This window comes from Anomaloglossus baeobatrachus, chromosome 2, assembly GCF_048569485.1.
Source record: "Anomaloglossus baeobatrachus isolate aAnoBae1 chromosome 2, aAnoBae1.hap1, whole genome shotgun sequence".
Classification (NCBI taxonomy): domain Eukaryota; kingdom Metazoa; phylum Chordata; class Amphibia; order Anura; family Aromobatidae; genus Anomaloglossus; species Anomaloglossus baeobatrachus.
This window is the reverse complement of record NC_134354.1, coordinates 750,328,840-750,617,197: the sequence shown is the minus strand read 5'-3', so window position 1 is coordinate 750,617,197 and position 288,358 is coordinate 750,328,840.

The following is a 288,358-nucleotide window of genomic DNA, read 5'->3' as shown; positions in this document are numbered from 1 at the left end:
CAAGAATCTGCTGATACTGAGTTGAATCCATGCGACCCTCAACTTTAACAAGATTCCCGGTGCCGGCATTGGCCACACAGCCCCAAAGCATGATGGAACCTCCACCAAATTTTACTGTGGGTAGCAAGTGCTTTTCTTGGAATGCCATGTTTTTTGCCTCCATGCATAGTGCCTTTTTGTATGACCAAACAACTCAATCTTTGTTTCCTCAGTCCACAGGACCTTCTTCCAAAATGTAACTGGCTTGTCCAAATGTGCTTTTGCATGCCTCAGGTGACTCTGTTTGTGGCGTGCTTGCAGAAACTGCTTCTTTCGCATCACTCTCCCATATAGCTTCTCCTTGTGCAACGTGCGCTGTATTGTTGACCGATGCACATTGACACCATCTGCAGCAAGATGAAGCTGCAGGTCTTTGGAGGTGGTCTGTGGATTGTCCTTGGCTGTTCTCACCATTCTTCTTCTCTGCCTTTCTGATATCTTGGCCTGCCACTTCTGGGCTTAACAAGAACTGTACCTGTGTTCTTCCATTTCCTTACTATGTTCCTCACAGTGGAAACTGACAGTTTAAATCTCTGAGACAACTTTTTGTATCCTTCCCCTGAACAACTATGTTGAATAATCTTTGTTTTCAGATCATTTGAAAGTTGTTTTGAGGAGCCCATGATGCCACTCTTCATAGGAGAACAACTTGCAAGTGGCCACCTTAAATACCTTTTCTCATGATTGGATACACCTGCCTATGAAGTTCAAAGCTCAATGAGGTTACAAAACCAATTTAGTGCTTTAGTAAGTCAGTAAAAAGTAGTTAGAAGTGTTCAAATCAAGAAATTGATAAGGGTGCCCATACTTATGCACCGGTAAAATTTTGTTTAAATGCGGATTGCACATTTTCTGTTAGTACAATAAACTTCATTTCAATCCAGAAATATTACTCAGTCCATCAGTTATTAGATATATGAAACTGAAATAGCTGCTGCAAAAACACAATTTGTTATAAAGAAAAAAGGTTAACATTAATAGGGGTGCCCAAACTTTTTCATATGACTGTATACTACAGACTTCTGGCAGGAGACAATTAAAGCCTGCTTTACACGTTGCAATTTCGCATACGATTTCGTATGCGATTTGCAACGCCCCCATCGTATGTGTGGCACGTTCAATTTGTTGAACGTGCCGCACATACGAGTAACCCCCCGTCACACGTACTTACCAGTCCATACGACCTCGATGCGAGCGGCGAATGTCCAGTTCCTGGAGTGGGAGGGACGTTTGGCGTCACATCGACGTCACGCGGCAGCCGGCCAATAGAAGCGGAGGGGCGGAGCTGAGCGGCACGTAAACATCCCGCCCACCTCCTTCCTTCCGCATTGTGGGCTGGGAGCCGCAGGACGCTGGTAAGATCTGTTCATCGTTCCCAGGGTGTCACACACTGCGATGTGTGCTACCCCGGGTACGATGAAAAATCTGACGTTCAACTCTAGAGAAAGGTACGATGTGTATGCGATGAACGTTTTAACGTTCAATCGCAATCGCACGTACCTGTCACATACTGCAATGTACCTTACGATGTCGGATGTGCGTCACTTATGACGTGACCCCGCCGACACATTGTAAGATACATTGCAGCGTGTAAAGCGGGCTTAAGTCTGTAACATTGTATGTGGCCTTTAAGGTTGTTATATTAGTAGTATTTATGAACGTCTGTAATAGTAAAACAATATATTTGATGTTCTGTTCACACTGTGTTCTATTGACTACAATGTATCAGATTTACATTTATAACGCTTCATCTTTTCCACATTTTTTCATGTTATGCCCACAAGATTAAATGGATTTGGGATTTTATGTGATAAACCAACACAAAATATCAAGGATTTTTGGCAATGATATACGGTTTTCTAATTATTTTAAAAAATATAAATCTGAAAATTGTGACTTTCATTTTTCTTCAATCCCCTGTTGTCTGATACCCCTAAATATAATCCTGAGTGACCAATTGCCTCCACAAGTCACATAATTAGTAAATTGAGTCTAAAGGCTACTTTACACGCTGCGATATCGGTACCCCCCCATCTGTTGTGCGACACAAGCAAATCGCTGCCCGTGCCGCACAACATCGCCCAGACAGGTCACACATACTTACCTGCCCGGCGACGTCGCTGTGACCGGCGAACCGCCTCCTTTCTAAGGGGGCTGTTCGTTCAGCGTCACAGCGACGTCACAGCTGCGTCACTGAACCGCCGCCCAATAGAACTGGAGGGGCGGAGATGAGCGGGACGAACATCCGGCCCACCTCCTTCCCTCCGCATAGCGGCTGGGAGGCAGGTAAGGAGAGCTTCCTCGTTCCTGCGGCGTCACACGGAGCGATGTGTGCTGCCGCAGGAACAAGGAACAACCTTGTTACTGCTGCAGTAACGATTTTTGAGAATGGACCCCCATGTCACCGATGAGCGATTTTGCATGTTTTTGCAACGATGCAAAATCGCTCATAGGTGTCACACGCAACGGCATCGCTAATGCGGCTGGATGTGCGTCACCAATTCCGTGACCCCAACGAGTTCGCATTAGCGATGTCGTAACGTGTAAAGCCCCCTTAAGTGTAATTTATTATCAGTATAACTCCAATGTTCTGTTAAGGTTGCAGAGGTTTGTTAGAGAACATTTGGGATCAAACAAGATCATGAAATCCAAGGAACACACCAGACAGATCAGTGATAAAGTTGTGGAGAAGAGTAAAGCAGGGTTAGGTTATAAAAAAAAATAGTTCAAGCTCTAAACATCTCGCGGAGCATTGATAAATCCATCAGAAGGAAAAAGTATGGTACAACTGCAAACCTACCAAGACATGGCATAAACTGACATCCCAAGCAAGTACACTGTGTGCAGAATTATTAGGCAAATGAGTATTTTGATCACATGATCATTTTTTTACATGTTGTTCTACTCCAAGCTGTATAGGCTTGAGAGCCAACTACCAATTAAGTAAATCAGGTGATGTGCATCTCTGTAATGAGGAGCAGTGTGGTGTAATGACATCAACACCCTATATAAGGTGGGCTTAAAGGGAACCTGTCAGCAGAAATTTCGCCCAAAACCTAAAAGATTCCCCCTCTGCAGCTCCTGGGCTGCATTCTAGAAAGGTCCCTGTTATTATTGTGCCCCCTTTCTGACCAAAATAAAGACTTTATAAAGTGGTACCTTTTTGTATTCAGATTCTGTAAATGTGACACGGGGGCGGGCTGCCTGATGGCCGTTATTCTGCCTCCTGCCGCTTTAGGCCGTCCCCCATCGCTGATTTCCATAGCTGTGGACGCCGCCCAGTGCTCCACAGGTCCCCGCGCATGCCCAGTGCCTATCTCTCGTGGATGAGCACTGTGCCCAGTGCTGGTGACGTGCGCGCAGGCTTTAGATTATGGGCGGTGCTGTGATGTTTATTACCAAGCAACCGCCCATAATCGCGGGACCGCGCTTTCCCCCTCGGCGTCCTTCGTTCTGCGCAAGCGCGGTGCTGCTGACCCCACGTCACCTCCTTCCCATCTATTTCCTGCCTCAGGGCAAGATGGGAAGGAGGTGATGGGGGGTCACCGCGTCGGTAGCAGATTTATGTCAAAATTGTATCTGTCCAGATACTACATTGGATTTATTTTATGTGAGATTTTAAAAATATGAACATCTTCCAAAAAAAAAATCAGGTTACAACGTTTTACAACTAGGTCATATCTTGATAAATGCCAGACTATACCATCCAAATGCTACTTATAGTGATAATACATGAAATACTACTACAAAAATATTTCAGCACTGTAGTGTACAGTATAGCAGTATTACATCAGTACAGTATGCAGTTATTATACAGATGATTTATGGTTACTAATATATTATATATTGGTAATATATGGTCTCCCTCTGAATTTATCATATAAACGCTATAATGGTATTATTTAACAACTGTATAATAATCATTTTTTATCCTAAATCTTGGTATTATTTTGTCACACACGGACAAGGGGATGTCTAGCGAAACACAGAGGATACAACGGGGATGTTAAAGGAGAGGAAGGCCCTAGCAATAGGGAGAGAGGGAATGAGTTTCCTCCTGACACTAGACTCCCTAACATCCCTATCAGGGCCGGCGTCAGCACGCGGCATACCCGGGCAAATGCCGGGGCCCTGGAGAGCCGGGGGGGCCCACTCGGCCTCATCAGTTCTGGTTCCCCTTGGCCGGGGCCCCCTCGCCTTAGTTCTGCTGCCCCCGGGCCGAGTTCCGGGGACCGCAGTCCTCGGCAGGAATCTGCAGCGCCGTGCCTTTAAGGCGCGCGGACTTCCTGGTTTAAACTTCATCTGTGGGCGGAGCTACTGACCGGCCTGCTCAGTCCCACAGATGAAGGAGTTGCAGTGCCAGCCAGCGACCCCCAGCACAGCGCGTCCCTCCGGCGCTGTGTGGGCCCCCTCTCCGGCGCTGTGTGGGCCCCCTCTCCACCGTGACCTGAGTGGTATGTGCCCTCCCCGCCCCCCGATTTATGGGCCCTGGTGAGCTGTATGGGCTTCTCCCCCCTTAGGTGTATGCCCTGCCCCCCCCGGTGCTGTATGTGCTGGCCCCTGCAGCTGTGTGTGGGCCCCCCAGAGCCGCATGTGTGGGCCCCCCAGAGCCACGTGTGGGCCCCCCAGAGCCACGTGTGTGTCTGTATGTATGCAGCAGAGCTATGTGTGTATGTATGTAGCAGAGCTATGTGTATGTATGTAGCAGATTCATGTATGTATGTAGCAGAGCTATGTATGTATGTAGCAGAGGTATGTATGTAGCAGAGCTATGTGTGTATGTATGTAGCAGAGCTATGTATGTAGCAGAGCTATGTGTGTATGTATGTAGCAGAGCTATGTGTGTATGTATGTAGCAGAGCTATGCGTGTATGTAGCAGAGCTATGCGTGTATGTAGTAGAGCTATGTGTGTATGTATGTATGTAGCAGAGGTATGTATGCAGCAGAGCTATGTGTGTATGTATGTAGCAGAGCTATGCGTGTATGTAGCAGAGCTATGCGTGTATGTAGCAGAGCTATGTGTGTATGTATGCAGCAGAGCTATGTGTGTATGTATGTAGCAGAGCTATGTGTATGTATGTAGCAGATGTATGTATGTAGCAGATGCATGTATGTAGCAGAGCTATGTATGTAGCAGAGCTATGTGTGTATGTATGTAGCAAAGCTATGCGTGTATGTATCTAGCAGAGTTGTGTTGTGTGTGTCTGTATGCATGTATGATGTGTATCTATGTATGTCAGTGTATATGACTGTATAGATATGTCAGTTCTATTCGTATTTTTGTGAGTTTGTCTTTAAATATGTATATGTATGTGTGTGTCTGCGTGTGGATGGGGCCCACCGGGACTCTTCCGCCCAGGGCCCACAAAAACCTGGAGCCGGCCCTGATCCCTATACGAGTCCTTCCCTCATTGTCATCACATGCCTAGTCCCTTACTGTCCCTTCACTTACCCTGAATAGTACCAAGGTCAGTGAATGCACTAGACATCACCACTGTAATAATCCAGTGGAACATAGACAAAAGTATATATACAAACACTAAAGATGCAGCCAAACACCCGGTCTGAAATCACCCGGACTCCAGCATCTTCCAGATACGCCCTCCCTCCACGGTAGTCAGAACAGAATGAATCTATTACCGGCATCAGGTGATGGCTCATGTGACTATTTAAAGGGAAAGAGAGTGGGGAAAAACCGGCTGCACCTGAGACCAACTAACCAGGAGCTATCAGCAAGGAAAATGTCATTAACACTTGCTGCACCAAAAGAAAACAATCACATTTAAAATCCAGAGTTTCAAAAGTTCATGTGAAGCTCAGATCCCAGAGCTGTCACAAGTCTCCTAATGATGGGAGATACTCATGACATGTTTAGTCTCTATATAACAATATTACTTAATCATATACACAAACATACAGTGCCTACAAGTAGTATTCAACCCCCTGCAGATTTAGCAGGTTTACACATTCGGAATTAACTTGGCATTGTGACATTTGGACTGTAGATCAGCCTGGAAGTGTGAAATGCACTGCAGCAAAAAAGAATGTTATTTCTTTCTTTTTTTTTTTTTTTTAAATTGTGAAAAGTTTATTCAGAGGGTCATTTATTATTCAACCCCTCAAACCACCAGAATTCTGTTTGGTTCCCCTAAAGTATTAAGAAGTATTTCAGGCACAAAGAACAATGAGCTTCACATGTTTGGATTAATTATCTGTTTTTCCAGCCTTTTCTGACTAATTAAGACCCTCCCCAAACTTGTGAACAGCACTCAAACTTGGTCAACATCGGAAAGACAAAGGAGCATTCCAAGGCCATCAGAGACAAGATCGTGGAGGGTCACAAGGCTGGCAAGGGGTACAAAACCCTTTCCAAGGAGTTGGGCCTACCTGTCTCCACTATTGGGAGCATCATCCGGAAGTGGAAGGCTTATGGAACTACTGTTAGCCTTCCATGGCCTGGACAGCCTTTGAAAGTTTCCACCCGTGCCGAGGCCAGGCTTGTCCGAAGAGTCAAGGCTAACCAAGGACAACAAGGAAGGAGCTCCGGGAAGATCTCATGGCAGTGGGGACATTGGTTTCAGTCAATACCATAAGTAACGTACTCCACTGCAATGGTCATCTGTTCCAGACGAGCCCGTAAGGTACCTTTACTTTCAAAGCGTCATGTCAAGGCTCATCTACAGTTTGCTCATGATCACTTGGAGGACTCTGAGACAGACTGGTTCAAGGTTCTCTGGTCTGATGAGACCAAGATCGAGATCTTTGGTGCCAACCACACACGTGACGTTTGGAGACTGGATGGCACTGCATACGACCCCAAGAATACCATCCCTACAGTCAAGCATGGTGGTGGTAGCATCATGCTGTGGGGCTGTTTCTCAGCCAAAGGGCCTGGCCATCTGGTCCGCATCCATGGGAAGATGGATAGCACGGCCTACCTGGAGATTTTGGCCAAGAACCTCCGCTCCTCCATCAAGGATCTTAAGATGGGTCGTCATTTCATCTTCCAACAAGACAACGACCCAAAGCACACAGCCAAGAAAACCAAGGCCTGGTTCAAGAGAGAAAAAATCAAGGTGTTGCAGTGGCCTAGTCAGTCTCCTGACCTTAACCCAATTGAAAACTTGTGGAAGGAGCTCAAGATTAAAGTCCACATGAGACACCCAAAGAACCTAGATAACTTGTAGAAGATCTGCATGGAGGAGTGGGCCAAGATAACTCCAGAGACCTGTGCCGGCCTGATCAGGTCTTATAAAAGACGATTATTAGCTGTAATTGCAAACAAGGGATATTCCACAAAATATTAAACCTAGGGGTTGAATAATAATTGACCCTCCCTTTTATGTTGAAAATTTATTAAAATTTAACTGAGCAACATAACTTGTTGGTTTGTAAGATTTATGCATCTGTTAATAAATCCTGCTCTTGTTTGAAGTTTGCAGGCTCTAACTTATTTGCATCTTATCAAACCTGCTAAATCTGCAGGGGGTTGAATACTACTTGTAGGCACTGTATATATATATATATATATATATATATATATATATATATATATATACATATATATATAGTGAGTAAATAATATTGTCATATAGAGGCTAAACAAATATATATATATATATATATATATATATATATATATAGTTACAAATAAATATAAATAGCAGTATTGTTTGGCTTTATCTCACATTATTGTTTAACCACTCTATGATAATATATGTAGAAAATAAATATCGGTGTTGTTTGGTGCCATATGGCTGTGTTATTTAAACACTGCATGATAAATCTATTTAAAAACTAAATATTAGTATTGTTTGGGCTTTCTTTACTTTTATTATTTTAATTATTTAATCACTTTATAATATTATTCTTAGAGCACTGTATGTCAGTATTATTTATTCGAGCTTGCTCGATTAAAATATCATTACTGCTAGAATTTGCCTTATACAGTATTTTGCAAGACCATCCCAATGAGCATTGCACAGACTTCTTTTTATTTTATTGGCATCGTACTCTTCCACTTAGCAAATTATGATTTTTCAATATTATAGTACAGAGGCATATGAAGGTATATTTATGAATGTATTTCTTTTATAGATTCATATACAGATGTATCCACCCTTACCATCCCTTAAATATGGTTAAAGACACCAGTTTCTCACTAAAAAAAAAAATCAAACTCAATACAATATGTCAACCTGCTGGAAAACCCTAGACAGCTTGCAATTCACATCCCAACCACTGGGTGGCAGTATACATACACATATACTATAAACCTCTCCCAACAGAGCATCTTATTTATATGTATAAATACATGTGTGTTCAATATAAGGGACTGGCACATGACTTATTCCTTCCAAAGACAATACTAAGGACCAGGGGGCACTCACTGCGAGTGGAAGAAAAGCGATTCCGACAGCTAAATAGGAAAGGGTTCTTTACAGTTAGAGCAGTCAGACTGTGGAATGCCGACCACAAGAGGTAGTAATGGCAGATACTAGAACAGCTTTTATATCAGGGCTGGATGATTTCCTCAGTACACAACATTGTTGGTTATAAGTGACTTAGTGACAAATGTATAATTGGTGGAGGAAGGTTGAACTAGATGGACCTAGGTCTTTTTTCAACCTATGTAACTATGTAAAACAATGTTTTTGTTTTTTTTTTTTTTTTTTAAATCTAGTTATGTCACCTGCCCAGAGCAAAGGTAATGAAGGATAAAACTCTTGACAGGCTGCAACTCACATCACAACCACTGGGTGGTCACATAGACACATATAGCATAAACATCTCCCCACAGAGTATCACAATATAATGTTATTTTATTGTTGTTGTTTTTTTTCCTAAAATTATCTCACTGACCCAGAGCAAAGGTAAGGGAGAACCGATCTGTATACAGTACATAGGTGGAATACAGGATGAAAGCCAATGCATTTGACAAGCCCTGGAAAAGATTTGGCAGGAACTTCAAAACTATGCCTCCGCTAAACAAAGAAGAGCATCCTCTTAATGTGTCAGTCTTGCACCATCAACTTAAGCTACTACGTTTGATCTACTGTAAGTATTCAGGCAGCGATTCTTTGAGATATACTGTTTACAGACTCTGTATAAATTAATTATGGAATATGATGAGAGAAAGAAGGAGAAATAAGTCTGGGAAAAAATAATGTAATTAGACCAAAATTAAATGCAAGACTTTTTTTGCAGACATGTAAAAATAAGCAATGTGACACCTTAATAAACAAGACACTCTCAATAGATAAGTCCAAATATTCCTGCAGCCCATCCATGATGCAGTCTCAGCTGGTGGCTCTTTAATATCTATGGCCGCAGTGGAATTTTTAACATCTCACCCACAGGATCAGGACACACAGTGAAAATGACCACCCCCTTTATATAAAATAGGAACAATGTTATCAGAATTTTTTCCCCTAAGGAACCTCTAGGGAGACAAATGTGGAATCGACGGGTTACTCCAGAATTGGACTGGCTACTGCAGGAACCGTCAATAATTCCTGGCCTTGCTGTGGTTACCTGCATTGAACTCCGGAGCTCTCACCTGAGCTCCGGAGTGCAGCCTGGACTGAACACGGGGTTTGCGGGTCTGAACCGTGAGCACTGAATAATTCCACGGTGATTGCGGTTCAGTTCATGTCACAGCTGCGGACAGGCCAGGCTGAACTCCGGAGCTCAGGTGACAGCTCCGGAGTTCAGCCCGGCCTGTCCGCAGCTGCAATGGACTGTACCGCAATCACTGGGGAATCATTCGGCGCTTGCAGTTCAGTCCAGGAAACCCCAAGTTCAATCCAGGCTGCACCCCGGAGCTCAGGTGAGAGCTCCGGAGTTCAATCCAGGTAACCTCAGCCAGAACTGGTATTACTGGACGTTCCTCTGGTAGCCAGTCTGACATTGGGTTACTCCCAGGATACGCGGGCAAGTGGTGAACGAGGAACGAGATCAGACTATGACTGAGTGCAAACTCTTTTTCTTTATAAACAATTGGGGTGTGGGCAATAAAACATGCGATAAAAGTCAGAATTTACCACAAACAAATATATATACACGTGGCTTAGGAAGCCAGGATTAATGTGCTAATCTACAGACCCTTTCCAATGTCTCATGAACTACTGGAATACAATTTACCTAACAGGACAAACCCCAACAATTCTGGAACAGAACTTATAAGCTAAAGAGGATTGGAAATTACTGAGTGCACCCAGGACCTGTCTCTGGACTAGCACAAAGATTTACAAACCTATCTATACCACCATTCCCCTCCGTCTTTCCTCATTACATGTGCACATTAACAGATTACCCAACGTTAAACACTTGTTACAACAGTAGACAGTAGCTCAAGTGCAGTCCTGTGTAAATGATTGCACCGTACCTTAACCGATTTGGCACCAAAACCACTACCACATGTGGGCACACTTGCCCGCAAAAATAGTAAAAAAAAATATGTGCGGGGTCCAAGCTCAGAACTTACAGTACCAATTGATGTATCCAGGGGAGTATCAGGCTCGGGGAGGTCCTGGCAGCGTTCAGCGCCGTAACAAGGTCATAAGTGACCGGCAGTCACTGGGACAGATTACCTCAGGAACAGATCAACAGTCTGGTGGAAAGGCCGAGGTAATAAGGGATCACAGTTCTCTCACTGACAACAGTCTCTGAATGCTGGCACTTAGCTGAGTGGCCTCTGTGGAGACATGGGGCTCAGTGGGTGCTCTTGTCTGCTGGCCCAGCCGCCTTTAGAAAGACAGCGTGGCTCATGGCTCATCCCAACTGAACTCACAACCTCTTTAACCGTGGGCGGAACACTACTCAGACAACACAGGGTGAGGGAATCACAATATTAAGACTTTATTGGATCCCCAAAATATTAACGGCACATAACACATAACCAGCAAAACACACAAATGTAACAGGCAACAGAGTCTCAGCCTTCCGCTGGCTCACCAGGGATTTGAATGTCCGTGCTTCAGAGCTTCCAGGGCTACTTACTCCAATCCAGCAGCACCCCGCTTTTGGCGGGCACCCACCGAGACTGGAATAATGCCAGATTTAGGAAGCTGGCTGAGGTCCGCAAAGTCTGTACCAGGTGACTGGATTGTCCCAACCTGGGTTTCCTCCTTAAGTAGTCATTGGTTTGAAGTCATGTAGCCAAGTATTCCTCTAGTCCAGGGGTGGGCAATTAATTTTCCCAAGGGGCCGCATGAGAAATTGGGATGGTTTTAGAGGGCCGAACTAATATAATTAACTCGGTTCTACATATATATATATATATATATATATATATATATATACACACACAAACACGCATATATACTGTGCGTGTATAATATATATACACATACACACAATGTATACATACACACACAATCCCAATATACTACATCACTATACCCACCACATACTACACCTGTAATATACATCACTATACACTACACCTGTAATAAACTACACCTCTATATACTATACCACTATATACTACATCACTACACCCCTATATACACCTGTAATATACTACATCACTATATACTACACCTGTAATTAACTGCAGCACATCACTATATACTACACCTGTGATAACCTATATCACTACACCCCTATATACTACACTTGTATTATACTACACCCCTATTTACTACACCTGTATTATACTACACCCCTATATACTACACCTGTATTATACTACACTCCTATATACTACACCTGTATTATACTACACCACTACACCCCTATAAACACCTGTATTATACTACACCACTACACCCCATATACACCTGTAATATACTACACCACTACACCCCTATATACACCTGTAATATACTACACCCCTATATACACCTGTATTATACTACACCCCTATATACACCTGTATAATACAGGTGTATATAGAGGTGTAGTGGTGTAGTATAATACAGGTGTATATAGGGGTGTAGTGGTGTAGTATAATACAGGTGTATATAGGGGTGTACTATATTACAGTTGTATATAGGGGTGTAGTGGTGTAGTATAATACAGGTGTATATAGGGGTGTAGTGGTGTAGTATAATACAGGTGTATATAGGGGTGTAGTATTATACTACACTCCTATATACACCTGTATTATACTACACCACTACACACCTATAAAACTACACCACTCCACCCCCCCATATACCACACCTGTAAAATTACATTCCCATATACTAAACCACTACACCCCAAATATTTGTCAAATATTTGACCCCATTGTCCCCCGCATTGTCCCCCATTGTCCCCGCAGGTTACTAGTAACCACTCACCTCTCTTCTTATCGTTCCCGTCCTCAGACACCTCCGTACGAGCCCCCCACTGAGCTGCTTCTCCTTCACATGGCCAGGCTGCGCCGACGCTGTATTCCTAGGAGCCCCCGCCGCTGCCTCTCTCCATACGGCCCCGGCTGCTGCAGCTTCTCCTGCCGGGCGGGAACTTTTCAAATGACACGCGCGCCGTACTGACGATATCAGGGCACGCGTGTGTCACAGAGAAAAGTGTCGGGCAAGGAACAGAGGAGAGATTCCTGCGTTACGCTGCCTACACTGTGCGGAGCTTCAGGATCTGTCCTCTGTTTCCTGCCCGACATGCAGCGTCTGATGAGGGTCAGGCACGGCTCCAGGTTTTTGTGGGCCCCGGGCGGAAGAGTCCCAGTGGGCCCCATCCACACGCAGACACACACATACGTACACATACATATACATATTTAAAGACAAACTCACAAAATACATATAGAACTGACATATCTATACAGTCATATACACTGACATACATAGATACACATTATACATGCCTACAGACACACAGCTCTGCTGCATACATACAGACACACATAGCTCTGCTACATACACACATAGCTCTGCTACATACATACACACATAGCTCTGCTGCATATATACATACATACACACATAGCTCTGCTATATATATACATACATACACACATAGCTCTGCTACATATATACATACAGACACATAGCTCTGCTACATACACACATAGCTCTGCTACATACATACACACATAGCTCTGCTACATATATACATACATACACACATAGCTCTGCTACATATATACATACATACATACACACACATAGCTCTGCTACATATATACATACAGACACACATAGCTCTGCTACATACATACACACATAGCTCTGCTACATATATACATACATACATACACACATAGCTCTGCTACATATATACATACATACATACACACATAGCTCTGCTGCATATATACATACATACACACATAGCTCTGCTATATATATACATACATACACACATAGCTCTGCTACATATATACATACAGACACATAGCTCTGCTACATACACACATAGCTCTGCTACATACATACACACATAGCTCTGCTACATATATACATACATACACACATAGCTCTGCTACATATATACATACATACATACACACACATAGCTCTGCTACATATATACATACAGACACACATAGCTCTGCTATATATATACATACATACACACATAGCTCTGCTACATATATACATACATACATACACACATAGCTCTGCTACATATATACATACATACACACATAGCTCTGCTATATATATACATACATACACACATAGCTCTGCTACATATATACATACAGACACATAGCTCTGCTACATACACACATAGCTCTGCTACATACATACACACATAGCTCTACTACATATATACATACATACACACATAGCTCTGCTACACTGCTACATATATACATACATACATACACACATAGCTCTGCTACATATATACATACAGACACATAGCTCTGCTACATACACACATAGCTCTGCTACATACATACACACATAGCTCTGCTACATATATACATACATACACACATAGCTCTGCTACACTGCTACATATATACATACATACATACACACATAGCTCTGCTACATATATACATACAGACACATAGCTCTGCTACATACACACATAGCTCTGCTACATATATACATACATACACACATAGCTCTGCTACATATATACATACAGACACATAGCTCTGCTACATACACACATAGCTCTGCTACATACATACACACATAGCTCTGCTACATATATACATACATACACACATAGCTCTGCTACATATATACATACATACATACACACATAGCTCTGCTACATATATACATACAGACACATAGCTCTGCTACATACACACATAGCTCTGCTACATACATACACACATAGCTCTGCTACATATATACATACATACATACACACACACATAGCTCTGCTACATATATACATACAGACACATAGCTCTGCTACATACACACATAGCTCTGCTACATACATACACACATAGCTCTGCTACATATATACATACAGACACATAGCTCTGCTACATACATACATACACACATAGCTCTGCTACATATATACATACAGACACATAGCTCTGCTACATACACACATAGCTCTGCTACATACATACACATATAGCTCTGCTACATATATACATACATACACACATAGCTCTGCTACATATATACATACAGACACATAGCTCTGCTACATACACACATAGCTCTACTACATACATACACACATAGCTCTGCTATATATATACATACAGACACATAGCTCTGCTACATACACACATAGCTCTGCTATATACATACACACATAGCTCTGCTACATATATACATACATACACACATAGTTCTGCTATATATATACGTACATACATACACACACACATAGCTCTGCTACATATATACATACAGACACATAGCTCTGCTACATACACACATAGCTCTGCTACATACATACACACATAGCTCTGCTACATATATACATACAGACACATAGCTCTGCTACATACACACATAGCTCTGCTGCATACATACACACATAGCTCTGCTACATATATACATACAGACACATAGCTCTGCTACATACACACATAGCTCTGCTACATATATACATACATACACACATAGCTCTGCTACATATATACATACAGACACATAGCTCTGCTACATACACACATAGCTCTGCTACATACATACACACATAGTTCTGCTACATATATGCATACATACACACACACACACATAGCTCTGCTACATATATACATACAGACACATAGCTCTGCTACATACACACATAGCTCTGCTACATACATACACACATAGCTCTGCTACATATATACATACAGACACATAGCCCTGCTACATACATACGTACACACATAGCTCTGCTACATATATACATACAGACACATAGCTCTGCTACATACACACATAGCTCTGCTACATACATACACATATAGCTCTGCTACATATATACATACATACACACATAGCTCTGCTACATATATACATACATACACACATAGCTCTGCTACATATATACATACAGACACATAGCTCTGCTACATACACACATAGCTCTGCTACATACATACACACATAGCTCTGCTACATATATACATACATACACACATAGCTCTGCTACGTATATACATACACACACACATAGCTCTGCTACATACACACATAGCTCTGCTACATACACACACACATAGCTCTGCTACATATATACATACAGACACATAGCTCTGCTACATACACACATAGCTCTGATACATACATACACACATAGCTCTGCTACATATATACATACAGACACATAGCTCTGCTACATACACACATAGCTCTGCTACATACATACACATATAGCTCTGCTACATATATACATACATACACACATAGCTCTGCTACATATATACATACAGACAGACACATAGCTCTGCTACATACACACATAGCTCTGCTACATACATACACACATAGCTCTGCTACATATATACATACATACACACATAGCTCTGCTACATATATACATACATACACACATAGCTCTGCTACATATATACATACAGACACATAGCTCTGCTACATACACACATAGCTCTTCTACATACATACACATATAGCTCTGCTACATATATACATACATACACACATAGCTCTGCTACATATATACATACAGACACATAGCTCTGCTACATACACACATAGCTCTGCTACATACATACACACATAGCTCTGCTATATATATACATACAGACACATAGCTCTGCTACATACACACATAGCTCTGCTATATACATACACACATAGCTCTGCTACATATATACATACATACACACATAGTTCTGCTATATATATACATACATACATACACACACACATAGCTCTGCTACATATATACATACAGACACATAGCTCTGCTACATACACACATAGCTCTGCTACATACATACACACATAGCTCTGCTACATATATACATACAGACACATAGCTCTGCTACATACACACATAGCTCTGCTACATACATACACACATAGCTCTGCTACATATATACATACAGACACATAGCTCTGCTACATACATACACACATATAGCTCTGCTACATATATACATACATACACACATAGCTCTGCTACATATATACATACAGACACATAGCTCTGCTACATACACACATAGCTCTGCTACATACATACACACATAGCTCTGCTACATATATACATACATACACACATAGCTCTGCTACATATATACATACAGACACATAGCTCTGCTACATACACACATAGCTCTTCTACATACATACACATATAGCTCTGCTACATATATACATACATACACACATAGCTCTGCTACATATATACAGACAGACAGACAGACACACACGCGGCTCTGGGGCCCAGTACATACGGCACGGGGGTGGGGGGGGAGAAGCCCATGCAGCTCACCAGGGCCCATAACTCGGGGGTGGGGAGGGCACATACCGCTCAGGGTGAGGGGGCCCACACAGAGCCGGAAAGAAGCACTGTGCTGGGGGTCGCTGGCTGCCACTGCAACTCTTTCATCTGTGGGATGAGCAGGGCGCCAGTCGGTAGCTCCGCCCACAGATGAAGTTCAACCAGGAAGTCTGTGCTCCTTAAAGGGACGGCGCCGCAGATTCCTGCCGAGGACTGCGGTCCCCAGAACTCGGCCCGTGGGCAGCAGAACTAAGGCGAGTGGGCCCCGGCCAAGGGGCACCAGAACTGACGAGGCCAAGTGGGCCCCCCCGGTCTCCAGGGCCCTGGCATTTGCCCGGGCACTGATGAGGGCAATCTGACCACGCGCCTCCCGGAGCCTGGAGCTCCGGACAACAGGTCAGATTGCCCTCATCAGTGACCGGCCAGCAAGGACTCCCTGAGCCAGGCGGGCCGGTCACAGAGAGTAGGCGGGCCGGATGTGGCCCGCGGGCCGCCCCTTGCCCAGGTCTGCTCTAGTCGGAGCCAAAGTCCCTAGACCGAGTCCACAAGGTATCCTGGTTCTGATCCTCTAGCCAGCTCCTAAGAGCTTAGACTGGATCATGCACATCCATCAACCACTGGTGACTTAAACAAGTCCCTCTTTATAGCCATAGTCTTCCCTTCGGATATACTGTGCCCTCAGCGGATTGGTTGTACAAGGTTGCTTCTCTTATTGGATGAATTTCAAGCTGCATGGATAATGTTCATTTAAATGATGTGGATAGAAAGACTGAGGATATCTACATGAAGTCAGCAAGTCACAGACTAGACAATGGCTACTAAGGTAATTTACATTAGATTAGCAATACACAACTACATTACAATGATTTCTCAGAAGGGTCTGGTCCCAAACAATAGTTTAGCAAACATGAGTTAACACACAAAGAACAATACGTCTGGCTGAATTTTAAGAAACTTTAACCCATGCTAGGCATTAGGTGTCCATGTCGTCACATTCCTCCCCCTTCTTAATATTAGCCAGACAGGATGGGCTTCCGATCACCCTTCTCCTCTTGACGGCATTGTCCTTTTTAATGGTGAGGTCAGCAACAGAGGCTTGCATCTATACACCTCCCCCTGATTACCTCCCCCAGGTTGAGCAGCCATATTGCAGACAAGCACTAAGATGGGGTCCGTGAGTTGGGCTTCCCTGAATTCCTTATGATCTATCTCCCCCCAGTCAATGGCCACAGTTGGGTCTGGGGTACTCACATTCGTTGCATCTGAGGAGGAGGCTAAAGATTGAGGAGGAGGGTTCCCCTCGGATGAGTTGGTAGAAACATCTGCACAAGGATGGTGTTTGGCTTGGCTGTGGGTGATGGTGGTAACAAACTGGCTGGATAGTCCTTGTCCTAGGTCATTCTCCAAAATGACTGGTGTGAGCAGGTAATTCACAAGCCCCACTTTCACTTCCCTCTGGGTGGTATCCGAAACAACAGGCTTGGTGGGGCCATCTATGAACCCCACTTCAACTTCCCCCTGGCTAGTCCCCGAAACAACAGAAGTGAGGAGACCATCCATGAGCCCTACATCAATTTCCTCCTGGTCAGTCCCCGAAACAACAGGTGTGGGGAGGCTGTCCTTAAGCTCCATATGGACCTCTTCCTGGTGAGACCCCAAAATAACAGGGGTGGGGATGCTGTTCATAAGCTCCACATCAGCCTTGCTCTGGTCAGTCTCCACAATGACAGGTATGGGGAGGCTGTTCACAAGTCCCACATCGATCGCTTCCTGGTTGGTCCCCAAAATATCAGGTGTGGGGAGGCTGTCCACAAGTCTCACATCAACCTCTTCCTGGTCATTTCCCAAAATAACTGGTGTGGGGACAGTGTCCATAAGCTCCACATCAGCCTTGCTCTGGTCAGTCTCCACAATGACAGGTATGGGGAGGCTTTTCACAAGTCCCACATCGATTGCTTCCTGATTAGTCCCCAAAATACCAGCTGTGGGGAGGCTGTTCACAAGCTCCACCTCGACCTCTCCCTGGTCGGTCCTTAGGTCCAACTGCACACATGCCAGAGGGATGTCCGAGCGCTGGCCCCCAGCAAGGGTGATGGTCACTTGGCGGCCAGGTAAATGATGTACTGTGGGAACAATATCTGGGCTGACCAGGGTGATGGAAGATCCAGTGTCTTGAAGTCCCTGAGCCTGTATATAACCGACCTTGACCGTCTGGATGTTGGGATGGATGTTGGCTGGTGTACGGTGTCCGGCCTGCCGTAGGGTGTGGACTGGGTAAACCACTTCCTCAGCTATTGGTGTTTCTCGGGAGTAGCATTCCTCAGGTCTCGTTGGTTCATCTCGGCATATGTTGACTGGTTGGACTGGCAGACAGGCTCCAAGTATGCGGCCTCTGTTTTGGAGACAATCTTTATCGATATGTCCATAGCGCCCACATGTATAACAGTGCCGTAGATTGGGCAAGTCGCAGGCCCTGTTTGTAGACCTTTGTTTCGGTGCAGCTTCTGCTGGGTAGCGGGACCATCCTTCTCAAGCGGCTGCTGTTAGCAGTACGACAGCTGGAACACCATAAACATATTCCAGAACCCAAGCCCTCTCTTCTCTTGAGGATTTAGGCCCCAAAGCAACCAACAACGCTGTGGCTTGGGCCATTTTGGACCAAATTTCTCACGAAAAATGTAATACAAGGAGAGCTCAAAACTGGTTCACAGACTAAAAACTCCTTAATATAAAAAATATCAATTTTATTAACAAAAGCATTTAAAAACACTTCCACATTATATAGAAAATATTAATTGGTGCCATACAAAGAGGTCGATTAGGGGTAGAAGGTTGACAGCCTCCTCACTAATATAGGAAGTGGCAGTATATACAGAATTATATCTCAGTGCAGAACCGACTAATTTAGGGTAAAAAAAGTGCTGCTTTTAGGGATCTTGACTGTAGGACCCTTGACTATTGGACTGTTTAGGGATATACTTGTATACTGCGCCTTACTGACATTTGTTCTTGCTCCTTAATTGGGGTAACACATAGGACTAGAATAATAAGGGGGATATATGTTGGAATCTTTGTATGGCACCAATTAATATTTTCTATATAATGTGGAAGTGTTTTTAAATGCTTTTGTTAATAAAATTGATATTTTTTATATTAAGGAGTTTTTAGTCTGTGAACCCATTTTGGACCAAGTTGATTCCCGATTGTCACTAGATCCATGATGTGGCACATAGTTTAAATCCTCTGGGTCAATATCGGTGGGATCCTCATCGTCCTCTGCATCATTCTGGGCATCCCAATGGACTAATTTCTGGATCAAGTCCGACCGAGTGTCAGCGTTCCTGTAGTCAATCTTTCGCCTCTGGCACAGATCCTGTAGCATCCATTTACTGCTGCAGTCGTAACTCCTCTCTGGTCCTTGTCCCATGGCTGAGCTGGTGGGGTTGGCCATGGCAGCGTCCGAAACCTGAATGCCTCCCCTATGGCCTGCTGGGTATGCTTATGTGCCTCCCTGGATGTTGAGCCCTGGACGGAGTCCGCGAACACCAGTCCTCTGCAGCTCCCCTGGGTAAACAAAGCTGAGTAGTATCCCACTGCTGCCACCAATTGTGGAGACACGGGGCTCAGTGGGTGCTTTTGAAAATGAACGACGTGTCAACGAGCAACGATAGAATGAGAATTTTTGCTCGTTAACAGTCGTTCGGAGCTGTCACACGCTACGATATGTCAAACGATACCGGATGTGCATCACGGAATCCGTGACCCCGACGGCATATCGCCCGATATATCATAGCGTGTAACACCCCTTTTAGTATGCTATGTTTATTTATATGTACTATGCTTTTATTTAGTTACAACAGGGTATACGTCGATTTTATTTTCATCTTTGGTGATCTTGCAGTAAGCATTACTGAGGCCACTTATGTGATTAAGTAGTGAAGACCATAGTGGAACAATTTTGGCAGAATCTAATATAAAATCAATTTGCCGAAAAAATTCACCCTTCCAAGCTACTGGTAGTATAGAAGAAGCCAACATAAATAAAAATGTAAATGTATACATACAGCTTCATGATCTCCACTAAATCTGCTAATTCCAATTTAATTTTACAACAGATTCACTTTTTATCTCAGATTATTTCCCATATTCAACAAAAGTCACCAGCAATTGATATTCCGCCTTCATTCCAGGCACCCGGCTCCATATGCTGATGAAGTCAGCGCAAGATCTGACTCGCTGAAAGAATCAGGTCATCACACGAGTTTAACAGAAGAGGGAGATTATCGGGTTTAAATGGCTCCATTTAATTATTAAATGTATATTTCTGCCGAGCTTTTGAGCCCTGAGAGATCTATTAAGTAAATACACACGAGCAATTTGTGACAATAGCTGAACGGATGATACCGGCTGTAACGGAATAAGACAATGGAAGCAATTTACTCTTCAGTCAAAGTTTCTTAAAGCCGCAATTTAGTCAGAAATTGAAAGTCCCGTTATGTATATAAAAAAGCAGAATATTTCCATCAGTGATATGCTAATTGGTTCTAATTGTATATATAGTGTGTCCACCCATATCCTGTCCACCGCCATTAACTTGAGAACGGTGGCAGCTATTGGCATAGAAGTGGTGCCTAGGTATAGTAAGTAGCCATGCGCTACGCAATGAAACCACCTATAGCGCCACCTGGTGGAAAACAACGGAGTTAGCATTTTTATCTCGAAAACGGAACGAAATAGAGAAAAAAAGTGAATTACAAAGTTGTAGGGCATCATCAATTCAATACGAATCGACACCTTGCATACAGAAATGCTATGGTTAGAATGTGTAACACTCACAAGGCTGCGGATGTGAAGCAATACCTCATGGAGACCTTCCTACAAGTCATTGTGTATGGTGGCTGTGTGGAGTGGCTTCCACGCTCACCTGACCTGACCCCATTGTACTTCTTTCTGTGAGGACACATCAAACAGCAGGTGTATGCGACCCCTCCCCCAACATTGCTGGACCTACGACGACATATCACAGATGCTTGTGCAAACGTGTCACCTACCATATTCCACAACGTGTAGCAAGGTACAGTATGCTGTACAGAGTCCAGATGTGCATTTCAGCTGACGGGGGACACTTTGAGCATCAAAGTTAAATGAGCGCCATATGCGTGACCAGCATTCAATGTTTTGAGGGGGGTCATGGGTTTCATATCATGGCATTTCTGTATGCAAGGTGTCAATTCGTATTGAATTGATGATAGCCAACAATTTTTTAATTCACTTTTTTCCTTTATCTCGTTCCGTTTTCAAGATAAAAATGCTAACTCCATTGTTTTCCACCAGGTGGCGCTATAGGTGGTTTCATTGCGTAGCGCATGGCTACTTTACTATACCTAGACACCACTTCTATGCCTATAGCTGCCGCCGTTCTCAAGTTAATGGCTGTGGACAGGATATGGGTGGACACACTGTATACACTACGTAATGTATGCACAGTACTGCCTAAGGCCTCTTTCACACATCCGTACAGTTAATGCATGTGTGTGACTGTCCGTGGGGCAGGCCAGTATGTTTGTCCATGTGTCCGTGTGTGTGTGTTCCGCGTGCTGTTTATGTGATATCCGGATAGCACAAGGACAACATGAATTTGCAATGCTCCGCAGGGTCATAAAGGGAAAAGGATGAAAACCCAGGATATACCTAGAACACTGATTACTGAAAGCAGGAACAATAGAAAGTCAGGGAGCATTTTGCACAGCCAAACACTATGACCTTCTATTGCCGGACACCACAGGACTCTCTGTCACCCATTTGCACTCTGAAATGCTAAAGCATGAAAAAAAAGAATGTAAAAATATACTTTACTGCTAAAGGAAATATAAGAACAAATGAGAAATTTAGCATACAAAAACGGCCATTTTTATATCTGCCCAGTCTCCACATCACAGCATATCTCGTAACTGGGTACCTACTCTATACTGAATCCTCTCTCTGGGTTTTAAATCCTCCTGTGTATGGGCAAGTAGGAACCTGCTATAATGAATTAAATCAGCTGTGGCTATTGGGGGAGGAGTGCACAATACCCCATTAATCTAGGCAAAAAGACTGACGACACTCCCAAAACTGCAATGTGAGCAGGTGCATAACTGAAAATGACATAAAATTACAAAAAAGAGACAGTTGCGCTCTGAAATGCTAAACTGAAAACCATGAATGTAATAATAGAGATATGCATTACTGCTAAGGAAAATTAAAGAAAAAAATGAGATATTTAGCATATAGAAACAGCCAATTTGTTATCTGCCCAGTCGCATCTACACAAAAATGTAATAATTAAAAATGCCAGCTCAAGAGGCAAAAAATAAGCCGTCACTGAGCCCCAGATCCCAAAAATTAGGAATGTTATGGGTCTCGGAAAATAGCGACAAAAGCACAATTCTTTTTTTGGACAAACGTCAGACTTTTTTTCAAGCCCTGAGATAAAAGTAAAAGTATATACATATTTGGTGTTTATGGACTTATACCGATGTCAGGCATCACACTGACATGTCAGTTTTACCATGTAGTGAACAGAGTGAATAAAACACCCTAAAAACAGTCGTGCAATTACACTTTTTTGGAATTTCACTGCACTTTTTTTTTCCTGTTTTCCACTACACTATTTGGTAAACCTAGTGATTTCATTCAAAAATACAACTCATCCCACACAAAAAAGAGCCCCATATGGTAAGATTGACGGAAAAATAAAAAAGTTATAGGTCTTGGAACAATGGGAGGAAAAAACGAAAAATGAAAAGGGTTTAAAAAACTTTTAAGAAACGACGCCCCAGAATTGTGAATGTGATGAGAAACTCAAGTATTTTCTAAAAAGGCATTTCAGCAGAGCTCCCCGATTTTTGGTAAAAGGCTAAACCCTAATGCAGGCGTCACATGAGACGATCTATCGTGCGATGCTTCGTCGGGGTCACGGTTTTCGTGATGCACATCTCGTGTGACACCTACGTGCGATCGCAAATCCGTAAAAAATAGTTGATCGTGTACTCGACGCTTATTTTTAAAAAATCTTTTATTATTAATAGCGCAGGTTGTTCATCGTTCCCGTGGCAGCACACGTCGCTCCGTGTGACACCACGGGAACGATGAACACAGCTTACCTGCGTCCCACGGTACCCACCGGCTATGAGGAAGGAAGGAGGTGGGCGGGATGTTTATGTAGCGCTCATCTCCGCCCCTCCGCTCCTATTGGCCGGCCACTGTGTGACGTCGCTATGACGCCGAACATCCCTCCCCCTTCAGGAAGAGGATGTTCGCCGCCCACAGCAAGGTCGCTCATCAGGTAAGTACGTGTGACGGCAGTTTAACGACTTTATACGACACGGGTAACTAATTGCCCGTGACGCACAAACAACGGTGGCGAGTACGATCGCTCGTGCAATCGCACGATAGATCGTACCGTGTGAAGCCCGCTTAAGTATCAGTTACATAAAAATATCGAAATACATCCATCAACTCAGCTATTTCCAATGTTCTAACAGCTTAGGGAAGAGCTTTATTTCTCCGCAGACTCTGCAAGTAAAAAAGGATGGTATAAACATTGGATGAATGTCTTCCGCGTCTCTTGTTTGGCCACAAGCTTATAACTCATTTAACATGCACTATGCCAATACAGAAGATTTGAAGAATGAAACAAATATAGGGGAAATTTAGTGATGTAAAGCTGATATGGTAAAAGTATTTTTTCCCTTGGCTGATACCATCAAATGATTGTCCGGTATGTGACTGACTTTCTTGTTCTGTTCCTTCCTAAGGTCTCATTATCTAATGACCCTCAGGATCAGATTTCCCTCTGCGATGACTTCATAAACAGCAGTAAACAGGAATAAGATGAAATCTCGCCTCTTCTAAGAATAGTTGGGATTTCTTCCACTTTAACATTAATGGATTTTTCAGCCTTCAATAATTCCGAAGAAATTCTAAAAATTTTCCTACAGAATGAATTAAACTATACGGCAGCTGGCAGCACCGCCATGGTCATCGTGGCCACGTACTGTCATTTGTCTTATGTGGCACATTCTGTACCGGATGGATGAATATCTAATCTCCTTTAGTCTTAATAGAGAATGCAAAAATATACAAGAAAATACAGTCTCCCATCTGTTTCTGTATGTGACTGTACAAGTCTTCATTCAATTTACTATATAAAAAAAAATATATAGAAAGACTAAAATATCCATGAGGAGTTGAGATACACTTTAAATGGAGAGTATAACATGACTAAATAGTCTAAAATGCAAGAATGTATAGAATGTCCTGTATGGACCTCTATCTCTACAGAAAATGCAAACCACTAAGGAAATATTAGACAAACAGGAGAACAGACGTGGTTATATTGCAAAAAACATATCAAAATTTATTAATACACCTGAAGTTAGATGTAGCACAACAATATGCAAAAAAGTGCAGAGAGGCAGAAAGCACTAAAAAGCACAAAGCACAAATGCAATCAGCAAAATCACATGGCAGATATAAGAAATGACAAAGTACAAGGTATTACATATAAATTACAAAATTCACTGCCAGGTGAAAACAGAGAGCAATAGCTGGTGTCCACAATACAAATAGATTAAACAGCACGCTAGACATATACTGATATCCGGGCACCGGCACCTACCAGCGGCTGTATGGATTACCAAAAGGATCACCAGTAATTTGTTTTAAAGTGCCAGAAGTGCAGAATCAAAGACCAAAACGAGCCCCCCTGGAGCAGGTAACGCGCGTTTCACGTGTTTGTAATGTTAACGCTTCATCAGACCAAGGAGGGGTAAAGGATGCATTGAATTCCAGGACCTTTTAGGAGAAACATGTGATAGACCATGTGAGGAAAAGTGCCCAATGGGTGAAGACTTTTCGGCGCATGCGCGGTCGCCGCCAGTCGCCCCAGCAAATGCGAGCGGCGTCAGGCCGGAGAGTGCAGGGGAGAGGGACGAGAAACGCCCCCTCGCCAGCACCCACCCACCCCCTAGACGCCGCCAAGCATGTCAGGGAGAAAGCGGAGGCTGGGCATGCGCACACAGCACCCACTGGGAGATTAAGTACACAAAGAAAACTCCTGATCGGCAGCAGCACAGGGACAATAGAGAGCACAGGGGCACATCAGAAGTAAACAGTAATGCATGAATGGCACTAATAGACCCCCATCCAGAAGTACAAGTCCTTTTACAGATCCATCATAAACGTCATCTTCTTATTAATTCCGTCCCGGTGAACAGTGTGCACAGGCAGTCAGGAGATGGAGGCAGGTCCCAAGGAAACCAAAGAAAAGGCTGCAGACAAAAAAGGCACAAATGGCATAAAAAACATGCAGCAAAAATAAAAAAGGTTAAAAACAAGGGTATAGTGATTATAATACCCCCATTAATAATAAAAACAGAGATGGAAACCACCACTCTGACAAAAGAAAGGGGGAAAAAAGAAGTGGGGAGGGGGGAGGGGAAACAGGGATCTACAGAAAGGAAGCAAAGCTAAGGGACTCATTCAGTCCAGACGGAACCATTGTACCCAGCATGACAATCCATTTTGTTTCTTTCTGGGCGAGGATTTTTTTAAAATTCCCGCCCCTATTGCCACAGTGTACAACATCTATCCCCGTGACTCTAAGGGATTTTGCATTGCACCCGTGATAATGCCGAAAATGTCTTGGAAGGGTTTTCAGAGTAGAAAGATCGGTCACTGTCTTTGCCGCACCAATGTCTCTAACATGCTCCCGCACTCTCACTCTTAGCTCCGTGGAAGTAAGACCGATATAAATCTTGGGGCAACTGCATGTCGCGTAATAAATGACAAAAGAGGTAGCACATGAGATAAAACTCCTGATATCAAAGGTCCGGCTACCATCTGCAGTGGTGAACATCTTGCTGCGAGAAACATTGGTGCATGCAAGACAGTGACCGCACGGAAAACACCCGCGGACAGGGTTGGTAGAGCCAAACGGGTGAGGAGTCAAGGGGACATAATGGCTGTGCACGAGAAAATCCCGTAGATTCCTTGAGCGTCGTGCCGTCATTAACGGATAGTCTGGTATCAAGTCTCTGAGGGTAGGGTCGGATTTTAAAACTGGCCAATGTTTATTCAGAATGGCACGCATATTGTGCCATTCATGGTTATAGGCAGATATGAATCTAGCCTCACCCGCCCCCATCTTCATTCGACCAGATGGTTGTAATAGCTCCAATCGCTGGGTTTGTTTTGCCCTGTTATACCCTCTCTTAATGACACGGCGGCTATATCCCCTATCACACAATCTAGATGTTAAATCATTGGCCTGGGACTGAAAGTTCTCAGATGTCGAGCAAATCCGCTTCATCCTGAGAAACTGTCCAACCGGGATGGCTTGAATGGTACTAAAAGGGTGAGAGGATGAAGCATGTAGAAGGGAGTTGACCGAGGTAGGCTTCCTAAAGACATCAGTCTGTAGTTGCCGACCACGGTCAACCCCAATCATGATATCCAAAAAATCAATAGACTGTAAATCATATCTAAAAGTGAGCTTAAGGTTCAAAGAATTGTGATTTAAACAAACCATAAAGTCCGAGAGCTGCTCCACCGTCCCCTGCCACAAAATAAAAACATCATCGATGTATCTTAACCAGCACTGCGCCTGGGCCGCGGCCGGCACGCCCCCGTCGCCAAAAATGTCCCTCTCCCAATGGCCGAGGAACAGATTAGCGTACGAAGGCGCACAGGCCGCGCCCATCGCAGTGCCTCTGGTCTGCAAATAAAACCGGTCTTTGAAAATGAAAAAATTGTGTGTCAGGATAAAGTGGAGCAGCTCTAGGATCAGCTCACATAAATGGCCATCACGGTTGGAGTTGCTCAAGAAGAAGCGGACTGCCTCCAGGCCATCATCATGGTTGATGTTGGTGTATAGGGACTCTATGTCCGCCGTGACTAACAGGGTATCATCATCCACAAAAATCCCGTCGACCCTATTCAGGACGTCCGTCGTATCTTTTACATAGGATGGTAGTGTCTCCACAAGGGGCTTAAGATAATAATCAATAAATCGACACACAGGGTCGCATAGCCCATCTATGCCAGATACGATAGGACGTCCTGGCGGGTGTTTGGGATTTTTGTGGATCTTGGGCAGGAGATAGAAGGTAGGAATTTTTGGAGACATGACGAAGAGGCCATCAAAGACCTTCTTCGTAATGATACCTTCATCAAGGGCCCCCTGCAGTATCTGGTGGAGCGAATCAGCAAAGGGGGCGAGGGGGCTAGAATCCAGTCTGCAATATGTGTCCGTGTCCCTTAATTGACGATAGGCCTCCCTTTCGTAAAGATTATTGGGCCAGATCACTATATTCCCCCCCTTGTCTGCTGGCTTGATCTGAACATCACTCAAGGATTGTAAGTCCCTAAGTGCGGCCCTTTGAGATGAATTGAGGTTGTCACACCTACGTCTCAGAGATAAGGTTTTAAATTCATCCGTGACTAGCCTAGTGAAAATCTCAATTGAAGAGCATAGAGACAAGGGAGGAAACTTGGTACTCCTGGGCATAATTGAGGGAGGAAACCTACCTTGTGAGCCAGAGGACTGTTCAATAAGAAGATCTTCTAAGGCCTGCAAGGCCTCTCTCTCGGCCCGGTCAGAAGTATTGAGTGATGTGACATTTTTGGAATGTAGTTTTTTCAAAAGAATTTTACGTGAAAAAATGTGAAGGTCTTTTAAAGCTGTAAAGAAATGAAATGAATCAGTGGGAGAAAAACTCAAACCCTTTGATAACAGGTCAATCTGCGTCTGTGATAAGGAGTGAGATGACAAATTTATTACCTGAAGTGAGTCTTTGTGTGATTGTTGCCTAGTTCGAGGAGGGTCCATGGTAGTTTTCCCAAAATCCAATTGTTTTTTCTTGTATTTTTTGTTGTTAGGGGGGCCGGTAGCTCTGTCTGCTAGAGTGGGGGGATCCAATGAGTCAGTATTGGATTCCTCTCCTGATGTATACGACCTAACAGAGGTGGACTTAGAACGCTACTTACAAGAGGGACTCATCCCCAGAGGACTAAGTGTTCAGGTGTTTCCCTCGTTTACCATTGAGGACACTCCCTTCAAGGATAGATGGGAGGAATGTGCCAATACATGTTCCAGGGCCTTTCTCCAACTCTTATGTGACCTTAATAGTACTCAACTTACGGCGTTGAAAATTGAAATGGATGACCTATATAGCAAACTTTTGGGGGGTCTTAGTAAGGAGGCCTTTACTAAGTTGGAACGAGAAATTGAAACTGATGTGAGCAAATGGGAAAAGGAATTGAAAGAGAATAAAATCAAAAAATTCCATAGGGATCAACAGGATCTCCTTTCAAATAGGGTCTATAAATGGAAAATGTCCGTCGAAAGATCCAGACCATTTAGGCGGTTTAACAATCAGTCACGCTCTAGGTCCACCTACATTCCAAAAATGTCACATCACTCAATACTTCTGACCGGGCCGAGAGAGAGGCCTTGCAGGCCTTAGAAGATCTTCTTATTGAACAGTCCTCTGGCTCACAAGGTAGGTTTCCTCCCTCAATTATGCCCAGGAGTACCAAGTTTCCTCCCTTGTCTCTATGCTCTTCAATTGAGATTTTCACTAGGCTAGTCACGGATGAATTTAAAACCTTATCTCTGAGACGTAGGTGTGACAACCTCAATTCATCTCAAAGGGCCGCACTTAGGGACTTACAATCCTTGAGTGATGTTCAGATCAAGCCAGCAGACAAGGGGGGGAATATAGTGATCTGGCCCAATAATCTTTACGAAAGGGAGGCCTATCGTCAATTAAGGGACACGGACACATATTGCAGACTGGATTCTAGCCCCCTCGCCCCCTTTGCTGATTCGCTCCACCAGATACTGCAGGGGGCCCTTGATGAAGGTATCATTACGAAGAAGGTCTTTGATGGCCTCTTCGTCATGTCTCCAAAAATTCCTACCTTCTATCTCCTGCCCAAGATCCACAAAAATCCCAAACACCCGCCAGGACGTCCTATCGTATCTGGCATAGATGGGCTATGCGACCCTGTGTGTCGATTTATTGATTATTATCTTAAGCCCCTTGTGGAGACACTACCATCCTATGTAAAAGATACGACGGACGTCCTGAATAGGGTCGACGGGATTTTTGTGGATGATGATACCCTGTTAGTCACGGCGGACATAGAGTCCCTATACACCAACATCAACCATGATGATGGCCTGGAGGCAGTCCGCTTCTTCTTGAGCAACTCCAACCGTGATGGCCATTTATGTGAGCTGATCCTAGAGCTGCTCCACTTTATCCTGACACACAATTTTTTCATTTTCAAAGACCGGTTTTATTTGCAGACCAGAGGCACTGCGATGGGCGCGGCCTGTGCGCCTTCGTACGCTAATCTGTTCCTCGGCCATTGGGAGAGGGACATTTTTGGCGACGGGGGCGTGCCGGCCGCGGCCCAGGCGCAGTGCTGGTTAAGATACATCGATGATGTTTTTATTTTGTGGCAGGGGACGGTGGAGCAGCTCTCGGACTTTATGGTTTGTTTAAATCACAATTCTTTGAACCTTAAGCTCACTTTTAGATATGATTTACAGTCTATTGATTTTTTGGATATCATGATTGGGGTTGACCGTGGTCGGCAACTACAGACTGATGTCTTTAGGAAGCCTACCTCGGTCAACTCCCTTCTACATGCTTCATCCTCTCACCCTTTTAGTACCATTCAAGCCATCCCGGTTGGACAGTTTCTCAGGATGAAGCGGATTTGCTCGACATCTGAGAACTTTCAGTCCCAGGCCAATGATTTAACATCTAGATTGTGTGATAGGGGATATAGCCGCCGTGTCATTAAGAGAGGGTATAACAGGGCAAAACAAACCCAGCGATTGGAGCTATTACAACCATCTGGTCGAGTGAAGATGGGGGCGGGTGAGGCTAGATTCATATCTGCCTATAACCATGAATGGCACAATATGCGTGCCATTCTGAATAAACATTGGCCAGTTTTAAAATCCGACCCTACCCTCAGAGACTTGATACCAGACTATCCGTTAATGACGGCACGACGCTCAAGGAATCTACGGGATTTTCTCGTGCACAGCCATTATGTCCCCTTGACTCCTCACCCGTTTGGCTCTACCAACCCTGTCCGCGGGTGTTTTCCGTGCGGTCACTGTCTTGCATGCACCAATGTTTCTCGCAGCAAGACGTTCACCACTGCAGATGGTAGCCGGACCTTTGATATCAGGAGTTTTATCTCATGTGCTACCTCTTTTGTCATTTATTACGCGACATGCAGTTGCCCCAAGATTTATATCGGTCTTACTTCCAGGGAGCTAAGAGTGAGAGTGCGGGAGCATGTTAGAGACATTGGTGCGGCAAAGACAGTGACCGATCTTTCTACTCTGAAAACCCTTCCAAGACATTTTCGGCATTATCACGGGTGCAATGCAAAATCCCTTAGAGTCACGGGGATAGATGTTGTACACTGTGGCAATAGGGGCGGGAATTTTAAAAAAATCCTCGCCCAGAAAGAAACAAAATGGATTGTCATGCTGGGTACAATGGTTCCGTCTGGACTGAATGAGTCCCTTAGCTTTGCTTCCTTTCTGTAGATCCCTGTTTCCCCTCCCCCCTCCCCACTTCTTTTTTCCCCCTTTCTTTTGTCAGAGTGGTGGTTTCCATCTCTGTTTTTATTATTAATGGGGGTATTATAATCACTATACCCTTGTTTTTAACCTTTTTTATCTTTGCTGCATGTTTTTTATGCCATTTGTGCCTTTTTTGTCTGCAGCCTTTTCTTTGGTTTCCTTGGGACCTGCCTCCATCTCCTGACTGCCTGTGCACACTGTTCACCGGGACGGAATTAATAAGAAGATGACGTTTATGATGGATCTGTAAAAGGACTTGTACTTCTGGATGGGGGTCTATTAGTGCCATTCATGCATTACTGTTTACTTCTGATGTGCCCCTGTGCTCTCTATTGTCCCTGTGCTGCTGCCGATCAGGAGTTTTCTTTGTGTACTTAATCTCCCAGTGGGTGCTGTGTGCGCATGCCCAGCCTCCGCTTTCTCCCTGACATGCTTGGCGGCGTCTAGGGGGTGGGTGGGTGCTGGCGAGGGGGCGTTTCTCGTCCCTCTCCCCTGCACTCTCCGGCCTGACGCCGCTCGCATTTGCTGGGGCGACTGGCGGCGACCGCGCATGCGCCGAAAAGTCTTCACCCATTGGGCACTTTTCCTCACATGGTCTATCACATGTTTCTCCTAAAAGGTCCTGGAATTCAATGCATCCTTTACCCCTCCTTGGTCTGATGAAGCGTTAACATTACAAACACGTGAAACGCGCGTTACCTGCTCCAGGGGGGCTCGTTTTGGTCTTTGATTCTGCACTTCTGGCACTTTAAAACAAATTACTGGTGATCCTTTTGGTAATCCATACAGCCGCTGGTAGGTGCCGGTGCCCGGATATCAGTATATGTCTAGCGTGCTGTTTAATCTATTTGTATTGTGGACACCAGCTATTGCTCTCTGTTTTCACCTGGCAGTGAATTTTGTAATTTATATGTAATACCTTGTACTTTGTCATTTCTTATATCTGCCATGTGATTTTGCTGATTGCATTTGTGCTTTGTGCTTTTTAGTGCTTTCTGCCTCTCTGCACTTTTTTGCATATTGTTGTGCTACATCTAACTTCAGGTGTATTAATAAATTTTGATATGTTTTTTGCAATATAACCACGTCTGTTCTCCTGTTTGTCTAAAAAAAAATATATGTTGGAATTATTAATGCGATTTATTTAATTTATCTCATGTAACCAACTGAGAAATATTGCAGCACTCGCCTCTTGTGGCCCATGCGGCCAGCTCAGTTGAAGAGCATCCCCATAACATTTATATTCAATGTATTAGGACAAACATTGTCCAAAATCTGTCTTAAATGTGTATTAATCATTTTGTTATTGTCATGGGATGTAACGGGGTATGTAATATGACGGGACAGGTGATCCTAGGCTGGTTCTTTGACTAGAGTCCCTGTGCTGTCCCTTATCTTGGAGGTAGGTTTGTTGGTAACCAGGTCCGAGCCCCCAGCGTGACCCTAACTCCTATCCAAGCACTGATCTTACTCCCCTTCTCCCACACCCTTGGGGCGGGAAAGAAAACACAAAGACAAATCCCAACAAAACGTCACAGACAAGGGAGAACGGAAACTCGTACACACAGCAATCAATACAAAGAAGAAACAATATGTGTACAGGGGAGCAACAAAAGAGCGGGGGAAATAACGCGCAACAGGGGAACGCTCACACCACTCAGATGCGCAACATGGATCACCATCAACAGGAAAATCAACAAGACCGAGAATCGCTGGAGCTAAAATTGAAGCTTTCATTGGCACATACAGGAACTAAGTCATGCTTTCAATAGGAAGAAGACAGCTGCATGAGACAATTTGACACGCCTGACAATTTGACACGGCGGGGCCTGGGGGTTACTCGTTACCGGGCCGACTCTGTTCTGCTTGGTGGATGTCATAACAACAGGGCCCGTTTCCATGACCCCGGCGGTGTCGTTTTTAATAAATGGCGGATGATGGTGGGGGAATATTTACAGGGGAGATGTTGTGATGCCACCTGTGGTATGCGGCACGATAGGTGCCGCCAGTGCTGTTCAGTTCCCTGGGGGTCAGTGGTGATGCAGCTGAGTTGGTATATCTCCACAGGTAGAGGTAGGCCCCAAGGCTGTTGGGAGTACCGTAGTAGTCTTTACAAATGATGGAGGGACTTAACGTTGGGGTGCAGGACTGAGGACGTCGGCAATAACTGGACAACACAGGGGCCGTAGTTTATTTTACCTTATACTCAGTAGCAGATAATACAGGTCTGGGAGACTAGTCCAGCTGGTAACGGAGGTCCGGTCAGCCTGGAAGCAATTGAGGGGATCCACCTAGCCAGGTGTGTTCAGAGGCCTTCCTGCTTGCTCTGTGATGTGTGAATCCCTGTGGCTTGAAGCTATGCTGAGACCCTCTTCCTTGTGTAGGTAGTGATTCTCACCCATATGGCAGGCAGTGCGAGTCCTTTACTGGTGCCGCTTCTTCGTTCATGGCTCCTGGCTTTATTATGCTGCTGTGCCTCCGGGCATTCTGTGGGGCCAGAAGACTTGCAATCTTCTCTGCTGATGGGACTTTAGTACCCACGCAGCCTAGGGCTCCGGTGCCCTGTTCTCTGTGCTCAGTCCTGAGAGAGCTGTATTGCATTTTTATTTTACTGTATTTTCTCTCCATTCCTGACTTGTTCTGCCTAGTTTAGTTTCACTTTCATGCGTCTGTGTTACTAACCACTCCTCCAGGCCAGAAAGCATAGGCAGGCTCCCCTAAATCTGTGTTCTTGAGCTCCCCCTTCTGGTCTGCAGTTAGGAAGTGTTGAGTGCTGGTGCACCTAGCATAGGAGACCCCCCTCTCTTGCTTCCAGCTATAATGTCACCCCCGTGAAGAGGGAAATGTTACTGTGGAAACCGAACCACTGGGATGCCCCATTCCCCCTAGTTAAAGTCAGTACTCCCAGAATGAGGAAAACATTTTTCAAAAGCAATAACAATTTATAAATTCTTCAGGAGTCCAGGGTGTTGCACTCTCCGAGTGTTCTAGGTCATCTGCTCCAAGTAAAAGCAGCAATATGGGGGACCTGCCACCAACAAACCGCCAACGTAGGCCCTGGGCGAGTGACAGAGTGTTCTGGACCATGGTTCATTTCTTCGGTACGCCAGACGGGTTTTAACTCATGTGGTCGAGTAATTATGTTAGAGGGCACACTAACCAGGTGCCAACTATTTACAAATAGCTCAGATGTTCACCGTCCACATCCTATCAGTCTTTTCAACAGGTAAACTATTTACATTATTAACTTCACATTTCTTAATTTTTGCTATACATTCGACTGACCTTAAGGGCCATTTACACGCTGCGACATCGCCAACGATATATCGTCGGGGTCACGGTGTTTGTGACGCACATCCGGCGTCATTAGCGACATCGCAGCGTGTAACACCTATGAGCGACCTTAAACAATGACAAGAGGCAAAAATCGTTGGTCTGTGTTACGTCGTTCATTTACCAAAAATCGTTGTCTGGTCAGTAGCGAGGTTGTTTGTCATTTCAGCGGCATCACAAATCGCTATGTGTGACACCGCAGGAACGAGGAACAACCTCGTACCTGCGGCCGCCCGCAATGAGGAAGGAAGGAGGTGGGCGGGATGTTCGTTCCGCTCATCTCCGCCCCTCCGCTTCTATTGGATGGCTGCCATGTGACATCGCTGTTACGCCGCACGAACCGCCCCCCCCCCAGAAAGGAGGCGGTTCGCCGGCCACAGCGACGTCGCAGGGAAGGTAAGTCCGTGTGACGGGTGTAAGCGATGTTGTGCGCCACGGGCAGCGATTTACCCGTGACGCACAACAGACGGGGCGGGTACACTAGCTAGCGATCTCGATAGCAAGATCACAGCGTGTAAAGCACCCTTTACTCCCGAAACCGGACAGGGATCTGACCGAGGCTACTACGTTGACTTACGTAGGACTGGTTGTAAACACCTCAGTGTCTGGTGTGTCTACTGGCCCATCCCGGTTTTCTATGTCTATGTTACAAGTAGGCCTAGGTATAACTGGTGGGCGGGCAGCCTCTTACGACTTCTTGGACTCACCATGGGCATGAAAGATTCGGCGCTGTCAGGGATTAGGTTCTCTGGTTCCTTTGCTGGTGTGGCTTCTGTTTTCATAGCCGACTGGTCTCCAGGTTGACCTTGAGTTTTTGCCGCTTTAGGTAAGACAACTTGAGGAAAGGTCAGGAGTGGTACCACAATGGCTTGGTTCACCTGTGTCCAGGTCTTGAGAAACTCACCAAGGATGGTGTGAACGTTTTTTACCTCTTTCTCTGTGGGCTGGGGAACTCTTTGATCTTCCTCTCGGGTCTTCAGTTGATTAGGGCATACCTTCAGGTGATCCCTGGTACTGATGAGGAACACTTTGTGGTTGTCAAAGTTCGAGGGTATGATGGTGTAAAGCCTGCTTCACACGTTGCAATTTCGCATACGATATCGTATGCGATTTGCAATGCCCCCATCGTATGTGCGGCACGTTCAATTTGTTGAACGTGCCGCACAAACGATTAACCCCCGTCACACATACTTACCCGTCCATACGACCTCGATGTGGGCGGCGAACGTCCACTTCCTGGAGTGGGAGGGACGTTCGGCGTCACATCGACGTCACACGGCAGCCGGCCAATAGATGCGGAGGGGCGGAGCTGAGCGGGACGTAAACATCCCGCCCTCCTCCTTCCTTCCACATAGCTGGCCGGGAGCCACAGGAGGCAGGTAAGATCTGTTCATCATTCCCGGGGTGTCACACACTGCGATGTGTGCTACCCCGGGTACGATGAACAATCTGACGTTCAATTCTAGAGAAATGAACAACGTGCGTGCGATGAACGTTTTAACGTTCAATCGCACGTACCTGTCACACACTGCAATGTACCTTAAGATGCCGGATGTGTGTCACTTACGACGTGACCCCACCGACACATCGTAAGATACATTGCAGCGTGTAAAGCAGGCTTTAGGCTCAGTCTCCCACTGGTCTTCTAGTTTGTGCATACTCTGCTTTCTTTTGAGAACCTATTCTCCAGGTGCTAAGGTTGTCACTGGGGCCATCAGGTTATAATTTTTCTCCTGTCTCAGCCTTGCCTGGGATAGACTCTCCTCTATACACTCCTGGACTTTGCAGTACTGTTGCTGAGGCTCGGTATCCCAATTCGCATCTGGTTGGACTGCCTCAGGCGCTAAGACTTCCATGTCTAAGTTTATGGGTAACTTGCCAGGTCTTGCCCGCATCAAGTAGGCTGGGGTACAGTTGGTGGAGTTCACCGGGATATGGTTATAAAAGTCTACCAGATCGGCAACTTCTCTGGCCGCAGATTTCTCTCTTCAAGTAGCAAAGTTTTTAACAAGTCTATGACCACCTGGTTCATCTTCTCACTTAACCCGTTGGTTTGGGGATGGTACAGCGTTGTCCTTATTTTCTTGCAGCCGTACAGGTGACAAAACTCTTGGAACACTTCTGCTTCAGAGGCTTGGCCCTCGTCAGTGAGCACTCTTTCAGGGTTACCATGGGGTCATCAAAAGTATTCATGAAACGCCTTGGCTGCTGTCTTGTCCGTTTAATCCTTCACTGGAACCACTACCATGAACCGGGAGTAATGGTCTACAATGGTGAGGGTGTAGACATAGCCTAACCAGCTTGGAGCTAGCTTCACGTGGTCCAAGGCTACTAGTTCAAGTGGATTTGTGATGATTGACTGCAAGGGAGCCTTCTGGCTTTCACAGTCTTTCTGCCTCAGGTGGCATGGGCCACATTCTCGGTACCATTTCTCGATCGCCTTTCTCATGCCAACTCAGTAGAAACGGTTGCAAAGCAGGACCTCCAGCTTCTTCCACCCGAAGTATTCTGCTCCATCGTGGCACGCCTCTAGGACCATTGGGGCATCCCTCCGTGGGACACCTATTTGCCAGGCCAGTTCATGGGTTCGCGGTTTGATGTATCTTCTACACAGCTTACCCTTATAGATGAACAATTTGCCCTTCTCTTTCCACAGCTGTTGTTCTTCCTGTGGAGTACCTTGACCGGGGTGTGAGTCAGCTTGTCTCAGCAGCTCTTTGACTAAGTGGACAGCCGGGTCACTATCTTGCGTTTCCTCCCATCTATAGTGGGACAACGAGTTGAAGGAGACCTCCTGTACGGTGGAGCGCTTTTCTCTCACTTGATGCAATCACTAGGACACATCGTGCTGGTGGAAGGCTGGCAGCTCTATTTCCTCAGGCTCATCCTGGTCTTCTCCTGCTTCAGGCAAACGGGGCATCCTGGACAGCGCGTCTGCATTAGTGTTCTTCGATCCAGCCCTGTATTTGATGGTAAATTCATAATTGGACAGCCGGGCCATCCATCGCTGTTCCATTGCACCTAGCTTTGCGGTCCCCAAGTGAGTTAATGGATTGTTGTCGGTAAAGATTGTGAACTGCGCCGAAGCCAGGTAATGTTTGAATCGTTCGGTGACAGCCCAGACTATGGCGAGAAACTCCAGCTTAAAGGAACTGTAATTCTCGGGATATCTTTCAGTGGGACGAAGCTTCCTCCTGACGTAGGCAATCACTTTTTCTCTGCCTCCCTATATTTGAGACAGTACCACTCCCAATCCCATATTGCTGGCATCTGTGCAGAGTATAAACTGTTGGCCATAGTCAGGGTAGGCTAGGATTTCCTCCCCGTGAGAGCCATCTTCAATCGGATATAGGACTCTTCTCGTTGGCTGTTCCACTTGAACGGAGGACTCTGGTTCTTGGTCTTCTTGGTCTGTCCCACTAAGAGGTCTTGGAGGGGCGCCGCTATTTTGGTGAAACTGTGGATGAACCTTCTGTAGTAGCCTACCAGAACGAGGAACTGCCGCACCTCCTTGATTGTGGTGGGCCTTGGCCAGTCCTTGATGACTGTGACCTCTTTAGGATCAGGTGCCACACCTTCAGCGCTTACCACATGAACTAGGTACTGCACCTTCGGCTTCAACAGGTGACACTTGGATGGCTTCACTTTCAGGCCAAACCCGGACAAGGCCTCAAACACCTCAGCCAGGTGCTGCAGGTGGTCTTCAATGGTCTTCAAGTAGACTATGACGTCATCCAGGTACAGTAAGACTGTTTCAAAGCTTTTATGTCCTAGGGAGCACTCCTTTAACCGCTGAAATGTCCCTGGTGTGTTGCAGAGCCCAAATGGCAGGCAGTTAAACTTGCAGAGTCCCATGGGTGTCATGAACGCGGTCTTCTCCTTGTCCGGCTCTGCCACGGCAACCTGCTAGTACCCGCTGGTGAGATCTAAGGTGGAAAAATGATTAGCGGATCTCAGAGCTGCTAATGACTCCTCAATTCTGGGTAACGGGTAATTGTCCTTATGCATAATACGGTTAATCTGTCTGTAATCAACACACATTCTCATTGTGCCATCTCTCTTTCTCATGCGGACTAATGGAGCTGCCCAGGGGCTAGAACTATCTCTGATCAACCCAGCCTTCTTCATCTCTCATAACATCTCTTTAGCACATTGGCAGTGAGCCGGGGGCACAGGCGGTACCTATCTTTAATGGGGGGATGGCCTCCCAGTGGGAATTTGATGTTGGACCCCTTTTACCTGCTCGAAATCTAGAGGGTTTTTGCTAAAGACCCGCTCATATTCCTGGACTACCCTGTAAACCCCATACATTTGGATTGAAGGTGTGGAGTCAGTGACTATGTGCAACTTTTGACACTAAACCTCAAGCTGCCCCTCGGCGACGTTTTCTTCCGCCTGGTCAGACAGAGTCAAGGGTCCCATTATCTCTATGGCGTTATTACCGACAATGAACAGCTTAGACACAGTGGCATACCGGGGTAGTTTGACCTCTTTCTCCCCATAATTCAGAACACGGATGGGTACCCTTCCCTTGCTGACATCAACTACCCCTCTGGCCGTCAGGACAGTGGGCCTACTGTCTGAGTATACAGATTCTACGAAGGCCTGGTAATCTCGACCCCTGAGGCTATTGCAGCCCGACACCAGATTAACATTTCACTTCTTGGGGGTACTGTAATGGGGAAGGGGTCACTTACCCTTACACTGCCAATTTCCCCTCCGGACAAGATCTATTTGTTGCCTCAGCATCAGGGCTTTCATTTCCCTTTGCAGAACATGCTGCTGCCCCGAGCTGGGAGTCTCAGCTACCTGTTGTAACAAAACAATGACTTCTGCAAGACAATTTTCTATAGTCATCATTGGATTACGTTCTAAGTGATCAATATCTACAATTTTCATTTCTTATGCCTTTAATTCCACTCGGCCCTCTTTATACCCCACTTGAGGCAAGGGATGACCATTACTGGTGACTATGGTGAGGTGTTCATCTGGGCTAAGGGTAATATCAGAATCAGCCCAGTATCTTTTGTAAAGGATATATGGCATAGTTGTTACCTGGGAACCAGTGTCCAGGAGGGCGTTCATCGGGATGCCATCCAGCACAATTGGAAGGACAGGTCGTCATCCCACATACTTGTCCCACCAAGTAGATGTGCCAGATCTTCTTGCACCTGAGGGTTGGCCCCTGGCCCCAGGTTCTGCCTGTTTAAACGACAGCCTTGTGCGTAGTGCCCTGCCTTGTTGCAGCAGCGGCAAATCGGTGGCCCAGTTGAGTCATAGCGATTGGTGTCTCTTCCCCGGGTTGGTGAGATCCTTTTCTGCTGTTGTTGCCATGAGACACAATCTGAACTGGAAGCCAGCTCGATATTTGCAGGCTGCAGGGCCACCTGTAATGACTGCACACTTTTTGCTAGGGTGGCCACACTTTGAATCAGCTCTTGGACCTTGAGCCATAGATCTGCAGAGGGGTCATTACCCAGGGTCTGTGCATCTGCCCCCACAGTTTTCCGGGTTGAGGGCACCACCTCAGTGTAAGTGATAGCAGGGAGTCGGCAGGGTATAGCGTCACTCGGGGTCAATTCTTGCAGCACCAGAATGGCCCGATCCTTGAAGTGTGCAAAGTCAAGGTCAGGATTTTGAGGGCCATAATGCACAGCTGTGTCCAGTGGGCATTAGACAGGAGCCCCTCAATAGTTCGGTTAGCAGCATGTCTTCATCGCACACACTTTTGGGATCCATCTGCTTCATAGCCCTCATCGCCTCTTGAAGGTTCAGAGCATAGTCTCATACACTGTCCTGCACCCTTTGTTTGCACCCGAAGAACTCCATCTTTATCTCCGCTGCCGTGCGGGTAAAGTGTCCTTCAGCCTGGCCAGGAATTGTGTCAGTTTTTTGACAATGTCCAGCCAGGACTTTACCTCCTGCTGAGCCACAGCGGTTAACTGGTCGATTAGAATGCTCACTTTCTGGCCCTCAGCCAGGGGGTATACTTCAAAGAAACTACACAGTCATTTATTGAGTACTGCAGTAACCATGTGTCGCCCTGGGCAAGCCAGGACGTCATAAGCACTACACCAACACACCCCACACTCCCGGTCAGGCACACCAAAGTCAGACAAAAACCCTTGTTGCCTCCCTCCAGGGGCTGATGCTCACACCAGGGGGTGGGCCAGGCGGTTGGTCCCGCCCACCGAGGAGTGCACAGTCCTGGAGGCGGGAAAAGGAAGGAGTTGAGTTTTGGAGTTTGAAGTGGAAGGAGTGAAGTGGTAGAGGAGCAGACAGAAAGTGGTCCGGGTGTGTGGCCCGGACGGAACAGCAAGGTTGGCAGACGGTGGTGACCGTCTGCAGGAGAGGCCGATTGGAGTGAGCCGTAAGGACCGTGGACGGGCGGTGACCCGGCGGTACCGGACCGGTACGCAAAGAGAAGTCAGCACCATCCGGTAGGGGCTTACGGACCCCGACAAGGCTAGGAGTCGCCGTGCAATTTGTCAAATCCGTTAGCGAAGGGAACCTCCTGGGTTTCCCAGCAGCCAAGTCCCGACAGAAGGCAACAGTCCAACCGTCCAACTGGGAAACACAGTCACCGCCAAGGCTAAAGTTCCCAGGGCCAGAGCCTGCGGGCAAAAGGGGCTCCTTCAGCAACCTTCAATCTGCAGGAGCGGGTTACCGGTGGGAACCCATTGGAACCGTCTACACTACAAAGGTGCAGGGAAAGGCAGTCACCATCAACCTGCCGGGAGGAGAAACACCGCAGCCGTCTGTGGGACCCGTCCATCCAGCCGTTTGTTTTACCGGAGACTCTGTGTTTATCATTTGTGTGAGAACTCCGGCACACTAGCTATCACCCATGGAGACAGAAAAAAAGGGGAGAACGTAGAATTGATGTCAAAATTCCTTTTCTTTTTATTTTGTGATGAAAAATGTGCAATATGTGCTGTACAAAAGTCCGCCAATAACAACGTTTCGGCCGGTTTGGCCTTCTTCAGGTCGGACAGGCTGAATACAATATTTACAGAAAGAAAAAACAAAACAAAAATACAGGACATCCATCAGTATGGAATTTTGGAACAATTTAAGGTATAATAAGACACACGTTGAAATATCGAATAATCAATGGGAGACAAAAGAAGTAGAGTCAAAGGTACACTAAATTAGAGACACGTCACCGTGTGGGGAAATTTAAGGGGCAGAATACATGAAAATGGTGTTGTGTATATTCCTATAGAGAGACTATCCGTGTGACCAAATACAGTTACGTGTGTACGTGTGACTGTTATGAACCGTGTATGGCATACATGGTAAAGGAACTCACCTTAAGGATAGCAGGACATAGAATGGATGAGTAAGTGTAAGGCACTATTGCTTGACCTATAGTATAATGAAGTTGGTCATGTTATGAAAAATAGCACCAGGGTATCACAGTTGATTGTTAATTGTAGGGACGTACCAAATGCTGGATTGCTGCGTTCATAGAGGTATATGTAATATTCAATCTCGGATTCCACTATGGGTGAAGAATAATGTTAGGGAAAATAGGATGTATATAGAGAGTGAGAGAAACAAGGACTTAGTGTGAATGCAGAAAGTTTACCTGTTATGGAAACGCATCAGATCCAGTCATTGTGTCTAAGCGACAATATGATGGTTCACAGTCATACGCAGATATGTTGGATTACGTCAGAACCGATATCTATAGTGGATAACATGTGTATGATGATGAATAAAATCAAGGAGGAGTAGGTGTTATGAGGAGTGATGTGGATTATAGGTTACCTAAATACTCTTTTGTGTATGGACACGTCTCTGACGTGGTCAGTAGTCTGAGATAGCCTGAGGGATGTGGTAAACCCTGTTAGGGGGTAAAGAAGAGAATAAAAGGAGAGATGGGGCTGGGGAGGAAAAGGAGAAAAGGGAAAGAAGAAAAGGGGAAAAGCAAGAGGGAAAGAGGGAGGGAGGTGGCCACCTCTCCTTCTCTCGTTCCCTTTCTTCTTCTCCCCCTCTCCCTCTCCCCCTCCTCCCTCCTCTTCCCCCTCCTACACTCTTCTTCTCTTCTCTTCCTTTCTTTTCCTTGATTTCCTCTTCTCTCTTCCTCTTTCCCTCTTGCTTTTCCCCTTTTCTTCTTTCCCTTTTCTCCTTTTCCTCCCCAGCCCCATCTCTCCCCGTCCAGAGCAGCGGTGGTGTCACCAATCTCACCACAACTGTGGGTGGCGTCACGGACAATATCAAATCCCCACAATCAAACCCCCCTTTTCATTCACGGGCGAGGAGCGCCGCTCGAGTCCCCGGGATCCGGCCCACCGCTCGAGCCACCACCGAGCAGCAGCAGCAGCCGGACCTGAGCAGTGGGAGAGCGCAGCGTCCTCTCCTCCGCCCGCGACATCTTGGCGTCACGAACAGGATCTTACCGCTCTGCCGTCAGGTAGAGGTGCGCCTTGTGACCGCCGGAGGTGTCCGGCCGAAAAATTTGTGAAGCCGCCATCTTGGGCGCGAAGGATTCCCGCTCGAGCGTCTCCTCGAGCAGTAGAAGCGCGAAGGCTGAAACCCCGCCCCCGTAGAGGAGGTACCGGAAGGAAACTAAGCGGGACGGAAACAAGATGTCTGCGCCCGACGAAGCCGCTGGAGGAGCGGCGGTCGCAGTCGCGGGGGCACCCGTAGATGGGAATGGGCCCGCCCAGGTCCCAGCCGCGCTGGCGGGAGGCGCCGCGGCCCCAGCTCTCACCCAGGTGATGCCGTTCTCCTTGCCCTATCTGCCCGGAGCTGCCTGGCTGCCGCAGTACGATGGGAAACCTGATGCCTTGCAGGTTTTCCGGAAGAAGCTTAGTCCGCTACTGGAACTGTACCCCCTGACTGATAGGCAACGTGCAGCGCTAGTGCTGGGGCAGCTAACCGGTGCAGCTGAGCAAGAGGCGGAGACCTGGGCCGAGGGGGACCGGTCCTCTGTAGCCACCATCTTTGAGAAGCTGCAGACTGCCTTTGAGACCCGTTCCGAGGCAGAGTTGCGGATGCAGTTCTATCAATGCCGGCAATGGCCCGCGGATAGCATTCGGGACTATGCCTTGCGCCTGCAAACCGCACTCCGCACACTGAAGGGGGTGGACACCATTAACAGTGCGGACAGTAACAAAATGTTAAGTGAGCAGTTTGTGCAGGGGATGAGGTCCTCAGAGGACCGCAAACAACTTCGGCTGTGGGTCCTAGAACACCCTGATGTGGACTTTGCCATGTTAAAGGAACGGGCCATCAAAGCCCTGCAACCCCCCCGCATCGGAAGCCCATGAACCAGCCCCCTGGCCGGTTGAGACTGCTCCCGTCGTGGTGGCCCCTACCCCACCAGCACCTCTAGTACCTGCAGCCCCAAGCGGAACAATGGAAGAACTAGCTGCTCAGGTCCGCCGCATGGATGGGGACCTCGCTAAGATCCTCGCCGCACTCCAGCCTGCGACCAGATCCCAGGCCCCGGTGAAGATGCAGCTCGCCGACAGCCCTGAGGACGTCCCCTGGATGCAGCGGAGGAGGGCTAATGACTCACGGTACAGGTGCAGCAAACCCGGCCACTACTCCCGACGGTGTCCGTTAAACGAGCAACCCCTGGGGCCACGGGCCAATCCTCAGGAGTAGAACCCCATGGCCCCCCAGACTGGCGAGACCGGTACATCGGGGCCCGGCCCATCATCCCCGTGGCCGTGTACGGCATACCAGTGATGGCTCTCCTGGACACTGGATCACAGGTAACCACCATACCATACACACTGTATCAACGGTACTGGGGAAAAGACGAACTGGCTCCCCCAGACGCCAGTATGACACTGATTGCTGCTGATGGACTCCCATTGACCCAAGTGGGGTACAAACAAGTGGCAATGACTGTGGGACGAGCTGAACTGCAACACCAGGGTATGATTGTGATAATGAATGAACCCAGTGATCATAACCCGAAGGTAGTGCTAGGGACTAACGTGATGGAGCACTGTATGAGTGACGTGCTGACCCTACTGCAGCAGCTGGCCGCCACGGCGGTGGGGAGCCGACAGAGAGCTGTGCAGCGTGAGATTCGAGCCCTGATGTACCGCCAACATGTGAACTCGACAGGAGGAGAGATTGGTGGGGTGAGGGTGATGGATGTTGCCCCTTTGATTGTACCTCCCAGGAGCGAGATGATGATTTGGTGTAGGGCAGCGGTAGGGCCCCAAGGGCGTGATTACCCCGCCATGATAGAACCCATGCCCTCTGAACACTGGCCCACAGTAATGGCCGCCCGAGGGGTGGTAGACGTAAAGAAGGGGAGAGTGCCCTTGAGGGTGCTGAACTGCGGAGAGGAAGAAGTCAGGCTTCCCCGGTACGCTACCCTTGCCAAGTTGCTCACTCTGGATCCCCACACCATCCACGAGGCCATTCCCCCAACCTCACCACCTACTGCCAGCACTCACCCATCCCAAGGGGAGTTAGACGAGTGGTGCCGACAGCTACACGTAGGCACTGACGATACCCCTACACATCACAAAAAAGGGGTATACCGGGTGGTACGGGAGTATGAGCGAATTTTTAGCAAACATCCCCTAGACTTTGGGCAGATTAAAGGGGTCCAACACCATATCCCCACCGGTGAGCACCCCCCTATCAAAGAGAGGTACAGGCCTATTCCCCCTGCACACTACCAATGTGCCAAGGACATGTTGAGGAACATGAAGGAGGCAGGGGTTATTAGGGACAGCTGTAGTCCCTGGTCCGCCCCGTTGGTACTGGTTAAGAAGAAGGATGGCACCATGCGGATGTGTGTGGATTACCGAAAAATTAACCAGATAACGCATAAGGACGCTTACCCTCTGCCCCGCATTGAGGAATCCCTGGCTGCGCTGAGAACCGCTAACTACTTCTCCACCCTTGACCTCACCAGTGGGTACTGGCAGGTGGCTGTGGCGCCAGAAGACCGAGAGAAGACTGCATTTACCACCCCTATGGAACTCTGCGAGTTTAATAGCATGCCGTTCGGGCTGTGCAATGCCCCTGGAACCTTCCAATGACTGATGGAATGCTGTCTGGGGCATCTAAATTTCGAGACCGTCTTGCTGTACCTGAATGATGTGATTGTGTACTCCCAGACATATGAAGCCCACCTGGAGCACCTAGCCGAGGTGTTCGCGTCCCTTGCTAAATATGGGATGAAGTTGAAGCACTCAAAGTGTCATCTGCTGAAACCCAGAGTGCAGTACCTAGGGCATGTGATTGGTGCAGAAGGTGTCGCCCCTGACCCCGAGAAAATCACCACCATCCAGGACTGGCCGAGGCCGACCACGGTGAGGGAGGTGAGGCAGTTCTTGGGCCTGGTGGGGTATTACCGTCGCTTCATCAAGGGGTACACGAAGATGGCTGCCCCCATGCAAGACCTCCTCGTGGGAAAGACCAAAGGTGGTAGACCCCTAGGAGCCCCACTGGTGTGGGAAGAAAGGCATGAGGAATCCTTCCGCCAGCTGAGAGCGGCCCTGACCGGAGAAGAAATCCTAGCGTACCCTGATTACAGCCACCCCTTCATCCTCTACACCGATGCCAGCAATGTAGGCTTGGGAGCAGTCCTATCCCAGGTCCAAGACGGAAAGGAAAAAGTGATTGCTTATGCTAGCCAAAAGCTCCGACCGACTGAGAGGAACCCTGAGAACTACAGCTCTTTCAAGCTTGAGCTCCTGGCACTGGTGTGGGCTATCACCGAGTGGTTCCGCCATTACCTGGCAGCAGCTAAGTTCACCGCTTTCACGGATAATAACCCGCTGACCCACCTGGACACAGCCAAGTTGGGCGCGTTGGAACAGCGGTGGGTGGCCAGGCTAGCCAACTACGATTTCACCATCAAGTACAGGGCCGGCCGTGCCAACGTTAATGCCGATGCACTCTCTCGGATGTCCCACCTGTCGGAGGAAGGGCCCGAAGATGACGACCTCGAAGAGATTGAGTTGCCCACATTTCATCGGCCGCCAACCGAGAATGTGGATGTCCATCAACAACGGGTGAACCTGGACCCGCTGCCCAGCCAGGAGTGGCAAGAAGCTCAGGACCATGCGCCCGCTGTCTGCCTAGTCAAGATCCTGGAAGAACAAGGCGCTGCTGGGATAGACCCTGCCGCTCCAGCCGAAGCCCAGTGCCTGTGGCGAGAACGGACCCGGCTGTATCTACACCAGGGGAAGTTGTACCGTGAGCTGATTAACCCAAAGACCCATGAGAAGATCCGCCAGTTGGTGATTCCCCAGGCTAACGTGCCCACTGTCCTGCAAGCATACCATGATGGTGCTGGACACTTCGGATGGAAGAAACTAGAGATGCTGTTGAGAGAGCGGTTCTATTGGAGTGGAATGCGGGAATATGTAGAGGCCTGGTGCCGAGAATGTGGCCCTTGCACGCTGAGAAGGAAAGACCCAGCCAGAAGGCGCCCCTACACCCGATTGTTACACATCAACCGCTGGAGCTGGTTGCCCTGGACCATGTAAAGCTCACCCCCAGCCGAAGTGGGTACACCTACGCTCTAACCATTGTAGACCACTATTCAAGGTTCATGGTGGTTGTCCCAGTCAAAGACCTAACCGACCGTACCGCCGCTAGAGCGTTCCAGGCTTATTTCTGCCGACCACATGGATACCCTGAGAAGGTGCTTACTGACCAAGGCCCGGCCTTTGAAGCGGAGGTATTCCAAGAATTTTGTCAGTTGTACGGCTGCAAGAAAATCCGGACCACGCCTTACCATGCCCAAACCAACGGCATGTGTGAAAAGATGAACCACCTGGTCCTGGGCCTCCTTAAGACGCTGCCGCTAGAAGAGTGGAACCTGTGGCCGGAGAAGCTACCTGACCTGGTCGATATGTACAACAATATCCCTTCCAGCTCAACGAAATGCACCCCAGCATACCTGATGAGGGCTCGCCCCGGCCGGCAACCGGTGGATCTGGACATGGGATTGGAAGCCCCGGAAGCACTCCCTTCGACAGCTGAATGGGACACTCGGCGGAGGGTGCAGTACCGACAAATCCAGGAGTATGTTGAAAAGAACTTGAGTCGGAGTCGGGAACAACAGGAGCAGCGCTTCAACCAGAAGGAGTCTGCTGCCCCTTTCCAGCCTGGAGATGTAGTGCAAAAGCGAAAAAGGAGGACCCACAAGCTGGATGACCAATGGGAGCAAACCCCGTATGTCATACAGCCCACCGGATGGGAGAATGGGAAGGCCTACCAGATCAGTCATGACCAGGGGGAACTTTGGCCACGGTTTCCCGGGACTATCTAAAGAGGTGCCCACCAGCATTGAGGGTAGAGGCTGAAGCTCCGGTTCCCAGACCGGCGGAGAAGGCAAAAGAGGTGATCCACACCATGATGGGTGATTTTCCAGCAGACTGGCCTACACAGAACGGCGCGGTGATTCTTCCAGTGATACTGTTCCCACAACCCGTGGATGAGGAAGTGATGGAAGTAGCCAACCATGAGCCGGTGCCCAGGGATGAACCTGTACCCAGCTCCCCTATGCTTCCGACTGCCCCACACGATAGCAGGGAAGAGGAACTGATGGTTCCCTCTGCCCCACTGCCTGTCACCACTGACACCGGACCTCGGAGGTCCACTCGTCCCAACCTAGGTAGACCCCCACTTAGGTACAGGGAAACTACTCTTTAGGGGGGGGACTTTGTGTGTTGAAAGTACCGTTGTGAAAGTTTTGAAAATGATAAGTGAATGATTACCGAAGAAGTTATCTGATTTTCAACCCTGATTTGACCCGGTCGTTTCCGGCAACTGTTGTCCCCGTGGGGACTGTTTGCAATCAATGCGTAGAAACTGCTACGGACAAGCCCGAGAACTGGCAGGGCAACCACAAACTAAGTGGCATGTAAATAAAAATGTTGGCTAAACCGTTACCGCCTCCGGAGAGGCTGATTTGGAGGATGGGCCTAGAGGGAAGTGATGGCCCAGGCCCGCCACTACCGCAACCGGTGGCGATCCTCCGGGGGTTTCAGGGGTTCCCCATGGACGTGGGTCCCCTGAAAAGGACAGAACCCGCTCGGGTAACTTGTGCTGGACTGGGGTCAATGGGTGCTGCCCATTTGCTTAGGGGCAGCATCAGGGCCAGGTTGCTTGGGTGGGAGAGAGCGGAAGCCGTTACCGTTAGCAACGTTTAAGAATGTGCCTCCTGATGTGGGAAGATTGAAAAAATGTTTTTATATGTTTTACCGTTTAACTTTTTCAGTTGTGAAAATAAAACCGGTGATGGACGGGCAGCCCGCGGACGGTCTGCATTTTACTAAGGGAGAATGTGGCGCCCTGGGCAAGCCAGGACGTCACAAGCACTACACCAACACACCCCACGCTCCCGGTCATGCACACCGAAGTCAGACAAAAACCCTTGTTGCCTCCCTCCAGGGACTGATGCTTACACCAGGGGGTGGGCCAGGCGGTTGGTCCCGCCCACCGAGGAGTGCACAGTCCTGGAGGCGGGAAAAGGAAGGAGTTGAGTTTTGGAATTTGAAGTGGAAGGAGTGAAGTGGTAGAGGAGCAGACAGAAAGTGGTCCGGGTGTGTGGCCCGGACGGAACAGCAAGGTTGGCAGACGGTGGTGACCGTCTGCAGGAGAGGCCGATTGGAGTGAGCCGTAAGGACCATGGACGGGCGGTGGCCCGGCGGTACCGGACCGGTACGCAAAGAGAAGCCAGCACCATCCGGCAGGGGCTTACGGACCCCGACAAGGCTAGGAGTCGCCGTGCAATTTGTCAAATCCGTCAGCGAAGGGAACCTCCTGGGTTTCCCAGCAGCCAAGTCCCGACAGAAGGCAACAGTCCAACCGTCCAACTGGGAAACACAGTCACCGCCAAGGCTAAAGTTCCCACGGCCAGAGCCTGCAGGCAAAAGGGGCTCCTTCAGCAACCTTCAAGCTGGAGGAGCGGGTTACCGTGGGAACCCATTGGAACCGTCTACACTACAAAGGTGCAGGGAAAGGCAGTCACCATCAACCTGCCGGGAGGAGAAACACCGCAGCCGTCTGTGGGACCCATCCATCCAGCCGTTTGTTTTACCGGAGACTCTGTGTTTATCATTGGCTGAGTGAGTACCACCGTGCCATGCGGCACAGCGCTGCCCCTGCGACCCTGCACCTCACCAGGCCCTGTAACCCGCCTGCCATCCATCCCTACCCCATCACCGGGCCCCGGGACAACCAACCCCCTACCCACGGAGGGGAGAACTAACATCCAGGCTGCTCCCTGCCATCGCTCCCGGAATCCCCGTCCAGAGCAGTGGTGGTGTCACCAACCTCACCACAACCGTGGGTGGCGTCATGGACAATATCAAATCCCCACAATCAAACCCCCCTTTTCACTCACGGGCGAGGAGCCCGGGATCCGGCCCACCGCTCGAGCCACCACCGAGCAGCAGCAGCAGCCGGACCCGAGCAGTGGGGGAGCGCAGTGTCCCCTCCTCCAACACTGCTCCCGCTATGTACGGCATCGAGAGCGTCATCATTACAGGTGCCGCGGCTGCAGCGGAAGCCTGATTTCCATCCAGGTTGGACATGTTTCTCCCCCCCAGCGAACCTCAGTCAGACTCTGCGTCTCCCTCTTGGGGGAATGGGGGGTTACCTTCCAGCTGCTTCATTGGCGGGTCCTTCTCTTTGCACACTTTTCTGGGGTCAGCCCATGATGACACGCCCTCTTGCTTTGTGTGCACCGCGTGGCTAATGGAGTTGACTACTCAGTTCACCAGTTCACAGTATAACAGTCCACAGCACACAGAACCCGGTGATACCGGGCTATGAAATCCTGTTTGTGACGCCAATTTGACACACCCACCAGGGCCGTGGGGCACTTGGAAATGGGCCGGTTCTGTTGGGAGGTCATGGTGGCAGGGCCCGACTCTGTGAACCTGGCGGTGTCATTAAATGAGGGATATTTACAGGGGGATAAGTCGTGATGCCACCTGTGGTATTCGGCAATGTATGGCCGACGCTGCTGGATGGGACCGCTGGGGCAGATGGTGATGCAGCAATGATGGTACAGCTCCCCACAGGTGGAGCTGGGCCCCAGGGCAACCGGTATAGTCTATGATGGAGGACTTATCGTTGAAGTGCAGGAACGAAGACATAGGCAATAACTGGATGACGCAGTGAGTGTAGTTTCCTTTACCTTTTTACTTGGTAGTGAATGGTGCAGGCCAGGCAAACTGGTCCGGATGGTATCGAAGGTCAGAGCAGCCTGAAAGCAATTGGGGATCCACCTAGCCAGGTGGGTTCGTATGTGCTATGACACATACGACAGAAAACTGCTCCCAGGCCCTGCCAGGTCAACCCCTATTCCCACCCCGGTGTTCCCCGGTGTCCCCCGTACCTGTATCAGCTCTGATCCCCCGCGGCCCCCTCCTCCTTCACAGTGAACGCCGGTCACACGTGCAGAGCGCGGCTGTCAGCTCCGCTTCCTGGTTTGCTTTCAGAGACGCTGGCACTCTGCAGCTGTGACCGGGGAGGGTGGGTGCAGATTCTTTGCACCCACTCTCCTCAAATGGAGGGTCTGCACTCCTAGAAAATGGGGGATACGTTCCCTGAACGTGCCCCCATATTCTAGAAGGTCCAGAATCGCCGCGGGACTTTCACAATGGATTACAGGGACCCGATTTTTTTTTCTTTTCAATAAATTGGTGAAAGAGGGAATATTTTGGGGAGTGTTTTTTCAAATAAATTTTTTTTTGTTGTCAATTTTTTTTTATTACTGTCAATTAGTTATGTCTGGTATCAAATAGATGCCGTGACATCACTAATTGGTGGGCTTGATGCCAGGTGACATTACACATCTGGTATCAACCCCATTTATTACCCCGTTTGCCACCGCACCAGGGCAATGGGATGAGTTGGGGCGAAGCGCCAGGATTGGCACATCTAATGGATGCGCCACTTCTGGGGCGGCTGCGGCCTGCTATTTTTAGGCTGGGAAGAGTCCAATAACCATGGCTCTTCCCCCCTGAGAATACCAGACTCTAGCTGTCAGCTTCACCGTGGCTGGTGATCTAATTTGGGGGGACCCCACGTTTGATTTTTTTTTATTATTTATTTATAAATAATTAAAAAAAAACAAAACACCTTGGGGAGCCCTCCAAATTGATCACCAGACAAGGTGAAGCTGTCTGCTGTGGTTTGCAGGCTACAGCTGTCTGCTTTACCCTAACTGGCTATCAAAAATAGGGGGGACCCCACGTCATTTATTTTAATTATTTTTTTCTTTTTGGGCTAAATACAAGGCTAGGCATCCTTTAGTGCCACATGAAAGGCACTAAAGGGCGCCAGCTTAGAATATGCAGGGGGGGTGGGATGTTATATATGTTTGACATCTATCCATTCATCCACTGTAGCATTTTAGGCTATGTGCCCACAATCAGGGTTTGCAGCGTTTTGGACGCAGAGTGTTTTCCCTGCATCCATAACGCTGCATTGTGCAGTAGAAGCACAGTGGAAGGATTTTTAGAAATCCCATTCCCACTGTGCTTCTTTTGTCCACAGCATAAACCGACCTGTGGTGCAGCTTCCTGAGCCTCAGCATGTCAATTTATGCTGCGGAGATGAGAGTGTTCTCTGAACGTAGAATAGAGCTAAAGTCCACAGCAGCCTGAACCCAAATCGTGGGCATGGGCAGCTGCGTTCTCCCGTGGACAACACTCACATCTCTGCAGGAAGGCTGACACAGTGTACTAGACGCCGTGTCGCTGCATCATGGCCACATAGCCTAACAGTGAGAATATTGTTTCTGCAGCAACATTTTTGTGAAGTACCTGTGGATTCAAAATGCTTACTATACTCCTGAATAAAATCCTTGAGGGGTCCAGTTTCCAAAATGGGGTCACTTGTGGGGGGTTTCTGATGTATAGGTACCCAAGAGGCCCTGCTAATGTGTCATGGTGCGCACAATTTATTTAAACTTTTCCAAAATTCAAATGGTGCTTCTTCCATTCCAAGCCCTCCCATTTATCCAAACAGAGGTTTTAGGCCACATATGGGTATCCCTGCGCTCACAAGAAGTTGGATAACAACCTGTGCAGTCCACGTTTTGTTGTTGCCTCTTGAAAAAGTGAGAAATGTGATGCTAAAGAAACATTTTTGTGAAAAAAATGAAAATTTTCAATATGGCAACCTAAGCTTATCAAATTCTGTGAAGTATTTGTGGATTCAAAATGCTCAATATACACCTAGATAAAAGCCTTGAGGTGTCTTGTTTCCAGAATGGGGTCACTTGTGGGGGACCTCCACTGTTTAGGCACCTTACGGACTTTCCAAATGCAACATAGTGTCCACTAATTATTCCAGCCAAATGTTCAGTCAAATTGCACTCCTTCCCTTCCAAGCCCTGCCGTGTGCCCAAACAGTTGATTTCTACCACATATAAGATATCACCAAACTCAGGAGAAATTGCACAATAAATTTCATAGTGATTTTTTTTCCTGTTACCCTTGTGAAAAAAAAGCTACCTGGTTGAAGTAACAATTTTGTGGTAAAATTTTATTTTTTTATTTTCATGGCTCAACGTTATAAACTTCTGTGAAGCACCTGGGGGTTCAGGGTACTCACCAAACATCTAGATAAATTCCTTGAGAGGCCTAGTTTCCAATATGGGGTCACTTGTGGTGGTTTTTTTTGCTGTTTACGTACCTTAGGGGTCCTCCAAATGCAACATGGTGCCCGCAATCTTTTTCAGCCAAATTTCCTTTCCAAAATTCAAATATTGCTCCTTTCGTTCCAAGCCCTCCCCTTTGTCCAAACGAAGGTTTCAGACCACATGTGTAGTATCACTGCGCTCATAAAAAAGTGGGTAACAAACATATGGGTAAAATTTTTGGAATTACCTCTTGAAAAAGGGAGAAAATTGATGCTAAAGCAACATTTTTGAGAAAACAAATGACAATTTTCAATATGACAACGTAACGTTATCAAAATCTGTGAAGTACCTGTGGGTACAAAATGCTCACTATACCCCTCAATAGAAGCCTTAAGGGATCTAGTTTCCAAAATGGGGTCACTTGAGGGGGGTTCCTGCTGTTTAGGTACCTTAGGGGATCTGTAAATGTAACATGGTGCCCGCAATCTGTTTCAGCCAACTTTGATTTCCAAAATTCAAATATTGCTCCTTTCGTTCCAAGCCCTCCCATTTACCCAAACAAAGGTTTCTGACCACATGTGGGGTATTAGCGCGCTCATAAGAAAGTGGGTAACAAAGTGTGAGGTCCAATTTTTGGTGTTACCTCTTGAAAAAGTAAGAAAATTAGTGCTGAAGCAACATTTTTAGGTAAAATGTTAATTTTTATTTTTTTTCATTCCACATTACTTTAGTTCCTGTGAAGCACCTGAAGGGTTAATAAACTTCTTGGATGTGCTTTTGAGTACCTTGAGGGGTGCAGTTTTTAGAATGTGGTCACTTTTGGGTATTTTCTTTCACCTAGACCTCTCAAAGTCACTTCAAATGTGATGTGGTCCCTAAAAAAATGGTTTTGTAAATTTTGTTGAAAAAATGGAAAATTGCTGATGAACTTTGAACCCTTCTAACTTCCTAACCCCAAAAAATGTTGTTTCAAAAATTGCACTGATCTAAAGTAGACAAGTGGGAAATGTTATTTATTAACTATTTTGAGTGACATAACTCTCTGGTTTATGGGCATAAAAATTAAAAATTGGAAAATTGCAAAATGTTAAATTTGTTTCTCAAATTTCAGATTTTTTCACAAATAAAATAAAAAAATATCATCCTAAATTTACCTCTAACATGAAGTACAATATGTCATGAAAAAACAATCTCAGAATCACCGGGATCCATTAAAGCGTTCCAGAGTTATTGCCTTATAAAGGGACACTGGTCAAAATTACAAAAAATGGCCTGGGCATGAAGTACAAAACTGGCTTCGTCCTTAAGGGGTTAATACACTTCTTGAATGTTGTTTTGAGCATATTGAGGGGTGCAGTTTTTAAAATGTTGTCATTTCTGGGGAGTTTTTGTCATATAGGCCCCTCAAACTTACTTCAAATGTGATGTGGTCCCTAAAAATTAGGTTTTGTAAATTTTATTCAAATAATGAGAAATTGCTGATGAACTTTTAACCATTCTAACTTCCTAACAAAAAAAAAGTTATACTGATGTAAAGTAGACATGTTGGAAATGTTATTTATTAATAGGGATGATCGAATACCAAAATATCCGCTTCAACGAATATCCCATGAATAGGTCGGCACTATTCGACTATTCGCGCATATTCGATGCGCAATGTAAGTCTATGGGAAACTCGAATAATTTCACATTGGACCTAACAGCGAACTGTGGTGACTGAGGAGAAGGCTGAAATGGATGGGAAAAGGCAGAAACAGTATGGGCACAGCCTATAGAATGTGCCTGACTGCATTTCTGGTGTCTTGGAATAACGTCCCACGAACTGATCACGTGATAGAGCCACGTGATCAGAATGAACTCAGATGAACTTCACCCTACTTCATTGCCATCGCGCAGCTCTGTCTGTGTGCCGCGGCCTGATTTTCGATCACAGGTGAAGGACTCACTGGTGACCGCAAATCCCCTGAGTGACTTAAGTAAGCAGCGCGATCAGCGGTGCCCTCACTCAGGTGAACCGCGGTCAGCTGGAGTCCTCCACCTGAGAGCTGTGGCAGCGGGTCACCTGAGTGACGGCACCGCTGATTGCATAATTCACTTCAGTTGCTCCGTGGAGCTGACAGAGAGCGTCGGTGTTCCTGTCAGCTTTATGTAGCAGAGCTGGTTGTGTCGCGGGACCTCGTGAGGATTACGCCGGACCTGGAGGGGTATTTGGGGATTTTTATAAAGTGGTGAAAGAGGGTGTTTTTTTTTCATCTTTAATTCCAAATAAAGGATTTTTTGGGTGTATGTGTTTATTTACTTTCACTTACAGGTTAATCATTGGGGGTGTCTCATAGTCGCCTGCCATGATTAACCTAGGACTTAGTGGCAGCTATGGGCTGCCATTAACTCCTTATTACCCGGATTGCCACTGCACCAGGGCAATTCGGGATGAGCCGGGTAGAGTCCAATGACTGTCGCAACTAATGGATGCGGCAATTCCGGGCGGCTGCTGGCTGATATTTTTAGGCTGGGGTGCTCCCCATAACGTGGGGCTCTCCATCCTGAGGATACCAGCCTTCAGCCGTGTGGCTTTATCTTGGCTGGTATCAAAATTTGGGGGGACAGCACGCCGTTTTTATTTAATTATTTATTTATTTTACTGCACTACAAAGACCCTCCCACCGGCGGCTGTGATTGGTTGCAGTGAGAAAGCTGTCACTGAATGTGGGGGCATGTCTGACTGCAACCAAGCATAGGCGCTGGTGGGAGGGGGAAGCAGGGAATACGAAATGGAATAATGAGCAGCCAGCATTTTCAAAAGCTTGAGAAGCCGCCGGAGCAGTGTGACAGCCGTGCAGCGCCGCGCCAGTGATCGGTAAGTGATCGGTGAATATGAGAGAGGGGGGCAGAGGGAGAGACCGACAGACAGACAGAGAAACCGAAAGACCTGCGTTCTGTTTGTCAAAAAAGCGATTTATGGAGCTGCTAGCAGCTACTGGACACTGTGTTCAGCTCTTACAAGGACTATTTATTAGTTGGATCTAAGAACGCTCTCCTGCACACAATACAGTCTATCTACACTGCCAGCTCTATATGGCTGCATGTTCACAAAATGGTCGCTGGCTTATATAGCCCCTATAACGCTGTGTGGCCAAGCCAATCACAGTAACACCACAACAAAAATGGCTGCGGCATTACTGTGAGGGCAAGCAACATCAGATGTGTTCATTGGCTGGAAAACAGGCGCCAGGAAGTCAGAAATGAAAATGAAACTATCAGAGCGAATACTATATTAGCCGTTGGATAGCGAATACCTTGAATACCCCATTATCCGCCGGATACCGATAGTGGCAAATACATTCGCTCATCCCTATTTATTAACTATTTTGCGCTGGTTTAATGGCATAAAAATAAAATTTTGATATTTGTATTTTTTTGTCAAATTTTCGATATTTTCATAAACAAACGCAAGTCATATTCAACCAAAATTTACCACTAACATGAAGTACAATGTGTCATAAAAAAGTAACCTCATAATCACTGGAAGTGTTCCAGAGTTATTACATCATAAAATACTTGTCAGAATTGTAAACGTTGGCCTGATCAGGGAGGCGAAAACAAGCTGGGGAATGAAGGGGTAAAAGACCTGTTATACTTGGGGTCCCAGTTGTAGATTTTGCATTGCAGCCCACAAGCTTTAAGTTACTCAAGTGTCAAAGACCAATGGTCCATATAGTATATAGAAGTTCCAATTCTGTAAGTGCCCACTCTTACCACGCTGCCTTTGGACCCCTCTGACATCAGTACCTGGGACTAAGCACACGCCACCTGTTTTTACTATATTCCTTACAGCAGGGAACGTTTCCATACAGGCTTCCCTATCACTAATAATAGGCAGCCATTATATCCCGGGCAGCTGCTTATCTCCAGAGCTGTACTTCATGCCTCCAGAGCTGATACAGTAATCATAGCTCGCTCTGATGCGTCTTCAGATGACCTCAGTTAGTTCACAGAATGTAGTTACGTGGGAAAGATTGAATTTCCATGCCCTCACAGGATGTTATGAAAAAATAAAAAATGAACCCTCGTCATCTCGAGGGACCGGTCCATCTCTCTCTGAGCACAACGTTACGCGTCGCACTTTCATGCAGGAAATAGCCGAACAGCAAAAATTCACAAAGCGACATGCGAGTTCATGTTAGTTTACTATGTACTCACTGAAAAGCCTTTGATCCGTTGCAGTGGATATTAGCCCACAGTGCGGTATTTATCTCATTGTAATACTCATTATGACATAATAGTTTCCGTACTTTTTAATCTCATCATGACCAGGCGATTTTACATTTTTATTGGTTCATTTTTTTCTCTACCTTTTTCAAGAGCAATAGTCATCTTGGGATTATCATTCGTGATAAGTGAGTACTACCATACTCGGATGCTCGGTACTGGTAACTAGTGATGAGCGGGCACTACCATACTCGGATGCTCGGTACTGGTAACTAGTGATGAGCAGGCACTACCATACTTGGATGCTCGGTACTGGTAACTAGTGATGAGCGGGCAATACCATACTTGGATGCTCGGTACTGGTAACTAGTGATGAGCGAGCACTACCATGCTTGGGTGCTTGGTACTGGTAACTAGTAATGAGCGAGCACTAACATGCTGTGGTGCTCAGTACTGGTAACTACTGATGAGCGAGCACTACCATGCTCGAGTGCTCGGTACTGGTAACTACTGATGAGTGAGCACTACCATGTTCAAGTGCTCGGTACTGGAAACAAGTGATGAGTGAGCACTACCATGCTCGGGTGCTCAATACTGGTAACTACTGATGAGTGGGCACTACCATGCTTGGTTGCTCAGTACTGTTAACTAGTGATGAGCGAGCACTACCATGCTGTGGTGCTCAGTACTCGTAAGTAGTGATGAGCGAGCACTACCATGCTCGGGTGCTCTGTACTTGTAACTAGTGATGAGCGTGCACTACCATGCTCGGGTGCTCAGTACTCGTAACTAGTGATGAGTGGGCACTACCATGCTCAGGTGCTCAGTACTCGTAACTAGTGATGAGCGGGCACTACCATGCTCAGGTGCTCGGTACTGGTAACTAGTGATGAGCAGGCACTACCATGCTCAGGTGCTCAGTACTCGTAACGAGCGATTGGATGCTCGGATGGGCGCGACTCAAGTACCCAAGTATAATGGAAGTCAATGGGGAACTCGAGCATTTTTTCCAGAAGAATGAGGCTATCAGGATGGTTGTAGATTATCACGCTCTGAACAAACGCACAATACCAGTCCACTGATAAACAGAAAATACAAGAACATGATCTTAAATAATACCGATGGTCAAACAACTAAGCACTCCAACGTTCGAGCAAAGACTCCACCATAGTCTATGACATAGGTGAACCAAGAGTATAATGCAAAATATAAATGTACTGTAATTTATTAAATAATTCATGACATATAAAAAGTGTAATAAAATCACATAAATCAATTTGGTGTTTTTTTGGCTCATGGTTCTGTCTTTAATATTGTCTGTACTCGTTTGTATATTGATTTAAGTAATTTTATTAGACTTTTTGTATGTCATTAATTATTCAATAAATTACATTAATATTTTGCAAATTACTCCTGGTTCTCTGTGTTATATACAGTACCAGACCAGTATACTGTGTCTAAGACTGAGGAAGCTTAGATTGCTTACAAGCCAGACAGTGGTTGTTCTCTGTGTTAGATCTCCAGAGTGGATACCTATGGCCACGGAGGATCAAGAGAAGATCGCTTTTGTTTGTCCTATTAGCTTTTACCAGATCCAAAATGCCTCAATGAGTGACTTGTGTCCCTGCTACTTTCCAGAGGTGTATGGATAAGGTTATAGTGTGACACCCTGGACTAGCCAGGGGGTCACAGATAGGCCCCTGCACAACACCTGTCCCCCAAAAATGTTCCACCAGTCACCAAAAATCCTGAGTCACCCCTATCTGTTCCAGATGTCCACACCCGGGGGCGGAGTCAGGCGGTTGGCCAAGCCCACCGAGGAGGATTAATGGGCATGGGCAGGGAGAAACAGACAGTTTGGCGTACAGTTTGGAGTTCAGTGTGTAGAGGAGTTGAGTGTTGACAGTGGAAGGGAGAGGAGAGTTGTGAGAAAGCAGAAGTCTGTCAGGGCCTAGGTGGGAGCCTAGGGACCCTGTGGCCAGGAGACAGACGGTGGTGGCCGTCTGCAGGAGGCTGGGAGTAGAACCAGCGGAACCGTCAAGGCACTGGGGCAGGGTAGTGGCCCGCCGGTACCGAATCGGGGAGTCAAACCGAAACCGGAGCACCAGGGAAGGGTACTCAGACCCCGTACGAGGCCCAGAGGCAACTGGACTGAGTCAAATCAACTGATTGCGGCTTGGACTTTAGGTCCACTCCCACCCAAAGTCCCGAAAGAAGGCAACAGCCCACCGAGGGGGATAGGAAGCCACCGCCCAGGCACCAAGATCCCACAGGCCAGCGCCTGGGGGCAAGAGGGCTCCTCCAGCATCTGCAAGTCGGGGAGCGGACTACCGGTGGTCAGGCATACTAGTCACACAGTCTAAGGAGGTGCAGGGAAAGACGACATCATCAACCCGAGTAGGGGGAACCACGCAGCCGGCTGCGGGCACTGACCACCATCCCGTTTTTGGTTTACCAGTGACTCAAGTGTGTTTCCTCTGAGTGAGTACACCAGTGCCCTCAGGCACAGCGCCGCGCTACGCCTCCCTGCCCTGCACCCCTCTGGCAGCCTCAGTACCCGCACCCCACCAGCGGGCCCCGGGTCCCACATCCCCTACCCACGGAGGGGTCAACACCTAGCTGCGCCACAACACCGCACCCGGGAGCCCCCCACCATCACCAGCAGCGGTGGTGCCAACAATCACCACGACCCGTGGGTGGTGTCACAAACAATCTCCATAGCGGCTCCGGCCGCGCACCCACCCGATCACCAACACAAACCCCCTTTACAGAGCGACGTGACCCCCGGTCCGGGGACGCTCGAGCCACTGACACACACCCGAGCCCGGACCCAAGCGGCTGGGCGGCAACAGCCAAGCGCGGGGCGGTAGAATAGCAGACATGAACTTTCGTGAAGTCCTTGTCTACCTGGATAATCTAATTGTGTTTGGGTATGGTTTGGAAGAGCACAACCAGAGGTTATTCAAGGTGTTGGATTGGCTAAAACTATCCCTTGACAACAAGTACCGGTTCTGTAAGAAGACTGTGAAATATGTAGGATGCATTGTCAGCCAGGAAGGGATCTCCACAGACCTGGCCAAAGCAGAAACTGTGGTTGAGTGGATCAAACCCACCAAATTAGAGGAGCTAGTATCTAGGCTTGTGCAGGTATTACAGAATATTTATGCCACAGTTTCCAAAATTGTAAAGCCTTTGACTGCCTAAACCAAGGGTATCCCCTTACGTGAGAGACAGGTCTCACCTAGAAGCCTGCAACAAAGGCCTACTGCAAGGTAAGCAAGCCCTTCAGAGAGAAATGGACACCAGCATGTGATGAGTCCTACGCAGACCCCAACAAACCATATATACTGTCACGGCCGGGCGGTCGGGCAGACCCAGGAGGTGGATCCACTGGACCGAACTCGAAGATGGTGGTAGGGAGTCCGGCAGCTGAAGCACTGATGGGCAGCAGAACAGTCCGTGCAAGTGAAGGCAGCGGAGGAGTCCCTGGGACCACGGAGTCACAGATGGTAGTCCTGGTGACGTAGCTCAGGTTCGGAAGCCGAGATGATATCAGGCGGGGTCCGGAACCTCAGGAGCGAGATGACGGGTCACCGCAGGGATCCGAGATGGTACGGACTGTCAGATGGCAGACGGACAGTGTGCGGGGTTCAGGATACGGCAGACTGGATGGCGAGGCAGGTACGGCTCTACAAAGAGAGATAGGTGAGTACAGGCACATAAACACCAGGAGACCTGACTCCTAGCTCAGGGAACACGAAGATCAGGCCCCGCCCCCTTGGACAATAACTCCCTTTATACCCAGTACCTGTTCAACCTCATTTCCTGTTAATGGACGCTGGCCCTTTAAGAAAGGGTCAGTGACCGCGCGCGCGCCCTAACGCGCATGCGCGCCGCCCGGGTGCCAGAAGCCAGGGAAGGAGGCTGAGAGGAGGACGCAGGAGAGCCGGCCAGGTCCTGGGAAGCCGTCGGGCGCCGGGATCGGGGACCAGGGGGCTTGGGACGGACGGAATCCGGGGGCTGAGGAGCGGGCAGCGTGGCAGGTGAGCCGGGGAGCGGGGGTGAGGACCCGGGGAGCGTGACAGTACCCCCCCCCCCACGCCCCCCACCCCGCAACCGGGACATGAAGGCACGGATAAGAGGAGTGCCCACGTTCTCCCTGGGCTCCCAAGACCTATCCTCAGGACCATACCCTTCCCAGTCCACCAGGAAGAACTGCCGACCTCGTACGGTCTTCATGGCCACGATATCCCTTACCGCATAGATGTCGTCATCGGCAATAGGTGGAGGGGCCGGACTGGCAGCATCGGAGAAGGGACCAAGGATAACCGGCTTGAGCAGGGAGACGTGGAATGAGTTGGGTATCCTCATCGTGGCCGGGAGCTGTAGCTTGTAGGATACCTCATTGATCTTGCTGAGGACTTTAAACGGCCCAATGTAGCGAGGACCCAGCTTGTATGATGGTATCTTCAGGCGGACGTACTGGGAAGCAAGCCAGACGAGGTCTCCAGGAGAGAAACACGGAGGGTCCAGACGTCTCTTGTCGGCGTGTCTTTTCATCCGCAGGGAAGCACGCCCAAGGGACGATTTGACAGAGTCCCAAATGTTTGCAAAGTCACGGGCTACTGTATCTGCAGCAGGGACATCCGAAGAGGGGGATACAGGCAATGGGATGGAAGGCTGAAGCCCGTAAACAACATGGAAGGGAGAGCTGGAGGACGACTCACTGAAGTGGTGGTTGTGGGAGAATTCAGCCCAAGGTAGAAGGGCGGACCAGTCGTCATGATGGGCATTGACGTAGTGACGTAAGAAAGAGGTCAAGATTTGATTGACCCTCTCTACCTGGCCATTAGACTGAGGATGGTATGCAGATGAAAAGTCCAGAGTCACTCCCAGATGGTTACAGAGAGCCCTCCAGAAGCGGGAAGTGAACTGAGTTCCTCTGTCTGATACGATGTGTAATGGAAAGCCATGCAAGCGGAAGATGTGTTGTATATAGGCGTCCGCGAGTTCCTGAGCAGAGGGCAGTCCAGCCATAGGGACGAAATGGGCCATTTTAGAGAACCGATCCACCACGACCCATATGACTGTGTGTCCGGATGACAATGGCAAGTCCGTAATAAAGTCCATAGCTATGTGTTGCCACGGAACTGAGGGTATCGGTAGAGGCAGAAGACGGCCATAGGGCAGGTGTTTGGGCGTCTTGTTCCTGGCACAAGAGGAGCAGGCAGAGACAAAGGCGGCGACGTCAGTGCGAAGGGATGGCCACCAGTAATGGCGTACAATCGCACCCCATGTTCTCTTCTGGCCTGCATGGCCGGCTGTTTTTGAGGCATGACCCCAGTGTAACACTTTTAGCCTGTCGGTCTCCGAGACATAGGTCTTCCCGGGTGGTATTTGGGCCAGAGTGACGGGAGCCACCGGAACAATCTTGCTAGGAGGGATGATAGGTTGGGTAGTCTCTTCCTCCTGCTCCATGGGCATGAGGGACCTAGACAAGGCATCGGCGCGTACATTCTTGTCCGCGGGTCGGAAGTGGAGCTGGAAGTCAAACCTGGCAAAGAATAAGGACCACCTGGCTTGCCGTGGGTTCAGTCGCTGAGCGGACCGCAGGTATTCCAGGTTCTTGTGGTCCGTGTAGATGGTCACGGGGTACACTGCTCCTTCCAGGAGGTAGCGCCACTCCTCCAGAGCTAGTTTGACCGCCAATAATTCTCGGTCACCGATGGTGTAATTCCGTTCAGGTGCTGAGAAGCTCTTAGAAAAGAAACCGCAAGTCACCATCTTCCCGGAGGAGGATTTTTGCATGAGCACTGCTCCGGCTCCTGAGGAGGAGGCATCCACCTCCAAGGTGAACTGGCGGTTTAACTCCGGTCGGTGGAGTACAGGAGAGGAGGCGAAAGCTCGCTTCAAAGAGCAAAACGCGGCGTCGGCCGCAGGTGACCAGTCCTTTGGTTTAGCCTCCTTTTTGGTCAAAGCGGAGAGAGGAGCAGTCAGGGCGGAGAAGTGCGGGATAAACTGGCGGTAGTAGTTGGCGAATCCCAGGAACCGTTGGATTGCCTTCAGTCCAGAAGGAGGAGGCCAGTTGAGTATGGAGGAGACCTTCTTTGGATCCATCTGCAACCCAGTACCCGAGATGATGTATCCCAGGAAAGGGAGAGAAGACTGCTCAAAGACGCACTTCTCATATTTGGCGTAGAGACGATTCTCTCTCAGTCTTTGTAGAACCAGCTTTACGTTCTCCCTGTGGGTCTGGAGGTCCGGAGAGAAGACAAGGATGTCATCCAGATAAACTACTACACAGAGGTAGAGGAGGTCCCGGAAAATGTCGTTCACCAGTTCTTGGAATACGGCAGGAGCGTTACACAGACCGAAGGGCATCACGCAGTATTCGTAGTGCCCGTCGCGAGTATTAAATGCGGTCTTCCATTCGTCCCCAGAGCGGATACGAACTAGGTTGTAGGCACCCCGAAGATCCAGTTTGGTGAACACACGGGCTCCTCTGAGCCGGTCGAACAATTCGGGGATGAGCGGTAGGGGGTACTTGTTTTTTATGGTGATCTGATTCAAGCCCCGGTAGTCAATGCATGGGCGAAGGTCACCCTCTTTCTTCTTAACGAAGAAGAAGCCTGCTCCCGCAGGAGAGGAGGATCTCCGGATGAATCCCTTTGCCAGGCTTTCCGTGATGTATGTGGACATGGCCCTGGTTTCAGCTGGAGACAACGGATATATCCGTCCTCGAGGTGGTGTTGTTCCTGGGAGCAGGTCGATGGCACAATCGTAGGGACGGTGTGGCGGAAGTACCTCAGACTCCTTCTTGTCAAAAACGTCCGCGAAGGACCAATAGGCCGAGGGCAGTTCCGGTAGGTTCTCTGGAGCCGGGGGACGTCGGATTGGTTGTAGGGACTTTAGACATCTCTCATGACAGGCAGAGCCCCAACGAGTGATTTCGCCAGTACCCCAGCTGACTGATGGTTCGTGTGTCCGCAACCAAGGAAGTCCCAGCAGGATTTGATGGGACATGTGTGGAAGGACGTAGAGAGCGATGTTCTCGGTGTGCAGAGCACCTATACGCAATTCCACCGGCTTGGTGATCCAGGAGATGGTATCAGAGAGGGGTCTCCCATCCACCGAGGCAATCACTAGGGGCTTATCGAGTGGAGTAACAGGCAGCTGGTACTTGTCCACCGTGGCCTGCTGGATAAAATTGCCTGCTGCTCCGGAGTCGAGGTATGCCTCAGCCGTGAAGCGCGTCTCTCCTGTTGACACTTGTACCGTCCACATAACTGGGTCTGAGAGAGTCCCAGCACCTAGGGTGGCCTCTCCTACCAACCCTAGGCTTTGGAGTTTCCCGGCCTTTCCGGACAGGAGCGTAAGAGATGAGTGCCCTCTCCGCAGTAAAAGCAGAGGCCTTTGGCGAGCCGCTCTGCTCTACGTTGGTCAGACTGTCGTACTCGGTCAACCTGCATGGGCTCGTGGACAGGAATCCCAGCTGTTGATGAGTGAGGCACAGAGGACTTCTGTGGAGGAGGGGAGTGCCGTACTGCACGTTTCTCACGATACAGCTCTTTGGAGCGTTCCTGGAAACGAATGTCCACTCGAGTGGCTAGGGCAATCAGGGCATCTAGGGTGGAGGGCACGTCACGACCCGCCAACTCATCCTTGATGCGACTCGAGAGTCCTTCCCAGAAGGCGGCTGTCAGGGCCTCATTATTCCACCCGAGTTCAGAAGCCAAAGTACGGAAACGGATGGCATATTGGCCCACCGTCAGTGTTCCTTGACGTAGGCGGAGGAGGGATGAAGCAGACGCAGAGGCGCGTCCCGGCTCGTCGAAGGTGCTGCGAAAGGCCTGCAGGAACTCTTGAAGGTTCTTGGTCATGGGGTCCTCCTTCTCCCACAAGGGGTTCATCCACGCCAGCGCCTCGCCCTCCAGATGAGACATTATAAAGGCGACCTTGGCTTGGTCAGAGGCGAACAGATGTGGCAGCTGCGTGAAATGAAGGGAACACTGGTTTATGAAGCCCCTGCAGGTCTTGGGATCTCCAGCATAACGAGGTGGTGACGCCAAACGGAGACGGGAAGCATCTGAAGGGGCTGCCACTGGTGCGGGAGCCATGGCTTGCCTAGCTGGGGACCTGGGTGCCGCAGGCGTCATTGATGCTTGTAACGTGTACAGGCGGGTGTCCACGGAGGTCATAAATTGCAACATGCGGGTCTGGACTTCATGCTGACGTTGGAGTTCCTCTTGCAAGGCCGCTAGTGCTGCAGCGGGATCCATGGCCTGATCTTACTGTCACGGCCGGGCGGTCGGGCAGACCCAGGAGGTGGATCCACTGGACCGAACTCGAAGATGGTGGTAGGGAGTCCGGCAGCTGAAGCACTGATGGGCAGCAGAACAGTCCGTGCAAGTGAAGGCAGCGGAGGAGTCCCTGGGACCACGGAGTCACAGATGGTAGTCCTGGTGACGTAGCTCAGGTTCGGAAGCCGAGATGATATCAGGCGGGGTCCGGAACCTCAGGAGCGAGATGACGGGTCACCGCAGGGATCCGAGATGGTACGGACTGTCAGATGGCAGACGGACAGTGTGCGGGGTTCAGGATACGGCAGACTGGATGGCGAGGCAGGTACGGCTCTACAAAGAGAGATAGGTGAGTACAGGCACATAAACACCAGGAGACCTGACTCCTAGCTCAGGGAACACGAAGATCAGGCCCCGCCCCCCTTGGACAATAACTCCCTTTATACCCAGTACCTGTTCAACCTCATTTCCTGTTAATGGACGCTGGCCCTTTAAGAAAGGGTCAGTGACCGCGCGCGCGCCCTAACGCGCATGCGCGCCGCCCGGGTGCCAGAAGCCAGGGAAGGAGGCTGAGAGGAGGACGCAGGAGAGCCGGCCAGGTCCTGGGAAGCCGTCGGGCGCCGGGATCGGGGACCAGGGGGCTTGGGACGGACGGAATCCGGGGGCTGAGGAGCGGGCAGCGTGGCAGGTGAGCCGGGGAGCGGGGGTGAGGACCCGGGAAGCGTGACATATACTTCATGTGGGTGCTTATTTGAGGGGCTTAGGGGCTTAGGGGCAGTCTTATACCAGGAACATAATGGCATCCTACGATCAGTCTACTACATCAGTCAAGGATTGACTCTGAGTGAGTTCAATTAGACAGCACATAAACTTGAGCTCCTAGCGTTAAAGTGGGCTGTGGTAGCCAAGCTGCATGCCTACCTCTATGAAGTGCATTTCAAAGTTCATACTTACAACAATCCACTGACCTATGTGAGACCACAGCAAAGCTTGATGCTACTGGCCATCGATAACTCGCTGTGCTAGCTGGATATGATTTCAGCCTGAAGTACCAACGTGCTGCAACCAACATTGAAACCAAAGCTGTGTCACGCCTGTCCAGGCACATGTTGAAGAAGGAAGAAGAAGATGCCTGGATGGAGATACCACACCAGAGTTGGAAGCTATGTCTCAACAATATCAAGGGAAGATGGCTCAATCAGAGGTCAGTGCTAACTTCTTCAGAGTTCCAAGAGAACTTGTTCTGTTAGTTGACCAACGTTGATGTTGGCTCTCTGCCTTAACTGACTTAAAACCAGGTTGAATAGGCTCAACAAGAAGTCCCTTCTATGTGGGGTTGTTCAGTGGTGGGTAAAAAGGGGCTAAAGACCTGAGAGCATTGCACTGAAGACAGAAGAGTCTATTGTTCTGACTTGACAGTTAAACTCTATGGTGGTAAGAAATGGCTTGCTGTACCGAGAGGTCTAACGCCAAAACAGAGACGTTCGTATACAGTTGATGCTTCTTACCCAGTTCAGTAATAAGGTTATAGGGTGCTGCATGATGACCATGGGCACCTTACTGTTGTGAAAACCACAAATCTCATAGAAGATTGCTTTTACTTTCCTAGAATGTAAGCTGTCATTGAGAGTTAAGGTACAGTCACACATAATGAGATCGCTAGCGAGATTAGCGATCTCGTTATGTGTGACACCTACCAGCGATCAGGCCCCTGCTGTGAGATCACTAGTCGTTGCAGAATGGTCCAGGCCATTTTCTTCAAAGGTGATGTCCTGCTGAGCAGGACACATCGCTGTGTTTGACACTGTGTGACAGGGTCACAGTGACTGCTGAGATCGTTATACAGGTCACTACTGCGATCTGTATTGTTCCTGCATCGCTGGTAAGATCTGACTGTGTGACATCTCACCTGCGATCTCACCAGCGACTTACCTGCGATCCTTATCAGGTCACATCGTTTTCGGGATCGCTGGTAAGTCGTTGTGTGTGACTGGGCCTTTCCTGTAAATCTTGTGTATGGTGTGTCATGAAGAAATTTCAATCTAACCCCCTTGTCAACATCAACATGATAGCCCACTTGATTTAGTTTAGCCACTCATGTGGGGGTGAACTGTTCTTAATTAGGCCAGACGTATGAGTCATTTGTTTGTTAGATCAAGAGAGGTTAGTCATTGTCTCTTGCCAGACTAATTGGAGCCCTATTGTCTGTAAATGTGTATTCCCTCAGCCCTTCTGACTACATAATTCAGAGAAAATGTATGCAGTTGGATTGAACCTGTGAACAATGAGATTGTAGCCATCTCCACCAATCTTGTAAGAGAACTGAGTGGTATAAAAAGACCTTGCTTCTGTCACCAGGGATAGATTCTACATGACCCCAGCTAAGGAGCTTCAGTTTCAGCTGAATCACAGAACTGCTTCACTTGGGATATTTTACACATTCTCAGCAGAGAAGCTATAGTTCCAGCTGTGTGGGATCACAGAACTATCTCAAGATTTATTCTACAGGATTTCAGCTCAAGACCCACAGTTCCAGCTGAAGGTTCACAGAACTGCTTCACTGCTCAATACTGAGCCCACAAATTAGCTTAGAGAACCAGGTTAGGACTAGTCGGGTGCCTGGCTATGTATCTTGCTGTGCTTGGACATCTTCTTAAGCTTGCCACTATCTGATATCAGTGGGTGCCCGCCAAAAACAAAGATTTTGATCCCTGGTGGGCCAGCAGAAGGGTGAGACTCTGATGCTTCTGCCATCTTGTGGTCTAGCTGAGAACGTACAATATGTTTTTGCCTGTTGGTGAACCAATAAAATCTTACCAATGTGTGTTTCCCCCCCACCCTGTGTTGTCTGAGTAGTGTTTTGCAGACGGGAAAGGAGTGTGAGCATTCAATGGGATGAGCCCTGGTCCATGTGGTCTTTCTGAAGACAGCAAGGCTAGCGGACGAGAGAACCTACTGACCCTCGTGTCTCCACAACTCTTCCGATCATTCTTTTCTACTTGTCAGGACAGTCCATCGGCATTTCCATGACCATACTACAGATGGAGAGGTAACCCGTGCCCTGTAATCCAAGACCATAGAGGCCAGTCAGCTGAAGATGAGTCTCAAGAAGAGTGTAGTTCAGCATCAAGCCTATGCTGTCACCAGTCGGGGGAGAGTTTATAGGATGCAGAGTTACCAAGTAAAGAAGTGACTGTCATGGGACCTGAATCTGTAAGTCAAGAGCTAGGGCTTGATGAGCGGGGTTCCTGTACTACAGACTCATCCTAACCGGGACACTAGGGCCCCCCATGATGCTAAGATATGACCTGATGGGACAAGCCACTGAGATTCCTACAGTAGTGTGATGCTCTGGCCTATCAGGTCGTCACAAGGGTGCCGTGCAATCTGCCCTTCTGCATGGTACCCGCTCCTCCTTGGTTACGGGTCCTGTCCCTTTGGTGTTGCTAAGAACAGGTATACAGAAATCCTGAGGAACACTCTGCACCACACCCACCAGACACCCATTGGGCAGCCTGAGGGGAATAGGGCCACCCAGATGGAGGGATGGTAGAAGGAGGGCCAGAAGTGTCAGTAGGAACAATAGGAGCAATAGTAGTAGTGGAGAGTGCCAGGGAGCTGTGACAGGACAAGGTAACGCTGCGGAGCTGGACTCCTATACCCGTCCCAGGTGCCAGACGTTGGCCTGGCCTGGAGGGAGCTGGAACCACGGTCGCAGGGGGTAGTGGCAGGGGGCACAGTACTGCCATGGAGGGTAGATCAGTGGCCTTGTGCTACAACCGGGCAGGGGCCAGGGCACGGCGGGGTACGCGGACCCTAGGCTGGGAAGGAGCTTTATGCAGCCCAGTAATTAACCCGACGAGGACGGAATCTTCACGAACCATTCTTCACCAGCTCCAAAATCAGTGTACTAGCGCAACGAGGGGGATAGGACTTCTCAAATCCGTCCAGAAAATCCCAAGCGTGATCCCTGAGAGCAAGCTCACCTTGCTAGCCACTAGATATGAGCGAACCGGTCGCGGTTCGGCTCGAGTTTGGCTCGCCGAACGGACATCTCGTTCGAGTTCGGTTCGGCGAACGTTTGACGAAGCGAACTCGAACCGCATAGGAAACAATGGCAGGCAATCACAAACACATAAAAACACCTAGAAAACACCCTCAAAGGTGTCCAAAAGGTGACAAACAACTCACAACACAACACAAACACATGGGAAAGTGACAAGGACATATACTCATGCGAAAACAAAAGAGCAGGACAAGGAAAAAGAGAAGGAGACACAGATATAGGCATGGCACGCCCTTCTAAAATCATGTAAAACACTGCAAGGTGACTCCAAGCGGAGTCTCCCTTTTTTCCAAAAATTGGGCCACACACACACCCACCCCTTCAGTGGCAGCACTTGTGCCCCAGTTGTACACTTCACAGCTAGATTTGCACCAAGCACATTCAAAAATATGCCATACTTAACCGTCCCCAGGATGACACCGGGGTAGGTGTCACACTCCCCGGCTCCCCTGTCACGCTCCCCGGCTCCCCTGCCACGCTCTCCGGCTCCCCTGCCACGCTCCCCGGCTCCCCTGCCACGCTCTCCGGCTCCCCTGCCACGCTCCCCGGCTCCCCTGCCACGCTCCCCGGCTCCTATGCCAGGCGTCCCCCGCTCCACAGCCTCCATGACCCATCACCTGCGGTCCCCAGGCAGCCCGGTCCCCGCTCCCGGCGCCCGTCGGCAACTCTGCTCCAGCCCGGCACTCCTGCCTCCTGTGCACCGCTCCCTGCTCTGGCTTCTGGCACCCGGGCCTCGCGCATGCGCATTAGGGCGCGCGCGCGGTCATTGACCCTCTCTTAAAGGGCCAGTGTCCTCCAACAGGATATTGAAGAATCAGGTACAGGGTATATAGGGGGATCCTTTCCAAGTGGGCGGGGCCTGTTCTTCGTGTTTGCTAAGCTAGGAGTCAGGTCTCCTTGTGTCTTGTGGTATACTTACCTATCTCTCTCGTAGAGCCGCTCCTGCCTCGCCAACCGGTCCTGACGATACCCGAACCCCGAACGGTGACTGTCTGCCATCCCGTCAGTTCATACCATCTCCGATCCCTGTGGTGACCCACCTTCTCGCTCCGTTGGTTCTGGACTCTGCCTGACGTCATCTCGGCCTCCGAACCTGAGCTCCGTCACCCGGACTACCTTCAGAGACCCCGTGGTCCCAGGGACTTCTTCACTCCACTCCTCTGAACGGACTGTCCTGCTACTCGTAGTGCTCTGGCTACCGGGCACCTTGCCCTCGGTGAGGTGTTCAGCCCAGTGGATCCACCTCCTGGGTCTGCCCGTCCACCTGGGCCCTAATAGTAGGTAGCAAAGTCTTTCCTGATCCCAGCGCTGTGCATCTTGGATCATTTTTAAAAACAATGTAAGCAAGGGTTACTCCAAGCGAAGTCTCCCTTTTTTTCCAATAATTGGGCCCCACACACACCCACCCATTCAGTGGCAGCACTTGTGCCCCAGTTGTACACTTCACAGCTAGATTTGCATCAAGCACATTCAAACATACGCCATACTTAACCGTCCCCAGGATGACACCGGGGTAGGTAGCAAAGTCTTTTCTGATCCCAGCTCTGTTCATCTTGGATCATTTTTAAAAACAATGTAAGCAAGGGTTACTCCAAGTGGAGTCTTCACCAAGTGGAGTTACTCCAAGTGGAGTGGAGTGAAGTTGTACACTTCACAGCTACATTTGCATCAAGCACATTCAAAATACACAAGCATTTACTCTCCCCAGGATGACATCCCCCAGGATGGTAGTAAATTCCTTGTGGATCCATGACTTGTTCATTTTGATGAACGTTAGTCTGTCCACATTGTCACTGGACAGATGCGTGCGCTTATCTGTCAGCACACACCCAGCAGCACTGAAGACACGTTCAGAGACAACGCTGGCAGCTGGACACGACAAAATCTCCAAGGCGTAAGTGGAGAGCTCTGGCCATTTTTCAAGATTTGAAGCCCAAAATGAGCAAGGCTCCATTTGCAAAGTCATGGCATCGATGTTCATTTGGAGATACTCCTGTATCATCCTCTCCAGCCGTTGACTATGTGTCAGACTTGTTGTCTCTGGTGGCCTTGCAAAGGAGGGTCTAAAAAATTATGAAAAGATTCAATAAAATTGCTGTTACCAGCACCAGATACGGTGCTACTGGTACGGGTAGACTGTTGAAGATAACGAGACCGTCCCATGTTTGTCAAGTTACAACTGGGAGATTCACTCCCTGCACCTGCACGGTTGTTTGATGGAAAAGCCGAGCTAAGATCGAGTAACAGCTTCTGCTGATACTCCTGCATACGTGCGTCCCTTTCTATGGCTGGAATTATGTCACAAAATTTGGACTTGTACCGGGGATCTAATAGTGTGGCAAGCCAGTAGTCATCATCACTTCTAATTTTGACAATACGAGGGTCATGTTGGAGGTAGTGCAGCAAGAAGGCACTCATGTGTCTTGAGCAGCCATGCGGACCAAGTCTACGCTGTGTTTGTGGCATAGAGGTGCTAACCGTTCTTTCTTCCTCTGACATCTCCCCCCAACCTCTTTCAACTGAAATTTGACCAAGGTCTCCCTCATCCGCTGAGTCTTCCATGTCCATGGACAGTTCGTCCTCCATTTCTTCATGTTCTCCTGCACCTTCCTCAACATTTCGCCTGCTACCATGCGCCCTTGTTGATCCCTGTCCCCCATGGTCCCATGCCTGCCGCGTTGGTGATGATGAACGTCTGGACCTTGGTGATGTTGTTGTGTCTTGCGCATATGAATCCTCCTGTAGTTCCTCCCCTTCCTGTTGTCCCACCCCCTGACTACGAATAGTGTTTAGCGTGTGCTCCAGCATGTAAATGACTGGAATTGTCATGCTGATAATGGCATTGTCAGCGCTAAACATTTTCGTCGCCATGTCGAAACTGTGCAGAAGGGTGCATAGGTCCTTGATCTGAGACCACTCCATCAGGGTGATCTGCCCTACCTCTGCATCTCGTTGGCCCAGGCTATACATCATGACGTATTGCACCAGGGCTCGGCGGTGCTGCCACAGTCGCTGTAACATGTGGAGAGTCGAATTCCAGCGTGTCGCCACATCGCATTTCAGGCGATGAACCGGCAGGCCGAAAGACTTCTGGAGCGATGCAAGTCGCTCAGCTGCGGCGGTTGAATGGCGGAAGTGAGCAGACAGTTTTCGTGCCCTGGTCAGAAGGCCATCTAGGCCGGGATAGTGTGTTAAAAATTGCTGGACAACAAGGTTCAACACGTGAGCCATACAAGGCACGTGTGTCACCTTGCCCAGGCGAAGGGCCGCACCCAGGTTTGCAGCATTGTCGCACACGGCCTTACCAGGCTGCAGGTTGAGTGGAGACAACCATTTATTAAACTCAGTCTCCAGAGCTGCCCACAACTCAGCCGCTGTGTGACTACTATTTCCAAGACATGTCAAGCTAAAGACCGCCTGATGCCGTTGCGCTCTGCTGGCTGCATAGTAATGAGGGGTGCGTGATTCCTTCTGCTCAGTGGGAATGCTGGTGGCCTGACCAGGCAGGTTTGGGGCGGAGGTGGAGGACACAGATGAGGTGGAGGAGGCAGAAGCAGTGGCGGAACTAGGACAGACAGAGGATTGACACACAAGTCGTGGGGACGGCAAGACTTGTGCAGCAGACCCTTCACCATTTATCACCATAGTTACCCAGTGCCCAGTCAGCGACATGTAACGTCCCTGTCCATACTTACTGGTCCAAGTATCGGTGGTGAAATGCACCCGTTCACACACAGAGTTTCTCAAGGAAGCGGTGATGTTGTGTGCGACATGCTGGTGTAGCGCGGGCACACCTTTCTTAGAGAAGTAGTGGCGACTGGGCATCTGGTACTGGGGCACAGCGACAGACATAAGGTCTCTAAAATTCTGTGTGTCCACCAGGCGGAAAGGCAGCATTTCGGTAGCCAACAGCTTACAGAGGGATAAAGTCAACCTCTTAGCTTTGTCATGAGTCGCAGGAAATGGCCTTTTATTTGTCCACATCTGAGGGACAGAGATCTGGCTGCTGTGTGTAGACGGTGTTGAGTAGGGTGTCCCTGGAAAAATGCAGGTTTGTGAGGAAAGTGCAGGCGTAGACATGATGTTGCCTTCATCCAACGTTGGTGCTATCGATGTCTGAGAGAGCTGTACACACGCACTTGTTTCCCCTTCCAAACCAACTGACGACCTGCCAAGCAAACTGCCTGTTGCGGTTACAGTGGTGGAAGTTGTGCGTGGAAAACCAGGTGTGACAGCTGTCCCCACAGTCCTAGAAGATGAAGAGCGCGCGGATGCACTGGAAGGGGCAGGCGGTGGATGGTTCGCTTTGCTAGGCCGCATTGCAGCACGGTGAGCTTCCCACTGGGACATATGATATTTATTGATGTGATGATTCATGGAAGAAGTTGTCAAACTGCTGAGGTTTTGCCCTCTACTAACAGAATCACGACAAATTTTACAGATCACATAATTTGGGCGATCTTTTGCTATGTCAAAAAAGGACCAGGGTAGGCAAGGCTTAGAGGGCATGCGACCTGCTGATCCACCCCGACTAGTGCTCAGAGGCACAGTGGTGGCTGAGGATGCAGTTGTAGACGTGCTACCAGTACTCCGACTCTGTCCAGGAAGGCGCAAGGTAACTTCGTCGTCAGTTGCATCCTCCTCCACCGTCTCTGTTGACCTCCTCGAGGGCCTGACTGTGGGTTGACAGTAGGTGGGATCTAGAACTTCCTCATCAATTGTTGTGTTTGCACTCCCCTCAGCCTCAGACCGAGCCTCTTCTTGCCCTGACCGAATATTTCAGTTGTCATCCCAATCTGGTATCTGCGTCTCATCGTCATCAGTATGTTTTTCATTGTCTATTACAACAGGTGTTTCAGTTTGTGAATAAGGGTCAACATTATGCTCAGAAACTTGGTCATCACGGCCTGAATCTGAGTCACAAAGGTTCTGGGCATCACTGCAGACCATTTCCTGGTCTGTACTCACTGTAGCTTGGGAGCAGACCTCTGATTCCCAGGCTATAATGTGACTGAACAGCTCTGCAGACTCAGCCATCTCAGTTCCACCATACTGTGCAGGGCGGATGGAGACTTCAGAGCTGGGAGAAAGCAAGTGTGATTGGGATGACAACTCAGAGGACTGGTGTTTTTTGGATGCGGTAGTTGAGGTGGAGGAGAGGGCACTTGTTGGACCACTTGAGATCCATTCAAGCATTTTCTTTTTTTGGCCATCATCTACCTTTGTTCCAGTTGTTCGTGTCCGTAAAAAAGGGAGCACATCGGATTGTCCACGGTAAGTAGTAGAAATCTTACTTTTGCTGGAAGATGGTCTATCTTCAGCAGATGTTAATGGAGCTTTGCCACCTTCCCCACGGACAAACCATTTTTTTCCTTTTCCAACACGCCTCTTCCCCTTTCCACCAGCATCTGTCATTTTGCCACTCATTTTGATTGCGACAAGATTGTGCACTTAAAATGTGGTAGTAAAAATTGAGAGGTGGTGTAGATTGCAGCGGTGGTCTATCTTTATTAACAGCAGAATAAACAACAATAACTATCCCTGACAATTCAACTACGACCCTTAAACTGGCAGCATAGTTTGCTAGTATAAAAGCTTAGTAACAATGAGTTTGAGTGTGCAATGCAGAGGTGCTGCACATAGGTTTGCACCAGTGGGACACTAATGGAAGTCCAACAGCCACTTTTAGGATGCCACTAAGTTTACTCAGTGTTTGCTAGTATAATGGCTTAGTAACAATGAGTTTGTGCAATGCAGAGGTGCTGCACATAGGTTTGCACCAGTGGGACACTAATGGAAGTCCAACAGCCACTTTTAGGATGCCACTAAGTTTACTCAGTGTTTGCTAGTATAATGGCTTAGTAACAATGAGTTTGAGTGTGCAATGCAGAGGTGCTGCACATAGGTTTGCACCAGTGGGACACTAATGGAAGTCCAACAGCCACTTTTAGGATGCCACTAAGTTTACTCAGTGTTTGCTAGTATAATGGCTTAGTAACAATGAGTTTGTGCAATGCAGAGGTGCTGCACATAGGTTTGCACCAGTGGGACACTAATGGAAGTCCAACAGCCACTTTTAGGATGCCACTAAGTTTACTCAGTGTTTGCTAGTATAATGGCTTAGTAACAATGAGTTTGAGTGTGCAATGCAGAGGTGCTGTACATAGGTTTGCACCAGTGGGACACTAATGGAAGTCCAACAGCCACTTTTAGGATGCCACTAAGTTTACTCAGTGTTTGCTAGTATAATGGCTTAGTAACAATGAGTTTGAGTGTGCAAAGGGCAGGAGGGTACAGTGGCAGGGTTGTGGGTCTGGGTAGAGGAAAGGAAGCCTCCCTTTCTATCCCTCCTAATGGGGAAATGCAGCGAGGAAATCCCTGACCTTAGCTACACAGACGCTGTCATCTTGTATAGCTGTTAAAATCTGTTTTCATGGACCTGACTGTCACCTATGGCTCTGACCCTGCCGGTATTAGCCCTTACAAGGGCTGATAAAAACTTCTATCCCTATTCTGTATAGCGCTGTGTATAGAGCGTACACAGCAGTATCGGAGACAGGAGCTACGCCAGCGGTGACTGACACCAAGACGCAGAAGGCAGATAATGGCGTGCTGGAGGAAAATGTCTGTTTTTATAATGCAGGGACATGTGACATCCTATCACACATGCCGTTGCTTCTCTGGCTAAAAGTCCACTTAGCTGTGTGTGTGTCTGGGATTGGTTGACATGCTGGCCCGCCCCACTACACGTGCGCGCTTAGGGAAGGAAGACAAGGAAAAAAAAAAAAAAAATGGCGATCGCCATTATCCAAACAGCAGTGATCTGAATGCGCTGTTCCCGCACACTATACGCTGACATTTCATAATAGTGTGAGTCACAGAGTGACTTAGGCGGGCTTTGCACACTACGACATCGCAGGTGCGATGTCGGTGGGGTCAAATTGAAAATGACGCACTTCCGGCATCGCATGCGACATCGTAGTGTGTAAAGCCTAGATGATAAGATTAACGACCGCAAAAGCGTCGTAATCGTATCATCGGTGCAGCGTCGGCGTAATCCATGAATACGCTGACGCGACAGTCCGATGTTGTTCCTCGCTCCTGCGGCAGCACACATCGCTGTGTGTGAAGCCGCAGGAGCGAGGAACATCTCCTACCGGCGTCACTACGGCTTCCGTAGGATATGCGGAAGGAAGGAGATGGGCGGGATGTTTACATCCCACTCATCTCCGCCCCTCCGCTCCGATTGGCCGCCTGGCGTGTGACGTTGCAATGACGCCGCACGACCCGCCCCCTTAACAAGGAGGCGGGTCGCCGGCCAGAGCGACGGTCGCAGGACAGGTGAGTCCATGTGAAGCTGCCGTAGCGATAATGTTCGCTACGGCAGCTATCACAAGGAAATCGCTGCTGCGACGGGGGCGGGTACTATCGCGCTCGGCATCGCAGCATCGGCCTGCGATGTCGCAGAGTCCAAAGTACCCCTTACACTATTACAGCGGAAAGCCAGCTAGTAATTAACTTGTCTTTTTGCTGCTAGAACCGTTCTCGAACGTATCTAGAACTATCGAGCTTTAGCAAAAAGCTCGAGTTCTAGTTCGATCTAGAACAGCCCCCAAAATCACTCGAGCCGCGAACTGGAGAACCTCGAACCGCGCTCAACTCTACTAGCCACGCAGGTGAGTGGGACCCGAGTCGTTTGAGGCAAAAGGGATCCACACAGAGTAAACACAGTGCCAAGGGACAAGGCTTCAGACCAACCAGCAATGCCAAAAGGGCACGGACCCAGCGTGCTCACCCAAAAGTTGCAAGGCATTCAAGACTTTGGTTTACCCGGTGTCGGTGTCAGCATCTCTGGACTGTGTGAGTACATCACCGAGCCCTGGGACACCATCCCCCTGCCCATGGAGGGTTTAACATCCCAAACTGCCATCCCATCGCTCCCGGGCGCTCATCCCCAAACGCAGCAGCGGTGGTATCTCACCTTACCACGACACGTGGGTGGCGTCATGGACATTATCCAATCCTTTCACCCCCCTTTTTCATTTCGAGCGGCCGCGCGACCCCGCCTCGGGTCCGGAGACCCCTCGAGCCACTGTGGATCCGGATCCGAGCAGCCCATCGGCTGTCACGGGGCGGCACAGTAGTACTCCCCTATTTCTCGTATAGCCGTATTCCTCTTCTTGAGGTATGTGGTCTGAAGTGATTTGTGTGTGACTGGTTGTGGTAGAAGTCAGGATGCTTTACCACAAGTTTTTCTTCCAGGTGTTGAGTCATTTTGTGCCAGGGAGCGGACACTGACTCACCGAGGGAGAGTATTACCCATGTAGGGAGAGCATTGTTGTCACAGGGAGATTTGCACAAACTCTATCTATATCTGTGATTTTCATTACACTCCGGTCCCATCACTCCCTGGGGAGAGGGGGGTGGGAAATCAGATCAGGACTGGTCAGGAACAGGGCCAGGAAGTAGACTAAAGGTCCAGTCACACTAAGCAACTTACCAGCGATCCCAACAACGATAGGGATCGCTGGTAAGTTGCTAGGAGGTTGCTGGTGAGATGTCACACTGCGACGCTCCAGCGATCCCACCAGCAACCTGACCTGGCAGGGATCACTGGAGCGTGGCTACACAAGTTGCTGGTGAGCTCACCAGCAACCAGTGACCAGCCCCCAGTCTCCTAGTTACAGCACACATCGGGTTAATTAACCCGATGTGTGCTGCAGCTAAATGTGCACAGAGCAGGGAGCAGCGCACAATGCTGAGCGCTGGCTCCTTGCTCTCCTAGTTACAGCACACATCGGGTTAATTACCTGATGTGTGCTGCAGCTAAATGTGCACAGAGCAGGAGCCGGCACTGACAGTGAGAGGGTAACAAAGGTAAATATCGGGTAACCAAGGACAGGGCTTCTTGGTTACCCGATGTTTACATTGGTTACCAGCCTCCGCAGAAGCCGGCTCCTGCTGCCTGCACATTAGTTGTTGCTGTCTCGCTGTCACACACAGCGATCTGTGCTTCACAGCGGGACAGCAACAACTAAAAAATGGCCCAGGACATTCAGCAACAACCAACGACCTCACAGCAGGGGCCAGGTTGTTGCTGGATGTCACACACAGCAACATCGCTAGCAACGTCACAAAAGTTGTTCGTTAGCAGCGATGTTGCTAGCGATGTTGCTTAGTGTGACGGGGCCTTAAGGCATCCTAACCAATAAGGGTATCTTTGAAAACAGGGATAGCATAGGACCCCCTAGCTTGAACTACAGCTTAGGATCCTCATTTCCTTGCTATCCCAGAGTCATCGTGACAATGGTGTACAGAACCTTAGGCAGCTAGGAACAGACAGCGTTTCTCAGTAATAGATATTAATCCCTCCTTAGCTGTATTGGCAACCTGAAAGAGGAGGAGCAGCAGCAGATAACAGGACTGATTGGATCGGCAAGCTGGAGAAGAAAGGAGGAGCTAACTGTATGATAAGTGCCATTGTTGGCAAGAGACCTTAATGCTCTTGGATTGGAGAGCAGGGTGTGTGCAGACAGTTTTGCAGCTCCATGTGAAAGGACAGTGAGCCCTGGAGCTACACTACAACCACCGAACAGCCAGGTTGCCAGAGTTGCCCACCGCCACCTGGCTTTGCACATACAAGAAAAATACTGCTTGCTATTTCCGGCGTACCTGAGCCATGAAGTTGCAGGCTGGAACCCTGTTTGACTACAGACCTGCTACATCAGAGAGTGAGGAGCTACTTCTGTGACTTGTAATTCCACTGCTGTGCAAGTACACTGAAGCTTACTATAAGGGAGTTCTACTGGGGCTTGTAGTTCTATTATTGGAAGCTAATTATAAGGCAGTACTACTGGGACTTGTGATTTCACTAAAGAGGAGTTTATAAAAGGACCAGGTTGTTCTCATTATATTAAGTGCACTGAAGGTGACTGCAAGTGCACCAACATCTATGGCAACTGGGGCCCCAAGCTGAGACTATATTATTTGCATGGTTGCAGCCATTTGTAGGCTAATGATTAGCTAGCAGTTTGCTTGTTGCAATTTAAAGAAGAGTCATCCCTAACATTCAGGTTTATCGCAACGCACATCTTAACTTGTAAAGACGATTGCCTGCAATTGGCACCCTTAAACCCCCTGTAAATAAACCTAAATGTTTCAACTTCATCTCTTGTGAGGGTGCGAGGAGCATGGAAAGAGGGGTTATCCTGAGTTGAGCCTTCTGCCTTTCCCTAGCAAGACTTCGTTGGGTGTAGGCACTGTGCCATATTGAGGTGAGTACTACTGGACACCCTGAACATCGAGGTGGATTAAAGGGGTGTTACATAAGGAGCCCAAGTTGAACTCTGGAGCAGCTTTTTAAAGCCTCTCCTGGATCTTAATCTATAAAATCCCAATTTGCTAATAGTGTTTAAAACTTAGTTAAAAATCACTGGTAGAAACAGCATTGAACTTAGAGGGAACCTGTCAGCAGATTTGGGGCCTATAAGCTGCGGCCACCACCAGTGAACTCCTATATACAGCATTCTAACATGCTGTGTATAAGAGCCCCGGCCGCTGTGTAGAACATAAAAATCACTTTAGAATACTTACCTAAACGGTCACTGTAGTGGAGTTGAGTCATATGGGCATCTCCGTTCTCTGGTGCCGGCGCCTCCTCTTTTGGCCATCTTTGTCGTCCTACTTCTGAAGCCTGGGTGCATGACGCGTCCTACTTCATCCACACTCGCCGATATTGAGGTCCTGCGCAGGCGCAGTTAGATCTGCCCTGAGCAGGGTAGATTAAAGTATTGTAGTAGGCCTGCGCGGGAGAGGCGCCATCACCGGAGAATGGAGACGCCCATATGACCCAACTCCACTGCAGCGACCGTTGCGGTAAGTATAATACAGTCATTTTTATGTTCTACACAGCAGCTTGGGCTCTTGTATACAGCATGTTAGAATGCTGTATATAAGAGCCCACTGGTGGTGGCCGCAGCTTATAGTCACCAAATCTGCTGACAGGTTCCATTTAATGCTAACCTGCCATTGGTAAAATTAGGTAGGTTTTACTCTTATTTTATTCGGTTGCTCTTCTGAGTATTCAGATTTTTTTGTTGTTTTATAAATCTGCCATACAGTTCCATACATATGGAACGTTTTATTTTTTACCAAAGGGGCAGTGTTATCAGTATTCTCTGGGGTCATGTCTTCAGACGTGCTCTGCATTATTGCACTTTAGCCATGCCCTCTAGGTAAAGAACAAAAAAATTCACGCTTGTGTAACGGGGTGCCGGGGGTGCCTCGGGGGTTGTAGTCGTGGCCCCTTTTTCTATCAGGCTAACCCCCGTCTCCGCCGTCACTATTGGGACAGGAGATTGCTTGGTGGGGCAGAGTGTGGTGGTACAGAGAACGCTGTCAGACGCAGGAAGACTTTGCAGACGGAGATCAGTTGAATCAGAATGCATGTTTATTGCACGTATCTTCACAACAGAGACAACAATCTAATAGCGTCGATCCACAACTCCTGATGGGGAGGGGAAAACTCTTCTTATCGTCTCCTCTCGTGGGGATGTGCCCGGCTACTCCACTTCACCTGGCTCCCACTCCGGCTACCGCAGACTTGACCCACCCAACTCTGTTTCACCATAGAGGACACTCTTTCTTTCTCTTTCCTTCGTTAGCTGTCCACCTAGCTCCCACACTCTGCCCCCACTGTTCTTCTCTCCCTTCCCGGACTCGACTGCTCCCAAAAACTCCCTTCCTTTCTCTACCACACTCTCTCCCTCCCCCTTCTGCTGCCGGCTCCTCCTTTCTCCTACCCTGTTTCTATGGGGACAGCCGTCCCACCCGGCCACTAGGGGAACCCATCTATACAGTGCAATACAGTAAAACATAAACATTAACATTAACGGCTTGTCTACCCCAGCGGGGGGTATCTTCAGGGGGGGAAACTGCGCCTCTTTGTAAGGGGTCCGTCCACCCCTTACATTCCTCCCCTCTTTTTGCCTTAGCCTCCCGGCAAGGCCCGCACCTGCAAAACATGATCTTAGCAGCAAGACAAATTTTTCGAAACCTTAAAACTTTCATATAAAACCACAATCAATGAGCGCATAAGTCCGGCGCCCGGAGTCCCTCCAAGGGAGCTCCCGGTCTTTGCAGTAGATTTGCCCGGAGGCCATAACAGGCGCTCCCGGTCTTTGCTGATCTTCTGCCCGGAGTCTCTCACAGCACTCCCGGTCTTTGAAGGCAGGAGCACAAACAATAAAGTCTTCCTTAACATCACAGAGGGAGTCCTCGCACAGTTCAGCATCAGGCTCCTTCCGGGCTCGATAGCTTAAACATGGTTACAACCTATAAAGCTTCACCGGTTCTTCAACACTACCGGTTCTTAACACAGATATGTCCCCCTTCTCCGGTCACTGGGATTCACACGGGCTGATAAGCTCGTAGCCATTCGGCCCACTGGGCCCTCACATAATCGGAGAGTGACTGACCTGGCAAGCGGCGCAGCCTCCGGAACGGTTCATAGTTAACCGGTGTCTCCGATTCTTCTGGCTCCGGCTTTGGCCCCTCGACTCCCGGCGGAGGTGACGGGGTAGCTGGTCGGGACGGCTGTGGACTTCCAACGACGACCACCGGGTGAGTCACCATACTTTGATGAATCGCCAATACCGCCGGCGTCTCCTTGTCCGGCTCAGCTATCAGTCCTGTAGTGACTTCTGGCGACACCGCCAGCGTGTTTCTCGGCCGGCAAGTCTCAGCCAGCACCGGTCTCCGCTGTGTACGTCTCCGGCACTGACACTCTTCCCATTCAATCTCTTGTTGCCACTGAGCGGCCTCTTGAGCAGTGGACATCCGGGTCACTCCTACGGCAAATAGGCCCCGGCATCCCACTTCTCTCCGGATTTTCACTTTTTCTCCCGGGTACAGGGTATGCAGGCGTTGGGGCAAGCCCTCATAGTCCAGGTTAACCCGGTTATAAAAAAAATGATCCCCAGTCTCTTCGTCCTCTATGAACCCATAGCCCTCCGCCTGATTGAATTTGACCACGGTGCCAACGGTGCATTGACGATCAAACTCTTCGCTAAGAGGACCGGCCATCATCTCACGGGCCACGGTCTCGGCCAGTAACCTTTCTTGCACCGGATCGGTTTCAGGCGGTGGGGACTGTCGTCGGGTCAGGGGCGCCGGCTTTACTGGCTCCCAGAAGAATCCCCACTCATCTTCCTCTAACTCCCGGGCATGCTGCTCTCCCGGGGCCAGAACTTCTGTGGGGGCTGGAGGACCCACCTTGTCTGGTATAACCACCTCCGGACTCTGGAGAGGTGTTCCCAGCGTTTCGCCTCCCGGCTGTAGTAGTGTCTTGTAGGTGGCCCGGACTTCCGTGGATGTTTCACCGGTCACGGCATCCCAGGAAGTGGCCCACGTTACTTTTGCGGGCCGCTCCGGACCTCCTGGCACAGCCGGTAGTTTAATGGTAAGGGCTTCCTCAGCTGCAGTCTGAGTCGGGCGTCCTCTCCCCAGGCTGGTTGCCACCAGCGCGCCCGCTGCAGCTCGCTGCTTCATCTGAGTCTCCATCTCACTTAAGGTCAGTTGTGGAGTTGGCGTCTCTTGCAGCTCTTCTTGTAATGGCACCAAGGACGGTGGAGATGCTGGGGAAGGTGGAGGCGGGCCGTCTTTTCCCGCCCTTGTATACACTCCACCCCCAGTCTCACACATCAAATTGACCCAGCACAGGCGACACCTCTTTTTTCCTGTAACGCCGCCCTCTTCACATGTCTTCAGCAACATCTTGGGGCCAGCACCTCCCCTCTTTGGGCGGCGCACTCTGTACTTCTTTTTCTTCGCCGGTCAACTCAGGGTTTTTCGTTTGGCGCCAATTCTTCGCGCGCTCACTGTACTCGTGAAGATGGCGGCCATCTTACCGCCGTCTTGTGCCTGGTCCAACGCCTTAGGCACCACTTGGTCTCCATCTTCTTGGATCGGGACCCCCTGCAGATAATCCGGATCCTGCCGACTACGCCACATGTAACGGGGTGCCAGGGGTGCCTCGGGGGTTCTAGTCGTGGCCCCTTTTTCTATCAGGCTAACCCCCGGCTCCGCCGTCACTATTGGGACAGGAGATTGCTTGGTGGGGCAGAGTGTGGTGGTACAGAGAACGCTGTCAGACGCAGGAAGACTTTGCAGACGGAGATCAGTTGAATCAGAATGCATGTTTATTGCACGTATCTTCACAACAGAGACAACAATCTAATAGCGTCAATCCACAACTTCTGCTGGGGGAAAACTCTTCTTATCGTCTCCTCTCGTGGGGATGTGCCCGGCTACTCCACTTCACCTGGCTCCCACTCCGGCTACCGCAGACTTGACCCACCCAACTCTGTTTCACCATAGAGGACACTCTTTCTCTTTCCTTCGTTAGCTGTCCACCTAGCTCCCACACTCTGCCCCCGCTGTTCTTCTCTCCCGTCCTGGACTCGACTGCTCCCAAAAACTCCCTTCCTTTCTCTACCACACTCTCTCCCTCCCCCTTCTGCTGCCGGCTCCTCCTTTCTCCTACCCTGTTTCTATGGGGACAGCCGTCCCACCCGGCCACTAGGGGAACCCATCTATACAGTGCAATACAGTAAAACATAAACATTAACATTAACGGCTTGTCTACCCCAGCGGGGGGTATCTTAAGGGGGGGAAACTGCGCCTCTTTGTAAGGGGTCCGTCCACCCCTTACACTTGCATAAAAGCTTCCTATCTCTGAAGACATGTGGCCGGATACATAACAGATTCAGAAGAGCAGCGGGAATAAAGAAAGAGCAAAAAATGTCCGCTTTTCACCTAGTAACAGGTCAGCTTTAGCTGAAGTTAGTTAGGTTCTTTAGAAAACCTCTAGGTATTAATTACGTATGTATCCAGAATTATGAATGCAGCTCTGGAGTATAATACAAGTTCTTACTCAAACTCAAAGCAAGATACATAGCAAATCATATACATATAAAGCAAAATACGTAGTTACTATATTTATATGTACAGTAGATTATAACTACATAAACTGAGAAAATGGTTAAATCTTACAGCTATGTGCTGTGAATATTAGAAATCTGTATTGTTCAATACCAGAAATGTGAAGGGGCGTTCCCACTATTAGAAGTCATGGCATAACTTTAAAGGGAACCTGTCCTGCCATTTTTTTTATAATAAACCGCCCCCAAGATATTTTCAATTATGCAATATGCATCACTAACATGGTTTTTTAAAAAAAATCCTTGTATTTATCTTAAAAAAGACTTGATATGCTTTGGTGAATGCAGTAAATACCTTAGGGTTCAGTCATAGGGACGGCGCTTTAGCTGGGATCAGTCACTATCACTCAATTTCAGGCACAATACTTTTTTTAACTTAGTCATGCCCCCTGCATTGTAATTGATTACATCAAAGGTCCTTCAACATCATCCCTCTGCTGAGCTCCGCCCATTATGGTCACATGATCGTGACATCAGCACAGGTCCTGCAGAACCACTTGTCTTCTGCTGATTACCACAGGTCCTTCACTATCACTTCTCTGCTGAGCTCCACCCTTTACATTCGCATGATCATGACATCAGCACAGGTCCTTCGCCACCATTTTTACAATGTTGGTCTCCAGAGCTCAGCTTTAGAGAACTGATGGTGGAAAACCTGTGCTGATGTCTTGATCATGTAGAGAAGGATATTGAAGGACCTGTGGTAATGAGCAGAAAAAAAGTGGTTCTGCAGGACCTGTGCTGATGTCACAGTCATGTGACCGTAATGGGCGGAGCTCAGCAGAGAGGTTATATTGAAGGAACTCTGGTCTAATCAATTACAATGCGGGGGTGTGACTAAGTTAAAAAAAGAATCATGCCTGAACTTGAATAATAGTGACTGAACCCAGCAAAAGCTCCACCCCTATGACTGAAACTTAGGTTATTACTGCATTCTCCTAAGCATATGTTTTTTTTAAGATAAATACATGGATTTTTTAAACCATGTTAGTTAATTGATGCATATTGCATTATTTAAGACACATTTAGTATAAAAAAATGACATGATAGATTCCCTTTAAGAAGATGTATAAGCCATGCAATGCTGCCCTGGGATTTTAAGTATGCAAATAGCTTTTTTTTTTTACAAAGGAAGAGGACATGAACTCTACCGCCATCTATTGGATGAAGCAATCCTAAAGGTCAATATTGATCATTTAACGAGTCTTTCTGAGTGACTTAGGATAAAAATCCAAACCAGAAACTTCATTTTCAGACACTTGTTTCGGAGTGTTTGTCCCTCATCAGTGCAAAGCAGGAGATATGATTTGGTTGAGTGACTAAGGAACAAATTTTGTGTTGTGGCAAGAGTCATGTTGGCTTACTGAGATGGGAATATCTCTTTAAGCTGTTTCCTTAGTACTTTCAACTTTCAGAAAGATAGAAATGCTCTCTAGTAAATTAAATGTGTTTGTGTTTGCACTGAGTATAGTGATATCCTGTGTCTAGGAGAAGAGGTGCCAAATCTGTGCAATATATAACTTGACATGAGCACAATTATAAATCTTCTATCCTTGAAAACTTTGTGGCCAGTAATTTCATATCTCATCCTGTAACTGCTGACCCTGGTCAGATCTTCTACTCAATTTTTAGGAAACGATTTATTTGTACAATGGCTTAATCGGTTTCAGAAAATGTGCTGTATCTCATGTCAAGTGCTCCGCAATTTCTTCAAGATTTATGTCATCTCTGCCTACTACATCCAGTGTCAAGTGATATTACTGAGCGATACTGGTTAGGTTTATTTTAAGGACAGAAGAAACTATAGGTTTCTAGAAAGTTTTTAGCTGCCAACCTTTCAGTGACTCTAAAGAAAATATTTGGAGCAAACCCCTAATTTTTAGGTAAATTATTGATATTTTAGACAGTTTAACCACTTTATATGTCATGGTCAACAGCGACCATGGCATCTAAGTGGTTAGATTGGGGGTCTTTGTACTCCTTTTAAATGGAACCTGTCACATGGTTTTCCCCATATAAAGTACCGCCACCACCATGACGGTGTCTTTTACAACATAATAGAACACTGCAATAAAAAGAAGTCCCTGATCCTCTCTGTAGATACCAAAAAAAGAGCTTTATTATGGCTGTCCTCCAGCTTGCTTCATGGAATGTTACGTCATCCACACAGTATCTCCTAATCGCGGGCCTATGCAAGGGTATTTCTCTGTGTCCTTCCGAGGGGAGGACAAAGTAATGTAGACATCAGCGCTCTTTGACACGTGTGGCACCCAGAGGGCAGGGGGGTGCTATCCTTTTACTCGTCGCCGGACGGTGAGGGTTAGGGGATGTCACGGATGGCCCTGCCCGGTTTCGTGCCCCGAGGTGTCCACAATTAAAGGGGGTTTAGAGGTGGATATTTGTCGTGACGCCACCTGTGGTACGCGGCCAGGGAATTAGCCACCGCTGCTCTTGCTGTCCTCCGGGACGGCTGGAAAAAGCAGCCAGGATGGTATCGCTCCCCAAAGGTGGAGTGGGCCCCAGGGAGGATGATGAGGGGAGTAGTGGTAGTGGCGGTGGACGTTAGCGCCGTGCCGTGGGGCGCCAGCGCAAGTAATAAAAGTCCGAGTCGGCTGGTGCGGTTTTAGGTGTCTTTACTCACAGTTCTTAGAGTAGCCTGGTTGATGCCGCAGAAGCACTGGTCACTGCTGTGATGGCCCCCGTCAACCTCGGATAAGTTGGAAGAAGCCACCAGTGTTTGGAAAATGTTCTTTGCAAGCGTTGCCCTTCCAGCAATGAGGAACCCGGGCTGAGCATTCCACTCCAAGCCTAGGCCCTGTGAAAGAAAAGGATGAAGAGAAGATGATGGTGTTGTGTCCCAGTACTGATGTCCCTGGTAGACTGACTAAAGTTTATGTGAGTTGCTCCTACTTCTACCCCAAGTGGAACCCGCCCTCCAGGTGGCTGGCTTCAGTGACCGGGAAAGTCCCATGCATCATGATCGCCACCGCCCTATCTACCCTGAGCCATCCCCCTAGTGAGAAGGCTCCTGACTGTATGTAAAGGTGTGAATGTGGAACACCGGTGATTAACAACCTCCTTACCCAAGGCGAATATCGCTCCTTAAATAAGGTGCAATACTCTGTGGCGACTGGAGCCTCAGGGGCCCCACACATGCACACTACAGTACTTTGTTTTGACTGCAGAAGGGCAGAGAGAAATACACCTGCTCATGATCGCAATTGGGGAACACTGTGTGGATGATGTATGACGCGTAACTTACATGGAGCAAGCTGGAGGTCGAGAGGAGGCTAGAGATGCCCATTGAACTGGACCACGCCATCTGTTTTGAACTTTCACCACACCCCTTAGGAAGCTAACTTGAAAGTCCCTCATATTTAACAACATTGGTGCTGACAGTCCTCTCCTAACTCTGGAAAAAGGGAGTTTGACTCCAGCACTGATAAAATGAACTTCTTGCTTTATTCCATTACGTTAAAAACACAATAGTGAAAAAGATTAAGGCATCTCCAGATTAAAACGTGGCCAAATGACGCGTTTCGAACAACTATATGTTCTTGATCACATTGAACATTATGTTGAAGGAGATACAATACAGACACAGTCTATACACAGTGAGAAGCAGAGAGCATTGTCAGCTCTGCTGTATCGCCCAGTACAGAGCGTGAAGCAGGCTAACACTGAGGGTATGACTCATGCAGTCTTGCATTGGCATCACCCCACACGGCCTGACAATCTCCGGACAGGAGCGCCTCAGCTGCTTGGAAATATATGCAGCTGACCCACTCCTGTGGGGAGATTATGCACCGTGATGCGACACTCAGTGACAGTCAAAGTTCACTTAAAAGGATCTTTGATGACGTTATAGTCATGTGCCCAGTCTGTAAACCAATGTCTGTACAACATTAACATCAGACTGGTCACATGGCTACGACGTCATTGAAGGTCCTGTAAGTCAGTGCTGGTTACCGGTGGCACAGCAATGATTAAGCAGAAGCTGCTGGAAAACAGTCTGCAGGACGTGTCACTGAACCTGTAAGTATGATCATAATGTTTTTTAATAAGATGGAGTTTTTTTACAGCCCCTGGACCCAATCTGTACCTGATCTGTAACCCGAGCTTCCAAGGAAAGCTCGTGATCGGGATTGTGTACACGGTCACTATGTGATTGGTACGATCCCCGATCCTTACAGGTCGGGATCGCCCATCACTAAAAGTCAGACATTGCTTTTCAACCATGCTTCCACAGAAATTAAAAAAAAAATAAAACTCATGAAACAGACCTGGACACAAAAGATGGTTCCTTCCTTAACTTAATACTTTGTTGCACAACCTTTTGAGGCAATCACTGCAATCAAACGATTCCTGTAACTGTCAATGAGACTTCTGCACCTCTCGAAAGGTATTTTGTTCACTCCTCAAGAGAAAACTAATCCAGTTGTCTCATGTATGAAGGTTGCCTTTTCCAGACGGCATGTTTCAGTTCTTTCCAAAGATGCTCAATAGGATTTAGGTCAGGGATCATAGAAGGCCACTTCAGAATAGTCTAATGTTTTCCTCTTAGCAATTCTTGGGTGTTTTTAGCTGTGTTTTCCCATGATAGTCTTGAGATTTCAGTGTATCCTGCACAGATTCAAGACATCCTGTGCAAGATGCAGCAAAGCAGCCCCATAACATAACATAACAGAGCCTCCTCCATGTTTCACAGTAGGGACAGTGTTCTTTTCTTGATATTCTTCATTTTACCGTCTGTGAACATAGAGCTGATGTGCTTTGCCAAAAGGTTCAATTTTTGTCTCATCTGTCTATAGGAAATTTTCCCAGAAGCTTTGTGGCTTGTCAACAAGTAGTTTGGCAAATTCCAGTTTGGCATTTTTAGGATTTGTTTTTTAAAAATGGTGTTCTCCTTGGTCGTCTCCTATGAAGTCCACTTTGGCTCAAACAACGAGTGATGGTGCGATCTGACACTGATGTTCTTTCAGCTTGAAGTTCACCTTTAATCTCTTTAGAAGTTTTTCTGGGCTCTTTTGTTACCATACCATTACCATTACAATTTTCCTCCTGCGGCCACATCCAAGAGGTAGGCTACAGTCCCATGGATCTTAAATTTCTGAATAATATGTGCAACTGTAGTAACAGGAACATCAATCTGCTTGGAAATGGTCTTATAATTTTTACCCTTAACATGCTTGTCTATAATTTTCTTTCTAATCTCCTGAGACAACTCTTTCCTTCGCTTCCTGTGGTCCATGTTGAGTGTGGTACACACCATGTCACAAAACAACTCAGTGTGTATCTGTAGCCCTATATACAGGTCCACTGACTGATTACAAGATTGTAGACACCTGTGATACACCATGATTTAACATGTCCCTTTTGTTACATTATTTTCAGGAGTACCATTATTTCTGTCCCAGCCTATTTCATGAGTTTTATTTTTTTTTAAATTCTGTGGAAGCATGGTTCAAAAGCAGCAATGTCTGACTTTCATTTGGTAATTTTCATAGATTTTTTATTTATTATTACTTTTGTCCGATTCAAGTTATTTATGTGACCATTGTGGGTTTTTCTCTCATTAAATAAGGGGTACCAACAATGTTGACCATGTGTATATATATTTATACACTCACCAAAATTGGTTCTATATTGGGTATGCTACCTATCCCTGCATACGCTCTAAATACAATCTCCTACCCACCCATGGAAGAGCACCCTAGGTTTTTACCCTGTGCCCCCTCTCACCGTTGTCTGCCTCTATTGATATCCCTAACTCCCCCTACGATTTGGCCAATAGGTCGATAGCTTTCAAGAATAAAGCGGTAGAGAACCCCCCCCCCCAGGGAGGAGAATAAAAAAGAAAAAGTGGATGTTAGGCGCAGAGCATTGAGCCAGCAATTTTATAGCTCCTATTGTGCAAACTCAAAACAGACATGATCCAATGTGTGCTCATATAGTCCATATGGCCTAAGGCTGACAGGATCTAAACTTCACAAGCTGAGATGCTCAGTTCTGGTGACCTGCTCAGCAGTTGTGAGGAACATTAAGATTTGACAATCAGTGTCATCTACTTTGGAACTCAGGGACCCCACATAATCATTGCTGCATCTGTCGCGGGCGGAGGAGGGGACGCTGCGCTCTCCCACTGCTCGGGTCCGGCCGCTGCTGCTGCGGCTGCTGCTGCTCGGTGGTGGCTCGAGCGGTGGGCCAGATCCTGTGGACTTGAGCGGCGCTCCTCACCCGTGAGTGAAAAGGGTGGGGATTGATTGTGGGGATTGGTTATTGTCCATGACGCCACCCACGGTTGTGGTGATATTGGTGACACCACCGCTGCTCCAGACGGGGATCCCGGGAGCGGTGACAGGGAGCAGCTTTGATGTTAGTTCTCCCCTCCGTGGGTAGGGGGTTGGTTGTCCCGGGGCCCGGTGATGGGGTAGGGAAGGATGGCAGGCGGGTTACAGGGCCTGGTGAGGTGCAGGGTCGCGGGGGCAGAGCTGTGCCACACGGCACGGTGGTACTCACTCAGCCAATGATGAGGACACAGTTCTCGGTCAAACACGCGGCTGGATGGATGGGTCCCACAGACGGCTGCGGTGTTGTTTCTCCCGGCAGGTTGATGGTGACTGCCTTTCCCTGCACCTACGTACTGTAAACGGTTCCAATGGGTTCCCACCAGTAACCCGCTCCCCAGCTTGGATATGGGCTGGTGGAGCCCCTTTTGCCCGCAGGCTCTGGCCCTGGGAACTTTAGCCTTGGCGGTGACTGTGTTTCCCTCTCTCGGTTGGACGGTTGCCTTCTGTCGGGACTTGGCTGCTGGGAAACCCAGAAGGTTCCCTTCGCTAACGGATTTGGCAAATTCACGGCGACTTCTAGCCTTGCCGGGGTCCGCAAGCCCCTGCCAGATGGTGCTGACTTCTCTTTGTGTACCGGTCCGGTACCGCCGGGCCACCGCCCGTCCACAGTCCTTATGGTAAACTCCGATAGGCCACTCCTGGAGACGGTCACCACCGTCTGCCAACCTTGCTGATCCGTCTGGGCCACACACCCGGACACACTTCAGGCTGCTTTACTGCCACTTCACTCCTCTCTCAACTCTACTCAAAACTCATCTGCCTGCTCTTCCCGCCTCCAGGACTGTGAACTCCTCGGTGGGCGGGACCAACCGCCTGGCCCACCCCCTGGTGTGATCGTCATCCCCTGGAGGAAGGCAACAAGGGTTTTAGTCTGACTTTGGTGTACCTGACCGGGAGTGTGGGGTGTGTTGGTGTTGTTCTCTGTGGCCCCTGGCTTGTCCAGGGCGCCACACATCCCTCCATGGAGGATCATTATACATTGTACCCATGGATCTCAACATCTTGATAGCCTCCTCATGAACCCCAATTATCGTTAAAAAATAAGGTGTAACACGTCGAGGCAGAGGTGGAAGACATATCTAAACACTGGACATTCTGACAGTGGGATGCGCTGAATAGGTGGGAGTAGCTATACCTCATATAAGTTGTATGTGCACAAGAAACCTCTACAGGTCAAATATTGGCGAATGTGAATCTACAGTATGTGAATTAGACTATGGAGTCTCATTAAACTGTGTGTTAAAGATATGGACACACAGTTTGGGAAATATTTAAAATCAAGAAATTACTAATAGACTATATGACCACACATTTGAATCATGTCTGTTTTTCGTTTGTACAATCAGAGCTATAAAATTGCTGGCTCCCTGCTCTGCGCCTAACATCCATTTTTTTTTTAATTCTCCCCCCAGAGGGTGGGTCTTTATTCCTCTACCCCTTTATCCTTGTAAGCTATCGGCCTATTGGAAAAAACTTAGGAGGAGTTAGGATATCAATAGGAGTATCCTCCGGTGAGCATGGGCACAGGGTAAAAACCTAGTGTGTTCTTCCGTGGGTAGGTAGGAGATTGTATTTAGAGTGTGTGCAGGTGTGCCGCCCCCCACGCCAGCAGCCGGTGCTGCTCGGATCCAGATCCGCAGTGTGGCTCGAGGGATTCTACCGGACCCGGGGGTCGCGCGGACACTTCAAATAAAAGGGGACGTATTTGTACGGATGTTGTTGAAAACTGTCTGTGACGCCACCCACAGTGTGTGGTGATGTGTAGCACCACCGCAGCTGTTGTGGGACTCCCGGGGGCGATGGGCTGGCAGCTGGATGTTAACCCCTCTGTGGGCAGGGATGGATGCCCCGGGGGACAATGTCTCTGTGCAGGGGATGATAACGGCAGGGGTCCGCTAACACGGGAGTCCGCTCCCGGTCCTTTGGTTGGGAGCCGTGTCCGTCTGACGCTGACCCGTGGGATCTACCGGGCCCTGGCGGATGCCCTATCCCTCTCGGTGGGTTGTTGTCTACTTTTTGAGACTTAGGTTGGGACAGGACCTAAAATCCTGCCCTCAATTGGTTAATTAGTTAGGCCGTTGGTGCCGGTCCTGGCTTCAGGGTCCAAGTACCCCCTTTGAGCACGGTTTCCTGGTCGGTTCTCCGGTGTCAGTACCGGCGGGCTACAACCCTGCCCCGGTCCACCTCGGATCTCTGGCAGCCGTCTTCCCGTCTCTTACTGGCACTGACCACTGTCTGCCACCTAGCCAGTCTGCCGGGGCTCCAACCCCGACTCCTGTCAACTTGAACTTCTCACTTCAACTGACTAAGCTTAACTACTTGTTTTCCCGGCCCGGGTTCTCAGACCCCTGGGTGGGCGTTCTCCTTCCGCCTGGTCCCGCCCACTGGTGTGTCTGTCCTTCACTGAGGGGGGGTGACTAAGATTTTGTTGGCTGGTCTAACCCTGTATGGGAGAGGTGTTACGCGGGGGCCCATCTGCGTGACCACCTGGTTTTGCCAGGGCGTCACACAGGAGTAGTCACTATACCCAATATACAGTGTGTCCACCCATATCCTGTCCACCGCCATTAACTTGAGAGCAGCTATAGGCATAGAAGTGGTGTCTAGGTATAGTAAAGTAGCCATGCGCTACACAATGAACCTATTGCGCCACCTGGTGGAAAACAACGGAGTTAGCATTTTTAGCTCAAAAACGGAATGAGATAGAGAAAGAAAGTAAATTACAAAGTTGTAGGACATCATCAATTCAATACGAATCGACACCTTGCATACAGAAATGCTATGACTAGAACGTGTAAAACTCACAAGGCTGCGGACGTGAAGCGATACCTCCTTGAGACCTTGCTACAAGTCATTGGGAATGGTGGCTGCGTGGAGTGGCCTCCACGCTCACCTGACCTGACCCCATTGAACTTCTTTCTGTGAGGTCACATCAAACAGCAGGTATATGCGACCCCTCCACCATCATTGCAGGACCTTCGACGATGTATCACAGATGCTTGTGCAAATGTGTCACCTACCATATAGCACAATGTGCAGCAAGATACAGTATGCTGTCCAGAGTCCAGATGTGCATTGCAGCTGACGGTGGCCACTTTGAGCATCAAAGTTAAATGAGCGCCATATGCGTGACCAGCATTCAATGTTTTGGGGGGGTCATGGGTTTCATATCATAGCATTCCTGTATGCAATGTGTCAATCCGTATTGAATTGATGATGCCCTACAATTTTTTAATTCACTTTTTTCCCTATCTCGTTCCGTTTTTAAGATAAAAAATGCTAACTCTATTGTTTTCCACCAGGTGGCGCTATAGGTGGTTTAATTGCATAGCGCATGGCTATTTTACTATACCTAGACACCACTTCTATGCCTATAGCTGCCGCCATTCTCAAGTTAATGGCGGTGGACAGGATATGGGTGGACAAACTGTATAGAATTAATTGTGGTTCATATATATATACATATATATATAGTGCTGTAGTACTCCATTGTCATATCTGGTATTGCCTTTTTGGGTGTAATGATTTTAACTGTATTTGAATAAAGTTTATAATTTTTTTTTTTTTAAATTAAGGTATAAATTCTATATTTAGTCGTTTTTCACTAATACTACTTTTTTCTAGTAGATCAGACACAAGATATCAGTTTTTCAGTTCCCCCGCAGGTACTTTCATGTCATCTTTGCTGTGATCGCACAATATACATCATTCTGTGTTTATAGATACGTGATCCGTGCTGATATTCACTATCTTCTCTAATCCAGGGTGACAATGTGAAAGACATTTTGGCACAGAATGGAGCCTGGCCGATCAGTTTTAATCAGACATTTGAGTCCTCAGTGTTCACACATAAAAGAGCATGTACACAAGGAAAACTGAAAATTATTAGGTAGAAAACCAGATGAGTCAGAAGATTAAAGGGAACTTGTCATCAGATTTGGCGACTATAAGCTTCAGCCACCACCAGTGGGCTCTTATATACAGCATTCTAACATGCTGTATATAGGAGCCCAGGCCGCTGTGTAGAATGCAAAAATCACTTTATAATACTCACCTAATGGGCGGTGCGGTGCAGACTGGTCGGACGGGTGTCTCCACTCTCGGGTGCCTCCTCTTTTGGCCATCCTTGTCCTCCTTCTACTGAAGCCTGGGTGCATGACGCGTCTTATGTAATCCCTATTAGCCAGCATTGAGGTCTTGTGTGACACCCTGGACCCCAGGGGTCACAGGTCACAACACTCACCACATACACCCCCACACTAGAAAGGTACCATCAGTCAACCACAAAGACCTGATTGCCTCCCTCAGTGTTAGACAGGCACACCAGGTGGGCGTAGTCAGGCGGAAATACACGCCCCCCGAGGAGTCTGCTGGCCTGAGGCAGGAAGACAGTAAACAAACAGTTCAGTCAGAGAGTTCAAGGAGTCGAGTGCAGGACAGTGGAATGGAGAGTGAGTCCAAAACAGTCAGGCAGGCAGATGGCAGTGACCGCCTGCAGGAGACCGGGAACACGACCAGCGGAACCGTAAGGGAACGGGACAGGGTAGTGGCCCGCCGGAACCGAACCGGGGAGCTAACAGGATACCGGAGCACCAGGCAGGGTACTCAGACCCCGAACTAGGCTATATGCCACCACCATAGTCGAATTAACTGATTGCAGTCTGGACCTCAGGGGTTCATTCCCACCAAAGTCCCGTTTGAAGGCAACAGCCCAACCCGTCCATATAGTAGCCACCGCCAAAGGCTAGAGATCCAAGGGCCAGCGCCTGCGGACAAAGGAGCTCCTCCGACATCTACACGCCGGGGAGCGGACTACCAGTGCTCAGGCACAGTGGTCAAACTACAACTTAGGTGCAGGAGAAAGGTGGACATTGCCAACCCGACTAGGAAGCTGCAGCCGGCTGCGGGCCCTGTTCATACCTTCGTTTGGCTTACCAGTAACTCTGTGTGGTTTAATCGTGATTACACCAGTACCCTTAGGCACAGCGCCGCACTACGCCGCCCTGCCCTGCACCCCTCCAGCAGCTCCGTTGTCATCACCCCAGCGGGCCCCGGGACTCACACCCCCTACCCACGGAGGGGTCAACACCTAGCTGCGCCACACCATCGCCACCCGGGAGCCCCCACCATCATCAGCAGCGGTGGTGTCAACAATCACCACGACCCGTGGGTGGCGTCACGAACAATCTCCATAGCAGCCCCGGCCGAGCACCCACCCGATCAGCAACCCAATCCCCATTTTCACTCGTGGGCAAGGAGCGCTGCCCGAGCCCCGGGTCCGGCCCACTCGAGCCGCCAAGGAGAAGGTACCGTCCCCGAGCGTGATCTCCCCGGGCAGCCCCCGCGACGGGGGACTGGCCCCCGCCCGCGACACTTGCGCAGGTGCACTTTCATCTACCCTGAGCAGGGCAGATCAAAGTCTTGTAGTGCGCTTGCGCGGGACCTCAATGCCAGCTAGTGTGGATGAGGTAGGATGCGTCATGCATGCAGGCTTCAGAAGAAGGAGGACAAAGATGGCCGAAAGAGGAGGCGCCGGTACTGGAGAACGAAGACATCCAATCGACCAGTCTGCACTGCAGAACCTGTTAGGTGAGTATTATAAAGTGATTTTCTACACAGCGGCCTGGGCTCTTATACAGTTAGGTCCAGAAATATTTGGACAGTGACACAATTTTCGCGAGTTGGGCTCTGCATGCCACCACATTGGATTTGAAATGAAACCTCTACAACAGAATTCAAGTGCAGATTGTATAGTTTAATTTGAAGGTTTGAACAAAAATATGTGATAGAAATTGTAGGAATTGTACACATTTCTTTACAAACACTCCACATTTTAGGAGGTCAAAAGTAATTGGACAAATAAACCAAACCCAAACAAAATATTTTTATTTTCAATATTTTGTTGCGAATCCTTTGGAGGCAATCACTGCCTTAAGTCTGGAACCCATGGACATCACCAAACGCTGGGTTTCCTCCTTCTTAATGCTTTGCCAGGCCTTTACAGCCGCAGCCTTCAGGTCTTGCTTGTTTGTGGGTCTTTCCGTCTTAAGTCTGGATTTGAGCAAGTGAAATGCATGCTCAATTGGGTTAAGATCTGGTGATTGACTTGGCCATTGCAGAATGTTCCACTTTTTTGCACTCATGAACTCCTGGGTAGCTTTGGCTGTATGCTTGGGGTCATTGTCCATCTGTACTATGAAGCGCCGTCCGATCAACTTTGCGGCATTTGGCTGAATCTGGGCTGAAAGTATATCCCGGTACACTTCAGAATTCATCCGGCTACTCTTGTCTGCTGTTATGTCATCAATAGACACAAGTGACCCAGTGCCATTGAAAGCCATGCATGCCCATGCCATCACGTTGCCTCCACCATGTTTTACAGAGGATGTGGTGTGCCTTGGATCATGTGCCGTTCCCTTTCTTCTCCAAACTTTTTTCTTCCCATCATTCTGGTACAGGTTGATCTTTGTCTCATCTGTCCATAGAATACTTTTCCAGAACTGAGCTGGCTTCATGAGGTGCTTTTCAGCAAATTTAACTCTGGCCTGTCTATTTTTGGAATTGATGAATGGTTTGCATCTAGATGTGAACCCTTTGTATTTACTTTCATGGAGTTTTCTCTTTACTGTTGACTTAGAGACAGATACACCTACTTCACTGAGAGTGTTCTGGACTTCAGTTGATGTTGCGAACGGGTTCTTCTTCACCAAAGAAAGTATGCGGCGATCATCCACCACTGTTGTCATCCGTGGACGCCCAGGCCTTTTTGAGTTCCCAAGTTCACCAGTCAATTCCTTTTTTCTCAGAATGTACCCGACTGTTGATTTTGCTACTCCAAGCATGTCTGCTATCTCTCTGATGGATTTTTTCTTTTTTTTCAGCCTCAGGATGTTCTGCTTCACCTCAATTGAGAGTTCCTTAGACCGCATGTTGTCTGGTCACAGCAACAGCTTCCAAATGAAAAACCACACTCACATGTAATCAACCCCAGACCTTTTAACTACTTCATTGATTACAGGTTAACGAGGGAGACGCCTTCAGAGTTAATTGCAGCCCTTAGAGTCCCTTGTCCAATTACTTTTGGTCCCTTGAAAAAGAGGAGGCTATGCATTACAGAGCTATGATTCCTAAACCCTTTCTCCGATTTGGATGTGAAAACTCTCATATTGCAGCTGGGAGTGTGCACTTTCAGCCCATATTATATATATAATTGTATTTCTGAACATGTTTTTGTAAACAGCTAAAATAACAAAACTTGTGTCACTGTCCAAATATTTCTGGCCCTGACTGTATACAGCATGTTAGAATGCTGTATATAAGAGCTCCTTGATGGTGGTTGCAGCTTATAGTCACCAAATTTGGTGACAGGTTCCCTTTAAAGGGAAGCTGTTGTGGCAAAAATAATACCCAAACTACTAGAATTATGGTATGCAGCAGGAGAAGAACAGATTGATATATAGTTTTTTGGAATAAGAATCAGTAAAACGCCACATCTCTGAAAATATTCAGCTTTGGAGTCTAGTGGGCCATATAATTCAGTGATTGACAGCTATGTCTGTATTCACAATTGCAGAGGCAAAGCTGCTAATCACTGACCAGCAACCCTTCATTGGACTACTGAGCATAGAAAGAGAAAGGAGTTATAGGTTTATTCCCAAAAGGCCAATATTTTTTACAAAGCATATTAAGTGCATGTGTGACGCCCCTGAACTAATCAGGGTATCACAGCGTACTGCACTCCTTTCTCTTTTGGTACAGAGCTCAACACCCCCATGGTTCTGGGATCCTAACCTTTAGTATTGCTCCATCAGCATTCAAATCCTAGCCACACCTCAAAACACACCCTCTCAGGCACACCAGTGGGTGGTCTAGCTGGAACAGGACCACCCGCCTAGGGGTCAGGCAGACAGGTGGGAGGGGCTAAGTCAGTTGACTGGTAGCCATCAGAGAGTGAGGAGCTGAAGGGAGCTGGAGCTCCCTGGGAGATGTTGGCTAGGTTGCAGACAGTGGTCTGGGACCGGAGGAGACGGAAACCCAGTCGCAGGGTATTAGAGAGTATTAGAGAGGGGTGCCAGACTTAGTTTGGAAGAACGGTAGGCACCGGAAAATCTAGTAACAGGACTGGTACCGAGCATGGCGGGGTACTGGACCCTAGATCAGGGAGTAGCTTCACGCAACCTGATAATTAACCTGTGGAGGATAGTCTCTTTATGAACTTTCCCCAAGAGCTCAGAGATCGAAGGCATCAACACAACGATGGGGATACGGCTTTCCAGCTTATGCGGCCCACTGAGATACCAAGTGTCAGCCATTGAGATCACAGCTCCTCTAACTAACCATAAGGAGCGGGACCCCCACAGCTTCAGGCTGAGGGGTCACTCAGATCACTCTAAACTAGTGCATAGAGGCAGATCCAGAACCATCAGCAATACCCTGAAAGTGGACGGATTCCCGGACGAGCTCCTCCTGAAGCGGCAGCGGCACCCAGAGACTTGGTTTACTTCTGTGTCAGAGTATGCCTAATGGTCGCACCAACGTCCATACGGCCTGAGTGAGTATGCTCTCCCTTGAATCTCCCTGCCTGGCCTGCACCATGCTCCCCTACATCTCCATCATCCAGAGTTCCGGGGCCTCCCCTACCCGTGGAGGGAACGTCATCTGGCTGCCCCACTCCATCTCCCCCGGGTACTCCCATCGGCAGCGGCGGTACTCCCCTTAACGCGAACCACGGGTGGCATCACGAACATTAATCCCCTGTAAATAGCCCCCTTTCACTTTTGGGTGACCCCAAGCCCCTGGGTCCGGAGACCCTCGAGGCACGGCAACACCGGATCCGAGCAGTCCGACTGCTGCAGGGGCGGTACACATGGTTATAAATAATTTAAACTACAAGCTCGTATGGAAGAAGCTTGTTGATTTGCTATGCTGCAGCCTTTCAACAAACTTTATTAGCATACGAGTAGTTCTCATGCTCCGGACTCGAACACTGACTTTTTCTTTTAAATTCTATGTTCAAGTTCGAACCACGGACCGCCAGTGTCCGGTACAAACCCCAAACTTTACCGTTCGAGTTCGCTCATCCTTAGTTGACAACACTGACTTCCATTGACAATTTGGAAAAGAGTTTGCTGAACACTGAAGTAGATATTGGGCAGGAGCGTAGTCTGGAGCTGCAGGAAAAGTAAGGCAGCTAGCTTGGTAACAGAAGGTTAGGTAGAGGTAATAGTGCCAGGAAGGCTAACGTTGTATTTGTTAAGCCAGTATTTGGTCATTACCAGACATTTATAGTTGGATCTCTAGGACCTATTAAAATTTTCTAGTATTGGGGAAAGCTGCTGCTATAGTTATATGAATGTAAGATAGACTGGGGTCCCAAAAGTGCATAAAAATACCTGTCCCATTCTCATCCAGAAAAATGGAACGATTTTTTTTCGCTTGTCATCCGTGTGCTGTCCACATACAGTCCTATTTTTTTCTAAGCAGATATTAATCTTTTACAAAAAAATTTACAGTTTCCCATCTTACAGAATTGTAATGTCAGTCACTTAGTATAGTGAATAGTTTTAAATGATTTTCTTCAAGTTATGAAAATTAGCACTAAAGTAACTCTGCTAAACTTGAAAAGGATGACCTCCTGTCCATCTGTCACCCCAGCTGTCTACTACACCTAATCTCTGGCCTTAGCAGCCACAGGCCAAATATATGCGAAATACCACCACATTGTGACCAGACCACATATTACCACTACATATTAACAGAATAATACCACATACAGGACAAATGCCACCACACCATGATGAGACCACATATTAAATCACATAGAGAAAGAATAATATCACATACAAGGAAGAAAAAAATGCAAGACTATGGCCAGACCACATATTACCACCACATAGTGACCTAATAACACCACATACAGGGAAAAATGCCACCACATCATGACCAAACCACATATTATTACCAAATAATGCCACATACAGAGAAAAATACTGCTAAACTATGGTCAGTCCGCACACATATACTACAGTATAATACTGATCATTACTTAAATCCACAATACTATTAACATTACTATTATCATCAGTGCCATTATACACAGGATCTCTCTATGTACTGTAATAGTAATACAGTGATCATTGGTGACATTAAACACAGGAACACTGTATATAGTGCACATTGCACAAGGTAATGCAGTTATCAACACTTACATCACCTATATATACACCGGTATTATTGTGGCATGTATCCACCTCCACAAAAGATACTCTGACATGCTCCAGTATGTATCCACTAACTACTCTGACATGCTCCAGTATGTATCCACTAACCTAAGAGCAGTCAGTTTTGATCCAAATATTGTGGCATGTATCCACCTCCACAAAAGAGCAGTCAGTTTTGATCCAAATATTGTGGCATGTATCCACCTCCACAAAAGATACTCTGACATGCTCCAGTAACCTAAGAGCAGTCAGTTTGATCCAAATATGGCTCTACAAGATCCGAATATTTTCGAATTTTGCGCTCTGATTTCAACAGAGGAGCAGGCTTCAGAATTTGCGCGCCAAAATGATTTGCTTCTGTCCCAGCAACAGCTTCAACGGCAGCAGCAGCAACAACAACAACAACCACCACAATGCATGCTCGGAACCCCTGGCTGCACTGGAAACATCAGCCAAAAAACTAAATACATGCGCCAAAAGGATTACGAAGGATTTCGTTGCAACAAGTGCAAGAAATGGAGAGCAGCAAAGAATGCATTGGTTGGTGGCGAAATACGAGGCGCTTCTCAAGCAAATGAATTGCGCTCTTTCTTTGCTACTTTGGCTACGGATAGGAAGTCGCACACCAAAATTTCGATTAAAGTTGCGCTAGCAATTCTGTGTTTTTGGACCAAAAATTATCAGGTAAGGTAGTGTTCAGAGTTTGCTCCTGTGTTTTTCCTGACAGATGTAAAAAATAAATAGAATGTGAAAACATATGAATAGAAATAGGTATACACTTTATTTCATGCCAATAGATATATAATCAATGATAGAACAGAGTGGATACATACTTTAGCATGTCGGAGCATCTTTTGTGAAGGTGGATACATACCACAATAATACCATATACACCTATATGACAACAAAAAATTCAGAAAGCATGTGGTGAGCTCAGTGGGTGCGGACTGTGTCAAGCAGCTGACACCTGCTTTTAACTAATTAAGAAATAACGTCTGGAACACTAAGTCTGAACTGGATGTAAAAACCCGAAAAAAAACTTCACTATATAGGGAGAAGGGCTGCACACCAGTGACAGTGCAAGGGGAGTAAATGTAAAGCAGAAACTGCTGCATGAATACTGGCATGAAAAATACAATAGCTATATGTAAGAATGAAAATATGACAATGAAATCTGCAGAACTGCCATGAACTTTAAGAATAAGGAGAAATGTAGCTATTGAATTGATCAATGCAACCTGCCTTTAACAGCTATGATAAAAGCTAGCTCCTATTGCAGTAGCCTGGCCCTTTTATACTGGAAGTTGTAAAGGACTTCAATGTATACTGATCAATGATCACTCAAGATGCAGCAATGACACTGGAAGTCAATAAGAAAATAGCTGTGGGCAAATCACCTATGAAGTATATTGACGAGGTCTTCAAATTGAGGAACATTTCACTGGTGATGAAGACACGGCTCATGTCGTGGGCGTTGGGGCGCGCTCGCCACGCTCGGGTCCGGGGCTTCTGCTGCTGCTCGGTGGCTCGAGCGGTGGGCCGGATCCGGGGACTCGAGCGGCGCTCCTCGCCCGTGAGTGAAAGGGGATGATTTCTGGGTTTGGGAAGTCAGTCCGTGACGCTACCCACGGTTTGTGGTGATAATGGGATACCACCGCTGCTCTAGACGGGGATCCCGGGAGCGATGACAGGGAGCAGCTGAGATGTTTCTCTCCCCTCTGTGGGTAGGGGGGTTTGGTGGTCCCGGGGCCCGGTGATAGCGACTGGAGGGGAATGGCAGGAGTTGGGGAGGTGCAGGGTCGCGGGGCAGCGCAGTGCCAGACAGCACGGTGGTACTCACTCAGCCAGTAACGTACACGGAGTCTCTGGTAAAACAAACGGCTGGATGGACGGGTCCCACAGATGGCTGCGGTGGTCACTCCCGGTAGGTTGGCGGTGACTGTCTCTCCCTGCACCTTTGATGTGATTTCGGCCTCGATGGCTTCCCACCGGTGATCCGCTCCCCAGCGGTGTATTTGCCAGAGGAGCCCCTTTTGCCCGCAGGCGCTGGCCCTGGGAACTCTAGCTGTGGCGGTAGCTGTATTTCCCTTCACGGTTGAGCGGTTGCCTTTAGTCAGGTCTTTGCTGCTGGGAAACCCCGGAGGTTCCCGTCGCTGACGGATTTGACCGGATTTGACCGGTTTAACGGCGACTCCAAGCCTGGTCGGGGTCCGTAGGCCCTGCCGAGTGGTGCTGGCTTCTCTTCGCTCCCCGGTCCGGTACCGGCGGGCCACCGCCCGTCCCCGGTCCTTACGGTTGTGCGTCAATCGGCATCGCAGATGGTCACCACCGTCTGCCAACCTTGCTGTTTCTGTGCCCGGGCCACGTACCCGGACACGGTCAGTCTGCTCCACTACCACTTCACTCCTTCCACTTCAATTTCCCTTCCTGTTCTTCCTTCCTTTTCCCGCCTCCAGGACTGTGAACTCCTCGGTGGGTGGGGCCAACCGCCTGGCTCCACCCCACCTGGTGTGGACATCAGCCCCTGGATGGAGGCAACAAGGATTTGTGTGTGACTCTGGTGTTCCTAACCGGGGTGTGGGGTGTGTTGTTACTGTACCTGTGACGTCCTGGCTTGTCCAGGGCGCCACACTCATACATAGTCTGGTATATTCTGTGATAATATATGTAAGTAAAACCTGGATGATGAAGAAAGAAAACAGAAGAAGAATCAGTGCCTTCAAAATGTGGTGTTGGAGAAGGATCTTAATACCATGGATGGCAAGAAGAACAAACAAATCAATTTTGGAACAAATCAAGACATACATGTCACTCGAAGCAAGGATCTACAATTTGCCTACTTTGATCACATCATACGAAGAAAGCAATCATCATGGTCGAACTTATCGAAGTAGAGAGGAGCAAACATTTCAAAGTTTGTTTCACCGAGCTGTATCAAAGAAGCGCTACGTTTGCCAAACAGTTTGCCGAACCGAATACCAAACCTTTTTGAACCAATTCAATGGGATTCAATGGGAGGCCAAACCTAGTACACAGAAAACACCTTTAGGGGGGTTGAACAGCTTCCAAAAAAGCAAAAATACGTTTTACAGTGCAGTCCCACTGTTTTGGCATAGCCATTAGTTTTCTAGACTATTGACATAAGAAATATTGAGGTGGATGAGAGACAGGTATAGGGCTGATGCTCCCACCCCCTGCCAGTACAGACAAGACACAACTTGGAGGCCCATCTTTGACTTTTGATATTTAAAAACATTTCAGGCAGACAGCAGGACAGTGGCATCAATTGGTGCTCCCCACCCCTCTCCTGCTGTCATTTCTTCATAGTGTATTTGTAGAGCAGGGAAATATAGTCCATTCCACACACAGCATGTGTCACTGCATTCAATTTTAAACATAAAAAGGGGGATGAGTGACAGGATGAGGCCTCTTGCTCCCACGCCTCTGCCAGTACAGCCAAGACACTGCTTGGACACCCATCTTGGTGTCTTGATATTTAAAAATATTCTAGGCAGACAGCAGGACAATGGCATCAATTGCTCCCCCCATTTCTCCATAGTGTCTTTGCATGGCCTCTTGCTCCCACACCCCTGCCAGTACAGACAAGACCAGAGAGTGGAACAGGCTACCACGGGAGCCAGTGAGGGCAGTCAGAAAGTGGAACCTGTGACCATGGGAGGCAGTGAGAGCAGTCAGAGAGTGGAACAGGCTACCATGGGAGGTAGTGAGGGCAGTCAGAGAGTGGAATAGGCTACCACGTGAGGTAGTGAGGGCTGTCAGAGAGTGGAACAGGCTACCGTGGGTGGTAGTGAGGTCTCCATCAATGGAAATCTTGAAGCAGAAGCTGGATAAACATATAGCTGGGATGATTTAGGAAAACCTGCACTGGCAGGGGGTTGGACCCGATGGCCCTTGAGGTCCCTTCCAACTCTACCTTTCTATGTTTCTATGATTCTATGATTCTAAGGGGTACTTTGCACACTACGACATCGCAGGTGCGATGTCGGTGGGGTCATGTCGAAAGTGACGCACTTCCTGCGTCGCTCTCGACATTGTAGTGTGTAAATCCTAGATGATACGATTAACGAGCTCAAAAGCATTGTAATTGTATCATCGGTGTAGCGTCGGCGAATTCCATAATTACGCTGACACGACGGTCCGATGTTGTTCCTCGATCCAGCGGCAGCACACATCGCTGTGTGTGAAGTCGCAGGAGCGAGGAACATCTCCTACCTGCGTCCCGGCTGCAATGCGGAAGGAAGGAGGTGGGCGGGATGTTTACATCCCGCTCATCTCCTCCCCTCCGCTCCTATTGGCCGCCTGCCGTGTAACGTCCCAGTGATGCCGCACGACCTGCCCCCTTAAAAGGAGGTGGTTCGCCGGCCAGTGCGACGTCGCACGGCAGGTGAGTGTATGTGAAGCAGCCGTAGCGATAATAATCGCTACAGCAGCTATCACAATGATATCGCAGCTGCGACGGGGGCGGGGACTATCGCGCTCAGCATCGCAGCATCGGCTTGTGATGTCGTAGTGTGCAAAGTACCCCTAAGACCCTAGTGGACCTTTCTAGGCTGCACTAGATCCATCTTCTTACAGTGTGTTCATCCATCAAGTCACCGTGGCTCAAGATCGAGCTGAAGGTCATTAAATAAATAAATAAATAAATAATTAAACCGTTTAAATACTTCTGTTATCAACAACATTTTTCAATATAGTATATAGTAAATAAAAAGTGCTATTATAGTCTAAAAAAAGCCCTTATAAAGTTATGGCCAAATATTTTATAAGAATCTTAAAAAAAACAAAAAAAAAATGTTCACATAGAGTCCATTTTTGATGTGATTTGCAGATCAAATTTCCCATTCAAGTCAATTGGTCCATTAACAACAGACGGCTCTGATGCCGTTCATGTGTCATCATAGAGCTGCACTTTTTTTCATTGTTTAATCAGTCGGAGAAGATAAGATTTTTGTTTTGCTTATAAGAGACCAGGATGCCGCATTGATGGATTAATAATGGATAAAAATCAGATTCCGATCACTGATGAAAAACGGTCCATTTTTCTCATATGCCAAAAATCGAAATAAAGCCAAATATTTGCCATGTCTTGGATACCGGCCTTTTACTCCTCATCAGCTGGGACAATCTTGGACATTCATCATGATTTATAATAGAATACATCTGAGTATTTTACATTGACAGACTTGAGATGTTTTTCCGGAACATGACATAATCCATTTCCTAGGAAGCGGAGACGCTGATTCAATTTTTCCAATCTCCAATGTGTAACATATTTTTTTGCATGTGAGAATAAAATGCCTTTTAAGGAGAAACCATTCCTGGAGTGCGGAGATCTGTGACCGTGCGCTGCGCCTGCCAATCTCTCCATAATAAATAGAATAAATACGCCAGCCCATCTTATCAGTGTTTATAGAACGGCATCGGCACAAGACACATTTTACCATTACCGGCCCTTGTACTATTTTTGTTTATGGAGACGAGTCTTACATATAAACATAAAAATCGCACTGCATTACTATAGCGGAGATACAGAGGAGTGATAAGCAGGACTGAGCCATTGCAGATATTAGACTGAGACTACTATGAGGGACCACACACATTATACAGAGAGAAACAGGGCTCTCCGCCTTCCACATTGCCTTTATATTAGAATCTAAGCTGATGACAAGATACTAAATATCCTAATCCTGGGACCCCCAGCGATAAGCTAGGAGCTGCAAGGAAACCTGCCAGCTGCTGCTTAATTTCTGTGCAGCGCCACTACAGGAGAGATGAAGCATTACAACATGCACATTGCATTCAAGTGACTGCACATTTTTGTTAGGTTCTCCAGAGATATACTGTATACTCCCGTGTTCGCTCATTGTTTACTCTGAGTTGGAGCATATTTGATACCTTCCGGGACTGAAAGGTTAAAGTTCATATTTGTATATGTGGGGAGGTCACCTGGATGCATGACCCTATTTAGGGAGGGCTGATCTTACCCCACATGTGGACCCGTGGAAGCCTAATCACAGGCGAAACGGCCGTCGTCCATAGTGAGGGGCCGCATCCAGGTCTCCTCCACCCGCTGATTTTACAACACCTTTTAACCGAGTTTATGGAATAAAGATTATCCGGAAAAAGACATCAGCATTGGTGCGGTCTTATTCTTCTTTTGTATTGATGAACTGAACTGACTTTTGCTGTTTGGACCTGCACGCTGATCCGGCTTCCAACAAGGACGTCTGGTGCTATATTCCTTACCCTCCAGTGATCCCAGGTGTGATAGGCGTGTATGGGTGGTGCAGGACTGTGTTCTCTTGGATCCATATCATTGCATTTACCTTTGGAGTCCATTGCACACCCAGCTACCACCGGGATATAATAACAAGGAGTTACTGGATTTGGGATACAAAGGATATGACGGACAATACAGTCAACATGGACAGCACCAATACGCCCTTGGCTAATACTTCGGGTGTTCAAGCGGGTCGATCGGATGCGGCTTCCTTTTTTGTGGAGTGCAATCAAAAAAAGGACACAGAGGTAATGGGCGTAAAAACCCTGGAACAGAAAATATATTCCCTCTCTGAAAGAGAGGTGCGGTTATTTTGGACGGTACAGTCACTACAATCCTATGTGGATTGCAACAGAGTCCCAAGGGGCTTACGTATTATTAAGTCAGTATCACAATTCCATCAGGATGCGACTTTTGTTAAGGAATGGGAAACCATACAATTGGATTGCTCTATGAGACTGTTGCAATTAGTTTTAAAGAAAAACATAGAAGATTATAATGATTTGAGTTTGGAATTGGAAAATTTAAAACAGGATACCCATTCTAGAGTGACTGAGGATTATTGGTCCTCATTTACATCTAAGTTGGATAAAAAACTAATGGATGTTCAGACAGAAATTAAAAATAAAAAAAGGGAAAAATTTTTAAGAGACAAGCATGATTATGACACCAATCAGATCTTTTGTTGGACAAAAGATAAGGTCAAGGGATATAAAAAACATCAATATATGTATAATAAGAAAAAATCGCATGTACAAAATAAGGGATATTGGACTACCGATTCAGAATCTAGTGGCTCTGAAGAGGTAGTACCGGGTCCTTCAAAAGATACCTCTTCATCAGTTCCCACTCCTGCCCCTTTAGGAAACCCATCCGACGGGGGGGCAGGAAGGGGCACAAGAGGAAGAGGACGCAAACGAAAGATGGTGTCATGGAGGAATTGAATGATAATCAATTGCTTGTCTCTTTGAATAAGAATATAATAAATCTGTCGGAGCATTCACTGACCAGCGATATGGTGTCCGTTTTGTCTAAGGGGTTGAGCTTTTGTGTTCCAGAAGAATTTAATTTTGTGGAATTTAGAGTGGATCTTTATAAGGCAATAAGGAAAATACATTTATTCAAATTCTTTAACCAAATGCCTCACAATATAAATCTGATTCCTGAGGGTGAACAACCATGCATGGTGAATGATGGGAGTTTTGATGTGACAGGGGCCTTTGACCCTGACACATTAAAAGAAGCTACACTGTTAATGAGCTTGAATGATCCCACATTGGAGTCCGAAGTGGACATAAATGAAATAATGTGTGAACCCATGAAATTTAAAAAAGGAAATAAATCAGATTTTTGTCCACCAACAGTGCATGGGAATTTGATCGATTTGTTCCAGGATACTGTTATAAAAAAAGTAGAGGCTTTGAGGTATCCACAAGTTAGTAGGAATTTGAGTGCAGGTGAATTAGCTGCGGTAAAAACTATGCGCACGTGGGAAGATACTATCTTCCGCGAAGCGGACAAAGGGGGCAACATTGTCCTCATGTCCCGTGATATGTACCTGCAGGAATGCTTAAAACAGCTACAAGATCGCACAACATATAAACCCTTACTGTCAAACCCTATTAATGAATACAAAAAACAACTTGTACGTCTCTTGGACAGATATGTAATCCTCGGTTTGATTTCTAAAAAACAAGCAGAAAAATTGATCCCGCCTTTCCCTACGAGACCACACTGGTACTGTATACCAAAAGTGCACAAAAATGAAAAAAATCCTCCTGGACGTCCAATAGTGGCGGGGATTGGCTCACTGACTGAGCCACTCTCCCACTATTTGGACTGGCTGCTGAGACCCCTGTTGTCCCATATTCCGTCTTATGTTAAAGACAGTGGGGATTTTGTGTCACTCCTCAAAGAAGTAACATGGCAGGAGGGATACAATTTAACCACAATTGATGTGGATAATTTATACACACGGATCCCACAGGCTTTGGGTGTAGAGGCAGTAAAGGACATTGTCACACGCAGTGGCAAAAGTCCTTTGTTTTGTGATTTTGTTGGTGAAGCGCTGGAATTTGTTTTATCAAAAAATGCCTTCATGTTTCTAGACGGGTGGTATGTACAGTGCGGGGGTACTGCAATGGGTACCCCCGTATCATGTGCCATGGCCAATATTTTTTTGGGACAATTTGAAGGCAAGTATGTATATACAGTGAACAACCCGTTCTTGAAGCATATTAAATACTATTTAAGGTATGTCGACGTGTGCAGCGCCACTACAGGAGAGATGAAGCATTACAACATGCACATTGCATTCAAGTGACTGCACATTTTTGTTAGGTTCTCCAGAGATATACTGTATACTCCCGTGTTCGCTCATTGTTTACTCTGAGTTGGAGCATATTTGATACCTTCCGGGACTGAAAGGTTAAAGTTCATATCTATCCTACAGTGATCTAACAAATAGTTGTTTTCTCAGCATCAGCCACCCCCTTCTACTATAAGTATCCACTCCTCACTTATTCCCATGCCGGCTATAGCTCATACCTATGCTGTCCACTTGAAAGGAGCCTGTCTCTGGAGAAAGCTAAGATGTCACTTCAATTGCAGCTGAGAAGTTCCTGCTGCAGAAGCTGTGGAGTATTATTTGTTGTGTCTTTCCCCACCTGTATATCTTTCCTACCTTGTGTTGTTGTTATTGCAGTGGCAAGACTTGCGTCTCGCTGGCCTTCACTAGTCTGGGTGAGTTCATAGCCATCGAGGGCATACAGTGCCTACAAGTAGTATTCAACCCCCTGCAGATTTAGCAGGTTTGATAAGATGCAAATAAGTTAGAGCCTGCAAACTTCAAACAAGAGCAGGATTTATTAACAGATGCATAAATCTTACAAACCAACAAGTAATGTTGCTCAGTTAAATTTTAATAATTTTTTAACATAAAAGTGTGGGTCAATTATTATTCAACCCCTAGGTTTAATATTTTGTGGAATAACCCTTGTTTGCAATTACAGCTAATAATCGTCTTTTATAAGACCTGATGAGGCTGGCACAGGTCTCTGGAGTTATCTTGGCCCACTCCTCCATGCAGATCTTCTCCAAGTTATCTAGGTTCTTTGGGTGTCTCATGTGGACTTTAATCTTGAGCTCCTTCCACAAGTTTTCAATTGGGTTAAGGTCAGGAGACTGACTAGGCCACTGCAACACCTTGATTTTTTCCCTCTTGAACCAGGCCTTGGTTTTCTTGGCTGTGTGCTTTCGGTCGTTGTCTTGTTGGAAGATGAAATGACGACCCATCAAGATCCTTGATGGAGGAGCGGAGGTTCTTGGCCAAAATCTCCAGGTAGGCCGTGCTATCCATCTTCCCATGGATGCGGACCAGATGGCCAGGCCCCTTGGCTGAGAAACAGCCCCACAGCATGATGCTGCCACCACCATGCTTGACTGTAGGGATGGTATTCTTGGGGTCGTATGCAGTGCCATCCAGTCTCCAAACATCACGTGTGTGGTTGGCACCAAAGATCTCGATCTTGGTCTCATCAGACCAGAGAACCTTGAACCAGTTTGTCTCAGAGTCCTCCAAGTGATCATGAGCAAACTGTAGACGAGCCTTGACATGACGCTTTGAAAGTAAAGGTACCTTACGGGCTCGTCTGGAACGGAGACCATTGCGGTGGAGTACGTTACTTATGGTATTGACTGAAACCAATGTCCCCACTGCCATGAGATCTTCCCGGAGCTCCTTCCTTGTTGTCCTTGGGTTAGCCTTGACTCTTCGGACAAGCCTGGCCTCGGCACGGGTGGAAACTTTTAAAGGCTGTCCAGGCCGTGGAAGGCTAACAGTAGTTCCATAAGCCTTCCACTTCCGGATGATGCTCCCAACAGTGGAGACAGGTAGGCCCAACTCCTTGGGAAGGGTTTTGTACCCCTTGCCAGCCTTGTGACCCTCCACGATCTTGTCTCTAATGGCCTTGGAATGCTCCTTTGTCTTTCCCATGTTGACCAAGTATGAGTGCTGTTCACAAGTTTGGGGAGGGTCTTAATTAGTCAGAAAAGGCTGGAAAAAGAGATAATTAATCCAAACATGTGAAGCTCATTGTTCTTTGTGCCTGAAATACTTCTTAATACTTTAGGGGAACCAAACAGAATTCTGGTGGTTTGAGGGGGTTGAATAATAAATGACCCTCTGAATAAACTTTTCACAATTTAAAAAAATAAATAAAAAGAAATAACATTCTTTTTTGCTGCAGTGCATTTCACACTTCCAGGCTGATCTACAGTCCAAATGTCACAATGCCAAGTTAATTCCGAATGTGTAAACCTGCTAAATCTGCAGGGGGTTGAATACTACTTGTAGGCACTGTAAGTACGTGATCGGTACATGGAGGGAAAAGAACTATCCAGTTAAGGAGTGAAGTGATCAGCCTCAGTTGAGTGTTAGGAGGTGACCCTGCTTTTCTCTCCCAAGCACCAGGGTGTGACGCCTGCCTGGAGCCACGAACTCAGGATTGGTCAAACAGGTGACTAGAGGAAACCGCCAACAAAGCAGGAACCCTGACCCCACAACCCTTTATCCCCTATACAGGGATTTGGAATATTGACAGGGCCCAGGTGATCGCTGCCCGTGGAAGACTGCGGTCCTGAGAATAGCAGTAACCAGGCAGGGTCAAATCCAGAAGGTAGAACAGGGACAAAAATCGTCAGGCGAGAGAGTGGTCAGATATCAGGCTAAGGGTCAAAACCGGAACTAGCAGCAAAGTACAGCAACGGCAGGCAGAAGAGTGGTCAGGTAATCAAGCTAAGATCAATATACGGGAATTCAAACAAGCAGCAACGAACCAGAGTCTAGCAGGAAATTACAGGACTATATCTGGCACCTGCCAGCAGAAGGGAGACAGCATAAGGGGGGTATGGTGCCTTCCCATTGGCCCCAGCTGATAGGTAGCTACTCCAGCCGGAAGGCACACACAACCACAGTCAACTAGTGGTACTGCAGGTCCTAGTGAAGCCCAGCCTAATAGATGAGCGGAGCCAATGACTGCTCCCTCATCCTCAGCGCCGCCCACAGTAATGATGTGGCGTCGTCTGTAATCGAAGCAGAAGTCAACTCCAGTGGAGACGTGTCACAGGGCTTTCCATTGTATTGTTACCCTGGTGTTCCCTCTTTGTTATGCCACTTGCCGGGTGTATTCTCGGACCTGGCACGTCAAGTGCAGTCACATTGTGACACTTCTTTACCGAAAATGAAATTTTCAGTACAAAATATCACTCCAAAATGCCAACTACTAGGTGTCTCCCTTTGGTCTAACCTTGTGGATGTTGTCAAAAGTAATCTGTCTGTGGTAGTGTACCGCCCCGCGCTCGGCCGCAGCCGAGCTGCTCGGATCCGGGCTCGTTTGGTGGGTGGCTCGAGCGCCTCTGGACCCGAGGGTCACATCGCTCTGCAAGGGGTTGCTGGCGATCTCGATGGGGGTGGTTAGGTAGGTGTACGGCCGGAGCCGTGTTTTGAGTTCGTGACGCCACACACGAGACGTGGTGAAGGTGTAGACACCACCGCTGCAGTTACGGGGCACCCGGGGGAAATAGTCGTGCATCAAGATGTTAACCCCTCCGTGGGCAGGGATGGTGGCCCCGGGACCCGTTTGGGAAGTATGTAATATATAAGGATAAGGCTGCACATCAAACTTAGATAATAGTATAATGCCTCAAGCATATGGAAAAATATTGGAAAATACAATGAAAAATGCTACTTGCTAACTTGAAAGTGTGAATAATGAATTGCATACCTGCCATGAATATTAGGAAAAAGGAGATATTTAGCAATCGCATTGATCAATGTAACTGAGCCCTAAAACCTCGTCAAGATATATCTCTATATTGGGGTCCCTAGCTCCCTAATTCATTATTCACATGTTCAAGTTAGCAAGTAGCATTTTTCATTGTATTTTCCAATACTTTTCCATATGCTTGAGGCATTATACTATTATGTAAGTTTGATGTGCAGCCTTATCCTTATGTACTATGTATTTTTTGGCTTGCACTCATAATATATATATTAGTGCTCACTTCAATTATCCTATTCAGTTATGAGAAGTATGTAATGGCTGGGCGGTGCAGGGCGGAGCGCGGCCGGATGGCACAGTTGTAGTCACGATTTTTGATACGCACAAGTCTCTGGTAAACCAAATTGATGGTGGTCGGTGCCCACAGCCGACTGCGCCTTGTCCCCCACCTGGGTTGGTGGTCCTGGTCTTTCTCCTGCACCTCTTTATGTTCGTGTTGACTGCCTATGCCTCAGCAACCGGAGTCCGCTCCCCGGCTATATATGTGTCGGAGGAGTCCGTTTGCCCGCAGGAGCTGGCCCGTGGGATCTCTCTGCCTGTGCGGTGGCTTTCTATCCCCCTCGGTGGGCTGTTGCCGTCTTTCGGTTGTTGGGACGGGAAAGGACCTAAGGTCCAGACCTCAATCAGTGAATTCAACGTGATCCAGTGGCTTTGGGCCTCGTTCTGGGTCTGAGTACCCCCTGGTGGTCCGGTTTCCAGTCGGTTCCCCGGTTCCGTACCGGCGGACCACTACCCTGTCCCGGTCCCTTACAATTCCTCCTGGCCATTTTCCCGGCTCCTGCAGGCCAGGCCACTGCCTTCCTCCTAGCCAAGGTGTGCGAGCTACGACCCTCACACCTGTCAGTTTGTGGCAGACCTGTCACCACAGGCCTGCTGCGCTCCACTCCACTCCTCACTTCCACTTCACTGACTCACTGACAACTCTCTCTTCTCCTCTTCCTGCCTCAGGCCCTCCGGACTCCTCGGTGGGCATGGCCAACCGCCTGTCTCCGCCCCCTGGTGTGACCATCAAGCCCTGAGGGAGGTGACTAGGTTTTGTGTGGTTGGCTGTTGTTACCTTATTAGGGGGACGGGTGTTATGCAAGGGCCTACCTGTGACTACCTGGCTAGTCCAGGGCGTGACAGCAGCAGAGTCACTAAGACGCGATTACAGGACGCGGGAGCCAGTCTTTATCTCTGTACGGTACTATTTGAGTATTGTCTCGTAGTATTATTTAGGTACTGAGCTTTGGTATGGTTTTAGTATTGTATGTAAGTATGATTTGATTTCTGTATATTTTTTAGACACTGTATGATCATGTTACTATGGGATATTTAGGGGCCATGACTACAGTAGGTCTCAAAAACAGGAAAACTAATCTGTTTAATGCATGAGTGAAGTGACATAACTTTGTGAAATTTCTGCTTTAAAAGGAATCTGTCACCCGGTTATTGCTCCCTCATCTAGGAGCAGCATAATGTAGAGACAGAGACCCCGATTCCAGTGATGTGTCACTTACTGAGCTGTTTGCTGTCATTTTGATAAAATCAATGTCTTCTCTGCTGCAGATCTAGCAGTTATACAAAGCTCATGAATATGCTGGACTACCTGCAGCATGCCAAGTAGTCCTTTACTGATAATCTACTGCTGATTAAACTGTGATTTTATGAAAACTACACTAAGCAGCTTAGTAAGTGACACATCGCTGGAATCAGGGTCTCTGCCTCTACTTGATGCGCCTCTCAGTTTAGATGGCAAAAATCTGGTGTCAGGTTCCCTTTAAAATGAACTTTGAAAATTAAGAAATAAAATTGGCAAACCGATGTAGTGTATTCATCCCGCGGCAATTGGAATGTAAACAATATATAGTTGAACCACCCAGAATGATGGTCAATCAGGGATATGTTTCTGTTTTACTTTAGAAATGTAATAATAATGTTCATTTCCAGCGTCTTCGGTGTCTTACACATTTTTCCTTTATAGCAGAACCCAAATACACTTCCTAAATAATAAATGATCCATTCTAAAAAATCCCCACTGAGCTACAGACATTGCAGAATTTATGAACTAAAACGGGCTATTAGAGGAAAACTATTCCTATGAAAATCCCAAGTGACATTTTATGCCGCTAACTTCATTGTGAAATAATATAAAGTTCAGTATAGGAAAAAAATTACTGAAATATTAGGGACACAAAGTGCTGATGTGGCCGTGAGATCGTATACCCGACTTCATTGTACATGCATGAGATATAGTGATGAGCAAGCACTACCATGCTCGGGTGCTCAGTATTCGTAACTAGTGATGAGCGGGCACTACCATGCTCAGGTGCTCAGTACTGGTAACTAGTGATGAGCGAGCACTACCATGCTCTGGTGCTCTGTACTTGTGTGGCGCCCTGGACAAGCCAGGGGCTACAGGTAATTACACCACCACACCCTACACCCCGGTAAGGCACATCAAAGCCAGACACAAAACCCTTGTTGCCTTCCTCCAGGGGCTGATGATCACACCAGGGGGTGGGCCAGGCGGTTGGTCCCGCCCACCGAGGAGTTCACACTTCTGGAGGCGGGAAAAGCAGACAGTCTAGTGAAGACAGTGAAAGTGGTAGGAGGAAAAGTGGTAAAGGAGCAATTGGCTGACAGCGTCCGGGTGTGTGGCCCAGGCGAGACAGCAAGGTTGGCAGACGGTGGTGACCGTCTGCAGGAGTGGCCTATCGGAGTTTACCGTAAGGACCGTGGACGGGCGGTGGCCCGGCGGTACCGGACTGGTACACAAGGAGAAGCCAGCACCATTGGCAGGGGCTTTTCGGACCCCGGTAATGCTAGGAGTCGCCGTGAATTTGCCGAATCCGTTAGTGAAGGGGACCTCCTGGGTTTCCAAACAGTCAAGTCCCGACAGAAGGCAACAGTCCAACCCAGTGGGAGAGACACCGCCACCGCCAAGGCAACAGTTTCTCAGGGCCAGCGTCTGCGGGCAAAAGGGGCTCCTGCGGCTCATATCCAAGCCGGGGAGCGGGTTACCAGTGGGAACCCATTGGAACCGTCAGAAGTACATAGGTGCAGGGAAAGGCAGTCACCGTCAACCTGCCGGGGAAAAGCAACAGCAGCCGTCCGTGGGACCCGTCTTTCCAGCCGTGTGTTTTACCGAGAACTGTGTCATCGTCTCAGGCTGAGTGAGTACCACCGTGCCGTGCGGCACAGCGCTGCCCCTGCGACCCTGCACCTCACCAGGCCCCGGAACCCGCCTGCCATCATCTATCCCTACCCCATCACCGGGCCCCGAGATAACCAACCCCCTACCCATGGAGGGGAGAACTAACAACAAAGCTACTCCCTGTCACCGCTCCCGGGATCCCCGTCCAGAGCAGCAGTGGTGTCACCATTATCACCACAACCGTGGGTGGCGTCACGGACAATAACAATCAACCCCCACAATCAATCCCCTTTTCACTCACGGGCGAGGAGCGCCGCTCGAGTCCCCGGGATCCGGCCCACCGCTCGAGCCACCACCGAGCAGCAGTGGCCGCAGCCGGACCCGAGCAGTGGGAGAGCGCAGCGTCCCCTCCTCCGCCCGCGACACTTGTAACGAGTGATGAGCGGGCACTACCATGCTCGAGTGCTCAAAAAGGCTGTGGGAAAAAAAGGCGCAAATAGGGTCTTACCCGATATAACAATGTGAGGTGAATGTAAAAAGGAACACTCACCTGGTGTGGTTGTGACAGTCACAACCCCTTTGTCAGCATGAAAGTGACGTGGAAGGCAGCAGTCCCGCAAAATGGAGTAAATTCAGAGAATACTATAATATATATATATAATATAGTATTCTCTGCATTTGTCCTGAGGAAGAGGACGGATATGTCCTTGAAACGCGTAGACCTGTGAAAATAAAGAAAAGAGATCTATTAATTTCATCTGCATTCCTGTGGTTTGGCGCGGTATTTAAACCTGCTTTTCTCCTGCTGTCTGAATATGCTCGAGTGCTCAGTACTCGTAACTAGTGATGAGAGAGCACTACCATGCTCAGGTGCTCGGTACTCGTAATTAGTGATGAGTGGGCACTACCATGCTCGGGTGCTCAGTACTGTTAACTAGAGATGAGCGAGCACTACCATGCTCAGGTGCTCGGTACTCGTAATTAGTGATGAGCGGGCACTACCATGCTCGGGTGCTCGGTACTCGTAATTAGTGATGAGCGGGCACTACCATGCTCAGGTGCTCAGTACTCGTAACTAGAGATGAGCGAGCACTACCATGCTCAGGTGCTCGGTACTCGTAATTAGTGATGAGCGGGCACTACCATGCTCGGGTGCTCAGTACTGGTAACTAGTGATGAGAGAGCACTACGATGCTCGGGTGCTCTGTACTTGTAACTAGTGATGAGCAAGCACTACCATGCTCAGGTGCTCTGTACTTGTAACTAGTGATGAGCAAGCACTACCATGCTCAGGTGCTCGGTACTCATAACTAGTGATGAGTGAGCACTACCATGCACTGGTGCTCAGTATTGGTAACTAGTGATGAGCGAGCACTACCATGCTCGGGTGCTCAGTACTGGTAACTAGTGATGAGCAGGCACTACCATGCTCAGGTGCTCTGTACTCGTAATTAATGATGAGCGAGCACTACCATGCTCGGGTGCTCAGTACTGGTAACTAGTGATGAGCGGGCACTACCATGCTCAGGTGCTCTGTACTCGTAATTAATGATGAGCGGGCACTACCATGCTCAGGTGCTCAGTACTGGTAACTAGTGATGAGCGGGCACTACCATGCTCAGGTGCTCTGTACTTGTAACTAGTGATGAGCAAGAGAAACCAAGGAAAAAATGGGGAAAACATACCCTGCTGTAACTAAATAAAAGCATAGTGCATATAAACATAGGGTACTTAGTAAACACTGTTTTTGATAAAAAAAAAAGCTTAAAGCTATCCCACCAACGCCAAGGTGTACCCAGTTGGGATAGTACCTACACTCTCTAATATTAAAACCTTACCATGGGTCTAAAATAGGCCTCAATGTGGCTAAGGGCTGAGAGTGACCGTGTCCCAACAGGACACACACAGTCAGGGGGATTCACAGAATGAAATGTCCAGCTCACTGAAAAGGGGGTCACTCCCTGTTTGTACTGAATACAAAAAAACTACATAAAAACAAAAAAGTGAGCCGGAGTATGAGATGGTATACATGGAACTTGTGAACTCATGTTCACACTGGCGATAAGACAAAGAGAAACCAAGGAAAAAAGTGTGAAAACATACCCTGCTGTAACTAAATAAAAGCATAGTGCATATAAACATAGGGTACTTAGTAAACACTGTTTTTGATAAAAAAAAAAGCATAAAGCCATCCCACCAAACGTCAAGGTGTACCCAGTTGGGATAGTACCTACACTCTCTAATATTAAAACCTTACCATGGGTCAAAAATAGGCCTCAATGTAGCTAAGGTTTTAATATTAGAGAGTGTAGGTACTATCCCAACTGGGTACACCTTGACGTTTGGTGGGATAGCTTTATGCTTTTTTTTTTATCAAAAACAGTGTTTACTAAGTACCCTATGTTTATATGCACTATGCTTTTATTTAGTTACAGCAGGGTATGTTTTCACACTTTTTTCCTTGGTTTCTCTTTGTCTTATCTCCAGTGTGAACATGAGCTCACAAGTTCCATGTATGCCATCTCATACTCCGGATCACTTTTTTGTTTTTGTTTTTTCATCACTAGTGATGAGCAAGGACTACCATGCTCAGGTGCTCGGTACCCGTAACTAGTGATGAGCGAGCACTACCATGCTCAGGTGCTCTGTTGCATCCAGAGAATATGACTTTTCTTAAGTAAATTCAATACCAGAAGTAAATAAATAAAATTAAAGACATTTGGTATATCCGGAATCGCATCGACCCGCTGAAGAAAATTAGCATATAATTTGTAATGTATGGTGAAACCAGTAAAAAAATAAAGAGAAAAAAATTGTGCCAGAATTTCGATCCCCACCATTTTCAGTACATTTTATAGTAAAAAAAACCACAAACTCGTTCCACAATAAACAAACTCTCATCTGGCTGTATCAACGGAAAAATAAAAAAAGTTTTGGCCTTTGGACAAAGAGGAAAAAAAAAACAAAATTGAAAGGAAGGAGATTAGAGGTTAAAATTTGATGATTTTTGTGATGTGATAATCATCCCATTAAACAAAAACTCGAATCTCAGCATCTTGAGATCAGAACAATTAAAAAGTGAAAACTTCTGCAAATGAATGAGAAACTAATCAAGCTCTCGGCCTCAGAGGGTTCGTTTATCCGGCTCCACTGACCCCGTCTTCTAAATATGCTTCTGTGCCGCCCCCGTGCCAGCAGCCGGCGCTGCTCGGATCCGGGGCCCACGGTACGGCTCTAGGTGTTCCCCGGGGTCTCGCGGTCACTCTGAATAAAAGGGGCACTCCGAATAAAAGGGGTTGATTGTAGAATGTCTGTGACGCCACCCACGCTGACCCGTGGGATCTATGGGCCCTGGTGGTTGCCCTATCCCTATCTGTGGATGGTTGTCTTCTTTCGGGACTTTGGTTGGGACAGGACCTATAATCCTGTCCTCAATCGGTTAATTAGCTAGGCCGCTGGTTTCGCTCCTAACTTCAGGGTCCGAGTACCCCCTCTGTGCACGGTTTCCGGTCATGGTCTCTGGTGTCGGTACCGGTGGGCTCCAACCCTTCTCCGGTCATCCTCGGATCTGCCGACCCGTCTTCCTGTCTCCTGCTGACGGAGACCACCGTCTGCCACCTAGCCAAGGTACCAGGGCTCCAACCCTGGCACCGTTTAACTTGAACTTGCTCTGCTGGAGCTACATCTAGCTCCAGCCCACACTCCTCTCAACTTGAACTACAAACTTCTTCTCTTTGTTTTCCCGCCCCGGGCTGTCTAGACCCCTAGGTGGACGTTCCCTAACCGCCTGGTCCCGCCCACTGGTGTACCTGTCTTGCCCTAAGGGGGGGTGACTAGGGTTTCAGGTTGGCTGTGTGTTACCTAGGTGAGGGAAGGTGTTGTGTGGGGGCCTATTTGTGACTACCTGGTTTTGCCAGGGCGTCACACTTAGTTGTTTGATTTTCTCAGTAATTAATCTCAAAAAGGGTAAGTGCCATCTCTGTGTAATATGTGACCTTTCCACATTGAAGTCCATGCAAAGCTCATGTAAATAATGTCACCTGTCCCATCACATAGTGCATAACACCCTCACATAGGGTCTACCTTACTGTCCCAACTGCATTAAAGGGGATGTCCACTTTTGGGAACTATTTTCTTTTTTTTACGCAAGGTCTGTTTCACACATCTGGCATTTTGCCAGATTGCCGGATCCGGCGCACTGCAGCACAATGGCATTGCGGCAACCTCGGGTCACATGCTGTCATCTGACCGGAGCATGTGACCACAGCTTGCGCGATGCCATTGTACTGTATTAACACTGTACTGGAGTGTGACGGATCCGGCAATCCGGCAAAATGCTGGATGTGTGAAACGGGCCTAAGGGGAACCTGTCATGTTGTTTTCACTTAACCCTGACTTTTTCCAATGGAATAAATAGGAGACCATGGGAATAGAAGAGTCTACAATAATGAAGTATCCATCTGTCAGATATTATTTATAGGGAATATTTCAGCGTTGCAGGTTTTATATTGCTTGACCTCAGCAGCAGTATTTATGCTGCATCAGTAAAAAAAATTCACAGCAGAGGATACACAGAGGAAAAGTACAGTAAGCTTCCATCCCCTATTATTTATCATGGAGGAACTGGACAATATTTATGTTATGATGTGACTGTAAGATAGTGAGGGACAGGGGCTGCTATATTGTCTTTTACGTTAGGGGACCCAAGCCTATTCCTAACCTCCGGATTGCCCCTGATGGTGGAGATGCTGGAGTCCTGTGCCTTACTGTTCTGCTGAACAGAATTAATCTTCCCCCCCCCTGCTAGGGAAGGAAGGGGCAGGAGTGAGGTGGTAACACATAAAGACAGACAAGAGAAAAAACTAAACTTAGACACACGGGAAACTCACAGGAACAAACAGTAAGGGTGTGTGTGTGCCGCGCCCACGTCAGCAGCCGGGCTGCTTGGATTCGGATCCGTGGTGGCTCGAGGGGTCTCCGGACCTGGGGGTTGTGCGGCTCCTCAAATGAAGGGGGTTATTTTCAGGGGATGTGTTAGAGTTCGTGACGCCACTCGTGGCTTGTGGTAATTTGGGAGTACCACCGCTGCAGTTGGGAGTACATGGGGGGCGATGGAATGGGGCAGCCAGGTGTTAGGACCCTCCACGGGTAGGGGGGATGCCCCGGGACACGGTGATGGTGTTGGGAGGTACCGTGAGGAGCGCAGGGGCCACTTTCGTACTCACTCAGTCCACAAAGCTGACACGACAACTGGATAAACCAAAGTTCTGGACACCGCTGCCACCGAGGGGAGCTAGTTAGGGTCCCGTCCCCGTTGGTGTTGCCTGGTGATCCCTGACCTACCTCCTGGCACTAAGTTACTTCTCTGTTGGTCCCGGTAGTGTGGAACTAGCCGGGTCCCGCTCCCCAGTATGGCTAATTGTGGGAGCTTGCTCTCAGGGTTCATGCTTGGAATTTTCTGGACCGTTTTGTGGAAAGTCCCATCCCCCTCGTTGCGCTAGTACCCCAATTCTGGAGTGGGTGGAGAGCGGATCTTGAAGGCTCCGTTCTCGTCGGGTAAATTGTCAGGTTGCCTGAAGCTACTCCCTGACCTAGGGTCCACATAACCCGTCGTACCCTGGTCCCAGCCCGGTGATGGTGCAAGGCCACCGGCTGTCCCCCTCGACAGTTCCGTGCCCCTTGCCACGATCCCCGGGGGTCCAGCTCCTATTAGGCTCCTGACCTCCTCTCTCCTTCACCTCTAAACTTCAACTCCTGACTTCAACTTACTGACACCCCTGACCTCCCCTTAATCAACCCCCCAAGTGGGCAACCCTATTCCACTCAGGCCGTCAATTGGTGTGTCTGGTGGGTGTGGTGCAGAGTGTACCTAGGATTTTAATTGACTGCTGTTGGCAACACCATTTAGTTGGGGACCAATAACCAAGAAGGAGGTGGATATTGCACAGAAGGGCAGATTGCACAATACCCTATGACGACCTCATAGTCCAGAGCATCATACGTGCCCACGATCAGGAATCACTGCGTCCTAGATACAGCAGGTCCAGACCTGCGGGGCCATGAGTTTCCTCTGCAGGAGAACGCAGGAGACCATAGCTGGTCATGCCCATGATCAGAGTTCAGTGCGCTGCAGTCTATCGCTTGTGTTCTCCCTACAGTGGACACATGCGAATGCGCAGCAAACAACTGACATGCTGCGGTCTGGAAAGAAGAACCACGGGTCAGTGTTTGCTGCAGAAAAAACAAGCACAGTGGGCACAGGATTTCTAGAAATCCGGTCCACTTTGCTTGTATTGTGCAATGTATTTTGGACGCAGCTGAAGTATGCTGCATCGAAAACACTGCAAACACTGATTGTGAGCACGCACCCTAAGAGACTAAGGAGAAAAGCAAGACAAGGAAGGCAGCAACAAAAGGACAACAAGGGTTAATACCATAACCGCTCATAGCAGTAAAGTACGACAACCATTAGAAGGTCTGGAACACAACTCCTCACCAGACTAGTTTAGATAAACTATAATTGGCATTAAAGGAAGGGTCCAGCCAGCATATATAGGAGCAAATGTGACTGGCTCCCCCATAGCATGTGATCAAAGGAGACTAACAAGCCCAAAAAAGACAGAACAACCAGCAAAATATGAGCACACCAGAGATAATGAATATAAAAAAAACACACACTTTTATTAAATGTACACAGAAAAATACACCTAAAACCAATTCAAAACAATGGGAAACCCCATATTTTCATAAACCACCCCACCGCATAGATGTATGAAATATCAGTTAATTCATCATTCGAGACTTTCAATACCCTATTGGAGTACAGAATCATTCAAGATTTTAAAGCCGATTGAAAAGGTTCTGTGATATTTTACTCCAAAAAGGCAGAAATAAAAAAAGAAAAAAAGAACCTTTGCATTTTGGAAAAAATCATAAAACATCACATTCCATTTAGATTGATTTGATGTAAAATCCACAAGCTCAAAAAGAAAAAAAAAGTTGATGATGATTCCAGGCCTATGGTTTAGGGCTCGGTTCCACTTGCGTTTTGCACAGATGAGTGCAATCCGATAAAACATCAGATTGCTCTCCCTCTAATGCAAAACTATGGGGCAGTGTCCATTTGTGATTGATTTCTCATGCTATAGCGGCATGCGGAATGAAACGCAGCATGCTGCATTTGCAAGCGAGTTTCGGCTTACGCACCCCCATACAAGTCTATGGGAGCGTGTGAAACATTGCACAGCACTCGCATGTCATTCCACCGCAGTGCGATGTATGCAGAGACAGGCAGCGGAGAAGATGGGGAGAAAGTGCTCCCTTCCTCTTCTCCGCAACTGTGATCCTATCGCAAGATCACATCACACTTGCATGACCCCTGGCTGACGCTCGCAGCAGAGAGACATTAGCATATCGCTTCAGATGCTTTTGCATCAAAAGCTGTACGCATGTGGAACCGAGGCTTTATTCTAAAATGATGTGGCATTCAGAGAGAAGAGTCTGCTGGGCGGCTCCCTCCAGTCTCTTCATGCCGAGTTCAGCTGGCTTGACTACAGAGCCGCCTGTGAGCTAAAAATAAAGGACAGGAAGGTGGGGTTGGGAGCGGAAGAGAGGCAGAGGTTGGGAACTGCTTTTGTGCCGCCCACGTGCCAGCAGCCGGGCTGCTCGGATCCAGATCCGCAGTGGCTTGAGGGATCTCCGGACCTGGGGGTCATGCGGCCACTCAAATAAAGGGGGTATTTACAGGGGATTTGTTACGGTTGCTGTGGCTCTGGAGACTATGTCCGGATTTCTTGCTACTGCACATGTGCAAGCGCTGGAGACTAAGTCCTATCTTGGAGCCATTGCACATGTGCGGGTGACATCATCGCTGACACGAGGTCACATGTCTCTGACACCTTCTAAGCTGATTGGCCACTGGTCATGTGCTTGTGACACGTTGTCACATGTCTCTGACACCTTCTATGCCGATTGGTCGCTGGTCATGTGCTTGTGACGCTTTGCTCGGTGATAGGCCAGCGTGACGTCATTGCTGTCATTCTGGCAGCGGATTGGCTCTGGTGTCCTCCATCTTGGATGAGGCACAGAGTCTATATAAGACCCTGACGCACGCCGCCCGGCGCTCAGTCCTCTAGGTTCATGCATGAGGGTAGACGCTCTGTGCACGTTCCTCTAGGCATCTCTCTGTCTATGTTAGGTGAGCGCTACCGGCAGGGTAGCGTTCTTATACCTTACAGCTTCGGCTGCAGTCCGTATCCTTACCTCTTAGTGGAGCGGACATAGGCAGGTGCCTGAGGCACATGGTCCGGCTGGGCATTGTGATTCTACTCGTAGGTGGACGTTGCCGCTAGGGTAACGTTCCTTATACTGCGTCTGGTAGTTGTTCGTATCCACGCACACTAGGGGAGCGAACAGAGGTAGGAGCTTTGTGCGGCTTATGCTGCTGTCCGTCTCTTTTTCACCACTAGAAGAGCGGACCTAGGCAGGTGCCATATCTAGTGGTTCGTGTCCTCGCACACTAGTGGAGCGAACGCAGGTAGGAGCTTTGTGCGGCTTACGCTGTTGTCCGTCTCTTTTGCACCACTAGAAGAGCGGACCTAGGCAGGTGCCATATCTAGTAGTTCATGTCCTCGCACACTAGTGGAGCGAACGCAGGTAGGAGCCTTATGCGGCTTACGCTGCTGTCCGTCTCCTGGCACCACTAGAGGAATAGACCTAGGTAGGTGCCATTTAACACTCACTGCTTTTGTCTCTGTGATCTTTAACAGAGACCATTCCACACACCCTCCAAGTAAGGGAGGAATTGCTTTATTTTCTAATTATATTCCTCTGTGAGTATAACAGAGGTATTGCACTCTGCACTTGTGCTGTCATTATTTACAGTGGCACACTTATATACCCCTTATCCTCTGCCATAGTCTGCAGCAGAGTCTTTGCACGGTGGACCCTGACTGTCTGACATTCCTTTAGGTTTTATTATCAGACAGCCGCCCGTAACATTAGGACTGAGCCAAGGGTCTGGCAGTTATGGCAGAATATCAGCAGTTACACCGTTACATACAAGTACTTGAGTCGCGGCTCAAGAGTATTGAGGATAAACCTCAGACCATGGTGACATCTGCACATGATCCTCGACTTGCTCTGCCAAACAGATATTCTGGCGATGCCAGATCATGTCGTGGTTTCATTAGTCAGTGTCAGATACACCTAGAGGTCAATTCTTCTTGCTTCTCTACGGAAAGGTCCAGAGTAGGCTTTATCATCTCCTTACTTCAGGACAAAGCCTTAGAATGGGCGACTCCCTTATGGGAGCGATCTGATGTGGTTACTCTGAGACATCAAGACTTTCTTGATGCTCTTAAAGCGGTATTCATGGGTCCGCAGGTTACCCATGATGCGGCCCTGAGACTGTTAGATCTATCTCAGGGTTCGTTATCCACTAGTTCTTATGCCATTGCTATTAGAACTCTGGTGGCAGAACTAGATTGGCCAGAGAAGGTGTTGATTCCTATCTTCTGGAGAGGGTTGGCAGGCTATGTCAAGGATGCCCTTGCTACTCGTGAGGTCCCTGCTTCTCTGGAGGACTTGATCACAGTAGCAACGAGGATCGAAGTACGCCATAGGGAATGTAGACTCGAGGTCTCTTCCTCACGCCCTAAGCATTGGGCTATTCCAGTTGTTGAGGGTCCACTACCATCTTCCTCAGCATCTGAAACATCTCCCACTCCTATGGAGTTAGGTCATACGTCCTCCAGACTACGCAAGTCTGGTCCTCCTATATGTTACGTATGTCGTCAGGCTGGGCACTATGCCAACAAGTGTTCTAGTCGTCAGGGAAACTCCTAGGCCTAGTAACCATTAGAGGGGGGTTACTAGAGACGTCTTCTGCACCCTATAAGTGTAGTATCCCAAGTCAGCTCTCATTCTCTGAGAATACATGGCCTATTATGGCTTTTGTGGGTTCCGGAGCTGACAGGACTTTTGTGTCCTCAGGATTTGTAAAGAGACACAATATTCCCTCTATCATGTTAGAGGCGCCTATTCCTGTCCGTGTTGTTAATGGGACTATGTTGTCTGACTCCATTACATTGAGGACAGTTCCCTTGTGCCTTTCCCTGCCTCAGGGTCACATAGAGGAGATTTCTTTTCTTGTTTTGCCTGAGGGTATAGACGACGTCCTTCTGGGTCTCCCATGGCTTCGGACTCATGCTCCTCACATTGACTGGGAGTCCGACAGCATTATTAGTTGGGGTTCGAAATGTCAGTCCCGATGTCTTCCCTTACCACCTAAGGTCGTTGCGGTTGCATCAACTGATCTCTCTCCCATACCTACACCCTATTTGGATTTCGCTGACGTGTTCTCCAAACAGGGTGCTGAGGTTCTTCCACCCCATAAGCCGTATGACTGTGCCATAGACCTTATCCCAGGTTCGGTTCCACCTAAGGGCAGGGTTTACCCCCTGTCGATACCTGAGTCGGAGGCCATGTCGACCTATATAAGAGAGAGTTTAGAGTAGGGGTTCATTCGTAAGTCTGTCTCTCCCGCGGGAGCTGGGTTTTTCTTTGTTCGGAAGAAAGAGGGTGATTTGCGTCCCTGCATAGATTACAGGGGTCTCGACGCAATCACAATAAAGAACAAATACCCGTTACCTTTAATTTCGGAGCTCTTTGACAGACTGAGGGGAGCTCAGGTTTTTACGAAGTTGGATCTGCGGGGTGCGTATAACTTGGTACGAATTCGAGAGGGTGACGAATGGAAGACAGCTTTTAACACCCGAGACGGTCACTATGAATACCTCGTCATGCCTTTTGGTTTATGTAATGCACCCGCAGTATTTCAGGACTTCATAAACGATGTGTTCAGGGATTTACTGTTATCCTCCGTCGTGGTGTATCTAGACGACATCCTGATTTTTTCTCCTGATCTGGAGACTCATCGTCAGGATGTCGTTCGTGTCCTTTCCCGTTTAAGGGAGCACTCATTGTTTGCTAAACTCGAAAAATGTGTATTCGAGCAGTCATCCTTGCCTTTTTTGGGCTACATTATCTCACAAGAGGGTCTGGCTATGGATCCTGCGAAGCTCTCTGCTGTCCTGGAATGGTCCGAACCTCATTCCTTGAAGGCGATGCAACGCTTCTTAGGATTCATAAATTATTACAGGCAGTTCATACCCCATTTCTCTACTTTGGTGGCCCCTTTGGTGGCCTTGACTAAGAAAGGTGCTAATCCAAAAGTCTGGTCTACTGAGACATCTCAGGCTTTTGAGGCAGTAAAAAGACACTTTTCAACTGCTCACGTTCTTCAAAGACCCGATGAGAATAAGCCCTTCCTCTTGGAGGTTGATGCCTCTTCAGTGGGTGCTGGTGCGGTCTTGTATCAAAAGAACGGTGCAGGTAGAAAAAGGCCGTGTTTCTTCCTTGCTAAAACCTTTTCACCGGCAAAGAAACTATACCATTGGGGATAGGGAACTGCTCGCCCTGAGATTAGCCTTGGAGGAGTGGCGTCACTTGCTGGAAGGAGCGAAACATCCTTTCCAGGTCTATACAGACCATAAGAATCTGACGTACTTACAAACCGCTCAGCATCTGAATCCTCGCCAAGCCCGCTGGTCCTTGTTTTTCTCCCGCTTTCACTTCTCCATCAACTATCTGTCTGGGAGTAAGAATAACAAGGCAGACGCCCTGTCTCGCTCTATGGTTTCTACCCAGGAAGAGATTGACGAACCTCGTCTTATCCTTCCCTCCAGGGTTTTTCATACGCTCTCCCCTGTGACGTTAGACCAAATCCCACCGGGCAAGACCTTTGTGCCGCCTGATCGACAGAATGATATACTGTCGTGGGCCCACACCTCAAAGGAGGGTGGGCATTTTGGTATTAGGCGCACACGAGAGTTACTGGAGAGGTGGTATTGGTGGCCACACTTAGCCAGCCACGTCAAGAGATATGTCGGTTCCTGCTACTCGTGTGCTCGCAACCGTCCATTACGGCAGAGACCGGCTGGGCTCTTGCATCCTTTACCAGTGCCAGATAGACCATGGGAGGTGGTAGGTATGGACTTTGTGGGTGATCTTCCGTGTTCACAGGGACATAGATTTGTGTGGGTCATTACGGACCATTTCTCCCGGATGGTTCATCTCGTACCGTTATCGAGAATCCCGTCTTCCAGGGTACTAGCCAAACTATTCCTCAAGCATGTCTTTAGGCTTCACGGGATGCCAGATCGTATCATTTGTGATAGAGGCCCGCAATTTGCTTCCCGTTTCTGGTGAGATCTTTGTAGCCTTCTTCAAATTGAGTTGAATCTCTCTTCGGCATACCATCCGGAGACCAATGGTTTGGTTGAGTGTACCAATCAATCCATGATTATATACCTTCGACACTTTGTTGCTGAGAACCACGATAACTGGTCCTCCCTCCTACCCTGGGCAGAATTTGCCCTTAACAATTCACTGGCTGAGGCCACTGGGCAGACACCATTCGTACTCAATAATGGGCAATACCCTAGGGTACCGGTACCGTTTCCCGCTGCTGCACCTCCTCCTCTTGTGGCCGACTGGGCAACTAATGCCAGAGAGGTTTGGGATCGGACTCAAGAGTCGATCCAAGCAGCTAAGGACCGTATAAAGACGGTGTCCGATAGGTTTCGTCGCCCGGCTCCTGTCTTTTCTCCAGGGGATTTTGTGTGGCTCTCTGCAAAACACGTGAAACTTAGAGTGAGCTCTGTCAAATTTGCTCCTCGCTTCCTGGGTCCTTATGAGGTTCTTCGACAGGTAAATCCTGTAGTCTACCAATTGAAGTTACCCGTCCATCTTAGGATCCATGACAAATTCCATGTTTCACTGCTAAAGCCGGCTATTTTACCTCACACTCGTGAGGTGCACTCTCCTGCCTCTGATTCCTCTCGCTCTAGCTATGAGGTACGAGCCATAGTTGGTTCTAAGATGATTAGAGGGCGCAGGTTCTTCTTGATAGATTGGGAGGGCTATGGCCCGGAACATCGCTCTTGGGAGCCTGAGGAGGCTGTCCATGCTCCCGACTTAGTTGCCGATTACCTGCGTCACCGGGAGGGGGGCCCTTGAGGGGGAGGTACTATTACGGTTGCTGTGGCTCTGGAGACTATGTCCGGTTTTCTTGCTACTGCACATGTGCAAGCGCTGGAGACTAAGTCCTATCTTGGAGCCATTGCACATGTGCGGGTGACATCATCGCTGACACAAGGTCACATGTCTCTGACACCTTCTAAGCTGATTGGCCACTGGTCATGTGCTTGTGACACGTGGTCACATGTCTCTGACACCTTCTATGCCGATTGGTCGCTGGTCATGTGCTTGTGACGCTTTGCTCGGTGATAGGCCAGCGTGACGTCATTGCTGTCATTCTGGCAGCGGATTGGCTCTGGTGTCCTCCATCTTGGATGAGGCACAGAGTCTATATAAGACCCTGACGCACGCCGCCCGGCGCTCAGTCCTTTTGGTTCATGCATGCGAGTAGACACTCTGTGCACGTTCCTCTAGGCATCTCTCTGTCTATGTTAGGTGAGCGCTACCGGCAGGGTAGCGTTCTTATACCTTACAGCTTCGGCTGCAGTCCGTATCCTTACCTCTTTGTGGAGCAGACATAGGCAGGTGCCTGAGGCACATGGTCCAGCTGGGCCTTGTGATTCTACTCGTAGGTGGTGCCGCTAGGGTAACGTTCCTTATACTGCGTCTGGCAGTTGTTCGTATCCTCGCACACTAGGGGAGCGAACAGAGATAGGAGCTTTGTGCGGCTTATGCTACTGTCCATCTCTTTTGCACCAGTAGAAGAGCGGACCTAGGCAGGTGCCATATCTAGTGGTTCGTGTCCTCGCACACTAGTGGAGCGAGCGCAAGTAGGAGCTTTGTGTGGCTTACGCTGCTGTCCGTCTCTTTTGCACCACTAGAAGAGCGGACCTAGGCAGGTGCCATATCTAGTAGTTCGTGTCCTCGCACACTAGTGGAGCGAACGCAGGTAGGAGCCTTGTGCGGCTTACGCTGTTGTCCGTCTCCTGGCACCACTAGAGGAACGGACCTAGGTAGGTGCCATTTCACACTCACTGCTTTTGTCTCTGTGATCTTTAACAGAGACCATTCCACACACCCTCCAAGTAAGGGAGGAATTGCTTTATTTTCTAATTATATTCCTCTGTGAGTATAACAGAGGTATTGCTCTCTGCACTTGTGCTATCATTATTTACAGTGGCACACTTATATACCCCTTATCCTCTGCCATAGTCTGCAGCAGAGTCTTTGCACGGTGGACCCTGACTGTCTGACATTCCTTTAGGTTTTATTATCAGACAGCCCCCCGTAACAGGATTGTGTTAGAGTTCGTGACTCCACCCGTGGTATGTGGTAATTTGGAGGACCACCGCTGCAGTTGGGAGTACCTGGGTAAGATGGAATGGGGCAGCCAGGTGTTAGAACCCTCCACGAGTATGGAGGAATGCCCCGGGACTCGTTGATGGTGGCTGGGGAGTGCTGTCGGGTGTGAAGAAGTCACTTGCGTACTCACTCAGTCCATTAAGCTGACACTGACAACCGGATAAACCAAAGTTCTGGATACCGCTGCTGCTAAGGGGAGCTAGTTCGGGTCCCGTCCCCAATGGTGCTGTCTGGTGATCCGTGACCTGCCTCCTGGTACTAAGTTTATTTCTCTGTTGGTCCCGGTAGTATGGAACTTGCCGGGTCCCGCTCCCCACTATGGCTAAGTGTGGGAGCTTGCTCTCAGGGTTCACGCTTGGGATTTTCTGGACCATTTGAGTGGAAAGTCCTATCCCCCTCGTTATGCTAGTACCCCGATTCTGGAGCGAGTGGAGAGCGGATCTTGAAGGCTCCGTTCTCGTCTGGTAAATTGTCAGGTTGCCTGAAGCTACTCCCTGACCTAGGGTCCACGTACCCCATCGTGCCCTGGTCCCAGCCCGGTGATGGTGCAAGGCCGCCGACTGTCCTCCTCAACAAATCTGTGCCCCTTGCCACGATCCCCTGTGACCGGGGGTCCAGCTCCTCTAGGCCCAGACTACCGTCTGCCACCTAGATAGCTTCCTAGGAGCCCTGCTCCTGACCTCCTCTCTCCTTCACTTCCAACATGCTTCTCCCTCTCCTGACACTCCTGACCTCCACTAACCAACCCCCCAAGTGGGTGACCCTATTCCACTCAGGCCGTCCACTGGTGTGCTTGGTGGGTGTAGTGCAGAGTGTAACTAGGATTTAATTAGCTGATGTAGGCAACACCATGTAGTTGGCAACCCATAACCAAGAAGGAGGTGGATATTGCACGGGAGGGCAGATTGTGCAATACCCTGTGACGACCTTATAGTCCAGGGGCGTCACGCTTTGACACTCCCAGAGCACTTAATCCTCATTTGCAAATTATCACACTTCAGTTAGGGAACACCCAGTGTGCGGTGCTGTTGAAGGGGCGGTCAGGAGCCTGGATAGTTGTGGCAGAGCCTGCTGTTCGGCTGCGGCTGTGCCGTACAATTGTGATTACATCTAATACTCGGCTGTACAATTAGCTCAGTGATCACAGTGAGGATCATAATTAGACATTTCTCATTACAGTCGATTACCGCTACTACAATATTTATAGGGGAGAATTAATCAAAGTTTTGTTTTATTTCTCTTCTTGCATTTAATAAAAGAAGAGAATAAAATGGGAAATGTCTGGAGGCTGAGGGTTGAGCATGAAGACTTCAATCACATCCTAGTGTGACGGACTGATTTTTTTTTTTTTTCATTTTTTTCAATGGAGCAGGAAAACTTTTTTTTTTATTCATTAAGGGCGTCGTTACACGGGACGATATATCGAGCGATCGCATGAGCGATCGCACCCACCCCCGTCGTTTGTGCGTCACGGGCAATATGTTGCCCGTGGCGCACAGAGTCGTTTACCCCCGTCACACGTACTTACCTCCCGAACGACCTCATTGTGGGCGGCGAACATCCTCTTCCTGAAGGGGGAGGGACGTTCGGCGTCACAGCGACGTCACACAGCGACCGCCCAATAGAAGCGGAGGGGCGGAGATGAGCGGGAAGTAACAAATCGCCCACCTCCTTCCTTCCGCATTGCCAGCGGGACGCAGGTAAGCTGTGTTCGTCGTTTCCGGGGTGTCACATGGAGCGATGTGTGCTGCCTCAGGAACGACGAACAACCGTCGTGCAGAAGGAGGGACGACTTTTTGAAAATGAACGACGTGTCAACGAGCGACGATAAGGTGAGTATTTTTGCTCGTTCACAGTTGTTCGTAGCTGTCACACTCTACGATATGTCTAACGATGCCGGATGTACGTCACGGAATCCGTGACCTCGACAACATATCGCTCGATATATCGTAGCGTGTGACGCCGCCCTAACTCTTAGCAATGGGTCAATTAATAACTGATGAATCTCGGATAGAAAACAGAATCGCAAAGAATGTTCTCAGTGTGTCATCAGTTTTATACAGATCCCCATACTGTCACGGTCATCTCCCTGCTGTTTTGAGACTAGTGACAACCTTAGGACTGGAGCCTCCCATCTCCATCTAGACTCCGCATTTAAGCAAAATTTCATTTCCTTTAGCATCTCATGAGTTAATGTCAGTTTTGTTGCCAGCAGCTCTTAGCAGTGCAGGTCAGCTGTAGTTGCTTTGAGCCCACACCCATTTAGGTTTAAATAATGGAGTTTTCGCAGCAGTCCATGCTGCTCTTAGAATTCTTTCTACTCTGGCCACCCCGGTGGAAGGTGCTGCTGAGGAATTGTTCTGTGCCCATCCATCTGCTACTTTGGAGTCTGTGCGGTGCAGTGAAGTTTGGTGTTTGTATCCTTCTCTTTATCCCCTTGTCTGTCTTTCCTTTCCCTCTGTGTTTATTAGTGCAGCAGTGTGACTAGCGTCTCCCCGCAGCCATTTCCCAAGCCAGGGTGTGTGCATGGCTAGTGAGGGATTAGGTATCCGGCTTGGAAACAGGTGGAAACACCCTGTATAGGGACGCTAGGGAGCTCAGGTAACAGCTTGAGGTGAGTTCAGAAGGTGTCCCCTCACCCCTCTCCCTAGCCATAGGGCCCACCCTTGTTTAAGTGTCCCTGGTGTGCCACCTTTGTTTGTGGTGTTTTTGTAGTGCGACAGACGCCTGTTGGTCTGAACGCATGTGTCACGCGGTACATATGGCCAACTCCTACTCTGTGCATGACACATACACTTTAATGGCTGAGTTTGATCTGCAAAACAGATAAGAAAAGGTCTTGCTCTGAGTCTTATGGATCAAAGACACAGATCCATTTTTAAATCTGAAATGTGTATGGTTTAATAAAACTCTATGGGAAAACAAAACGGATAGAGTACGGACGTGTCATACAGAGTGTGAATGCAGCCAACGGTTGAACATCACCATGCATTTAATTAAGCCCTAAAGTGATTAACAGCTTACTCTCCACTACCAGGTTTTATGTGCACAAAAATGATGCCATAAAAAAAAAGTCTAAAATGCAAAAAAAAAAACCCGTATATAACAAAAATATTTAATATGGGCATTGTAGCGCGGAAAGTCATGCTGATGGATGTAACTCTAAGATGACTGATAAGCAGGGATGAACAAACCCGAACTGTAAAGTTCAGGGTTCGTACCGTACACCAGGTCCAGGTCACGGTCCTGAATACATACTTTTACATTTATGTTCAGTTCCTGTTCGAGTTCAGTCACCTGGATATTTTTTTTTTAAAAAAGGAAGCAAAATGGTTAAAGCAGGATGTACCACACTGGTTCCAGGTCCGCTCATTACATCTCATGCATATTCACTGCTTCCCCCACCTGCTTTGATGGGTTGCAATCAGACTACCGGCGTCATAGATTTTTTGATTGGTTGCCCTCACAGAGGCTGTCTGTGTCCCTTAATGGAGTCTAAAAATAAATAAATAAATAAATAAATAAAAGAAATGATATAGGGTCCTCCGTATATTGATGCCCAGCTCAGATAAAGCAGACGGCTACAGGCTGCAGCCCCCAGCTGTGGGCATTATGTTGGCTGTGTATCAAAATATGAGGGACCTCATGCAGCTTTTTTTTTTATTAATAATTTAAATAAATAAAAAAAAAAACGACATGTGGTCCCCACAATTTTGATACTCAGCTGGTATTCTCAGGCTGGGGAGACCAATGGTTATTGCCCCCCCAGCCTAAAAAAAAGTAACCCACTGCTGCCCAGAATTGTTGCATCTATTATATGTGACAATTCCAGTGCTTTACCTGGCTCTTACCAATTGCCCTGGTGCTGTCGCAATCGGGGTAATATAAAGGGTTAATGACAGCTGTGATTTGTCAAAAATCCCAGCTGCCACTAAACCCTGGATTAGAAATGGATAGGTGACTATTACTAATCCGGTAAGTAAAAAGAAATAAACACAAAACACACAAAAAAGCCCTATATTTAAAAAAAAAAAAAAAAAAAAAAAAAAAAAAACACTCTCTCCAATTTATTAACCCCCAAAACACTCAGATCCGATGTAATCCACACTACAACATCCCACAACAATCTCGGCTCTGCTACATACTGAAGTCACAGTGTGTGGGCAAATTAGAGAACATGACTACCCGCTGTGACTTTACTGAGTTTACCTGCAGTCACAGTTGGAGGTTCCCATGGTAGCCTTCCTGTGACCACAGGTACACTCACCTCAGAGGAACTCTTTGAATTTAATTATACCTGCATCTTCTGGCAGAAAACTGTTGTTTTTTTATCAAGAGATGCAGATTTGGTGCTGGAATTTATACACCAAATTCCTACACTAAAACTGCATCTTTAGAGTAAAAAAAAAAAAATCAAATTCAGCAGCTTGTTGGAGTTTAGCCACAACATCTCATCTGCATTGAATATAGTTTATGCAAATTGAATATCCCTTATTGTGCTTTACCCAGAGCATAATAACAGTAGGGAGAAAAAAAATTAACTTACCGCTCACCTGTCCCGCTATCACAACCCCCACCCAATGCTCCGCACAGCTCTCTTTGACCGCTTTTTACTGCCCCATCATGTGTGATATTATCTTCCATCATTTTCACTCTGTTCTGGGGCTTTCAACATTTTAGATTTTTGGGGGAAAAGTCAAGGTATATTTAAATTATCTTAAACCAATTTGCTCATCTCTTGTGATTACAGTTGCGCTTTTCAGATGATCAGATTGCAGCTGCCCATAGAAGTGTATGGCAAATTGAGGTGTAGAATGCTGTGGGCTTCAGGCAGAGAATGAGTGAGCCACAGCGATGAACGGTGTCATCACTCAGTTTATGTACAGTCATGGCTGGAGGTTCCCACGGTCCTCCACCTGTGACCGCAAGTAACCTGATCTCAGGTGACCTCAGTAAACTCAGTGACCTTACCCCAGGTAAGGTCACTGAGTTCACAGATCTGGCAGAAAAACACTTTTTTTTTACCAAGAGATGCAGATATGATGCTGAAATTTATACACCATATTACTGCACCAAATCTGCATTTCACAAAAAAACACATAAAAAAATATGCAATTTTAATGCAATAGTGATGAGATATTTTTGCCAGCAGATGCAAATTTAGTGCAGGAATATGGTGTATAAATTCTAATGCAGACATTTCAGCAGCAAATTTGCACTTCTTGGCAGAAAGTTTTTCAAAAAGAAACCCACGAGAAGGAGAAGGTGATCCCCTACACGTGTGAATCAAAGTAACACAGCAACGAATATACTAGGTATAAAAATATAAATTTTATTAAATGGATTAAAATCACATGCTTTACAGTAATTTGGATATGTAAAGTGCATTCATAGATAGGGTTTCCCAAATGAGAAGCAAAGCGAAAAGGTTGTAAAATATAGAGTGGCTCAGGTGAATGAATAATGAAGTACAATAACCAAAATCAGTTGGTATAAAAACCAAATGTAACCAGCATAAAAATAGACAGTGCTATAATAAAGAGACTAGTGTAGATGTTCAATCCTGGAAAATAAAGTGCATACTAAATACAAATGGCTAACAAATGAAATGAAATATAACAAATGTAGTATTTACCTGCAACAGGACCTATTAAGCTTGTTTGCCTTCATGCCCCGTTTCCGACGCGCGTTTCCTCGTTCTCTGACTTCCTCAGGGTGGAGTGTGCAAGTGAGTGAAGAAAACAGATGAAGAAAACTGCATCGAAACGGCATCAAACAGTTTTTGTGTATTTTTTTGCCATGAGATGCAGATTTCATGCTGAAATTTATACACCATATTCTTACTCCAAATCTGTATCTACTGGCAAAAAAAATCGCATCACTATGGCATCAAAACTGAAAAGTGTTTTGATGCGTTATTTTGCTAGAAGATGAAGATTTGGTACAGGAATATGGTGTATCAATTTCAGCATCAAATCTGGCAGAGATCTGGAACTAACTGCTCAGCTAAGTAGCTGTACAATCGTGGAGAACACGGAACACCTGAATAACCCAGCAAATCCTAGTCTCAGATTGTGGGCGGTTAATCAATATGCCGACAGCTCAGCACGACCCTACGCTAGATTGGACAACTGAGCTGTTACTCAATGAACTTTCAGCTCAGCATGTGTAGGAGGGTGTATAGAGACATGTGTGTTGATGTTGACTATGAACAAAAGGCACACCTGTAATGATGACATCTGGCCATTCGATACTCACTGTTGTTCTACATTTTATTAAAAGTTAATAAAACAATGCTTGAATAATTTTGTGAGTACTGTGATGTAAATAATAGCAGAAATGTGCAGTGAAAATGCGATTTTGCGGCTTGATTTATAAAATACGTTTGTTGCATCATTGCTCTGTCAGTCAAGTTGAGGATGAATAAAGTTTTGTTGTAAATAGAAGTCGTTTGGTGGTCACGGAGATGAAGCTGAGACGAGCTGTGTTTTGTGTGTGCTCCTGTGACTGGTGACGTCTGGGACAATATTTCTCAACTTCTGTTCGGTGGAGTACGTGGAAAAAGAAAGAAAAACCAACAACGGGAGATCATTGAAAAGAGCCGGCCGGTTTGTGAAGTGTGACACGGCGCCCCTGGAAGGGTAAAGCACTCTATATCCAGAACAAGGATGAGGTAACTCATGTTTTTAGTTGTATTTTAAATTCTCCTTGACCGGTCCAACGAGTTTAGCTAGGCTTAGCTAGGTGTTTAGTGTACCGCCACACGGGCTCGGCTGCGACGGCTGAGCTGCTTGGATCCGTGCTCGTACGGTGGGTGGCTCGAGCTCCTCATGGACCCGGGGGTCACGTTGCTCTGCAAGGGGGTTGGCGCTACACGCAGGGACTTCGGCGGGGAGTTTCACGGCCAGGGCCGCAGTGTTTTGGTAGGGATGTAAGTTCGTGACGCCACCCACGGGTCGTGGTGAATAGATGGACTCCACTGCTGCCGTTAACTAGGCCTCCTGGGGACGGTGTTGCACAGCTTGGTGTTGACCCCTCCGTGGGTAGGGGAGTGATGGTCCCGGGGGCCCGAGGGAGGTGCTGAGGTGTGGGGACAGGTGCGTGCTGGATGCTGGTGCGGTGCGGCGAGGTGCGCGGCCCGAAGGCACTGGTGTACTCACTATGACACAATACACTGTAGTCTCTGGTAAACCAAACGAGATGATGAACGGGGCCCGCAGCCGGCTGCAGCTTCTCCCTTATCAGGTTGGTGGTTTCCGCCTTTTTCCTGCACCTCTTTGTGTGAATGTTTGACTCCTATGCCTAAGCAACGGTAGTCCGCTCCCCGGCTTGCTGGGTGTCGGAAGAGCCCTGTTTTCCCGCAGAGGCTGGCCCTTTGGGTCTCTATGCCTTGGCGGTGGCTTTACCCTGTATGGTTGGGCTGTTGTCTTCTAACGGGTCTTGTGTGGGAAAGGTCCTTAAGTCCAGTCCTCAATCAGTTGATTTGACTCAGCCCTGTTGGTTCGGGGCTTCGTACTGGGTCTGAGTACCCCTGCTGGTGCTCCGGTTTCCAATCGGTTCCCCGGTTCGGTACCGGTGGGCCACCGCCCGACCACGGTCCCTACGGTTCCACTGGCTGTAATCCCAGCTCCTGCAGGTGGCCACCACCGTCTGCCTCCTTGCCAGAGGTGACTGGGCTCCAACCCAGCCGCCTGAGTAGACTATTGGCAGGCCTGCTCACAGGTCTGCCCTTGAACTCAACCTCACTCCTTCTCTGTCAAGACTAGACTCTACTCTGCACTAGAACTTGTGTCTTTTTTCCGGCCTCCAGGCCTGTGTACTCCTTGGTGGTTGGAGCCAACTGCCTGGCTCTGCCCCCCCTGGTGTGGACATCAACCCTGGAGGGTGGTGACAAGGCTTTTAAGTTTGGCTGCTGTCACCTTTTTAGGGAGGGGGTGTGTGTGCATGGGACTACCTGGGATGACCTGACTAGTTCAGGGCGTCACATTTAGACCAACCTAAATAACTGATCTCTATGGGACAGTGTCAGTGAGGCACGAACTGTATTCATCTTCTTAATGACTGTTGATACCGCGGTGCGAAGTTCAGAAAGGTCACAGTCCGTGGTGAAGTTCCCCAAGGCACCCTCCTGTTCGGATTGGATTTTCCCGCAGAGCGTGTTAATCAAATGTAAATTATTAATATTTATATTTATTGTAAATGAGAATTGAATATGGTCATTTATTTTATATGTTATTTTTGTTAGTAAACTTGGGTTGAATTCTGCTTAGCTGTACAGCTGAGTTTGGTCATATTGGGATCCCAGGGAGTTTATTGAACGGAATAGGATTAAGATTGTGAACCAGCAGAAAAGGCTGACCGGAGCCAGGGCAGAGCCATGGGCGTAGAGACCCATGACTCACCTTTGCAGGGCAACCAAGGAGTTAATTATATTTCATGAAAAGAGCGGGTTTTCTGCAGGGTCAGGAGTTTAAGGGGGTGGACTTATAGGGCCAGGGGAGGGAATAGGGGGGGCTGTATATATATGTCCAGTGAGAGAGGGGGGGCCATCACTTTGGCGTGGAGGCACCTATAGAGAAAGGTCCCTGTGTCACCTCACTAGATCTCCCCCCTGACCTGATGGTGACGTTGGCGGAGATCCTGGAGCAGCTGCGGGCTGCTGCTGGCGGCGAGGAAGGAGCTGCGGTCAGAACAGCTATGAGGGAGATCCTGGGAGGCTCTGAACTTGCTGCCGACGCTGACACCCCCTCCAGTCCGGAGCGCGCGCAGAGTGAGGGCGCCGGAGCGGTTCTCACCTGATGTGGCTCCTTGTCCTCAGCGGCGCCGCAGGAGCCCCTCCGGGGACCCTCCTCGCAATAAAGCTCCAGCTCCAGCACGCAGGAGCAGGCAGGGGTGGAATCCTTCTCAGCGTCCAGGACCTGCGGTGGTGGGCGGTTCCTCCAGGGATCATGTGACCGGCCCAGCTGCCTCTACTGCACAGGGATTCAAAAAGATGGCGGCGGTCCTTCATGGCGATGCTCCAGTCGGGGGGACTGCTGGACGGCATGGAGAGGGGAGTGCTGCAGGGCCCACAGGGTCTGAAGTCAGGAGGACAGCTGATCCAGGACCCTCGTCTGCGATGCCAGTGCAGAAACCATCTTCTGGGAGGTCAGCGCGCGCCGGGTCAGAGTCGTCTGACAGATGTGGGATGCTGCAGCGGAGGATGTCATTACCGGCAGGGAGATAGCGATCCAGGCACGGGTTGCCTTCAGGCAGGAGGAGACTGTCGCCGTCAGAGAGGTCAGCGCCACAGGGAAATTCGCCAGCACGGCAGGGGCCTGCGTCTGGGAGAAGGTCCTTTTCACGGTCACGGTCGCGTTCCAGGAGGAGGTCGCCTTCATGGACACGGGCAGCATCGGGGACGAGCCAGCCCGCATCTCATCATCCAGTCCGCTCCCTGGTCAACCGACCAGGTTCGAGCGTGGCGGGCTCCCAGGGTGCTCCTTGTCGAGCTGCTGAAGATGCTGTCGTGAGGAGCCATTCCAGAGGGGATCGTCATCCGGAGTCAGGATTTTCGGCTGGTGAGTCTTATGTATCGACGCAGCTTGGTGAGTTTGCTTCTATGTTTTGTACGTCCTCACCTAGTTTAGTTTTCCCGGGGGCAGGAGGTGGCCAGGCGCAGGCAGGGCCGAGCGCGGGGGGCGTAGATGTCGGTAGCCTCGGCGACGTGCTGAGGGGTGTGCGTGATTTGTTTGAGCGGCTGGATAGGTCGAGTCGGGGGGCGGTCGGGTCTCCCGTCCCTGCGTGGGTACCGAGCTCTGGGGTGGCAGCGCCGGCTGTTGAAGTTGTGCCGACGGAGAGCGAGGTGGCTGCAGGGAATGGCATGGCGGCTCCCGGGCAGATGGAGAAGGATAAGGAAGGGGACAGGATTGTTTTGGATGATAGGGCCAGAGGGGAGGTATACGTTTGCTTTGAGGGCCCTCTGGGGGCGCATTTGAAGAAGGAGGTGAAGGAAAAGATTTGGAAGGATGAGTATGTGGAGATTTTTTCCCTCCTTCCTTTGGAGAAGTTTAATTTAGATAAGAAGAAGAAGGATGGTAGCAAGAAGGAGGAGGAAGAAAAGCGGAGGTGGCGGCTGATCCCTCAAACGTTTGCTAACTGGTTGCAGGCTTTTGCGATCCTAGCTAGCGTTATTGGCGAAAAGGCGCCGGATAATTGTTCTTGGCTATTCTGTTATATGAATGCCATAGCGGAAGCCCATAGGATTTATGGCGGGCAGACTTGGTTACGGTACGATGAGCAGTTTAGGCAGCGAAAAGCCGTGCGGCCCAGCATACGATGGGATCAGAAGGATATCGGGTTATGGTTGAAAGTTATGGTACCGGCGCGTTATGGTCAGCCCTTTCATGGGGGGGCCGGGTCGGCCAACATACCGTTGGGGGAGTGGGGACCCAGGCAGGTGGCGTGGGAGCAAGGACAGGGGTGTGCTGGCAGTTTAACGACAGCCAGTGCAAGTTTGGGAGCTCCTGCAAGTTTAAGCATCAGTGTTCCGGTTGTGGAGGTTCCTCCCACAGAGCGGCTCGTTGCTTTAAGAAGAGAAGGCCCAAAGCAGAGGGAGATTCTGGAAAAGGGGGGGAGCCCAGTGAGGCTTCTCGAGATGGCCCCTTATCTAAATAGATACCCTAGGCGGGACAAGGCAGTGTTATTGGAGGACAGTTTTCGTGTTGGTTTTAGGAATCCCCCCTCCTCATGTTGTTCCGTTTCAGTTAAAGAATTTGATGTCAGCGCGGCGACACCCGGAGGTGGTGACTACAAAGCTACTTGGTGAGGTTGCTCGTGGTCAGATGGCGGGTCCGTTTGCATCCCCCCCCATTCCGAATTTGGTTGTATCGCCGCTAGGGGTCGTCCCAAAGAAGGAGCCGAACAAATTTCGGCTCATTCAGCATTTGTCGTTCCCCAAGGGTTTGTCGGTGGATGATGGCATTGACCTCGTTTGACGCAGGCGTGAGATGGGTTCGGAGATGTGGTAGGGGAGTGTTGTTGGCAAAAACGGACATCGAATCGGCTTTCCATTTGCTAACGGTGCATCCTGAGAACATGCATCTGTTGGGTTGTTTTTGGGACGGATCCTATTTTGTTGATCGTTGTTTGCCTATGGGGTGTTCCATTTCTTGTGCTTATTTTGAAGCATTTAGTTCTTTCTTAGAATGGGCAGTGTGTGATGTGGCTCAGCTCTCGTCGATGATTCACTATCTCGACGATATTTTGTTCATTGGTCCTGCCGAGTCGGCAGTTTGTCAGACGTTGTTGAGGACTATGGAATGGTTGTCTGACCGGTTCGGGGTTCCCTTGGCTCAGGAGAAGACAGAAGGCCCGTGTACTTGTCTGAATTTTTTGGGCATCACTATTGATACTGTGATGATGGAGTGCAGGCTGCCGGAGGAAAAAATCTCGGCTTTGCGCGCAGAGGTGAGTTCGGCTGTTCGCCTTAAAAAAATTCAGTTGAGGGACCTCCAGTCTTTGTTGGGCAAGCTGAATTTTGCTTGTCGTATCATGCCCATGGGCCGGGTTTTTTCACGTAGGTTGGTGTCGGCGACGTCCGGGGCGCGTTCCCCAAGACATTACATAAGGCTGACTCAGGACCTTAGGGAGGATTTGGCTGTTTGGGGCACTTTTTTGGGGAAGTGCAATGGCCGGTCGCTAATGATTGCGGAAGTGGTAGACGATTTTGATTGCGAGCTTTTCACCGACGCAGCAGGTGGTATGGGCTTTGGTGCTTACTTCAGAGGTAGGTGGTGCGTGGGAGAGTGGCCGCCGACGTGGCATGAAGCAGGGTTTACGCGGAATTTGACATTGTTGGAGCTGTTCCCGATTGTGGTGGCGGTGTCCGTTTGGGGAGATCATTTTAGCAACAAAGAAATCCGCTTTCACTGTGACAACATGTCGGTTGTTATGGCGATTAACAACTTGTCTGGTACGTCTCCTCCGGTTGTCCGCCTGTTGCGGTATTTGGTGTTGCGGTGTCTTTGCCTTAATGCATGGGTTGTGGCAGTGCATGTACCGGGGGTCGAGAACTCCATTGCTGATTCCCTGTCTCGCTTACAGTGGGATCGTTTTTGGAGCCTGGCGCCGGAAGCGGAGTCCTCCGGCAGCACCTGGCCGGCGGAGCTCTTGGAGTTGTGTTCGAGAGGCGAGCTCGTTGATCAGAGCGTCATTGGCTCCTGGTATGTGGGCTGCATATGAAGCAGCCTGGATGGACTGGATGAATTGGAGGCAGGAATTTAGGGTTGGGGAGTCTGAGGAGGATTCTATCGGTGCCTTGCTGTGTCGGTTGTGTAGGATGGCTTCGGATCAGTGGTCTGTTTCCAGGGTTAATCGTTTTTTGGCTGGGGTTTCATTTGGTTGTAAATTGCAGGGGGTAGTGGATATAACAAAGAATTTTCTTGTTCGGCAAGCTGTGAGGGGCTTGAGAAAAGGGGTTCATAGACCGGACAGTCAGAGGCCAGTGTCATTCCAGCTGCTGGAAGAGCTGGGTGCTCAGCTGGAGCGAGTGTGTGTTTCACACTTTGAAATGGTTCTGTTTCAGTTGGCATTTTCATGGGCTTTCTTCGGAGCTACGAGGATAGGCGAGTTGGTATCCCCAGCGTCATCCCGGGGGGGGTGCGTTTTGGGAGAGGACACGGTTGTTTCCGGGGACACTGTGGAGTTTTGGATCCGGCGGTCTAAGATGGATCAATTTGGTTGCGGGAGAAGGGTCACTTTATGGGCGTTGGCGGGGTCACCGATGTGCCCTGTATCCTGTTTTAAACGGTGTTTAGAATTGGGGGTTGATCGCCCGGGTCCATTGTTGAAGCATCAGGATGAATCGTTTTTGCCCAGGTACCAGTTTGTGGTGGTTTTTCGGAAGTGTCTGGAGAGGTTGGGGTTGCAGGCGGACAAGTTCTCAGCTCACTCGTTTCGGATCGGGGCAGCAACTGAAGCTGACAGGTGGGGGCTACCGGCGGAGACAGTGCAGAGGATTGGCAGGTGGGAGTCGAAGAGGTTCAGGCTGTACGTCCGCCCCCATTTGTTGTAGTAGTCGGGGCGTTCTTTCTGGACTGGTGATGTATGGAAAAAAAAAAAAAAAAAACCTCTGCAATGTTGTTTCTTTTTGCAGTTTAATGATAGTTATTGGTGCGTATCAGATTTGCAGTTTGTTACACCCCCCTTCCCCACCCCCTCCCCTCTTTTGTTTTTGTTTCCTTCTATAGGTGATATGCCCCTGGTGTGGATTTTTGGCCATTCTTTTGTTTATTGGGGGGCACTGAGAGCTGATGTGCGACGCAATGGTCGGCAGTTGGGTTGGTCCAGAGACGAGGTAATCGTTCGTTGGATCGGGGTGAGGGGCATGCGCTGGCGGCAGGTGTTGGTGGAGTTTCACCGGTTTGCTCGTTTGGATCGCCCCCCTGAGGTTCTGGTGTTGCACGTCGGGGGAAATGATTTAGGGGCTCGCCCCTGTCGGGAGTTGATACGGGATATTCGGTACGACCTGCTCTCCTCTGGTCAATCTTCCCTAAACTCAGGGTGGTTTGGTCAGATATCGTTCCCCAAAAGACTTGGCGGGGGGCTTGGTCACTGGAGAGGATCGAAAAGACCAGAATAAAGGTTAACAGGGTGGTTGGGAATTTTGTGTCCAGGAATGGAGGAGTCTTAGTTCGGCACAGTGACTTGGAGTTGAGGGAGGGGAATTTTTGGCGGTCAGATGGTGTGCACCTGACTGCCGTGGGTGTCGATCTGTGGGCCTTGAGCATTCAAGAAGGAGTTGAGCGGGCACTTGTTTTGGTGGGGTGACTCGCATTATGAGGAGTCAGGTAATGCTCGTGGTGGCGGTGGCGAGGGGGGTTCTTGGAGTCGGTGGAAATGTCAGGGAGGGGGGTGGTACATCGGATAGATGGGGGACCACCACCCTTGTTTATTCTGGTATCGTAATTGCCTGGCGGAGTGGGGTCTCCTGAGAGTCGGTTAGGGACACGGTTTTCCGGCAAAAGGTGGTGCCCCCGAGCTTGTGGTCGCGGCTGGGGGCAAACATGCCGGATGGTTTTTGGTAACATACTTGGTGTCCGCCAGGTTTTGGGGCTCCAAGAACCGCCCTTGCATTGGTACAAATGGTTATTTATGTGTTATGATGTTTGTTAATAAACCGGGCCGATTTGGCCAATTTATCCAAAATAATGGTGTCACGTGTTTATTAGGGGGTGGGATAAATTGGTTATGGTCCGGTGTTGAGCAATGGTGGGGGGGGAGCCTCTGCAGTAGGGCAGTCAAGACACATATTACGACTTCCCCTTTGGAACTAACCCTGTGTAAACCCAGACATATTTAGGGGAGGGGGGGTCGCATTACTGGCCCCAGGAAAGACATCCCTCTTCAGACACCAAGAATAAGTGGCTGGTCTCCTGGTAAGGAAATTAGTAACATAGTTCTCTTGTACAAGTTGTCTGATTTTAACTGTTTATTTTATTAGTTTCTTTTTCTTCTCCATACAAACAGGGGCGAGTTTGGTAATAATAAATCTTGTTATTGTTTTACCACTGTTTCCGGAAAACTCATCTGTCCTGTCAGTTGCATCACTGTATCATAGCGGAATCTTATCCCTGCCATCGCCCGGACGTTTTGGGGAAAAAGGGAGGTCTCTCTTACACATGCCCTGATTCCATAGTGCAGCAAAACTGTCCCTCATTGTGTCTAAAGCCTGCTTTACATGTGTCAATTAAGCATACCATATCGTATGCGATGTGACACGCCCCCATCGTATGTGCGACATGTTCAATTGTTGACCGTGTCGCACAAATGATTATTTGCCATCACACGTACTTACCTTTCCATACGACCTCGCTGTGGGTGGCGAACATCCACTTCCTGGAGTGGGAGGGACGTTCGGCGTCACAGCGACGTCACGCGGCAGCCGGCCAATAGAAGCGGAGGGGCGGAGATGGCGGGACGTAAACATCCCGCCCACCTCCTTCCTTCCGCATTGCCGGCGGGAGCCGCGGGACGCAGGTATGCTGAGTTCATCATTCCCGGGGTGTCACACACTGCGATGTGTGCTGCCTCGGGAACATTGAACAACCCGATGTACAATTTTTAGGTTTTGAACGACGTGCATGCGATGAACGTTTTTTCGTTCAATCGCAATCACACGTAGGTTTTACACGCTAAAATATTACTTACGATGCCGGATGTGCGTCACTTACGATGTGACCCCGCCGATACATCGTAAGATTTATTGTAGCGTGTAAATCCCGCTAAAGGCACACTGATTGGAGCAATCGTGACATCTACGTTATCTATCTATCCATCTATCTATCCATCCATCCATCCATCCATCTATCTATTCAGTCATCCATAACTTTCATCCCTTCTGCCTCTGCACACTGTATACAATACAAATCAGGTCACACAAATGAATCCTCAGTAACTTGAGTTATTGTTTAGTTTCTTCTTTTCCTTGAAATGTTAACGTTCCTGTTATATCTTTCTCCATCTTCAGTGGAAATGGCTGCGGATTTTAAATTGGATTTTGTGTAATAACAGCATGAAATAATCTACAGATCCAGGAGATAAGGCTTCACCCCATTCTTTAGTGAGGGCAGAGAAGGAGGAGGAATTTTAGATAAAACCCATTGCAGATAACAGACTGCAATTTATATTACTCCACAGATACAATTGTCCAATTAAACAGCAGAGATTTCCCTTAGATTGTTCCTTGTGATAGTATAAAGAACAGTGTCCTTCTCAAAGCAGATCAGGTTTAATGGTCCAAACATTGGTCTAATTGTATCACGGGAAATGATCTTGGCTTCATGAATAAACTCTGTTGGATGAATATTGAGGACTGGGGAGACCATAGACCCAGACATTTGTATACCAAATTTTCTCCTATAAATAACAGTACAAAGAAAAACACAGAAACATACTTTACTTTGTTGGATATAGTCGGCCACAGCTATATTTATTAAGTTAATTTTCTCAACCAGTTTCTTAACCACAAAACTAAGTCCAGAGTTCAAAATGGCCTCTCGGGCAAGCCCAACCTTCCTACTCTAATCATATAACTTTATCTCCAGCTGTAACTTTTTCTCAGGAATTCTAAAAACATAGAAAACAATCTAAACTGTGTAAAACTGCCAGAAAAACATACCAAGGTAGGGAGATAGAGAAGAAGGGTGGGAAGCTTCTTCAGCAGAGGCTGAAGAAACGGGAAGGATATATTTTATAGGCAGGTAGCCACCAAATTCAAAATTAAAGGGGGGGGGGAAGAAACAGGAGCATGGAGGACAAGCACTTCATATAATGATACATATCCCAGGAAACTATGAAAAACCCTCTCCCTGTTGACCTATGATAATTGGTGCTCCTAAAATTAATCTAATAGTAACTTAACATCTGAATAGACAAAAAGAGTAGGAAAAAACATCCTAAAACTAGTGAAGCAGGACCAGTATGTCCCACAAGTCAAGGACTCCTTCCCTATGTGGTCCACTGGATATTACAACCCCTGTCCATGTGACCTACGGACATGAATATGGTCTCCTTCCTATGTGTCAGAAGTGAGAGATGACTTGTATAGGCATTTGACTTCCCTCAAAAATTAGAGGTGATAATTAACTTCTAAAAAGTTCATGAGACATACCTCTATACTAGGGGCCCATGCCATGTAGAAAAGCCAATCTACCAACATTTTGCTCAATGTATGTTATAGCTACAGGTTCCCAAAAGGGCACACAAATGTTTTACTACACAGTGCACATTAATACACAAAGGTCTATTAGTAATTGCGGACGTTGAGTAGATAAATAATGAGAAGTCTCTGATGTATATCGTGGGAGAGGTGGGGAGGAGTATTTTCACAAACTATGTGTCTCGGGTATTCAGCGGGAGAGGTGGGGGGCAGTGCTCTCAAAAACAATGTATCTGGGGTACTCAGTGGGAGAGGTGGGTGGAGTGCTCTCAAAAACAATATGTCTGGTATAGTCAGCAAGAAAGTGGGAGGGGGTGGTCTTTCAAAAACTCCGGCCTGGATCCATGCTGTTTTTTCACTTTTCTGGAGTAATGTGCTTCTTTTCAGTGGCCTTGGTATTTGCGCCTCATTCTCTATATATTCTAGCGACTGTGAGCATAAGGCTCTTCGCTTGCACTATGGCGAGTCCCCTAGTTGTGTTAGGCTGGGTTGTTGTGGAGCTTACAGGTCCAGAAATATCAAGAACAACCCAGTGGAAATTAGAACAGTGTGATGCTATACTGTGGAACTGAAACTATGTTTAAGATACTGTATGTGCCCGCTGTCTTACTTGTAAAGTTGTGACTAAAGAACTGTGGAAACTGTTTATTAAAAAACTGTTGATTAAAAAACACTTCTCTGTCTCAGTTTCAACAGGAGTCTGGTTCTGGTTTACCTAAGGTAACAGCGTCATGTGGACTGCTCAGAGGTATGACCTGCACAACACAAGTCCGCGCACCAAGCCAGGACCACGGTTTTCATGTAGCATGTTGGCATGTCTAGGGTCAATATCTCACCTGTGCTATCTCTCCTCGCCCCCCTACACAAACATGGTGTGTATGTATAATGGCATCCAAAGAGTTCAATTTTAGTCTCATCTAACTAGACTACATTCTCCTAGAACTTCACAGGCTTGTCTAAATGTTGTAAAGCAAACGTTAAATGCGCTTGAACATGCTTCTTGTTCAGTGATGGAGTCTTGCGTGCTGAGCGTGCATACTGATCATGGAGGTTGAGTGCATTGCCTATTGTTTTCTTTAAAACAATTGTTTCAGCTGATTCTGACACTTCCGCGGGGTCTGTTGGGCGTTACTTGTCACCACGCCGGTGTAGGTTTGGGATGTCACAGCAGCCTGGCCCAGTTCCATTACCCCGGCAGTGTCAATAAAGATGGGGAGATGGGGTGTATTTACAGGGGAGAGAAAGTATGTATTCGTGACGCCACCTGTGGTATGCAGCTAATATAGGAGCCGCCTCTGCTGGAGGTCTTCTCTGAGGCGGATGATAACGCAACTTGGATGGTACAGCTCTCCACAGGCAGAGCTCAGGCCCCAGGGAGGATGTTGGGAGTAGTAGTCCACTCTAATACCAGAGTGCGGGGTGCGGGAAGGATTTAGACGACACAGCGGTTGCAGTTTAAGTTCTTCTGCTCACTGAATTGTCCCCGCCTTTGGACTGCTGGACTCCATTGTGTGGGCTCCAGTTGATCCCGGATAGTTCGGAGGTCAAAACTGGTGTTTCTTTCAGTGATTCCTTCCTCCCTGCTCTGTGTTATATGAGTCCCTGTGGCTTGAAGCTACGCTGGGACCCGTGTCCTGGGAATGGTTCTTTTCCCATCCCATATAGCAGGCAGCGTGAGTCCATTGCTGGTGCCACCCGTTGGTTACAATTCCTGGCTCTATATGCTGCTGTGTCCCGGGATCTGTGTGTAGGCCAGAAGACTTGAAATTTCCTGCGTGGCGAATTTTGCTGGCGGGACTTGAAGTGCCCACCAGCCTAGGGCTCTGCACCCTGTTCTGTGCACCCGGTCCTGAGGGAGCTATGGCGCAGCTCTCCCCTCAGCGACCATGTTCTCCTGTGTCTCACTTGTTTCCCGGTTGCTGACTAACTGTCTGAGTGTGTGTGTGTGTGTCGCCTTGCTCCCCCGATCAGTTGCTCCACCCCCATGGTTGCTGGACTAGTGGGTGGGAGGCCCCAGACGTTGTGGTGACCATTCTAAATGACCCTACCTTAACCCAGTCCCGGTAAGAGGGCAACTAACGTGTGTTGGTGGATTGTGGTGCTTTACCAGCAATGACCTCTTCCTTACCTGAGATGAATATTGCACCTCTGGTGAGATGCAGTACCTTGTGGCGACTGAAGCCTCAGGGGCACCAAAATTCCAGGTCTTTTGTAACTCTCACATGGGCAGTCCTTGGCTTTTAGGCAACTCTCATAATTCCTTTCACTCCTCTGTCTCAAATAATGCGGGAACAATTTTTCATGGTAAAATGATGTTCTTTTCACTTCCAGATTATGGCCCCAACAATGCTCACTGAAACCTACAGTAGTTTAGAAATTAATCTGTAACCAATATCATCAGTATGTTTTGCAACAATAAGGTTGCAAAGGTCTTGAGACATCGCACTGGTTTTACCCATCATGAGATGTTTCTTGTGTAGCACCTTGTTAATGAGGCACCTTTTATAGGCCATTAGATGAACTAGCTGGTATTATTCTGCAATAAGTGGCAGGATTGCTTTCTAATCACTGATTTTAGCTGGTGTCATGAATTTCCAAGGCTTTTTGCACCTTTCTTTCTTCATGTGTTCAATATACTGCATATTTATTACAATAACTACTAAGCTTGTGATGTCTCTGAGTAAAATGTATACTTTATTTTTTGCACCTAAAGAATATGAGAGTGTACCCGAGATAACACAATTTTCAAGATTCGACATGGAAATACCCATTGTGAACGGCCTTACATACTTCAGCAGATAATTGATGATCCCATTGATAATGCATTTGCATTCTTCTTTAATTTGATGCTTCCAGTGTTAATTATACAACTATTTAACAAGCCCCAGGGTAATTCAGTAAAAAGTGCTGCCACGGTTCTTATTTTTCCATCGTACATTAAAGTGTGAGGTCGATAAAAATTCCCTAGAGTCTATTTTCCGGGAACGCTCCGGTGTTTAGATTATGAAAATATTTACTGCTGTGTGATATGCTAATTGTTTAACTAAAATGAGATCCAACCGGGAGCTGCACTAAATACCGAGACGCTGCAAGAGCGGAAGTTCAATTATAGATATAATCATGTGTATTATGGGCCTAGGATTCACATACAAATAGATGAGGATTCCAATGAGTAATGATAGGGCCCTATACAAGGACGTGCATAGAAATCTCAGGGCCCCATTGCAAAAGTTCAAGTTCAGTCCAACCCATAAAATTTAAAAAGAAAATTGTGGACTATCCGCATATAATCATAGTCACAAAAGGGCATCATGCCTCTCAACTTTTGAAGACAGGGAAATGGACATGTATTATGGCATGTGTATAATAAATGTGCTCATATTGAAGCCCTTTAGTGTTCTCACCCATTATGATATCCCCTTTATGGCCCTATAGATTAAGATGCCCTGAAAAATACATCCAACACACTGTATGATACTCCCTTAGTAAATTTACATAAAGTATCCTGTGCACACACATTAGGATGACCCTATCAATCAAGCCACAGGTCTATTAATGTGTATTCTGGCTCTGTTTATTTTCCCTCCAAAGACCGAGCCCCACACCACACGGTCCTCGCAATCATATCTGACCAAACAGTGATTACCCTGGGAAACATTGCGCATAACCTCAACAAATCAAAATTGATATCTTTTATCAATTCACGACATGGCGTGCTACCCAAATTGTTACCCCAATATGTAATACTAATGTATCTGCGGCCCAGTCTAGCATAATAATCTCTTTATTAATGACCTTGTGGATGGGATTGATAGTACAGTGTCAGTTTTTGCTGATGACACCAAACTATGTAGGATATTAAAAACTGACGTTGATAGTACAATATTACAAAAAGATCTGGATAAGATGTCAGAATGGACAGATACTTGGCAAATGAGATTTAATGTTGATAAATGTAAAGTAATGAACCTAGGAAGGAGTAATCCTATAGCTGCGTATACATTAAATGGAAGAAAACTCGGGACTACAGAACAGGAGAAGGACTTGGGTATTCTCATTACAAATAAGCTGAGCAGCAGCACTCAGTGTCAAGCAGCAGCTGCAAAAGCAAACAAGATTCTAGGGTGTATAAAAAGAGAGATTAGATCCCGTGATCCCGACGTATTGTTACCCCTCTATAAATCACTTGTAAGGCCACATCTGGAATATGGGATCCAGTTTTGGGCTCCACATTTTAAAAAGGACATTCAGAAGTTAGAGTCAGTTCAAATATGGCAACTAGACTACTACAAGGGATGGAGGCCGCCCATATGATGAGAGGTTGAAAGAGTTAGATATGTTTAGCTTAGTAAAAAGACGTCTCAGAGGAGATCTCATTTATATGGATAAATACATGTGTGGTCAATATAAAGGACTGGCACATGACTTATTCCTTCAAAAGACAATACTAAGGACCAGGGGGCACTCACTGCGAGTGGAAGAAAAGCGATTCCGACAGCTAAATAGGAAAGGGTTCTTTACAGTTACAGCAGTCAGACTGTGGAATGCCCTACCACAAGAGGTAGTAATGGCAGATACTATAACAGCTTTTAAAAAAGGGCTGGATGATTTCCTCAGTACACACAACATTGTTGGTTATAAATGACTTAGTGACCAAATGTAGAACTGGTGGAGGAAGGGTGAACTAGATGGACCTAGGTCTTTTTTCAACCTAAGTAACTATGTAATTACCATTCCACCGGAGTATGGCTTCCTCTCTCAGAATTCCCAATTGGCTGCAAAGCTGTAAACAGTGCTATCCAGAACACCAACAAATGCCCCTCAATCCACATTAGTTAAGGTCCAATATCTTTGAAAATTAAAACAGAGTTACTTACACCCCTAACCCCCAAGGAAAATTTCTACTATTTACACCTAAGCAAGACGTACTTAAGATCTAAATCTCGCCGATTCCCATCTCCCAATCCTCTTCACTACCTCATCAACGAACCCTCTTTGTGCAGCCTCAGTAGCTTCTCCGATTCTAAAAGAATGGCCACTATAATCCGCTGAAGACAGACCCCCAAGTTCCAAACAGTGCCTAAAAATAGCCACAAATTGGAAGCAGGATAGAAACGTACCATCAAATGTACAAACAATGTGGCTTTAGGCCAATTGCAGCCTGCCTAAAATTCCCTTAACCTCTTACCTACATTGGACGTCCTGCCTCATATTGATATAATCACCGCCGGCTGCTGCAGTGAGCTGGCAGTGAGTCTCGCACATGTCTGCTGACTTGTACAGCAGACATGTGCAGCTATCAGTATATAGAGAAAGTCCAGCTCACCCAATGGAGACGGCTAATTGTTAGATCGGTGCACGGAAAAAAAAGCAGGATCCCTCTGCAGCAAGACGTAGTGTAGAAAAATATCCAGCATCCAGATCAATAGATTGGTTAAAAATCAAATTTCCTTTAAAAACTAGTCCTTAATCTCAGATTAAGGACTAGTTTTTTGTCCGAAACGCATCCACCTCACACGCCTTGTGATGCGTTCTTCATCATGATGGAGAATTTTATGTTTTTATGAAGTTTGGAATAAAGGAAATTTGATTTTTAACCAATCTATTGATCTGGATGCTGGATATTTTTCTACACTATGTGCAGCTATCAGGTATAGGTGGATCCGCAATCCACCCACACCTGAATCCCTTAGATCACGCTGTCAAAATGTGACAGCGAGATGGAAATGGCCACAGTGGGTAATGCACACTTACCCGCCGCCATCGGAGGTGCGTGACACAATCTTGGGGAGCCAATGGTTGCCATGGTAGCACAGGGTCATGTGATGACTCCTGTCACTATCATGACTCACTTTCTGTTACAGTCGACAGAGCACTGGCTGTAACAAGATTGCCGCATTTCAGCTGATCTGAGCTATGTAGCTGTGATCAGGAGTAATGAACAAGCGATCAGACTGCTGATCCTTATACTCCTCTAGGGGGACTAGCAAAATAAATTAAAAAGTAAAAAAAAATTGTTCAAGGAGCAGGAGTAGGGCCAAGTAGAAAATTGGACACTTTTATCCGTAACGCTGTATTGCAAATATAAAAATGGCTATTTTTTGAGTCTATACATTATGTTAAACTATAACATATTGATTAGTCAGACAGGCAAAGTGTACAAAGGTTACAAAATCTTGTATATACTTAAGGATTTCTGTGTGTTTGTCTTGAATATACAGACAGACAATATACCATTGTAACAGAAACCTTATGATTTACTTACATCAAATATCTGATGGTTTTGTGTGTTTGCTATCCATTGAAATAGAAACTCTGATCTATTTAGTTCAACAATCTGATGTTTTATGTGTTTGCTATATACACAGACAGACAATATATCCATTTACCTAGCTCAAATACCTGATGTGTATTCTTGGGAGACTTGAATGCTGTGGGTTTATTACCCCATTGTCTGATGTGTGGTGTATCTCTGATTCATCTATGCCCAATGACTGGCCATCAAAGGGCATGGATCAATAAGACTACAACACATTAACTTTAAGGCTTGTAATATTGTTCAAGCCTCTATAAGATCAGCTGAAGTATAGCACAGACAGAAGCTCGTGTTTGCTGCACCGTGAGACGTCCGGTCAGTGATGTCCAGGGGTCCTCTGTCTATGTCATGCTTCTCTGACTGTAGTTCCAGACAGATGATGTCCAAAACTCCTTGGTGATTGTAAGTATTTAACTGTACTTAACCTTTGTATGTTGATTATACAAAAGTGTACGCAATATCATACTTTTCCTTTAAGTTTGTATTTCATATTAACCTTTATAATAAAATTACTTATTTGCCTTCTTTAAAGCCGTATCTGAACCTTAGTGTTAAAAACATTTTAGCGAAACAAACGCTAGGACGCAGGCCACCTCCACTAGCCAGATATACTCGTTGCTACGTCCTCACTGGAACTGGGAGGAGGAGAGGGCGGGCCCGGCGAAATGGATAACAGAGTTCCCGGAATATGAGATAGCAGATATACTGGGAGCTACTCTGTCTCTAGTAAAATTAGTGCCATATGCTAGTTACACAGACATGGCTTTGCGGGTCTTTTATAGGGCGTACATATCACCTCTGGTTCGGTCCAGAATGTCATCTACAATATACGCTTGCGCTAAGTGTGGTTTGGAAAAAGTCACACTATACCATCAGTTTTGGGAATGCACGCAAATTTTGGAACTGTGGAAACAAGTACATATGAGAATTCAAATCACATTCAAGATTAAATTCCAGTTAACCACTCAATGGGCCATCTTTAATATCCATGGGGAGACTCAGCAAAGTATCCCCAGGGGAACAAAGGCGGCACTTTCTATTTGGGCAGCGGCCACTAGGAAAAGCATTTTACACCAATGGATAAACTCGAATCCCCCAGCTATGGCATTGGTTGACACAAAAATCAAATTTCTGTTTAAAATGGAGAGATTGGAGACACTGACAAACAAGGAAAATTGACCAGGAAATTTTTTGAAACATGGAGTCCATACATCCAGACACTCCGCATAGACACTAAAAATAGTCTTAGATCACAATTTGAAAATACCTCATGGTACCTGCGGGAGGTCATTGGAGGGCACAACCCAATACCATAAAGATCTAGGTTTGGAGAGAGGACATGCAGAGATGGGGTGGGGGGAGGTCGGGAGGGGGGGTTGGGAATCGAGGAGATACATTATCTGTAATTTTGTAGTTTAACATAATCGTAATGTATGTATTATATGATTATTGGTTATATGTTTTTGTTATTAAAATCTAAGAAAAAGAAGGTTAAAAAAAAAGTAAAAAAAAGGTTTTAAAAAATGAAAAAAAAACAACTAAAAGTTCAAATCACCCCACCATTTGCCCCATTAAAAAGTAAAGGGTTAAAAGAATAAAAAAAATATACACATATTTGGTATTGCCGTGTTCAGAAATGCCCAATCTATAAAAATATAAAATCAATTAATCTGGTCGGTAAATGTCGTAGCAGCAAAAAAATTTCAAATGCAAAACTTACATTTTTTTGGTCGTCGCAAATTTTGCACAAAATGAAATAACAGGTGATCAAAACGTAGCATCTGTGCAAAAATGGCACCGTTAAAAACGTCAGTTTAAGACGCAAATCACGAAAAATGAGAATACTAGGGGTAGCGGGAAATGGCTCAAAAAGTGCGCCACTTTTTTGGGACAAACTTCTGAATTTTTTTAACCCCTTAGATAAAAGTAATTTTATACATGTTTGGTGTCTACGAACTCACACCAACCTGAAACATCACACTGACACATCAAAGTTACCATATAGTGAACACGGTAAACAAAATACCCCAAAAACAATTGTGTAATCTCACTTTTTTTGCCAGTTTTCCGCACTTGGAATTTGATTGTCATTTATCAGTACACTATATGCTAAAACTCATGGTTTCATTTAAAAGTACAACTCTAACTGCAATAAACAAGCCCTCATATGGCAAGATTGACAGAAAAAATAAAAAAGTTATGCCTCGGAAGAAAGGGAGCAAAAAACAAAAACGAAAATAAAAAGGAAAATCGCCCGGGATTGAAGGGATTAAGCAATCTACAGGGCACATTAGAGAGCCTGGTACCTTAAACACCAACACTTTACAACCATGTCCCAGTTGATTGGTCTGAGAAGAGCGAATAAATAGCTTGATTTTGTCATCATACAAATCCAATATTCTCTTAACAAACAGTCTTTCTTTAACTTGAAAGGGCTAACCAGCTCTAATAGACACAATGCAGCAAAGAAAGCCAAAGAGAAAGCCAATTTAAACAGGCAATTTCCCAAAGAGAGTTACAAACGAAGTCAACTTGCCTCCCCAAGCGTCGTAATAACTCGTAATAAATCGGGCATCTCCTATCAACCACTTTCCATCCTCTACACCATCCCTTCAAAGCCTGAATTACATTGACCTTAAATCCGAAAGCCAATCCCACCATTAAGCTATTCATCTTTGAAACCGCCCATATTTCCTCCCAACATAACCCACTAAAAGTATAAGCAAACTTTCCTCCTCCACACCGGTGTCTAAAAAGATACCTTCCAATCCTCCCAAACCCTCCATGTCTGACTATATGCCAACCACGTCCTGCCTGTCAAGTATGATATAAGTTTCCTTGTTCGAATTGTAGATCCCAGATGTCTGCTGGACATACCAGGTCCATCTCTTCCACTAGTGGTGCAAACTCTCAAAAATTCCAATATGGCCTCTCTTCACTACTGTACAGTATACAGAGGACAGAACAGCCACACTGGAATGGTGGTGGATTCAGTAGGAGGAATGGGCATTTATTCATGGGTCTTTTATTAATTTATGGTATTTAATCCACTTCTCCCATATTTTGTTAGTTCAGAAAGCTACAATCAACTCCCTTATTCCAAATAACCAATAAAAGCGAAAATACATACACTTACATTATGAATATTAAAAAAATATTGGCATTTTCCACATTGCAGATTGGAGGAGTCCTCCTGCATGGTGGCGCTCACAGTGGGGAGAGGATTCAATCTGCCCCATGTTAGTTGCGAGTCAAGAGGTATTGGAATCAGGAGTGGTGAATCCCCAGGGCCTGCATGGACCCACCCGGCGAGGTGCACGGGACAGAGAGCGAAGGAGGAAGAGACGTCGAGGTCCACAGAGTTCTTAGCATTTGGAAATAAGTGGGCAGTGGTCCACTGACTCTGCCCCCCAACCGCCAGATAACGACTGCACTACTAGGGAGTAAACCGACTGCTGCCTCTGTATCACAGGTAAACCCCACTCCTATTGGATGGAGCTGAACATCATTCTTTGCCTAGATCGTAGGGTGGACAGCAGCGGCAGGCTTCAGGACAAGCAGCAGCTGGGGATACAGTACCCAGGCAGCTAAGTTAGACTTTACAATTTTTTCTTCCCTCTCTACGCTCTGTGGCCATGCAAAAGGACTGTGCTTCTTACTCAACAAGGGGGCTTGAAAGTTTGAGTCAAAATGCAATTTTAAGCATGATTGCTCCTCGTGCCATGGGAGTCACTGTGCGTCAAATGTTTTCGGGGTGGAGAACACAAAGGAAGAGATGGTTCTACCATTTGGAAGGACAATGAGTAAAGGCCCCGTTACACGCAACAACGTATCTAACAATATATCGCCGGGGTCACGGATTCCGTGACGCACATCCGGCATCGTTAGCAACGTCGTTGCGTGTGACACCAACGAGCGTCCGTTAACGATGGAAAATACTCACCAAACTGTCCATTCATTTTCAAAAAATCGTTGATTGTTGAGGACGCAGGTTGTTCGTCGTTCCCGTGGCAGCATACATCGCTATGTGTGACACCTCGGGAATGACAGCTTACCTGCATCCACCGGCAGTGAGGAATGAAGGAGGTGGGCGGGATGTTACGGCCGCTCATCTCCGCCCCTCCGCTTCTATTGGGTGGCCGCTTAGTGATGCCACTGTGACACCGCACGAACCGCCCCCTTAGAAAGGAGGCGGTTCACTGGCCACAGCGACGTCGCTAGGCAGGTAAGTCCGTGTGACGGCTCCAAACGATATTGTTCGCCACGGGCAGCGATTTTCTGGTGACGCACAAACGACGGGGGCGGGTACGCTCACTAGCGATATCGCTGCGTGTAAAGCCCCCTTAAGGGTCATGGGATTTCATATCTATTTTTTCAGATCCTGTTCTCCACCTTATATTTATCTATGATATACCTCTCTATTTTTCCATCTACACTAAAATACTGACTTATTATCTATGTCAGATCATTGTTAGATGTGTGTTGTCATTACTGGCTGCAGCACATTCTGGACCATCACATGCACATTTTCCTTTCTGACCTTCATTAAGTTGAGTTATAGATGTGGTCACATATTCAGTGACTGCCCCCTCTGCACTTCTATTTAGCAGGGATCAATACCATCCTATTACACCCATTATGCTGCCTAAGCTTTCTCATTCAGCATGGTAAACATTGCACATGCTAATGGTTGTGTCAAATGAATAAATATATGTGTAGTAATGGTGCTGATTACAGTAAAACACAGAATATAAATTATATAGATTATATAGATCTCCAGGAGGGAGAATAAGATTTATTTAACAGAATGATAGCTGAGCTCAGACTTGTTCTGTTAGATCCTATCCAGGCTGGCCACATATACAAGTGCATCTCAGTAAATTAGAATATCATCAAAAAGTTAATTTATTTTAGTAATTCAATACAAAAAGGAAAATGCATATATTATATAGTCATTACACACAGAGGAATCTATTTCAAGTGTTAATTTCTGTTAATGTTGATGATTACGGCTTACAGCCAATGAAAACCCAAAAGTCATTATCTCAGAAAATTAGATTAATACAAAACACCTGTAAAGGCTTCCTAAGTGTTTTAAATGGTCCCTTAGTCTGGTTCAGTAGGCTACACAATCATGGGGAAGACTGCTGACTTGATAGATGTCCAGAAGGCAGTCACTGACACACTCCACAAGGAGGGTTAGCCACAAAAGGTCATGGCTAAAGAAGCTGGCTGTTCACAGAGTGCTGTATCCAAGGATATTAATGGAAAGTTTGGTGGAAGGAAAAAGTGTGGTAGAAAAAGGTGCTCAAGCAACCGGGATAACTGTAGCCTTGATAGGATTGTTAAGAAAAGGCCATTCAAAAATTTTGGGGAGATTCACAAGGAGTGGACGCTGCTGGAGTCAGTGCTTCAAGAGCCACCACACACAGACGTATCCAGGACATGGGCTACAAGTGTCACATTCCTTGTGTCAAGCCACTCATGACCAATATACAACGCCAGAAGCTTCTTCCCTGGGCCAAGGAGAAAAAGAACTGGACTGTTGCTCAGTGGTTCAAGGTGATGTTTTCAGATGAAAGTAAATTTTGCATTTCATTTGGAAATCGCGGTCCCAGAGTCTGGAGGAAGAGTGGAGAGGCCACAATCCAAGCTGCTTGAGGTCTAGTGTGAAGTCTCCACAATCAGTGATGGTTTGGGGAGCCATGTCATCTGCTGGTGTAGCTCCACTGTGTTTTATCAAGACCAAAGTCAGCGCAGCCGTCTACCAGGAAATTTTAGAGCACTTCTTGCTTCCCTCTGCTGACAAGCTTTTTGTAGATGGAAATTTCATTGTTCTGCAGGACTTAGCACCTGTCCAAACTGTAAAAGGTACCAATACCTGGTTTACTAACCACAGTATCACTGTGCTTGATTGGCCTGCAAACTTGCCTGACCTAAACCCCATAGAGAATCTATGAGAGACACCAGAGCCAACAATGCAGACGAGCTGAAGGCTGCTATTAAAGCAACCTGGGCTTCCATAACACCTAGGCAGTGCCACAGGCTGATCGCCTCCATGCCATGCCGCATTGATGCAGTAATTCATGCTAAAGGAGCCCCGACCAAGTATTGAGGCATTTAATTTACTGTACAGACGTTTCAGGCGCCAACATTTCTGAGTTTAAAATCATTTTTTCAGTTGGTCTTATATAATATTCTAATTTTCTGAGATGACTTCTGAGTTTTCATTGTCTGTAAGCCATAATCATCAGCAGTAACAAAAATAAACACTTGACATAGATCAATCTGTCTATAATGACTATATAATATATAGAAATAGATCCCTCTGTGTGTAATGACTCTATATAATATATAGAAATAGATCCCTCTGCGTGTAATGACTCTATATAATATATAAGAATAGATCACTGTGTATAATGACTCTATATAATCTATACGAATAGATCCCTCTGTGTGTAATGACTCTATATAATATATAGGAATAGATCACTCTGTGTGTAATGACTATATAATATACAAGAATAGATCCCTCTGTGTGTAATGACTCTATATAATATATAGAAATAGATCCCTCTGTATGTAATGACTCTATATAATATATAGGAATAGATCCATATGTGTGTAATGACTCTATATAATATACAGGAATAGATCCCTCTGTGTGTAATGACTCTATATAATATATAGGAATATATCCCTCTGTGTGTAATAACTATATAATATACAAGAATAGATCCCGCTGTGTGTAATGACTCTATATAATATATAGGAATAGATCACTCTGTGTGTAATGACTATATAATATAGAAGAATAGATCCCTCTGTGTGTAATGACTCTATATACAATATAGGAATAGATCCCTCTGTGTGTAATGACTCTATATAAAATATAGGAATAGATCCCTCTGTGTGTAATGACTCTATATAATATATAGGAATAGATCCATATGTGTGTAATAACTCTATATAATATACAGGAATAGATCCCTCTGTGTGTAATGACTCTATATAATATATAGGAATAGATCCTTCTGTGTGTAATGACTCTATATAATATATAGGAATAGATCCCTCTGTGTGTAATGACTCTATATAATATATGCGTTTCCCTTTTTGTATTGAATTGCTCAAATAAATTAACTTTTTGATGATATTCTAATTTATTGAGATGCACTTGAATATAGCATGATACCGATAGATAGATAGATAGATAGATAGATAGATAGATAGATTTCCCATTGTTTAAGTAATTTAACATGATTACCACATTGTTTTGGTCTGGATACTTGCTTTAGTACCTGAAAGCATAATTGCGACACATGGCGTCTGGCTTCATAGTGGCAGCCAGGATTTACCACAATGTATAATGAATTTATTGCTTGTAATACGGTCCCTTACATGCTGGGTAGTTTGATTAATAGTGGCCAATGTTTGAGGGTGATGGTATAAAATTTGGGCATGTGGGGATTGTATTTATGGAAAAAACAGAATCTATTCTGATTTTTGGACCATCACCAGTGGGGAGGTTGGAGAAAGAAGGAAAACCAAAAATTAATCCACATTAAAAATTAACTTTTAATAATAAACATTAAAAGATCAAAAACCACATTAATACAAACAACAGGTTATATATAGGGACCCCCATACAGCAGTATGAGAAATCATTCTGGGCAATAATTAGCCCAGACAGGTCGGTAAGACCATTGCACAGACTCAAAATGACACAAGAGGACAAGAGTCAAAAAGTGCCAAAAAGTGAAAATACAATTTTATTAATACAATCATAGATGTGCAATCAGCAAAAAAGAAGTAAAAACAAGGGGTGTGAGTGAACATAAACAGGACCGCTGAATAGATAATATTTGGAGATGACTTAAGCTGGGGTCACACATAACGACAACGACAACGACGTCGCTGCAACGTCACCATATTCTGTGACGTAGCAGCGACCATAGATGATCGTTAGTAAGCTGTCAAACATGTTCTAAAAAGCAGCGACGGAGCAGCGATCATAGCGACGTCGACGGTCGTTGTGTGGTTTCAGACGTAGCGTAGCGTCCCTGCTGCGGTGTCAAACACAAGGATTATCAGCTTATCAGCATGGCGCAGCGGGATAGCAGCGATCAAAAAATGACCTGGAGCATTCAGGAGCGAGCAACGATTTCGCAGCAGGGGTCTGATCGTTGTTATGTGTCACACACAGCGACGTCGCTGTTGAGGTCGCTGCAACGTCACAGAATATGGTGACGTTGCAGCGACGTCGTTGTCGTTGTCGTTATGTGTGACACCAGCTTTAGTCAGGTAGATCAAAAAAATGCAGGGGAAATATCAGAGCAAATATTACTGGGATAGTATATAAAGTGCATGTGCAAAGATACATGTAAATAACCTGCTCAGATACCCCAAATGCAAAGGAAAAATATATAGTCAACTCGCTTGAATAAATGCATACAATAAAGTGGCCAGTGCATCAAAAAAGTGGCCAGTGCATAGTCTAAAGTACATAATCCTGAATATGCAGAGAAAAAGGCTCCCCCATAACCTTTATCGTATGCATTTATTCAAGCGAGTTGACTATATATTTTTCCTATGCATTTGGGGTATCTGAGCAGGTTATTTACATGTATCTTTGCACATGCACTTTATATACTATCCTAGTAATATTTGCTCTGATATTTCCCCTGCATTTTTTTGATCTACCTAAGTCATCTCCAAATATTATCTATTCAGCGGTCCTGTTTATGTTCACTCACACCCCTTGTTTTTACTTTTCCTTTTTTGCTGATTGCACATCTATGATTGTATTAATAAAATTGTATTTTCACTTTTTGGCACTTTTTGACTCTTGTCCTCTTGTTTACCAAACAACAGGTTATGCATGGAGTATAATAACAAAAGCAAGGAAGGGAGATGGGAAAAGGCTGTCCCTGGATATCCCTAAGGTAGCTCTCCCTACCTAGCAATGGAGGGTATGACGCCCTAAGGGCTGTGGCACCCCCATTCACCGACGGGAGACCCTAAATGACCCTAAAAAGAGCCTGCATAGGTCAAACACCAAAATATTACAAATGCCTCATCAAAGATAAGATAGAGACAAAAAACTTATCTGGAAAGTCCACGACAAAGTCCCGACGCGTTTCCTCCCATAGATGCCAGGGAATCATCAGGGGACATGCCCAGGAGGTCCAATATAGATACGAGCTCCTCCTTAGGGCACCAGGGCAGGGTCTTTTTAGGGTCATTTAGGGTCTCCCATTGGTGAATGGGGGCGCCACAACCCTTAGGGCGTCATACACTCCATTGCTAGGTACGCTATGGCAGAAAACCCAGGAAGGCCCCACTGCTGACATAGAGACATAAACAAGCTAAACTGCAGTTTGCCAAAATGTACGTGAGTAACCAAATTCCTTCTGGGAAAACATCTTGTGGACAGATGAGACCAAGGTAGTGCTTTTCGGTAAAGCACATTATTACCGAAAATAGAATGAGGCCTACAAAAAAAAAGAACACAGTAACTATAGACACATATGGGGGAGGCGAAAAGATGTTTTGGGGTTCTTTTGCTCCCTCATCATGAAATTTGAAGTTTACCAAAGGACTTTGGGTGGCAATGTAGTGTCCAGTGTTTAGAGATGAGCGAACTGGTCCCGGTTCGGCTCGAGGCGGTTCGCCGAACGGAGGTCCCGTTCGAGTTCAGTTCGTCGAACGTTCGACGAACCGAACTCGAACGTATAGGCTATAATGGGAGGCAATCACAAACATATAAAAATGCATGATAAATGTACACAAACAGTTAATAAACATTGCCATAACACTTACCGGTCCCCGCGATCCCTTCTGCACTCTGTCTCCTGCCGCTATTCCATCCGATGATCGCTGAATCCTCCCAGCGACCGGCACTGCCAGCAGAGATGCAGGACCTATCGTGACGTCAAAATAGCCATGTGACCAGTCACGTGGCTATTATCTCAATGGCTACAGACTGGTCACATGACTATGACACGTCATGTAGGACCTGCGAGTGCATCTCTCCGGTACACGGTGCACATATGTGTATCGCCGTGTACCGGCGACATGCTCTACCACATGGTCGACTCCCCGTTCCGTTAGGGACCGGCTGACACAGCCGGTCATTAACGGAGATCACCGTTGCCATAGCAACGCAGTTAGCGGTGACGTCACCGCTAACCGCGGCTCCGAGAGCACCATTGCTATGGTAACGCGTCTGTCAGCGGTACCGCTGTTACCGCTGACAGCCAGCACTGATCACTCACGGAGTGAAGGCTGCACGATTGTAGTGAGCATTGTAGTGAGGATGGAGGTTCCCCAGCCCCAAGTGATGAGCTGGTGAACCTCATCCTTCCTCAGTACAATCGTCACTACTACTACACTAGAAAGAAGACAGAAGAGCAGGATCGTGGAGGGCTGACAGGGGGTAATAAAGATGGAGTCTCTAATGTGTCTGTGTATTTATTTCTATTAAAGTATTTTTTCTCTGTGTGGTGTTTTTTTTTAACCCTTTATTGGAGATTCTTAATGGCCGGGTCAAACGTGCCTGACATTAAGAATCTCTGGCTTAATACTGGCTAGTAAAACAAAGCCAGTATTAACTCATGATTACCCAACAAGCCACCCGGCTCCAGGGCTGTTGGAAGAGTTGGATACAGCGCCAGATGATGGCGCTTCTATGAGAGCGCCATTTTCTGGGACGGCTGCGGACTGAAATCCGCAGCAGAGGCGCCCAGAAACCTCGGGTTAGCCTGTGCTGCGGATTCCAATCCCCAGCTGCCTAGTTGTACCCGGCTGGACACAAAAATGGGGCGAAGCCCACGTCATTTGTTTTTTAATTATTTCATGAAATAAGTGAAATAATTAAAAAAAAACGGGTTTCCCTATATTTTTGGTTCCCAGCCGGGTACAAATAGGCAACTGGGGGTTGGAGGCAGCCCGTGGCTGCCTGCTGTACCTGGCTAGCATACAAAAATATGGCGAAGCCCACATCATTTTTTTAGTGGGCAAAAAAATTCTGCATACAGTCCTGGATGGAGTATGCAGAAGTTTTTTGCCCCCTGAAAAAATTATGTGGGCTTCGCCATATTTTTGTATGCTAGCCAGGTACAGCAGGCAGGTACGGCTGCCCCCAACCCCCAGTTGCCTATTTGTACCCGGCTGGGAACCAAAAATAAAGGGAAGCCCTTTTTTTATTATTTCATGAATTTCACAACTAGGCAGCTGGGGATTGGAATCCGCAGCACAGGTTGGCCTGAGCTTTCTGGGCCCCACTGCTGCGAATTGCAGTCTGCAGCCGCCTCAGAAAATGGCATTTTCATAGAAGCGCCATCTTCTGGCGCTGTATCCAACTCTTCCAGCACCTGCCTGCTATACCTGGCTAGCATACAAAAATATGGCGAAGCTCACGTCCTTTTTTTGTAGTTTTTTGGCAAAAAAAATAAAAAATGCTTCCTTTCCATTGCCATTGAAGGTAACATCAAGCAGTGGGGGTTAGCAGCCAGTAGCTGCTTGGATTACCCTTAGCTAGCAATACAAAAAATGCAGCAGGAGCCCATATATATTTTTTTTAATTATTTATTTAAATAACTAAAAACAAAATGGGCTTCCCTGTATTTTGATTGCTGGACATCACAGTGCTGTAAAAATAAATCTTTAAAAAAATGACGTAGCGCTCCGCGGTATTTTTGATTCTCAGCGCAGATAAAGCAGACAGCTATGGGTTGCCACCCCCATCTGCCTGCCGTTACCTTGGTTGTCAATCAAAATACAGGGAAGCCCATTAATTTTTTCTATTTAAAAAATAGTTAAAAAAAAAAATGACGTTGGGTCCCCCCATTTTTGATAGCCAGCTAGGGTAAAGCAGACGGCTGTAGCCTGAAAACCACAGCTGGCAGCTTTACCATGGTTGGGGATCCAATGTGGAGGTCCCCTCAGGCTCTTTTTTATAATTATTTTATAAATATTAATAATTACACAATAAAAGTAGGGTCCCCCCCAAATTGGATCACCAGCCAAGGTAAAGCGGACAGCTGTGGTCTGGTATTCTCAGGGTGGGAAGGTCCATAGTTATTGGGCCTTCACAGCCTAAAAATAGCAGGCCGCAGGCACCCCAGAAGTGGCGCATCCACTAGATGCGCCAATCCTGGCGCTTCACCCCAGCTCATCCCGTGCCCTGGTGCAGTGGCAAACGGGGTAATAAATCGGGTTGATACTAGCTGTAAAGTCACCTGAGATCAAGCCCAGCAGTTTGTGATGTCATGGCGTCTATTAGATACCCAACATCATAAACTGTCAGTACTAACAAAAAAAAAAAAATCGACAAAAGAAATTTATTTGAAAAAACAGTCCCCAAAACATTTCCTCTTTCACCAATTTATTGTAAGAAAAAAAATAAAGGGGTCCCACGACGACTCTGGACCGTCTAGAATATGGGGGGGAGACACTCAGGGAACGTATCCCCCATTTTCTAGGAGTGCGGACCCTTCATGTGAGGAGTGTGGGTGCAATGAATCTGCACTCACTCTTCTCGGGTCCACAGCAGCAGAGTCCATGTCGTAATGGTTGCTACCAAAGCTGCAATGCCCTGCTCATGAGGTAAGGGCATGCCTAATCAGGAGAACTACTGTAGAGGAAGCTCTGCTCACTGGTATATAGGTGCTCAGAGGTAATAATAGATAAAATTAGTGCGTAACCTCGGCACTCTAAATCTCCCAGACTAAGTCAGTAAGTCACAACGGATAGTAATGCAAAATCACTCTTTATTGGTCCGTATTAAGAAAAACATTTTTTTTCATAAGCATATATGTTTTTGTCCAAAACAAGTTACAAATGACGTTTCGGCCTGAGCCTTCGTCAGATTGGACTTATCTGCATGTAATCATGAAAAATGACAATAATCAGTATCACATAAGAGTGAGAGAACAATAACATAAACTCGAACAATGTAGAGGTACAATTGGGATGCAGCAAAAAAATTGCAACACAGCAAGAAATGAAACACATGATACAAATGTCATAATACAGTACAAGGACAATATAGTAATGACAAATATGGGGTCAGAGTAGGCTTAGACAGCTCTGGTACGAAAGAGATGTCAATCATAAAGTAACATGTGCAGTAGGTGTAGAGCTACAGTATGCATGGCAGAGCTAATGGGTAGACCGACCATAGAAAAAGTAGAGAAAAAGTGGAGAAAAAATGTAGAAAAAGTGGAGAAAAAGTGGAGAAAAAGTGGAGAAAAAATGGATAAAAAGTGAAGAAAAAGTGGAGAAAAACTGGAGAAAAAAATGGAGAAAAAGTGGAGAAAAAGTGGAGAAAAAATGGAGAAAAAGTGGAGAAAAAGTGAAGAAAAAGTGGAGAAAAAAATGGAGAAAAGGTGGAGAAAAAGTGGAGAAAAAGTGGAGAAAAAGTGGAGAAAAAGTGGAGAAAAAGTGGAGAAAAAGTGAAGAAAAAGTGGAGAAAAAGTGGAGAAAAAAATGGAGAAAAGGTGGAGAAAAAGTGGAGAAAAAATGGAGAAAAAGTGGAGAAAAAGTGAAGAAAAAGTGGAGAAAAAAATGGAGAAAAGGTGGAGAAAAAGTGGAGAAAAAGTGGAGAAAAAGTGGAGAAAAAGTGGAGAAAAAGTGAAGAAAAAGTGAAGAAAAAGTGGAGAAAAAGTGGAGAATAAGTGGAGAAAAAATGGAGAAAAAAATGGAGAAAAAAATGGAGAAAAAAATTGAGAAAAAGTGGAGAAAAAGTGGAGAAAAAGTGGAGAAAAAGTGGAGAATAAGTGGAGAAAACAATGGAGAAAAAGTGGAGAAAAAGTGGAGAAAAAGTGGAGAAAAAGTGGAGAAAAAATGTATAAAAAATGGAGAAAAAGTGGAGAAAAAGTGGAGAAAAAGTGGAGAAAAAATGTAGAAAAAAATGTAGAAAAAGTAGAGAAAAAATGTAGAAAAAGTGGAGAAAAAGTGGAGAAAAAATGGAGAAAAAGTGGAGAAAAAGTGGAGCACCCTTTGGTGCCTTTCATGTGGCACTAAGGGGTGCTTAGCTTTGTATTTAGCAAAAAAAATGAAAAAAAAAATGACGTAGGATTCCCCCTAGTTTTGTAGCCAGCTAGGGTAAAGCAGACGGCTGCAGCCTGCAGACCACAGCTGGCAACCTCACCTTGGCTGGTAATCCAAAACTGAGGGCACCCCACGCTGTTATTTTAAATTAAATAAATAATTTAAAAAAAAAACACGTAGGGGTCCCCCCAAAATTGGATCACCAGCCAAGGTAAAGCAGACAGCTGGGGCCTGATATTCTCAGACTAGGGAGGTCCATGGTTATTGGACTCTCCCCAGCCTAAAAATAGCAGGCCGCAGCCGCCCCAGAAGTGGCGCATCCATTAGATGCGCCAATCCTGGTGCTTCGCCCCAGCTCATCCCGCGCCCTGGTGCGGTGGCAAACGGGGTAATATATGGGGTTAATACCAGATGTGTAAGTCACCTGGCATCAAGCCCTGGGGTTGGTGAGGTCAGGCGTCTATCAGATACCCGACATCACCAACCCAGTCAGTAATAAAAAAAAATAGACGACAAACACATTTTTATTTGAAAAAACACTCCCCAAAACATTCCCTCTTTAACCAATTTATTAGAATGAAAAACAAATCCAGGTCTGCTGTAATCCAAGGGGTTGCCATGACGATCCACACTGTCCCAGTCAATGAAGAGCAGGATGTTCCCCATTGGCTGGGAGAGCAATGCAGTGACCTGAGCTAACATCAATGGGTCAGCCCAGGTCACTGCAGGGCATGACAAGTGCTGCTGTCAGCGAGGTACATTACCTGCGCTGATCTCCGGCACACTGACAGCCCCTGTCACTGAGTTCAATGACCGGCGCCTTCACACCAAGTCTCGCGAGAGGCCCGTGACGTCACCGCTAGTCAGTCTCGGGTCGGAAGCGAGAGGTGATGTGACAAGCGGCGGCCATGGAGGACAGTGACAGCGCTGAGGTCGGGATGGCGGGACTTCATCACCGCAGGTAAGCCGAGCGGGACCATGTGTGTGTGTGTGTATGTGTATGTGTATGTGAGTGTGTGTGTGTGTGTATGTATGTATGTGTACATGCCGCGGGCAGGAGGGGGCGGAGCGAGCTGAGCGGGGAAGTGTGGGCTTCCTGCACGTAACTAGGATAAATATCGGGTTACTAACCAAAGCGCTTTGCTTGGATACCCGATGTTTATCTTGGTTACCAGCTTGTGGCAGGCTGCCAGCGATGGCTCCTGCACACTGTAGCTGTAAAAAGCCCTGCTTTTTGCTGCTAGAACCATTCTCGAACGTTTCTAGAACTACCGAGCTTTTGCAAAAAAGCTCGAGTTCTAGTTCGATCTAGAACACCCCCAAAAATCACTCGAGCCCCGAACTGGAGAACCTCGAACCACGAACCGCGCTCAACTCTACCAGTGTTAGAAAGCTGGGTTTGCATCCTAGGTCATGGGTCTTCTAGCAGGACAATGAACGCAAACACACTTCAAGAAGCATCTAGAAATGGAAGGAAACAAAGTGCTGGAGAGTTCTGAAGTGGCAGCAACGAGTCCAGATTGAAATCTCATTGGACACCCATGGAGAGATCTTAAAATTGCTGTTAGGAGAAGACGCCTTCAAATATAAGAGACCTGGAGCAGTTTATAAAGAAGGGTCCAAAATTCCAGGTGAGAGGAGTAAGAATTTTGTGGACGGTTATAGGAGGTGATTGATTGCAATTATTTATTCCAAAGAATGTACAACCAAATATTAAGTTGAAGATGCCAACAATTTTCTGGGAGAAATATTTCATTTTCTGGACCAATTTCAAGGATGCCAACACTTTCAACCAAGACTTTATCCATCTATCTCATATTTGTGTCATATCTATCTATCAGTCCATCTAACACAGAAAAATGAAGGCTGCACTACAATGTCATACAAGTGAAAAAACTGAATAACCGAATATAATGTTGCCAAATCATAACTATGGTAATTACAATCAATAATTACTTCAATAAATATATAAAATCCATAAAAAGTGCATGAAAAATACATTCTTTCATCATATAAAGTTCTGTGTGTGCTAAACTGCAGATAATCAACTCAGAAGAAATGTGCAATAATCATGTTAATAACCCTAATGAATCACATGTATATATATTAAAATCAAAAGATGTCTTGCACCAGATATGTCCTCACAAGGCCGATAATGCAAACAAACTCAGCACGAAAATTATATTTCAGAGTGGATCTGCCGGGAATGTTATCTATCTATCCATTATCTATCTATCTATCTATCTATCTATCTATCTATCCATCTATCTATCTATCCCTCTATCTATCTATCCATTATCTATCTATCCCTCTATCTATCTATCCATTATCTATCTATCTATCCCTCTATCTATCCCTCTATCTATCTATCCATTATCTATATATCTATCTATCTATCTATCTATCCATCTATCTATCCCTCTATCTATCTATCCATTATCTATCTATCCCTCTATCTATCTATCCATTATCTATCTATCTATCTATCCATCCATCCATCTATCTATCTATCCATTATCTATCTATCTATCCCTCTATCTATCCCTCTATCTATCTATCCATTATCTATCTATCTATCTATCTATCTATCTATCTATCTATCTATCTATCTATCTATCCATCTATCTATCCCTCTATCTATCTATCTATCTATCTATCTATCCATCTATCTATCCATTATTATTATTATTATTATTTATTATTAAAGCGCCATTTATTCCATTGCGCTTTACAAGTGAGAGAGGGTATACGTACATCCATCTATCTAACTATCTATCTATCCATTATCTATCGACCCATTATCTATCCATTATCTATCCATCTATCTATTATCTATCTATCCATCTATCTATCTATCCATTATCTATCTATCTATCTATCTATCTAACTATGTATCCATTATCTATCTATCCATTATCTATCTATCCATCTATTATCTATCTATTCAATTATCTATCCATCTATCTATCCCTCTATCTATCTATTCAACTATCTATCCATCTATCCATCCATCTAACTATCCATTATCTATCTATCTATCCATTATCTATCTATCCATCTATCCATCCATCCATCCATCCATCCATCTATCCCTCTATCTATCTATCTATCCCTCTATCTATCTATCCCTCTATCTATCTATCCATTATCTATCTATCCATCTATCCATCCATCCATCCATCCATCCATCCATCTATCCCTCTATCTATTCCTCTATCATTCCCTTTATCTATCCTTCTATCTATTTATCCTTCCATCTATCTACTTAGAAAATAGATGCAGCACCAGAAAGGCAGGAGGGTGCAAATTTTCCCAGGCAATATCCAATCCTTTAAATATAAATGATAAAAATTTGGAAGCAGCACTCCACAAGTTAAGGCTACTTTACACACTGCGATATCGGTCCCGATATCGCTAGTGTGGGTACCCGCCCCCATCTGTTGCGCGACACGGGCAAATCGCTGCCCGTGCCGCACAACATTGCCCAGAGCCGTCACACATACTTACCTGTCCGGCGACGTCGCTGTGACGGGCGAACCGCCTCCTTTCTAAAGGGGGCAGTCCGTGCGGCGTCACAGCGATGTCACTGAAGCATCACTGAACCGCCGCCCAATAGCAGCGGAGGGGCGGAGATGAGTGGGACGTAACATCCCGCCCACCTCCTTCCTTCCTCATAGCAGCCGGGAGGCAGGTAAGGGGAGCTTCCTCGTTCCTGCGGCGTCACACGCAGCGATGTGCGCTGCCGCAGGAACGAGGAACAACTTCGTTACTGCTGCAGTAACGATTTTTAAGAATGGACCCCCATGTCGCCGATTAGCGATTTTGCACGTTTTTGCAACGATGCAAAATCGCTTATCGGTGTCACACGCAACGGCATCGCTAATGCGGCCGGATGTGCGTCACAAATTCCGTGACCCCAACGACGCCGCATTAGCGATGTCGCAGCGTGTAAAGCCCCCTTTAATCTTAGAAAAACTGTCTTTTTATTTGCCCATAACAGCAACATTGTGCACCTTTGTCGACCAAGGTACAAGTGAAAATAAGGTGCTTTATTTGGGGTTTCTGTCACGTGCTGACTACCAAGATTCCCCCAGGAATAAGGGAACCCCCAGCAAGCGCTGCAATAGTGTACACTGGGAGCATGATACAATGGTGGGCCCTCGTGCTAGGGAGAGGGGAGCAGTGTTACCTCCTACATTCATTTGAAGCTGATCCCTGCACTCCCTAACAACCCTATACGGGTTATTTTACTTCGTTTCCGATCACATGCCTAGGCTCTCGATTGACCTGAATTCACCCTGGCTAGTGAGAAGGCTGGCGAGAGCACTAGTTTCATCACTGCAATAATCCAACACAGAGGTAGAAAGACAGAAAGGAAAACACTGCAAGCAACTCTAATGCAGCAAACACCACAGCTGCAATTGTCACGAAACATCAGCTTCTTTCAGAGACCAAAGTGGGCAGCTTAGATATGAGAATCTATAACCGGCATCAACTGTTTAGATACATGACTATTTATAGTGAAGGGGAGTGGTCACAAAGAGCTGCATCGAGGATTAAGGCGCCAAAAGATAGCCAGATAGAAAAGAGTCCTTAACCCCTACAGCACCAAAAGAAAGCAAATACATTTCAACCTAAGATGTAGACCTTCTGGTCCCAGACTCACCAGAGATCCCTCCAGAGCGGGGCACACCCATGACAGTTTCACATACACACAATTCATTTATTCTTAATAATACATACAAATTACTGGTTACAAAGTCTTCACTGTCCTTTATCACCATATCATATGTTTAGCAGTGCATAGCAAAGTGCATCACATATGCTTCATAATTGCCCATGACTCACCCCGCCATATATTCAAATGTCCTCATTTCAATGCCATTACCGGCGTTTCAAAAGTGCTAATGCGCATATTTTAAAATATAACGAGAAATGAGCGAAATTCAAAGAGACTATTACTATCCGATTACAAAAGATTGGTGAAGAATTAGAAGATATTAAGCGTAATAACTATCGGAGTGGGAATAATTATAACCGGCAAAAGGATAAGTCTAAACTGTCTGGATCTGAATCACATGGCGCTTTTTTATGGAGAGTAGCATAGACTCATATGTCTTCTAATGACTATGGTTTTTTAGAGCCTTATAGAAACACCCCTCATTTTTTTTGTTAGTGAGTTAGAAAGGCTCAAAGTTTAACCCCTTCATAACCGAGGATGTAACGGTACATCCTAAATCATGAAGGCGTAATCACCACCGGCTGCTGCAGTGAGCCTGTGGTGATTCCCATACATGTCTGCTGATTTGTACAGCAGACATGTGTGCCTCGCAGCCGCAGGTGAATCCGCAATCCACCCATGCCTGTTAACCCCTTAAATAGAGCTGTCACTTTTTTGACTTAAAGCACCACAGCGGGGAACATATCTGTCCCCACTTCCATCGGAGGCCCCGTGATGCAATCATGGGGAGCTGATGACTGTCATGGTAGCACAGGGTCATGTTATGACTCTTGTCGCTATCATGACGTAGTTCCTGTTACAGCCGGCAGAGAAGCAGCTGTAACAATAACACAGCAATGGAGAAATGAATGAGAGATCAGACTGCTGATCATTATAGCCCCCTAAGGTGACTAGTAAAATAAAGTAAAAAAAAGTTTAAAAAAATAAAAAACCTAAAACGTTCAAATCACCCCCCATTCTCCCTGATGAAAATTAAAGGGTTAAAAAAATAAAACATGTACACACATTTTGTATCGCCACTTTCAGAAATGCCTGATCTATCAAAATATGAAATAAATTATCTGATTGGTAAACGGCATAGCAGCAAAAAAAATCCAAACACCAAAATTATGTTTTTTAGTTGTCGCAAATTTTGCACAAAATGCAATAACAGGCAATAAAAATGTAGCATTTGCACAAAAATGATACCATTAAAAACATCAGCTTGAGATGCAAAAAATAGGCTGTAACTGAGCTCTACATCCCGAAAAATGAGAATGCTATGGGTCACAGAAAATGGAACAAAAATTGTACCACTTTTTTTGGACAAACTTCTGATTTTTTTAACCCCTTAGATGAAAGTAAACCTATACAAGTTTGGTGTCTACGAACCCAAACTGACCTGAGGCATTACACCGACACATCAGTTTTACCGTATAGTGAAGACGGTGAATAAAATATCCCCAAAACAATTATGCAATCGCTTTTTTTTGCAATTTTTCCGCACTTGGAAGTTTTTTTGCCATTTTCCAGTGCACTATATGGAAAAAGTTATGGTTTCATTTAAAAGTACAACTCGTCTCGCAATAGACAAGCTCTTTTATGGCAAGATTGACGAAAAAATAAAAATGTTACGGCTCTCGGAAGAAGAGGAGCAAAAAGCAAAAACAGAAAATCGCCCAGGTTCAAAGTTTATCATTAATTTCTCCTTTTTCCAACATAATTTACAAAATAATTTTTTGGGGGGAACACATCACATTTCAAGTGACTTTGAGATGCCTAGGTGACAAAAAAATATAAAAAAGTGACACCATTCTAAAAACTGCACCCCTCAAACTGTTCAAAACCAGGTCCAAGAAGTTTATAAATCCTTTAGAAGTTTCACAGGAACTAAAGCAATGTGGAAGGAAAAAATATAATTTTACTTTTTAGCACAAAAAATGTTAAATTTTCACAGGGGTAATAAGAGAAAATGCACCACACAAATTGTTGTTCAATTTATCCTCAATACACCGATATCCAACATGTGGTGGAAATCTACTAGTTGGGTGCATCGCAGGGATCGGAAGGGAAGGAGCGCCATTTGCCTTTTTTTTATGCAAAATTAACTGTAATCGTTAGCGGATACCATGTCGCATTTGAAGAGCCCCTGATGTGCATTACCAGTGGAGCTCCCCAACAAGTGTCCCTATTTTGGAAACTAGACAATGAACTCAATGAATATATCTAGATGTTTGGTGAGCACCTTGAAACCCTAGGTACATCACATAATTTTATAACGTTGAGCCGTGAAAATAAAAAAAAATTACCACAAAAATGTTGCTTTAAGACTTGAGATCTTTAATTTTCACAAGAGCAACAGAAGAAAATGCACCATACAATTTGTTGTGCAATTTCTCCTGAGTACGAGAATACCCCATATGTGGTGGAAATCCACTGATTTGGTCCACTGCATAGCTTGGAAGGGAAGGAGCGCCATTTGTATTCTTGAATGCAAAATTTGCAGGAATCGTTAGAACGCCATGTTGCATTTGAAGAGCCCCTGATGTGCCTAAACAGCAGAACCCCCCACAAGTAACCCCATTTTAGAAATTAGATCCCTCAAGGAATTTATCTAGATCTTTGGTGTGCACCAATTTTATAACATTGAGCAGTGAACCTGAAAAAAATGCATTTTTAACCACAAAAATGTTGCTTTATCCCAAAGTGTCACAAAGGGACTGTGGGGATACCAGGGTCCCTAAGCTGACCCTCAGTCAAAGGGGCCCTGTGCTATCCCAATTCTCAGACATACAACTAATGGTGGGGATGTCTGAGTCTCCTTCCTGGCCCATGTCCCTGACAGCCCTTATCTTATTTTTTATATATATATATATATATATATATATATATATATATATATATATGTATATATATTAAAGATAAAAAATTTTAATGTTATGGTAACAAATCAACAACAAGTGGCACATAATTCTGAAGTTGAACGAAATTTATTGCTTATTTGTAAAAAATAAAAAGCTGAAAATTGTGGCGTGCAATATTATTCGTCCCCTTTAAGTTAATACTTTGTAGCGCCACCTTTTGCTGCGATTGCAGCTGCAAGTCACTTGGGGTATGTCTCTATCAGTTTTGCACATCGAGAGACTGAAATTCTTGCCCATTCTTCCTTTGAAAACAGCTGGAGCTGAGTGAGGTTGGATAGAGAGCGTTTGTGAACAGCAGTTTTCAGCTCTTTCCACAGATTCTCGATTGGGTTCAGGTCTGGACTGTGACGTGGCCATTCTAACACCTGGATACGTTTATTTGTGAACCATTCCATTGTACATTTTGCTTTATGTTTGGGATCATTGTTTTGTTGGAAGACGAATCTCCGTCCCAGTCTCAGGTCTTTTGCAGACTCAAACAGGTTTTCTTCAAGAATGGTCCTGTATTTGGCTCCATCCATCTTCCCATCAATTTTAACCATCTTCCCTGTCCCTGCTGAAGAAAATCAGGCCCAAACCATGATGCTGCCACCACCATGTTTGACAGTGGGGATGGTGTGTTAAGGGTGATGAGCTGTGTTGCTTTTATACCAAACATATCGTTTGGCATTGTGCCCAAATAGTTCGATTTTGGTTTCATCTGACCAGAGCACCTTCTTCCACATGTTTGGTGTGTCTCCCAGGTGGCTTGTGGCAAACTTGAAACAACACTTTTTATGGATATCTTTGAGAAATGGCTTTCTTCTTCCAACTCTTCCATAAAGGCTAGATTTGTGAAGTGTACGACTGATTGTTATCCTATGGACAGACTCTCCCACCTCAGCTGTAGATATCTGCAGCTCATCCAGAGTGACCATGAGCCTCTTGGCTGCATCTCTGATCAGTCTTTTCCTTGTTTGAAATCAAACTTTGGATGGACGGCCGGGTCTTGGTAGATTTGCAGTGGTATGATACTCCTTCCATTTCAATATTATCACTTGCACAGTGCTTCTTGGGATGTTTAAAGTTTTAGAAATATTTTTGTAACCAAATCTGGCTTTAAACTTCTTCACAACAGTATCACGGACCTGCCTGTTGTGTTCCTTGGTCTTCATGATGCTATCTGTGACTTAAACAGAACACTAAAGGCCACATCTCACTAAGCAACATCGCTAGCAACAACGCATTGTGACGCAACAGCGATCTTGCTAGCGATGTTGCTGTGTGTGACATCCAGCAACAACCTGGCCCCTGCTGTGAGGTCGTTGGTTGTTGCTGAATGTCCTGGACCATTTTTTAGTTGTTGCTCTTCCGCTGTGAAGCACACATCGCTGTGTGTGACAGCGAGAGAGCAACAACTGAATCTGCAGGCAGCAGGAGCCGGCTTCTGCGGACACTGGTAACCACGGTAAATATCGGGTAACCGCGAAGTGCTTCACTGGTTATCCAATATTTACCTTAGTTACTAGCGTCCGCCGCTCTCAGGCTGCCAGTGCCGGCTCCCTGCACGAGTACCCAGACTACACATCGGGTAAATAAGCACAGCGGTTTGCTTATTAACCTGATGTGTACTCTGGCTAGGAAGTGCAGGGAGCCAGCGCTAAGCGGTGTGCACTGGTAACCAGGGTAAATATCGGGTAACCAGCGAAGGCTTTCCTTGGTTACTCGATATTTACCTTAGTTACCAAGCGCAGCATTGCTTCCACGCGTCGCTGCTGGCTAGGGGCTGGTCACTGGTCGCTGGTGAGATCTGCCTGTTTGACGGCTTCTGCGGACACTGGTAACCACGGTAAATATCGGGTAACCGCGAAGTGCTTCACTGGTTATCCAATATTTACCTTAGTTACTAGCGTCCGCCGCTCTCAGGCTGCCAGTGCCGGCTCCCTGCACGAGTACCCAGACTACACATCGGGTAAATAAGCACAGCGGTTTGCTTATTAACCTGATGTGTACTCTGGCTAGGAGTGCAGGGAGCCAGCGCTAAGCGGTGTGCGCTGGTAACCAGGGTAAATATCGGGTAACCAGCGAAGGCTTTCCTTGGTTACCCGATATTTACCTTAGTTACCAAGCGCAGCTGACTCGCCCACCCCAGGGCTATGGGACACCCGGTGCCGGGCCGGACTAGTCCGGTGGTAGTCAGTGGTGGCTGGGCCCGGCTCCGTGGCCCTGGTGGGTGTCAGTTGAATATGTGGCTGATGAGTTAGAGTTAATGTTCGTGACGCCACCTGTGGTATGCGGCTATTAAGCCGCCGCTGTTATGGGAGAACTCCGGGGTGATGTTATGACAGCTATGATGGTACTGCTCCCCACAGGTGGAGCGATGCCCCGGGATACCGTTGGTGCCCGTGAAAGTCTATGGTGTTGTGTGGCTAACACGGTGCAGGGCCGACAGGCGAGGAAAGAACCAGGCTCAAACAACAGTCTCTTTACCTTTTCCTCTTTTACTCTGGGAACAGTCCAGTCCTGGGAGACCGTTACAGGTGGTAATGGGGATCCGGTCGGCCTGGAAGTACTTGGGATGATCTTTCTGGCCAGCTGAGTATGAGGCCTACTCCTGTACTTTGCTTTGTGATGATAGGACCCTGCTTCTCTGAATCCAGCAATGGCCCTCTTTGCTGCTGGGACCGATGGCACGTCCCTTCTTTCTGTAGGTGGCTGCGCAGACCCTCTCTCTGGTGCTTCTCCGCTGGAGTCCACACCGGGCCCTGATGCTGCAGCTGTACCTTGGATCTTTCTGGGCCAGGGGCTTGCAGCTCTCCTGCCCTTCGGACTCGGCTACCAGGGACGGATTTTATACCCTGGCAACCACAGACTCCGATGTCTGAGTCTCTCTGCTGCCTCTCAGCTATTCCTGCTTCTCTGGGCCAAGCTGCTCCAGCTCTAGGCCCCAGATTCACAGGACAGCTCACTCTGCGTCTGTTCACTTTCACTACTCCCTTCAGACTGACTCCACTTCCTCCCTCTGGTCAGGTAGAGGAAGGCTCCCTGGAATTCCAGGTTCAGAGCTCCCCCTGCTGGCCGGAGGGAGAACTGTGTTGGGTGTTAAACCTGCTGGCCAATGGATCTCCCAATTACCTCCAGGCTCAGCATTAACCCTTTGGGAGGGCAATGCTGTTGTGGCGACCAGGTCCTAGGGCGCCACACTCCCCCTTAGTTAAATTCAGTACTCCCGGACTGTGGAAACAAAACATAACATGTCATACATTTCATCCCAATATGGGAGGCACATTCTCTTTAACGTTACAAATTCAAACAGTACTATAAGAGTCCAGTGTGGCTCCCTGCCGGGTGTCCATTACACTGCTCCATGGGGGACCCGCCGCGATAAAACCCCCAACGTAGGCTCTGGGCGTGCGTCAGAGCATTGATGACCCCACTCTATGCACGCCGGACGGGTTTTTCTTCAGGGGTGTCGAGCACACTGGTGCTAACTATGAACAATTTAGGTGTTGGCCACCCATAGTCCAGTGGCCCAATTGTCCATTTTCACAATCAAAGAAAAAGAAAAACATTTTGTACACAACATTACAGACATTTCGCATAACTATTTACATTCCAATAAATACTCTTTCTTTCTCCTTTATACATTTGATTCCCTATACCTTAGAGGGGGTTGTCCCCGAGTGCTGCGTTGGGACCTGCGTAGCTCTGGTGTTTGTCCCTGACTACTTAGTGTGTCTCCTATCTCAGCACTACCGGTAGGCCTAACCCCAATAGGTATGCATGATGATCGCCCATGTGGTCTAAGAGTCGCCAAGGGTATGACAGGTTCACCACTGACAGGGGGTTGATCCTCCTGTTCCACTGCTGGCGTGTCACCTCGTGTCGGGGCGGACGGTTCTTTGGGTGAATCCGGAACCTGTTCTGTTTCTGGCTCGACCAACTGTGGGAACGTCAGGACCGGTACCACTACGGCACCATTTATGCGGGTCCAAGTCTTGGGGAATTTGCCGAGGATTGTTTGTATCATCTCTTCCCCCTCTTCTTGAACTTCCTCCACTTCCTTTTGAACTTTGCACCGCTCAGGGCACGTCTTCAGGCGATCTCGGGAAATTGCTTGGCAGGTCTTGCCTTCATCTTTGCTTATGAGGCATACCTTACTATTGTCAAAGTTGGAGGGGATAATGGTGTAGGGCTCGTTTTCCCACTGATCATCCAACTTATGCGTCTTCCGCTTCTTCTTGAGGACTTGTTCTCCAGGTGCTAAGGGAGTTGCTGGGGCTGTTTGATTGTAATGCTGTTCTTGTCTCGTTCTTGCTTGAGACAGGCTCCTTTCCACGCACTCCTGGACCTTACGGTACCGCTGCTGCCGTTCTGCATCCCAATCCTCTATTTCTTGAACCGCCTCAGGCGACACAGTCCCCATCTCAAAGTCTACAGGCAACTTGCCAGGTCTGGCTCGCATCAGGTAAGCGGGGCTGCAGTTGGTCGAAGTCACTGGGATGTGGTTGTACAGGTCTACCAGATCTGGCAACTTTTCTGGCCATTGGTTCCTCTCTTCCAGCGGTAGGGTCTTCAGCATATCAATAACCACATGGTTCATTTTCTCGCACAGTCCATTGGTCTGGGGGTGGTACGGTGTGGTTCGAATTTTCTTACAACCGTACATGTTACAGAACTCTTGGAACACTTCAGCCTCGAATGCAGGACCCTGATCCGTCAGTACCCTTTCCGGATAGCCGTGCGGTCGACAAAAGGATGCCTGGAACGCTCTAGCTGCCGTCCTGGCTGTCTGGTCCTTCACAGGCACTACTACCAGGAAACGAGAGTAATGGTCCACAATGGTGAGGGCATACACATAGCCTGACCGACTTGGTGTCAACTTCACGTGGTCCAGGGCCACCAACTCCAGGGGCTGCTTCGTGACAATTGGCTGTAGGGGAGACCTTTGGCTGGCATCATCTTTCCGCCTCAAGTTACACGGGCCACAGTCTCGGCACCATTTCTCGATCATCTTTCTCATGTGCACCCAGTAGAACCGATCACGGAGTAAGGCCTCCAACTTCTTCCACCCGAAGTGTCCTGCGTTATCATGATACGCTGCTAGGACCATTGGAGCATCCCTCTGCGGAACCACTATCTGCCAGACAAGTTCATTTGTTCGATAGTTGACATATCTCTTGCAGAGCTTGCCTTGGTAGGTGAACAGTCGTCCCCTCTCCTTCCACAGCTGCTGGGCTTCCTCTGGAGCGTCTGGGCCAAGATGGGTCTCAGCTTGCGCTAGCTTCTCTTTGACCAATCGCACGGCCGGGTCACCATTCTGTGTTTCTTCCCAATTATGGTGGAGGAATGGGTTAACCGAGACCTCGTGTTGGCTCGAGCGCTTCACTCCCACAGCATGCTCACACTGGGAAACACCCTGATGATGGAAAGCCGGTAACTCTATCTCTTCGAGTTCATCCAGGTCTTCTCCAGATTCGGGTAAGTGAGGCATTCTGGACAGCGCATCAGCATTGTTATTCTTCTTGCCAGCCCGATACTTGATGGTAAAGTCAAAGTTAGACAGCCGGGCCATCCACCGCTGTTCCAACGCACCTAACTTGGCTGTTGCCAGGTGTGTCAACGGATTGTTGTCCGTGAAGATGGTGAACTTGGCCGACGCCAGATAGTGCTTGAAGCGTTCAGTCACTGCCCAAACAATAGCGAGGAACTCCAGCTTGAAGGAACTGTAGTTTTCTGGATTCCTTTCTGTGGGCCGAAGCTTCCTACTGGCGTACGCTATCACCTTCTCTCTGCCTCCCTGCACCTGGGACAACACGGCTCCCAGGCCCACGTTGCTGGCGTCTGTATACAGTACAAACGGCTGGCTGTAGTCAGGGTAGGCCAGAATTTCTTCTCCCGTGAGAGCCCCTTTCAGCTGGACAAAGGATGTTTCTAGTTGGCTGCTCCATTCAAAGGGAGGGCTCTGCTTCTTAGCCTGCTTTGGCTGGCCCACCAGGAGATCTTGAAGGGGCGCTGCTATCTTGGTGAAACCATCAATGAACCTTCGGTAGTAGCCCACCAGCCCAAGGAACTGCCGCACCTCCTTTACCGTGGTGGGTCTTGGCCAGTCCTTGATTACGGTGACTTTCTCCGGATCAGGTGCCACACCTTCTGCGCTGACCACATGACCCAGGTACTGTACCTTTGGCTTCAAGAGGTGACATTTGGACGGCTTGATCTTCAGGCCATATTTTGACAAAGACTCAAACACTTCTGCTAAGTGCTTCAGGTGGTCTTCATAAGTCTTGGAGTAGACTATGACGTCATCCAGGTACAACAGCACGGTTTCGAAGTTGTGGTGGCCCAAGCAGCACTCCATCAACCGTTGGAATGTCCCTGGGGCGTTGCAGAGCCCGAATGGCATACAGTTGAACTCGCAGAGGCCCATTGGCGTCGTGAATGCAGTCTTCTCCTTGTCCGCCTCTGCCACGGGAACCTGCCAATACCCACTGGTGAGATCCAAGGTGGAGAAATAGTTAGCTGACTTTAAGGCTGTTAGTGACTCCTCTATTCTGGGTAGTGGATAAGCATCTTTATGTGTAATGCGGTTAATTTGCCTGTAATCTACACACATTCTCATTGTACCATCTTTTTTCTTTACGAGCACTAGTGGAGCTGCCCAGGGGCTACAACTATCTCTGATAACCCCAGCCTCCTTCATTTCCCGTAACATTTCTTTGGCACGCTGATACTGTGCGGGGGGTACAGGGCGGTATCTCTCTTTAACGGGAGGATGATCACCCGTGGGGATTTGATGTTTAACCCCTTTCACCTGCCCAAAATCTAGGGGGTGTTTGCTGAAGACCCGCTCGTACTCCTGTACCACCCGGTAAACCCCATGCTTTTGGTGTGAGGGGGTGGAGTCGGTGCCCACATGTAAGTTTTGGCACCAGTCTTCCAGCTGCCCCTTGGAGCCATTGTCTTCCGCCTGGTCGGACGGGATCAAGGGTTCCACTGCTTTGATGGTGTTGTTGCTGACAGTGTACAGTTTTGCTACAGTGGCGTACCGGGGCAATTTGGCTTCCTCCTCCCCACAATTCAGGACACGGATGGGCACTCTCCCCTTGCGGACGTCTGCTACCCCTCTGGCTATCAGGACTCCAGGCCTGCTGTCTGAATACACCGGTTCTACCAAGGCATGGTAATCCTGACCCTTGAGGCCTATTGCTGCCCGACACCATATCAACATTTCACTTCTTGGGGGTATTGCAATGGGGAGGGGGTCACTTACCCTCACACTGCCAATTTCTCCTCCGGCCAGCTCTACCTGCTGCCTCCTCATCAGGGCTCTGATCTCCCTCTGTAGGGCACGCTGCTGCCCGGAGCTGGCAGTTTCAGACGCCTGTTGCAACAAAATTATCACTTCGGCAACACAATTTTCTATCACATTTGTACCAATGGTTACCAATGGGTCAGATTCTTTGCGATCAATATCTACAATTATCATCCCCTGACACGGCAATTCTACCCGCCCCACTTTAATGGTTACTTCTTTGTACCCAATTTGAGGTAAGGGCTGACCATTACTGGCCACAATTGTTAAATCATCATCTGGGCCATGGTCAATGTCTGAATCAGCCCAATATCTTTTGTACAGTTTGTAGGGGATGGTTGTTACCTGGGACCCCGTATCCAGGAGGGCATTCAAAGGGATCCCATCCAGCACAATAGGAAGGACCGGTCGTCCTCCCACATACTTGCTGCGGCTGGGTGTTGAGCCGGGCTTCCTTACACCTGGGGGTCGGCTCCTGGCCCCAGGCTCGGCCCATTTAAAGGACAGTATCGTGCAATGTGGCCCGCCTGGCTGCAGCGGCGGCAGATCGGTTGTCCCGTTGAATCATACCGGTCTGTGTCTCTGCCTCGGGTCGGCGGAACCCTCCTCTGTCGCATCCATGGGACGTCATCTGGGCTGGAGGCCAACTCGATTCTTGCAGGCGATGGGGTCACTTGTAGAGACTGCACGGTCTTGGCAAGGGCAGCCACAGTCTTGGTCAGCTCCTGGACCTGCTGTCTGAGCTCTGCAGTGGGATCCTTATCCAGGGACTGCGCCTCAGCCCCTGCAGTGGCTCGTGTTGCAGGCACCACCCCGGGGTACGTGATAGCAAGAGGCCGGAGGGGTACTGGGTCATTCGGTGTAGATTCTCTCAGTACCCGGATGGCCTGGTCCTTAAACTTTGCAAAGTCCAGAGCAGGGTTCTGCAGGACCATGATACGCAGCTGGGTCCTGTGGGCATCTGACAGGAGCCCCTCTATGAACTGCTCGGTTAGGAGTTTGTGTTCCTCACGTACACTCTCTGGGTCCACTTGTTTAACCGCTTTCAGGGCCTCCTGCAGGTTTAAGGCATAGTCCCTTATGCTGTCTGTGGCCCGCTGCTTGCACCCAAAGAATCTCATCTTTATCTCTGCTGCGGTGCGGGTGTCAAAAGTACTCTTTAGCTTGGCCAGTATCTGGGTTACTGTCCCTTTATCTGTATCAGGCCAGGACTTCACTTCACGCTGGGCTGCGCCGGCTAGCTGTCCCATTAATATGCCCACCTTCTGGCTCTCAGTCAGCGGATACACCCGGAACAAGCTGTGCAGCCTTTCTCTGAAGTCGCTCAAGGTATGGGACTCCCCGGAGTACTGCGGCAGCCATTCTGCTCCCGGTATGTACGGCATGGTGATCGGCATTACCGGCGCTACAGCGGGGGCTGGGGCGACGGCGACAGGGATCGCTTCGGCTGGTGCTGCGGCGTCTCGGGCTATGGCAGCCACCTGCCCTCCCTCTGCGTCGGACATCTTCCTCCCCCTTAGTGAACCTTACCAGGCTCCGTTCACTTTTCAAATTTCCTTCTGGGTCGCGCGGGGTTAACAGCGCTCTGCTCTGATGGCGCGCTCCCTTCGCGCTCTTTGTCAGGCACGCCCCCCTTCTTCCTGCGCTCGGTGAGGCTAATGGCGGCGGCAGTTTTCAAACAGTGAAACACGCAGTAATACAGTCTTTAAAGCGCAATTCTTCAGGCGCACAGTACCCGGTGTGACCGGGCACGAAATCCTGTTCGTGACGCCAAAATTGACTCGCCCACCCCAGGGCTATGGGACACCCGGTGCCGGGCCGGACTAGTCCGGTGGTAGTCAGTGGTGGCTGGGCCCGGCTCCGTGGCCCTGGTGGGTGTCAGTTGAATATGTGGCTGATGAGTTAGAGTTAATGTTCGTGACGCCACCTGTGGTATGCGGCTATTAAGCCGCCGCTGTTATGGGAGAACTCCGGGGTGATGTTATGACAGCTATGATGGTACTGCTCCCCACAGGTGGAGCGATGCCCCGGGATACCGTTGGTGCCCGTGAAAGTCTATGGTGTTGTGTGGCTAACACGGTGCAGGGCCGACAGGCGAGGAAAGAACCAGGCTCAAACAACAGTCTCTTTACCTTTTCCTCTTTTACTCTGGGAACAGTCCAGTCCTGGGAGACCGTTACAGGTGGTAATGGGGATCCGGTCGGCCTGGAAGTACTTGGGATGATCTTTCTGGCCAGCTGAGTATGAGGCCTACTCCTGTACTTTGCTTTGTGATGATAGGACCCTGCTTCTCTGAATCCAGCAATGGCCCTCTTTGCTGCTGGGACCGATGGCACGTCCCTTCTTTCTGTAGGTGGCTGCGCAGACCCTCTCTCTGGTGCTTCTCCGCTGGAGTCCACACCGGGCCCTGATGCTGCAGCTGTACCTTGGATCTTTCTGGGCCAGGGGCTTGCAGCTCTCCTGCCCTTCGGACTCGGCTACCAGGGACGGATTTTATACCCTGGCAACCACAGACTCCGATGTCTGAGTCTCTCTGCTGCCTCTCAGCTATTCCTGCTTCTCTGGGCCAAGCTGCTCCAGCTCTAGGCCCCAGATTCACAGGACAGCTCACTCTGCGTCTGTTCACTTTCACTACTCCCTTCAGACTGACTCCACTTCCTCCCTCTGGTCAGGTAGAGGAAGGCTCCCTGGAATTCCAGGTTCAGAGCTCCCCCTGCTGGCCGGAGGGAGAACTGTGTTGGGTGTTAAACCTGCTGGCCAATGGATCTCCCAATTACCTCCAGGCTCAGCATTAACCCTTTGGGAGGGCAATGCTGTTGTGGCGACCAGGTCCTAGGGCGCCACACAGCATCGCTTTCACGCGTTGCTGCTGGCTAGGGGCTGGTCACTGGTCGCTGGTGAGATCTGCCTGTTTGACAGCTCACCAGCGACCATGTAGTGACGCTCCAGCGATCCCTGCCAGGTCAGGTCGCTGGTGGGATCGCTGGAGCGTCGCTTAGTGTGACGGTACCTTAAGACTATCACAGAGCAGATGCATTTATACGGAGACTTGATTACACACAGGGGCTTATATTTATCATCATCAGTCATTTAGGACAACATTGGATCATTCAGAAATCCTCAATGAACTTCTGGAGTGAGTTTGCTGCACTGAAAGTAAAGGGGATGAATAATATTGCACGCCTCAATTTTCAGTTAATTATTTTTTTTAAAAGTTTAAAATAAGCAATAAATTTTGTTCAACTTCACAATTGTGTCCCACTTGTTGTTGATTCTTCAGCATAACATTAACATTTTTATCTTTATGTTTGCCTAAAATGTGGGAAAAGGTTGAAAAATTCAAGGGGGCCGAATACTTTCGAAAGGTACTGTATATATGTTATATGGATTATATGTCAGTGCTGTCATCATGGTGCCGAACCTGCGTTACCAATCAGGTCCCTGTGATCGCATTACAGGGACCTGATTGCTTGGGAGAGGAGCCCAATCCTCTCCCTGCCATCTAAATGCAGCGATTGCTATTGATTACAGCATTTAGGGGGTTAAACTGCCCATAGGGACACAGCCACCACTCCTGGCAGTCAGAGCCCAGACTCAGCTATAACATAAGCAGGAGCCCCTGCAATCGCCATGGGGTACTGGGACGTCATATGTCGCTATGGCATTGTCAGTAAGGGGTTAAAGACCTTTGAAAAAGCCTAATATGACACATGCTGAGTATGAAGCTTTATGTGACATGGTCCAGGACAACAACATAACCATTAAGCTTGCAGATAAATATGAAAATGAAACATTGCAGAGATCAGGATCAGGACACAATTCATGGATACCAAAGTACATCATAAAATAATCGATGATCCAAAATTTGATGTAATTAAAAAAATCAAATATTTACTTAATGAGGCAAAAGCTGGAGGTATCATTGATGGTACAAATCAATTGAAAAATAAATTGAAATCTTTTCGGGTGGAAAAAAGAGAACATTTCTAAAGAAAGAAAATAACTAACACAATGTGGGCAAATAAATATTTGCCAGTAGGGCAAAGAATAGCCGTCCACAGAGGGTGAGGAGATAGCCATACTAATGAGTGCAGAGGTTTGCCATGTCAGAAAGGGCAAGAAGACTGGTGCTTGGGTGTGAGGGGCTGATACGTGGTACCTAAACGAGAGGGCCACAGGAAGGTGCAAACTACTATTTATGCAACAGCAGAGAGGTAACCAAAAAAAGCAACCAAGAGAGGAGGCTGAACATAGCACTGAAAGACAGTGGACTGTGACATAACAGAGGTGGAGTGAATGGGGAGCTGCTGAGGAGATTGCCAGCAGGCTACTTAGCATATTGCTTCAAACCCAACGTATTTACCAAACATCTACTTCTGTTTATGCCATTGTCTCTTATGACAACATTTGTAATTAGCAACTTTGTTTCCTCTGTGTGTGTACGGCTGTTGATGAACTGTCACCTGTGTGCACTCACACTTTTTTGGCTATCCTTGAACAGGGAAAACAGTCACCTAAATATTTATTGAATTCTATTCTTAAAGGAGCCCATCACCACCCTAATGTGGTTACCCTTTACAAGCGGTCTAATGACACATATGTTGGCATTTAGGGTACTTTCACACTTGCGTTGTTTGACAGCCATCGCAATCCGCCGCTTTGGTAAACAGCGTAATCCGTTAACAGATGTGCGCTGTTTCCCATTGACTTGTATTGATGACGCATTGTGACGGATGGCCTTGCATTGTATCCGCCTCCGCCGGCCGACGCTGCGTTGCATCCGCCGGCCGACGCTGCGTTGCATCCGCCGGGCGGAAAGAACGCAGTATGTAGCATTTTTCTGCGCTTCCCAGAGCGTCAAAAGAACACAATGTGCTAGATTCTGTCAGCATCCGGCATTTTTATAATGGAAGCCTATGGTGGCGGAATCTGTCGGAATCCGTCATTTGACGGATTCCTGTGACGGATCCGTCTTTACACAACTGCGCATGCTCAGTTGAGTAAATTGCTGAAAAAGTTACACGGATTCCGTTGTTTTGCAGGATCCGTCGCATCAGTTGTGCCACTATATGCAACACATCCGTTACATCCGTCACACAACGCAATGCGACAGATGCCGCACAACGCAAGTGTGAAACTAGCCTTATACGGAATCACAAAAATATTTGAACACACTAAAGTGGCAGTATTTAGGCTTCATATAGCGGTAAATTTGGGGAGTGTCTATTGAAAATGTTAACATTTAGAAATTTTTCACATAAAAAAAAGTCAATTTCAATAATGGTTGATGACATAATGGGACAAAAAGAAAATCTCACAAGGACCTGACAATGTGGAAACTGTTAGACACAGATGTAAGGTCATGTCCCTCTAAACAGGAAATGAGCGATATCTGAGAAAACTCTATGGGGATCTAAGTGGCTTATAGTGGGATAGCCTAAAATAGGAAGATGAAAGCCAGAGTTACATTCCCTCATATAAACAGTAGCATGGGGAGGCCGATCAGAAATAATTCTAAATGCTGCATTGAATTGTGTTTTTTACACTAATGAGCAAAAGGGTAACAATGTCTTGAACTTTTGACTTTTAGGCTCCATATCTCACCATTCACTACAGCTTTGAGCGTGAGACGAACTTCATTTTATAGACAGCTATCTCATACATAAATTAGACTTGCTATTATTTAGCATATGATTACTTATGCATATTCTTGTCATGTCACTATATTGTAATGCTATGTTCACACAGTGCATTTTTGCTTTCTGTTTTTTTGCATGGTTTTTCCATTGGTATTTTGCAATGCATGCTAATGAAAAGCTGTTTTTACAACATCAGCAAATCTGATGAGATTCCTGAAATCTCATGCACACACCAACTTCTTTTTCCTGACAGAAATGGCAAACAGCTGCGTTTTTGTTGCATTTTCTTAAAGGAGCTGCATGTCAATTGTTGCAGCGTCTTTGCTGTTGTTTTCACCATTGAAAACAATGAGAGTGAAAAAAAAAATGCAGCTGTGTTCTTTGGTGCATATTTGCTACTTTTTTGGTGAATTGAACAAACTTTATTTATACACATACTATAGAAACATTACACACTAAAAAGCAGCAAAAAACAGGGCACAAATACAGCAAAAAACGCAGCAAAAAAGCCCAATGTATTGCAATTCATTAGACCAGTGCTCAGACTAAAGGTTCGGTTCCACTTGTGTTTTGCACGGACAAGTGTAATCCGATAAAACATCGGATTGCTCTCACTCTAGTGCAAAACTATGGCGCAGTGTCCATTGATTTCTCATGCCATAGCGGCATGCGGAATGGATCCCAGCATGCTGCATTTGCCAGCGAGTCTCAGCTCACACACCCCCATACAAGTCTATGGGAGCGTGTGAAACATTGCAGTGCACTCACATGTCATCCGACCACAGTACGATGTACGCAAGGACAGGCCGGGAAAGAGAAGGGGAGAAAGTGCCCCTCCCTCTTCTCCACAGCTGTGATCTGATCGCAAGATCGCATCACAGTCGCACGACCCTCAGCTGACGCTCACAGCAGAGGGTCATTATCATATCACTTCCGATGCTCTCACATTGGAAGCTATGCGCAAGTGGAACCGAACCCTTATAAAAGCTAAAGTCCCATAGCGGGACTAATTGAAAAATTGAAAAAATCTGTAAACATTAAAAAAAATGAAGCACAAAATAAATTACACCTATAAATATGCATACTTATGTAAAAACAAAAATAAACCAAAAAAGTACACATATTTGGTACAGCTGCGTCCAGAATGACCTTATCTATGCAAGTGCCCTCTTACTTAACCCCTACACTGAACAAAAACACTAAAAAAAAGTAGAAAAAAACTGTCGTTTCATCATATTGCCGACAAAAAAGTAGAATAAAACGCAATTAAAAAGTTCTATGTGAAAACAAATGGTTTCTCTTAAAATGTCATCTTGTCCCGCAAAAAACAAGCCCTCATTCAGCTTCATCAATGGAAACATAAAAATGTTATAGCTGTCAGAATAAGGCTGTGCAAAAAAAAATGTTCTATAAAATTGTTTTTATTGTGGGAAAAACAGCAAAACATAAACAAACTGTTTAAATGTCATATTACTGTCATCAAAATGACCTGAAGAATAAACTTTTGTGACATGATGAGCAACATAAAGAGTAAAATATTCTGCCTCCAAAAAAGCAGAATATAAAGCCATAAAAAAATATTATGTGCCCAAAAAGGATACGGATGAAAACTCCCTCAAAATAAGCCCTGACATGAAATAGAAAACTATAGCCTTCAAGATTTAGTGACGCAAAAGAACTTTATTTTGCAGAAAGGTGATTTTTAGTCTGATAATAGCAAAAATTAAAACAACTATATGACTGTACCATCGCTGTAAACGTACTGACTACTTATACCGCATACCGTGCAATGGAAGGTGTAAAAAAATAAATAGATATAACCAATTTTTCAACTTTTGATTTGTTAACTTTATCTCCAAAAGTTTGCAACAAGGCTTGGCTCTCATTTATCCTGCGCTCTACATTGAGCACTTACATTGAGATTTACATGTAAATCTCTGAAAAGTGTGATTCAGACAAAGCTCTTAATGGAAAATTCACTATAGTGAGGCAGATGAAGCCATGCTGTTTACCGTCTGGCCTGTGATCCGGCAGTGTCCATACTTTTACATGTCTTTTTAGGATTGCACAAATGTGCGGTCAAACACAGTTTTGTGCTCAGCATCGGACTGGCTACCGGATGAACTGCAGTAATACCAGTCCTGGCCGCGGTTACCTGCAGCTGAGCTCTGCAGTGCAACCCAGCCTGTTTGCAGCTGAATGCAGGTTACCGCAGCCAGGACTGGTATTACTGGAAACCGTCGGTAATACCAGTCCTGGCTGCGGTTACCTGCATTGAACTCCGGAGCTCTCACCTGAGCTGCGAAGTACAGCATGGCCTGTCCGCAGTGGTCATGGACTGAAGTGTGATAGCTGGGAAATCAGTTGGCGCTCACAGTTCAGTCCTGCAAACCCGCGGCTCAGTCCAGGTTCCACTCCGGAGCTCAGGTGAGAGCTCCGGAGTTCAGTGCAGGTAACCGCGGCCAGGACTGGTATTACTGCAGTTCCTCCAGTAGCCAGTTCGATGCTGTTTGTGCTGAACAGAGGCTAAACAGAGTCCAAAGTACTTCAAGCTGCTTCATTACTGAATGGATCCTTGAGGGGTTTCAAAACAGTAGTTTTCCACCACATATGGGGTATTGGTGTACTCAGGAGAAATTGCACAAAAAAATCTGATATCCATTTTCTCTTTCTATTATTAGTAAAATGAAAAGTTTGGGGCAAAAGCAACATTTCTGTAGAAAAATGTAATTTTTCATTTTCACCTCCCAATGTTACAAAGTTGTGAGAAGCACCCGGGGGTTCTAGATGCTCACAATACACATACATGAATTCCTTGAGGAGTATAGTTTCCAAAATAGTGTCACTTGCTTGGGGTCTCTGCTGTTTTGGCAGTGTAGGGGCTCTTCAAATGCAACATGACATCAGCAATCTATTAGAGCCAAAATGGTGCTCCAAAATTCAAAAAGCGCTTCTTCCCTTCTGAGCTCTGTCATGTGCCCAAACAATAGTTTCTGACCACATTTGGGGTATCATCGTACTAAGAAGAAATTGCACAACAAACTGTATCAACACTTTCTCCTGTTAATCTGGAAAATGAAAAATTTGGGCCTAAAACAACATTTTTGTTTAGAAAATGGGATCTTTCTTTTCACATTCCAATGTTGTAAAATTGCACACCTTATTGAATTTAGTAGTTTCAAAAATAGCATCAGTTGTGCAGAGGTTCTATTATTTGGACACCTCTGGGGCTCTTCAAATGCAACATGGCATCCATAATGTATTAATGTATTCCAGCCAATATTGTGCTCCAAAATGTAAATAGCGCTCCTTCCCTTCCGAGCATAGGCATGTACCCAAACTGTAGGTTTTTCCAACATATGGGGCACAGTCATGCTGAGAAGAAATTGTATGGTCCACATTTTCCTGTTACAATTGAGACCATGAAAAATTTAGCACAAAAGCAAAAAGTCCTGTGAAGCACTTGAAGATTTAACAAACTTACTAAGGGTATGTTCACACATTCAAGACTTGGTGCAGAACTTTCTGCACCGTTTCTGCATCTCTGCGCAGGAAAAACGCACTTGGAAAAAAACACTCATTTGTACCCAGTTTTTGGTGCATTTTTGACTTGAGCTTTGGGTGCAAATTTTTCCCAATCATTAGAATGAGTGAAAGCTGCAGCAAGAATGCTGTACGGATTGACATGCTGCAGATTTATTTCTTCACCAAATCTGCAAGGCGAAAATACTTAATGTGTGCACGACACCTCAGGATTCTCGTTGACTTTGCCGGCATCAGGATTACCTTCAGGTTTTGTGACCAATCTGCACTTAAAAACGCATTAAAAAAGAAATAACATTGCAACGTTCCACACAGTAAGGTTTAGAATACCTTGAAGAGTGCAGTTTTTAAAATGGGGTCACTTTTAAGCATTTTTGACACATTGGCACTAAAAGCTACTTCAAATGCGAAGCGGAACCTAATAAGTTAGATTTTGTAAATTTTGTTGGAAAAATGAAGAATTGATGCTAAACTTTTAACCCACCTGCTCGGTTTAACAGCTCAAATCGTCTGGTTTACAGGAAACAAAAACACAATTTTTAAGTCTGTCTTACTTTCGGTACGCCCACTAAGGTCCGTAAACCGTTCTCCAGTATCCCAGTGAAGCTATGTCCGGCTCCTCTCGCTGACCCCAGTTAGATGAAGCAAACCCTCAGAGGGTTCCTTCTAAAGGCATCAAACCTCTACATACATGGTCTCAGTCAGGATTCGCAAATCCTCTCTTCACACAAAGGCTTTCCAGAGGCCTATAACTCACACAGCCTCCTTGCACTGAATGCTATGTGCCGAAAAAACAGTCTCATTATACCAACTGAGATACACCCATGGGTGGAGAGGTATGTATATAGCCAGACTCACCCATCTCTCCAACTATCTGTAAAACTGGCCCTGTGAACACTTTAACAAAAACAAGTGGCACTGTAAGTAGCAGAACGGACCTTCGGGTGTACCTGCCATTTACAATGTAGCAAGTCACCATCTTATACCTTTTACAATTCTAACTAAAAAAAAACCAACATGTTTTAAAAAGGATGCTGATATAAAGTAGACATGTAGAAAGTGTTATTTGATTATTTTTAGTGGTATTTTATTGGTTTTCCATTTTTTCTTAAATGAAAATCTAAATCTAAATTTATCATTAACTAGCTGTAGCACCCGACGTTGCGCGGGATAGTAACTGTCTCTCTTTTTCTCTCCCAGTCTCTGTCTGTCTCTCTCTGTCTGTCTCTCTGCCTGTGTCTGTCTGTCTCTCTCTGTCTGTCTCTCTGCCTGTGTCTGTCTGTCTCTCTCTCTCTCTCTCTTTGTCTGTCTCTTTCCTTGTCTGACTGTCTCTTTCCCTGTCTGTCTCTATCTCTTTCCCTGACTGTCTCTCTATCACTTTCCCTGTCTGTCTATTACTTACCCTGTTTGTCTGTCTCTGTCTGTCTCTTTCCCTGTCTCTCTGTTTCTTTGTCTGTGTCTGTCTCTTTTCTGTCTGTCTTTTTCACTGTTTGTGTCTGTCTCTTTCCCTGTGTCTTTCCCTCTCTGTTTCTGTCTGTCTCTGTCTGTCTCTTTCCCTGTCTGTCTCTTTCCCTGTGTCTGTCTCTTTTTTTGTCTGTCTCTATCTGTCTCTTTCCCTGTCTATCTGTCGCTTTCCATGTCTGTCTGTCGCTTTCCATGTCTGTCTGTCTATTTCCCTGTCTCTTTCCCTGTCTGTCTCTTTCTCTGTCTGTGTCTGTATCTTTGTCTGTCTGTCTCTACCTGTCTCTTTCCCTGTCTGTCTGTCGCTTTCCATGTTTGTCTGTCGCTTTCCATGTCTGTCTATTTCCCTGTCTCTTTCCCTGTCTGTCTCTTTCCCTGTCTGTCTCTTTCCCTGTCTGTCTCTTTCCCTGTCTGTCTCTTTCCTTGTCTGTCTCTTTCCTTGTCTGTCTCTTTCCCTGTCTGTCTCTTTCCCTGGCTGCATTGTGACACGCCAACATTCCATTTAAGGGCATGGCTGTGCTGTGTGACACGCCAACATTCTTCTGAAGTTCTGGCTGCATTGTGGCTCCCAGCTCCATTGACTTTATTGGAGGCAGGTTTTTTGGTGAATAACTGTAAAGTGTGGGGTTAAAATTTCCCCTCAAAACATAGTCTATGATGTTTTCTGAGTCAAATGGAGTGTGTATGCAAAATTTTGTGATTGTACATGCGACTGTGCGAATTCCTTTAGCGGACATACACACATACATACATACACACATACATGAACTCAGCTTTATAAAATAGATGTGAAGTACAATGTGTTAAGAAAAAAAATATCTCAAAATCACTGGGATATGTTGAAGCATAAAGAGAGACTTTTCAGAATTGAAAATTTGCCTTGGTCAAAAAGGTTAAAACAAGCTTCAGCGGAAAAAGGTTAAATAAAAATATCTCTGAAACGATATGTAGGAGTTTAAAAAGGCAAAAATAAAAACACTCCAGGTGTTAGCATGAATAAAATAAGAACAAACCGGTTGACAGGTCCTCTAAAAATGCTTAGATGTCTTGGTACACAACGACTGTGGCATTTAAGTGGTTGGACGGAGGGCTCCATCACCCTTGTTGGACCCCTGTGTCATGAGCGCAGGAGTCAGCTTGTTTAATAGAAGCTAAAATAAAAAGGTTGTGTTTTATTATTGACTACTAGGAACAATGTTTTTTTGTGAGTTACAATTTGTTCAAGTTCTTTCAAACCTCTGTATATCTAGTTTTACGTTTTTATTCCATCCTTGTAATAACACTGAATCTTATTTTCTTGCAGCGTAAAGACTTGCAAAGTCATTTTTGCTGAAAAATACAAGCACATTATAGATTCCATCACATTTTATGACCCGCCATGACACAAGCTTCAAATAATTTTCCATGGAAATGTCTTTTGTTCTAAATGAGAAGATCATGACATGATGTTGGCTACAGAGAGTGCACTGCCAGAGAATGCAGGGCACGTACCCCGTGTAATGTCGGAGACTGTACGGAAAACATTAATTGCACCGTTTTTTGGTTGCTTTTTATACACTTTGGAGGCGTGACTTTACGGTTTTAATGAGGAGTTATAAACTGATCAAATTTACTAATGATGTGTATTTATTCACTAAAGACTATTTTGCCCTCATGTATAATTGTAGAGAAAACATTGCATCTACTTTATTAAAAGCTTCATGCCTCGACCCAATTCTGTTGAATAGGATTTGAAATGCAATAACACACAACCTCGGGAAGTGGTGGGGAAAAGAGCAGACCCCTTTTTAAAGGGAACCTGTCACCAGATTTGGGACCTATAAGCTGCGGCCACCACCAGTGAGCTCTTATATACAGCGTTCTAACATGCTGTATATAAGAGCCCAGGCCGCTGTGTAGAACATAAAAAAACACTTTATAATACTCACCTAGGGGGTCAGTGCGATGCAAACTGGTCAGATGGGTGACGCTGTTCTCCAGGACCGGCGCGTCCTCTTTCGGTCATCTTTGTTCTCCTTCTTCTGAAGCCGACGTTCATGACGCGTCCTTTGTCATACACCCTGGCCGGCATTGAAGTCCTGCGCAGGCGCACTTTTATCTGCCCTGAGCAGGACAGATCAAAGTATTGTAGTGCGCCTGCACTGGACCTCAATACCAGCCAGGGTGCATGACAATGGACGCGTCCTGAAACCAGGCTTCAGAAGTAGAAGGACTAAGATGGCTGAAAGAGGAGGCGCCGGTACTGGAGAACAGCGCCACCCATCTGACCAGTTTGCACCATACCGACCCCCTAGGTGAGTATTATAAAGTGTTTTTTATGTTCTACACAGTGGCCTGGGCTCTTATATACAGCATGTTAGAATACTGTATATAAGAGCCCAGTGGTGGTGGCCGCAGCTTATAGTCACCAAATCTGGTGACAGGTTCCCTTTAATAATGCATGTAAAGCACTGTTGAATATTATTTCACTATATAAGTGAGTAAAATAAATATCATGAAACCCATTAATTTATGAAAGATTATACAAGATTAGAAAACCAAAGCTGTGTTTTTCCAAAAACAGCGCCGCATTGTGTGGGGTGTTGCAATCCATCAATATTCATTCACTGCAGCTAAGCTGCCATATCTGGCACAACCCCGTAAAAAGGTTCAAAATGGGTTTGCAGCCCTCTTACAAATATCCCAAGGTGTTGATATGTGGATAACATTGTTACCCCTTTTCAGGACTTTTCAGGACTGTGGTCATTCAATGTTGATGTTATAAATGCTGTTTTATGTAATGCAAATTGTCATGGTTGGTATAGGGAAACACCAAACGAATGGTAAAAGGAGGGGGCAAGAGGGAAATCCTGTTGTGAAGGTGGTCTGAGCTGTAGTATGTTTGTTTAAACGTAATAAGAATATCTGTGTATGTAAATAATTAAAATGTAGATGTAGTTGTAAAATAATCTGTCTGTCTATGTAGCAATTGCACAAATCTATAATACTCCCTGTTCAAAGTTGTATAGTCATGAATGAGTTAACCCAAGATAATGAAGTCAGAATGTGAAGCTCCAAAAGTGTTATCAGTAATGTTTACACAGAAAGAATGTACAAGAAACAAACTGCGCTGTGAGAAATTAAGGAATAAAAGTACTCCCTGTTTAGCTTCAAGGCCGAAGTAGCTTTTCTGTATAATTGGATCTATCGAATACACGAGTCAGTTGATGACGCTGGCTTAAAGAGAGAGAGCATGTCTGTGTGTTCATTGTCTTATACATTGATATATTGTTACTGATATACAGCTAATACGGCACCGTCTCTGGATATCCCAAAAGAAGACTCCATTAGCAGTCTTCACCCAAATTCCTCTCTTGACACTGTCACTAGGGAAGGGGAAGATGGAGAACCCTGTTGAAAGCCTACTGACATCCCTATATAGGTTGCACATCTATTCCCCGATCAGAATACTTAGGCCCTAGCTGGCCCTAAAATAAGCCATAAGATAGTGACCGGGTGGGATGGGCACTAGTCAACCCCTCTATATCCTAAAGAACACACAAGGGAGACAAGCAGGGGAATCAAAAACAGACACTTATCTCCAAGATGACTTTAGGAGGACAACAACACACAACAACGTGTTTCCACAGGAGATTACAAGCCGACTGCTTGCAATCCGGTCAGCTTAGTGGTTAGTCTATCCTCATCAACTAACTAAAGGGGAAATGCAGTAATATATGTACACAGCGGAAGGAGATAAGGACTTGCAGCTGAACTGCCAAAATATCTGCAGGGTCTAAAAGAGGGAGCGTTAACCTTAACACAGAAAATACATAGAACTACATTCACACAAAGGAAGAAAGAATGGTGGAATATCATGCAGTAGTTTGTGCAGCCAATCACAGTGACCTTCTGCAGCCGGACACCAGTGACAGCAATGATTTATACTATATCATATGTATAAAAGTATTCTAAGTCAACTGTGCAACAGATTCATTAAAATGTTGCATTTGGGGTAGAAAAGATTGGTGATTGTCAATACATTTTGCAGGAAAAATGCCCCTAGTCTAAAATGCTCAGACAGTTGGCCACTGAGTAGTAGCACTGTTGTCTGAAGTGAAGAACTGCATAAACAGTTAACAGACTGAGCTGCTGTGTGAAAGGCTGAGTCAGGAAGCATGAAAAGCTGTCATTAAAGCAAACCCATCACTTTATTAAACACCATTTACCTGCAAATATAGGTTGAGTTTGTAGTTTAATAGCGCAATAATTCTAAAAATGCGGCTAACGGGAGAAAATGAAAAGTACAGTCATTCCTGACATCACTGATCACAACCCTGAATATGAAGAGAATTATCGCATAAGAAACATTCAGAGAAAGGTTGTTGTCAGTAACTGTGGTGCAATAACTGGGTGAGTTGGCTTCAAGTATGTAAGTTCATTGACATAAGCTACAACAGGGTACCACTGCCAAAAGAGATGACCAAGAGAAGGTGTTGTGACCATAATTGTGGATGTGTTCTGTGCAGGACTGTGAAGGAGACAGAGATTCTTTCTGAATGAAGGAAGTGCTGCTGAAGTGTTTGCCAGCAGAGTGTAGCAAGCATGGACAAAGTGTTTCAAGTGTTGCTTGTTGTTGTAAACCAACTTTCTGCGTAAGCCTGATGTCTTTTATAGAAATGTTGTAATCATCAATGTTGTTGCCTCCAAGTGAATCCAATTCACTTGAACTGTTGCTGGTAGCTGTCTGCATCGCTTTTATCATTCCTCAGTGGAAAAATCACTCTGTTCAGTGACGGTCAATGTATCTATTTGACTTAAAGGGGTCACCAAACTCAGTCCCTGGCACCTTTTGCAATCCATACAGGTGTGATGCATCTATCTTTTCGACTCCTGTATAACCTCTATAGTTTTATCACTCTGTTCAGTGAGGGTCAGTGTATCTATTCTACTTAAAAGGGCCCACACAAACAGTTCCTGGCACCTTTTGCTATCCATACAGGTGTGATGCACCCATTTTCTTGACTCTTGTATAACCTCTATAAATTTTACCCATGTCAATGTGGCCTGAGGGAGTTGTACAGCCAACTATCAGGTGCTGACTACTAACAGCCTAGAAGACACAAGTGATAAGTAAGTTGTAAGACCTGTTAACATTTACATATATAGGTTAGAAGACTGTGGACTTTTCCTTGTTATGCTGCCACCTGCTGTCAAAACAAAGGACAGCGGGCACAAAACCCCTGCTGCTTGATTTACTTGGTACAGTCCTGAACAGGATGTGAGGAGGAGCTGTTTTTGTTTGGTAGCTTTTTATGCTGAGGTGTGTGTGTTCGGACGTGCTGAAGAAGGCAAGGCCGCATTCTGCCCTGCTGAACAAGGTCCAAGTACCTGAGTGTTGCGTGACATCTCCCCAAGACACAGATCCAAGAAAGGCTGGATGTGGAGCGAGGTGCCAGACAGCACGGGCAAATTACAGATCCGGGACAAAGACTGAACTTTAGAGGTGTCTGCGGTGGAATACGGGCCCCAACGGTGACGAGGTACCCCACGCTGAAACCTGCAGTTAAGTGTGCACACTACTTTTAGTTAGGGACAGATAGGAAAAGACTGCACTGTGTTATACAAGTAAGATAACAAGGACCCTGCGGTTTTTTTTTGTTTAATAAGGATTTTTGTGTTTTGCTTTTGGGAGTACAATCTGAGGCTTCCCACCCTTGACAAGCTATTCAAAGTGATTGTATGTATATTACATTATATCTACTGCTGTGCACATTCCCGCTTTTCTCTCCCTCCGTTCCCGAACTATTCCTCCACCTGTGTTGTGCAATATATTATTAAATTTGCATTGATTAACCCCCGTGGTTCCGTGCAGTCCTTGCGTATCCCGTTACCTGCAGGTTATTACAAAGTAATAGAGGTATTACCATTGTTCATTGCTGATCCACTAGTCCTGACCCAATAACCTTGAATGTCAGCCCAAAAGAAAAGTCCAGATCCACTCATCAGGTGAAATTGTATGAAGCAGACAGCGCCTGGGTTCTTTTTGGTGGATATGTCTGTGCCCCTGAGAGCGGTACCAACTAAACAATCACAACATCAGCCCTATTATCATACCAGCTTCTTGTCCATGACCGCCCCTGTCACCGGCGTACACCTGATGTGACTCCATTCCCCAAGACTGCAAAATGCGATTCCAAACAATGGCCGGCAATCCAATAATAGTGGCCCTATCACAAGGCATCAGGATCTTTCTGCTGCCAACACATGACCCCTGTCTGAGGTCTGCCGGCATACTATGGATAATATAAGGTAAATGAACACTCAATAATCACTTCATCCATCCCACATCCCAATATGCTACATATCTAAAAAAGCTCCAGTATTAAATAAATTGAAAAGAAGGAATTGAAAGCTGGATGTTCCCACGGGGCTCAGCACTGACAGAAGAGCGGCATCTGGGGCAGCCGTCACTTCCAGCTCTGATTCTTCATCTCAGCTTCTGCAAAAATAGTGTGTAAGAGGCAGACGAATAGCATGTGGGGGATGGTAAATGGAGCAATGATGACCACAGATCCATCGATTACATTGCTACTCAATCATTTATCACCATATCACTTACAACAGCCATTTTATCACAGTTTTTATGGCTTTTTATGAGGGTCCTAAAAGTGTATATTGTTTGTATATACTTTATGCAGAAAATACACTTACATAAATCCTCGTAGGCAGAATGCCCATTTAATTATTTATGACATTTTTCATAGTGACAGAGACAACTAGAGTTCGATGTGCCCTGATGCAAAATTTGGACCTGGGCTCCTCCTTATGTTGGTCAGATGCAGCGTCGAACTGGCTACCGGAGGAATCTCCAGTAATGCCAGGCCTGGATTCAGGTACCTGCATTGCACTCCGGAGTGCAGCCGAGACTGTACTGCGAGCGCCGAGTGATTGATTCCCTGGCAATTGCGGTTTAGTTCATCTCAGCTGTAGACAGGCCGGGGTGATCTCCGGTGCTCTCACCTGAACTCCAGAGATCAGCCCGGCCTATCTGCAACTGTCATGAACTGAACTGCTCGTGGTACAGTCTAGGCTGCACTCTGGAGCTCAGGTGAGAGCTCCGGAGTGCAATGCAGGTACCTGAATCCAGGCCTGGCATTACTGGAGATTCCTCCGGTATCCAGTCCGACGCTGGTCAGATGTATATGTATGTATACATTGAGCATTCTAAGGGTATGTGACTACGATCAGGACTCACTGCGCCCTGAGCACAGCGGGTCCTGACCTGCGGGGCCGCGAGTCTCCTCTGCAGGAGAACGCATGAGACTGCAGCTGCTCATACCCACGATCAGGGTTCAGTGCGCTGCGGTCTCTCACTTGTGTTCTCCCTACGGAGGACGCATGTGATTGCGCAGCAAACAATTGACACGCTGCAGTCTGGAAAGACGCACAGCAGGTCAGTTTGCTACAGAAAAAACAAGCACAGTGACAAGGAGATTTCTAGAAATCCACTATGCTTGTACTGTGCAATGCAGCATTTTGGACGCAGCTGCAGCATGCTGCATCCACAACGTTGCAAATGTCGCGGGCGGGGAGGATGGTGTCAGCACACTACGCTCACCCCTTCTGCTCGGGTCCGGCGGCCGCTGCTCAGTGGTGGCTCGAGCTGTAGGCCGGAGCCCGGGGGTTTCTCGAGCGGCACTCCTCGCCCGTGAGTGAAAGGGGTTTGTTGGGTGTGGGGATTGTTTATAGTCCGTGACGCCACCCACGGTTGTGGTGATTTCACCACCGCTGCTCAATACGGAAGTCCCGGGGATGGTGATGCGGAGCAGCCAGGTGTTGTGTTGCCCCTCCGTGGGTAGGGGTCGGTGATCCCGGGGCCCGGTGACGGTTTGGGAGGTGCAGGGCCTGGTGGGCGCAGGGACGCGGGGGCAGCGCTGTACCTTGCGGCACTGTGGTACTCACTCAGCCTGAGACGTTGACACAGTTTGTACGGTAAACCAAACGGCTGGTAAGACGGTCCCACGGACGGCTGCAATTGCTCTCCCAGTAGGTGACGGTGATATCCCTCTTCCTTGCACCTTGTGTACTAGTTGGTTGCGATGGGTCCCCACCGGTAACCCGCTCCCCGGCTTCAAGCTGGACCGGGGGAGCTCTACTCTTTGCCCGCAGGCGCTGGCCCTCAGAAACCGGTGCCCTGGCAGTGGCGGCATCTCTGCTGTATAGGTTGGGCTGTTGCCTTCACTCGGGTCTTGGTTGTTGGGGGATCTACGTCCCCTTCACTGACGGATTCGGCAATTTACGGCGACTCCAAGCCTTGCCGGGGTCCGAGAGGCCCCTGCCCTGGTGCTGACTGTCCTTCGGAACACTGCTCCAGACCACCGGGCACACAGCCTACGGGGTCCTTCCAGGAACTTCCAAACGGTCCCCCTCCAGACAGTCACCGCCGTTGCTGACCTTGCTGACCTGCCCTGCACTTAGCTGGACTCTTCAGGCTTTTTCTCTCTCTCTGTCACCACTCTTGCTTTCCTCCGTTTCTCCTTTACTTTCCTTACTTTCACTTAGTTGTTTACTCCTTTCTAGCCCTCAGCTAGACTTCACTCTTGCACTGCCCGGGGCTAATCTGCTGTTCACTCGTTCATGTCCTTCACTGGACTCCACTCCAACTCAGACTGCCTGGTACTTCCCGCCTCCAGAGCTGTGATGTCCTTGGTGGGCGGAGCCAACCGCCTGGCCCACCCCCTGGTGTGAATCATCAGCCTCTGGAGGAAGGCAACAAGGATTTTTGGTTCAGCTTAGATGTGCCTACCTGGGATGTAGGGTGTGGTGGTGTGTGACCTGTGTCCCCTGGCTTGCCCAGGGCGACACATTCCCCCTTAGCAAAATGCAGACCGTCCGCGGGCTGCCGTCCTACACCGGATTTATTTTTCTGCAAAAAAAGGGATAACAAGGTAAATAACACATAAATACATTTTCAATAACTCTTCCCAAAACGGGAGGCACATTTCTTTAACGTTGCATAACGGTTTACGGTTACGGTTTCCGCTCTCTCCCACCCAAGCAACCTGGCCCTGATGCTGCCCCTAAAGCCCAGGCAGCACCCCTTGACCCACAGTCCAGCACACGGTACCCGAGCGGGATCTGTCCTTCCCTCCAGAGGGTAGCCACCGGTTCCTTTGGTGGCTGGGCCCCAGCCTGCTCTGCTGAGGGCCCTCCCTCCAACCTGCCTCTCCGGAGGCGGCATTGCGGAAAACGGTAACGGTAAACAACATATTTACAAGCCACTAACGTTTGTGGGTGCCCTGCAAGTTCACGGGCTTGTCCATGGATAGTCCTCCATGCAAAATAACTTTTTAAACGGTCCCCACGGGGACAACGGTGCCGGCTCCAGCCGGTTCAATCACAAAGCAAATCAGGTTACTGTTCGGTAATCATTTTCATCATTGGCAGAACTTTCAAACTTTTCAAACAGGTGGTCCCAACGGGGACGGTGCTGCGGGCATCCGCTGCCCTACTCCGGTTGCTCAAGCTCTGATGCCGCTGCCAGGGGAGGGAGGTCTGCGCTCGCTCGGGCCTCCGGGCCCCTTCTTAGTTTGGCGTCCAGCGCAAACCACCCCTGCTCCCCAAAGTACCGGGTGTATTGTACAATGTCACCCGGCATCAGATTGCGGCCGGGATGCTCCTCAGGCAGGTGGGCATTCACATCCCGCCGGGCTACAAAAACTTCGGCCTCCAGGCCCGGCTCGTAGATGAACCCGTAGCCCCGGCGGACATCAAACCGCCTCACCTGCCCCACGTACAATGGTCCTCGGACACGGGAGGTTGCTTGCCGGAGATGCTCTTTCTCCCGGATCGCTCTGGCCACCAGTTCGGCCTTCTTTCGCTCCCTCTCAGTGATCTCCAGGCCCAGCGGTACCGGCTCCCTATCCCAATACGGCGCTGCTGCCAGCGCCGGCGCACAGGTCGGGCCCCGCGGGACATCCTGGACGTTCCCCCTTGTCAGGAGTATGGGCGACAGGTCCCGCGGTGTCTTGGCCTTGGGCGCTGCCTTGCAACAACAACCCGGCGCTACCTCAGCCGAGGTGTGGGGGATGGGCATAGGGGCTTTCCGCTGCGGGGCCTTCGGCTCGGAGCGGGTCATCGGCTCCGGCTCGGGGGGTTTTTCAGGGGATGCCTCCGGTTTCTCCTTCGGCGTCTTCCACGGTAACACCTCCGGTGTGCCGCGGGCTCCGGCTACAGGTCGGCCCGCTTGGGCGGGGACGCTGGGTACTGCTACCGGTTGCGGTGGTAGCAGGCCTAGTGGCGGGGTCACGGCCTCCGGGATGGGTGGCGAGGGAGGCAACGGGGGGAGAGGGCTTGGACCAGGCCCCACAGCCGCGATGACCGGCCCTTCAAGGGCATCGGGACGTGGGTCACTCACCCTCCCTTTCTCCGCTTCCTCCTCGCGTCTCCGCACGGTGGCTACAACGTCCGCCATGTCGGCCTCCCACTCCTCCATGAGGAGCTGCATCCTGACCTGCAGCCTTTGGTAGAGCTGCGCGGTTCGGATTTCCACCCACGCCGCGGTTCCAGGCGCGGGGGCTACGGTGTCACGGGACGGCATCCACATGATGGCTTCTTCTTTTGCTTCCAGGAACGGTATGTTTGCAGAGTCCTGGCGTCCCTGCTTTTATAGCCGTAGCTACATGCGGCCAGCCGCCATCGCGTCCTCCTTAGCTCTTTTCGGCCCCTCATCTCTCGGGGCGGGGTTTTGGCCTTCGCGCCTCTACTGCTCGAGAAGACGCTCGAGCGGGAACTTTTCGCGCCAAAGATGGCGGCTTCTGAAATTTTCCTGCCGGATACCTCCGGCGGTAACAAGGCGCACCTCTACCTGACGGCAGAGCGGTAAGATCCTGTTCGTGACGCCAAGTTGTCGCGGGCGGGGAGGAGGGTGTCAGCACACTACGCTCACCCCTTCTGCTCGGGTCCGGCGGCCGCTGCTCAGTGGTGGCTCGAGCTGTAGGCCGGAGCCCGGGGGTTTCTCGAGCGGCACTCCTCGCCCGTGAGTGAAAGGGGTTTGTTGGGTGTGGAAATTGTTTATAGTCCGTGACGCCACCCACGGTTGTGGTGATTTCACCACCGCTGCTCAATACGGAAGTCCCAGGGATGGTGATGCGGAGCAGCCAGGTGTTGTGTTGCCCCTCCTTGGGTAGGGGTCGGTGATCCCGGGGCCCGGTGACGGTTTGGGAGGTGCAGGGCCTGGTGGGCGCAGGGACGCGGGGGCAGCGCTGTACCTTGCGGCACTGTGGTACTCACTCAGTCTGAGACGTTGACACAGTTTGTACGGTAAACCAAACGGCTGGTAAGACGGTCCCACGGACGGCTGCAATTGCTCTCCCAGTAGGTGACGGTGATGTCCCTCTTCCTTGCACCTTGTGTACTAGTTGGTTGCGATGGGTCCCCACCGGTAACCCGCTCCCCGGCTTCAAGCTGGACCGGGGGAGCTCTACTCTTTGCCCGCAGGCGCTGGCCCTCAGAAACTGGTGCCCTGGCGGTGGCGGCGTCTCTGCTGTACAGGTTGGGCTGTTGCCTTCACTCGGGTCTTGGTTGTTGGGGGATCTACGTCCCCTTCACTGACGGATTCGGCAATTTACGGCGACTCTAAGCCTTGCCGGGGTCCGAGAGGCCCCTGCCCTGGTGCTGACTGTCCTTCGGAACACTGCTCCAGACCACCGGGCACACAGCCTACGGGGTCCTTCCAGGAACTTCCAAACGGTCCCCCTCCAGACAGTCACCGCCGTTGCTGACCTTGCTGACCTGCCCTGCACTTAGCTGGACTCTTCAGGCTTTTTCTCTCTCTCTGTCACCACTCTTGCTTTCCTCCGTTTCTCCTTTACTTTCCTTACTTTCACTTAGTTGTTTACTCCTTTCTAGCCCTCAGCTAGACTTCACTCTTGCCCTGCCCGGGGCTAATCTGCTGTTCACTCGTTCATGTCCTTCACTGGACTCCACTCCAACTCAGACTGCCTGGTACTTCCCGCCTCCAGAGCTGTGATGTCCTTGGTGGGCGGAGCCAACCGCCTGGCCCACCCCCTGGTGTGAATCATCAGCCTCTGGAGGAAGGCAACAAGGATTTTTGGTTCAGCTTAGATGTGCCTACCTGGGATGTAGGGTGTGGTGGTGTGTGACCTGTGTCCCCTGGCTTGCCCAGGGCGACACACAAACATTGATCTTGGGCACGCACCCTAAATCCTATAAAGACATATGAGTTGCCCCCTTCATTATGTAGTATTGTCCCCAAACCTGTTGTAATGTCCCCTATCCTGGGCTCATTCCTCATAAATACGGTATATGTCCACTATCCTGGTATATATGCCCCTCTATCCTGGTATGTCCCCCATCCTAATATATATGTCCCCCATCCTAGTATATATGTTCCCCATTATAGCCCACATTCTGGTGTATATATAACCCCATCCTGGTAAAAATCTCCTCATCTTGGTATATATGTCCCCATCCTGGTATATATGACCACATTCTTGGCCCCTCCTGGTATATACTGTCTTCCTCCTGGGGCCCTCCTGGTATATACTGTCCCCCTCCTGGGGCTCTCCTGGTGTATACTGTCCCTCTCTTCGGACCCTCTTGGTATATACTGTCCCCTTCTTGGTATTTACTGTCTCCCTCCTGGTAAATATGCCTCTGCTCTATCAAAAGCAAAAAACAACAACATTGTATTCACCCTCCCTGGCTCCCACGTCATGCAGTGTCCTCCTATGTAGCCAGTGCACAATGACCATCAGCTTTCATCGGTGTCGGTGCTATTGCAAGGCATGACGTTATTGCCATGTGCCGCCCTTAGTCACTGGGATGCAGATGAAAGCTGCTGGCTTCTGTTTGGCTGGCAGCATGTATCACAGTACAGGTACCCAACGGATCTTTGCACCACAATGCATTCCAGGTGGATCTGCAGCCTCGGAGGCACATCCAGCTGAAGCAGGGCCGGCGGGCCCCCTGCACCCCCGAGCCCAGTCACTGTTGTGATCCCTGCGACCGCGATCATTACACCCCTAGACAGAGGCCTCTTTATAACATGCAGTAAGAGCCACACTTTACTTTGGGGTGTGCAACAGCTGCAGGCTTTTACTACGAGGACTATGTTGAGTAGACAGCAGATAACGCTATGTTGATGATCAGTTTTTTTCGTCATTACTGTATGACTCTCAGTCGTTCGTTTTTTTGTGTCCGTTTTCGTCTGTCATCCTCCATGTTATTATACTTATTGATGAATGTATTGGTTGATCTAACTACTAATTTAAAAAAATTCCATTCTCCCACAATGCCTGATGATTCTGCTGAAAGGTGAAATCTCAACATTTTTAGGTCCCACTTTGGTCTACATCCACATACTGACTATATTATCTCCCTCGGGAGCGGGTAATTTTTCATTTTCATGCCTGCATTTTTTCCTCCTGTTCTTTCATAAACCTTTTATTTTTCCATTGACATAGCCATAACCCAAGAAATTCAATTCTACCATTTTTTTGTGGAGCAGAGAACAATGTTTTTACAGAGTTCATTGTATGGTAAAATAACCGGAAATCTGAATCTTCAAGTCACTACCAGACTTGCATAGTTTTTTTTTTGTTTTTTTTCTTATTTAAAGTGGTAAAAAAAAACTCGGAAAATTATGTTTTGTGTCACTATTTGCTGAAACCCATAACATTTTCTTTTTCTCTCCTTGGACCTTGTTTTTTTGTGCTGCCAGTTGTGGTACCATTTTGATCCTTTATATTGTGTTTTTTTAGGTTGGTGTAGCTATCAAAAAAGCGTAATTCTGTAGTTTATAGTTTGTTTGTTTTTGCTTTTTATACAATTTACCAAACTGATTAATTTTATATTTTGTTAGATCAGACATTTAAGGATGCAATGTGTATTTTTTGTTCTTTTTTTTTTTAATGATGAAAAGAAGGTGATTATAATTTTAATTTTATTTTTCTATTTTTAAAATCTTTGTTCTAGTTTTTTGTTTTTTGTTTTTTTCCTTTAAAGGATTTGAACCTGTTATCGTCCAATTGGTAATACAAAATACTGTAATATCATTGTGTAAATCGTGGTAATCCACTCTCGTGGGCCCCAGTCCTATTCCAAATAAAGATTAGATCTGACAGAGACAAAATTTAGAACAACCTTCATTCCCTTAATATGAAATATATCACTTTTTGTTTCCTCTGTTACTCAGAAAACTTAAAGGGCGCATTCCCATCTCCAAGTCTGTGATGAGACAACCACTATAATGTCTGATCATGGTGGGTCTTAAGGCCCCGTTACACGCAACAACATATCTAACGATATATTGCCGGGGTCACAGATTCTGTGACGCACATTCGGCGTTGTTAGCGACGTCGTTGTGTGTAACAGCTCCGAGCAAGTGTTAGCGATCAAAAATACTCACCTTATCGTTGATCGTTGACACGTCGTTCATTTTCATAAAATCCTTGCTGTTGCAGGATGCTGGTTGTTCATCGTTCCTGCGGCAGCACACATTGCTACGTGTGACACCGAAGGAACGAGGAACAACCTCGTACCTGCGGCCGCCACAATAAGGAAGGAAGGAGGTGGGCGGGATGTTCGGCCCGCTCATCTGCTCCCCTCCACTTCTATTGGGCGGCTGTTTAGTGACGCCGCTGTGACGCCGAACGAACCGCCCCCCTTAGAAAGTAGGCAGTTTGCCGGCAACAGCGTTGTCGCTAAGCAGGTAAGTCCCGTGTGACGGGTCCGAACGATGTTGTGCAACACAGGCAGCGATTTGCCCGTGACGCACAACCGACGAGGTTGGATGCTTTCACCAGCGACATCGCAAGCGATGTTGCTGTGTGTAAAGCCGCCTTTATTCCTAGGTTCATATGATGGTTGGAATCAATATGCTGTGGACTTAGGGGCACGTTGCACACTACGACATCGCAGCTGCGATGTCGGTGGGGTCAAATCGAAAGTGAAGCACATCCGGCGTCGCAGTTGATATCGTAGTGTGTAAATCCTTTTTGATACGATTTACGAGCGCAAAAACGTCCAAATCGTATCATTGGTGTAGCGTTGGTCATTTCCATAATTTAGGAAGGACCGATGTTACGATGTTGTTCCTCGTTCCCCTGCGGCAGCACACATCGCTGTGTGTGAAGCTGCAGGAGTGAGGAACATCACCTTACCTGCATCCTGCGGCTCACGCCGGCTATGCGGAAGGACGGAGGTGGGCGGGATGTTTACGTCCCGCTCATCTCCTCCCCTCCGCTTCTATTGGCCGCCTGCCGTGTGACGTCGCTATGATGCCGCACGACCCGCCCCCTTAATAAGGAGGCGGTTCGCCGGCCAGAGCGACGTCGCAGGGCAGGTGAGTGCATGTGAAGCTGCCGTATCGATAATCTTCGCTACGGCAGCTATCACTAGATATCGCACCTGCGACGGGGGCGGGGCCTATCGCGCTCGGCATTGGAAGCATCAGCTTGCGATGTCGTAGTGTGCAAAGTGCCCCTTAGATAAACCATAACGCCACCTTCAGCATTTTTCTGACATTGTGCCACTCTCCATTAGAATATAGTTTTCCCTCTCCTTTTTCCAAGACCCATAACTTTTTATTTTGTTGGCTATATAGCCATATAAGGGCTTGTTTATTGCAGAACGAGTTGTAATTTTGAATGACACCATTCATTCTGCCCCATATTGTCCTGGAAAACAGGAAAATAAATTGCAAGTGCGATGACATTACAAAAAAAAGTGCAATTTCACAATTATTTTTTTTAATTCACTATGTGGTAAAACTGACCCGGTATTTTGATTCCCCAGATCGGTACAAGGTCATAGATACCAAACATGTAAACCAAAATTCTGAAATTTGGGAAAAAAAAGAATTGCTCTTTTGTCACAATTTTCCAAGATCCGTAGCGTTCTCATTTTTTGGGATCTGGAGCTGGGTGAGGGTAATTTTTTTGCGTCTTGAGCAGAAGTTTTTATTTATACCATTTTTTTTATATTTGTGACATTTTGATTGGCTGTTATTGCATTTTATTACATTGTTGCGGCGACAAAAAAAATGTAATTCTGGTGTTTTGATTTTTTTCCCCGCTATGCTGTGCACTGATCAGATTAATTTGTTTTATAATTTGATAGATGGAGCATTTCTGACTGCGGCAATACCAAATATGCCTTTTTTTTGTTTCTTAAAGTTTTATGTTCAATGGGGCAAAAAGGGGGGTGATTTAAACTTTTAGTTTTTTTTATTTTTCATACTTTTTTAAAATAAAAAAAAAATTGATTTTACTAATCCCCTTAGGGAACTTTATGCCTGCGCTATCCATTCGCTTCTGCATTCAGAGCGATGCTGTAGCACCCATCTGATCAGTAGAAATGCTGATCTCCTGTGAGTGACGACGCTCTGCCAGTGTTCATAGGAAATGAGTCATGAGAGATACACTGATCATCAGCTGACATGAAAACCCATTGGGGCCGCATGCCTTCAGGGGGGCACCGATGGCAGCGGGAAACAGCACGATCTCCGCCGGCGCATGTTAGATCGTTCTATCAGAGTTTAACAGCGCGATCTAACTAGTTAACAGATGCAGATGGATCTCCGATCTGTTAGCTGCGCATGTCGCCGCTTCAGCCCTCATTAAAGGGACAGACACTGCCTTGGACGTACAGGTGTGTGTGTCCAAGGTTGTGAAGGGGTTAAATATATGTATTTCAGTATGAATACAGGCGTACGTGCCACAAAGACAAAGTGTACGACTGGCAGCAAACTGGGGAAGGTGGCACAGCTAAGGCTGCTTTCACACATCCGGCTTGAGCTCTGCGGCTCAATCCGGCTGTGCAAGCTATGCAACGGATGCGGTGGACACACCGCATCCTTTGCATAAGTTTTTCCTTTTGCGGCCAGTCCGGTTTTTGCCGCTTGCGGCATGCTATTGAGCATGCGCAGTGGCAAAAACCGCATGCAGCGGCCGGATGCGGTTATTGCCGCATCACGCCGCATCCGGCCGCCATAGGCATGCATTGAAAAATGCGCCGCATCGGCCGAATGCAACGCGATGCGGGTTTTTTTGCCGCACGAAAAAACGTGCCAGGCAACGTTCCATCCGGCCGCCGCATTGGCTAAATCTGCCGCATGCGGCAAGAACCGGACGGAACGCAAGGCCATGCGGCACAATGCGGCACTAATTAAAGTCTATGCAGGAAAATCGCAACCGGCAGCAAAAAAAACGGTTGCGATTTTCCTGCAAAGTGCCGGATTTTACCGCATTGCAGAAACCGGAGGTGTGAAAGCAGCCTTAGAAGCACAGTAATCTCAGGAAGTAGATACACCTGATTGATCCAACCCTCCCCAGAACCAGCATGGAGAATAAGGCTATGTGCGCACGTTGCATACAGTCACTGCAGAATTTTCTGCAGCGATCTGAAGAGCACATGTGCGCTTCAAATCGCTGCAGAAAATGTCCGTAGAAAAAAAAAAGCCGATTCCATGCGCTCTGCCTGCAGCTCCTGCCATAGACAGAGCAGGAGCTGCCGGCAAAGCGCACGGAAGAAGTGACATGTCACTTCTTGAACGCAGCGCTTCGGGCAGCAGCCGAAGCGCTGCGCTCCAAGACGCCACGTTCGCACGGCCCCTGCACAATCTCCATAGACTGTGCAGGGGACACAGGACGCATGCAGTTACGCTGCGCTACAAAGCGCAGCGTAACTGCATGAATTACGCACACGTGCGCACATAGCCTAACTCTGACATAACCAGACTGACAACACAGCCACACCCAGGTACCAAAAACTGCAAAATACTAAAAAGTCCAAGACCTGCTGCGTGGAGGATGGTGACAATGTGATTGCATACTTGTGAATCCTCACCGTGCCTTTCAGGATTTTCCGGCACCGACAGCGTGGCCAGGCTGTTCATTTCACTGCAAGTTTGCAATGCACCACAAACGTCTAGTTTGAATGTGTCTAAGGCTATGTGCGCACTTTGCGTTTTTTTCTGCGTTTTGGCTGCGTTTACAACTGCACTGTGTCATTGACAAAATGCATGCGTTCTGATTCCCCAGCAAAGTCTATAAGAGTCATGCAAAATCTGTGCGCACTATGCTTTTTGAAACGCAGCGTTTTGTCAAAAAATTGTCAAAAACCCATGCGTTTGAAGAATCAGCATGTCAATTGTTTTTGCACCCATTAAAATCAATGAGTTGTAGAAAATCGCTGCCAAAATGTAAAGCAGTGCGCTTGCATTGCATTATTGTTGCAATCCGCATGTTTTTTTAACACAACAAAGGCAGGTCTTTCGGCTTTCTCTCTCTGTCGGTCGGTCTGTCGGTTGGTCTGTCGGTTGGTCTGTCGGTCGGTCTCTCTCTATCTCTATGTCTCTATCTCTCTCTCTGTCCATGTCGGTCTCTCCCTCCCACCCCTCTCTCATACTCACCGATCCACGATCACCGGCGCGGCGCTGCACGGCATTCACACTGTGGCGGCTTCTTCTCTTTTGAAAATGCCGCTCGTTAATCCATTACGTATTCCCTGCTTCCCCCGCACTCCAGCGCCTATGATTGGTTGCAATCAGACACGCCCCCACGCTGAGTGACAGCTGTCTCACTGCAAGCAATCACAGCCGCCTGGCGTGTCTATATTGAGCAGTAAAAATAAATAAATGATTGAAAAAAAAAAAACAACGTGCGGTCCCCCCAATTTGGATACCAACCAGGGTAAAGCCACACGGCTGAAGGCTGGTATTCTCAGGATGGGGAGCTCCACGTTATGGGGAGCCCCCCAGTCTCCCTTGCCGCCTGTGTCCGCAGCCAATGCCCCGATCGGCCTGCTACCTCAAACACCGGCAGCGGAACCCGTCCTGTCTGAAACAGAGGACCCAGCAATGGGGTCCTCGGGCCCTACCTGCAATCCCGCTCCGACACCCGTCCCGCCAGTCAGGAAGACATCCCTTCCGACCCTGAGCCCGGCCGCAGTGATGATGACGTCATCCCCGGCCCCGGCAGTCCGCCCGGCCGCAACGGAGATGACGACGGCCCCGGCAGTCCGTCCTGCCGCACCGGAGGCGGTGCCCACCCAGAAGTCACCCGCGGGAACCGCGCAGCTCGTTCCCCAGTGCCCAGTCCCGGCTGTGGAGCAGCCGGGATGTACCTGCAGGGAGGCAGAGAAGGACAATGAGAGATGGGGCCATCGGCAGAGTGAGAAGCTGGTTGTAGCCGGCACCAAGGGCATCCGTGTGGGCCACGTCCCTGAGCAGGAGGAGGAGCATGGAGCCCGTGCCATGTACTGGGAGTGACAAAAACGACAGTTAAAGCAGGAGATTGCTACCCAGGAAAAGCGAAAAGCCGAGGTGCTGGCGCACGCCTATCAAGAAAAAGATAACCTACAGCAGGCTACCTTCCGGGTGCGGGGCCCGAACTATCGAGGGCAAGTACGCCACTTTAACCCCCAAAAGGGATGGGGGGGTTATCTACGAGCCGGGACTGGATTCCGAGATTTTCATGTCCCAGAGGGATGTGGCCCCTCATCTGCCTACAGGTCACCCGGACCGAGAGTTGGAGCCCGGAGACCTAGTGAGTTACACCTGACACTGTGGGGAGTGAGGGTGGTTTGCCCTTGATGTCAAGAAGTGGGTGGTGGTGGATGAGACCCCCTGCCTCGCCTCCCACAGCTTCCTGTATGAAGACAAAGAATAAGCAGCAAATGGTAGCGGTTCCCGGCTACCTGTTCATTTGTTAAACTTAACCCCGTTTTTCCGTTTACAAATGGACCAAGACCTCAGGACTAGTGAGGTCACCCAAAAACTTTCTTGTGTCCTGTAAATACCCCTACCTACCTTCTTGTTATTCTTCACCTGCATGGCCTCTGGAGAGGTAGATTGGAGGAAGGGCTTGCGGTAGAGTAGGCCGAGGCCCAGCCACTATTGAAACTGGTGGCTAACCTCCAGGCCAAGGGTCCCCCGGACTTGGGGCCCTTGAGATGGACTGCCGGGTAAGGAACTTTTTACCCGAACCGTGTAGGCGTTACCCGGAACTCCTGTGGACTGGGGAAAAGGGGTGCCCACCATTCTTAGTGGTGGCACCATGAAACCAGGTTGTTTGGGTGGCGGGTGAAGAAGAAGGGATTGTAGTGTTTTTATGTTTTGCAACGTTTAAGAAATGTGCCTCCCATAAAGGGAAGAACTGTTTACAATGTTTTACCTTTTCCCGTTTCTTTTAGAAAAAAAAAAAACGTCAGTGGTCGGACAGCCCGCGGACAGGCTGTATTCAACCAAGGGGGAATGTGACGCCCTGGCGCCGCCAGGTGGTCACAGAAAAATAATTCAACCCGATATAACACCATCCCACATCAGGTACCATCTGCCACAAAATCCTAGCCACCCCCCCTCAGGGTAGGAAGGACACACCAGTGGGCAGGACCAGGCGGATTAAGAGCGCCCACCTAGGGGTCTTGAGGATCTGGGGCCAGGAACACGGTAGTTGAAGTTTGTAGTTTGGAGTTGAAGGTGGAGGTCAAGTAGAGAGCAGTTTGTGACAGTGACAGACTGTGGAGGTCAAGGCTGAGCCTAGTGGAGGGTAGCCAGGGTAGTGGCCCTGGTCTACTGGCTAGGTGGCAAGCAGTGGACCGTGTCCAGGAAACCGTGCAGAGGCGAGGTACCTGGACCCTAGTTAGAAGACGGTTGCGAGCCCCTTCTTTAATTCACCAGGCCGGGAGCAAGGTTCCAGACATTGCTTCAGAAGTGTTACCCAGATAGAGCGAAACGGCAGCCCACCGCCAGGGATAGGGTATCCGCAAACACCCACCAGAACATACCGGGAGTGGACTTCCCCGTTCCATATGGAGTTGTCCAGAAGTGAGGAATATTACAGAGTGTCGGAGGAAGGGACATCGGTACACCAGCTGGGTGTGGGACCAGAGTACACCTGGACGCAGCAGCCGGCCACTGACACCTTGGTTTACCAACAGACTCGTGTGCAATTATTCAACAGTGAGTACACCAACATTCCCTGGTCCGGTCCGACGTGTCACCTCCGGCCTACATCACTCCTCATGTCCTGGACATTGAGCCCCGGGGCATCCACCCCTACCCAGCTGCCGTCCATCACCCCCGGGTGCTTCCCAACAGCAGAGGTGGTACTCCATATTACCACACACCGTGGGTGGCGTCACGAAGTATCTACAGCAATCCCCGTACATATACATCCCCTTTTATTTGAGTGTCCGCGCGATTCCCGGGTCCGGAAACCCCTCAAGCCACTGCGGATCTGGATCCGAGCAGCACAACTGCTGGCGTGGGGGCGGCACAAATACACTGGGCAATGTGTCCAGGGTACTCTTTCATTGCGCTTAAGATTTGGTACCATTTTTGTCAAAGGAGAGAGAAGACTTTTCACCATATTAACCTGTCCTTACACAGGGCAGAATAGTCTGATGAAAGATCAGCTGCAGTTTATTATAAGGAAATGGTAACATTTTTAGTTTATTGAGTCCCAGCTCATTCCTAGAAATACAAATTGTCATCTTGTAATGAAGAAGGAGAAATACAGGTCAACAGGCAAAGCTCCAAGCCAAAAAACATGACCATTGAGGAAGGATTCTCCAGTCGTGCTGTATGTGTGTTACCCACCAATACCATCTGTAAATAATACACGAACTGCATGTGACTTGGTTTAAAATTGGCCACAGCAGCCTTTATTACCTATTATTTACATACTAACACAAGGGGGCGCCGTCCAACGGGCGACCCCAACAAATAACAATAGGTAACACAGTAACCAATACAGTAAATATACAACCCTGAGTAGGCCCAGTCCAGGAACCACTTCTCACCCCAGTATCCCTGGCCGCAACACACCGACCCAGAGATGAGGTATTAATCACCTACGGATTAACCCCCCAACTTTGCAGAACCCCGTGCCTGCAACATCCCGGAACCTGGAGCCACCATACCAAGATGGTGTCTCTCTGTCCAGTTACCATTGCCTTCAACCGCCTCTGGACCAGACCTACCCCCCGCTGCTGTGACAAAGAAACAACCCAGACCAAATTCCCCTCGGCATTAAACACAAGGGAGGGTGGGCGGGGATCGTTCCATATCCGGAAGTCAAGAGAGAGGGGGTAAGTCAAAGTCCTTTACTTACACCCCTCAACTGTCCCACCTCTTCCTCCAGGGAACTCCTCCTACCCACCAATCCCTTTACTCTGCCTTATAAACAAACCATTCCTGTTTCCATTAACCCCATCACTCCTTCCCTTCCCTCTAGTCATGTCGCCCCTCCACCCTATGGGTTCCATGGCTTTCTTGACCATTGAGGAAGGATTCTCCAGTCATGCTGTATGTGTGTTACCCACCAATACCATCTGTAAATAATACACGAACTGCATGTGACTTGGTTTAAAATTGGCCACAGCAGCCTTTATTACCTATTATTTACATACTAACACAAGGGGGCGCCGTCCAACGGGCGACCCCAACAAATAACAATAGGTAACACAGTAACCAATACAGTAAATATACAACCCTGAGTAGGCCCAGTCCAGGAACCACTTCTCACCCCAGTATCCCTGGCCGCAACACACCGACCCAGAGATGAGGTATTAATCACCTACGGATTAACCCCCCAACTTTGCAGAACCCCGTGCCTGCAACATCCCGGAACCTGGAGCCACCATACCAAGATGGTGTCTCTCTGTCCAGTTACCATTGCCTTCAACCGCCTCTGGACCAGACCTACCCCCCGCCACAGGACAGGGCACGTGACTCCTTACGTGGCCTGGACCCACCACACACCAAAAGCTTGTACCACACCTCCACGCAATCCCAGCGTCCACAAAACAGCACCAAGCACGTGAAGATGCACCCCCATCGCATCCCCAAAACCACCAGTTCAGCGCCACCAACTTTTGGCGCCGCCCCCCCAATAAGGCTCGATTGATACTGCCTATCGCACGAGCCACACGCCATTCCAACCTGGTCACACTATCAAAACTACCCCACGATTAAGCTCAGGTATGTCTTACACAATGCAACAACCAACAATTTTTTTTTTTTTTTTTTTAAAACATTCATAAATAACTTCTCGAGATACCAAATCGCTGCCTCCAATTTACTGGACCAGTACCATCGACCCGTCCAGACCCAACTGGCAACATTCAGGCGAGCCTCAGACCGTCGAGGCCCCGAGAACCAACGAATGCCCAAATATCCAAATGAGGCACACCCTCACCACAAAAACCCAGGGGTTATAAACCCACAGATAACACCAACCTGTTACGCCAACCCATTCCACTCCCAAAAGACTCAAATGCCCCCATTGCCTTAACCCGATAACAACTGAGGCCAAACGTAACACCGAAACAAGAGGACTCCCACCTCCCAATACTTCTCACAACCCCTTTTCTGAGCCCACCCAGGGGCCTCCGTGGCAGCCCAATCCAGAAGGAATACGACCCATAGTATTCCGGGCGCCCACCCCCGCCACCTGCAATCAAGTCTGCAGCACTGCCACAAAATGGTACCTTAACAAACGCGACACAATAATGAGCCTGGGCGCCCTCACAACATAATTCCGCACCCGGGACCGCGTATAACAACACCAACCTTCACCACCCGCCTAATCTAATTCGGTGAGCGACAAAGCCGGCGCTCAACCCACTGCACCACCTCGGACACATCCTCCAACATCCAACCTACGCTCTTGACCGTAGATGGGCTGACCAACCCCACAATCTCAAAGCCCCCCAAAAGGCTAACACAAACCGTTTTGGACAAGGGAAACAAAAACCCGCTCGTGCTCAGATGAACATAGCCGCCACAAACCACTCACCAAACGCTGCCACAAAACAACGGAGACGGACCCTTGTATCCCGCTCCCTCACACCCTTACGACCAAGCCCTTCAAGGCCTGCCGCGCCCTAAGATCCTGCGAAAACATCTCTCCACATCTAATCCTTAACAAGACAGCCACAGCCGCCACCCTCTGCTCCACTGCGGACGCCGGCCTAGCAGCCTGAAAACCGTTACTCACCACTGCCAACGCCACCATCAAATACTCCACCGGGCCTTCCTCACACATTGTCCCAAACGTTATCCGCGCCACCCATACTTCTGAATATCAGCCCCAAATAACCTCAGTCACTGGGCACCGAGCCGCTCCCCAACACAGCCACACCAGACTCCACAAGCCCTCCGGACACACCGTGCCCACCTCGTCTGCTACCCGGCCTCAACTCCCGAGACCTGCAGAACTGGAAGGAAACACAGCAGCTGCTATTCCCTTGGCGAACCCCAGTACTGGTTGCGCCACGCATAACATTTTTTTTTTTTTTTTTTTTTTTAAAACACATCCAATTGAGAAACCAACTGTCGCAAGTACGCCACCCTTGGCCCCAGGATTAGCAAACCAACTATTAATCGAATTCTCCACCAACTGATAGCCAGAATGACAGCACACCTTCCTCTTGGAAAAAACTGCCAACCTCCACCACCCGACCACTACCACCGATTGGAAGCGCTACCCCACAATGCCCAACCAGAAAACAACTGGACCCGCTGCCTCCGAGTACCGCAGCTACGTTCCATCAGGTAGCACCTTACCCAGCCACAATCTGCGGCCACTAAATCGCCGTAAGAAAAAACCTCCTACACCATCAGATCATCATTGATCTCCCTCGTGACCACACACAAAGGATCCGATGGCTGCACCCTTGGCGCAGCCATCGCCAGCCGTCCAGCAGACACGCACCCCAGCGGTGTAACTCTGCACCCGTGGTTCGACCGCCCCTGCAAAGACTGCACCGCCTGAAACCGCACCGTCTTAGCTGACCTAACTGCCTCTATCGCAGCCCATAGGACCACACCATTACCCACGAATCCTACCCCTCTGACCATAACATCAAACTTTATCCCCACAAACCGTATCACTGGCGTTCGACCCTCAGTCTTCGCCTGCGCCAACAGGCCCAAAAGAGTATCCACCACCATCTGTAATAAAACAATCAACCCCAACGAATCATCAACCCGCCAACCCGATGTAAAGAGAATCAACCTATAATGAATAAGAGGTGTAAGCTGGGACACACCACGCACAAACCACTCCACCAAGAAATAACCGCCTCCAAAGGAACATAAAATGGGACAACAACCCATTAGCACCCACCGATCAACATAATAATAACTCCCCTCCCCACCGCAGCACCAGAACTGCTAGCTAGCAGGGTGGACCAGTAACAACCTAAATGCCGCCTCCAAATTCGCCTTTGCCATCAATGCTCCCCGGCTCACCGCCTTTACCAAATCCCACCCTCTGTCAAACGACACATAATAAACCGCCGACAATTCTGGAGCCAAGCAGGCATACACCGATGACTCCTCCAGATAAGATACGTTTTGAACAAGCCGAAATATATACATCTATATACGGCTCATTTCCGGCACTACCCCCCAACAGAGAAACCCAATCGTGACAAGGAGGGCCCCGAATGGCCCACCCATCCTGCCCAACACCACTTCCTGACCCCTCTTTCCACTGACAACCACCAGGTGTCCCCTAGCCCAGCGCAAACTTCCAATAAGGAGGCAAAGATCCACCAATATAAATAGAATGACGCAGAATTACTATGTTCCTTACCACAACCCAACACTTATGCTTAAGACAACCGTCCGCGCCAAATCTGCACCACCCATCCTTCTATTCCCCCCAAAAAACCCTCATCGTCCGTGTCGCCGGGGTTCCAAACCCCGAACAGCCAACTACCCCCCAAAAAGGGGGGGGGGCTGACTAGGAGCCGCCATCCACTGCAGCCATAAGGATGTGCCCGTATGATCCTACCGCATACTGGCACGCAACACCTTCCCTTGCTGAAATTACTCGGCGTACTGAAGCCAGACTAAACCGCCATATGACCTAACAAGCCACCCCAAATGGATCCATATAACCGAACCATGCCGAACCAATTACCCAATTCCTTCCCCCGATACCCTTGCCAAAAAACGCAAATGCCCGCAGCCACGTTGCAAATGTACGAGGGTGAGCCTCCACCGGCGCTCCCCTCCCTCTACTTATCCTTCCTGGAATCACTTGGCTTAACCTAATCCAGGTGAAACTGTTCCCGGGGGAGCAGCGAAACTATTGCTACACGTTCCCCATTCAAATCTTATCCCTCACATCCTCCAGCAAGTGAGCCCCCCCAGCGGGCCTTTGAAGCACCCATACCTCTCACACTTGGCCACTGTCAGCCAGACGCACCACCTCATCCCCCTCTTCGTTCCTCACCACTCACTCTGTCACAGCCCTTGCCGCCTCTGCCCGAAAATGCTCCTCTGCCGCCTCATGCGCCCTCACTCTGCCTGCCGCACCTGCGCCTACTAACCACCGATCCCGTCCATGCCGCCGGCGGTGCATGCGCACTCTCCACAACCGTATACACCACTTCAGTAAACCCCATACCTGGTCAAAACACCAACCCACTCGGCGCTGCCGTGTCCGCAGCCACCCCCCCCCAGCCCTGCCAAATCCACGGCCGTCTCACCCGACCGCGACCCGGCATATCCTGGAATAAAAATCACGCCATCCGGACGTCTGATTCATCCGTCGCTGCTTCCTCCTCCTCCTCGCTGGAGCCGACCGCCTCTGGCTCATGTAATGCAGACGCCGCCGAAGCGCTGCCACCACCACGGCCGTCCTCCTGGTACGCCGCGTGGGCACCATCCTCCAAGCTCCATCTTCTGTCCCGCGGCGACAACCCCGGAAACCGTCCCGTCCTACGGGCTGCCACCGCGGGCCTTATCTTCTGGCCTGACCCCCCCTTGCTACCTGCAAGGACAGGGGGTACCTGTGGCCCGACCCGCTGCCAGCAGACTCCCATCCAGAGCCGCCAGCCTCCTGCCCTCCTGGGCCCAGAAGGCATCCGTCCGCCGGGCCCTCCCCCCCTTAGGGGAGACCGCCGCTGCCGGGAGCTGCACGCCTGCTCTGGGTGACCAGGCGGGGACCGCAGGGCCCCCGCCGTCACCCCCACGTACCGACGCCTCCCGGGCATCCGTCGCACCATGCTCGCCTGCCCTGGTGCCGGACCCCTTGCTGGCTGCAGCCCCCCGCCCCCCCCCCCCTCCACCCGCGGGGGGGGGGGGTAACGCTGGCCTCCGTCCTCGCCGGGCGCTCTCCTGGCCAGGAGCCGCCGCATCCAGCCCTCCTGGGCCCCATGAAAGCCTCTGTCCGCTGGGCCCTCCACCTCCTGGGGGAGACCGCCGCGGCCGGGAGCTGCAACCTGATCTGGGTGACCAAGCAGGAACTGCAGGGCCCCTGCCGTCACCCCCACTCACCGGCGCTTCCTGGGCACCCGTCGCCCCAGGCCCGCCTGCCCTGGTGCCGGACCCACCACTGGCTGCAGCTCCGCGGCCCCCCCCCCGCCTTCCGCGAGGGGTAAAGCTGGCCTCTGTCACCGCCGGGCGCTCTCCCCGTCCGGGAGCCGCCGCATCCAGCAATCCAGGCCGCGGCTCGGACCGGAAGTAGGCCGCAGCCAAGCCACGCCCCCCTCCCGGCTGCCGCGGCCCGGACGGAGATTCCTCCCGCGGCCGGAGCAGCAGCTGAGTACTGCCCTGCCCACGTCCTACCGCGGAGGGTCCCCGAAGGGGCTCTCGCATCTCCTCCTCGCTCCCCCCGCACACGGCAAGTACCTGAGATATGAGGGAGGGGGGACGCCGCCCGCAGCTGACAGGGGAGCGAGGGGAAAGTGCCAACGGGTTAACCCCCAGCAGCCAAGACGTGGGACCGCGCTGCCAGGGGCCCGTGCACTGCCATGATGAATCCGCTGCTCCCGGGTAGCAGCCATCCTGTCGCACGTCCGGATCGTTCCATATCCGGAAGTCTGGTGATGTGAGGGGCTGGGGAACCTCCATCATGACGTCCTTGTACAGATCTTTGTGTCCTTCTAAATACTCCCACTCCTCCATGGAGAAATAGAAGGTGACGTCCTGACACCTCATAGGAACCTCTCCAGTCAGATCGTTCCATATCCGGAAGTCAAGAGAGAGGGGGTAAGTCAAAGTCCTTTACTTACACCCCTCAACTGTCCCACCTCTTCCTCCAGGGAACTCCTCCTACCCACCAATCCCTTTACTCTGCCTTATAAACAAACCATTCCTGTTTCCATTAACCCCATCACTCCTTCCCTTCCCTCTAGTCATGTCGCCCCTCCACCCTATGGGTTCCATGGCTTTCTAAAATCGAGTACAGTGACTATCAACTGAAAAGCTAAATGACGTCATTTGGATTCAGGAAGTAATGTACTTGTCCTTGAAGCTTCTTATATGAACCAAGTCCCATTTACTCTTTGTTACATTCAGTTCCACCTCCAATCATTCCCTGTCCATACTAGTGTGGTGTGATACATCTACGGATTTGTGAACACGCTCACTCTCAGAGCCCAGATATTACAGTCATATGAAAAAGTTTGGGCAGTAAAAAGTAGTTAGGAGGGTTCAAATAAAAAAATTGCTAAGGGTTCCCATAGTTTTGCAGCGGTCAAATTTTGAGTAAATGCGAATTGCACATTTTCTGTTAGTACAATAAACCTCATTTCAATCCAGAAATATTACTCAGTCCATCAGTTATTAGATATATGAAGCTGAAATAGCTGCTGCAAAAACCCAAATTGTTATAAAGAAAAAAGGTTAACATTAATAGGGGTGCCCAAACTTTTTCATATGACTGTATATATAGGTCTCTTTCAGCATCACATAAAATTATTTAAGGGAAATCTGTCAGCATGTTTTTGCTACCTCACCTGAAAGCAGCATGATGTAGGCAAAGAGATCCTGAATCCAACGATGTGTCACTTATATTACTGGCTGCAGCCATACTGATACAATCAGATTTTTTAGCTTTAGTCATGTAGCAGAGTTCAGAAAGTTGCAACACGCCAGACTTTCTATAGAGATTGTACATTGCCGGACTGCTTTGTGTGTGATATTGTAGTCCAAGCAATGATAAGGACCCTGCTGCCTAAACAAAATTAGCAAATAAAAAATAGTTTGAACTGTGACTAGACAGGCAGCTCTGAATTTTCTGTGTTACATAGCAAAAACCTGCTGACAGATTCCCTATAAAGGGACATTGTCATTTACATTATATATGTGATTTTGAAAAATGTGTACATATTTTTGTGTTTAGTGTTCCCCCGTGGTCCCCACATAGCTTTCTCATGAGCCAGATCAGACACCCCCATACTTTGCACTGACGAGGGGCAAGCACCCCGAAACACCGTGTCTGCAAATTGGGATTCTGATCTGGCTTATATATCCTGAGTCATATTGCAAAGGATTGTCAAAAATCCACTTGTGACTTTTAGGATCGCTACTTCCAATAGGTGGCGCTGTGCTAGAGTTTGTCTCCTTTACTGGAGAGACAATTTACATATTTTTGGTAGATAATTACATCATGGCAAATATTATAACAGCAGGAGAGGAAAACACTGATTTTATTGGAGGCAGTGAGCATTCTATTACCATCAATGTGATCGTAAAAACAGGGCTGAAGATACAGGAGAGGTGCTAGGAAATGTGGGTGTATTTATCACATAATGATAAAGATGGCAGCAGCAGGGAGGAGTGTGTTGATCTTGTTGGAGGAAGTAACTTAAAAGGGTTGTTCACTACTAGCGTGCCGCCACGTTGCCCCGTTACCTTCGGGTCATCTCAGGGTCTTCAGGGACGGCGCGTCCTGGTTCCTTCTTCTGGTCACAGGTAGGTTGACTTCTATAGGATTCGTGACGCCACTCTCGGTATTGTGGTCAGGGTGACCGCCACTGCGGTTTAAGGGGCACCTGGGGCTGATGTTTGGTGCAGTTAGATGTGATAGCCTCCCGAGAGTGAGGCTGGCCCCAGGGCCTGGTGTAGGTGTGTGGCACCACAGGGCGCAGAAGGACTCACATGCACAGCAGGAATGTCTTTCAGGGTTTTTACTCACTTCAGGTGGCAGGGGTGAGTAACCCGGGCGATGCTGTGATGTTCCAAGAGGGGAACCAGGCTCCTTCAGGCTGACTTAGGGGGTGGCTGCTGACTCGCCTTCCTAGCCCTCATGTTTTTGTGGTGACCCAGACTTGTAGTCCTACGGGGTCACCCAGGGAAGTTGCTTCCGCCTGTTCTCCCCTTTTTCGGCCCGTTTGCTTGTAGCCTGGACCAGGTTAATCCGGCTGCTTGCCTCTTGTCATCTATGAGCCCTCTCGTTGCTACGTGGCTGCGGACTCTGTGGTGTTTTGGTGGAGGGTATGAAGTACCCCCACCTGCAGGTTGAGCAGGCCAACTGAATGGGCCCCTGCTCTGGGGACCTGTAACCCCGTGCGGGCCTGGTCCTCGCCTGGCAGTCCCCGTACTCAGCCACCTCTCTGCACTCCGGCCTTAGGTGGATTTCGGGCGGCACTACCAGGTTACCATTCTCCCCCGCCAGCAACCACTGCACCTGCGGTGTCTGATTAGTGAGAGCCTCCAGGTTTCCTCCTTGCGACTGCTCTGCCTGAGCTTCACTGACTGACTGGGTGACTACTCCCTCCCCTCTGTGCCTGCCTCCACACCTTAGCAACCAGCCTCTCTACCACACCCCTTGAGTGGAGATGGAGGCTACGCCCCCTCCTGGGTTCCCCAGGGGTCCCTTCAAAGGTCAATGTGGGAGACCTGGTTACTATGCGCCTGTGTAACCACACCCCGGTCAGCCTTCTGGATTACCTGTGTTGTACTGCCCCAGCATGGGTGCAGTACACAGTGGTGCCTGACCAGGTCAGGGGCGCCACACTAGGACAACTGCTTCCTATTCCCCATGTTTGGTCCCATGAAAATAACAAAACCAATCCTAACCTCCCGTGCTGGCGTGGTTCCAGTGGTGTTGGAGATCACGATCCCGGGGCTCACACAAAGTTGTGCTGTCATGAGAGTTCCACACCCAATGTCTTCTCTCTCCCCGTCTTCGGACATATGAGTAATCAACAGGAAGTGAGAGCTGCAGTTACCGCTCACTTCCTGTTATATTATTATATTAGAATAAAAATGCTTATTACTGTCCAGTTATATGGAAATACACCACACATGGTTGTTATGTCATACTTGGTGAGGTGGATCCTTAAAGGAGTTGTCCGACATAAACTCAAAAATTTTTGGTAAGCTAATCTGTGCTGTATTGTCATATAAAAGAAAAAGGTTTTGGTACCGTGTTAGCCAGTTGAAAAATGATTGATTGCTCTCAGTGAGAGAAACAAAATTAAAATTTTGTAGTTGTGATACCTTTTAATGGCTAACTAAAATAAAATATGATGTTATAAAGCAAGCTTTCGAGACATCTCAGGTCTCTTCCTCAGGCATGGTATGACAAAATATCTGAAGAAACACAAATATATACACAAAATTCAGTATTGTCATATAAAACACCCCTACATTGTTATTTTTTGTTTTCTACCTTTTGTTCCTCTTGAATTATCCCTTTATTCTCTGCAGCTCTTTGTTTACATTCAGCTCCAGCAAACTGACCACTTCCTGTGCTAAACCTCAGTCAGAGCTGGCACTGCCCGGCCTCAGTGTCCAGTCTCGCCCCCTGCCACCCCCGCCCTCTGCACACACATTACCTGTCAGTATTCTGCCCTAGTGTGAAGCCCCACAGGTGTTGTGTCGGTGCATTACCTTCAGGGACTCCACTCGGCTGGATCTGGTCACAGGTAGGAGATCTTCTTCTTGTCGTGACGCCACTCTCAGTATTGCGGCCAGTAGGGACCGCCACTGCAGGTTGAGGGTCGCCTGGGGCTGATGGTGTGTGCAGTTAGTTGGAATAGCCTCCTGAGAGTGAGGCAAGCCCCAGGGCCCGGTGTAGGTGCGTAGTACCACAAGGCGCAGAATGACTCAACACAGGCAGGATGTCTTTCAGGGTTTTTACTCACAGTTGATGGCAGGGTGAGTGACCCGGGCGTAGCTGGGATGAACCAAGTGGGAACCAGGTGTCCTTCAGGCTGACTTGTGAGGGTGACTACTAACTCGCCTTCCTTAGCCCTTGGTGGTTTGGGGTAACCCCGACTTTGAGTCCCTATGGGGGTCACCCAGGGAAGATGCTGCAGCCTCTCTCCCCTTCGTTTGCCGTGTGCTTGTCGCCTAGGCCAGGCCACTCCAGCTGCTTGCCTCCTGTGACCTATGGGCCCTAACTGTGGCTACGTGGCTGCGGCTTTTGTGGTGTTGTGGCGTGGGCTTTGAGAGCCCCACACCGGCAGGTTTAGCAAAAGAAAGCTGGATCTATCTCCGCTTCGGGATCTGCCGCCCGTTTGGGCCTGGTACTCTCCAGCAGTCTCCTTACTTCCCACTCCGTGCTCTTCTCTCTAGCTGAGATGGGTTTCGGGTAGCACTCCTAGTTGACCGTTCTCCCCCGTCGGTAGCCACTGCGCGGACGCTGTCAGACTACAGCAGCCCAGGGGAAGGGGTCAGCTCTCCTCGGAGCTCCCTGGACTCTGCTCTGAACCGGCTCACATCTGGGACCTTCACTGCTGCTCCTGTCTGAGCTTCACTTTCCTGCTCCTCACTCCTCCACACTCTGCTTCAGACTCCTACAGACTGTTTACTCCTCCTTCCCTTTTGTGCCTGCCTACGCCACCTAGCAACCAGATTCTCTTACCACACCCCTTGAGAGGAGATGGAGGCTTTTGGCCCCCTCCACTATTCCAGTGAAGGTGAAGGCTTTTCCCCCTCCTGGGATCCCCAGGGGTCCTCTCATGGGTACATGTGTGAGACCTGATCACTATGCGCCTGTGTTCCACACCCCGGTCAGCCTTCTGGATTACCTGTATTGTACTGTCCCCAGCATGGGTGCAGTACTCAGTGGTGCCTGACCAGGTCAGGGGCGCCACATTCCCCCTTAGTTATCACCAGCACGTCCTCGGGCTGCAAGACAACATTTTAAAATGCATAAAACATTAAAACATGTAAAACATTTAAAAGCACCAGGTACCATACATCACCACCCTCCACCCACAAGTCCGTCAACCCACCCAAAACCCTTTCACGTTGGCCGCGACTTCAGCCACTTCTGGCAGGATGTAGAGGCGGCTTTCATGGTCTGGTGGTCTTCAGGGTATACCTGGCCTGGTGGATCCGCGCCTTCAGCCTCTTCTGGCAGGATGTAGAGGCGGCCTCCACAGTTGGTGCTGACCAGGTACCCTCTTTGTGGTGGAGAGCCAGGCCCCATAAACAGGCATGCTCTCTGGTCGCAGGTAAGCCAAGGCCCTATATACGGACGGGCTCCTCCTGGTTGCAGACGAGCCAAGCCCCTAAACAGGCTGACTCTGGTGGTGGTGGTGCCCTCTGGTGTAACTATTTACACTGCGAGAGTTTGTGGCAATAGCCAGTTCATAGCCTTAAGGTTTATTTCTCACATTAGTTTATGTGGGCACATACTTAAACTTGTAAACGTTGCAAAAACTTTTCAAACTGGTAACTTCTGTACTTCTTTCTTTACTTTATGCAGATTCCTCCTTACCAGGGCTTGGGCCTGTAGGGCTGCGGCACCTGTTGGTTTCTTGACCTTTTTCCTCATCTGTAGTGGTCTCATCATTAGGTCTTTGGTCTTTTCTTTCTTTATTACTGTCTTTCCTTTCTTCTTTGGGACATGGTACTACATCTAGCGCATACCAGCCTCTTTCGCCTCGATGCAGGGTAAACTGTACGGAGTCTCCCATTTTTAAGTTTCTGCCAGGGTGTCCTCTGGGCAGATGAGCTCTCACATCTCTTCTATTGACGAAGATACCTTCTTTGATACCAGGTGCAACAATGAACCCGTATCCTGACTTTAGGCTGAAGTCCTCCACTACTCCTCTACAAAGGGGTCCTCTGACCTGTGCTTTGGCTCTTCTCAGGAACCGTTTTTCTTGTAGGTCTCTGGCCGTGACTTCTCTCTGCTCTGGGGATGGCGGTGCAGGGAAAGACTGGGTTCTACTGCGGCGCTGTGTCTTGCGGGCTGGATTCTGCGAAGTGCAGCTTACAAGCTCCCAGGTGGGGCGGTTGGGCAGGTCTTCTTCAGCAGACGGTGTTAGGTCTTCCTCATCCCAGCGGGAATATGGCAACATCTCTGGCTCGGGGCATGGATCCACTGCTGGTGGCTCCTGAGTCAGCTCCTCAGTTTCTTGGCCTCCTCTCCCCCTTAGTTCTTCTTGGCACTCCTTTGGTGGCAGTGCTGGGGATGGGCTTTCTTCAGCAGGCCCAGGCGGGGGACTCTTTGGCGTGGTTGCTGCAGGGGTTGCCGGAATCCTCTTGGGGGTGTGCGGAGGGAGCATGTATTGGTCCACCAACCATTGTGGAAACTTGACCTCCATGTCAGCCTTCAGCTGCCAGTATGCGGGGTCCTCCCCCAGCGTGGGCTTTCCAGCAGGGACCTCTTTGGACTGGGGAGCGGTGTCTGCTCTGGCCTTGCAGGCCGGGGTAAATGGTGATGCAATCTCTTGGCGGGCCGCGCCCTGTATGGCGGCGGCCTGGTCTTGGCGGGCCGCGCCCTGTATGGCGGCGGCCTGGATCGGCGTCGCAGCTGCGATGGGATCTGTGCAGGCTGGGCTGGGCGTCGCTGCAGGGACCGGGTCTTGGTGGGCCGAGCAGGGCATCGCTGCGGCGGCCGGGGCTTGGCGGGCCGAGCAGGGCATCGCTGCGGCGGCCGGGGCTTGGCGGGCCGAGCAGGGCATCGCTGCGGCGGCCGGGGCTTGGCGGGCCGAGCAGGGCATCGCTGCGGCGGCCTGGGCTTGGCGGGCCGCACCTGGCGTGGCTGCGGCCTGGCTCAGCGTCGCCGCGCCGGGCGCCTCTTCAGGGACCGCGGGCGTGGCAGCAGGGGTCGGGGCATCCGGGCCGGCAGGGGTAATACTGGACTCACCCATCGGTGGCAGCATCGGGGTCTGAGTCGTCGCCGTCCGGTCTGGCACTCGTCGTGCGGTTCCCCTCTCATAGGCCTGAACCGCGGCAGCCATCTCCAGAAGTTCCATGCGTTCTTCTCTGATCTGCTCCACAACCCGGGTCTCCAGTCGGTCGCAGAACTGGGCCAGCTCCCGATACCACCAGGCAGCGGAGCCCGGTTCTGGGTTTCTGCGGTCAGACGCCATTTCTTCTGCGCCCTCTTCTGCACGATTTCCCAGCAGTGGACTCGCCGTTGCCTCTAGTAGCAAGCTGTTCAGTTTCCGCTCTGCCTCTTTCAGCAGCTCCTCTCCCAGCAGCAGGCTTCTGGCTCCCTTTCTGTCCCGACGTCTCTGGACGCTTCCGCTCTCTTCATAAGCGAGGTCAGAACCCTGCAGGGGATCTCTGGGTAGCCACACCTCTTTGTGGGCGGTAACTTCTCCCAGCGCGGGCTGCTGTTGTTTTTCAGCGCGCTTTTCATGGTGGCAATATGGCGGCGCTTCCAATTTTTCAAGCGGACCGCCCAGGCACATGGTCACCTGTCTGAACAGGTCTAGTCCTTATCCTGTTCGTGACGCCAGATGTGAAGCCCCACAGGTGTTGTGTCGGTGCATTACCTTCAGGGACTCCACTCGGCTGGATCTGGTCACAGGTAGGAGATCTTCTTCTTGTCGTGACGCCACTCTCAGTATTGCGGCCAGTAGGGACCGCCACTGCAGGTTGAGGGTCGCCTGGGGCTGATGGTGTGTGCAGTTAGTTGGAATAGCCTCCTGAGAGTGAGGCAAGCCCCAGGGCCCGGTGTAGGTGCGTAGTACCACAAGGCGCAGAATGACTCAACACAGGCAGGATGTCTTTCAGGGTTTTTACTCACAGTTGATGGCAGGGTGAGTGACCCGGGCGTAGCTGGGATGAACCAAGTGGGAACCAGGTGTCCTTCAGGCTGACTTGTGAGGGTGACTACTAACTCGCCTTCCTTAGCCCTTGGTGGTTTGGGGTAACCCCGACTTTGAGTCCCTATGGGGGTCACCCAGGGAAGATGCTGCAGCCTCTCTCCCCTTCGTTTGCCGTGTGCTTGTCGCCTGGGCCAGGCCACTCCAGCTGCTTGCCTCCTGTGACCTATGGGCCATAACTGTGGCTACGTGGCTGCGGCTTTTGTGGTGTTGTGGCGTGGGCTTTGAGAGCCCCACACCGGCAGGTTTAGCAAAAGAAAGCTGGATCTATCTCCGCTTCGGGATCTGCCGCCCGTTTGGGCCTGGTACTCTCCAGCAGTCTCCTTACTTCCCACTCCGTGCTCTTCTCTCTAGCTGAGATGGGTTTCGGGTAGCACTCCTAGTTGACCGTTCTCCCCCGTCGGTAGCCACTGCGCGGACGCTGTCAGACTACAGCAGCCCAGGGGAAGGGGTCAGCTCTCCTCGGAGCTCCCTGGACTCTGCTCTGAACCGGCTCACATCTGGGACCTTCACTGCTGCTCCTGTCTGAGCTTCACTTTCCTGCTCCTCACTCCTCCACACTCTGCTTCAGACTCCTACAGACTGTTTACTCCTCCTTCCCTTTTGTGCCTGCCTACGCCACCTAGCAACCAGATTCTCTTACCACACCCTTGAGAGGAGATGGAGGCTTTTGGCCCCCTCCACTATTCCAGTGAAGGTGAAGGCTTTTCCCCCTCCTGGGATCCCCAGGGGTCCTCTCATGGGTACATGTGTGAGACCTGATCACTATGCGCCTGTGTTCCACACCCCGGTCAGCCTTCTGGATTACCTGTATTGTACTGTCCCCAGCATGGGTGCAGTACTCAGTGGTGCCTGACCAGGTCAGGGGCGCCACACTAGCACCTGACCTGTTATCACTCTAGCAATGGAAATAACAGCCCACACACACATCGGGCTCTGTACCCCGCACTACATAGGGCTATGCACCAAATACAACATAGGGCTCTGCACCCCACACACACATCAGGCTCTGCACCCCACACCACATAGGGCTCTGCACCCCACACACACATCAGGCTCTGCACCCCACACCACATAGGGCTCTGCACCCCACACACACATCAGGCTCTGAAACCCTCCCCCCACCCACACACACACACACACACACACGGCGCTCTGTACCGACCCCTCCACCATCAATTTGCACCGACACCCCCCCCCCACCATCGTTCTGTACCGACCCCTACCCTCATAGGGAACACATGTAGGCTACATTCACATGACCGTTCGTTTTTGCGGTCCGTAAAAAACGGTCCGTTTTTTTCACGGATGCATCCGTGTGGCATCAGTGTGACATCCGTTCCGTATACGGTCCGTGTGTCATCCATTTGCCTTCCATTTCTTTTCGCGGACCACAAAAACCGGAAGCAGCAAGAAAGATAAATAGATGAGTAGATATAGAGATAGAGAGATAGAGGGATGAATGAATGAATGAACAGAGGGATAGATAGATAGATAGATAGATAGATAGATAGATAATAGATGAGAAAGGTATATATAATGTTCCACCCCCCTGCATATTCTAAGCTGGCACCCTTTAATGATTTTCATGTGGCACTAAAGGGTGCCTAACCTTGTATTTAGCCAAATAATAAATAAATAATTAAAAAAAACGACGTGGGGTCCCCCATATCTTTTGTAGCCAGCTAGGGTAAAGCAGATGGCTGAAGCCTGCAAACCACAGCTGGCAGCTTCACTTTGGCTGGTAATCCAAAACAAAGGGCACCCCACGCTGTTATTTTAAATTAAATAAATAATTTATAACAAAAAACATGGGGTCCCCCCCCAAATTGGATCACCAGCCAAGGTAAAGCAGACAGCTGTGGTCTGGTATTCTCAGACTAGGGAGGTCCACTGTTATTGGGACACTCCCCTGCCTAAAAATAGCAGGCTATAGACGCCCCAGAAGTAGCGCATCCATTAGATGTGCCAATCCTGGCGCTTTGCCCCAACTCATCCCATTGCGATGCCAGATGTGTAATGTCACCTGGCATCAGGCCCTGGGGTTATTGATGTCAAGCGTCTATCAGATACCCGACATCAAGAACCCAATCAGTAATAAAAAAAATAAAATAGACATCAAAAAAAGTTTTATTTGAAAAAGCACTCCCCAAAACATTCCCTCTTTCACCAATTTATTGAAAAGAACAACCAAATCCGGGTCTGGTGTAATCCAATAAGGGGGTCCCACAACGATCCATACCATAGTCACTGTCCCAGTCAATGAAGAACAGAATGTTCCCCATTGGCTGGGAGAGCAGTGCAGTGACCTGAGCTAACATCATTAGGTCAGCCCAGGTCACTGCAGGGGATGATGAGCGCTGCTGTCAGGAGGTTAGATGAGATCATTACCTGCTCTGACGATCTCCTGCACTCCTGACGTCAGCGCTGTCACTGACTTCCATTGCCCGCCGCGTTCTCAGTGAAGAATCGCGGGATCCCGTGTCGTCACCGCTAGTGACAGTCTCGGGCCGCCCGCGAGACGTGACATGAGAACGCGGCGGACAATGGAAAGCAGTGACAGCACTGACGTCAAGAGAGCACAAAATCGTCACAGCAGGTAATGATCTCATCTAACCTCCTGAAAGCAGCACTCGTCATCTCCGCGGCTGTCCATACTGCAGTGTGAGAAGCTGCTGATACTGCAGTGCAGGCAGCCGCGGGGCTGGCAGGGAGCGGGACACAGACTGCACGGACAGTGATGAGAAACAGCGCTGTGCTCCCTCTCATCAGTGCTTTCAAATGTATCGGCATCTGTGATGCCGATACATTTGAATGTGCGATCCTGAGCAGGGGGCCTAGTGCTGGCGGCGACACCGTGGGCAGCCGCCGCCAGGCCCCTCCCCTCAGCTCAAGGGCCCCACAGCAGTGCCGGGGGAGGTTGTGGGGAGAGTACGGGTGCGGGGGAATGTGTGCGAGGGTGCAGGGAAGGGGGCGGGAACTCCACGCACTGTACCCTCCCAGCAGGGCGGCAACATGCTGTTCCGAGATTTGCATGTCAACATGGTCCTGCCTATGTTGACATGAAATGACCGGAAGCAGCAAAATCGCAGCAGGAGCGGTCACATGACTGCTCTGAGCCTGGGGAGAGGAGCTGACAGCAGGACAGGTAAGTGGTCACTATCCAGTTACCTGCCCCAATGTAGCCCAATAGGGAAATAATAAAACAAAGTCAAAATAAGCCGGATAACCCCTTTAAACGTACCATTCTGCATGAGCAGCACAGACATGTGACGCTGGTGCAGCAGGATTGATGAGTCATTTTGCACAGGTTTTAAAGATTTAATGACCTGCAGTAGAGGAGTCAAAATGATATACTGAGTGGCAGAACTGGAGTATTAAAGACCATGAAAGAACAATAACAGCAAAGTTGTCTTAGTAGAGATCTGATGTAGTAGTATTGAAGCAGCAAACTTGTAGCAGAGCTGGAATCGCACAATTGTTATTTTGGAATAACAGAAAAGTTGTTGTAGTGGAGACCTGAAGTAGAGAGCTGGAACAGTGGACTTGTAGTGGAGGCCTGATGTAGAGATCTGACACAGTGGAGTTATTATAGTAGATATCAAAAGTAAATATCTGGCACAGTGGAGTATTTTTCGTGGATGCCTGAAGTTAGAGCTGAAACAGTGGAGCTGTTGTAGTGGAGATCTGAAGTAGAGAGCTGGAACAGTATAATTGTTGTAGTAGAGACCTGAAGTAGACCGCTGGAACAGTGGAGTTGTTGTAGTAGAGACCTAAATTAGAGAGCTGGAACAGTGAAGTTGTTGTAGTAGAGACCTGAAGTAGAGAGCTGGAACAGTGGAGTTGTTGTAATGGAGACCTGAAGTAGAGAGCTGGAACAGTATAATTGTTGTAGTAGAGACCTGAAGTAGAGAGCTGGAACAGTGGAGTTGTAGTGGAGACCTAAATTAGAGAGCTGGAACAGTGAAGTTGTTGTAGTGGAGGCGTAAAGTAGAGAGCTGGAACAGTGAAGTTGTTGTAGTAGAGACCTGAAGTAGAGAGCTGGAACAGTGGAGTTGTAGTGGAGACCTAAATTAGAGAGCTGGAACAGTGGAGTTGTTGTAGAGGAGGCCTAAAGTAGAGAGCTGGAACAGTGAAGTTGTTGTAGTAGAGACCTGAAGTATAGAGCTGGAACAGTGGAGTTGTTGTAGTGGAGACCTGAAGTAGGGAGCTGGAACAGTGGAGTTGTTATAGTGGAGATCTAAAGTAGAGATATGGCACAGTGGAGTTGTACCGATACCCTCATGTAGAGAGCTGAAACAGTGAGATATAGTGGAGAACTGTTGTAGCAGGGCTAAAACAGCAAAGTTGCTGTAGTGGACACCTGATGTAGATGAACTGGAACAGTGGAGTTATTGAGGAAACCTGATGTAGGGAGCTGGAACATTGGAGATGTTATAGTGGAGATCCTATGTAGCAGAACTTGAACAGCAAAGTTCTTGTAGTGGTGATGACCAGATATAGCAGAGCTGGAACAGTGGCGATGTAATGGAGACATGATGTGGAGAGCTGTAACAGGAGGTGTGCTGCCCCTGCAGCGGATCGAACCGCTCGGATCTGGGGGTGGTGATTACTCGTGGCTCGAGGTTCTCTGGACCCGGAGGCTAGGGGCCACACTCAAATGTAAAAGGGGGTTATTTACAGGGTAAAGGTATAGTTCGCGACGCCACCCGTGGTGTACGGTAATTGGGAGTACCGCCGCTGCCGTTGGGAGTACCCAGGGTGATTGAGTGAGACAGCAAGATGACGTTACCCTCCACGGGTAGGGGTAGGCCCCGGGACTCTGGATGGTGATGCGGGGATGCAGTGCAGGAGTCAGTCGGGTACTCACTCAGCAATGAAGCAGACGCAACAACAGGGTAAACCAAGTCTCTGGCTGTCGTTGACTCTTGAGGGGAGCTTGTCTGGGTCCCGTCCCCTGCAGCATTGCCTGGTGGTCCATAACCTGCTTTCTGGCACAATAGTTTAGATTGTCCGTTGTGGAACTTGGAACTTTCCGGGCACCGCTCCCCACTGTGGCTAAGTGTGGGAGTCTGCTCTCAGGAGCTCACGGTTGGGATTTCAGTGGGCCGCTTGTTTAGAAAGCCCTATCCCCCTTGTTGCGCTAGTGCCCCAGATCTCTGAGCTTGGTGGGAACAGTCCATAAATACCCTGTCCTCCGCAGGTTAATTGCCGGGTCGCCTGAAGCTTCTCCCCGACCTAGGGTCCGTGTACCCCGACGTGCCTTCGGTCCCGGACTGGTGATAGGACCAATAGGAATAACGTTTGGAACACCATTCTAAGTCCGAACTGGGTGCAAAACAGGTTTGCACCCAGTTCGGACTTAGAATGGTGTTCCAAACGTTATTCCTATTTGTTAGTATTTTTTCGTTTGTGAACCCTCCCCAACCACACCTATTGCCAATCCATATCATACGCATAAATAGCCTGGGTCTCAGCTTCCCATACACGGTAGGTTTTTTAACTGCATGAGAGGACACACACAAGCTAGGGACCCCAACGTAGAGAAATACTTTGGCGTAGTGTTGGGGCTCTATTGCATTGATCAATTCAGTAGCTACATTTCTCTTGATTCATATGTTCATGGCAGTAATGCAGATTCCATTTTTCATATTTCATCCTTACATATAGCTATTGGATTTTTCAAGTCAGTTTTTACACAGCAGTTTCTGCTATTTCATGTATTCCCCTTACATAGTCACTGGTGTGCATACCTTATCTCCCCATAGTGGTGATAGGACCAGGCTCCTGACCGTCCTCCTTGACGGGTCCCAGGCACCTAGCCTCAATCCCCTGCAACCGGGGGTCCGACTCCTCTAGGTCCAGACCACCGTCTGCGGCCTACTTTACTTCTCCCCTGGGAGCTCCAACTCCCAGCTTCCTCAGAGCTCCTCACAGCTCGAGGGCTACCACTCGACTCATTTGACACCTCCCACCTCCCTGTCTGACCCCTAGGTGGGCGGCCCTATTCCTGCTTAAGTAGCCCACTGGTGTGCGTGAGAGGTGTGGTGCAAATTGTATCTAGGATTTGTGAATGCTGATGGAGGCAGCACTGAAGGATGGAGATCCAGAACCATGGGGGTTTGAGTCCTGCACGGGAAGGGCAGATTGCGTAGAACCCTGTGACGACCTGAATAGTCCAGGGCGTCACATAGACTTGTGGAAAAAGTGGCAGGATCAGTTTTGAATGAGCTATGCAGCGTGCAATCATTGACACGCATTGAGTTACTGCAGCAATCCTACCTACAAGAGTAGAAACGGGACTGTCCAGAGGATGGGAGTGATGCAGCATTCAGTGCTGGAACTGGGACAAGTAAGTAATAATGGTAATGATGACAAAGACAGGAAAGGAGTGTGCGGATCTCGTAGAAGGCAATCATCTGGCCAAGTCTGTTATTAGTCTAGAGCAGTCATGGCGAACTTTTTACAGGCCGAGTGCCCAAACTGTACCCCTAAACCCATTTTTTTTTTCCGAAGTGCCAACCAATCCTATTATGTAAATAATTGATTGTAACCTTACCTTTGCCGTCTTCTCTTCTCTTCAGCAGGGGGCATCACGCTCATGCATGCTTACCACACATTGTAGCCGAGCCCTTTCCAGACACAGCGGTTGGATTGATCTTTCTGGAAAAAATTGCAGCTTATAAGACAGAGATTTTAGCATGGAATGCAATCAGATGTCACCCTGTAATCCACATCTACATTTCAAAGTCTGAACATCTTGAAATCCCATAAAGATGTATGAGTTGCTCCCCTCCCCCTTCATTGTGAAGTTATGTCCCCCTTCCTGGCCACTTCCTGGTAAACATGTCCCCCATCCTGATATATATTTCCCACAATCTGGTATAGTTGTCCCCATCATGGCCCCATCCTGGTAAATGTACCCCATCCCGGCATGTACCCCATCCTGGTAAATGTCCTCCATTCTGGTAAATGTACCCCATCCTGGTAAATGTACCCCATCATTGTAAATGTATCCCATCCTGGCATCTTCCCCCATACTGTTAAATGACCCCATCCTGGTAAATGTACCCCATCCAGGCATGTTCCCTTATCCTGGTAAATGTCCCCTTTCCTGGTAAACGTACCCCATCCTGGTAAATGTACCCCATCCTGATAAATGTCACCCTTCCTGCTAAATGTTCCCCATCCTGGCATGTTTCCTCATCCTGGCATGTTCATGTACCCCCATCCTGGCATGTTTCCGCCCATCCTAGTAAATGTACCCCATCCTGATAAATGTCACCCTTCCTGCTAAATGTTCCCCATCCTGGCATGTTTCCTCATCCTGGCATGTTCATGTACCCCCATCCTGGCATGTTTCCGCCCATCCTAGTAAATGTACCCCATCCTGATAAATGTCACCCTTCCTGCTAAATGTTCCCCATCCTGGCATGTTTCCTCATCTTGGCATTTTCATGTACCCCCATCCTGGCATGTTTCCCCCCATCCTTTCATTCCCCCCCCCTATCCTGGTAAATGTATCCCCCATCCTGGTAAATCTACCCCTTCCTGGCATGTTCCCCTTCCTGCTAAAAGTACCCCTTCCTGGCATGTTTCCCCCCATCCTTGCAGCCATGTTTCCCCCATCCTTGCACGTTTCTCTCCATCTTTGCACGTTTCCCCCATCCTTGCACGTTTCCCCCATCCTTGCACGCTTCCCCCATCCTTGCACGCTTCCCCCATTATTGCACGCTTCCCCATCCTTGCAGCCATGCTTACCCCATGCTCTCCATGTTTGCCCCGTGCTCTTTTTGCCCCGTGCTCTGTTTGCCCCGTGCTCTGCTTGCCACGTGCTCTGTTTGCCCTGTGCTCTGTTTGCCCCATGCTCTGTATGCCCCGTGCTCTCCTTGTATGCCCCGTGCTCTCCATGTTTGCCCCCGTGCTCTCCATGTTTGCCCCCGTGCTCTCCATGTTTGCCCCCGTGCTCTCCATGTTTTCCCCCGTGCTCTCCATGTTTGCCCCCGTGCTCTCCATTTTTTCCCCATGCTCTGTTTGCCCCGTGCTCTGCTTGCCACGTGCTCTGTTTGCCCTGTGCTCTGTATGCCCCGTGCTCTGTTTGTTTGCCCCGTGCTCTGTTTGTTTGCTCCCGTGCTCTGTTTGTTTGCCCCGTGCTCTGTTTGTTTGCACCATGCTCTGTTTGTTTGCACCATGCTCTCCATGTTTGCCCCGTGCTCTGTATGCCCCATGCTGTCACTGTTCCCCACACCTTGGCACAGCCGCACACAGTTTAAAAATAAAAAAAACAAAAAACACCTTTCAGCACTCGCTCCACCGCTACGCGCCGCTGGGTCCTCAGTCAGTTCCTGCGTGGCCACAAGACGCCGGCGCCGCTTTCTGACGCTCCTCCATCTCCTAGGCAATAGGCCTGCAGCCCAGGAGAGGAGGCGTGTCAGAGGGAGGAGAAATGTCTCCTCTGCTCCAACACCACTTTGAACTTCCGGCACGATCACACGGACAGTTCAAAGTGGCTAAATGTGGCGACAGCGCGCGTGGCAGCAAAAAGGGCTCTGCATGCCCAGTTTGGCACGCATGCCATAGGTTCGCCATCACTGGTCTAGAGGAAGGCTGGAATTCAGAGGAGAGTACTGCATCTTAGGCTAGTTTCACACTTGCGTTGTTTTCCTTCAGTTGCAATCCGCCATTTTGGAAAACAGTGGAATTCGTTAACAGATTCCGCTGCTTCCCATAGACTTGTATGGACGACGGATTGCGAGTGAAGTACCTGCTTTGCTTCCGCTGGCCGACGCTGCGTTGCTTCCGCCGGACTGAAGGAACGCAGCATGTAACTTTTTTTGAGCAGCGCAATCCGTAGGATTTCGCTGCGCATGCTCTCTCTGGCTCCCTGCACACATAAACAGGGTACACATCGGGTTACTAAGTAATGCGCTTTGCTTAGTTACCCGATATTTACCCTGGCTACATGTGCAAGGAGCCAGCGCTAAGCGGTGTACGTTGATAACCAAGGTAAATATGCTTTGCTTAGTTACCCGATATTTACCCTGGCTACGTGTGCAGGGAGCCCGACACTTCCCCGCTCGGCTCCGCCCCCTCCTGCACTCCGTATGTACACACACACACATCTGTCCCCAGCCATGCATCCTCGGCACTGACGTCCTCAGCTCCATGGTCCCGCTCGACTCCACCCACCCCGCACTCCGCCCCCCGCACACATTCTCGGCGGCCGAACGATCAGCTGATCACCCAGTGGCCGGCTGCTGTGAGCGATCAACTGATCACCCGGCGACCGGCTGCTGTGAGCGATCAGCTGATCATCCGGCGACCGGCTGCTGTGAGCGATCAGCTGATCACCCGGCGACCGGCTGCTGTGAGCGATCAGCTGATCACCCAGCGATCGGCTGCTTTGAGCGATCAGCTGATCGTTCACAATAGTCTGCCACCGGTAAAACTGTAAAGAAGAAAAAAAAAAAATTTCGTTGTTTTGTATGATCCGTTGCATCCGTTATGCCACTAAATGCAACACATCCGTTGCATCCGTCACACAACGCAATGCAACGGATGCCGTTTAACGCAAGTGTGAAAGTAGCCTTATCAACTGCTGCAATCCGACAACTTTTGTGAATAAATTGTACAGGACAGGGCTGTGTTAAGGTGAACTCTTAACCAGAGATCACTAGTTGCCTACTGCCTGGCCGAATTGGTATGGACCAAGTGCATGCGTAAAAGAATTCACACCAGACACAGTCGGATATGAAATCTCTTCTTGGTCACAGTAAAAATGGCACCGAACAGAGCGAGTACAAGCATGCGTCCTCTTGATATAGGCTAAGGGCGTACACGAGTTCAGGTATGCCCATTTAGTGGGACAGTTCATGGGCTAGCGAATGGGGAGATCTGTGTTGCTGTTGATGGGCGGGTCTGACTTCAGTGGATGAATCCATGATGATGGTGATGAGAGGGACGTCATCTGGTGGATCCATGCTGATGGTTTGGTCTGTGATGTCATCGGGGGCCATTTTGGGTTTTTCAAGTATTTCATCTTATGGCTCTCCTCAACAGCTCCACCTAACAGGACCAGTGTCATATAGTGTCTGCAAAAAAGGTTCCCTGCAGATACTCTGAACATGGGAATCAAGGCCGCAGTAGGAAAGCAGAGTTTTGATTATGTAAGATAGTAATGACTTGTCTACTCGTGATTATATTAGTAAGGACTCGGCTACATAATCTACATAACATATGAGGGAACGAGAAATGAGCAGGGTAGAAGATTCTGTAACCAATCAGATCATCATAATAATAACAGCTGCGGGGGGGAGTGTGTTGATCTTGCAGGAGGCAGTGACTTGTCCTAAAATGATGTTATTTGGGACACGATTAGCTAAGATGGTGGCCGTATCATGGCATGTGAGGAGAATAAAGATGAAGGATTGTATAAATATCTACTGTTCCCTACAGGATAAATATTTACATCCAATAGTGTTTGCTGGAGTTATTATGAATTTAGTCTAATCTTCATTGTGCATGACTTGTCATAAATGATATATGACATACAAACCGACAGCATAGAAAAATGCTGAGTGAAATGACAGAACTATAAAATGAATATTTCCTAATACATGTTCTGAGAAATGTCATTTTTGAGAGTTAATGTAGCATACAGTCACTGAAGGAAGAGACAGCATCATCTGCATCAGTGGTAAACATCCATACAGACAGGCCAGGTATCCAGATGCCTAAAGGCACATTCTGTTCCTGGAAAATCTATTGCTTCACGATTAAATATTACATTGTTTTGCTGGATGAGGCATTATACCATTTTTAAATTTGAATTTTTAAAATGTGATTGCTTTTATAGAAGGTCCCATAGTGAAGATCACACTGGTCCCCATGATGTGCCACCCCTGACAGAAGGGACTTGTTTGTTTCTCTATCTCACCCTCTTTTCATGACCTTCTGGTGGCTAATAATAATGCTCCTCTGGGGAGGGGATTCCTGGACAGCGTCTCACCGTCTAAAAAAAACAGGAACAAACAGAACTGAGCACAATTTTCCAAATCTACACAGTAGTCTTTGAAGGGATGTCACTGTGGTGCCCCTGAGGCTTCAGTGGCCACAGGGTACTGTATTTCACTTAGAGTGCAGTACTTGTCCCGGGTAATGAAGAGGTTCATTGCTGGTGTTTAGCACTTATACAACATTAACACAAACACCCAGTTAGTGAGCCAGTTAGTTACACAACTCAGGAAGCAGCCAGCCTGGGAAATTCTTGGTTACCAGGGCAATGGCCTGGAAGGTGGGGCAGCGCTAGCGAAGTTACAGAACACACAGTTTTCTCAGCAGAATAGTTTGGGACACAGAACAACACTGTCGCTGGAGTGAGTGCTTAAGAACTTCTCCAGCTAGGACCGGCCTGGCTGGAAGAGGCAGGAGACGACCGGATGAGCTGGGGAGACAGAGGAGAAACACTGTTGCTGAGGGGAGAGCTTCATTGCTCCCTCGGAACCGGCGCAGAGCAGGGTGCAGAACCCTAGGGTGGAACATACTCCATGTTGGACTACCAGAATCTGCAGGACAGGGACACTGGCCACCACCAGTTTCTGAAGCACAGTGGCACATAGGGCCCAGGGTCGGGATTACGGTCAGGCCCCACAGCAGACCCCCATCCCCTGCATACAAGATGGTAGCTGAGTTACAAGAACCGGGGTCCCCAAGTAGCTTCAGGCCAAGGGGATCCAACACCAAGCGCAAGGAGGAAGGTCTCTCAGTTCATAGCACCGTCGTTGACCTTCGACTTACCCAGGATCGGTTGGGGATCATCTCTGCGGTGACCGGTAACCTGAGGGCGGCATCCTACAAACTGTGAGTAAAAAGACCTTGACCCGCACCTGCTGCCTCAGTCTATCATTGCCAGCGTCGGCACCTCGCGCTCCGGCGCCAACAGCTGACTATCATTCCCATGGTCCTCCCCGGGGCCCGCTCCACCTGTGGGGAGCATAACCATCCCTGCTGCGACACCACCAGCCCCGGAGGACATCACCCGTGGCGGAAGCTAATCCCTGGCCGCGTACCACAGGTGGCGTCACGAGACAAACTTCCATTCCAATCCCTCTTTTATTGTATGCCTCGGGGCCACAAAGCTGGGCAGGGCCACCCGCGACATCCCCAGACCCGACATCACCGGCCCGGCGATGAGTAAAGTTAACCCCATGCCCCGTGGGTGCTACATTTTGGCGTCATGAACAGGATCTCGTGCCCGTACCAACAGGTACTGTGTGCCTTACAGGAGTGTGCAAAACGTGTATTGAAAGCTGAATCTGGTGCCTGTGGCCGCGGTACTGTGCGAAACGGACTGACTGTACACTGGCGTCCATTGCAAAAGGACAGGCACCATGTGTACTCAAAAGGACTAGGGGTGTGTGAAGATGTAATTTACCCTCTCACTGTATATGCTGTGATACTATGTCATGATATGTATATTTCCCTGGTTGTATTAGTTGTAATTCATGTATTTTCTTGGGGGAGCTACTGGTCTCAATGTGTCTCTCTCATACAATTGTAGTCTTGGCATCTAATGTGATTATGTAAATAGCCTGTCCTCTTCTTTCCAGAGTTGTGTATCTAATCTGTAATTGCATTGGCCAGTGAAGGAATAGTCATTGTTCTTTACAGCAGGGGATCCCTTCATCTACTGTGGCTGGCAGACATATTGGAGCCCTGTGATGGACCAAACCATTGATGATAGGATGTGTGACCCCCTACCCCCTGAACAAACATGGTGGGCTGGTCAAGCAGCCCAGACAATGCATTTCCCTTTTTGTAACTTCAGAGTGAGCTGAAACTAAAGAGAAGAAGGAGCTCCAGCCTGGGTGGCTGTGGACACGGACGGAGCTAGGCCTGTGTGGCGGCCCGTGGGATTGTGTGGAACTCTTTGGACTACTGTAAGGACGATTGCTCTGTTATCCGGTCCGAGGATTGTCGGGAAGGGCCCCCGAATCTGTTGTACGTGGACTTATCGTGTGCTGTTCCAGTGTTCTTGTGAATAAACCTGTTGGATCGTCCCTCGGCCTCGTCCATCCTTTCCTCTCTTGTACACCCCCGTCACAAACTGGTTGGCAGCGCTGGGATCAGAGCAGAAGGAATGGAGGACAATGGCTCAACATCAGGAACCAGCACTGCAGAGTACAAGACCTGGACTTTGGGGAGCCTGCAATCAAAGGCCCGTGAAGTAGGAGTTCGTTTCAAAGGACTCTCCAAGGAGCAGCTGATTGAGGCGCTAGAAGGAGTCTGTTCGCAAAATGACGTGGAGGAAGGATCCTCACAGCAAACGGAAGAAAGACGGCAGCCGGAGGTGAATACCCAAAAAAGTCAATGGGTTGTGTGGTACAAGGAGGAGATGGCACTGCTTGGAGATGAGGCCACCATAGAAGATAAGAGGGAGGCCATGCGTGGAGCTAAAGAGAAGGAGCGCAGGATGGAGGAGATGGCACTGCTGGATAAGGAGCTCGCTGTGGAAGCCGCGAGAGGTTCCAGACAGACTGTAACCCCAGCACCCATCATGAGGGAACTTCCCAGGGTGTCCCGCAAAGACTTTAAGCCGTTTAATGAGGCTGCAGGCGACATTGAGGGCTTCTTCCAGGACTTTGAGCATCAGTGTCGATTAATGGAAGTCCCGGACAGGGAGCGTGTCCGGCATCTGGTTGGGCTCCTAGAGGGGGGAGCTGCTGAAGCCTATAGAGCTATGGACCCTCGGTGGAACTGTGAGTATGCGGATATTAAACAGACTATTCTAGAACATTATGCTGTGACCCCAGACACTTACAGGACTCAGTTCCGTGCTTTAGCCTGTGATGGGGAAGTGTCTTTTAAGATATATGCTCATAGACTCAAACAAATATGTAATCGCTGGCTGGAGGCAGAGGAGGCCTTATCTTGGGAGACCTTCCTGCAGGTCATCCTAAAAGAACAATTCTTTGCCCAGTGCCCCGCTGAGATCCGAGAATGGGTGCGTGAGAGAAAACCAGCGACAGTGGAGGAAGCTGCTGCTCTCGCTGATGAGGCTCTCACCATCAAGCCTCAGTGGAGGGTTCTGTTGGAGGATGGAGAGACGCCTAACAGCTCCACAACACCGGATGCCCCCAGTTATTCTGTCCCCATTGTTCCCCGTTCCTCTAAGCCACCACATGTTGATACCCGTGTTAATGTGCCTCCAGTTGCTTCTACTGCACTTTCTGGAATACGCCGGGGAGAGGAAGTAACAGAGCGCAGGTGTTATGTTTGTAGGCATCCCGGGCATTTGCAGGCCTCATGCCCAGCCAGGCCATGGAGGAATCATCCTCAAACCCCTACAGCACCTTCAGGTGGGAGCCGGCCTCCAAGTTCCCCTACCCCTTACCCAAGAGGACGCCTTGGATGGAGGGAGACCCAGCTCAGATGCTATCAATGTGGACAGCCAGGGCATCGGCAAGTCTCCTGCCCAGCTGTTCAAATGAGGACTGATCCTGCACCCAATCGGATTGTTAATTATTTACAGCCCAGTGCCATGGAGGAAGATGTGGCACCGTTATGTGAGGACTGGCCTAGTGACTCAGCCCCCCATGTTGCACCACCAGGAGTTTACGGGGTGCGACCCGCAGTTATGACGACTTCTGCTCATCGAGGTAAGCACTTGCAGGAGGTTGTGCTGGATGGACAGAGACTTGTTGGATTTTGTGACTCGGGTGCTTTCCTCACACTGGCTGATCCCCGAGTGGTTCGGCCTGAGGCAATCCATAGAGGACCTGGGATTGTTATTGAACTGGCTGGTGGACAATGGAGGACTATTCCCACAGCCACTGTGGATCTGAACTTTGGTTTTGGGGTCAAGCGATGTGTGGTTGGGGTGATGGGTGGTCTGCCTGCAGCTGTTCTCCTGGGCAATGATGTGGGAGAGCTACGATGCCAATTTGTGGCTGCATGAAGCCACATGTAAGTAACGCTCTGCCTGTGTGTACTTAACCAGTGACCTGTAGAGGTCCCTAGTACGTACACAAGTTGGGAGGGGGAGGGATTGTGAAGATGTAATTTACCCTCTCACTATATATGCTGTGATACTATGTCATGATATGTATATTTCCCTGGTTGTATTAGTTGTAATTCATGTATTTTCTTGGGGGAGCTCCTGGTCTCAATGTGTCTCTCTCATACAATTGTAGTCTTGGCATCTAATGTGATTATGTAAATAGCCTGTCCTCTTCTTTCCAGAGTTGTGTATCTAATCTGTAATTGCATTGGCCAGTGAAGGAATAGTCATTGTTCTTTACAGCAGGGGATCCCTTCATCTACTGTGGCTGGCAGACATATTGGAGCCCTGTGATGGACCAAACCATTGATGATAGGATGTGTGACCCCCTACCCCCTGAACAAACATGGTGGGCTGGTCAAGCAGCCCAGACAATGCATTTCCCTTTTTGTAACTTCAGAGTGAGCTGAAACTAAAGAGAAGAAGGAGCTCCAGCCTGGGTGGCTGTGGACACGGACGGAGCTAGGCCTGTGTGGCGGCCCGTGGGATTGTGTGGAACTCTTTGGACTACTGTAAGGACGATTGCTCTGTTATCCGGTCCGAGGATTGTCGGGAAGGGCCCCCGAATCTGTTGTACGTGGACTTATCGTGTGCTGTTCCAGTGTTCTTGTGAATAAACCTGTTGGATCGTCCCTCGGCCTCGTCCATCCTTTCCTCTCTTGTACACCCCCGTCACAGGGTGCCCGCCCTTCATGGGTGGGATTGCAGCGTGGCGCAAAAAGCCATGCCCGCCCCCTACAATGACTGAAATGAGACGATACTTAAAAAGGAGCAAGGAGCCCTGCCTCCCCAGGAAGCAGGAAAAGATGGGACAGTGGCATGGACGGATCAATTGAAGCCATAGTGAGCGATGACCAGAGGGACCAGAGGCACCGGGTAGAAGCAATGTGCTCTCCTGGCTGTCCGAAAGCAACTTCAGCGACGCGGCATGCATTGAGACTGACTGCCATCGTTTTCCCCAACCCTAGATGCCTGGAGAGCCTTGGAGCGTCATAGAGAGGCATGTACCGTAAATATAAAAGTGTGTGAGAAGATGTATATGATTCACCTGTTTGAATGTGATAATTGTATTTGCAAGAGACTTATAGGAATAGCATTTATTGAAAGAACTGCTCTTTTTTTTTTTTTTTCGGTTTAACAAAATGGACACCTGGGCCACTGGGCTATGTGTGGCCAGGACTGCCTTTGTAAATAATTAGCACCAGTTGACTACAGGACCCAAAACCTGTCACGCGTGCCCAAGCAATAAAACGTGGTCAGGAATGCTCTGCCGCACATCCAGAGCCTATGTTGAGGGCGGCAGATCCCTCAAATCCTGTTAGAGTTCTATTTTACACTTAACAGAAGCGGTGCACCAGTCTTGGCACCATGGACTCCATAGAGTAATGTATATAATGTTTAATGAAAAGTTCTGATATGTGACTTTATATGCTTGATGTGAAAAGTTAACCGGGTTTTATAAGACTGCTAAGAGTTATTATATTTTGCAACATTTGAAGTGATGCTGCCTCTCAAAGGGAAGATTGTTTGATCAATTATTTACATGCATAACAAAAATTGCGGTATACTAACTTTGTTTCGTTGCAGCCCGGGAGTGAGTGCTTAAGAGCTTCTCCAAATAGGACCAGCCTGGCTGGAAGAGGCAGGAGATTACCGGGAGAGCTGGAGAGACAGATGAGAAACACTGTTACTGAGGAGAGAGCTTCATTGCTCCCTCGGAACCGGCGCAGAGCAGGGTGCAGAGTCCTAGGGTGGAACATACTCCATGTTGGACTACAAAAGTCTGCAGGACAGGGGGATTGTACGTCCCTCTGGCCACCACCAATTCCCAGAGCACAGTGGCACATAGGGCCTGGGGTCGAGATTACGGTCAGGCCCCACAACGGACCCGCGTCACCTGCATACAGGACGGTAGCTGAGTTACAAGAACCAGGGTCCCCAAGTAGCTTCAGGCCACAGAGATGGGGACCATCTCAGTGGTGACCGGTACCCTGAGGTCGGCATCCTACGAACTGTGAGTAAAAAGACCTTGACCCGCAACTGCTGCCTCAGTCTATCATTGCCGTCGCCATCGTCCCGCGCTCCAGCACCAACGGCCGACTATCATCCCCATCATCCTCCCCGGGGCCCGCTCCACCTGTGGGGAGCAGAACCATCCTTGCTGCGACACCACCAGCCCTGGAGGACATCACCGCGGCAGCTAATCCCTGGCCGCGTACCACAAGTGGCGTCACGAGACAAACTTCCATTCCAATCCCCCTTTTATTGTATGCCTCGGGGCCAGGAAGCCGGGCAGGACCACCCGTGACATCCCCAGACTCGACATCACCAGCCTGGCGACGAGTAAAGTTAAACCCTTGCCCCGTGGGTGCTACATTGCCCCTACGAACAGTTAAGTACACTGTGACTTTAGGAAGACGGAGTTCCACTGTGTTCTGTCTGTTTTCGGGACTAGCCGAGAGTCAGCGCTCCCCTCTGAATTGTGGGGTTGGACTAACCCAGTCCAAAAAAGTGTGGGAAAGGAAGAAGGAAGGGGAGTTCAACTTAGGGTGCGCACAGGAAAAGTCAGGCTACTGGAGTGTGTGTGGGAGAAGAGATGTTTCTAGAGAACTGTCTGGTAACAGCAGTTGGGAGAGGAGCACGGTGTCAGGCTACGAAAGAGACTGTGAGCCAGACCTTGGGAAAGCCCTAGTACCTGTAAAGGCAGTGTCAGAGTCAGAAGGTCCTGAGGTCAGCGATTCCAAAGATGAGAGAAGACAACATTCTGAATTCGAAGTAGCCAAAAGAAGTCTGGATCTTTGAAGGAGGAGAAGTTCCCCCCTCATCCTAGGGAAAGTGAGTACCAACATGACACTCGAGCCTTATGACATCTGGCTCCCGGGAGCGGATATTCTCTTCCCAGTGGTACCATGAATTCTTTTTTGGTGTGCACACCCGGAAGGATATAGTGTAGGCCTCGGTAGCCAGAGCATGGTGACTGTGCGCCCTGTTTCGTTAGGTTGTTATTGTTGCATAGTTATAAGTAAATTTGCTTTGTAATTGTTATGCTCCCAGGGCAAGCACTGTATTAGTGGGTCCACTGGACCGAAGGTAACATTTACTTGCCTGGGGGAGCAAACTGGACTGGCCACTGAGTCTTCACTACTGCCACCTGAGGTGGCAGCAGGTACACAGACTGGTAAGCAGAGGGCATCCCCAGGGGATCTGCAGTACCTCGGCAGTTGGCAACATGGACACAGTATAGCCTCTGGAAATAGCAGCAGCAGGTAGAATAGTGGATCCGTCCGGGTTGGCTGGATGAATGGATGGATACAGCAGCAGGGACTAGCGTGGATACTTGCAATGGCAGGTATTGTGGTAGCCGGCCGGTGTGGATGGTAGCGACAGCAGCAGATCAGCAAACTGGCACAGCACTGAAATATAGATAAATGTCAGCAGCAGCACTAAGGGACCTGAGAACTGGGAACGTAACTAACTTTTTGCCCAGGCACCTCCTTTAAAGGGAAGGTGCCTGAAATACCTGCAACCTATTAACTGACCTGAGAAGCACTTCCGGACAGGGTATGCTGACCCCTTAAGAAAAAAGGCGATGCCGCAAGCGCACCCTTCGGGCAGAACCAGGAAGCCTTTGAGGTGTACACAGGCTATGGGACACAGCAGCATGGGCTGGGGACAGGGAAGCCACTGCAGGACGTCCAGACAGGTGATAGAACCGACGTCCACACCAGAGGAGGGGAGCAGGACAGCTTGGGGAGACCGGTGTGGGTGTTACAGTAATCCTTCTCCTTGTATTTATACTTGTGATAGCTGTGGCAACATATAGTTGGTTCGGCCCAGCTAGATTCTGAACATTTGTTAACCCCGTGTTTGTTATTTATTACTTTTCATTGACATATATCTAAATGTACATTTCCTGTTACACTATAAACCTCTTCCTTTGTTGTGTCAACCCTGCACCATAATTGAACTTTGCTCGGCAATGATTCCTACACCTTCAGCTTCATGGTCTCTTTCTCTGGCGAATATGTACATTCCTACATGAATACAGCTATATACATGGATAAATGTATTGGAACATGTAACAGAATATGTTAGGATCAACTCTCCCGAACTGTCTACATGAGCATACATGTCATAGAAAACTGAATAAAATGATACTTTGATATCTGCGATCTGATATCTCATTCTAGAGCAATCCTAACTTTCTTAATATGTAAATGAGCTGTTAAGATCTATGGGCCAGACAAAGATCACCCTGAGATTCTGCCTTCAGAGATTATTATGAAGAATATAGGGCGGTACCAATGTGAGACATGTAACTAATAGAACAGCAGAGCTGAACTTTCTCTCATAACAAACACGTTAGTAGCTGCAGCTCTGCCATATTGAAACACTGACTGCCTGTGAGAAGGAAGTTGAGACACAGAGGAAAGCTGCAGATATGTTAGTCAGCATTCACTCACACTGGCAATGATTCTCTCATGTGATTATGCAAATTACACTCTGCTCAAACTCTGCTGCGAGCATGAGATGAGCATCATTCTACTGTGATATGAATCTCTCGCATGCGAGATTCAGAGCACAGGTGAGGAGAAGATGGAGAACTTCATTTCTCCATCTTCTCCATTGTCTGTGTATATCCATTATCTGTGTATATCAGACTGCACTCGAATTTCATCTGAGTGCAGTCTGATATTTTGAACACATGCATTGACTAGAATGGTCGCGTGCCCTCTGATATACGCTGTCAATCGCAATATCTCTCTTGCTGAATAAGCTGGTTGGCACTGGCCCACTGGAGCCAGAGCTATCTGATAAAAGATCGAACAGCATTCATCCAATGTATACGCCAGTGTGAAGGATACCTTATAATAATGAAACGCCCATGCCGGAGCCTGCAAGGCATACATGGTCACCGGGCCAGTGGTGTTCAGGATCAAGCTGTGAGTGGCCCAACCCAGCTTCCGTGACCCTGGCGAGTTTCATTAAAAAGTTTCGACAGTCCGATGTGACAAGGGGGTAATGGAAGGAGGGTGATGGGCTTCCTGGGGAGCATGTCACCGGTTGCAGCGAGGACTGGGGTCTCGGCCTTCTGCGCTGCCGGACCCCCCTCCCCTGCAACTCTTCTCTTTCCCAGAAGTGGTATGGGACAGGAACGGGGGGTGCTAGCAGCGCCACCCATGGTGTACGGCCAGGTGATTAGCCGCTGTTTCATAGTCTCTCTCCAGGGCAGATGTTAGATGCAGCCGAGATGGAATAGCACTCCACGGGTGGAGTGGGGAAGCCCTGGGAGGTTAGTGAGAACCGGGGGCGGCAGTCCACGGGAGCAGCGGGGCAAAGGGCGGCGGCATTTACTCACAAAAGTCACCGGGTGCGGGTTACAGATTCTTTTTATTCACTAGTCTTTCACAAAGTCGCGCCCGGGTGCTGGTCCTCGCCGTTGTAGCCTCCGGTTGGTCCGGGGCCGGTCAGAGGCAGGGTCCGGTAAGGTAATCTGAGGGTCTCCCTTTCGTGTGTGTTTTGTTGCTGTCCCCATGGCATGGAGCTTCTTGGGGACTCGTCGCCTCTCCGTCTCGCTCTACTACTCCGGTAGCGCCCCTGAAGGAATCAGGGAGACACTCAGGCGCCACCAGGTACATTCTCCACGATCCCCAGTACCTGTCCCCGTTCCCCTCCTTCTGTCCCTGCAGAGGTCTATGCTCTTTCACATCCCAGACAGTTCTAAATAGACTTCATGTTTGCTCTGCACAGCTCAGGCCCCCCTCCCTCACAAAAATTCAACACGTCATGGGGACCTGACTGTGTGAAGCCACCTGCTTCCTGTGCATTTAGGAGACAGAATGAGTCATATAAACCTAAGCTAAGTGCTAAAAATCTATTAACTCCTTCCTGGTGGTATGATGTGTGTGTGAACTTACCTCCTCCTGCCCGGGAAGGATATTATACAATACAATGTAACGACCAAGCTACAGGGGTGTTACAATAACACAGCTCTGCAATGAGATCAGGAGAGTAGAGAGGGGTCATCACACTGGTTATATCTCCTTTCACTTCCAATAAGCTCTGGAGGCAGATTCTCAGGGAGATCTATGTCTGGCCCATAGATCTTAACAGGTGATTTACATATTAAGGAGAATGTGGATTTCTCAGGAATAAAACATTGGATCACAGATATCAAGATATCATTTTATTCAGCTTTCTATGACCTACATGCCCATATAGACGGCTTAGTAGGGTTGATCCTACAGAAAGATTCCTGTTTTTTCCCAGCCCCATTATCCTGGTGTGTAACATCCCACCATGACGCCTATCTTTACTAACATATGACAGAACGGCCAACGGTCCTGTAATAGGAGCCAACAGTGTAACAAGTCGGTTAATGACATTTCTTCCTCCTAAATATTCCCCCATTACCTGTGAATGATATTATTAAAAAGATTGATCAGTGGAAGTAACTGCAGTAACTCGGACGGAAAGTGGAGATCTCATAAAATTACAGAGCGGGGGGCCGGGGGCTGAGGAGCAGAAGGCAGAAAAGTCACCACTACTCTGCTGACTCCATAACTGTAGAGTCCATCCCTTCTCTGGTAACATCAGCACAAACACTGCGCCTGACAGGGGCTTCATGGCGGAGCAGCTGCAGCCGTACGTCACCAAACACAATGCTGAGCCATACATCACCAAGCACAATGCCAAGCATTTTGTGGAGCGGTGTAAAGCTGCTGACGCGCCCATGGGGCCTGGGGGGTTACTCGTCACCGGGCCGATGTAGGGGGTGGGATATCACAGCAACCCGACCTGGTTCCATGACCCCGGCAGTGTCAATAAAGATGGAGTGGTTATTTACAGGGGAGTAGAGTTTGTAATCATGACGCCACCTGTGGTTTGTGGCTAACATAGGAGCCGCCGCTGCGGGAGGCATCCTCTATGGCAGATGGTAGCGCAGCTCAGTTGGTGTAGTTCTCCACAGGCAGAGCTCAAGCCCCAGGGATATTGGGAGTAGTAGTCCCCTGCTGCCATGCAGCTAACGCTAGGGTAGGGCACAGGAGGGATTGGATGACACAGGTGTTGCAATCAAAGTTCTTTACTCACTGAAATATTAGCACCTCTGGGGTGCTGGACTCTGCTGTCATGGACTCCAGCCGATTCCGGATAGTTCGGAGGTCAGAGCCGATGCTTCTCCCTGTGAGTCCCTCCTACTTGTGCTGTGATGTGTGGGTCCCCGCGGCTTGAAGCTACGCTAAGACTTTGGTCCTTGTATTGACTCTTGCTCTGTCCCATATGGCAGGCAGCGCAAGCCCTTTACTGGTGCCACTCTTTTGTCACGGCTCCTGGCTCTAATATCCTTTGTGCCCTGGGCACTTTGTGTGGGCCAGAAGACTTGCAATCTTCTGCCCTACGGATCTTGCTGTGGGACAGTGTTGCCATTGTATGTAAAGCGCTGTAGAATAAATAGCACTATATAAATTAATAAATATTATTATTATTATTATTACGTGCTTCAGAATAAAAGACATTTTGGACAATTGTAGCCTCCAGCTTTGTGGGAAAGTTTGGTGAATGCTTTATTGTGTTCCCCGTGACTGCGTCTAGTGCACAAGGTCCATACAGACATAGTTGGGGGAGTTTGGTGGAAGATCATGCACAGAACCCCAACCTTAAAGGGGTTATCTGGCTTATTTTGACTTTTTTTTATTATTACCCTATTGGGCTACGTTGGGGCAGGTAAGTAGATAGTGAGCACTTACCTGTCCTGCTGTCAGCCCCTCTCCCCCGGCTCAGAGTGGTCATGTGACCGCTCCTGCCACGATTTTGCTGCTTCCGGTCATTTCATGTCAACATGGGCAGGACCATGTTGACATGCAAATCTGTGAACAGCTTGTTGCCGCCCTGCTGGGCAGCTACAGTGCATGGAGTCCCCGCCCCCATTCCCTGCAGCCTCCCACACAGTCCCCCGCACCCCGTACTCTCCCCGCCCACGGTGTCATCGTCAGCACCGGGCCCCCTGCTCAGGATAGCAGGAGTGCCCGTGCGGTCTGTGTCCCGCTCCAGCCCCAGAGTGCTGATACTGCAGGAGTGCACTGCAGTATCAGAAACTTCTCACCCTGCAGTGCGGGCAGCTGCGGGGATGACGAGCGCTGCTGTCAGGAGGTTAGATGAGATCATTACCTGCTGTGACAATCTTCGCTTCACTCCTGACGTCAGCGCTGTCACTGCCTTCTATGCCCGCTGCGTTCTCACGTCACGGGCAATACTGCTGAGAACGCGGCGGTGACTGCGCTGACGTCAGGAGAGCAGGAGATCGTCACTGCAGGTAATGATCTCATCTAACCTTCTGACAGCAGCGCTCGTCATCCCCTGCAGTGACCTGGGCTGACCTATTGATGTTAGCTCAGGTCACTGCATTACTCTCCCAGCCAATGGGGAACATTCTGTTCTTCATTGACTGGGACATTAACTATGGTATGGATCGTCGTGGGACCCCCTTATTGGATCACGCCGGACCCAGATTTGTTTTTCTTTTCAATAAATTGATGAAAGAGGGAATGTTTTGGGGAACGTTTTTTCAAATAAAACTTTTTTCGTTGTCTATTTTTTTTAACTACTGACTGGGTTGGTGATGTCAGGTATCTGATAGACGCCATGACATCACTAACCCCAGGGCCTGATGCCAGGTGACATTACACATCTGGCATCAACCCCATATATTACCCCATTTGCCACCGCACCAGGGCAATGGGATGAGTTTGCGGCGAAGCGCCAGGATTGGCACATCTAATGGATGCGCCACTTCTGGGGCGGCTGTAGCCTGCTATTTTTAGGCTGGGGAGTGTCCAATAACAGTGGACCTCCCTAGTATGAGAATACCAGACCACAGCTGTCCGCTTTACCTTGGCTGGTGTTTTATATGACAATACAGCACAGCTAAACTCAACATTTTTTGGTAAGCTAATGTCGGACAACTCCTTTAACCCTGTCTAACACAATTGGAGTGAACTAGAATGAAGATTGTTAACCCGGCCTCTCCTCCAACATCATTGTCACCTGAAATGTTTTTCTGGGTGAATGCAAACCCCTCTAAAATCTTGTGGAAAACTTTCCCAGAAGAGTGGAAGTTGCAATACTGTAGTTGGAAAGAGAATAGGCAGAATGAAAAGTCATAAACCCTTCTGATGGTGCCATGTGGTGGGGCTCATATTTTTGTTCATACAAGGAATATTTGGTAGGATACAAATAAACTCCAATTTTCGCAAGCCAGCAATGTCCAGATTCATTGATATTTCATATTACAATGACTCCGACTCCACGACTCCGACTCCACAGCCCTGCGGGCAAGTCGAACTTCTATGCATAACATTATAGTCTGAGCAATGATAATGTTCCTGCTGCTTTAACAAACATAGCAAATAAACAATATATCAGACCTTGAAAAGACAGGCATCCCTGAATTCTCTGTGTTAACCCTTGCAACATGCGGGCTTCAACTTACATAGCAATGTATCAAGCTATCATGCAAAGAAAATATTAAAAAAAAGTATAAAAAGGCCAAAAATTTGACATGATATAAAATGGTATAAAATTGTCTATATGTGTTTATGGGAATAATCATATACTGTAGATATTCATGACCTATTGGGCATATATTCAACCACTACGTTATTTGTATGATCCAATTTAAGGAAATTTAGCACAAATGTATATTGTAAAAAAAAAAAAGAAGAAAAATACCCTACAAGCTGTGAGATTATACCAGCTGTTGTAGTGATTCCTCCCCGGAGACGCGTGAAGACGCCGGTGGTGGAGACACTTAGTCATAACTGCAGCTGTGAATCCGTCAGAATTAGACAATAAATCGAATTTTCAGCCCCAGAGCGAGATCTGTAACAGAAGATGAGACCTGACACCGGTGCCACGCAATAATGAAAGAACAAGATACACAACCGGAAAACCACAGCACATCAGCATTCATCATATACAAGCATCACGGCTCTGTGCAGAGATATAATTACTAAATCCCGCGGATAGACAACGGATTTACTACAGAACGGACAATCTAACATCCAGTCCTCTGTGTGTATATATATAGATATATATATATATATATATATATATATATATACATACAGTACAGATCAAAAGTTTAGACACACCTTCTCATCTCTAGAACAACTGTTAAGAGGAGACTTTGTTCAGCAGGCCTTCATGGTAAAATAGCTGCTAGGAAACCACTGCTAAGGACAGGCAACAAGCAGAAGAGACTTGTTTGCGCTAAAGAACACAAGGAATGGACATTAGACCAGTGTAAATCTGTGCTTTGGTCTGATGAGTCCAAATTTGAGATCTTTGGATCCAACCACCGTGTCTTTGTAGAAGAGGTGAACGGATGGACTCTACATGGCTGGTTCTCACCGTGAGCAAGGATGGTTGTCCTTAGGGAGATCAACATCCAACACCACGGAGACACCATCACTTGTTTCTCAACGCAGTGATTCTAGAGCAATGCCCCCTGGGAAATATTCAAAACAAGAAGGCCTGCGGAGACACCATCATATGTTTCTCAACACTGGCAGGAAACTAGCCAGGTCTTTCACCGGGAAGGAACAACCACGGGAAGGGCAGTCTCCAGTCAAGGAGACCACCTATGCCAAACATGGTATCCATCCACAGACATCTGTTTCGGGGTATTTGCCCCTCATCAGTGTGGAGTAGGAAACTGGCTAGTGGGAGCAATGCCTAGTAGAAGACTACCCACTGTGAAGCATGGAGGAGGAGGTGTGATGGTGTGGGGGTACTTTGCTGCTGACACTGTTGGGGATTTATTCAAAATTGAAGGCATACAGAATCAGCATGCCTACCACAGCATCTTGCAGTGGCGTGCTATTCCATCCGGTTTGCGTTTAGTTGGACCATAATATATTTTTCAACAGGACAATGACCCCAAAACACACCTCCAGGCTGTGTAAGGGCTATTTGATTAAGAAGAAAAGTGATGGGGTGCTACGCCAGATGACCTGGTCTCCTCAGTCACCAGACCTGAACCCAATCGAGATGGTTTGGGGTGAGCTGGACCGCAGAGTGAAGACAAAAGGGCCAACAAGTGCTAAGCATCTCTGGGAACTCCTTCAAAACTGTTGGAAAACCATTTGACTATCTCTTGAAGCTCATCAAGAGAATGCCAAGAGTGTGCAAAGTAGTAATGAAAGCAAAAGGTGGCTACTTTGAAGAACCTAGAATATAAGAAATATTTTCAGTTGTTTCACACTTTTTTAAGTATTTCATTCCACATGTTTTAATTCATAGCTTTGATGCCTTCAATGTGAATCTACAATTTTTAGTAACGAAAACAAAGAAAACTCTTTGAATGAGGAGGTGTGTTCAAGTGTTCAAACTTTTGGTCTGTACTGTATATATATATATAAATACAGTGTATATATATATATATATATATATATATATATATATATATATAAATTAAGTACTTACCTACTTACTTAATTACTTAATTAAAATCAAATTTCTTTTATCCGTTCCTTAAGCCTACTTTACACGTTGCAATTTCGAATACGATATCGTATGCGATTTGCAACGCCCCCATCATATGTGCGGCATGTTCAATTTGTTGAACGTGCCGCACGAACGATTAACCGCCATCACACGTACTTACCCGTCCATAGGACCTCGATGTGGGCGGCGAACATCCACTTCCTGGAGTGGGAAGGACGTTCGGCGTCACATCGACGTCACGCGGCAGCTGGCCAATAGAAGCTAAGGGGCGGAGATGAGTGGGACGTAAACATCCCGCCCACCTCTTTCCTTCCGCATTGCCAGCTGGAGCCGCGGGAGGCAGGTAAGATCTGTTCAATGTTCCCGGGGTGTCACACACTGCGATGTGTGCTACCCCGGGTACGAAGAACAATCTGCCGTGCAATTCTAGAGAAAGGTACGATGTGTATGCGATGAACATTTTAACGTTCAATCGCAATCGCACGTACCTGTCACACACTACAATGTACCTTACAATGCCGGATGTGCGTCACTTACGACGTGACCCCGCCGACACATCGTAAGATATATTGTAGTGTGTAAAGCGGGCTTTATACACGGCCAAACAACTGGACCGATCTGCCCCAAATTTGCCACATAGATAAATCAGGATTGCCTAATGTTATATTTTCATAGTTCAGGCTTTTATATGTAGCGCCCCTGAGCCATCAGGAGCTACAAGGTACTGCATCCTGTCCAAGATGCAGTGCCTACCCCCAGGGATCCAGAAGACCAGTGCCAGTTACACCAAAACACACATATAATCCCTGTTTTTCCTCATCCCCGAGAACTGGTGACAGACTAGGGTTGGACCCAATGGATGGCCACCTAGGGGTGGAACCGATCCAGTTCACTAGATGACAACCAGGGAGGAGGGGTCAGACAGTCAGTAAGTGGAAGTGAAAGGAGACGGACGTAACGGTACTGACGGGAGAGTGTAACAGTGACCTGTCAGGCTCAGGCGCGTGATTGCCGAAGGAGTACGGTGGAGTACTCTCGGAACCATAGCACCCATGGGGTGCAGAGCCCTAGGTCAGGTAAATGCTCCAGGCAGACCTGATAAAATCTGCACGGTGAGGGGACCATCCAGGACCTCACTGACTTAAAAGTTCGGGGCACAGCAGTGACGGGAGAACCTGGGAACGGGAACAGAGAACCGACCCAGCAGGGTTCAAACTGCCTGCCGTACGGACTAAAGGGTGCTTTAAACGCTGCAACATCACTAGCATTTGCTGGCGATGTCGAGCTTGATAGCACCCGCCCCCGTCGCACGGCCGATATGTGGTGATCGCTGCCGTAGCGAACATTATCGCTACGGCAGCGTCACACACAAATACCTGTTCTGTGACGTCGCTGTGACCAGTGAACCACCTCCTTTCTAAGGGGGCAGTTAGTTCAGCGTCACAGCGACGTCACAGCAGCGTCACTGAACCGCCAGCCAATAGAAAAGGAGGGGTGGAGATGAGCGGCCGGAACATCCCGCCCACCTCCTTCCTTCCACCTTTTCCGGTGGACGCAGGTAAGGAGATGTTCGTCGCTCCTGCGGTGTCACACATAGCGATGTGTAGGGCCGCAGGAACGACAAACAACATCGTTACTGCAGCAGGAACGATATTATGGAAATGAACAACGTGTCAACAATCAACGATTTTGCACAATTTTGCGATCGTTGATCGTCGCTCATTTGTGTCACACGCTGCGATGTCACTACCTGCGCCGGATGTGCGGCACTAACGACGTGACCCCAACAATATATCGGCAGCGATGTTGCAGCGTGTAAAGCACCCTTAAGACTGACAGACAATCAGGAGGGGACCCCCAGATGCTCCAAGCCACAGGGACCCACCAACCAGAGACAGGTGTAGGGGAAGTAAGCCACTAGGTCACCACACCGGCACTGGAACTAAGGCGACCAGTGGTGAGCACCAGCCTCCATTGGGTTGCCAGCAACATCTCTGTTAGTAAAAAAACAGTTATACTGCAATCCCTTGTGTGGTCTACCTTCTTTCCGCGCCCCGGTATTGTGAACGGACTTAGCATCAAATACCATCATTTATCCCCTGGGGCCTGGCTCTACTTGCGGAGGGCCACAATATCCAGGCTGCCATTAACACCAGTCCCAGCAGTGAGAGACTCTGCAGCGGCGGCTCCATTCATATAGCCGCAACCCGCAAGTGGCGTCACGACAAAAAACTCTATTATACTCCCTGTAAATACCCACTTTTAAAAGCGCCCTCCCCACAGGGTCACGGGATCGGGCACCTGCCACTACACCCGTGACATTTCCCAGAGAAATGAGGCCCGGGACCGAGTACTTCATAGCCCTGGGGTGTGGCATATACACATTGGGATACCAAATATGTTTATTTTTTTACATTTCCTTGTCTTTAAAAAGGGATGACTTAAACGTTGAGATATTTTTTAAATAGTTTTCATTATTCTTTTTTTTTACCCTTGAGGGGCGTTTGAATGTGCAACTGTTTGATCACTTGTACTATATACTGTAATTCTCCAGCATTTAAGTATATCGTAAGTATGCCGCCCAGGGCTATGGCGTACTAGGTTCCGGGCAGTGTACTACTGGGATGTGTCACTGGGTGGCCGTTGCCCGCTTCCGTGACCCTGGGGTCGCTTTTAAAAAGGGTTATATACAGGGGAATAATTAATATAGTTTATGTCGTGACTCCACTTGCAGGTTGCAGTTATGGTGATGGAACCGCCGCTGCACAGTCTCTCCGCTGGGGCTGATGTGATGGCAGCATGGATGTTGGGCCCCCCATAAGTAGGTCCGGGGCCCCAGGGGGTTAGGTGATGGAGTAAGGCATGGAAAGAAAGGTAAGCCACACGAGGGGTTGCTGTATAACTTGTTCTCTTTACTCACAGTAGATAGTAACTGGTACCCTCAGGAAGGCTGGTATTCACCTCTCGTTCCATTAGTCCCAGTGGCGGCTGATGACCTGGTAGCTTCTTTCCCCTGCACCTTTCTTAAGTTGGTGGGTCCCCGTGGCTTGGAGTGTCTGGGGGTCCCCTCCTGTTTGTCTCTCAGTCTCTGCGGCAGTGTGAACCCTGTAGGGTCGGTGTTCCGTTCCGGTCTCTGGTTCTCCCGTTACTGCTGATGCCCCCGGACTTCTAAGGTCAGAGAGGTCCTGGATGGTCCCCTGACTGTGCAGAATTTTATCAGGTCTGCCTGGAGCGTTTGCTTGACCTAGGGCTCTGTACCCCGTCAGTCTATGGTTCCGAGAGTACTTTGCCGTACTCCACCGGCAACCACACGCCTGGGCCCTCAGGTCATCATCACACTCCAGTTACATCCGTCTCCTCTCACTTCCACTTACTACAACTAACTGTCTGTTTGTCCCCTCTCACCTTATCGTTGTGTAGTGGACTGGATCGGCTCCACCTCTGGGTAGCCATCCATTGGGACCAAGTCTAGTCTGTCACCGGTCTGTGGGGATGGGGGAAAAACTGGGATTATAATGTGTTTTGCTGTTACCAGCACTGGTCTTCCAGGTCCCTGGGGGTAGGCCCTGCATCTTTGGCAGGATGCAGTACCTTGTAGTGCCCTGAAGGGTTCAGGGGTGCTACATAAGCTCCCTGTATGGACCCAATAGGCATCACAATGATTGTGCTACACAATTGCGCCATTTAAAGGGAACCTGTCAGCATGTTTTTCCCCTATAAGCTGTGGACACCACCAGTGAACCTTTATATACAGCATTCTAGAATACTGTGTATAAGAGCCCAGGCCACTCTGTATAATGTAAAAAACACTTTTATAATACCCTCCCAGGGAGTGGTCGGGTCCAAAGGATGTCGCTGCTCTCTAGTCCGGCGCTTCCTCTCTCCAGTCCAGTGCCTCCTCTCTGCTGCGATCTCCATCCTCCTTCTTCCCAGTCTACTGTAGATAACGCGTCTACGCCATTCACACAGGCCGACATTGTACTGCTGACGCACTTTGATCTATACTGTAATGCGCAGGAGCGAGGAAAGGTTAAAGACCACCCGCACATGTGCACTACAATACTTTAATCAAAGTCCGCTTGTGGAGGAACTCAATGCCTGCTAGTGTACATGACGTACGATTTGTCATGTACACGGGCCTCAGAAGAAGGAGGACGGCGATTGCCGCAGAGAGGAGGCACCGGACCAGAGAGAGGAGGCGCCGGACCGGAGAGCAGTGACACCCATCGGACCGGACCGCTCCCTAGGTGAGTATGATAAAGGTGTTTTTTTACATTATACAGCGCAGTCTGGGCTCTTATATACAGTATTCTAGAATGCTGTATATAAGAGATCACTGGTGGTGGCCGCAGCTTATAGTCACCAAATCTGGTGACATTCAGACATATTACATTCAGCAAGATAAACAACATGGAAGGTATTGCTGTTTATAAAACCACTAGAAGGTGGCCCGATTCTACGCATCGGGTATTCTAGAATTTACGTATTGTGTAGTTCATGTATGATTTTTGTTATATATATATATATATAGAGAGAGATGTTGTTGTCTGTAGTTACCAAGTGTTTGTGTAGGCGCTGTACATGTTCTGGGTGTTGTCTGGGTGTGACGGGGGGTGAGAGCGGTGTTGTATGTGTGTTGCGTGTGTTGCGTTGTTTGTGGAGCGCTGTGTGTCTGTAGCGTTGTGTGTGTGTTGCGCGGTTTGTGTGTGTGTGGTGTGTTTTGGGGGGAGGTATGTTTTGAGCAATGTGTGTGTTGTGCGGTATGTGCGTATATTTGTGTGTGCCGCGGTGTTTGTGTGTGCAGCGTTGTCTGTGTGTGCAGCGTTGTCTGTATGTGTGGGTGTCTGTGTAGGGCAGTTGTTTGTGGTTCCCAGTGTGTGTGTGTGTGTGTGTGGTGTGTTGTGCAGTGCGCGCGCGTGTGTGTGTGTGTGTGTGTGTGTGTGTGTGTGTGTGTGCATCAGCCTCTCTTCTCTCAGCCTACCTCTCCCAGCCTCCCTCCTCCCAGCCTCCCTCAGCATCAGCCTCCCTCTCCCAGCATCAGCCTCCGCCAGCATCAGCCTCTCTCCTTCCAGCCTCCTCCAGCATCAGCCTCCCTCTCCCAGCCTTCCCAGGATCAGCCTCTCTCCTCCCAGCCTCCGTCCTCCCAGCCTTCCCCAGCATCAGCTTTCCCCTCCCAGCCTCCCTCAGCATCAGCCTTCCCCAGCATCAGCCTCTCTCCTCCCAGCCTCAGCCTCTCTCCTTCCAGCCTCCCCCAGCATCAGCCTCTCTCCTTCCAGCTTCCCTCAGCATCAGCCTCCCCTTCCCAGCCTTCCCCAGGATCAGCCTCTCTCCTCCCAGCCTCCTTCCTCCCAGCCTCCCTCAGCATCAGCCTTCTGCTCCCAGTCTCCCCCAGCATCAGCCTCTCCATGCATCAGCCTCCACCAGCATCAGCCTCTCTCCTTCCAGCCTCCCCCAGCATCAGCCTCCCCTTCCCAGCCTTCCCCAGGATCAGCCTCTCTCCTCCCAGCCTCCTTCCTCCCAGCCTCCCTCTCCCAGCCTCCCTCAGCATCAGCCTTCCGCTCCCAGTCTCCCCCAGCATCAGCCTCCCCAAGCATCAGCCTCCACCAGCATCAGCCTCTCTCCTTCCAGCCTCCCCCAGCATCAGCCTCTCTCCTTCCAGCCTCCCTCAGCATCAGCCTCCCGTTCCCAGTCTTCCCCAGGATCAGCCTCTCTCCTCCCAGCCTCCTTCCTCCCAGCCTCCCTCAGCATCAGCCTTCCCCTCCCAGTCTCCCCTAGCATCAGCCTCCCCAAGCATCAGCCTCCACCAGCATTAGCCTCTCTCCTTCCAGCCTCCCCCAGCATCAGCCTCCCCATGCATCAGCCTCTCTCCTTCCAGCCTCTCTCCTTCCAGCCTCCCCCAGCATCAGCCTCCCCTTCCCAGCCTTCCCCAGGATCAGCCTCTCTCCTCCCAGCCTCCTTCCTCCCAGCGTCCCTCTCCCAGCCTCCCTCAGCATCAGCCTTCCGCTCCCAGCCTCCCCAAGCATCAGCCTCCACCAGCATCAGCCTCCCTCGTCCCAGCCTCCCCCACCATCAGCCTCTCTCCTCCCAGCCTTCCCCATGATCAGCCTCTCTGCTCCCAGCCTCCTCCAGCACGCCGTGCTCCTCTGCCGACACTCACACACCCGATCGCATCCACTCACACACACCCGATCGCATCCACTCACACACACCCGATCGCATCCACTCACACACACCCGATGGCATCCACTCACACACACCCGATGGCATCCACTCACACACACCCGATCGCATACACTCACACACACCCGATCGCATCCACTCACACACACAGACACTGACGATATCGCACATACGCGCTTATACTCACAACATCCGGGGATATCACATGCTTCTGGCCATGTGATCCTCCGGCAGGTCCTGGAAGATCACAACAGCACAGTATCGAGGCCGAGAAGCAAGCGATATCCCAGGATGTTGTGAGTATGTGGATGCGATGTGATGTGTGTGTGTGTGTGAGTGTGATCTGATTTGTGTGTGTGTATGTGTGTGCTGTTATGTGTGTGCTGTTATGTGTCTGTATTTTCCGGCGCTGCAGGACCTTGATGTGTGGATGCGATGTGATGTGTGTGTGATGTGTGTGTGTGAGGTGTGTGTGAGAGTGAGTGTGAGCCGCTGTACACTGTTAACTATGATACACATCGGGTAACTAAGGGACCTTAGTTACCCGATGTGTATAATGGTTACCAGCTTTCACGGCCTCCGTGAAGATCCCAGCATCGCAAGGTTATGTCTGGCGCTGCCGGGATCCTGACGGAGCCGGTGTAGAAGCAAGCGATATCCCAGCATGTTGTGATGTGTGGATGTGAGTGTGAGAGTGAGTGTGATCTGATGTGTGTGTGTGTACTCACCTGGGAATCGGGGCTCCGTGTCAGTTGGGCCAGAGCGAGCGTGGATGTGGATTGCGTGAGGGGGGCGGGGCCTGCAGAGAGCCGGGGCGAGAGGCCAATCCGTGTGGGGGGGCGGGGCCATGGCGAGCCCAGCGGCCAATCAGCTTTGTGTCACCGTAAGGACACAATTTCGGAGCATGACAGACAGACAGATAGACAGATAGACAGACAGATAGACAGACAGACAGACAGAATAAGGCAATTATATATATAGATTAATACAGTAAGAAACTAAGGAATTTATCTGAGAAAAAGCAATTCTTCTCATATACTTACAAGTGCTGCATCTAGTAGATCTACATCTAAAATTGCCTTTGAAATTAAATCATGAATCCTGTCTGTCAGCATTGACTAAACCTTTGCATTGTGTGTGTCCATGTCTGCCACACTAAGCATGGAGAACAGAAAGAGAAGAAAACTGTCTGAGGACTGACTTGAGAACCAAAATTGTTGAAAAATATAAAAAACCTCAAGTTTACAAGTCCATCTCCAGAGATCTTGATGTTCCTTTGTCCATGGTGCACAACATAACCAATAAGTTTACAACCCATGGCACTCTAGTTAATGTCCTTGGATGTGAACAGCAAAGAAATATTGATGAAGATAACATGAGTATATATATATATATATATATATATATATATATATATATATAATGAGTATAACAAAACAATGTAATTGCAATAATTTTCTGGGAGAAATATTTCATTTTCTGGAACAATTTCAAGGTTGCGCCAATAGTTTTGGCCATGGCTGTGTATATATATATATATATATATATATATATATATATATATATATTGTTTGCACACATTTTGTTTTTCATTTTATTCTTATTCTTTCGTTTGCATATTTTGCAGTCACAGCAGTTTGCACGAGTTCTGTTTGGAGGTGCTGGTCAGTTTTTTTGTGGATGGATAGAGTGATGACATTGTGTGATAATTTTATATTAATGTAACAGCTGTTGACAGATCTATTTTCACATAGAATGGAATCAGTGATAAAGAAATCTAAAAATATTAGGGTAATACTTATTTATTATACTGTACATATAGATAATACAGTAGCTGAATAATACTACCGTATAAAAACCCAACTTTCAGCTACAGAACACCACCTACTGTACATGCAGTTGTAGCACCCACGGAGGAAGGGATTAACTGTTACTCAACGCCGGACCGGTGATGTCGGGTCTGGGGATGTAATAGGTGGCCCTGAAGCGTACAATAAAAGGGAATTAATGAAGGCTGGGAGTAGTAGTTTGTCTCGTGATGCCACCTGTGGTACGCGGCCAGGGATTAGCCGCCGCTGCTGTTGATATCCTCCAGGGCTGATGGTGTCGCAGCTAAGATGGTTCTGCTCCCCACAGGTGGAACGGGCCCCGGGGAAGATGATGGAGGTTGTAATGGCCGTTGGTGCTGAAGCAATGAAGGATGGACACAGGCAGTTGCGGTACCAGGTCTTTACTCACTGTCCTTTGGTTACCTGGGAGTACCGGTCTCTGCCATGATGGGCTCCAGCCGATCCCGGATAAGTTAGAGGTAGCCACTGGTATTTGAAAGTGTCCTCTCACAAGGGATGTCCTTCCAGAAGTGAGGACTCTGGGCTGAGCTTCCCGCTCCAAGCCACAGGCTCCATGAAGAAAAAGAAGAGTGGTGTCGTGCAGCCATAACTGAAGTCCCGACTAGACTGACGTTTGTGTAAGGGTTGCTCCTACTTTTACCCCAAGTGGTGCCTGCCACCCAGGGGGTTGTCTTAGTGACCGGGAAAGTCCCATTAATCATGAAGGCCACCCCCAGCCTACCCTAGTCCAGTCCCCGTGGGAGGGTACCTAAGCTGTATGTAAGGTGAAATGTGGAAACACCGGTGGTTAACCCCCTCCTGACCCGAGATGAATACTGCACCTTATGTGAGGTGCAGTACCCTGTGGTGACTGAAGCCGCAGGGGCGCCACACAGTCACCATATATTGTACGAGCAGGAGGGCCCACTAGCCACAGAGTGCTCACATACAACTCATATCACACCTCATTATGCTGAATATGTGAGTTCCACGAAAATAAGACCTACCCCAAAAATAAGCCCTTGTATGATTTTTATGGCTTTTTGTAGTATGCTTAAAATATAAGAGCTACTGCAAAAGTTAGCCCTAGTTGCAGTTCCATAAGAAAGAGTCCAAGAAGCTAGAAAAGTTAAAGAATATAGCAGGACTAATCATCAAAGAAAGCAGACACCCCCAAAAGAAAACAGACACTCTCCACTAAAAAAAAATAAAACAAAATGGCACTCACCAGACCCCAAACGACTACAGTTGGCAAGTGCCAATGGTGGATGGGCTCCCACAGAGATCTATATTGCTGTCAGGTCCCTCGCCGTTCCAACTGCATTACACTGTAGCTCTCACAAACAAATCGGGTACCAGTATCACTCCGCGCAAGTGACACTGCGTCCAGTCACCAGGGGGAGCCAACTGCTGTAAAACAGAGGGGAACCTGACAGCAACGCAGATTTGTATATGAGAGCCCATTCACTTGCCAACTCTAATTGTTTGGGATCTGGTAAGTATAATTCTTTTAAGGAATGTCTGCTTTCTTTTGGGGGTAAAATTAGCAGTACATAGATAATAATACATTTATGCAGGTAATTTAAACCTTTGTAAATATGGTCTGTTCCCTCCATTATAGGACTGGACCATGAGAATAGCAGATCAGATAAGAGAATGTGCATCTGAACCAGTAATAGGAGGAACACAAAATGTTGATGTTCCAGAATGTGATGACATTATATTTGAATAAATGTGGATTGTTATTCATGGAAAAATATAAAACATCCCCTGAAAATAAGCCCTAGCGCATCTTTTGGAGCAAAAAATAATTATTAAAAATAATTATTAAAAATAATACGATCCTCTCTTACTTTCAGCCAAAACATGGTAATAATATTTTATTCAGCAGAACAAAAAATAGTTAAATCTTTCTTCTTTTGTTTCCTGATTTCCTGCATATACTGTAAATGTTTCATACTTTATTATTTAATGTATGTTTATTGAGCACCACTGACAATTATAGAAGCTGCCAACTATAATTTTAGAATATCTGGGGTGTAAATTTCATTTCTTCCAAGCCCCAGGATCTCTATTCATTAGCCCTCCATGTGACAAGTATTATAATGTATTTTTACCTATTCTTTTGTATGAAAACTCTATACAATTTCCAAAATTGTTCACTTCAATATATAAATGTATAGTGTATGTTCCTATGGGGCAGGCAAACTGCGGTGTGAATTGAGGATTAGGAGATGTGGCAGTGACTTTTCAAGATACAATAATTTTATTTTCTATAATTACCAAGGCAAAATTCCTTACACCCAAAACCAGATTTAGGGGGTGACAAATTGGGAAATTAGGAACCACAAAGTACTGGGCAACTGTCACAAGAGTACCACGACAGACAGTGGTCCCTCAGATTTCTGGTGTCAGGAGAATGCAGCGCAGGGCTTCATACACATTCGCTCAGGTTGCTACTGCTGGCTGGGCAGATTCTCCTTTATCCAGCGCTTCTAGGGTTAAGTAGATCCTCTGGTTCCTGAAACTCTGAATGAAAGGTATGGGCAGCTGTTGTCTATTGCTAATTAGCTCTGCTATAAAGACTACTCTCCTAGTCCAGGTAAACTGCTGGTGATAGTTTCTGCTTTACTTGCCTCTAGAGGGAACCTGTGAGCTGTGAACCAGGAAGCCATTCAGAGAATATTTGCTGTGTGAAAGCTGGGTTGAGATTTTCCCTTCCTTTGTCCTTTTTTGTTTTCCCCCTCTGGTCCATTCCTTAGTATTACCTTTTGTTTGGCGTGCTTTGTACCGTGTTTTTCCAAAAATAAGACCTCCCCCAAAAATAAGCCCTAGCAGGGATTTTCAGCATTTTTGGAGCAAGGCTTAAATATAAGCCCTCCCCCGAAAATAAGCCCTAGTTGTGGATCTATAATGAAGTGTCCGTGCAGCTAAAAAGGTTACAGATACTGCAGGACACTGCATTATAGACAGCGGCACCCGGCAATTACACTCACCCGACACTGAGCGGCAGGGCCTGCAGTGATCGCACCACCCGCACTCATCAGCTCTCACACACACACACACACACACACACACACACCAGATGTCACACACAAACATCGGATCGCACACAATCACATCGCACACACAAACATCGGATCACACGCAAATGACTCGCCCACCCCAGGGCTATGGGACACCCGGTGCCGGGCCGGACTAGTCCGGTGGTAGTCAGTGGTGGCTGGGCCCGGCTCCGTGGCCCTGGTGGGTGTCAGTAGAATATGTGGCTTGCTTGTTAATGGTTGTGTTCGTGACGCCACCTGTGGTATGCGGCTAATAAGCCTCCGCTGCTGTGTGAGGCCACCGGGATGATGTGATGGCAGCTATGGTGGTACCGCTCCCCACAGGTGGAGCAATGCCCGGGGCACTGTTGGTGCTTGTGAATGTCTATGCAGCTGCAATAACAGAGACCACTTCAAGGGTGCAGTTCAAGTTCTTTACTCACACTTCTTGTCACAGCTGCAGGGACCCTTGGACTGCTGGGACCACTGTCAGGGACCTCCGCCGTTTCTGGGTGATTCTGAGAGTGAAAGCCGGTGCCCTTCTCTTAGTGTCTCTTTCTTCCGCTGTCTTCCTTAGCCTTGCCTTTTGTTAGGATAGACCTGGCTTGGCCTCCACTACAGCCTCCAGGCTGGGGGGTCACCTGTCGGCTGATTACCCCTTTTCTGGAAGTCTGCTATGGGTTCTGGCCCTGGGAGCTTGCAACGTCCCTGGGCCTCGGTTTTTACTGTTTGGAGATGATTTTGCACTCCTCCAGTCTCTAGGGACCGTCCCCTGTCGCAGCTTAATCCCTCCACCGATGTTACTGTGGAACAGGCCACCGCAGCCTACAACTACCCCGACAGCTATACAGACTACCCGTGGCACTTCTAGGGCCCTCTCTCCTTGGTACCTCTAGGCCTGCTCGTGATACTTCCAGGACTACCCGCGGCCCTGCGACTCCTTCTGTTCCTACGTGGTGTCACCTGGACCTCTGGGTCCCAGGGTCTTCACCAGGAAGCGTCTCCTTCAGTTCCTCTGCTCCTGTCTGACTTGGAGCTTTCTTTCCTTCTTTCTTTCTTTCTTTTCTTTCTCCTCCTTGCCTGCCTCCAGCAGGCCTCCTCCTCCCTCCTTTCTCTCATTCTTGTTCTCCAACTACATGCTGGCTCTTCACCCTTGCTCTCCCTGAGGTAGACTGACTAAACTTGACCTTCCTTCCTTTGTCTGCTCTCTGGTGGCTCCTCCCACCTCCCCAGTTGCTAAGCTACCACCCTATGGGAGCAGGGATGGGTCTTACAGCCCCTCTCAGCATGCAGCATGGGAGGGTTGCCTGCCATTTTCCCTGGTCCCAGTATGTACCTAACAATGGGTGTAGTGTGGATTTACCAGGGGACCGGAGTTCACTCTCTTCCTCTCCCAGAATGGGGCATCACACCGCTGGATGGGGTGCAATGACCTGTGGCGACGGAAGCCTCAGGGGCGCCACACTCCCCCACAGCAAATCCCAGCACGTCCTCGGGCTGAAAAACAACAAAAACATGTGGAAGAACTGCAAAACATTTTTGGTATGCAATAACATAGAACAATAAAACATTTCTTCCCTTTATGGGAGGCATATTTATTCAAACGTTACGAACTTCTTATAAAGAAAACTATGTGTGCACTTCCAGTTCATTGCATGGTTCGGGCACATCCCCCATAATTCTGGTAGGGGGCACAACGGGTGCAACTTTATACATTTTCGGCTACAACAAGTCCAGTAGCCTGGCAGTTCGTTTCCTTTTTAAACAACAATGGGACAAATACTCAACCAGCCACTAAGTCCAGTGGCCTGGTTACACAGGACACATAAGACATCACATTTACCAGGGACCACATTCCAGTCTAGTGGCCCGGTACACATAAACATGGGGGTGACTTCTTCAAAAAGCACAAGGGGCAGTAAGGCAGGAAAGGGTGTCATCTTCGAAAAGCACATTAGGGCAGCACAAAACGGACATCTTCACAAAGAATGAGGGGCAGACAGGGGCTATATACAGTTCAGCATCTTCTTACTTCTTTACATGTAGGGATTCTTCTCCGGCTCCCCACCTGGCAGCAGGTAGACAGCGGTCAGCACAGTCTGCATCTGCTGGTTTTGGCGGGCCGCGCCTGGCATGGCGGCGGCCTGCATTGGAGTCGCTGCTGTGACCGATTCTTGACGGGCCGCACCTGGCGTGGCTGCGGCCTGGGCTTGGCGGGCCGCATCTGCGGCGTGGATTAACGTCGCCGCTGCAGCGGAATCTTGCTTGTCCGAGCGGGGTATCGCTGCTGGGGCCTGAGCTGGACGGGCCGGGCTTGGCGTCGCTGCTGCGGTGTGGATGGGCGTCGCTCCGGCGGCGAAATCTTGGCGGGCCGCACATGGCGTGGCTGCGGCCTGGATCGGCGTCGCCATGCCGGGCATCTCTCCAGGGACCGCGGGCATGGTAGCGGGGGTTGGGGCACTCGCGCCGGCAGGGGCATTAAATGACTCACCCCTCAGTAGCATCTCCGGTGTTCTGGCGGTCGCTGCTCCGCGCGTCGCTTGCCGGATCTGCTGCATCACCTCCGCCTGCAGCTTTTCACACCACTGGTCCATCTCCCAGCCCAACCAGTCAGCGGAGTCTAGCTCTGGATCGCTGCGTGTGGACGCCATCCTCTCTGCATCTCCTTCTGCACGATCTCCCAGCAGCAGGCTCGTCGCTTCTTCTAGTAGCAGACTTTTGATGTTGCTCAGCAGCAGGCTGGTAACTTCCCGCTCCTTCATCCTGTCAGCCATCCTCCCGACCTCAGCCTTCAGCTCAGCGGCGGTCACAGGCCTGATCCAGGTGAGCTCTTCCTGGCCTCCACTTACAGGAGGCATTTTCTCTCTCTGCTGGTCTGGTATTTTGACTTGTTCTGCCAGCCGGCCAGCTTTTCTAGGCGCCATTTCTTCTTCTTCCGCCTTCCATGGCGGGCACCGCTTCGCGCTCTTTTCTTGGACAAGGGGGCGGGACTTCTCTTTGCGCCCTTTCTTCTTGCACGCCCCCCTTCTTCCCACGCTCAGTGACTTCAATGGCGGCAGTTTCTCACAGTAAACACAGGCTATTTCACGATTCTTCAGGCGCACAGTACCCGGTGTGACCGGGCACGAAATCCTGTTCGTGACGCCAAAGTTGACTCGCCCACCCCAGGGCTATGGGACACCCGGTGCCGGGCCGGACTAGTCCGGTGGTAGTCAGTGGTGGCTGGGCCCGGCTCCGTGGCCCTGGTGGGTGTCAGTAGAATATGTGGCTTGCTTGTTAATGGTTGTGTTCGTGACGCCACCTGTGGTATGTGGCTAATAAGCCGCCGCTGCTGTGTGAGGCCACCGGGATGATGTGATGGCAGCTATGGTGGTACTGCTCCCCACAGGTGGAGCAATGCCCGGGGCACTGTTGGTGCTTGTGAATGTCTATGCAGCTGCAATAACAGAGACCACTTCAAGGGTGCAGTTCAAGTTCTTTACTCACACTTCTTGTCACAGCTGCAGGGACCCTTGGACTGCTGGGACCACTGTCAGGGACCTCCGCCGTTTCTGGGTGATTCTGAGAGTGAAAGCCAGTGCCCTTTTCTTAGTGTCTCTTTCTTCCGCTGTCTTCCTTAGCCTTGCCTTTTGTTAGGATAGACCTGGCTTGGCCTCCACTACAGCCTCCAGGCTGGGGGGTCACCTGTCGGCTGATTACCCCTTTTCTGGAAGTCTGCTATGGGTTCTGGCCCTGGGAGCTTGCAACGTCCCTGGGCCTCGGTTTTTACTGTTTGGAGATGATTTTGCACTCCTCCAGTCTCTAGGGACCGTCCCCTGTCGCAGCTTAATCCCTCCACCGATGTTACTGTGGAACAGGCCACCGCAGCCTACAACTACCCCGACAGCTATACAGACTACCCGTGGCACTTCTAGGGCCCTCTCTCCTTGGTACCTCTAGGCCTGCTCGTGATACTTCCAGGACTACCCGCGGCCCTGCGACTCCTTCTGTTCCTACGTGGTGTCACCTGGACCTCTGGGTCCCAGGGTCTTCACCAGGAAGCGTCTCCTTCAGTTCCTCTGCTCCTGTCTGACTTGGAGCTTTCTTTCCTTCTTTCTTTCTTTCTTTTCTTTCTCCTCCTTGCCTGCCTCCAGCAGGCCTCCTCCTCCCTCCTTTCTCTCGTTCTTGTTCTCCAACTACATGCTGGCTCTTCACCCTTGCTCTCCCTGAGGTAGACTGACTAAACTTGACCTTCCTTCCTTTGTCTGCTCTCTGGTGGCTCCTCCCACCTCCCCAGTTGCTAAGCTACCACCCTATGGGAGCAGGGATGGGTCTTACGGCCCCTCTCAGCATGCAGCATGGGAGGGTTTTCTGCCACTTTCCCTGGTCCCAGTATGTACCTAACAATGGGTGTAGTGTGGATTTACCAGGGGACCGGAGTTCACTCTCTTCCTCTCCCAGAATGGGGCATCACACCGCTGGATGGGGTGCAATGACCTGTGGCGACGGAAGCCTCAGGGGCGCCACACAAACATCAAATGACACACACACATCGGATAGCATATACACTCACCTCATCCAGCGACACCGATCTCTTCTCGCCGGCAGAATCCTGAGAGGCAGTCACTGCCAGTGCGGTGCAGCGCGATGAACAGGACCTGCGGCGGGACACGTGACTTGCTTCATTCCGTGCAGCCATAAGCGCTGGATGTGATGTGATGTGTGCGCGGCGATCGGCTGTGTGTGTGTGTGATCTGCTGTGTGTGTCTGCAATCGGCTATGTGTGTGTCTGCGATCGGCTGTGTTTTCTGCGATTGGCTGTGTTTTCTTCGATCGGCTGGGTAAGTCTGTGATCGGCTGTGTGTGCCTGTGATCTGCTGTTTGTGTGTGTGTGTGTGTGTGTGTGATCGGCTGTGTGTGCCTGCGATCTGCTGTGTGTGTGTGTGTGTGTGTGTGTGTGTGTGTGTGTGTGTGATCTGCTGTGTGTGTGTGTGTGATCTGCTGTGTGTGTGTGTGTGTGTGTGATCTGCTGTGTGTGTGTGTGTGATCTGCTGTGTGTGTGTGTGTCAGCTAGCAGCAGGGTAGGACGGCGTGCAGCACCGACCGGAGATCACAGGGAGGACCTGGGAGCTACGCAGAAGTCCTGGTCTGGTGAGTATGAGTCTCCTGGGAAGTGGGGGGTCTGCTTTGTTGGGGGGTAAACTTACCCCCAACCGTGTTTCTCCAAGAATAAGACCTCCTCCAAAAATAAGCCCTAGTGCTTTTTTGGGGGGCAAAAAAAATATAAGACAGTGTCTTATTTTTGGAAAAACACGGTATAATTGCTGTTTATTTTACCCCTGTCTGTCTTGTCCTCTCTATATGTCTTTAATACAGAGTGGGACTAGTGTTCCCGTTGCCCTGTGCACTATAAAGGGCTGAGTCCAGGGAAAGACAGGGATAGGCACGTGATCGGCGATGGGGTAAAGGATGTATTGAGATGTCAGGGAGCGCAGGGATCAGTCTCTGATCAGTTTATGAGGTGACCCTGCTCCCCTTTCCCTAGCGCCAGGGCTCACCGTTGCATCATGTACCCTGTGTGTTGCGGCGCTCGCCGGGGGTTCCCATGTACCTGCCGGAACCCCGGTAGTCACTACGTAACAGCAACAAAGAAGTAACTGAGAATGGAACAGGAACTTCTTTACTATTTAGACATTATTTGACGGTTTTATTTATGCACCTAAAGGCGGTATTGTATGAGAAATAGAGTATATGGTGGCTTTATGCGATATTATTGGTAGAATGACACTTTTTGTGTTTTGCTACTTTTCAACAATAAAATCACTTATTTAAATGAAAAAAAAATCCTTTAAAAATATATTTTTGTACCGCCCCGTGGCCTTGGCTGCGGCCGCCGAGCCACTCGGGTCCGGGCTCGTGTGTCGGTGGCTCAAGCGCCTCCAGACCCGGGGGTCACGTCGCTCTGGAAGGATGTAGTGACGGTGTACGCAGGGGGGGTTTGGTAAAGTTCGTGACGCCACCCACGGGTTGTGGTGATTGTAGGATGAACACCACCGCTGCCGTTGACTAGGGCTGCCGTTGACTAGGTCTCCCGGTGACGGTTTATGCAGCTTGGTGTTAACCCCTCCGTGGGCAGGGGCGATGGTCCCGGGGGCCCGCGGGGAGGATGAAGGCCGGGGTGCAGGGCGCAAGGTCGCGGTGCAGCGCGGTGCGGTGCCTGATGGCACTGGTGTACTCACTCTGACACAAGATAACGAAGTCTCTGGTAAACCAAGCGGTAGAATGGACGGGGCCCACAGCCGGCTGCGGTGTTCTCCCTGGACAGGTTGGTGATGGCTGTCGTTTCCCTGCACCTGTGTTGTGTTGTGAGTGACTCCTGTGCCTGGACACCGGTAGTCCGCTCCCCGGCGTGTAAATGTCGTAGGAGCCCGTTTGCCCGCAGGCGCTGGCTCTGTGGATCTCTTGCCTTTGGCGGTGGCACTTATCCGGGATGGTTGGGCTGTTGCCGTCAATCGGGACTTGGGTGGGAATAAACCCCTGAGGTCCAGACCGCAATCAGTAAATTCGACTATCAGGGCGGCTTCTAGCCTAGTTGGGGTCTGAGTACCCTGCCTGGTGCTTGGCTCCAATCGGCTCCCCGATTCGGTACCGGCGGGCCACCGCCCGACCCCGGTCCTACGGTTCCACCGACCGTTCGCCAACTCCTGCAAACGGCCACCACCGTCTGCCGACCTTGTTGGAGGTGCCTGGGCTCCAACCCAGACACCTAGACAGTCCGTGGCAGGCCTGGTCCCAGGTCTGCCCTTGACTCCACTCTTCACTCCTCCACTGTCCGGACTCAACTCTGCACTGTCCTGGACTCAACTGTCTTTGTTTTCCCGCCTCCAGGCCTGAGAACTCCTCGGTGGGCGGAGTCAACCGCATGACTCAGCCCCACCTGGTGTGGACATCAGACCCTGAAGGGTGGCAACAAGGGTTTTTAGTGTGACTGTTGTCACTTATCCAGGGAAGGGGTGTGTGTGGTGTTCTGTCTGTGACTACCTGGCTAGTCCAGGGCGTCACATTTTTATATATAGTTACATAGTTACTTAGGTTGAAAAAAAGCCCTAGGTCCATCTAGTTCAACCTTCCTCCACCAGTTCTACATTTTGTCACTAAGTCACTTATAACCAACAATATTTTGTACTGAGGAAATCATCCAGCCCTTTTTACAATTATTATTGTAATTTTTTCCATTGTGACATTTGCAGGAGAGATAGCTGTAATATATGAAAAAGGCACAGATTGTGCCTATGCACAGCAGTGGTGTAGCACAGCATCAATTTCAGTTTTTCCTGCACAGTGATATTTGGCTGTACAAGGAATTGCAGTGTAGAAGGATGGGGACATTTAGAAGGAGGCTGTGGGCTACAACAAGACTGCATGGACCTTCCTTCTCAGGGTTATCGGGGGTCCAGAGGTCAGGCCTTACATTACATTAGAAGATGTGGAAAGCCCTTTAATATTTAAAATATCAATAGTTTAACCAAACATTAATTTTTGGAAATGTTATCAATTGAACGGAGCAGCTTCCTCCAAGTAATTCAGCTCCAGTGCAGTCAGCGAGCTGTGTATTCTGCTTCACTTTCCACAGACGGCATCTTTCCATCCCCTTACAATCTTCACCACATCACCGTCTCATATAACCTTTCACAGTTTCCGTCATTATCCATGTCCCTGTTGTAACAGAGTAAATGGAAATGGTGCCATAAAATGGAGCGCACGCAAGAAAGCAATTGTTCTCCCCAGATGTACAGCATGGTAGAGGCTTTGCATTTCAATCACTACATCATATAGACACAAGATCTCAACATTTTGCCACACATTGCTGGTTTATTAAGGAGTGGCCCAGGCGGTGTGGTCTGCCCCTATACATAGAAATAATACAAACGGTCCTTGTTGGACAGAGTGACTTTTTCCACTCATGGATGTCAATTGGACACCAGCAATTCAGTAAAATTTACTCACTGGGAGACAACAAACTTAACGGTTTCAGATTCTGAACACAAGTAGACAGTTTGTATATAGCAATGATCTGAACTGAGGACACTTTGCTCATTCTTGTGACAATCTGCTGGCAAACACTTCAGCAGTACTTCCTTCACTTAAACACAATCTATGCCACCCTCACAATGCCAGGCAGCACTCATCAACAGTGCTGGTCATTGCCCCTTCTCACCGTCACAGTGCTGGTCATTGCCCCTGAGGTGGGCTGCCCCCGTGTCAGCAACCGGGCTGCTCAGATCCAGATCTGCGGTGGCTCAAGGGGCGTCCAGACCCGGGGGTCGTGCAGCCACTCAAATGAAGGGGGTATTTACAGGGGATTATGTTTACAGTTCGTGACGCAACCCGTGGTATGTGGTAATATGGAGTACCACCACTGCAGTTGGGAGTACCCAGGGGCGATGGAGTGGGGCAGCCAGGTGTTAGAACCCTCCACGGGTAGGGGGAATGCCCCGAGACTTGGTGATGGTGTTCGGGGAGTGCCGTGGGGAGTGAAGGGGCCACTTGCGTACTCACTAAGTCCATAAAGCTGACACTGACAACTGGATAAACCAAAGTTCTGGACACTGCTGCTGCTGAGAGGAGCTAGTTTGGGTCCCGTCCCCAATTGTGCTGTCGCAGGTGGGGAGGACGCCGCCGCTGCGCGCTCGCTAACGCTTGGGTCCGGCGCTGCTGCGGCTGCTCAGTGGCTCGAGCGGTGGGCCGGATCCGGGGACTCGAGGGGATGGTTTGGTTTGGGGATGTTGTCCGTGACGCCACCCACGGTTGTGGTGAGGTTGGGACACCACCGCTGCTCTAGACGGGAGCGATGAGAGGGAGCAGCCGAGATGTTTCTCTCTCCCCTCCGTGGATAGGGGGATTTGGTGGTCCCGGGGCCCGATGATAGTGACTGGAAGGTGGATGGCGGGGTTTGGTGAGGTGCAGGGTCGCGGGAGGGCAGCGCGGTGCCAGACGCTGCTGGCGACGGGGATCCCGGGAGCGATGGTAGGGAGCAGCTGGGATGTTGTTTTCCCCCCTCCGTGGGTAGGGGTCGGTGGTCCCGGGGCCCGGTGGTGTGACGGGGAGGCAGGGTTGGTGAGGTGCAGGGTTGCAGGGACAGCGCGGTGCGGTGCCGGATGGCACGGGTGTACTCACTCAGTAAGAGATGCACAAAGTCCTCGGTAAACCAAACGGCTGGATGGACGGGTCCCGCAGCCGGCTGCAGTGTCTCTCCCAGGACAGGTGATGGCGGCTGTCTTTCCCTGCACCTTTGTGTACTTGTTTGACTACGGTGGATTCCCAACGGTGATCCGCTCCCCGATGTATGGATGCCGGAGGAGCCCGTTTGCCCGCAGGCGCTGGCCCTCGAGTCTCTAGCCTTAGGCGGTAGCTGTATACCCTCACGGTGTAGGCGGTTGCCTTCTATCGGGTCTTTGGCTGTTAGAAAACCCCTGGGGTTCCGGTCACACTCGGATTTGACTATTGTCGGAGGCGCCAAGCCTGGTCGGGGTCCGATGGCCCTGCCTGTGTGTGCTGGCTTCACTTCGCTCCCCGGTCGGTACCGGCGTGCCAACGCCAGACCCCGGTCCTACGGTTCCGCGTTGCTTCCCCACTCCTGCAGACGGCCACCACCGTCTGCCAACCTTGCTGTCAGTGCTTGGGCCACAAACCCAGACACTCAAGTGCTTACTCCTCTCACTTCAAACTCCAAACTCTTTCTGTCACTTTTCCCGCCTCCAGGCCTGTGAACTCCTCGGTGGGTGGGGCCAACCGCTTGGCTCCGCAGCACCTGGTGTGGACATCAGACCCTGGAGGGAGGCAACAAGGGTTTTATGTTTGGCTAATGTTACTGTCTAGTGGGGGTGGGGGTGTGTGAGTGTTACCTGTGACGACCTGGCTAGTCCAGGGCGCCACAGTGCTGCCTGGTGATCCATGGCCTTCCTCCTAGCACTAAGTTCACTTGTCTGTTGGTCCTGGTAGTATAGAACTAGTCGGGTCCCGCTCCCCAGTATGGCTAACTGTGGGAGCTTGCTCTCAGGGTTCACGCTTGAGATTTTCTGGACTGTTTCAGTGGAAAGTCCTATCTCCCTCGTTGCGCTAGTACCCCGATTTTGGAGCGGGTGGAGAGCGGATCTTGAAGGCTCCATTCTCGTTGGGTCAATTGTCAGGTTGCCTGAAGCTATTCTTGACCTAGGGTCCACGTACCCAGTCGTGCCCTGGTCCCAGCCCGGTGATGGTACAAGTCCGCTGGCTGTCCTCCTCGACAGTTCCGTGCCCCTTGTCATGATCCTCTGCGACCGGGGGCCCAGCTCCTACTAGGCCCAGACCACCATCCACTACCTAGTTGCTTCCAAGGAGCCCGGCTCCTGACCTCCTCTCTCCTTCACCTTCTACATTTCACTGGCCTACTGCTGACACTCCTGACCTTCCCTTAACCAACCCCCCAAGTGGGCAACCCTATTCAACTCAGGCCGTCCACTGGTGTGTCTGGTGGGTGTGGTGCAGAGTGTACCTAGGATTTTATTAGTTGTTGTAGGCAACACCATGTAGTTGGGGACCCATAACCAAGGAGGAGGTGGATATTGCACAGAAGGGCAGATTGCACAATACCCTGTGAGGACCCGATAGTCCAGGGGCATCACACCCCTTATCGCAGTCACCTATCTTGGCTATTGGCAGCAGTGCACTATAGTAGCTCTTGTCAGGCAAATTGCACACCCTTCCAGTCTAGTCACACAGTAACTCTGTTACAGTTCCTCAAATTCAGACACTTGTCGCTGATGTGGTTCTTTGCTCACTCAAACCCCTGCACTCTGATATTACTTGCATAACAATCTTCAAAGTCAGGAATAAACCTTCATGTTCCTGGAAAATCTTCTCTCTTATGTTAGGTTATATATTTGATAAGCCTCTATATGTGGTGGCAATCCTCACTCTATCTCTGTACTTGGGGCTCTACCATCCAGTAGGGTAAGTGTTAATCATCTCCTTATTGCTAGTTTTCTTTCTTGCAGGCAGGGCCGTATTTGCCACTAGGCACCCGTGGTCCCGTGCCTAGGGCGGCACGTTGCGGGGGGCGGCACTTTCTGGCAGCAAAAAAAAAAAAAATATATATAATTTTTTTTTTTTTACATCCCCGCCCCCCGTCCCTCCCTCCGTTACACTCGGCTGTGTTCCGGGGAGGGGGAGTTGGGAGGGAGGACAGGCGCACTTCTGCTGTCTATTTACATACATGGCGGGCGCCAGGCATAGTGGGCTGACTAACCCCGGAAGTTCCATGGCCTGCACTTCCGGGGTCAGAGGCGCGCGGGCGCGACAGTCAGCTTACTGCCCCATGCTGCAGCGTCCAATCCTGCAGATGACACACGCCGCGGAGGAGGACGCGTCTGCAGCTGGAGCAAGCCAGAAGAGGAGCCAGCCAGAGCAGGGCGGCGGGCACCGGAGCAGGTAAGGCAGAGGCAGAGCCTAGAATGTATGGGCTCCTTAGAGGTTAGTTGCTGATCGTTGCAAATTGCGATGCCTCTTTTTGTCCACTGTAATCATGCAAGGGGAGGCTGGGGGGAGAGAGGCTGAGGCTGGGGGAGGCTGGGAAGAGAGAGAGGCTGGGGGGAGGCTGGGAAGAGAGGGAGGCTGGGAAGAGAGAGAGAGGCTGAGGCTGGGAAGAGAGAGGCTGGGAAGAGAGAGGCTGAGGGGAGGCTGGGGAGAGAGGCTGAGGCTGGGAAGAGAGAGACTGAGACTGGGGGGAGGCTGGGAAGAGAGAGGCTGAGGCTGGGGGGAGGCTGGGAAGAGAGAGAGGCTGGGAAGAGAAAGAGGCTGAGGGGAGTCTGGGAAGAGAGGGAGGCTGAGGCTGGGGGGAGAGAGGCTGGGGGGAGAGAGAGGCTAAGGCTGGGGGGAGAGAGAGGCTAAGGCTGGGGGGAGAGAGAGGCTGAGGCTGGGGGGAGAGAGAGGCTGAAGCTGGGGGGGAGGCTGGGAGAAGAGAGGCTGATTCTGGGGGAGGCTGGGAGGGGGAGGCTGATGCTGAGGGAGGCTGATGCTGGGGGAGGCTGGGAGGGGGAGGGTGAGGCTTGGAGGAGGGAAGCTGATGCTGAGGGAGACTTGGAGGAGGGAGGCTGAGGGAGGAGGGAGGCTGAGGCTGGGGGAGGAGGGAGGCTGAGGCTTGGGGAGGCTGATGCTGGGGGAGGCTGGGAGGAGAGAGGCTGATGCTGGGGGAGGCTGGGAGGGTGAGGCTTGGAGGAGGGAAGCTGATGCTGAGGGAGGCTTGGAGGAGGGAGGCTGATGCTGAGGGAGGAGGGAGGCTGATGCTGGGGGAGGCTGGGAGGAGAGAGGCTGATGCTGGGGGAAGCTGGGAGGGTGAGGCTTGGAGGAGGGAAGCTGATGCTGAGGGAGGCTTGGAGGAGGGAGGCTGATGCTGAGGGAGGAGGGAGGCTGATGCTGAGGGAGGCTGGGAGCAGGAAGGCTGATGCTGGGGGAGGCTGGGAGGAGGGAGGCTGATGCTGGGGGAGACTGGGAGGAGGGAGGCTGAGGCTGGGGGAGGCTGGGAGGAGGGAGGCTGAGGCTGGGGGAGGCTGGGAGGAGAGAGGATGATGCTGGGGGAGGCTGGGAGGGGAGAGGATGATGCTGGGGGAGGCTGGGAGGGGGAAGGTGAGGCTTGGAGGAGGGAGGCTGATGCTGAGGGAGGCTATGAGGAGGGAGGCTGATGCTTGGGGAGGCTGGGAGGGGGAGGGGGAGGCTTGGAGGAGGGAGGCTGATGCTGAGGGAGGCTGATGCTGGGGGAGGCTGGGAGAAGGGAGGCTGATGCTGGGGGAGGCTGGGAGAAGGGAGGCTGATGCTGGGGGAGGCTGGGAGGAGGGAGGCTGATGCTGGGGGAGGCTGGGAGGAGGGAGGCTGATGCTGGGGGAGGCTGGGAGGAGGGAGGCTGATGCTGGGGGAGGCTGGGAGGAGGGAGGCTGATGCTGGGGGAGGCTGGGAGGAGGGAGGCTGATGCTGGGGGAGGCTGGGAGGAGGGAGGCTGATGCTGGGGGAGGCTGGGAGGGTGAGGCTTGGAGGAGGGAAGCTGATGCTGAGGGAGGCTTGGAGGAGGGAGGCTGATGCTGAGGGAGGCTGAGGCTGGGAGGAGGGAGGCTGATGCTGGGGGAGGCTGGGAGGAGGGAGGCTGAGGGAGGCTGGGAGGAGAGAGGCTGATGCTCGGGGAGGCTGGGAGGGGGAAGGTGAGGCTTGGAGGAGGGAGGCTGATGCTGAGGGAGGCTGGGAGGAGGGAGGCTGATGCTTGGGGAGGCTGGGAGGGGGAGGGGGAGGCTTGGAGGAGGGAGGCTGATGCTGAGGGAGGCTGATGCTGAGGGAGGCTGATGCTGGGGGAGGCTGATGCTGGGGGAGGCTGGGAGAAGGGAGGCTGATGCTGGTGGAGGCTGGGAGAAGGGAGGCTGATGCTGGTGGAGGCTGGGAGAAGGGAGGCTGATGCTGGGGGAGGCTGGGAGGAGGGAGGCTGATGCTGGGGGAGGCTGGGAGGAGGGAGGCTGATGCTGGGGGAGGCTGGGAGGAGAGAGAGGCTGGGAAGAGAAAGAGGCTGAGGGGAGTCTGGGAAGAGAGGGAGGCTGAGGCTGGGGGGAGAGAGGCTGGGGGGAGAGAGAGGCTAAGGCTGGGGGGAGAGAGAGGCTAAGGCTGGGGGGAGAGAGAGGCTGAGGCTGGGGGGAGAGAGAGGCTGAAGCTGGGGGGGAGGCTGGGAGAAGAGAGGCTGATTCTGGGGGAGGCTGGGAGGGGGAGGCTGATGCTGAGGGAGGCTGATGCTGGGGGAGGCTGGGAGGGGGAGGGTGAGGCTTGGAGGAGGGAAGCTGATGCTGAGGGAGACTTGGAGGAGGGAGGCTGAGGGAGGAGGGAGGCTGAGGCTGGGGGAGGAGGGAGGCTGAGGCTTGGGGAGGCTGATGCTGGGGGAGGCTGGGAGGAGAGAGGCTGATGCTGGGGGAGGCTGGGAGGGTGAGGCTTGGAGGAGGGAAGCTGATGCTGAGGGAGGCTTGGAGGAGGGAGGCTGATGCTGAGGGAGGAGGGAGGCTGATGCTGGGGGAGGCTGGGAGGAGAGAGGCTGATGCTGGGGGAAGCTGGGAGGGTGAGGCTTGGAGGAGGGAAGCTGATGCTGAGGGAGGCTTGGAGGAGGGAGGCTGATGCTGAGGGAGGAGGGAGGCTGATGCTGAGGGAGGCTGGGAGCAGGAAGGCTGATGCTGGGGGAGGCTGGGAGGAGGGAGGCTGATGCTGGGGGAGACTGGGAGGAGGGAGGCTGAGGCTGGGGGAGGCTGGGAGGAGGGAGGCTGAGGCTGGGGGAGGCTGGGAGGAGAGAGGATGATGCTGGGGGAGGCTGGGAGGGGAGAGGATGATGCTGGGGGAGGCTGGGAGGGGGAAGGTGAGGCTTGGAGGAGGGAGGCTGATGCTGAGGGAGGCTATGAGGAGGGAGGCTGATGCTTGGGGAGGCTGGGAGGGGGAGGGGGAGGCTTGGAGGAGGGAGGCTGATGCTGAGGGAGGCTGATGCTGGGGGAGGCTGGGAGAAGGGAGGCTGATGCTGGGGGAGGCTGGGAGAAGGGAGGCTGATGCTGGGGGAGGCTGGGAGGAGGGAGGCTGATGCTGGGGGAGGCTGGGAGGAGGGAGGCTGATGCTGGGGGAGGCTGGGAGGAGGGAGGCTGATGCTGGGGGAGGCTGGGAGGAGGGAGGCTGATGCTGGGGGAGGCTGGGAGGAGGGAGGCTGATGCTGGGGGAGGCTGGGAGGAGGGAGGCTGATGCTGGGGGAGGCTGGGAGGGTGAGGCTTGGAGGAGGGAAGCTGATGCTGAGGGAGGCTTGGAGGAGGGAGGCTGATGCTGAGGGAGGCTGAGGCTGGGAGGAGGGAGGCTGATGCTGGGGGAGGCTGGGAGGAGGGAGGCTGAGGGAGGCTGGGAGGAGAGAGGCTGATGCTCGGGGAGGCTGGGAGGGGGAAGGTGAGGCTTGGAGGAGGGAGGCTGATGCTGAGGGAGGCTGGGAGGAGGGAGGCTGATGCTTGGGGAGGCTGGGAGGGGGAGGGGGAGGCTTGGAGGAGGGAGGCTGATGCTGAGGGAGGCTGATGCTGAGGGAGGCTGATGCTGGGGGAGGCTGATGCTGGGGGAGGCTGGGAGAAGGGAGGCTGATGCTGGTGGAGGCTGGGAGAAGGGAGGCTGATGCTGGTGGAGGCTGGGAGAAGGGAGGCTGATGCTGGGGGAGGCTGGGAGGAGGGAGGCTGATGCTGGGGGAGGCTGGGAGGAGGGAGGCTGATGCTGGGGGAGGCTGGGAGGAGGGAGGCTGATGCTGGGGGAGGCTGGGAGGAGGGAGGCTGATGCTGGGGGAGGCTGGGAGGAGGGAGGCTGATGCTGGGGGAGGCTGGGAGGAGGGAGGCTGATGCTGGGGGAGGCTGGGAGGAGGGAGGCTGATGCTGTGGGAGGCTGGGAGGAGAGAGGCTGATGCTGGGGGAGGCGAGAGGCTGATGCTGGGGGAGGCGAGAGGCTGATGCTGGGGGAGGCGAGAGGCTGATGCTGGGGGAGGAGGGAGGCTGATGCTGGGGGAGGCTGGGAGGAGAGAGGCTGATGCTGGGGGAGGCTGGGAAAAGGGAGGCTGATGCTGGGGGAGGCTGGGAAAAGGGAGGCTGATGCTGGGGGAGGCTGGGAGGAGGGAGGCTGATGCTGGGGGAGGCTGGGAGGAGGGAGGCTGTTGCTGGGGGAGGCTGGGAGGAGGGAGGCTGATGCTGGGGGAGGCTGGGGGAGAGAGGCTGATGCTGGGGGAGGCTGGGAAAAGGGAGGCTGATGCTGGGGGAGGCTGGGAAAAGGGAGGCTGATGCTGGGGGAGGCTGGGAGGAGGGAGGCTGATGCTGGGGGAGGCTGGGAGGAGGGAGGCTGATGCTGGGGGAGGCTGGGAGGAGGGAGGCTGTTGCTGGGGGAGGCTGGGAGGAGGGAGGCTGATGCTGGGGGAGGCTGGGGGAGAGAGGCTGATGCTGGGGGAGGCTGGGAAGGGGAGGCTTGGAGGAGGGAGGCTGATGCTCAGGGAGGCTGGGAGGCTGATGCTGGGGGAGGCTTGGAGGAGGGGGGCTGGGAGGAGGGAGGCTGATGCTGGGAGCAGGGAGGCTGATGCTGGGGGAGGCTGGGAGGAGGGAGGCTGATGCTGTGGGAGGCTGGGAGGAGAGAGGCTGATGCTGGGGGCGGCGAGAGGCTGATGCTGGGGGAGGCGAGAGGCTGATGCTGGGGGAGGAGGGAGGCTGATGCTGGGGGAGGAGGGAGGCTGATGCTGGGGGAGGCTGGGAGGAGAGAGGCTGATGCTGGGGGAGGCTGGGAAAAGGGAGGCTGATGCTGGGGGAGGCTGGGAAAAGGGAGGCTGATGCTGGGGGAGGCTGGGAGGAGGGAGGCTGATGCTGGGGGAGGCTGGGAGGAGGGAGGCTGATGCTGGGGGAGGCTGGGAGGAGGGAGGCTGTTGCTGGGGGAGGCTGGGAGGAGGGAGGCTGATGCTGGGGGAGGCTGGGGGAGAGAGGCTGATGCTGGGGGAGGCTGGGAAGGGGAGGCTTGGAGGAGGGAGGCTGATGCTCAGGGAGGCTGGGAGGCTGATGCTGGGGGAGGCTTGGAGGAGGGGGGCTGGGAGGAGGGAGGCTGATGCTGGGAGCAGGGAGGCTGATGCTGGGGGAGGCTGGGAGGAGAGAGGCTGATGCTGGAGGAGGCTCATGCTGAGGGAGGCTGGGAGGAGAGAGGCTGATGCTGGAGGAGGCTCATGCTGGGGGAGGCTGGGAGGAGAGAGGCTGATGCTGGAGGAGGCTCATGCTGGGGGAGGCTGGGAGGAGAGAGGCTGATGCTGGAGGAGGTTCATGCTGGGGGAGGATGGGAGGAGAGAGGCTGATGCTGGAGGAGGCTCATGCTGGGGGAGGCTGGGAGGAGAGAGGCTGATGCTGGAGGAGGCTGATGCTGAGGGAGGCTGGGGGAAGAGAGGCTGATGCTGGGGGAGGCTGGGGGGAGAGAGGCTGATGCTGGGGGAGAGGCTGCTGCTGGAGGCGGGGGGAGAGAGGCTGCTGCTGGGGGAATGGGAGAGAGGCGCCAATGCTAGAGACAGAGGACAAGGGTTGAGGGATAGAGCAATGACAATATCGATGGGGGGGGAGTGTAAGGACTCAGAATAAGAGGGGGGGCAGCATTGGGAGCTCATTATGGAGAAGGGGCAGCATGTCTGGGCTCAGTATGGAGTGGAACAATGTAGGGGGAGTCAATATCAAGAGTGGGGTAGTGTGTGTGTGTGTGTGTGTGTGTGGGTCTCAGCATAAGCGTTAGTGTGGTGGTCTTAGTATGATGAATGGGGCAGCATGGAGGTGTCATTATGGAAAAGAGGAAGGCAGCATTAGGAGCTCATGGAGAGGGGCAGCATGTACGGGACACTGTGAGGAGGGGGCAGCATGCACGGGACACTGTGAGGAGGGGGCAGCATGCACGGGACATTGTGAGGAGGGAGCAGCATGCACGGGACACTGTGAGGAGGGGGCAGCATGCATGGGACACTGTGAGGAGGGGGCAGCATGCATGGGACACTGTGAGGAGGGGGCAGCATGCATGGGACACTGTGAGGAGGGGGCAGCATTCCTGGGACACTGTGAGGAGGGGGCAGAATGCATGGGACACTGTGAGGAGGGGGCAGAATGCATGGGACACTGTGAGGAGGGGGCAGCATGCATGGGACACTGTGAGGAGGGGGCAGCATGCATGGGACACTGTGAGGAGGGGGCAGAATGCATGGGACACTGTGAGGAGGGGGCAGCATGCATGGGACACTGTGAGGAGGGGGCAGCATGCATGGGACACTGTGAGGAGGGGGCAGCATGCATGGGACACTGTGAGGAGGGGGCAGCATGCATGGGACACTGTGAGGAGGGGGCAGCATGCATGGGACACTGTGAGGAGGGGGCAGCATGCATGGGACACTGTGAGGAGGGGGCAGCATGCATGGGACACTGTGAGGAGGGGGCAGCATGCATGGGACACTGTGAGGAGGGGGCAGCATGCTTGGGACACTGTGAGGAGGGGGCAGCATGCATGGGACACTGTGAGGAGGGGGCAGCATGCATGGGACACTGTGAGGAGGGGGCAGCATTCCTGGGACACTGTGAGGAGGGGGCAGAATGCATGGGACACTGTGAGGAGGGGGCAGAATGCATGGGACACTGTGAGGAGGGGGCAGCATGCATGGGACACTGTGAGGAGGGGGCAGCATGCATGGGACACTGTGAGGAGGGGGCAGCATGCATGGGACATTGTGAGGAGGGGGCAGCATGCATGGGACATTGTGAGGAGGGGGCAGCATGCATGGGACACTGTGAGGAGGGGCAGCATGCATGGGACACTGTGAGGAGGGGGCAGCATGCATGGGACACTGAGGAGGGGCAGCATGCATGGGACACTGTGAGGAGGGGCAGCATGCATGGGACATTGTGAGGAGGGGGCAGCATGCATGGGACACTGTGAGGAGGGGGCAGCATGCATGGGACATTGTGAGGAGGGGCAGCATGCATGGGACATTGTGAGGAGGGGCAGCATGATGTGAGGACAATGTGCAGATCATATTTCATAATTGAGGAAGGTGTGGTGGGTATAATTCATAAGGGAGGGCAGTGTGTAGTTTATTAGGGGCAGTGTGACAGTCACAGTATAGAAGTGGGGATGGTGTGGTGGAAATATTTTATACCCATGCTATGTTTTGATGTGCCCGTGGTGATCCCCATTGGGGGGGGGGGGTTAGTGCCCTTCGTTTCTCATTGATACTTTTTAGGCTATGTGCGCACGTTGCGCAAATACATGCAGTTACGCTGCGCTTTGTAGCGCAGCGTAACTGCATGCATCCTGCGTCCCCTGCACAGTCTATGGAGATTGTGCAGGGGCCGTGCGCACGTGGCGCTTTAGAGCGCAGCGCTTCGGCTACTGCCGAAGCGCTGCGTAAAAAGAAGTGACATGTCACTTCTTTCCTGCGCTTTTCCGGCAGCTCCTGCTCTGTCTATGGCAGGAGCTGCAGGCAGAGCGCATGGAATCGGCGCTCACTATGGACATTTTCTGCAGCGATTAGAAGCGCACATGTGCTCTTCAGATCGCTGCAGAAATTTCTGCAGTGAACTGTACGCAACGTGCGCACATAGCCTTAAAGTGTTTTACAGAGTAGATCTGCCTTAAACAGATGTCGTGTGCGAAAACTCAGTTTTACGTTGTCAATAAGGGGCGCGACCACTTAAAGTGCCTAGGGCAGCAAGAAGGCAAAATACAGCCCTGCTTGCAGGTATCTTCTACTGGGCCCTCTCTTTCTCTTACTTTGGATGGCTGCTTGTCTGCAAGTTTTTCTTTTTTCTTGAAGTCATGCATTGGCAGGCAATCATGCTAACTCTAAAGGGTGCTTTACACGCTGCGCTATCTCTAGCGATAGCTACCGCCCCCGTCGTTCGTGCGACATTTGGTGATCCCTGCCGTAGCGAACATTATCACTACAGCAGCATCACACGCACATACCTCATCAGCGACGTTGCTGGAGACACCGAACAATCCCTCCTTCAAGTAGGAGGTGCGTTCGGCGTCATAGCGGCGTTACTACTGCGTCACTAAGCGGCCACCCAATAGCAGAGGAGGGGCGGAGATGAGCGGGCGGAATATCCCGCCCACCTCCTTCCTTCCTCATTGCCGGTGGACGTAGGTAAGGAGATTATTATTATTATTATTATTATTTATTATAGCGATGTGTGACACCGCCGGAATGACGAACAACCAGCGGCATGCACCACCAACGATATTTGGAAAAGGAGCAACGTGTGAATGATCACCGATTTTTGACGTTTTTGCGATCGTTGATCGTCGCTCCTTGGTGTCACACGCTGCGATGTCGCTAACGGCGCCGGATGTGCGTCACTAACGACGTGACCCCGACGATATATCGTTAGCGATGTCGCAGCGTGTAAAGTACCCTTAAGGCCATACTCCACATGACTCAGTAGTTTCACACTTCCGCTCAGTGTGTTAAATGTTTATGCTTTGAATTCATCACTGCAGCTCAGTGACCAGCTTGCTGAAAATGTAACATCTGGGGCATTTAGTTCACAAAATATACCAGTGCACACATCACTAGTTGCTTGCATCATATATGAAGCACCTCACTACAGCATAGATATAAATATGCATTAGAGTAAAAGGTATCACATATTGCATAAAACATAAAATATACTATCAATTCTGTGACATTAACTTAGTCCTGGACTGTTTAATATGCATCAGTGGGATTCTGATTTTGTCACATTTTATCAGAAGCTCTATAGTTTCTTCATACTTGAGGATATACCCCCTTTAATTGAGGCATGTAAGGCCCCATACACATTAGATTAATTTTGGCTGAATCCAGTAATCAGGACGAGCTCAGCCGACGCTCTGTGTATTGGGGGGGGCAGCCGACTGATAGTCAGGGGAGAGGTCAATCGTTCATGGCTAGTTTCGGACTACTGATCACATTATTTTCCCAGAAATAAGGCGCCGGCCGACATGTCAGTCGGTGGCTTTTTCACAGAGAATACATGAACGCCTAACTGAAAGAGCGCCCGTGTATGGAAAATCTAGTGAGATGGCTGCCGGCCAAATAATTGGCTGAAGCATCATTCGACTGACAGTCTTAGCAGAAAAAGCACTAGAATAATATGCAACAAATGTATTAAAGGAAATCTATCATCAGGTTTTTGCTATGTAATCTGAGGGCAGCATAATGCAGGAAAACAGACCCTGATTCCAGCAATGTGTCACTTAATTTACTGGGTGCAGCAGTTAAGATACAATCTCAGTTTTCTCTGCCTCAGATCTAGTAGATTTCAGTTGGTAAGCTGTGTATAACCTGCTCACACCACAGCTATTTTATTGAGACCCGCAACACACATCCGTTTTTTTTTGTACGTGTGCGGTACGTATTTGCACGTACCGGAGACACGGAGACCCATGTT